Source organism: Balaenoptera physalus, assembly GCF_965194825.1.
Source record: "Balaenoptera physalus genome assembly, chromosome: 14".
Lineage (NCBI taxonomy): Eukaryota > Metazoa > Chordata > Mammalia > Artiodactyla > Balaenopteridae > Balaenoptera > Balaenoptera physalus.
In genome coordinates this window covers 99043027-99331384 of record NC_138893.1, presented here as the reverse complement: position 1 = coordinate 99331384, position 288358 = coordinate 99043027, and positions in this window count along the sequence as shown.

The window sequence follows — 288358 nt, the reverse complement described above, 5'->3', positions numbered from 1 at the left end:
CAGTCCACACTGGGTCTCCTTCATGTGAGACCCTGTGCTGTTGAAAGAGCAGGCACCCTGCCCTCGGGGGTGGGGGACTGGGGGGCGACATGCGGCCCACGATGGGCAGGCGGGTCTCCGGGTGGGGCGAGCCAGTGTGCAAGGAGTTCCGCGGTGGGTTCTCCTCTCCAACGGCTTCTGTGCCCCTACCTCTCCCCGTGCCTCCCCTCGAAGACAGCGCGGTGCCCGGGTTGGGAACCATGGGAGCCGTCAGCCACCGCCCCCTCTACACACACACACACACGCACACGCACACGCACACGCACACGCTGCAGGGAAGCAGGACCTGAGTGCAGGGCTCTCAGCGGCCCTGAGCGCCCCGCCCGGAATCGGCCAGCCGAATGGACAGACCGGATCTCCCGGCCCGGACCATGCAGGACTCTCCTGACCTGGCTTGCAGTGTGGCCACCTCCTTCTGGAAGCCTGGGAGTCTGGAATCAGGCCACTTCTTGTCTGTCCTGGCAGCAGACTGGGCTGCACTCTAAGAAGTTCGTGGCTCGCCCGTGGATCCTGACCATCAGGGGGCCAGAGAAATTGGGAACATTTCTGTTTTACCTGTTGAAATGTTTAATGACAAAGATTTTGTTCAGTTTCCTGACGTGGGTGTCCAAAGATGAGAGACCCATGTGTGTGATCTGTACCCCCTATGAGATCAGCCCTAAGCTAGTTTAAACATGATCAAGTTGTGTCTACATGGTAGATTTAGACCTCTGCATGTCCTGTCTACTGATTATGTTTAGAGCTGACCATGTGTTGTCTATAATAAGAAGATTTAGACCTGACCATGTTCTGTGTACGCTAGGACTATGGGGACCTGGGTAGAGACCCGGCCTGGCCTCAGTACTGGGAAGCTCCGTGCCTGCATCTGAATGTCAGTGCTTAGATGTCTAGGGTCTGGAGATGAGGTGGGCTTGTCTACATAACAGCCTCTCTTCTGAGTGTGGTGACCTGGTCCTCCCAAGGGTCAGTGCTATGGTCGGGGCCTTAGTCTTAATCCCTGCCAAGGTTCACCTTCCCTGGGGCTCATGGAGAATCCTCAGGAGGACTACCTGGCAATAATTCCAATTTACCAGCACGTGCATGGTGCATAGGGAAGCAGGTTTAGCTGCTGAATTGATTGCAGGGCACGCAGATCGGGCAAAAGGCCGATGGGTGACAGCTGAGGCTGCTGCTGAGCTCTCCCTCCAGTCTACCGTCCCTACTCAGCAGAGTCCAGAGCTGCCCCTCGGCTTTCTGCCCTGCTCTCCTGTATGTTTTCTCAGCATGTAAGTGAGACGAGAAAGGACTGAACATGCCAGCACCAGGGTCGTGTGTTCAACTCTAGTATGAAAGCTGTACAAACAGTTAAAATCACACAGAACCAAAGTGAGGACAGGAGGACTCCTCTGGGCCAAGTGTGGGGAAAGGAGACCCACCTGACACTTTTTCCCATCCCAGGAGGTCCCAGGGACCCAGCTTGTTTCCACATTGGGGGAGCCCCCTGCAGAGCCATGGTGTCCTGACCAAGGGGACGTGTGACCCCAGGTGCAGGGTCTGGGGAGGTGAGGTCACCCTGGGACTGTGGACATGTGACCCAGGTGGAGGGGTCTGGGGAGGTGGGTCACCCTGGTGAGTGTGGATGTGTGGCCCCAGGTATAGGGTGCGAGGACTGTGTGGGTCTCACCATACCTGCATGGGTCAGGATCACATGGATAGGGAGACCGCATATGCGCTCTTTGCCTGCAGTGTGTCCTGTCCCCTTTGAGATTTCCAACCTCTGCATTAAGGGTGTTGTCCTGATTAACCTGTGGTTCCTTTTCTTCTCTTCATCTTGTCACAAACATATGAGGTCAAGAATGTTCGAGTGGGTTGCTGCTCTGTGTTCCGGTGAGTGACAACACTTGGTGGTATCGTATTAATACTATAGCATATCATATGTCTAATCTATGGGGGTCACCACTGCCTGGGTCCCCCTGGACAGAGGTCAGGTGAGCACAGACTAGCCCCCCCTAAGAATGGTCTCCCACGTGCTCTGTGAGGGTACCGTGATGGCCCCTAAGGTAGGGGACTGTGTCTGGGCCTCCGACATTTGTGATGAAGGGGAGTCGAAATGGAATCTCAATTAACAAGACATTATTTTAAGAATTTATTTTAAGTGAAATAAAACACACGTCACATACCCTTTACCATCATCACCATTTTAAGTGCACGTTTCTGAGGCATCAGATAGATTCACTTTCTCGTGGAGCCATCACCACCATCACTAGAACTTTTCGTCCTGCAAAACCAAAATTCCACAACCATGAAAGTCTCATTCCCCATTCCCTCCCACTGCCCCTGGCACCGATAGCCACTTCAGTCCCTGAGTTGTCGACTCCAGGGCACCCACTGGAGTGGAATCCTGCAGTGTTTGCTGACGGGTCATTTTGGAAGAGCTGACTTTCAGTCTGAAGCGCTGCCTGTTCGCATCTGAAGAATCTGCATTTAAGGAGAGGGTGTATGAGGAAGGGGGTGTATGCGGGACAAAGGTGTCCGGGGTGCAGGTGAGCCAGGACCTGACCAGCTGCCTTTTGGGTCCTCTGGTCCCATCTCTTGGTCTGTGCCTCATCTGCATCATCACTGTCCCCGCTGGCACCGCTGGGGTGTTGTTGTCTGAATGAGAGTCCCCTGGTGCCCCTGTTCTCCTCCCCTCCTCCTGCTGGTTGCGGAGGGAACTGCTTGCTGTGTGGTCTCTACTCCTGAGGCATGAAGGACCCTGTAGCATGGACCTGCAGAGTGTGAGGTGTGGTCCCAAGAGCATGGGGCCCACATAGGACACGACATCGGGCCGTGACAAGTGCTAGGGCTGCCTCATCACTGACAGGGAATGTTGCCCAGATCCTGCTCCAGAGGGCGTGGTGGGTGGCCTGGGACCCTAGAGGCCCCATTCCTATACTGGAGCTTGGAGAGTGCATCCCCATGGGCTGCAGATTCACCCCATATCTAAGACATATCCCTCTGTCCTGTCTTTGAACTCAGGAAAACGAGCTCTCTTGTCCACAACATAGGCCTGGTCCTGTTGATATTAGGATTCTTTAAGTTAGGCGTCCTGGGATAGCAGTTTCTTTTAGGCCTGAGAAGGAACAACTCCGGAGTGTACAACAATTTCAGATGAAACTAATATTCAATGACTATCCCTAACTACTCGGTTGTTGACTTCTATTAGTCATTATTCTCCTGGTTTTAGCTCTGATGTGGGGATTACAGAGGAGTCAACATTTAAATCTTCGTAATCTGTGTATTTGTAGCTTCAGTATCGTTACTGACCCATAGTTTTTATGGTTTGGGAAGAGTTATTGATTTCATGTATCATGTAAAGGATACACAATGATGATAGGGCATTTAAGATTACAATAATAGCTAGTAAATTGTTCACAATTTCTCTACCTGTGCATCTATTGTATGCATATGAGTTTAGATGTCAATATTAGTGAAATGATATAGAGGACTAGAGAACTTATTTTAAAAATCACTATTAATGTGTGAGGAAGAAAATGTAAAAGTTCTTCCATAATCGGTGATGTTGTATCTTGAGAGCCTAGATGAAATTGATATGCCTTAGTCATATACAGGATTTTAGCCTATCATTTAACTTTGACAAAGCTACATCACTTTTTACTTTTATCTCATTTATTGAGGAAGACATAATTGTTATGGTGTTGGCTTGAAACTGGTTGAAAAGGACTTGAGTCCTTCCTTATTTTACATTTACATAGGTAGGATCTTGAAACGTAGGATATGGTGGAGGACATCCGTGTAACCATTCTAGGTTAGGAGTAGCAATTCCCACTGCTAAGACTTCTTGTTTAGACACAAATGCTTTTCAAAGTATGAAGATTATTAGCATTACTGCTGCTACTGAGATGAATGAGCCTAAAGACAAAATATTTCATGTTGTGTGTGCCTCAGGGTACTCAGACTAACGTAGTGACATCCCTGAGAGGCCACGAAAGTGCTGCAGGAAGTCATATTTACTACTACAAATATACTTGTGAGGTGAATTTTTGCTCATGCTGAGTTAACTGTATAACCTAAGAATAGTGGGAATCAGTGTAGAAAGCCTCCTATAATAGTGAAGACTGCTCCCATGGACATTAGGTCATGGAAGTGTGCTACTACATAGTATGTATCCTGGAGGACAATGTCTGGGGATGAGTTGGCTAAGATGATTCCTGTCAAACCACCTACTGTAAAAAGAAAAACTAAAGCCTAAAACTCATAATATAGTAGGAGGTCATATAGTATTACCTCCGTGAACAGTTGCTAACCAGGGACTTCCCTGGTGACGCAGTGGTTAAGAATTCGTCTGCCAATGCAGGGGACACGGGTTCGAGCCCTTGTCTGGGAAGATTCCACATGCCGCGGAGCAAAAAGCCCGTGTGCCACAACTACTGAGCCTGCCCTCTAGAGCCCGCAAGCCACAACTACTGAAGCCCACGCGCCTAGAGGCCGTGCTCTGCAACAAGAGAAGCCACTGCAATGAAAGGGCCGCACACCGCAACGAAGAGTAGCTGCCGCTCACCGCAACCAGAGAAAGCCCATGCGCAGCAACCAAGACCCAACTCAGCCAAAAAAAAAAAAGAAAAGAAAAGAAAAAGAAAAATTAAATAAAGAGTTGCTAATCAGCTAGATACTTTTACTCCTGTAGGGATAGAAGTAATTACGGTAGCTGATGCAAAGTATGCTCCTGAGTCCACAGCTATCCCTATGGTAAACATATGATGGGCCCACAAGAGAACTCCTAAAAAACCAGTGGACATGACTCATACTATTCCCAGATAGCTGAAAGGCAATTTTTGTCCTAAATAGTAGGTAATGCTATGTGAGTTTATAACAAACCCTGTTAGGCCATGAATACAGACTTCAGGGTGAGCAAAGTATCAAAAGAGGTGTTGGTATAGGATTCGGTCTCCTCCTGCAGGGTCAAAGAAAGTAGTGTTTAGATTTCTATCTCTTAACAGCATGGCAATTCTGGCTGCTTGGACTGAGATTGGTAATTATAGTAATATGGCTATAGTTGGGGAAGATTAAACAAATAATGGTGTTTGGTATTGGGATATGACTGCTGGTTTTGTATTAAAGACAATAGTAATAAAAGTAATAATACCAAGAATTGAGGAGACACCTGCTAAATGTAAGGAGAAAACAGTTAGGTCGCCAGAGGCTCCTGCATGGGCCAGATTGCAGGCTAGAGCTGAATACACCGTCCCACTGGTACCAGAACCAGCTTCTACTATTGGTGATATGAGTAGGAGTAAGAATGATGGGGGAAGTAGTCAAAAGTTTATATGATTTATTGGGGGAAATGCTACTTCAGTTGTCCGAGTTATTAATGGCCCAAGTCAGTTTTCAAAGCCTGCAATCATAACGGGTACAGCTATAAAGAAAATTATTACAAGTGCAGGGACTGTTATGACAACCTTACAGATTTGGGCATCTCCAAGTAGCGGTCCAGGTCAGCATAGCTCAGCCTGGATTAATATAATTAAGGTGCTGCCTGCTACTCCAGCTCAAGCACCAAATAGTAAATATAAAATGCCGATATCTTTGTGATTTGTTGAAAATAATCAGCAGTGTATGAACAGAGGTAAAATGACTGAGTTAGAATTAGACTGTAAATCTAAAGACAGAGATTGAGCCCTCTTTCTGGCAAACCCTGTGGTGAATCAACAAATTGAATTGTAACTTCAGAGAAGCAGCTTCAATTCTGCCAGTGATTATCCTGCCTTTTTTTTTTTTTTCTTTTTTTCTTTCTCAAATGAAGGAGAAGTAGACTGAAGTCAGTTGACTAGAGGATTTGCCTGTTAACTAAAGTTTCCTGGGGTTAAAACTCATCAATCTCGTAAAGATTTGGCTTCAATACAGTGTTTGCTTTACATTCAATTGATGTAGAATAAAGTCTTGCAATCCTTATTTTTAGGAATTAAGTAAATTTCACTTGTTTAGGGTTTTGAAAGCTCTTGGTCTGAACTAACCTAAATTCCTAGTCCAGCACCGATAGAATGGGTGTTGTGTGTAGTAACCGTGTGGGTATTATGATTGGTAATGATAGGAAGGTTATTTCTTTGTATGTTCAAATTGCTTTGTGTTTGTGTTGTTTAATGAAGGGAATATAGTTAGTGATGTGGAGTATGTTAGCTGCAAGTAGAAATATATGCTGAGGACTGCTATGATGGCTATTAGTGTTGGTAGAATGATGTTGTCGTTTTTGTTATCTCTTGGATAATTATTCATTTGGGTAGAAAGCCTGATAGTGATGGGCGATGTCCTAATGATACTATAATGGTGAGGAAAATGATTGTGATGGGAGGTGTTTTATCTCATGTGTGTGATAATGATACTCTTGTAGTACATGATCTGGGCATAAATAAGAAGAAGACAGTGTTGTTATGATATAAATTAGTATGGTTAGGATTGTTATAATCTGAATATACATTATAATAGCTGTTATTCATCCTATATGGGCAATTGATGAGGAGGGTGTAATATTTTCCAGGTGAGTATGGCGAAGTCTGCCTCAGCCTCCAGCTATGATTTATAATATCACTATGATTAATAGTATATTTAGGTTGATGGAAGGTGACCTGTGGTATAAAACTGATAGGGGTGCAATTTTGTCATGTTGATAGCATCAGGTCTGCTGTTCATGGGATGCCTCGTGTGACTTCAGGCACTCAGAAGTGAAATGGGGAAAGTCCTACTTTTGTGACAAGGGCGATTGTCATGAGGGTGGATGCTGCTGGATTAAAGATTCTTGTTATTCATTGTGCTCTTTGACCAGAGTATATTAGATTAATGATAATAGCCATTATAAGTAGTATTGATGTGGTGGACTGTTTTAGGAAATATTTGTTGGATGCTTCTGTAGCTTATGGGTTCATGTTTTTTATTAGAATGGGGATACCATTAACCAGTGTGAGCTTGTTATACAATTATATTTCCTGAGAAAATGGTCAGTAGAATGATGGTAAAAACAATGAGAGTTTATTAGCACAGGAAGGATATACAAAAATATTTTTGGGGTATGGGCCTGTAGCTTACTTAGAGAACTTTACTATATAGCATGTGGTGTAATGTGGTAGGTAGCATGGAGAATGTAAAATTATTAGGAAGAATTCAATTCCAGGAATCAGAGCATTGAAACCTCTAAGATTTACTCTATCAAAGTAACTCTTTTGTCAGACATATTTCTTAAATTTGTGGTGGGTTGCCTGGTATGATGACAAGTAGTGAAAACTCTCATATACATAAGATTAATGTTAGTCGTAAAAACACTTTTCATAAGAGATGTATGCGTTGATCATATCAAAATTGTAGGTAGGAGGCTCAAATTCATAGAAAGGAGATTGTTAGATGAGTTTTAATGATGACTTGGGCTGTATATAATTCTGGCACCTAGGGATTGTCGAATGCTCCTAAAAATAGATTGCTGTGGAAATTTTATTATAGGGACATTGACATATTCTCTAGGAGGGACGGGGTGAATGGGCCTGCTACATTTTCTACATTGAAGACATATACAGGTTTTGATGCTACTTCCGTGAAATCAAGTGGGGCTTCGTTGGATTTCGGCTACTGCGGAGATAATCAAATTCTGGGTAGGGGTCAGGAGAAAATTAGTCATAGGTGTTCTTGTGTAATAATTACTGTTGAAAGTGTAAATGATCCATTTATCAGTAAGACTGAGAATAGAATAACTGCTACATTACTTCATATGAGATGATTGTGCTATTGCTCCTAGAGCTCCAGTGAGTGAGTATTTTGAATGTGAAGTTCATCCAGATCTGAGGATGGAGTAAATGGCTAGGTGTGATATGGCTAATAGAAATAATATGCCTACATTTATATTAATTAGTGGATAAGATATGGGAAGAGGAATTCATGTTGTGAGAGCCAGGGTTAAGGCTAGCATTGGGGTTAAGGCTAGCAAGAGAAGCCACCGCAATGAGAAGCCCGCGCACCGCAACAAAGAGTAGCCCCCGCTTGCCGCAACTAGGCAAAGCCTGCGCATAGCAACGAAGACCCAACGCAGCCAAAAACAAATTAATTAATTAATTAGTTAACTATTTTAAACAAAAGTACTATATCCTTCTGTACAGCTTCTCTGGGAAGAACAGAGAGATGGCGTAGGAGAGTGAGAAAGACCAATATTTAGTGCACATCTCTCATGCAGCTGCTCTGCTGGCTCAGATAGATTTATCCCCACTTTACAAAGGAGGAAATAATCTCAGAGAGGTTTAGTAATTTTCCCAAAGCCAAACAGCTATGGAGTGGCAGAACCAAGATCTGAACCAAGTCTGTTACCTTCAAAGCCTAAGTCCTCATCACAACAAAACTCAATTAATATTTACATTTATCGAATTACATTGCAACCTGGGGAGTTCTTGGCACAATCCTGAATAAGAGTGAGAAAGAAAGAAATAGCATTGTTCCTACAGTCAACCCAAATTTTTGGAGCAGCTGCTAGATGCCTGGCCCTTTTTGGGGCTCAGCAGTGATCAAGACAGGAAGAGTCCTGCTTTCATGAACCACGTAGTGGGGAGGAGAGACGGGTGCAACTTGGGTGAGGGATTTCACCTTGCTGGACCTCTGTTTTGTCATCTGGAAAATGGGATGGGTGTTCCTCATTTTCTGGGATTGTCCAGCCCTCACATTCTCTGATTCCATAAGAAGCATTTGTTTTCCTGTTTCTTTAAAATTCATTCAGGCCGTGAGCTGTGATGAATGTTGTTAGCTGCTCCCCAAATCACTCTATTCCCACCCTTTTCCTGTGATCAGGTCTTTCCCGAAACATGACTCACAGTCAGTCAAGTCACAGAACCTAAGGGGCACCCAGCAGAAAAATTCCAACCCTTGCTTCCCAGGAGCTCTGCGGTCTACCTGCCAGGTAAACTTAACTCACCTGGCACAAGGTGGCCATCCCTGGTTTCACATCAACATGATCTCAGGCACAAACCTCCTTGTTTTTCCATTTTGTCTTTAAGTTACTTGTTGAAACAACTGCACAAATATGACACAGATATAAAATCAGGCATCTTCTGCCCCCAGTGCCTACTAATAAATGATTTTCTGCCACTTTAATGATAAAGATAGAACATTTCAACATTCTGCTACCCTTATTATTTGTCATTTTTTTGATATTTCTATTGACTACATCTTTCAATATTTTAACAATGGAACATTTATTTAGGGTGTTCCAGACCCAGCCTTTAGTGGTAAAGGTTTCGTTGTTATATTTCTATTATGTTTCCTTTCAAAATCATTATCCTATTTAAATGGATTAAGTCAATTCTATAGGCATTTATCTTATGATATTGATGAAATTGATACATAGAGGGCAGTAGTACAAGTTGATTGGACTTGAGAACCTCTATTAGCACAGTTAAGTATAAATATGATCTATATGTAAACCAAAGTACAGGCCGAGTGAGATTCTCTGACTTTTTTCCACTGTCTGCCCCTCAAGCCTGTGAGAAATGGAATAGTTCTTGCCCTATCAGTAAACAAAGGATGTCACAGTCTTCAGCACTTGCAGCCCTCCAATGTGAGCCGGCGGGCCCTGAGGCACTCAGGATATGCAAATACAGAATGCAGGCCCCAGAGAGCTGAGGTGCATATCAAAGGAAGGAATTCAGTGAGCCCAGGCAAAGAAAAGCGCCGCATTCCTGACCTTGGGAGAGCTGGTTTTCCTTAGTTAACAATCACCTTTGGATGTTCCCCATTACCTGCGCCAGTTCCCTGCCCTGTCCCCTCCCCCCGGTACTTTAACTCAGGAAGGAAGGAGCGCAGAGGGACTCGGCTGAATAAGGGGCCTGCGCGCCTCGGGAGGAGTTTTCAGCCGCTTTCCCCGCAGTCGGGAAGAGGGGCGCTGACGCTGCAGCCGGACCCTGCGCCTCCCTTGCCCCGTTTCCCCTCAGGACGCTCAGGCCGACCCCCTCCTCACGCCCACCAGGTCTCGCGAGCCAGGACGAGGGCAGGGGCGAGAGGACGGACCAAAGTTCCCGGGAACCAGACGCTGGAGGCCGCTCTTTCTGCACAGCAGCGGCGGGTGGCAGCGAACCCCTGCCCCTCAGAAGCTGGTCTTGTGCTGCCGCCCGGGCACCGGACCAGGCGGAGGGTCGTCGCCCACTTACCCAGCCCGCCGTCCCCGCGACTGTCATGGCTTCGGCCGCCGGGGCACCTCCAGAGCCGGCAGCCTCAGTGAGGTCGCCCTGCCCTCGGGCTCCGGGGCAGTTCCGTGAAGGCGGAGGGAAGAGACCCCGCCTGAGCCGGGAGTTCCAGCTCTGAGGAAACGCGGGCTCTGTTCAGCGCGCAGTGGGTGGGACCGCTCTGCCCCAAGGCCTTCCGGGAGGGAGCGGGGCGGCGGGGGAGGGAGCCGCCAGGAGCGCAGGGCCCCGTCGGGGGTCCTGGAGGGGCGGCCCGGCCTGGGGGCCACGCCCATTGTGGCCGCAGCCCAGGCCTTTTTCCTGGAATCCTACACAAAAAAACTAGAAAGATACACAGTCTATAGTAAATACTCACAAATGATTGTTGCTGCTGTGCTCACTTTTCTATTAAAGGTTTAAAATCCATAAAACACTTTAAGTTCAAAATTAAATGAGAATTTTTACCTTTCTAATTATGTCTCTGATATTCACAGTTGTGGTTAATGAATCAGAGACTGTGGCATCACTAGTTAAAAATCAGCTTGTTAAAAAAATAGAACTCATGCCCACCGGACCTACTGAATCACAATCTGCACTTTTACAATCTCCCCAGTGTACTCGTGTACCCATGAATAGTTGAAAGGTACATTTCTACCTCGACAGGTCTTTTCTCTATGAGAAATACACACATTTTATCCAGTTTGATATAAATAAAACACTCAAAAATGCATATGCCTGTGTTGAAACCATCATTTTATCATTTCTTTTCCAGACAAGTATAGTCTCTATACTGGTTTTGTGGATCACATGCCATACTCTTTTCTTGTAGTTAGAAATAAGGTAGAGAAAGTTACTTTGTAAAAAAAAAATTATATATATATATATATATATATATATATATATATATATATATATATATGTATTAGTGGATAATTAAAGAGACTCTTCTAAATTAAAACCTTCTCTTAACTTGCTGTTTTCTTCTTGGGTCATATTATGAACACTTCCCGTGGCCACATGGCATGTGTACGTTTAATTTCAGGGACTGCTGACATTCCAGGATGTGGCCATAGATTTCTGTCAAGAGGAGTGAGAATGCCTGGACCAAGATCAATGGGAATTTTACAGGGATGTGATGTTAGAGAAGTATAGGAACCTGCTCTCCTTGGGTGAGGATACCTTCCTTCCAGAATTCCTTATCCAACCACAGGGTTTGGAGTGCTTCATTTGTAGAATATCTCCTGGAATCTTCTGCTTCCTACAATAGGGTTTCAGATTGCAACGTTTCAGGAAAGATTGGGAGTTTGTGGGTATAATTTTTCTTATTCTTTTAAAATTGCAGCCTCCCTTTTAATATACTTTGTAACTGCTTGGGATGTGTCTATATGAACTGTGTACTATATGCTTCTGTTATAGTCCTTACAATATTTTATTGCCTTATTTTCTCTAACAATTTTCCATGGATTCTTTGGGCTTAAGGTATATTAAAAGGGAGACTGCGAATCTGGGACTTCCCTGGTGATGCAGTGATTAAGAATTCGCCTGCCAATGCAGGGGACCCGGTTCGATCCCCGGTCCGGGAAGATCTCACGTGCCACGGAACAACTAAGCCATTGGGCCACAACTACTGAGTCTGCACGCCACAACTACTGAAGCAGGTGTGTCTTGAGCCCATGCGCCATTTATTTTTGGGAGAATAAAACCACTTCTGAGTGATTAAAATTTAGGCCAGCTAGTCAAAATGCTTTATCACCTGTTCTTCTAAAACACTGGTCAATGGAACAAGTTTTCCTAGGGATAACAGTGTAATTGTATTCTGGAGTTCATATGGGCAATATGGTTTATGACCTTGATGCTGGATCACGACATTTCAACGGTATAACTGCTATTAATTGTCTGTTTGTTCAACGATTAAAGTCTCACGTGATCTGAGTTCAGACTGGAGTCATCCTGGTTGGTTTCTGTCTATTGCAGATTTCTTCCAGTATGAAAGGACAAGAGCAATACGGCTTCCTTTACAAAATGTCTTCAAACTAAATGATGATATAATCTACATTCAATTAATTTATACATACCCTACTGTAGAACAGGGTTCGTTACGCTGGCAGAGCCCGGTAATTATGTAAAACTGAAACTTTTTCTGCACTGGTTCAAGTCCTCTTCCTAAGAATATGTTTATAATCAACATTCTTTCACAAATTACCCAATTTAATTCACCATAGCATTCCTCATATTAACCAAATGGAAAATCCTAGGCTATATACAAATCCAGAAAGGGCCAAAAATCATCAGCCCCCATGGATGATTACAACCCATTGCTGAGGCATTCCAATTACTTATTAAAGAACCACTATGTCCATCAACATCATCAATTTATATATTATTGCCCCAATGCTAGCCATAACCCTGCCTCTCACAACATGAATTCCTCTTCCCATATCTTATCCACTAATTAGTATAAATGTAGGCATATTATTTCTATTAGCCATATCACACCTAGCCATTTATTCCATCCTCATATCTGGATGAACTTCACATTCAAAATACTCACTCACTGGAGCTCCAGGAACAATAGCACAGAGGATCATCTCATATGAAGTAATGTAGCAGTTATTCTATTCTCAGTCTTACTGGTAAATGGATCATTTACACTTTCAACAGTAATTACTACACAAGAACACCTATGACTAATTTTCTCCTGACCCCTACCCAGAATTTGATTATCTCCGCAGTAGCAGAAATCCAGTGAAGCCCCACTTGATTTAACAGAAGTAGAATCAAAACCTGTACATGTCTTCAATGTAGAAAATGTAGCAGGCCCATTCACCGCGTCCTTCCTAGAGAATATGTCAATTTCCCTATAATAAACGTTTCCACAGCAATCTATTTTTAGGAGCATTCGACAATCCCTAGGTGCCAGAATTATAGATTCTTTCATCTTGTAAATATAGTTTTCTTTAAAAAATAATTTTTATAGTTTTACTACCTTTAAACAAAATGTACTCCATTGCTGTGGAATATTCCTTCATAGGAGCGTGCATGGTTCATTTCTGCATCCGTCTGTGATGGCCTTCAGGTTCCTTCAGGTTTGGCTCCTGTGGCTGCCAGTCCATGTCCGTGTGTCCTGGTGCAGGGCTGGTGGGTTTGTGTTCAACTGGGAGGAGCACTGTGGGTCTCTGTGCACGGACTTCGCTATCTGAGGCCCGATTGCTTCAGAAGTGGTTGCATCCCCCCGTTGCGTACCAGGCTTTCCATTGCTCCACATCCTGCTGATATTTGATACTATGTCTTTCATGTCTGCCATTCTGGTAGGTGTATGCACAGTATTTTTCTTATGGCTTTAATCCCTCTGTTGTTAGTGAAGTTGTGCATCTTGTGGTATTCATGGACTATTTCCTGTTGTTTTTGGAAAAGTTTTAAAAATTGTGGTCTGGTACACATAACATAAAATGTACTATCTTAACCATTTTTAAGTGCACATTTCAGGGTCAGGAAATAATTCACACTGTTGTGCAAACCTGACCACCATCATCCTCCAGAACTTTTTCATCTTGCAAAATTGAAACAGTCCCCATTAAACACTCACTCCCCATTGTCCCTCCCTCAGCCTCTGGCCCTCAACATCCTACTTTATGTCTCTATATTTCCGACTGCTCTAGGGGCCTTGTATGAGTGGATCAAGCACTGTTTGTTTTTTTGTGTCTAGCTTACATCACTGAGCATAATGCCCTCAAGGTTCATCCCTGCTGCATCCTGTGTCAGAATTGACTTCCTTTTTAGGCTGAATAGCATTCCCTTGTATTGATGGACCGTGTTTTTCTTCTCCATTCTTCCCTTAGTGGACACATGTAATATCTACATTCATTTCTGCTGTCATAATATTTGTGGAATAAAATCAGAAAGTCCTATGAATCAAAAGTCATTTGCCATTAACTTTTTTCTTAAACTTTTTTGTTGTGGAAAACATCAAGGCTAAGAAAAGGGAAAAATACATGTCAGCTTCACTTGTGTTCAGGAATTAATGCTTTACGGATTCACTTTATTCCCTGTGTGTGTGCTATGCGTGTGCATGTGCCTGTTTGCATAAATATGCTGTGCATGTGGATAGGTATGTGAACTTGCACACATTAGTGTGTGCATGGGCATATGGGTGCATGTGTGTTCACATGCTAGTGTGTGAATATATTTGTGCTGTGCACGTGCATATGTTTGTGTGTGTGCTGTGCCTGCCTGTGCGCACACCTGTGTGTTTGCTGGAACCACTTGCAAGTTGGCTGCAGACTGAATTGTGCCCCAGATATATCCGCACGCAGCTGCTCTAACAATCCTGCGTAGCCACGTAAAGGTCACAGATCTCAGGGATTTAAATGGAGGGAGCAGGATATCCTGACACAGAGTTTGTCTTCCAATGACTGTCACTGTCTCAGTAACATCCTTCACACCTTCTTTAAGCCGCATTCAGGGTCCAGTTTAGACTCCCATTACATTCAGTCACCTGTCCCAGGTCCCCTAAAGCAACAATGTCACCGTTGGAGAGCCCGGCCAAGGCTGGGGGTGCCCCTCCTGTTGGCCTGGCCTCCAGGCCCTGCCCTTGGCTCCTGTTTCCTCATATCTCAGCCAGGCCCCGACTTGGATCGGGCCGCCACCTCTTTCCTCACAGGGTCCCATCACCCAGTCAAGGGGGTTCATTCTCCCCCTAAACACAGCATCAGGAGTTGGGGGCTGACAGTCCACACTGGGTCTCCTTCATGTGAGACCCTGTGCTGTTGAAAGAGCAGGCACCCTGCCCTCGGGGGTGGGGGACTGGGGGGCGACATGCGGCCCACGACGGGCAGGCGGGTCTCCGGGTGGGGCGAGCCAGTGTGCAAGGAGTTCCGCGGTGGGTTCTCCTCTCCAACGGCTTCTGTGCCCCTACCTCTCCCCGTGCCTCCCCTCGAAGACAGCGCGGTGCCCGGGTTGGGAACCATGGGAGCCGTCAGCCACCGCCCCCTCTACACACACACACACACGCACACGCACACGCACACGCACACGCTGCAGGGAAGCAGGACCTGAGTGCAGGGCTCTCAGCGGCCCTGAGCGCCCCGCCCGGAATCGGCCAGCCGAATGGACAGACCGGATCTCCCGGCCCGGACCATGCAGGACTCTCCTGACCTGGCTTGCAGTGTGGCCACCTCCTTCTGGAAGCCTGGGAGTCTGGAATCAGGCCACTTCTTGTCTGTCCTGGCAGCAGACTGGGCTGCACTCTAAGAAGTTCGTGGCTCGCCCGTGGATCCTGACCATCAGGGGGCCAGAGAAATTGGGAACATTTCTGTTTTACCTGTTGAAATGTTTAATGACAAAGATTTTGTTCAGTTTCCTGACGTGGGTGTCCAAAGATGAGAGACCCATGTGTGTGATCTGTACCCCCTATGAGATCAGCCCTAAGCTAGTTTAAACATGATCAAGTTGTGTCTACATGGTAGATTTAGACCTCTGCATGTCCTGTCTACTGATTATGTTTAGAGCTGACCATGTGTTGTCTATAATAAGAAGATTTAGACCTGACCATGTTCTGTGTACGCTAGGACTATGGGGACCTGGGTAGAGACGCGGCCTGGCCTCAGTACTGGGAAGCTCCGTGCCTGCATCTGAATGTCAGTGCTTAGATGTCTAGGGTCTGGAGATGAGGTGGGCTTGTCTACATAACAGCCTCTCTTCTGAGTGTGGTGACCTGGTCCTCCCAAGGGTCAGTGCTATGGTCGGGGCCTTAGTCTTAATCCCTGCCAAGGTTCACCTTCCCTGGGGCTCATGGAGAATCCTCAGGAGGACTACCTGGCAATAATTCCAATTTACCAGCACGTGCATGGTGCATAGGGAAGCAGGTTTAGCTGCTGAATTGATTGCAGGGCACGCAGATCGGGCAAAAGGCCGATGGGTGACAGCTGAGGCTGCTGCTGAGCTCTCCCTCCAGTCTACCGTCCCTACTCAGCAGAGTCCAGAGCTGCCCCTCGGCTTTCTGCCCTGCTCTCCTGTATGTTTTCTCAGCATGTAAGTGAGACGAGAAAGGACTGAACATGCCAGCACCAGGGTCGTGTGTTCAACTCTAGTATGAAAGCTGTACAAACAGTTAAAATCACACAGAACCAAAGTGAGGACAGGAGGACTCCTCTGGGCCAAGTGTGGGGAAAGGAGACCCACCTGACACTTTTTCCCATCCCAGGAGGTCCCAGGGACCCAGCTTGTTTCCACATTGGGGGAGCCCCCTGCAGAGCCATGGTGTCCTGACCAAGGGGACGTGTGACCCCAGGTGCAGGGTCTGGGGAGGTGAGGTCACCCTGGGACTGTGGACATGTGACCCAGGTGGAGGGGTCTGGGGAGGTGGGTCACCCTGGTGAGTGTGGATGTGTGGCCCCAGGTATAGGGTGCGGGGACTGTGTGGGTCTCACCATACCTGCATGGGTCAGGATCACATGGATAGGGAGACCGCATATGCGCTCTTTGCCTGCAGTGTGTCCTGTCCCCTTTGAGATTTCCAACCTCTGCATTAAGGGTGTTGTCCTGATTAACCTGTGGTTCCTTTTCTTCTCTTCATCTTGTCACAAACATATGAGGTCAAGAATGTTCGAGTGGGTTGCTGCTCTGTGTTCCGGTGAGTGACAACACTTGGTGGTATCGTATTAATACTATAGCATATCATATGTCTAATCTATGGGGGTCACCACTGCCTGGGTCCCCCTGGACAGAGGTCAGGTGAGCACAGACTAGCCCCCCCTAAGAATGGTCTCCCACGTGCTCTGTGAGGGTACCGTGATGGCCCCTAAGGTAGGGGACTGTGTCTGGGCCTCCGACATTTGTGATGAAGGGGAGTCGAAATGGAATCTCAATTAACAAGACATTATTTTAAGAATTTATTTTAAGTGAAATAAAACACACGTCACATACCCTTTACCATCATCACCATTTTAAGTGCACGTTTCTGAGGCATCAGATAGATTCACTTTCTCGTGGAGCCATCACCACCATCACTAGAACTTTTCGTCCTGCAAAACCAAAATTCCACAACCATGAAAGTCTCATTCCCCATTCCCTCCCACTGCCCCTGGCACCGATAGCCACTTCAGTCCCTGAGTTGTCGACTCCAGGGCACCCACTGGAGTGGAATCCTGCAGTGTTTGCTGACGGGTCATTTTGGAAGAGCTGACTTTCAGTCTGAAGCGCTGCCTGTTCGCATCTGAAGAATCTGCATTTAAGGAGAGGGTGTATGAGGAAGGGGGTGTATGCGGGACAAAGGTGTCCGGGGTGCAGGTGAGCCAGGACCTGACCAGCTGCCTTTTGGGTCCTCTGGTCCCATCTCTTGGTCTGTGCCTCATCTGCATCATCACTGTCCCCGCTGGCACCGCTGGGGTGTTGTTGTCTGAATGAGAGTCCCCTGGTGCCCCTGTTCTCCTCCCCTCCTCCTGCTGGTTGCGGAGGGAACTGCTTGCTGTGTGGTCTCTACTCCTGAGGCATGAAGGACCCTGTAGCATGGACCTGCAGAGTGTGAGGTGTGGTCCCAAGAGCATGGGGCCCACATAGGACACGACATCGGGCCGTGACAAGTGCTAGGGCTGCCTCATCACTGACAGGGAATGTTGCCCAGATCCTGCTCCAGAGGGCGTGGTGGGTGGCCTGGGACCCTAGAGGCCCCATTCCTATACTGGAGCTTGGAGAGTGCATCCCCATGGGCTGCAGATTCACCCCATATCTAAGACATATCCCTCTGTCCTGTCTTTGAACTCAGGAAAACGAGCTCTCTTGTCCACAACATAGGCCTGGTCCTGTTGATATTAGGATTCTTTAAGTTAGGCGTCCTGGGATAGCAGTTTCTTTTAGGCCTGAGAAGGAACAACTCCGGAGTGTACAACAATTTCAGATGAAACTAATATTCAATGACTATCCCTAACTACTCGGTTGTTGACTTCTATTAGTCATTATTCTCCTGGTTTTAGCTCTGATGTGGGGATTACAGAGGAGTCAACATTTAAATCTTCGTAATCTGTGTATTTGTAGCTTCAGTATCGTTACTGACCCATAGTTTTTATGGTTTGGGAAGAGTTATTGATTTCATGTATCATGTAAAGGATACACAATGATGATAGGGCATTTAAGATTACAATAATAGCTAGTAAATTGTTCACAATTTCTCTACCTGTGCATCTATTGTATGCATATGAGTTTAGATGTCAATATTAGTGAAATGATATAGAGGACTAGAGAACTTATTTTAAAAATCACTATTAATGTGTGAGGAAGAAAATGTAAAAGTTCTTCCATAATCGGTGATGTTGTATCTTGAGAGCCTAGATGAAATTGATATGCCTTAGTCATATACAGGATTTTAGCCTATCATTTAACTTTGACAAAGCTACATCACTTTTTACTTTTATCTCATTTATTGAGGAAGACATAATTGTTATGGTGTTGGCTTGAAACTGGTTGAAAAGGACTTGAGTCCTTCCTTATTTTACATTTACATAGGTAGGATCTTGAAACGTAGGATATGGTGGAGGACATCCGTGTAACCATTCTAGGTTAGGAGTAGCAATTCCCACTGCTAAGACTTCTTGTTTAGACACAAATGCTTTTCAAAGTATGAAGATTATTAGCATTACTGCTGCTACTGAGATGAATGAGCCTAAAGACAAAATATTTCATGTTGTGTGTGCCTCAGGGTACTCAGACTAACGTAGTGACATCCCTGAGAGGCCACGAAAGTGCTGCAGGAAGTCATATTTACTACTACAAATATACTTGTGAGGTGAATTTTTGCTCATGCTGAGTTAACTGTATAACCTAAGAATAGTGGGAATCAGTGTAGAAAGCCTCCTATAATAGTGAAGACTGCTCCCATGGACATTAGGTCATGGAAGTGTGCTACTACATAGTATGTATCCTGGAGGACAATGTCTGGGGATGAGTTGGCTAAGATGATTCCTGTCAAACCACCTACTGTAAAAAGAAAAACTAAAGCCTAAAACTCATAATATAGTAGGAGGTCATATAGTATTACCTCCGTGAACAGTTGCTAACCAGGGACTTCCCTGGTGACGCAGTGGTTAAGAATTCGTCTGCCAATGCAGGGGACACGGGTTCGAGCCCTTGTCTGGGAAGATTCCACATGCCGCGGAGCAAAAAGCCCGTGTGCCACAACTACTGAGCCTGCCCTCTAGAGCCCGCAAGCCACAACTACTGAAGCCCACGCGCCTAGAGGCCGTGCTCTGCAACAAGAGAAGCCACTGCAATGAAAGGGCCGCACACCGCAACGAAGAGTAGCTGCCGCTCACCGCAACCAGAGAAAGCCCATGCGCAGCAACCAAGACCCAACTCAGCCAAAAAAAAAAAAGAAAAGAAAAGAAAAAGAAAAATTAAATAAAGAGTTGCTAATCAGCTAGATACTTTTACTCCTGTAGGGATAGAAGTAATTACGGTAGCTGATGCAAAGTATGCTCCTGAGTCCACAGCTATCCCTATGGTAAACATATGATGGGCCCACAAGAGAACTCCTAAAAAACCAGTGGACATGACTCATACTATTCCCAGATAGCTGAAAGGCAATTTTTGTCCTAAATAGTAGGTAATGCTATGTGAGTTTATAACAAACCCTGTTAGGCCATGAATACAGACTTCAGGGTGAGCAAAGTATCAAAAGAGGTGTTGGTATAGGATTCGGTCTCCTCCTGCAGGGTCAAAGAAAGTAGTGTTTAGATTTCTATCTCTTAACAGCATGGCAATTCTGGCTGCTTGGACTGAGATTGGTAATTATAGTAATATGGCTATAGTTGGGGAAGATTAAACAAATAATGGTGTTTGGTATTGGGATATGACTGCTGGTTTTGTATTAAAGACAATAGTAATAAAAGTAATAATACCAAGAATTGAGGAGACACCTGCTAAATGTAAGGAGAAAACAGTTAGGTCGCCAGAGGCTCCTGCATGGGCCAGATTGCAGGCTAGAGCTGAATACACCGTCCCACTGGTACCAGAACCAGCTTCTACTATTGGTGATATGAGTAGGAGTAAGAATGATGGGGGAAGTAGTCAAAAGTTTATATGATTTATTGGGGGAAATGCTACTTCAGTTGTCCGAGTTATTAATGGCCCAAGTCAGTTTTCAAAGCCTGCAATCATAACGGGTACAGCTATAAAGAAAATTATTACAAGTGCAGGGACTGTTATGACAACCTTACAGATTTGGGCATCTCCAAGTAGCGGTCCAGGTCAGCATAGCTCAGCCTGGATTAATATAATTAAGGTGCTGCCTGCTACTCCAGCTCAAGCACCAAATAGTAAATATAAAATGCCGATATCTTTGTGATTTGTTGAAAATAATCAGCAGTGTATGAACAGAGGTAAAATGACTGAGTTAGAATTAGACTGTAAATCTAAAGACAGAGATTGAGCCCTCTTTCTGGCAAACCCTGTGGTGAATCAACAAATTGAATTGTAACTTCAGAGAAGCAGCTTCAATTCTGCCAGTGATTATCCTGCCTTTTTTTTTTTTTTCTTTTTTTCTTTCTCAAATGAAGGAGAAGTAGACTGAAGTCAGTTGACTAGAGGATTTGCCTGTTAACTAAAGTTTCCTGGGGTTAAAACTCATCAATCTCGTAAAGATTTGGCTTCAATACAGTGTTTGCTTTACATTCAATTGATGTAGAATAAAGTCTTGCAATCCTTATTTTTAGGAATTAAGTAAATTTCACTTGTTTAGGGTTTTGAAAGCTCTTGGTCTGAACTAACCTAAATTCCTAGTCCAGCACCGATAGAATGGGTGTTGTGTGTAGTAACCGTGTGGGTATTATGATTGGTAATGATAGGAAGGTTATTTCTTTGTATGTTCAAATTGCTTTGTGTTTGTGTTGTTTAATGAAGGGAATATAGTTAGTGATGTGGAGTATGTTAGCTGCAAGTAGAAATATATGCTGAGGACTGCTATGATGGCTATTAGTGTTGGTAGAATGATGTTGTCGTTTTTGTTATCTCTTGGATAATTATTCATTTGGGTAGAAAGCCTGATAGTGATGGGCGATGTCCTAATGATACTATAATGGTGAGGAAAATGATTGTGATGGGAGGTGTTTTATCTCATGTGTGTGATAATGATACTCTTGTAGTACATGATCTGGGCATAAATAAGAAGAAGACAGTGTTGTTATGATATAAATTAGTATGGTTAGGATTGTTATAATCTGAATATACATTATAATAGCTGTTATTCATCCTATATGGGCAATTGATGAGGAGGGTGTAATATTTTCCAGGTGAGTATGGCGAAGTCTGCCTCAGCCTCCAGCTATGATTTATAATATCACTATGATTAATAGTATATTTAGGTTGATGGAAGGTGACCTGTGGTATAAAACTGATAGGGGTGCAATTTTGTCATGTTGATAGCATCAGGTCTGCTGTTCATGGGATGCCTCGTGTGACTTCAGGCACTCAGAAGTGAAATGGGGAAAGTCCTACTTTTGTGACAAGGGCGATTGTCATGAGGGTGGATGCTGCTGGATTAAAGATTCTTGTTATTCATTGTGCTCTTTGACCAGAGTATATTAGATTAATGATAATAGCCATTATAAGTAGTATTGATGTGGTGGACTGTTTTAGGAAATATTTGTTGGATGCTTCTGTAGCTTATGGGTTCATGTTTTTTATTAGAATGGGGATACCATTAACCAGTGTGAGCTTGTTATACAATTATATTTCCTGAGAAAATGGTCAGTAGAATGATGGTAAAAACAATGAGAGTTTATTAGCACAGGAAGGATATACAAAAATATTTTTGGGGTATGGGCCTGTAGCTTACTTAGAGAACTTTACTATATAGCATGTGGTGTAATGTGGTAGGTAGCATGGAGAATGTAAAATTATTAGGAAGAATTCAATTCCAGGAATCAGAGCATTGAAACCTCTAAGATTTACTCTATCAAAGTAACTCTTTTGTCAGACATATTTCTTAAATTTGTGGTGGGTTGCCTGGTATGATGACAAGTAGTGAAAACTCTCATATACATAAGATTAATGTTAGTCGTAAAAACACTTTTCATAAGAGATGTATGCGTTGATCATATCAAAATTGTAGGTAGGAGGCTCAAATTCATAGAAAGGAGATTGTTAGATGAGTTTTAATGATGACTTGGGCTGTATATAATTCTGGCACCTAGGGATTGTCGAATGCTCCTAAAAATAGATTGCTGTGGAAATTTTATTATAGGGACATTGACATATTCTCTAGGAGGGACGGGGTGAATGGGCCTGCTACATTTTCTACATTGAAGACATATACAGGTTTTGATGCTACTTCCGTGAAATCAAGTGGGGCTTCGTTGGATTTCGGCTACTGCGGAGATAATCAAATTCTGGGTAGGGGTCAGGAGAAAATTAGTCATAGGTGTTCTTGTGTAATAATTACTGTTGAAAGTGTAAATGATCCATTTATCAGTAAGACTGAGAATAGAATAACTGCTACATTACTTCATATGAGATGATTGTGCTATTGCTCCTAGAGCTCCAGTGAGTGAGTATTTTGAATGTGAAGTTCATCCAGATCTGAGGATGGAGTAAATGGCTAGGTGTGATATGGCTAATAGAAATAATATGCCTACATTTATATTAATTAGTGGATAAGATATGGGAAGAGGAATTCATGTTGTGAGAGCCAGGGTTAAGGCTAGCATTGGGGTTAAGGCTAGCAAGAGAAGCCACCGCAATGAGAAGCCCGCGCACCGCAACAAAGAGTAGCCCCCGCTTGCCGCAACTAGGCAAAGCCTGCGCATAGCAACGAAGACCCAACGCAGCCAAAAACAAATTAATTAATTAATTAGTTAACTATTTTAAACAAAAGTACTATATCCTTCTGTACAGCTTCTCTGGGAAGAACAGAGAGATGGCGTAGGAGAGTGAGAAAGACCAATATTTAGTGCACATCTCTCATGCAGCTGCTCTGCTGGCTCAGATAGATTTATCCCCACTTTACAAAGGAGGAAATAATCTCAGAGAGGTTTAGTAATTTTCCCAAAGCCAAACAGCTATGGAGTGGCAGAACCAAGATCTGAACCAAGTCTGTTACCTTCAAAGCCTAAGTCCTCATCACAACAAAACTCAATTAATATTTACATTTATCGAATTACATTGCAACCTGGGGAGTTCTTGGCACAATCCTGAATAAGAGTGAGAAAGAAAGAAATAGCATTGTTCCTACAGTCAACCCAAATTTTTGGAGCAGCTGCTAGATGCCTGGCCCTTTTTGGGGCTCAGCAGTGATCAAGACAGGAAGAGTCCTGCTTTCATGAACCACGTAGTGGGGAGGAGAGACGGGTGCAACTTGGGTGAGGGATTTCACCTTGCTGGACCTCTGTTTTGTCATCTGGAAAATGGGATGGGTGTTCCTCATTTTCTGGGATTGTCCAGCCCTCACATTCTCTGATTCCATAAGAAGCATTTGTTTTCCTGTTTCTTTAAAATTCATTCAGGCCGTGAGCTGTGATGAATGTTGTTAGCTGCTCCCCAAATCACTCTATTCCCACCCTTTTCCTGTGATCAGGTCTTTCCCGAAACATGACTCACAGTCAGTCAAGTCACAGAACCTAAGGGGCACCCAGCAGAAAAATTCCAACCCTTGCTTCCCAGGAGCTCTGCGGTCTACCTGCCAGGTAAACTTAACTCACCTGGCACAAGGTGGCCATCCCTGGTTTCACATCAACATGATCTCAGGCACAAACCTCCTTGTTTTTCCATTTTGTCTTTAAGTTACTTGTTGAAACAACTGCACAAATATGACACAGATATAAAATCAGTCATCTTCTGCCCCCAGTGCCTACTAATAAATGATTTTCTGCCACTTTAATGATAAAGATAGAACATTTCAACATTCTGCTACCCTTATTATTTGTCATTTTTTTGATATTTCTATTGACTACATCTTTCAATATTTTAACAATGGAACATTTATTTAGGGTGTTCCAGACCCAGCCTTTAGTGGTAAAGGTTTCGTTGTTATATTTCTATTATGTTTCCTTTCAAAATCATTATCCTATTTAAATGGATTAAGTCAATTCTATAGGCATTTATCTTATGATATTGATGAAATTGATACATAGAGGGCAGTAGTACAAGTTGATTGGACTTGAGAACCTCTATTAGCACAGTTAAGTATAAATATGATCTATATGTAAACCAAAGTACAGGCCGAGTGAGATTCTCTGACTTTTTTCCACTGTCTGCCCCTCAAGCCTGTGAGAAATGGAATAGTTCTTGCCCTATCAGTAAACAAAGGATGTCACAGTCTTCAGCACTTGCAGCCCTCCAATGTGAGCCGGCGGGCCCTGAGGCACTCAGGATATGCAAATACAGAATGCAGGCCCCAGAGAGCTGAGGTGCATATCAAAGGAAGGAATTCAGTGAGCCCAGGCAAAGAAAAGCGCCGCATTCCTGACCTTGGGAGAGCTGGTTTTCCTTAGTTAACAATCACCTTTGGATGTTCCCCATTACCTGCGCCAGTTCCCTGCCCTGTCCCCTCCCCCCGGTACTTTAACTCAGGAAGGAAGGAGCGCAGAGGGACTCGGCTGAATAAGGGGCCTGCGCGCCTCGGGAGGAGTTTTCAGCCGCTTTCCCCGCAGTCGGGAAGAGGGGCGCTGACGCTGCAGCCGGACCCTGCGCCTCCCTTGCCCCGTTTCCCCTCAGGACGCTCAGGCCGACCCCCTCCTCACGCCCACCAGGTCTCGCGAGCCAGGACGAGGGCAGGGGCGAGAGGACGGACCAAAGTTCCCGGGAACCAGACGCTGGAGGCCGCTCTTTCTGCACAGCAGCGGCGGGTGGCAGCGAACCCCTGCCCCTCAGAAGCTGGTCTTGTGCTGCCGCCCGGGCACCGGACCAGGCGGAGGGTCGTCGCCCACTTACCCAGCCCGCCGTCCCCGCGACTGTCATGGCTTCGGCCGCCGGGGCACCTCCAGAGCCGGCAGCCTCAGTGAGGTCGCCCTGCCCTCGGGCTCCGGGGCAGTTCCGTGAAGGCGGAGGGAAGAGACCCCGCCTGAGCCGGGAGTTCCAGCTCTGAGGAAACGCGGGCTCTGTTCAGCGCGCAGTGGGTGGGACCGCTCTGCCCCAAGGCCTTCCGGGAGGGAGCGGGGCGGCGGGGGAGGGAGCCGCCAGGAGCGCAGGGCCCCGTCGGGGGTCCTGGAGGGGCGGCCCGGCCTGGGGGCCACGCCCATTGTGGCCGCAGCCCAGGCCTTTTTCCTGGAATCCTACACAAAAAAACTAGAAAGATACACAGTCTATAGTAAATACTCACAAATGATTGTTGCTGCTGTGCTCACTTTTCTATTAAAGGTTTAAAATCCATAAAACACTTTAAGTTCAAAATTAAATGAGAATTTTTACCTTTCTAATTATGTCTCTGATATTCACAGTTGTGGTTAATGAATCAGAGACTGTGGCATCACTAGTTAAAAATCAGCTTGTTAAAAAAATAGAACTCATGCCCACCGGACCTACTGAATCACAATCTGCACTTTTACAATCTCCCCAGTGTACTCGTGTACCCATGAATAGTTGAAAGGTACATTTCTACCTCGACAGGTCTTTTCTCTATGAGAAATACACACATTTTATCCAGTTTGATATAAATAAAACACTCAAAAATGCATATGCCTGTGTTGAAACCATCATTTTATCATTTCTTTTCCAGACAAGTATAGTCTCTATACTGGTTTTGTGGATCACATGCCATACTCTTTTCTTGTAGTTAGAAATAAGGTAGAGAAAGTTACTTTGTAAAAAAAAAATTATATATATATATATATATATATATATATATATATATATATATATATGTATTAGTGGATAATTAAAGAGACTCTTCTAAATTAAAACCTTCTCTTAACTTGCTGTTTTCTTCTTGGGTCATATTATGAACACTTCCCGTGGCCACATGGCATGTGTACGTTTAATTTCAGGGACTGCTGACATTCCAGGATGTGGCCATAGATTTCTGTCAAGAGGAGTGAGAATGCCTGGACCAAGATCAATGGGAATTTTACAGGGATGTGATGTTAGAGAAGTATAGGAACCTGCTCTCCTTGGGTGAGGATACCTTCCTTCCAGAATTCCTTATCCAACCACAGGGTTTGGAGTGCTTCATTTGTAGAATATCTCCTGGAATCTTCTGCTTCCTACAATAGGGTTTCAGATTGCAACGTTTCAGGAAAGATTGGGAGTTTGTGGGTATAATTTTTCTTATTCTTTTAAAATTGCAGCCTCCCTTTTAATATACTTTGTAACTGCTTGGGATGTGTCTATATGAACTGTGTACTATATGCTTCTGTTATAGTCCTTACAATATTTTATTGCCTTATTTTCTCTAACAATTTTCCATGGATTCTTTGGGCTTAAGGTATATTAAAAGGGAGACTGCGAATCTGGGACTTCCCTGGTGATGCAGTGATTAAGAATTCGCCTGCCAATGCAGGGGACCCGGTTCGATCCCCGGTCCGGGAAGATCTCACGTGCCACGGAACAACTAAGCCATTGGGCCACAACTACTGAGTCTGCACGCCACAACTACTGAAGCAGGTGTGTCTTGAGCCCATGCGCCATTTATTTTTGGGAGAATAAAACCACTTCTGAGTGATTAAAATTTAGGCCAGCTAGTCAAAATGCTTTATCACCTGTTCTTCTAAAACACTGGTCAATGGAACAAGTTTTCCTAGGGATAACAGTGTAATTGTATTCTGGAGTTCATATGGGCAATATGGTTTATGACCTTGATGCTGGATCACGACATTTCAACGGTATAACTGCTATTAATTGTCTGTTTGTTCAACGATTAAAGTCTCACGTGATCTGAGTTCAGACTGGAGTCATCCTGGTTGGTTTCTGTCTATTGCAGATTTCTTCCAGTATGAAAGGACAAGAGCAATACGGCTTCCTTTACAAAATGTCTTCAAACTAAATGATGATATAATCTACATTCAATTAATTTATACATACCCTACTGTAGAACAGGGTTCGTTACGCTGGCAGAGCCCGGTAATTATGTAAAACTGAAACTTTTTCTGCACTGGTTCAAGTCCTCTTCCTAAGAATATGTTTATAATCAACATTCTTTCACAAATTACCCAATTTAATTCACCATAGCATTCCTCATATTAACCAAATGGAAAATCCTAGGCTATATACAAATCCAGAAAGGGCCAAAAATCATCAGCCCCCATGGATGATTACAACCCATTGCTGAGGCATTCCAATTACTTATTAAAGAACCACTATGTCCATCAACATCATCAATTTATATATTATTGCCCCAATGCTAGCCATAACCCTGCCTCTCACAACATGAATTCCTCTTCCCATATCTTATCCACTAATTAGTATAAATGTAGGCATATTATTTCTATTAGCCATATCACACCTAGCCATTTATTCCATCCTCATATCTGGATGAACTTCACATTCAAAATACTCACTCACTGGAGCTCCAGGAACAATAGCACAGAGGATCATCTCATATGAAGTAATGTAGCAGTTATTCTATTCTCAGTCTTACTGGTAAATGGATCATTTACACTTTCAACAGTAATTACTACACAAGAACACCTATGACTAATTTTCTCCTGACCCCTACCCAGAATTTGATTATCTCCGCAGTAGCAGAAATCCAGTGAAGCCCCACTTGATTTAACAGAAGTAGAATCAAAACCTGTACATGTCTTCAATGTAGAAAATGTAGCAGGCCCATTCACCGCGTCCTTCCTAGAGAATATGTCAATTTCCCTATAATAAACGTTTCCACAGCAATCTATTTTTAGGAGCATTCGACAATCCCTAGGTGCCAGAATTATAGATTCTTTCATCTTGTAAATATAGTTTTCTTTAAAAAATAATTTTTATAGTTTTACTACCTTTAAACAAAATGTACTCCATTGCTGTGGAATATTCCTTCATAGGAGCGTGCATGGTTCATTTCTGCATCCGTCTGTGATGGCCTTCAGGTTCCTTCAGGTTTGGCTCCTGTGGCTGCCAGTCCATGTCCGTGTGTCCTGGTGCAGGGCTGGTGGGTTTGTGTTCAACTGGGAGGAGCACTGTGGGTCTCTGTGCACGGACTTCGCTATCTGAGGCCCGATTGCTTCAGAAGTGGTTGCATCCCCCCGTTGCGTACCAGGCTTTCCATTGCTCCACATCCTGCTGATATTTGATACTATGTCTTTCATGTCTGCCATTCTGGTAGGTGTATGCACAGTATTTTTCTTATGGCTTTAATCCCTCTGTTGTTAGTGAAGTTGTGCATCTTGTGGTATTCATGGACTATTTCCTGTTGTTTTTGGAAAAGTTTTAAAAATTGTGGTCTGGTACACATAACATAAAATGTACTATCTTAACCATTTTTAAGTGCACATTTCAGGGTCAGGAAATAATTCACACTGTTGTGCAAACCTGACCACCATCATCCTCCAGAACTTTTTCATCTTGCAAAATTGAAACAGTCCCCATTAAACACTCACTCCCCATTGTCCCTCCCTCAGCCTCTGGCCCTCAACATCCTACTTTATGTCTCTATATTTCCGACTGCTCTAGGGGCCTTGTATGAGTGGATCAAGCACTGTTTGTTTTTTTGTGTCTAGCTTACATCACTGAGCATAATGCCCTCAAGGTTCATCCCTGCTGCATCCTGTGTCAGAATTGACTTCCTTTTTAGGCTGAATAGCATTCCCTTGTATTGATGGACCGTGTTTTTCTTCTCCATTCTTCCCTTAGTGGACACATGTAATATCTACATTCATTTCTGCTGTCATAATATTTGTGGAATAAAATCAGAAAGTCCTATGAATCAAAAGTCATTTGCCATTAACTTTTTTCTTAAACTTTTTTGTTGTGGAAAACATCAAGGCTAAGAAAAGGGAAAAATACATGTCAGCTTCACTTGTGTTCAGGAATTAATGCTTTACGGATTCACTTTATTCCCTGTGTGTGTGCTATGCGTGTGCATGTGCCTGTTTGCATAAATATGCTGTGCATGTGGATAGGTATGTGAACTTGCACACATTAGTGTGTGCATGGGCATATGGGTGCATGTGTGTTCACATGCTAGTGTGTGAATATATTTGTGCTGTGCACGTGCATATGTTTGTGTGTGTGCTGTGCCTGCCTGTGCGCACACCTGTGTGTTTGCTGGAACCACTTGCAAGTTGGCTGCAGACTGAATTGTGCCCCAGATATATCCGCACGCAGCTGCTCTAACAATCCTGCGTAGCCACGTAAAGGTCACAGATCTCAGGGATTTAAATGGAGGGAGCAGGATATCCTGACACAGAGTTTGTCTTCCAATGACTGTCACTGTCTCAGTAACATCCTTCACACCTTCTTTTAAGCCGCATTCAGGGTCCAGTTTAGACTCCCATTACATTCAGTCACCTGTCCCAGGTCCCCTAAAGCAACAATGTCACCGTTGGAGAGCCCGGCCAAGGCTGGGGGTGCCCCTCCTGTTGGCCTGGCCTCCAGGCCCTGCCCTTGGCTCCTGTTTCCTCATATCTCAGCCAGGCCCCGACTTGGATCGGGCCGCCACCTCTTTCCTCACAGGGTCCCATCACCCAGTCAAGGGGGTTCATTCTCCCCCTAAACACAGCATCAGGAGTTGGGGGCTGACAGTCCACACTGGGTCTCCTTCATGTGAGACCCTGTGCTGTTGAAAGAGCAGGCACCCTGCCCTCGGGGGTGGGGGACTGGGGGGCGACATGCGGCCCACGACGGGCAGGCGGGTCTCCGGGTGGGGCGAGCCAGTGTGCAAGGAGTTCCGCGGTGGGTTCTCCTCTCCAACGGCTTCTGTGCCCCTACCTCTCCCCGTGCCTCCCCTCGAAGACAGCGCGGTGCCCGGGTTGGGAACCATGGGAGCCGTCAGCCACCGCCCCCTCTACACACACACACACACGCACACGCACACGCACACGCACACGCTGCAGGGAAGCAGGACCTGAGTGCAGGGCTCTCAGCGGCCCTGAGCGCCCCGCCCGGAATCGGCCAGCCGAATGGACAGACCGGATCTCCCGGCCCGGACCATGCAGGACTCTCCTGACCTGGCTTGCAGTGTGGCCACCTCCTTCTGGAAGCCTGGGAGTCTGGAATCAGGCCACTTCTTGTCTGTCCTGGCAGCAGACTGGGCTGCACTCTAAGAAGTTCGTGGCTCGCCCGTGGATCCTGACCATCAGGGGGCCAGAGAAATTGGGAACATTTCTGTTTTACCTGTTGAAATGTTTAATGACAAAGATTTTGTTCAGTTTCCTGACGTGGGTGTCCAAAGATGAGAGACCCATGTGTGTGATCTGTACCCCCTATGAGATCAGCCCTAAGCTAGTTTAAACATGATCAAGTTGTGTCTACATGGTAGATTTAGACCTCTGCATGTCCTGTCTACTGATTATGTTTAGAGCTGACCATGTGTTGTCTATAATAAGAAGATTTAGACCTGACCATGTTCTGTGTACGCTAGGACTATGGGGACCTGGGTAGAGACCCGGCCTGGCCTCAGTACTGGGAAGCTCCGTGCCTGCATCTGAATGTCAGTGCTTAGATGTCTAGGGTCTGGAGATGAGGTGGGCTTGTCTACATAACAGCCTCTCTTCTGAGTGTGGTGACCTGGTCCTCCCAAGGGTCAGTGCTATGGTCGGGGCCTTAGTCTTAATCCCTGCCAAGGTTCACCTTCCCTGGGGCTCATGGAGAATCCTCAGGAGGACTACCTGGCAATAATTCCAATTTACCAGCACGTGCATGGTGCATAGGGAAGCAGGTTTAGCTGCTGAATTGATTGCAGGGCACGCAGATCGGGCAAAAGGCCGATGGGTGACAGCTGAGGCTGCTGCTGAGCTCTCCCTCCAGTCTACCGTCCCTACTCAGCAGAGTCCAGAGCTGCCCCTCGGCTTTCTGCCCTGCTGTCCTGTATGTTTTCTCAACATGTAAGTGAGACGAGAAAGGACTGAACATGCCAGCACCAGGGTCGTGTGTTCAACTCTAGTATGAAAGCTGTACAAACAGTTAAAATCACACAGAACCAAAGTGAGGACAGGAGGACTCCTCTGGGCCAAGTGTGGGGAAAGGAGACCCACCTGACACTTTTTCCCATCCCAGGAGGTCCCAGGGACCCAGCTTGTTTCCACATTGGGGGAGCCCCCTGCAGAGCCATGGTGTCCTGACCAAGGGGACGTGTGACCCCAGGTGCAGGGTCTGGGGAGGTGAGGTCACCCTGGGACTGTGGACATGTGACCCAGGTGGAGGGGTCTGGGGAGGTGGGTCACCCTGGTGAGTGTGGATGTGTGGCCCCAGGTATAGGGTGCGGGGACTGTGTGGGTCTCACCATACCTGCATGGGTCAGGATCACATGGATAGGGAGACCGCATATGCGCTCTTTGCCTGCAGTGTGTCCTGTCCCCTTTGAGATTTCCAACCTCTGCATTAAGGGTGTTGTCCTGATTAACCTGTGGTTCCTTTTCTTCTCTTCATCTTGTCACAAACATATGAGGTCAAGAATGTTCGAGTGGGTTGCTGCTCTGTGTTCCGGTGAGTGACAACACTTGGTGGTATCGTATTAATACTATAGCATATCATATGTCTAATCTATGGGGGTCACCACTGCCTGGGTCCCCCTGGACAGAGGTCAAGTGAGCACAGACTAGCCCCCCCTAAGAATGGTCTCCCACGTGCTCTGTGAGGGTACCGTGATGGCCCCTAAGGTAGGGGACTGTGTCTGGGCCTCCGACATTTGTGATGAAGGGGAGTCGAAATGGAATCTCAATTAACAAGACATTATTTTAAGAATTTATTTTAAGTGAAATAAAACACACGTCACATACCCTTTACCATCATCACCATTTTAAGTGCACGTTTCTGAGGCATCAGATAGATTCACTTTCTCGTGGAGCCATCACCACCATCACTAGAACTTTTCGTCCTGCAAAACCAAAATTCCACAACCATGAAAGTCTCATTCCCCATTCCCTCCCACTGCCCCTGGCACCGATAGCCACTTCAGTCCCTGAGTTGTCGACTCCAGGGCACCCACTGGAGTGGAATCCTGCAGTGTTTGCTGACGGGTCATTTTGGAAGAGCTGACTTTCAGTCTGAAGCGCTGCCTGTTCGCATCTGAAGAATCTGCATTTAAGGAGAGGGTGTATGAGGAAGGGGGTGTATGCGGGACAAAGGTGTCCGGGGTGCAGGTGAGCCAGGACCTGACCAGCTGCCTTTTGGGTCCTCTGGTCCCATCTCTTGGTCTGTGCCTCATCTGCATCATCACTGTCCCCGCTGGCACCGCTGGGGTGTTGTTGTCTGAATGAGAGTCCCCTGGTGCCCCTGTTCTCCTCCCCTCCTCCTGCTGGTTGCGGAGGGAACTGCTTGCTGTGTGGTCTCTACTCCTGAGGCATGAAGGACCCTGTAGCATGGACCTGCAGAGTGTGAGGTGTGGTCCCAAGAGCATGGGGCCCACATAGGACACGACATCGGGCCGTGACAAGTGCTAGGGCTGCCTCATCACTGACAGGGAATGTTGCCCAGATCCTGCTCCAGAGGGCGTGGTGGGTGGCCTGGGACCCTAGAGGCCCCATTCCTATACTGGAGCTTGGAGAGTGCATCCCCATGGGCTGCAGATTCACCCCATATCTAAGACATATCCCTCTGTCCTGTCTTTGAACTCAGGAAAACGAGCTCTCTTGTCCACAACATAGGCCTGGTCCTGTTGATATTAGGATTCTTTAAGTTAGGCGTCCTGGGATAGCAGTTTCTTTTAGGCCTGAGAAGGAACAACTCCGGAGTGTACAACAATTTCAGATGAAACTAATATTCAATGACTATCCCTAACTACTCGGTTGTTGACTTCTATTAGTCATTATTCTCCTGGTTTTAGCTCTGATGTGGGGATTACAGAGGAGTCAACATTTAAATCTTCGTAATCTGTGTATTTGTAGCTTCAGTATCGTTACTGACCCATAGTTTTTATGGTTTGGGAAGAGTTATTGATTTCATGTATCATGTAAAGGATACACAATGATGATAGGGCATTTAAGATTACAATAATAGCTAGTAAATTGTTCACAATTTCTCTACCTGTGCATCTATTGTATGCATATGAGTTTAGATGTCAATATTAGTGAAATGATATAGAGGACTAGAGAACTTATTTTAAAAATCACTATTAATGTGTGATGAAGAAAATGTAAAAGTTCTTCCATAATCGGTGATGTTGTATCTTGAGAGCCTAGATGAAATTGATATGCCTTAGTCATATACAGGATTTTAGCCTATCATTTAACTTTGACAAAGCTACATCACTTTTTACTTTTATCTCATTTATTGAGGAAGACATAATTGTTATGGTGTTGGCTTGAAACTGGTTGAAAAGGACTTGAGTCCTTCCTTATTTTACATTTACATAGGTAGGATCTTGAAACGTAGGATATGGTGGAGGACATCCGTGTAACCATTCTAGGTTAGGAGTAGCAATTCCCACTGCTAAGACTTCTTGTTTAGACACAAATGCTTTTCAAAGTATGAAGATTATTAGCATTACTGCTGCTACTGAGATGAATGAGCCTAAAGACAAAATATTTCATGTTGTGTGTGCCTCAGGGTACTCAGACTAACGTAGTGACATCCCTGAGAGGCCACGAAAGTGCTGCAGGAAGTCATATTTACTACTACAAATATACTTGTGAGGTGAATTTTTGCTCATGCTGAGTTAACTGTATAACCTAAGAATAGTGGGAATCAGTGTAGAAAGCCTCCTATAATAGTGAAGACTGCTCCCATGGACATTAGGTCATGGAAGTGTGCTACTACATAGTATGTATCCTGGAGGACAATGTCTGGGGATGAGTTGGCTAAGATGATTCCTGTCAAACCACCTACTGTAAAAAGAAAAACTAAAGCCTAAAACTCATAATATAGTAGGAGGTCATATAGTATTACCTCCGTGAACAGTTGCTAACCAGGGACTTCCCTGGTGACGCAGTGGTTAAGAATTCGTCTGCCAATGCAGGGGACACGGGTTCGAGCCCTTGTCTGGGAAGATTCCACATGCCGCGGAGCAAAAAGCCCGTGTGCCACAACTACTGAGCCTGCCCTCTAGAGCCCGCAAGCCACAACTACTGAAGCCCACGCGCCTAGAGGCCGTGCTCTGCAACAAGAGAAGCCACTGCAATGAAAGGGCCGCACACCGCAACGAAGAGTAGCTGCCGCTCACCGCAACCAGAGAAAGCCCATGCGCAGCAACCAAGACCCAACTCAGCCAAAAAAAAAAAAGAAAAGAAAAGAAAAAGAAAAATTAAATAAAGAGTTGCTAATCAGCTAGATACTTTTACTCCTGTAGGGATAGAAGTAATTACGGTAGCTGATGCAAAGTATGCTCCTGAGTCCACAGCTATCCCTATGGTAAACATATGATGGGCCCACAAGAGAACTCCTAAAAAACCAGTGGACATGACTCATACTATTCCCAGATAGCTGAAAGGCAATTTTTGTCCTAAATAGTAGGTAATGCTATGTGAGTTTATAACAAACCCTGTTAGGCCATGAATACAGACTTCAGGGTGAGCAAAGTATCAAAAGAGGTGTTGGTATAGGATTCGGTCTCCTCCTGCAGGGTCAAAGAAAGTAGTGTTTAGATTTCTATCTCTTAACAGCATGGCAATTCTGGCTGCTTGGACTGAGATTGGTAATTATAGTAATATGGCTATAGTTGGGGAAGATTAAACAAATAATGGTGTTTGGTATTGGGATATGACTGCTGGTTTTGTATTAAAGACAATAGTAATAAAAGTAATAATACCAAGAATTGAGGAGACACCTGCTAAATGTAAGGAGAAAACAGTTAGGTCGCCAGAGGCTCCTGCATGGGCCAGATTGCAGGCTAGAGCTGAATACACCGTCCCACTGGTACCAGAACCAGCTTCTACTATTGGTGATATGAGTAGGAGTAAGAATGATGGGGGAAGTAGTCAAAAGTTTATATGATTTATTGGGGGAAATGCTACTTCAGTTGTCCGAGTTATTAATGGCCCAAGTCAGTTTTCAAAGCCTGCAATCATAACGGGTACAGCTATAAAGAAAATTATTACAAGTGCAGGGACTGTTATGACAACCTTACAGATTTGGGCATCTCCAAGTAGCGGTCCAGGTCAGCATAGCTCAGCCTGGATTAATATAATTAAGGTGCTGCCTGCTACTCCAGCTCAAGCACCAAATAGTAAATATAAAATGCCGATATCTTTGTGATTTGTTGAAAATAATCAGCAGTGTATGAACAGAGGTAAAATGACTGAGTTAGAATTAGACTGTAAATCTAAAGACAGAGATTGAGCCCTCTTTCTGGCAAACCCTGTGGTGAATCAACAAATTGAATTGTAACTTCAGAGAAGCAGCTTCAATTCTGCCAGTGATTATCCTGCCTTTTTTTTTTTTTTTCTTTTTTTCTTTCTCAAATGAAGGAGAAGTAGACTGAAGTCAGTTGACTAGAGGATTTGCCTGTTAACTAAAGTTTCCTGGGGTTAAAACTCATCAATCTCGTAAAGATTTGGCTTCAATACAGTGTTTGCTTTACATTCAATTGATGTAGAATAAAGTCTTGCAATCCTTATTTTTAGGAATTAAGTAAATTTCACTTGTTTAGGGTTTTGAAAGCTCTTGGTCTGAACTAACCTAAATTCCTAGTCCAGCACCGATAGAATGGGTGTTGTGTGTAGTAACCGTGTGGGTATTATGATTGGTAATGATAGGAAGGTTATTTCTTTGTATGTTCAAATTGCTTTGTGTTTGTGTTGTTTAATGAAGGGAATATAGTTAGTGATGTGGAGTATGTTAGCTGCAAGTAGAAATATATGCTGAGGACTGCTATGATGGCTATTAGTGTTGGTAGAATGATGTTGTCGTTTTTGTTATCTCTTGGATAATTATTCATTTGGGTAGAAAGCCTGATAGTGATGGGCGATGTCCTAATGATACTATAATGGTGAGGAAAATGATTGTGATGGGAGGTGTTTTATCTCATGTGTGTGATAATGATACTCTTGTAGTACATGATCTGGGCATAAATAAGAAGAAGACAGTGTTGTTATGATATAAATTAGTATGGTTAGGATTGTTATAATCTGAATATACATTATAATAGCTGTTATTCATCCTATATGGGCAATTGATGAGGAGGGTGTAATATTTTCCAGGTGAGTATGGCGAAGTCTGCCTCAGCCTCCAGCTATGATTTATAATATCACTATGATTAATAGTATATTTAGGTTGATGGAAGGTGACCTGTGGTATAAAACTGATAGGGGTGCAATTTTGTCATGTTGATAGCATCAGGTCTGCTGTTCATGGGATGCCTCGTGTGACTTCAGGCACTCAGAAGTGAAATGGGGAAAGTCCTACTTTTGTGACAAGGGCGATTGTCATGAGGGTGGATGCTGCTGGATTAAAGATTCTTGTTATTCATTGTGCTCTTTGACCAGAGTATATTAGATTAATGATAATAGCCATTATAAGTAGTATTGATGTGGTGGACTGTTTTAGGAAATATTTGTTGGATGCTTCTGTAGCTTATGGGTTCATGTTTTTTATTAGAATGGGGATACCATTAACCAGTGTGAGCTTGTTATACAATTATATTTCCTGAGAAAATGGTCAGTAGAATGATGGTAAAAACAATGAGAGTTTATTAGCACAGGAAGGATATACAAAAATATTTTTGGGGTATGGGCCTGTAGCTTACTTAGAGAACTTTACTATATAGCATGTGGTGTAATGTGGTAGGTAGCATGGAGAATGTAAAATTATTAGGAAGAATTCAATTCCAGGAATCAGAGCATTGAAACCTCTAAGATTTACTCTATCAAAGTAACTCTTTTGTCAGACATATTTCTTAAATTTGTGGTGGGTTGCCTGGTATGATGACAAGTAGTGAAAACTCTCATATACATAAGATTAATGTTAGTCGTAAAAACACTTTTCATAAGAGATGTATGCGTTGATCATATCAAAATTGTAGGTAGGAGGCTCAAATTCATAGAAAGGAGATTGTTAGATGAGTTTTAATGATGACTTGGGCTGTATATAATTCTGGCACCTAGGGATTGTCGAATGCTCCTAAAAATAGATTGCTGTGGAAATTTTATTATAGGGACATTGACATATTCTCTAGGAGGGACGGGGTGAATGGGCCTGCTACATTTTCTACATTGAAGACATATACAGGTTTTGATGCTACTTCCGTGAAATCAAGTGGGGCTTCGTTGGATTTCGGCTACTGCGGAGATAATCAAATTCTGGGTAGGGGTCAGGAGAAAATTAGTCATAGGTGTTCTTGTGTAATAATTACTGTTGAAAGTGTAAATGATCCATTTATCAGTAAGACTGAGAATAGAATAACTGCTACATTACTTCATATGAGATGATTGTGCTATTGCTCCTAGAGCTCCAGTGAGTGAGTATTTTGAATGTGAAGTTCATCCAGATCTGAGGATGGAGTAAATGGCTAGGTGTGATATGGCTAATAGAAATAATATGCCTACATTTATATTAATTAGTGGATAAGATATGGGAAGAGGAATTCATGTTGTGAGAGCCAGGGTTAAGGCTAGCATTGGGGTTAAGGCTAGCAAGAGAAGCCACCGCAATGAGAAGCCCGCGCACCGCAACAAAGAGTAGCCCCCGCTTGCCGCAACTAGGCAAAGCCTGCGCATAGCAACGAAGACCCAACGCAGCCAAAAACAAATTAATTAATTAATTAGTTAACTATTTTAAACAAAAGTACTATATCCTTCTGTACAGCTTCTCTGGGAAGAACAGAGAGATGGCGTAGGAGAGTGAGAAAGACCAATATTTAGTGCACATCTCTCATGCAGCTGCTCTGCTGGCTCAGATAGATTTATCCCCACTTTACAAAGGAGGAAATAATCTCAGAGAGGTTTAGTAATTTTCCCAAAGCCAAACAGCTATGGAGTGGCAGAACCAAGATCTGAACCAAGTCTGTTACCTTCAAAGCCTAAGTCCTCATCACAACAAAACTCAATTAATATTTACATTTATCGAATTACATTGCAACCTGGGGAGTTCTTGGCACAATCCTGAATAAGAGTGAGAAAGAAAGAAATAGCATTGTTCCTACAGTCAACCCAAATTTTTGGAGCAGCTGCTAGATGCCTGGCCCTTTTTGGGGCTCAGCAGTGATCAAGACAGGAAGAGTCCTGCTTTCATGAACCACGTAGTGGGGAGGAGAGACGGGTGCAACTTGGGTGAGGGATTTCACCTTGCTGGACCTCTGTTTTGTCATCTGGAAAATGGGATGGGTGTTCCTCATTTTCTGGGATTGTCCAGCCCTCACATTCTCTGATTCCATAAGAAGCATTTGTTTTCCTGTTTCTTTAAAATTCATTCAGGCCGTGAGCTGTGATGAATGTTGTTAGCTGCTCCCCAAATCACTCTATTCCCACCCTTTTCCTGTGATCAGGTCTTTCCCGAAACATGACTCACAGTCAGTCAAGTCACAGAACCTAAGGGGCACCCAGCAGAAAAATTCCAACCCTTGCTTCCCAGGAGCTCTGCGGTCTACCTGCCAGGTAAACTTAACTCACCTGGCACAAGGTGGCCATCCCTGGTTTCACATCAACATGATCTCAGGCACAAACCTCCTTGTTTTTCCATTTTGTCTTTAAGTTACTTGTTGAAACAACTGCACAAATATGACACAGATATAAAATCAGGCATCTTCTGCCCCCAGTGCCTACTAATAAATGATTTTCTGCCACTTTAATGATAAAGATAGAACATTTCAACATTCTGCTACCCTTATTATTTGTCATTTTTGTTGATATTTCTATTGACTACATCTTTCAATATTTTAACAATGGAACATTTATTTAGGGTGTTCCAGACCCAGCCTTTAGTGGTAAAGGTTTCGTTGTTATATTTCTATTATGTTTCCTTTCAAAATCATTATCCTATTTAAATGGATTAAGTCAATTCTATAGGCATTTATCTTATGATATTGATGAAATTGATACATAGAGGGCAGTAGTACAAGTTGATTGGACTTGAGAACCTCTATTAGCACAGTTAAGTATAAATATGATCTATATGTAAACCAAAGTACAGGCCGAGTGAGATTCTCTGACTTTTTTCCACTGTCTGCCCCTCAAGCCTGTGAGAAATGGAATAGTTCTTGCCCTATCAGTAAACAAAGGATGTCACAGTCTTCAGCACTTGCAGCCCTCCAATGTGAGCCGGCGGGCCCTGAGGCACTCAGGATATGCAAATACAGAATGCAGGCCCCAGAGAGCTGAGGTGCATATCAAAGGAAGGAATTCAGTGAGCCCAGGCAAAGAAAAGCGCCGCATTCCTGACCTTGGGAGAGCTGGTTTTCCTTAGTTAACAATCACCTTTGGATGTTCCCCATTACCTGCGCCAGTTCCCTGCCCTGTCCCCTCCCCCCGGTACTTTAACTCAGGAAGGAAGGAGCGCAGAGGGACTCGGCTGAATAAGGGGCCTGCGCGCCTCGGGAGGAGTTTTCAGCCGCTTTCCCCGCAGTCGGGAAGAGGGGCGCTGACGCTGCAGCCGGACCCTGCGCCTCCCTTGCCCCGTTTCCCCTCAGGACGCTCAGGCCGACCCCCTCCTCACGCCCACCAGGTCTCGCGAGCCAGGACGAGGGCAGGGGCGAGAGGACGGACCAAAGTTCCCGGGAACCAGACGCTGGAGGCCGCTCTTTCTGCACAGCAGCGGCGGGTGGCAGCGAACCCCTGCCCCTCAGAAGCTGGTCTTGTGCTGCCGCCCGGGCACCGGACCAGGCGGAGGGTCGTCGCCCACTTACCCAGCCCGCCGTCCCCGCGACTGTCATGGCTTCGGCCGCCGGGGCACCTCCAGAGCCGGCAGCCTCAGTGAGGTCGCCCTGCCCTCGGGCTCCGGGGCAGTTCCGTGAAGGCGGAGGGAAGAGACCCCGCCTGAGCCGGGAGTTCCAGCTCTGAGGAAACGCGGGCTCTGTTCAGCGCGCAGTGGGTGGGACCGCTCTGCCCCAAGGCCTTCCGGGAGGGAGCGGGGCGGCGGGGGAGGGAGCCGCCAGGAGCGCAGGGCCCCGTCGGGGGTCCTGGAGGGGCGGCCCGGCCTGGGGGCCACGCCCACTGTGGCCGCAGCCCAGGCCTTTTTCCTGGAATCCTACACAAAAAAACTAGAAAGATACACAGTCTATAGTAAATACTCACAAATGATTGTTGCTGCTGTGCTCACTTTTCTATTAAAGGTTTAAAATCCATAAAACACTTTAAGTTCAAAATTAAATGAGAATTTTTACCTTTCTAATTATGTCTCTGATATTCACAGTTGTGGTTAATGAATCAGAGACTGTGGCATCACTAGTTAAAAATCAGCTTGTTAAAAAAATAGAACTCATGCCCACCGGACCTACTGAATCACAATCTGCACTTTTACAATCTCCCCAGTGTACTCGTGTACCCATGAATAGTTGAAAGGTACATTTCTACCTCGACAGGTCTTTTCTCTATGAGAAATACACACATTTTATCCAGTTTGATATAAATAAAACACTCAAAAATGCATATGCCTGTGTTGAAACCATCATTTTATCATTTCTTTTCCAGACAAGTATAGTCTCTATACTGGTTTTGTGGATCACATGCCATACTCTTTTCTTGTAGTTAGAAATAAGGTAGAGAAAGTTACTTTGTAAAAAAAAATATATATATATATATATATATATATATATATATATATATATATGTATTAGTGGATAATTAAAGAGACTCTTCTAAATTAAAACCTTCTCTTAACTTGCTGTTTTCTTCTTGGGTCATATTATGAACACTTCCCGTGGCCACATGGCATGTGTACGTTTAATTTCAGGGACTGCTGACATTCCAGGATGTGGCCATAGATTTCTGTCAAGAGGAGTGAGAATGCCTGGACCAAGATCAATGGGAATTTTACAGGGATGTGATGTTAGAGAAGTATAGGAACCTGCTCTCCTTGGGTGAGGATACCTTCCTTCCAGAATTCCTTATCCAACCACAGGGTTTGGAGTGCTTCATTTGTAGAATATCTCCTGGAATCTTCTGCTTCCTACAATAGGGTTTCAGATTGCAACGTTTCAGGAAAGATTGGGAGTTTGTGGGTATAATTTTTCTTATTCTTTTAAAATTGCAGCCTCCCTTTTAATATACTTTGTAACTGCTTGGGATGTGTCTATATGAACTGTGTACTATATGCTTCTGTTATAGTCCTTACAATATTTTATTGCCTTATTTTCTCTAACAATTTTCCATGGATTCTTTGGGCTTAAGGTATATTAAAAGGGAGACTGCGAATCTGGGACTTCCCTGGTGATGCAGTGATTAAGAATTCGCCTGCCAATGCAGGGGACCCGGTTCGATCCCCGGTCCGGGAAGATCTCACGTGCCACGGAACAACTAAGCCATTGGGCCACAACTACTGAGTCTGCACGCCACAACTACTGAAGCAGGTGTGTCTTGAGCCCATGCGCCATTTATTTTTGGGAGAATAAAACCACTTCTGAGTGATTAAAATTTAGGCCAGCTAGTCAAAATGCTTTATCACCTGTTCTTCTAAAACACTGGTCAATGGAACAAGTTTTCCTAGGGATAACAGTGTAATTGTATTCTGGAGTTCATATGGGCAATATGGTTTATGACCTTGATGCTGGATCACGACATTTCAACGGTATAACTGCTATTAATTGTCTGTTTGTTCAACGATTAAAGTCTCACGTGATCTGAGTTCAGACTGGAGTCATCCTGGTTGGTTTCTGTCTATTGCAGATTTCTTCCAGTATGAAAGGACAAGAGCAATACGGCTTCCTTTACAAAATGTCTTCAAACTAAATGATGATATAATCTACATTCAATTAATTTATACATACCCTACTGTAGAACAGGGTTCGTTACGCTGGCAGAGCCCGGTAATTATGTAAAACTGAAACTTTTTCTGCACTGGTTCAAGTCCTCTTCCTAAGAATATGTTTATAATCAACATTCTTTCACAAATTACCCAATTTAATTCACCATAGCATTCCTCATATTAACCAAATGGAAAATCCTAGGCTATATACAAATCCAGAAAGGGCCAAAAATCATCAGCCCCCATGGATGATTACAACCCATTGCTGAGGCATTCCAATTACTTATTAAAGAACCACTATGTCCATCAACATCATCAATTTATATATTATTGCCCCAATGCTAGCCATAACCCTGCCTCTCACAACATGAATTCCTCTTCCCATATCTTATCCACTAATTAGTATAAATGTAGGCATATTATTTCTATTAGCCATATCACACCTAGCCATTTATTCCATCCTCATATCTGGATGAACTTCACATTCAAAATACTCACTCACTGGAGCTCCAGGAACAATAGCACAGAGGATCATCTCATATGAAGTAATGTAGCAGTTATTCTATTCTCAGTCTTACTGGTAAATGGATCATTTACACTTTCAACAGTAATTACTACACAAGAACACCTATGACTAATTTTCTCCTGACCCCTACCCAGAATTTGATTATCTCCGCAGTAGCAGAAATCCAGTGAAGCCCCACTTGATTTAACAGAAGTAGAATCAAAACCTGTACATGTCTTCAATGTAGAAAATGTAGCAGGCCCATTCACCGCGTCCTTCCTAGAGAATATGTCAATTTCCCTATAATAAACGTTTCCACAGCAATCTATTTTTAGGAGCATTCGACAATCCCTAGGTGCCAGAATTATAGATTCTTTCATCTTGTAAATATAGTTTTCTTTAAAAAATAATTTTTATAGTTTTACTACCTTTAAACAAAATGTACTCCATTGCTGTGGAATATTCCTTCATAGGAGCGTGCATGGTTCATTTCTGCATCCGTCTGTGATGGCCTTCAGGTTCCTTCAGGTTTGGCTCCTGTGGCTGCCAGTCCATGTCCGTGTGTCCTGGTGCAGGGCTGGTGGGTTTGTGTTCAACTGGGAGGAGCACTGTGGGTCTCTGTGCACGGACTTCGCTATCTGAGGCCCGATTGCTTCAGAAGTGGTTGCATCCCCCCGTTGCGTACCAGGCTTTCCATTGCTCCACATCCTGCTGATATTTGATACTATGTCTTTCATGTCTGCCATTCTGGTAGGTGTATGCACAGTATTTTTCTTATGGCTTTAATCCCTCTGTTGTTAGTGAAGTTGTGCATCTTGTGGTATTCATGGACTATTTCCTGTTGTTTTTGGAAAAGTTTTAAAAATTGTGGTCTGGTACACATAACATAAAATGTACTATCTTAACCATTTTTAAGTGCACATTTCAGGGTCAGGAAATAATTCACACTGTTGTGCAAACCTGACCACCATCATCCTCCAGAACTTTTTCATCTTGCAAAATTGAAACAGTCCCCATTAAACACTCACTCCCCATTGTCCCTCCCTCAGCCTCTGGCCCTCAACATCCTACTTTATGTCTCTATATTTCCGACTGCTCTAGGGGCCTTGTATGAGTGGATCAAGCACTGTTTGTTTTTTTGTGTCTAGCTTACATCACTGAGCATAATGCCCTCAAGGTTCATCCCTGCTGCATCCTGTGTCAGAATTGACTTCCTTTTTAGGCTGAATAGCATTCCCTTGTATTGATGGACCGTGTTTTTCTTCTCCATTCTTCCCTTAGTGGACATATGTAATATCTACATTCATTTCTGCTGTCATAATATTTGTGGAATAAAATCAGAAAGTCCTATGAATCAAAAGTCATTTGCCATTAACTTTTTTCTTAAACTTTTTTGTTGTGGAAAACTTCAAGGCTAAGAAAAGGGAAAAATACATGTCAGCTTCACTTGTGTTCAGGAATTAATGCTTTACGGATTCACTTTATTCCCTGTGTGTGTGCTATGCGTGTGCATGTGCCTGTTTGCATAAATATGCTGTGCATGTGGATAGGTATGTGAACTTGCACACATTAGTGTGTGCATGGGCATATGGGTGCATGTGTGTTCACATGCTAGTGTGTGAATATATTTGTGCTGTGCACGTGCATATGTTTGTGTGTGTGCTGTGCCTGCCTGTGCGCACACCTGTGTGTTTGCTGGAACCACTTGCAAGTTGGCTGCAGACTGAATTGTGCCCCAGATATATCCGCACGCAGCTGCTCTAACAATCCTGCGTAGCCACGTAAAGGTCACAGATCTCAGGGATTTAAATGGAGGGAGCAGGATATCCTGACACAGAGTTTGTCTTCCAATGACTGTCACTGTCTCAGTAACATCCTTCACACCTTCTTTAAGCCGCATTCAGGGTCCAGTTTAGACTCCCATTACATTCAGTCACCTGTCCCAGGTCCCCTAAAGCAACAATGTCACCGTTGGAGAGCCCGGCCAAGGCTGGGGGTGCCCCTCCTGTTGGCCTGGCCTCCAGGCCCTGCCCTTGGCTCCTGTTTCCTCATATCTCAGCCACGCCCCGACTTGGATCGGGCCGCCACCTCTTTCCTCACAGGGTCCCATCACCCAGTCAAGGGGGTTCATTCTCCCCCTAAACACAGCATCAGGAGTTGGGGGCTGACAGTCCACACTGGGTCTCCTTCATGTGAGACCCTGTGCTGTTGAAAGAGCAGGCACCCTGCCCTCGGGGGTGGGGGACTGGGGGGCGACATGCGGCCCACGATGGGCAGGCGGGTCTCCGGGTGGGGCGAGCCAGTGTGCAAGGAGTTCCGCGGTGGGTTCTCCTCTCCAACGGCTTCTGTGCCCCTACCTCTCCCCGTGCCTCCCCTCGAAGACAGCGCGGTGCCCGGGTTGGGAACCATGGGAGCCGTCAGCCACCGCCCCCTCTACACACACACACACACGCACACGCACACGCACACGCACACGCTGCAGGGAAGCAGGACCTGAGTGCAGGGCTCTCAGCGGCCCTGAGCGCCCCGCCCGGAATCGGCCAGCCGAATGGACAGACCGGATCTCCCGGCCCGGACCATGCAGGACTCTCCTGACCTGGCTTGCAGTGTGGCCACCTCCTTCTGGAAGCCTGGGAGTCTGGAATCAGGCCACTTCTTGTCTGTCCTGGCAGCAGACTGGGCTGCACTCTAAGAAGTTCGTGGCTCGCCCGTGGATCCTGACCATCAGGGGGCCAGAGAAATTGGGAACATTTCTGTTTTACCTGTTGAAATGTTTAATGACAAAGATTTTGTTCAGTTTCCTGACGTGGGTGTCCAAAGATGAGAGACCCATGTGTGTGATCTGTACCCCCTATGAGATCAGCCCTAAGCTAGTTTAAACATGATCAAGTTGTGTCTACATGGTAGATTTAGACCTCTGCATGTCCTGTCTACTGATTATGTTTAGAGCTGACCATGTGTTGTCTATAATAAGAAGATTTAGGCCTGACCATGTTCTGTGTACGCTAGGACTATGGGGACCTGGGTAGAGACCCGGCCTGGCCTCAGTACTGGGAAGCTCCGTGCCTGCATCTGAATGTCAGTGCTTAGATGTCTAGGGTCTGGAGATGAGGTGGGCTTGTCTACATAACAGCCTCTCTTCTGAGTGTGGTGACCTGGTCCTCCCAAGGGTCAGTGCTATGGTCGGGGCCTTAGTCTTAATCCCTGCCAAGGTTCACCTTCCCTGGGGCTCATGGAGAATCCTCAGGAGGACTACCTGGCAATAATTCCAATTTACCAGCACGTGCATGGTGCATAGGGAAGCAGGTTTAGCTGCTGAATTGATTGCAGGGCACGCAGATCGGGCAAAAGGCCGATGGGTGACAGCTGAGGCTGCTGCTGAGCTCTCCCTCCAGTCTACCGTCCCTACTCAGCAGAGTCCAGAGCTGCCCCTCGGCTTTCTGCCCTGCTCTCCTGTATGTTTTCTCAGCATGTAAGTGAGACGAGAAAGGACTGAACATGCCAGCACCAGGGTCGTGTGTTCAACTCTAGTATGAAAGCTGTACAAACAGTTAAAATCACACAGAACCAAAGTGAGGACAGGAGGACTCCTCTGGGCCAAGTGTGGGGAAAGGAGACCCACCTGACACTTTTTCCCATCCCAGGAGGTCCCAGGGACCCAGCTTGTTTCCACATTGGGGGAGCCCCCTGCAGAGCCATGGTGTCCTGACCAAGGGGACGTGTGACCCCAGGTGCAGGGTCTGGGGAGGTGAGGTCACCCTGGGACTGTGGACATGTGACCCAGGTGGAGGGGTCTGGGGAGGTGGGTCACCCTGGTGAGTGTGGATGTGTGGCCCCAGGTATAGGGTGCGGGGACTGTGTGGGTCTCACCATACCTGCATGGGTCAGGATCACATGGATAGGGAGACCGCATATGCGCTCTTTGCCTGCAGTGTGTCCTGTCCCCTTTGAGATTTCCAACCTCTGCATTAAGGGTGTTGTCCTGATTAACCTGTGGTTCCTTTTCTTCTCTTCATCTTGTCACAAACATATGAGGTCAAGAATGTTCGAGTGGGTTGCTGCTCTGTGTTCCGGTGAGTGACAACACTTGGTGGTATCGTATTAATACTATAGCATATCATATGTCTAATCTATGGGGGTCACCACTGCCTGGGTCCCCCTGGACAGAGGTCAAGTGAGCACAGACTAGCCCCCCCTAAGAATGGTCTCCCACGTGCTCTGTGAGGGTACCGTGATGGCCCCTAAGGTAGGGGACTGTGTCTGGGCCTCCGACATTTGTGATGAAGGGGAGTCGAAATGGAATCTCAATTAACAAGACATTATTTTAAGAATTTATTTTAAGTGAAATAAAACACACGTCACATACCCTTTACCATCATCACCATTTTAAGTGCACGTTTCTGAGGCATCAGATAGATTCACTTTCTCGTGGAGCCATCACCACCATCACTAGAACTTTTCGTCCTGCAAAACCAAAATTCCACAACCATGAAAGTCTCATTCCCCATTCCCTCCCACTGCCCCTGGCACCGATAGCCACTTCAGTCCCTGAGTTGTCGACTCCAGGGCACCCACTGGAGTGGAATCCTGCAGTGTTTGCTGACGGGTCATTTTGGAAGAGCTGACTTTCAGTCTGAAGCGCTGCCTGTTCGCATCTGAAGAATCTGCATTTAAGGAGAGGGTGTATGAGGAAGGGGGTGTATGCGGGACAAAGGTGTCCGGGGTGCAGGTGAGCCAGGACCTGACCAGCTGCCTTTTGGGTCCTCTGGTCCCATCTCTTGGTCTGTGCCTCATCTGCATCATCACTGTCCCCGCTGGCACCGCTGGGGTGTTGTTGTCTGAATGAGAGTCCCCTGGTGCCCCTGTTCTCCTCCCCTCCTCCTGCTGGTTGCGGAGGGAACTGCTTGCTGTGTGGTCTCTACTCCTGAGGCATGAAGGACCCTGTAGCATGGACCTGCAGAGTGTGAGGTGTGGTCCCAAGAGCATGGGGCCCACATAGGACACGACATCGGGCCGTGACAAGTGCTAGGGCTGCCTCATCACTGACAGGGAATGTTGCCCAGATCCTGCTCCAGAGGGCGTGGTGGGTGGCCTGGGACCCTAGAGGCCCCATTCCTATACTGGAGCTTGGAGAGTGCATCCCCATGGGCTGCAGATTCACCCCATATCTAAGACATATCCCTCTGTCCTGTCTTTGAACTCAGGAAAACGAGCTCTCTTGTCCACAACATAGGCCTGGTCCTGTTGATATTAGGATTCTTTAAGTTAGGCGTCCTGGGATAGCAGTTTCTTTTAGGCCTGAGAAGGAACAACTCCGGAGTGTACAACAATTTCAGATGAAACTAATATTCAATGACTATCCCTAACTACTCGGTTGTTGACTTCTATTAGTCATTATTCTCCTGGTTTTAGCTCTGATGTGGGGATTACAGAGGAGTCAACATTTAAATCTTCGTAATCTGTGTATTTGTAGCTTCAGTATCGTTACTGACCCATAGTTTTTATGGTTTGGGAAGAGTTATTGATTTCATGTATCATGTAAAGGATACACAATGATGATAGGGCATTTAAGATTACAATAATAGCTAGTAAATTGTTCACAATTTCTCTACCTGTGCATCTATTGTATGCATATGAGTTTAGATGTCAATATTAGTGAAATGATATAGAGGACTAGAGAACTTATTTTAAAAATCACTATTAATGTGTGATGAAGAAAATGTAAAAGTTCTTCCATAATCGGTGATGTTGTATCTTGAGAGCCTAGATGAAATTGATATGCCTTAGTCATATACAGGATTTTAGCCTATCATTTAACTTTGACAAAGCTACATCACTTTTTACTTTTATCTCATTTATTGAGGAAGACATAATTGTTATGGTGTTGGCTTGAAACTGGTTGAAAAGGACTTGAGTCCTTCCTTATTTTACATTTACATAGGTAGGATCTTGAAACGTAGGATATGGTGGAGGACATCCGTGTAACCATTCTAGGTTAGGAGTAGCAATTCCCACTGCTAAGACTTCTTGTTTAGACACAAATGCTTTTCAAAGTATGAAGATTATTAGCATTACTGCTGCTACTGAGATGAATGAGCCTAAAGACAAAATATTTCATGTTGTGTGTGCCTCAGGGTACTCAGACTAACGTAGTGACATCCCTGAGAGGCCACGAAAGTGCTGCAGGAAGTCATATTTACTACTACAAATATACTTGTGAGGTGAATTTTTGCTCATGCTGAGTTAACTGTATAACCTAAGAATAGTGGGAATCAGTGTAGAAAGCCTCCTATAATAGTGAAGACTGCTCCCATGGACATTAGGTCATGGAAGTGTGCTACTACATAGTATGTATCCTGGAGGACAATGTCTGGGGATGAGTTGGCTAAGATGATTCCTGTCAAACCACCTACTGTAAAAAGAAAAACTAAAGCCTAAAACTCATAATATAGTAGGAGGTCATATAGTATTACCTCCGTGAACAGTTGCTAACCAGGGACTTCCCTGGTGATGCAGTGGTTAAGAATTCGTCTGCCAATGCAGGGGACACGGGTTCGAGCCCTTGTCTGGGAAGATTCCACATGCCGCGGAGCAAAAAGCCCGTGTGCCACAACTACTGAGCCTGCCCTCTAGAGCCCGCAAGCCACAACTACTGAAGCCCACGCGCCTAGAGGCCGTGCTCTGCAACAAGAGAAGCCACTGCAATGAAAGGGCCGCACACCGCAACGAAGAGTAGCTGCCGCTCACCGCAACCAGAGAAAGCCCATGCGCAGCAACCAAGACCCAACTCAGCCAAAAAAAAAAAAGAAAAGAAAAGAAAAAGAAAAATTAAATAAAGAGTTGCTAATCAGCTAGATACTTTTACTCCTGTAGGGATAGAAGTAATTACGGTAGCTGATGCAAAGTATGCTCCTGAGTCCACAGCTATCCCTATGGTAAACATATGATGGGCCCACAAGAGAACTCCTAAAAAACCAGTGGACATGACTCATACTATTCCCAGATAGCTGAAAGGCAATTTTTGTCCTAAATAGTAGGTAATGCTATGTGAGTTTATAACAAACCCTGTTAGGCCATGAATACAGACTTCAGGGTGAGCAAAGTATCAAAAGAGGTGTTGGTATAGGATTCGGTCTCCTCCTGCAGGGTCAAAGAAAGTAGTGTTTAGATTTCTATCTCTTAACAGCATGGCAATTCTGGCTGCTTGGACTGAGATTGGTAATTATAGTAATATGGCTATAGTTGGGGAAGATTAAACAAATAATGGTGTTTGGTATTGGGATATGACTGCTGGTTTTGTATTAAAGACAATAGTAATAAAAGTAATAATACCAAGAATTGAGGAGACACCTGCTAAATGTAAGGAGAAAACAGTTAGGTCGCCAGAGGCTCCTGCATGGGCCAGATTGCAGGCTAGAGCTGAATACACCGTCCCACTGGTACCAGAACCAGCTTCTACTATTGGTGATATGAGTAGGAGTAAGAATGATGGGGGAAGTAGTCAAAAGTTTATATGATTTATTGGGGGAAATGCTACTTCAGTTGTCCGAGTTATTAATGGCCCAAGTCAGTTTTCAAAGCCTGCAATCATAACGGGTACAGCTATAAAGAAAATTATTACAAGTGCAGGGACTGTTATGACAACCTTACAGATTTGGGCATCTCCAAGTAGCGGTCCAGGTCAGCATAGCTCAGCCTGGATTAATATAATTAAGGTGCTGCCTGCTACTCCAGCTCAAGCACCAAATAGTAAATATAAAATGCCGATATCTTTGTGATTTGTTGAAAATAATCAGCAGTGTATGAACAGAGGTAAAATGACTGAGTTAGAATTAGACTGTAAATCTAAAGACAGAGATTGAGCCCTCTTTCTGGCAAACCCTGTGGTGAATCAACAAATTGAATTGTAACTTCAGAGAAGCAGCTTCAATTCTGCCAGTGATTATCCTGCCTTTTTTTTTTTTTTCTTTTTTTCTTTCTCAAATGAAGGAGAAGTAGACTGAAGTCAGTTGACTAGAGGATTTGCCTGTTAACTAAAGTTTCCTGGGGTTAAAACTCATCAATCTCGTAAAGATTTGGCTTCAATACAGTGTTTGCTTTACATTCAATTGATGTAGAATAAAGTCTTGCAATCCTTATTTTTAGGAATTAAGTAAATTTCACTTGTTTAGGGTTTTGAAAGCTCTTGGTCTGAACTAACCTAAATTCCTAGTCCAGCACCGATAGAATGGGTGTTGTGTGTAGTAACCGTGTGGGTATTATGATTGGTAATGATAGGAAGGTTATTTCTTTGTATGTTCAAATTGCTTTGTGTTTGTGTTGTTTAATGAAGGGAATATAGTTAGTGATGTGGAGTATGTTAGCTGCAAGTAGAAATATATGCTGAGGACTGCTATGATGGCTATTAGTGTTGGTAGAATGATGTTGTCGTTTTTGTTATCTCTTGGATAATTATTCATTTGGGTAGAAAGCCTGATAGTGATGGGCGATGTCCTAATGATACTATAATGGTGAGGAAAATGATTGTGATGGGAGGTGTTTTATCTCATGTGTGTGATAATGATACTCTTGTAGTACATGATCTGGGCATAAATAAGAAGAAGACAGTGTTGTTATGATATAAATTAGTATGGTTAGGATTGTTATAATCTGAATATACATTATAATAGCTGTTATTCATCCTATATGGGCAATTGATGAGGAGGGTGTAATATTTTCCAGGTGAGTATGGCGAAGTCTGCCTCAGCCTCCAGCTATGATTTATAATATCACTATGATTAATAGTATATTTAGGTTGATGGAAGGTGACCTGTGGTATAAAACTGATAGGGGTGCAATTTTGTCATGTTGATAGCATCAGGTCTGCTGTTCATGGGATGCCTCGTGTGACTTCAGGCACTCAGAAGTGAAATGGGGAAAGTCCTACTTTTGTGACAAGGGCGATTGTCATGAGGGTGGATGCTGCTGGATTAAAGATTCTTGTTATTCATTGTGCTCTTTGACCAGAGTATATTAGATTAATGATAATAGCCATTATAAGTAGTATTGATGTGGTGGACTGTTTTAGGAAATATTTGTTGGATGCTTCTGTAGCTTATGGGTTCATGTTTTTTATTAGAATGGGGATACCATTAACCAGTGTGAGCTTGTTATACAATTATATTTCCTGAGAAAATGGTCAGTAGAATGATGGTAAAAACAATGAGAGTTTATTAGCACAGGAAGGATATACAAAAATATTTTTGGGGTATGGGCCTGTAGCTTACTTAGAGAACTTTACTATATAGCATGTGGTGTAATGTGGTAGGTAGCATGGAGAATGTAAAATTATTAGGAAGAATTCAATTCCAGGAATCAGAGCATTGAAACCTCTAAGATTTACTCTATCAAAGTAACTCTTTTGTCAGACATATTTCTTAAATTTGTGGTGGGTTGCCTGGTATGATGACAAGTAGTGAAAACTCTCATATACATAAGATTAATGTTAGTCGTAAAAACACTTTTCATAAGAGATGTATGCGTTGATCATATCAAAATTGTAGGTAGGAGGCTCAAATTCATAGAAAGGAGATTGTTAGATGAGTTTTAATGATGACTTGGGCTGTATATAATTCTGGCACCTAGGGATTGTCGAATGCTCCTAAAAATAGATTGCTGTGGAAATTTTATTATAGGGACATTGACATATTCTCTAGGAGGGACGGGGTGAATGGGCCTGCTACATTTTCTACATTGAAGACATATACAGGTTTTGATGCTACTTCCGTGAAATCAAGTGGGGCTTCGTTGGATTTCGGCTACTGCGGAGATAATCAAATTCTGGGTAGGGGTCAGGAGAAAATTAGTCATAGGTGTTCTTGTGTAATAATTACTGTTGAAAGTGTAAATGATCCATTTATCAGTAAGACTGAGAATAGAATAACTGCTACATTACTTCATATGAGATGATTGTGCTATTGCTCCTAGAGCTCCAGTGAGTGAGTATTTTGAATGTGAAGTTCATCCAGATCTGAGGATGGAGTAAATGGCTAGGTGTGATATGGCTAATAGAAATAATATGCCTACATTTATATTAATTAGTGGATAAGATATGGGAAGAGGAATTCATGTTGTGAGAGCCAGGGTTAAGGCTAGCATTGGGGTTAAGGCTAGCAAGAGAAGCCACCGCAATGAGAAGCCCGCGCACCGCAACAAAGAGTAGCCCCCGCTTGCCGCAACTAGGCAAAGCCTGCGCATAGCAACGAAGACCCAACGCAGCCAAAAACAAATTAATTAATTAATTAGTTAACTATTTTAAACAAAAGTACTATATCCTTCTGTACAGCTTCTCTGGGAAGAACAGAGAGATGGCGTAGGAGAGTGAGAAAGACCAATATTTAGTGCACATCTCTCATGCAGCTGCTCTGCTGGCTCAGATAGATTTATCCCCACTTTACAAAGGAGGAAATAATCTCAGAGAGGTTTAGTAATTTTCCCAAAGCCAAACAGCTATGGAGTGGCAGAACCAAGATCTGAACCAAGTCTGTTACCTTCAAAGCCTAAGTCCTCATCACAACAAAACTCAATTAATATTTACATTTATCGAATTACATTGCAACCTGGGGAGTTCTTGGCACAATCCTGAATAAGAGTGAGAAAGAAAGAAATAGCATTGTTCCTACAGTCAACCCAAATTTTTGGAGCAGCTGCTAGATGCCTGGCCCTTTTTGGGGCTCAGCAGTGATCAAGACAGGAAGAGTCCTGCTTTCATGAACCACGTAGTGGGGAGGAGAGACGGGTGCAACTTGGGTGAGGGATTTCACCTTGCTGGACCTCTGTTTTGTCATCTGGAAAATGGGATGGGTGTTCCTCATTTTCTGGGATTGTCCAGCCCTCACATTCTCTAATTCCATAAGAAGCATTTGTTTTCCTGTTTCTTTAAAATTCATTCAGGCCGTGAGCTGTGATGAATGTTGTTAGCTGCTCCCCAAATCACTCTATTCCCACCCTTTTCCTGTGATCAGGTCTTTCCCGAAACATGACTCACAGTCAGTCAAGTCACAGAACCTAAGGGGCACCCAGCAGAAAAATTCCAACCCTTGCTTCCCAGGAGCTCTGCGGTCTACCTGCCAGGTAAACTTAACTCACCTGGCACAAGGTGGCCATCCCTGGTTTCACATCAACATGATCTCAGGCACAAACCTCCTTGTTTTTCCATTTTGTCTTTAAGTTACTTGTTGAAACAACTGCACAAATATGACACAGATATAAAATCAGTCATCTTCTGCCCCCAGTGCCTACTAATAAATGATTTTCTGCCACTTTAATGATAAAGATAGAACATTTCAACATTCTGCTACCCTTATTATTTGTCATTTTTTTGATATTTCTATTGACTACATCTTTCAATATTTTAACAATGGAACATTTATTTAGGGTGTTCCAGACCCAGCCTTTAGTGGTAAAGGTTTCGTTGTTATATTTCTATTATGTTTCCTTTCAAAATCATTATCCTATTTAAATGGATTAAGTCAATTCTATAGGCATTTATCTTATGATATTGATGAAATTGATACATAGAGGGCAGTAGTACAAGTTGATTGGACTTGAGAACCTCTATTAGCACAGTTAAGTATAAATATGATCTACATGTAAACCAAAGTACAGGCCGAGTGAGATTCTCTGACTTTTTTCCACTGTCTGCCCCTCAAGCCTGTGAGAAATGGAATAGTTCTTGCCCTATCAGTAAACAAAGGATGTCACAGTCTTCAGCACTTGCAGCCCTCCAATGTGAGCCGGCGGGCCCTGAGGCACTCAGGATATGCAAATACAGAATGCAGGCCCCAGAGAGCTGAGGTGCATATCAAAGGAAGGAATTCAGTGAGCCCAGGCAAAGAAAAGCGCCGCATTCCTGACCTTGGGAGAGCTGGTTTTCCTTAGTTAACAATCACCTTTGGATGTTCCCCATTACCTGCGCCAGTTCCCTGCCCTGTCCCCTCCCCCCGGTACTTTAACTCAGGAAGGAAGGAGCGCAGAGGGACTCGGCTGAATAAGGGGCCTGCGCGCCTCGGGAGGAGTTTTCAGCCGCTTTCCCCGCAGTCGGGAAGAGGGGCGCTGACGCTGCAGCCGGACCCTGCGCCTCCCTTGCCCCGTTTCCCCTCAGGACGCTCAGGCCGACCCCCTCCTCACGCCCACCAGGTCTCGCGAGCCAGGACGAGGGCAGGGGCGAGAGGACGGACCAAAATTCCCGGGAACCAGACGCTGGAGGCCGCTCTTTCTGCACAGCAGCGGCGGGTGGCAGCGAACCCCTGCCCCTCAGAAGCTGGTCTTGTGCTGCCGCCCGGGCACCGGACCAGGCGGAGGGTCGTCGCCCACTTACCCAGCCCGCCGTCCCCGCGACTGTCATGGCTTCGGCCGCCGGCCGCCGGGGCACCTCCAGAGCCGGCAGCCTCAGTGAGGTCGCCCTGCCCTCGGGCTCCGGGGCAGTTCCGTGAAGGCGGAGGGAAGAGACCCCGCCTGAGCCGGGAGTTCCAGCTCTGAGGAAACGCGGGCTCTGTTCAGCGCGCAGTGGGTGGGACCGCTCTGCCCCAAGGCCTTCCGGGAGGGAGCGGGGCGGCGGGGGAGGGAGCCGCCAGGAGCGCAGGGCCCCGTCGGGGGTCCTGGAGGGGCGGCCCGGCCTGGGGGCCACGCCCACTGTGGCCGCAGCCCAGGCCTTTTTCCTGGAATCCTACACAAAAAAACTAGAAAGATACACAGTCTATAGTAAATACTCACAAATGATTGTTGCTGCTGTGCTCACTTTTCTATTAAAGGTTTAAAATCCATAAAACACTTTAAGTTCAAAATTAAATGAGAATTTTTACCTTTCTAATTATGTCTCTGATATTCACAGTTGTGGTTAATGAATCAGAGACTGTGGCATCACTAGTTAAAAATCAGCTTGTTAAAAAAATAGAACTCATGCCCACCGGACCTACTGAATCACAATCTGCACTTTTACAATCTCCCCAGTGTACTCGTGTACCCATGAATAGTTGAAAGGTACATTTCTACCTCGACAGGTCTTTTCTCTATGAGAAATACACACATTTTATCCAGTTTGATATAAATAAAACACTCAAAAATGCATATGCCTGTGTTGAAACCATCATTTTATCATTTCTTTTCCAGACAAGTATAGTCTCTATACTGGTTTTGTGGATCACATGCCATACTCTTTTCTTGTAGTTAGAAATAAGGTAGAGAAAGTTACTTTGTAAAAAAAAAATTTTATATATATATATATATATATATATATATATATATATATATATATATATGTATTAGTGGATAATTAAAGAGACTCTTCTAATTAAAACCTTCTCTTAACTTGCTGTTTTCTTCTTGGGTCATATTATGAACACTTCCCGTGGCCACATGGCATGTGTACGTTTAATTTCAGGGACTGCTGACATTCCAGGATATGGCCATAGATTTCTGTCAAGAGGAGTGAGAATGCCTGGACCAAGATCAATGGGAATTTTACAGGGATGTGATGTTAGAGAAGTATAGGAACCTGCTCTCCTTGGGTGAGGATACCTTCCTTCCAGAATTCCTTATCCAACCACAGGGTTTGGAGTGCTTCATTTGTAGAATATCTCCTGGAATCTTCTGCTTCCTACAATAGGGTTTCAGATTGCAACGTTTCAGGAAAGATTGGGAGTTTGTGGGTATAATTTTTCTTATTCTTTTAAAATTGCAGCCTCCCTTTTAATATACTTTGTAACTGCTTGGGATGTGTCTATATGAACTGTGTACTATATGCTTCTGTTATAGTCCTTACAATATTTTATTGCCTTATTTTCTCTAACAATTTTCCATGGATTCTTTGGGCTTAAGGTATATTAAAAGGGAGACTGCGAATCTGGGACTTCCCTGGTGATGCAGTGATTAAGAATTCGCCTGCCAATGCAGGGGACCCGGTTCGATCCCCGGTCCGGGAAGATCTCACGTGCCACGGAACAACTAAGCCATTGGGCCACAACTACTGAGTCTGCACGCCACAACTACTGAAGCAGGTGTGTCTTGAGCCCATGCGCCATTTATTTTTGGGAGAATAAAACCACTTCTGAGTGATTAAAATTTAGGCCAGCTAGTCAAAATGCTTTATCACCTGTTCTTCTAAAACACTGGTCAATGGAACAAGTTTTCCTAGGGATAACAGTGTAATTGTATTCTGGAGTTCATATGGGCAATATGGTTTATGACCTTGATGCTGGATCACGACATTTCAACGGTATAACTGCTATTAATTGTCTGTTTGTTCAACGATTAAAGTCTCACGTGATCTGAGTTCAGACTGGAGTCATCCTGGTTGGTTTCTGTCTATTGCAGATTTCTTCCAGTATGAAAGGACAAGAGCAATACGGCTTCCTTTACAAAATGTCTTCAAACTAAATGATGATATAATCTACATTCAATTAATTTATACATACCCTACTGTAGAACAGGGTTCGTTACGCTGGCAGAGCCCGGTAATTATGTAAAACTGAAACTTTTTCTGCACTGGTTCAAGTCCTCTTCCTAAGAATATGTTTATAATCAACATTCTTTCACAAATTACCCAATTTAATTCACCATAGCATTCCTCATATTAACCAAATGGAAAATCCTAGGCTATATACAAATCCAGAAAGGGCCAAAAATCATCAGCCCCCATGGATGATTACAACCCATTGCTGAGGCATTCCAATTACTTATTAAAGAACCACTATGTCCATCAACATCATCAATTTATATATTATTGCCCCAATGCTAGCCATAAACCTGCCTCTCACAACATGAATTCCTCTTCCCATATCTTATCCACTAATTAGTATAAATGTAGGCATATTATTTCTATTAGCCATATCACACCTAGCCATTTATTCCATCCTCATATCTGGATGAACTTCACATTCAAAATACTCACTCACTGGAGCTCCAGGAACAATAGCACAGAGGATCATCTCATATGAAGTAATGTAGCAGTTATTCTATTCTCAGTCTTACTGGTAAATGGATCATTTACACTTTCAACAGTAATTACTACACAAGAACACCTATGACTAATTTTCTCCTGACCCCTACCCAGAATTTGATTATCTCCGCAGTAGCAGAAATCCAGTGAAGCCCCACTTGATTTAACAGAAGTAGAATCAAAACCTGTACATGTCTTCAATGTAGAAAATGTAGCAGGCCCATTCACCGCGTCCTTCCTAGAGAATATGTCAATTTCCCTATAATAAACGTTTCCACAGCAATCTATTTTTAGGAGCATTCGACAATCCCTAGGTGCCAGAATTATAGATTCTTTCATCTTGTAAATATAGTTTTCTTTAAAAAATAATTTTTATAGTTTTACTACCTTTAAACAAAATGTACTCCATTGCTGTGGAATATTCCTTCATAGGAGCGTGCATGGTTCATTTCTGCATCCGTCTGTGATGGCCTTCAGGTTCCTTCAGGTTTGGCTCCTGTGGCTGCCAGTCCATGTCCGTGTGTCCTGGTGCAGGGCTGGTGGGTTTGTGTTCAACTGGGAGGAGCACTGTGGGTCTCTGTGCACGGACTTCGCTATCTGAGGCCCGATTGCTTCAGAAGTGGTTGCATCCCCCCGTTGCGTACCAGGCTTTCCATTGCTCCACATCCTGCTGATATTTGATACTATGTCTTTCATGTCTGCCATTCTGGTAGGTGTATGCACAGTATTTTTCTTATGGCTTTAATCCCTCTGTTGTTAGTGAAGTTGTGCATCTTGTGGTATTCATGGACTATTTCCTGTTGTTTTTGGAAAAGTTTTAAAAATTGTGGTCTGGTACACATAACATAAAATGTACTATCTTAACCATTTTTAAGTGCACATTTCAGGGTCAGGAAATAATTCACACTGTTGTGCAAACCTGACCACCATCATCCTCCAGAACTTTTTCATCTTGCAAAATTGAAACAGTCCCCATTAAACACTCACTCCCCATTGTCCCTCCCTCAGCCTCTGGCCCTCAACATCCTACTTTATGTCTCTATATTTCCGACTGCTCTAGGGGCCTTGTATGAGTGGATCAAGCACTGTTTGTTTTTTTGTGTCTAGCTTACATCACTGAGCATAATGCCCTCAAGGTTCATCCCTGCTGCATCCTGTGTCAGAATTGACTTCCTTTTTAGGCTGAATAGCATTCCCTTGTATTGATGGACCGTGTTTTTCTTCTCCATTCTTCCCTTAGTGGACACATGTAATATCTACATTCATTTCTGCTGTCATAATATTTGTGGAATAAAATCAGAAAGTCCTATGAATCAAAAGTCATTTGCCATTAACTTTTTTCTTAAACTTTTTTGTTGTGGAAAACATCAAGGCTAAGAAAAGGGAAAAATACATGTCAGCTTCACTTGTGTTCAGGAATTAATGCTTTACGGATTCACTTTATTCCCTGTGTGTGTGCTATGCGTGTGCATGTGCCTGTTTGCATAAATATGCTGTGCATGTGGATAGGTATGTGAACTTGCACACATTAGTGTGTGCATGGGCATATGGGTGCATGTGTGTTCACATGCTAGTGTGTGAATATATTTGTGCTGTGCACGTGCATATGTTTGTGTGTGTGCTGTGCCTGCCTGTGCGCACACCTGTGTGTTTGCTGGAACCACTTGCAAGTTGGCTGCAGACTGAATTGTGCCCCAGATATATCCGCACGCAGCTGCTCTAACAATCCTGCGTAGCCACGTAAAGGTCACAGATCTCAGGGATTTAAATGGAGGGAGCAGGATATCCTGACACAGAGTTTGTCTTCCAATGACTGTCACTGTCTCAGTAACATCCTTCACACCTTCTTTAAGCCGCATTCAGGGTCCAGTTTAGACTCCCATTACATTCAGTCACCTGTCCCAGGTCCCCTAAAGCAACAATGTCACCGTTGGAGAGCCCGGCCAAGGCTGGGGGTGCCCCTCCTGTTGGCCTGGCCTCCAGGCCCTGCCCTTGGCTCCTGTTTCCTCATATCTCAGCCAGGCCCCGACTTGGATCGGGCCGCCACCTCTTTCCTCACAGGGTCCCATCACCCAGTCAAGGGGGTTCATTCTCCCCCTAAACACAGCATCAGGAGTTGGGGGCTGACAGTCCACACTGGGTCTCCTTCATGTGAGACCCTGTGCTGTTGAAAGAGCAGGCACCCTGCCCTCGGGGGTGGGGGACTGGGGGGCGACATGCGGCCCACGACGGGCAGGCGGGTCTCCGGGTGGGGCGAGCCAGTGTGCAAGGAGTTCCGCGGTGGGTTCTCCTCTCCAACGGCTTCTGTGCCCCTACCTCTCCCCGTGCCTCCCCTCGAAGACAGCGCGGTGCCCGGGTTGGGAACCATGGGAGCCGTCAGCCACCGCCCCCTCTACACACACACACACACGCACACGCACACGCACACGCACACGCTGCAGGGAAGCAGGACCTGAGTGCAGGGCTCTCAGCGGCCCTGAGCGCCCCGCCCGGAATCGGCCAGCCGAATGGACAGACCGGATCTCCCGGCCCGGACCATGCAGGACTCTCCTGACCTGGCTTGCAGTGTGGCCACCTCCTTCTGGAAGCCTGGGAGTCTGGAATCAGGCCACTTCTTGTCTGTCCTGGCAGCAGACTGGGCTGCACTCTAAGAAGTTCGTGGCTCGCCCGTGGATCCTGACCATCAGGGGGCCAGAGAAATTGGGAACATTTCTGTTTTACCTGTTGAAATGTTTAATGACAAAGATTTTGTTCAGTTTCCTGACGTGGGTGTCCAAAGATGAGAGACCCATGTGTGTGATCTGTACCCCCTATGAGATCAGCCCTAAGCTAGTTTAAACATGATCAAGTTGTGTCTACATGGTAGATTTAGACCTCTGCATGTCCTGTCTACTGATTATGTTTAGAGCTGACCATGTGTTGTCTATAATAAGAAGATTTAGACCTGACCATGTTCTGTGTACGCTAGGACTATGGGGACCTGGGTAGAGACCCGGCCTGGCCTCAGTACTGGGAAGCTCCGTGCCTGCATCTGAATGTCAGTGCTTAGATGTCTAGGGTCTGGAGATGAGGTGGGCTTGTCTACATAACAGCCTCTCTTCTGAGTGTGGTGACCTGGTCCTCCCAAGGGTCAGTGCTATGGTCGGGGCCTTAGTCTTAATCCCTGCCAAGGTTCACCTTCCCTGGGGCTCATGGAGAATCCTCAGGAGGACTACCTGGCAATAATTCCAATTTACCAGCACGTGCATGGTGCATAGGGAAGCAGGTTTAGCTGCTGAATTGATTGCAGGGCACGCAGATCGGGCAAAAGGCCGATGGGTGACAGCTGAGGCTGCTGCTGAGCTCTCCCTCCAGTCTACCGTCCCTACTCAGCAGAGTCCAGAGCTGCCCCTCGGCTTTCTGCCCTGCTGTCCTGTATGTTTTCTCAACATGTAAGTGAGACGAGAAAGGACTGAACATGCCAGCACCAGGGTCGTGTGTTCAACTCTAGTATGAAAGCTGTACAAACAGTTAAAATCACACAGAACCAAAGTGAGGACAGGAGGACTCCTCTGGGCCAAGTGTGGGGAAAGGAGACCCACCTGACACTTTTTCCCATCCCAGGAGGTCCCAGGGACCCAGCTTGTTTCCACATTGGGGGAGCCCCCTGCAGAGCCATGGTGTCCTGACCAAGGGGACGTGTGACCCCAGGTGCAGGGTCTGGGGAGGTGAGGTCACCCTGGGACTGTGGACATGTGACCCAGGTGGAGGGGTCTGGGGAGGTGGGTCACCCTGGTGAGTGTGGATGTGTGGCCCCAGGTATAGGGTGCGGGGACTGTGTGGGTCTCACCATACCTGCATGGGTCAGGATCACATGGATAGGGAGACCGCATATGCGCTCTTTGCCTGCAGTGTGTCCTGTCCCCTTTGAGATTTCCAACCTCTGCATTAAGGGTGTTGTCCTGATTAACCTGTGGTTCCTTTTCTTCTCTTCATCTTGTCACAAACATATGAGGTCAAGAATGTTCGAGTGGGTTGCTGCTCTGTGTTCCGGTGAGTGACAACACTTGGTGGTATCGTATTAATACTATAGCATATCATATGTCTAATCTATGGGGGTCACCACTGCCTGGGTCCCCCTGGACAGAGGTCAGGTGAGCACAGACTAGCCCCCCCTAAGAATGGTCTCCCACGTGCTCTGTGAGGGTACCGTGATGGCCCCTAAGGTAGGGGACTGTGTCTGGGCCTCCGACATTTGTGATGAAGGGGAGTCGAAATGGAATCTCAATTAACAAGACATTATTTTAAGAATTTATTTTAAGTGAAATAAAACACACGCCACATACCCTTTACCATCATCACCATTTTAAGTGCACGTTTCTGAGGCATCAGATAGATTCACTTTCTCGTGGAGCCATCACCACCATCACTAGAACTTTTCGTCCTGCAAAACCAAAATTCCACAACCATGAAAGTCTCATTCCCCATTCCCTCCCACTGCCCCTGGCACCGATAGCCACTTCAGTCCCTGAGTTGTCGACTCCAGGGCACCCACTGGAGTGGAATCCTGCAGTGTTTGCTGACGGGTCATTTTGGAAGAGCTGACTTTCAGTCTGAAGCGCTGCCTGTTCGCATCTGAAGAATCTGCATTTAAGGAGAGGGTGTATGAGGAAGGGGGTGTATGCGGGACAAAGGTGTCCGGGGTGCAGGTGAGCCAGGACCTGACCAGCTGCCTTTTGGGTCCTCTGGTCCCATCTCTTGGTCTGTGCCTCATCTGCATCATCACTGTCCCCGCTGGCACCGCTGGGGTGTTGTTGTCTGAATGAGAGTCCCCTGGTGCCCCTGTTCTCCTCCCCTCCTCCTGCTGGTTGCGGAGGGAACTGCTTGCTGTGTGGTCTCTACTCCTGAGGCATGAAGGACCCTGTAGCATGGACCTGCAGAGTGTGAGGTGTGGTCCCAAGAGCATGGGGCCCACATAGGACACGACATCGGGCCGTGACAAGTGCTAGGGCTGCCTCATCACTGACAGGGAATGTTGCCCAGATCCTGCTCCAGAGGGCGTGGTGGGTGGCCTGGGACCCTAGAGGCCCCATTCCTATACTGGAGCTTGGAGAGTGCATCCCCATGGGCTGCAGATTCACCCCATATCTAAGACATATCCCTCTGTCCTGTCTTTGAACTCAGGAAAACGAGCTCTCTTGTCCACAACATAGGCCTGGTCCTGTTGATATTAGGATTCTTTAAGTTAGGCGTCCTGGGATAGCAGTTTCTTTTAGGCCTGAGAAGGAACAACTCCGGAGTGTACAACAATTTCAGATGAAACTAATATTCAATGACTATCCCTAACTACTCGGTTGTTGACTTCTATTAGTCATTATTCTCCTGGTTTTAGCTCTGATGTGGGGATTACAGAGGAGTCAACATTTAAATCTTCGTAATCTGTGTATTTGTAGCTTCAGTATCGTTACTGACCCATAGTTTTTATGGTTTGGGAAGAGTTATTGATTTCATGTATCATGTAAAGGATACACAATGATGATAGGGCATTTAAGATTACAATAATAGCTAGTAAATTGTTCACAATTTCTCTACCTGTGCATCTATTGTATGCATATGAGTTTAGATGTCAATATTAGTGAAATGATATAGAGGACTAGAGAACTTATTTTAAAAATCACTATTAATGTGTGATGAAGAAAATGTAAAAGTTCTTCCATAATCGGTGATGTTGTATCTTGAGAGCCTAGATGAAATTGATATGCCTTAGTCATATACAGGATTTTAGCCTATCATTTAACTTTGACAAAGCTACATCACTTTTTACTTTTATCTCATTTATTGAGGAAGACATAATTGTTATGGTGTTGGCTTGAAACTGGTTGAAAAGGACTTGAGTCCTTCCTTATTTTACATTTACATAGGTAGGATCTTGAAACGTAGGATATGGTGGAGGACATCCGTGTAACCATTCTAGGTTAGGAGTAGCAATTCCCACTGCTAAGACTTCTTGTTTAGACACAAATGCTTTTCAAAGTATGAAGATTATTAGCATTACTGCTGCTACTGAGATGAATGAGCCTAAAGACAAAATATTTCATGTTGTGTGTGCCTCAGGGTACTCAGACTAACGTAGTGACATCCCTGAGAGGCCACGAAAGTGCTGCAGGAAGTCATATTTACTACTACAAATATACTTGTGAGGTGAATTTTTGCTCATGCTGAGTTAACTGTATAACCTAAGAATAGTGGGAATCAGTGTAGAAAGCCTCCTATAATAGTGAAGACTGCTCCCATGGACATTAGGTCATGGAAGTGTGCTACTACATAGTATGTATCCTGGAGGACAATGTCTGGGGATGAGTTGGCTAAGATGATTCCTGTCAAACCACCTACTGTAAAAAGAAAAACTAAAGCCTAAAACTCATAATATAGTAGGAGGTCATATAGTATTACCTCCGTGAACAGTTGCTAACCAGGGACTTCCCTGGTGATGCAGTGGTTAAGAATTCGTCTGCCAATGCAGGGGACACGGGTTCGAGCCCTTGTCTGGGAAGATTCCACATGCCGCGGAGCAAAAAGCCCGTGTGCCACAACTACTGAGCCTGCCCTCTAGAGCCCGCAAGCCACAACTACTGAAGCCCACGCGCCTAGAGGCCGTGCTCTGCAACAAGAGAAGCCACTGCAATGAAAGGGCCGCACACCGCAACGAAGAGTAGCTGCCGCTCACCGCAACCAGAGAAAGCCCATGCGCAGCAACCAAGACCCAACTCAGCCAAAAAAAAAAAAGAAAAGAAAAGAAAAAGAAAAATTAAATAAAGAGTTGCTAATCAGCTAGATACTTTTACTCCTGTAGGGATAGAAGTAATTACGGTAGCTGATGCAAAGTATGCTCCTGAGTCCACAGCTATCCCTATGGTAAACATATGATGGGCCCACAAGAGAACTCCTAAAAAACCAGTGGACATGACTCATACTATTCCCAGATAGCTGAAAGGCAATTTTTGTCCTAAATAGTAGGTAATGCTATGTGAGTTTATAACAAACCCTGTTAGGCCATGAATACAGACTTCAGGGTGAGCAAAGTATCAAAAGAGGTGTTGGTATAGGATTCGGTCTCCTCCTGCAGGGTCAAAGAAAGTAGTGTTTAGATTTCTATCTCTTAACAGCATGGCAATTCTGGCTGCTTGGACTGAGATTGGTAATTATAGTAATATGGCTATAGTTGGGGAAGATTAAACAAATAATGGTGTTTGGTATTGGGATATGACTGCTGGTTTTGTATTAAAGACAATAGTAATAAAAGTAATAATACCAAGAATTGAGGAGACACCTGCTAAATGTAAGGAGAAAACAGTTAGGTCGCCAGAGGCTCCTGCATGGGCCAGATTGCAGGCTAGAGCTGAATACACCGTCCCACTGGTACCAGAACCAGCTTCTACTATTGGTGATATGAGTAGGAGTAAGAATGATGGGGGAAGTAGTCAAAAGTTTATATGATTTATTGGGGGAAATGCTACTTCAGTTGTCCGAGTTATTAATGGCCCAAGTCAGTTTTCAAAGCCTGCAATCATAACGGGTACAGCTATAAAGAAAATTATTACAAGTGCAGGGACTGTTATGACAACCTTACAGATTTGGGCATCTCCAAGTAGCGGTCCAGGTCAGCATAGCTCAGCCTGGATTAATATAATTAAGGTGCTGCCTGCTACTCCAGCTCAAGCACCAAATAGTAAATATAAAATGCCGATATCTTTGTGATTTGTTGAAAATAATCAGCAGTGTATGAACAGAGGTAAAATGACTGAGTTAGAATTAGACTGTAAATCTAAAGACAGAGATTGAGCCCTCTTTCTGGCAAACCCTGTGGTGAATCAACAAATTGAATTGTAACTTCAGAGAAGCAGCTTCAATTCTGCCAGTGATTATCCTGCCTTTTTTTTTTTTTCTTTTTTTCTTTCTCAAATGAAGGAGAAGTAGACTGAAGTCAGTTGACTAGAGGATTTGCCTGTTAACTAAAGTTTCCTGGGGTTAAAACTCATCAATCTCGTAAAGATTTGGCTTCAATACAGTGTTTGCTTTACATTCAATTGATGTAGAATAAAGTCTTGCAATCCTTATTTTTAGGAATTAAGTAAATTTCACTTGTTTAGGGTTTTGAAAGCTCTTGGTCTGAACTAACCTAAATTCCTAGTCCAGCACCGATAGAATGGGTGTTGTGTGTAGTAACCGTGTGGGTATTATGATTGGTAATGATAGGAAGGTTATTTCTTTGTATGTTCAAATTGCTTTGTGTTTGTGTTGTTTAATGAAGGGAATATAGTTAGTGATGTGGAGTATGTTAGCTGCAAGTAGAAATATATGCTGAGGACTGCTATGATGGCTATTAGTGTTGGTAGAATGATGTTGTCGTTTTTGTTATCTCTTGGATAATTATTCATTTGGGTAGAAAGCCTGATAGTGATGGGCGATGTCCTAATGATACTATAATGGTGAGGAAAATGATTGTGATGGGAGGTGTTTTATCTCATGTGTGTGATAATGATACTCTTGTAGTACATGATCTGGGCATAAATAAGAAGAAGACAGTGTTGTTATGATATAAATTAGTATGGTTAGGATTGTTATAATCTGAATATACATTATAATAGCTGTTATTCATCCTATATGGGCAATTGATGAGGAGGGTGTAATATTTTCCAGGTGAGTATGGCGAAGTCTGCCTCAGCCTCCAGCTATGATTTATAATATCACTATGATTAATAGTATATTTAGGTTGATGGAAGGTGACCTGTGGTATAAAACTGATAGGGGTGCAATTTTGTCATGTTGATAGCATCAGGTCTGCTGTTCATGGGATGCCTCGTGTGACTTCAGGCACTCAGAAGTGAAATGGGGAAAGTCCTACTTTTGTGACAAGGGCGATTGTCATGAGGGTGGATGCTGCTGGATTAAAGATTCTTGTTATTCATTGTGCTCTTTGACCAGAGTATATTAGATTAATGATAATAGCCATTATAAGTAGTATTGATGTGGTGGACTGTTTTAGGAAATATTTGTTGGATGCTTCTGTAGCTTATGGGTTCATGTTTTTTATTAGAATGGGGATACCATTAACCAGTGTGAGCTTGTTATACAATTATATTTCCTGAGAAAATGGTCAGTAGAATGATGGTAAAAACAATGAGAGTTTATTAGCACAGGAAGGATATACAAAAATATTTTTGGGGTATGGGCCTGTAGCTTACTTAGAGAACTTTACTATATAGCATGTGGTGTAATGTGGTAGGTAGCATGGAGAATGTAAAATTATTAGGAAGAATTCAATTCCAGGAATCAGAGCATTGAAACCTCTAAGATTTACTCTATCAAAGTAACTCTTTTGTCAGACATATTTCTTAAATTTGTGGTGGGTTGCCTGGTATGATGACAAGTAGTGAAAACTCTCATATACATAAGATTAATGTTAGTCGTAAAAACACTTTTCATAAGAGATGTATGCGTTGATCATATCAAAATTGTAGGTAGGAGGCTCAAATTCATAGAAAGGAGATTGTTAGATGAGTTTTAATGATGACTTGGGCTGTATATAATTCTGGCACCTAGGGATTGTCGAATGCTCCTAAAAATAGATTGCTGTGGAAATTTTATTATAGGGACATTGACATATTCTCTAGGAGGGACGGGGTGAATGGGCCTGCTACATTTTCTACATTGAAGACATATACAGGTTTTGATGCTACTTCCGTGAAATCAAGTGGGGCTTCGTTGGATTTCGGCTACTGCGGAGATAATCAAATTCTGGGTAGGGGTCAGGAGAAAATTAGTCATAGGTGTTCTTGTGTAATAATTACTGTTGAAAGTGTAAATGATCCATTTATCAGTAAGACTGAGAATAGAATAACTGCTACATTACTTCATATGAGATGATTGTGCTATTGCTCCTAGAGCTCCAGTGAGTGAGTATTTTGAATGTGAAGTTCATCCAGATCTGAGGATGGAGTAAATGGCTAGGTGTGATATGGCTAATAGAAATAATATGCCTACATTTATATTAATTAGTGGATAAGATATGGGAAGAGGAATTCATGTTGTGAGAGCCAGGGTTAAGGCTAGCATTGGGGTTAAGGCTAGCAAGAGAAGCCACCGCAATGAGAAGCCCGCGCACCGCAACAAAGAGTAGCCCCCGCTTGCCGCAACTAGGCAAAGCCTGCGCATAGCAACGAAGACCCAACGCAGCCAAAAACAAATTAATTAATTAATTAGTTAACTATTTTAAACAAAAGTACTATATCCTTCTGTACAGCTTCTCTGGGAAGAACAGAGAGATGGCGTAGGAGAGTGAGAAAGACCAATATTTAGTGCACATCTCTCATGCAGCTGCTCTGCTGGCTCAGATAGATTTATCCCCACTTTACAAAGGAGGAAATAATCTCAGAGAGGTTTAGTAATTTTCCCAAAGCCAAACAGCTATGGAGTGGCAGAACCAAGATCTGAACCAAGTCTGTTACCTTCAAAGCCTAAGTCCTCATCACAACAAAACTCAATTAATATTTACATTTATCGAATTACATTGCAACCTGGGGAGTTCTTGGCACAATCCTGAATAAGAGTGAGAAAGAAAGAAATAGCATTGTTCCTACAGTCAACCCAAATTTTTGGAGCAGCTGCTAGATGCCTGGCCCTTTTTGGGGCTCAGCAGTGATCAAGACAGGAAGAGTCCTGCTTTCATGAACCACGTAGTGGGGAGGAGAGACGGGTGCAACTTGGGTGAGGGATTTCACCTTGCTGGACCTCTGTTTTGTCATCTGGAAAATGGGATGGGTGTTCCTCATTTTCTGGGATTGTCCAGCCCTCACATTCTCTGATTCCATAAGAAGCATTTGTTTTCCTGTTTCTTTAAAATTCATTCAGGCCGTGAGCTGTGATGAATGTTGTTAGCTGCTCCCCAAATCACTCTATTCCCACCCTTTTCCTGTGATCAGGTCTTTCCCGAAACATGACTCACAGTCAGTCAAGTCACAGAACCTAAGGGGCACCCAGCAGAAAAATTCCAACCCTTGCTTCCCAGGAGCTCTGCGGTCTACCTGCCAGGTAAACTTAACTCACCTGGCACAAGGTGGCCATCCCTGGTTTCACATCAACATGATCTCAGGCACAAACCTCCTTGTTTTTCCATTTTGTCTTTAAGTTACTTGTTGAAACAACTGCACAAATATGACACAGATATAAAATCAGGCATCTTCTGCCCCCAGTGCCTACTAATAAATGATTTTCTGCCACTTTAATGATAAAGATAGAACATTTCAACATTCTGCTACCCTTATTATTTGTCATTTTTGTTGATATTTCTATTGACTACATCTTTCAATATTTTAACAATGGAACATTTATTTAGGGTGTTCCAGACCCAGCCTTTAGTGGTAAAGGTTTCGTTGTTATATTTCTATTATGTTTCCTTTCAAAATCATTATCCTATTTAAATGGATTAAGTCAATTCTATAGGCATTTATCTTATGATATTGATGAAATTGATACATAGAGGGCAGTAGTACAAGTTGATTGGACTTGAGAACCTCTATTAGCACAGTTAAGTATAAATATGATCTACATGTAAACCAAAGTACAGGCCGAGTGAGATTCTCTGACTTTTTTCCACTGTCTGCCCCTCAAGCCTGTGAGAAATGGAATAGTTCTTCCCCTATCAGTAAACAAAGGATGTCACAGTCTTCAGCACTTGCAGCCCTCCAATGTGAGCCGGCGGGCCCTGAGGCACTCAGGATATGCAAATACAGAATGCAGGCCCCAGAGAGCTGAGGTGCATATCAAAGGAAGGAATTCAGTGAGCCCAGGCAAAGAAAAGCGCCGCATTCCTGACCTTGGGAGAGCTGGTTTTCCTTAGTTAACAATCACCTTTGGATGTTCCCCATTACCTGCGCCAGTTCCCTGCCCTGTCCCCTCCCCCCGGTACTTTAACTCAGGAAGGAAGGAGCGCAGAGGGACTCGGCTGAATAAGGGGCCTGCGCGCCTCGGGAGGAGTTTTCAGCCGCTTTCCCCGCAGTCGGGAAGAGGGGCGCTGACGCTGCAGCCGGACCCTGCGCCTCCCTTGCCCCGTTTCCCCTCAGGACGCTCAGGCCGACCCCCTCCTCACGCCCACCAGGTCTCGCGAGCCAGGACGAGGGCAGGGGCGAGAGGACGGACCAAAGTTCCCGGGAACCAGACGCTGGAGGCCGCTCTTTCTGCACAGCAGCGGCGGGTGGCAGCGAACCCCTGCCCCTCAGAAGCTGGTCTTGTGCTGCCGCCCGGGCACCGGACCAGGCGGAGGGTCGTCGCCCACTTACCCAGCCCGCCGTCCCCGCGACTGTCATGGCTTCGGCCGCCGGGGCACCTCCAGAGCCGGCAGCCTCAGTGAGGTCGCCCTGCCCTCGGGCTCCGGGGCAGTTCCGTGAAGGCGGAGGGAAGAGACCCCGCCTGAGCCGGGAGTTCCAGCTCTGAGGAAACGCTGGCTCTGTTCAGCGCGCAGTGGGTGGGACCGCTCTGCCCCAAGGCCTTCCGGGAGGGAGCGGGGCGGCGGGGGAGGGAGCCGCCAGGAGCGCAGGGCCCCGTCGGGGGTCCTGGAGGGGCGGCCCGGCCTGGGGGCCACGCCCATTGTGGCCGCAGCCCAGGCCTTTTTCCTGGAATCCTACACAAAAAAACTAGAAAGATACACAGTCTATAGTAAATACTCACAAATGATTGTTGCTGCTGTGCTCACTTTTCTATTAAAGGTTTAAAATCCATAAAACACTTTAAGTTCAAAATTAAATGAGAATTTTTACCTTTCTAATTATGTCTCTGATATTCACAGTTGTGGTTAATGAATCAGAGACTGTGGCATCACTAGTTAAAAATCAGCTTGTTAAAAAAATAGAACTCATGCCCACCGGACCTACTGAATCACAATCTGCACTTTTACAATCTCCCCAGTGTACTCGTGTACCCATGAATAGTTGAAAGGTACATTTCTACCTCGACAGGTCTTTTCTCTATGAGAAATACACACATTTTATCCAGTTTGATATAAATAAAACACTCAAAAATGCATATGCCTGTGTTGAAACCATCATTTTATCATTTCTTTTCCAGACAAGTATAGTCTCTATACTGGTTTTGTGGATCACATGCCATACTCTTTTCTTGTAGTTAGAAATAAGGTAGAGAAAGTTACTTTGTAAAAAAAAAATTATATATATATATATATATATATATATATATATATATATATATATATGTATTAGTGGATAATTAAAGAGACTCTTCTAAATTAAAACCTTCTCTTAACTTGCTGTTTTCTTCTTGGGTCATATTATGAACACTTCCCGTGGCCACATGGCATGTGTACGTTTAATTTCAGGGACTGCTGACATTCCAGGATGTGGCCATAGATTTCTGTCAAGAGGAGTGAGAATGCCTGGACCAAGATCAATGGGAATTTTACAGGGATGTGATGTTAGAGAAGTATAGGAACCTGCTCTCCTTGGGTGAGGATACCTTCCTTCCAGAATTCCTTATCCAACCACAGGGTTTGGAGTGCTTCATTTGTAGAATATCTCCTGGAATCTTCTGCTTCCTACAATAGGGTTTCAGATTGCAACGTTTCAGGAAAGATTGGGAGTTTGTGGGTATAATTTTTCTTATTCTTTTAAAATTGCAGCCTCCCTTTTAATATACTTTGTAACTGCTTGGGATGTGTCTATATGAACTGTGTACTATATGCTTCTGTTATAGTCCTTACAATATTTTATTGCCTTATTTTCTCTAACAATTTTCCATGGATTCTTTGGGCTTAAGGTATATTAAAAGGGAGACTGCGAATCTGGGACTTCCCTGGTGATGCAGTGATTAAGAATTCGCCTGCCAATGCAGGGGACCCGGTTCGATCCCCGGTCCGGGAAGATCTCACGTGCCACGGAACAACTAAGCCATTGGGCCACAACTACTGAGTCTGCACGCCACAACTACTGAAGCAGGTGTGTCTTGAGCCCATGCGCCATTTATTTTTGGGAGAATAAAACCACTTCTGAGTGATTAAAATTTAGGCCAGCTAGTCAAAATGCTTTATCACCTGTTCTTCTAAAACACTGGTCAATGGAACAAGTTTTCCTAGGGATAACAGTGTAATTGTATTCTGGAGTTCATATGGGCAATATGGTTTATGACCTTGATGCTGGATCACGACATTTCAACGGTATAACTGCTATTAATTGTCTGTTTGTTCAACGATTAAAGTCTCACGTGATCTGAGTTCAGACTGGAGTCATCCTGGTTGGTTTCTGTCTATTGCAGATTTCTTCCAGTATGAAAGGACAAGAGCAATACGGCTTCCTTTACAAAATGTCTTCAAACTAAATGATGATATAATCTACATTCAATTAATTTATACATACCCTACTGTAGAACAGGGTTCGTTACGCTGGCAGAGCCCGGTAATTATGTAAAACTGAAACTTTTTCTGCACTGGTTCAAGTCCTCTTCCTAAGAATATGTTTATAATCAACATTCTTTCACAAATTACCCAATTTAATTCACCATAGCATTCCTCATATTAACCAAATGGAAAATCCTAGGCTATATACAAATCCAGAAAGGGCCAAAAATCATCAGCCCCCATGGATGATTACAACCCATTGCTGAGGCATTCCAATTACTTATTAAAGAACCACTATGTCCATCAACATCATCAATTTATATATTATTGCCCCAATGCTAGCCATAACCCTGCCTCTCACAACATGAATTCCTCTTCCCATATCTTATCCACTAATTAGTATAAATGTAGGCATATTATTTCTATTAGCCATATCACACCTAGCCATTTATTCCATCCTCATATCTGGATGAACTTCACATTCAAAATACTCACTCACTGGAGCTCCAGGAACAATAGCACAGAGGATCATCTCATATGAAGTAATGTAGCAGTTATTCTATTCTCAGTCTTACTGGTAAATGGATCATTTACACTTTCAACAGTAATTACTACACAAGAACACCTATGACTAATTTTCTCCTGACCCCTACCCAGAATTTGATTATCTCCGCAGTAGCAGAAATCCAGTGAAGCCCCACTTGATTTAACAGAAGTAGAATCAAAACCTGTACATGTCTTCAATGTAGAAAATGTAGCAGGCCCATTCACCGCGTCCTTCCTAGAGAATATGTCAATTTCCCTATAATAAACGTTTCCACAGCAATCTATTTTTAGGAGCATTCGACAATCCCTAGGTGCCAGAATTATAGATTCTTTCATCTTGTAAATATAGTTTTCTTTAAAAAATAATTTTTATAGTTTTACTACCTTTAAACAAAATGTACTCCATTGCTGTGGAATATTCCTTCATAGGAGCGTGCATGGTTCATTTCTGCATCCGTCTGTGATGGCCTTCAGGTTCCTTCAGGTTTGGCTCCTGTGGCTGCCAGTCCATGTCCGTGTGTCCTGGTGCAGGGCTGGTGGGTTTGTGTTCAACTGGGAGGAGCACTGTGGGTCTCTGTGCACGGACTTCGCTATCTGAGGCCCGATTGCTTCAGAAGTGGTTGCATCCCCCCGTTGCGTACCAGGCTTTCCATTGCTCCACATCCTGCTGATATTTGATACTATGTCTTTCATGTCTGCCATTCTGGTAGGTGTATGCACAGTATTTTTCTTATGGCTTTAATCCCTCTGTTGTTAGTGAAGTTGTGCATCTTGTGGTATTCATGGACTATTTCCTGTTGTTTTTGGAAAAGTTTTAAAAATTGTGGTCTGGTACACATAACATAAAATGTACTATCTTAACCATTTTTAAGTGCACATTTCAGGGTCAGGAAATAATTCACACTGTTGTGCAAACCTGACCACCATCATCCTCCAGAACTTTTTCATCTTGCAAAATTGAAACAGTCCCCATTAAACACTCACTCCCCATTGTCCCTCCCTCAGCCTCTGGCCCTCAACATCCTACTTTATGTCTCTATATTTCCGACTGCTCTAGGGGCCTTGTATGAGTGGATCAAGCACTGTTTGTTTTTTTGTGTCTAGCTTACATCACTGAGCATAATGCCCTCAAGGTTCATCCCTGCTGCATCCTGTGTCAGAATTGACTTCCTTTTTAGGCTGAATAGCATTCCCTTGTATTGATGGACCGTGTTTTTCTTCTCCATTCTTCCCTTAGTGGACACATGTAATATCTACATTCATTTCTGCTGTCATAATATTTGTGGAATAAAATCAGAAAGTCCTATGAATCAAAAGTCATTTGCCATTAACTTTTTTCTTAAACTTTTTTGTTGTGGAAAACATCAAGGCTAAGAAAAGGGAAAAATACATGTCAGCTTCACTTGTGTTCAGGAATTAATGCTTTACGGATTCACTTTATTCCCTGTGTGTGTGCTATGCGTGTGCATGTGCCTGTTTGCATAAATATGCTGTGCATGTGGATAGGTATGTGAACTTGCACACATTAGTGTGTGCATGGGCATATGGGTGCATGTGTGTTCACATGCTAGTGTGTGAATATATTTGTGCTGTGCACGTGCATATGTTTGTGTGTGTGCTGTGCCTGCCTGTGCGCACACCTGTGTGTTTGCTGGAACCACTTGCAAGTTGGCTGCAGACTGAATTGTGCCCCAGATATATCCGCACGCAGCTGCTCTAACAATCCTGCGTAGCCACGTAAAGGTCACAGATCTCAGGGATTTAAATGGAGGGAGCAGGATATCCTGACACAGAGTTTGTCTTCCAATGACTGTCACTGTCTCAGTAACATCCTTCACACCTTCTTTAAGCCGCATTCAGGGTCCAGTTTAGACTCCCATTACATTCAGTCACCTGTCCCAGGTCCCCTAAAGCAACAATGTCACCGTTGGAGAGCCCGGCCAAGGCTGGGGGTGCCCCTCCTGTTGGCCTGGCCTCCAGGCCCTGCCCTTGGCTCCTGTTTCCTCATATCTCAGCCAGGCCCCGACTTGGATCGGGCCGCCACCTCTTTCCTCACAGGGTCCCATCACCCAGTCAAGGGGGTTCATTCTCCCCCTAAACACAGCATCAGGAGTTGGGGGCTGACAGTCCACACTGGGTCTCCTTCATGTGAGACCCTGTGCTGTTGAAAGAGCAGGCACCCTGCCCTCGGGGGTGGGGGACTGGGGGGCGACATGCGGCCCACGACGGGCAGGCGGGTCTCCGGGTGGGGCGAGCCAGTGTGCAAGGAGTTCCGCGGTGGGTTCTCCTCTCCAACGGCTTCTGTGCCCCTACCTCTCCCCGTGCCTCCCCTCGAAGACAGCGCGGTGCCCGGGTTGGGAACCATGGGAGCCGTCAGCCACCGCCCCCTCTACACACACACACACACGCACACGCACACGCACACGCACACGCTGCAGGGAAGCAGGACCTGAGTGCAGGGCTCTCAGCGGCCCTGAGCGCCCCGCCCGGAATCGGCCAGCCGAATGGACAGACCGGATCTCCCGGCCCGGACCATGCAGGACTCTCCTGACCTGGCTTGCAGTGTGGCCACCTCCTTCTGGAAGCCTGGGAGTCTGGAATCAGGCCACTTCTTGTCTGTCCTGGCAGCAGACTGGGCTGCACTCTAAGAAGTTCGTGGCTCGCCCGTGGATCCTGACCATCAGGTGGCCAGAGAAATTGGGAACATTTCTGTTTTACCTGTTGAAATGTTTAATGACAAAGATTTTGTTCAGTTTCCTGACGTGGGTGTCCAAAGATGAGAGACCCATGTGTGTGATCTGTACCCCCTATGAGATCAGCCCTAAGCTAGTTTAAACATGATCAAGTTGTGTCTACATGGTAGATTTAGACCTCTGCATGTCCTGTCTACTGATTATGTTTAGAGCTGACCATGTGTTGTCTATAATAAGAAGATTTAGACCTGACCATGTTCTGTGTACGCTAGGACTATGGGGACCTGGGTAGAGACCCGGCCTGGCCTCAGTACTGGGAAGCTCCGTGCCTGCATCTGAATGTCAGTGCTTAGATGTCTAGGGTCTGGAGATGAGGTGGGCTTGTCTACATAACAGCCTCTCTTCTGAGTGTGGTGACCTGGTCCTCCCAAGGGTCAGTGCTATGGTCGGGGCCTTAGTCTTAATCCCTGCCAAGGTTCACCTTCCCTGGGGCTCATGGAGAATCCTCAGGAGGACTACCTGGCAATAATTCCAATTTACCAGCACGTGCATGGTGCATAGGGAAGCAGGTTTAGCTGCTGAATTGATTGCAGGGCACGCAGATCGGGCAAAAGGCCGATGGGTGACAGCTGAGGCTGCTGCTGAGCTCTCCCTCCAGTCTACCGTCCCTACTCAGCAGAGTCCAGAGCTGCCCCTCGGCTTTCTGCCCTGCTGTCCTGTATGTTTTCTCAACATGTAAGTGAGACGAGAAAGGACTGAACATGCCAGCACCAGGGTCGTGTGTTCAACTCTAGTATGAAAGCTGTACAAACAGTTAAAATCACACAGAACCAAAGTGAGGACAGGAGGACTCCTCTGGGCCAAGTGTGGGGAAAGGAGACCCACCTGACACTTTTTCCCATCCCAGGAGGTCCCAGGGACCCAGCTTGTTTCCACATTGGGGGAGCCCCCTGCAGAGCCATGGTGTCCTGACCAAGGGGACGTGTGACCCCAGGTGCAGGGTCTGGGGAGGTGAGGTCACCCTGGGACTGTGGACATGTGACCCAGGTGGAGGGGTCTGGGGAGGTGGGTCACCCTGGTGAGTGTGGATGTGTGGCCCCAGGTATAGGGTGCGGGGACTGTGTGGGTCTCACCATACCTGCATGGGTCAGGATCACATGGATAGGGAGACCGCATATGCGCTCTTTGCCTGCAGTGTGTCCTGTCCCCTTTGAGATTTCCAACCTCTGCATTAAGGGTGTTGTCCTGATTAACCTGTGGTTCCTTTTCTTCTCTTCATCTTGTCACAAACATATGAGGTCAAGAATGTTCGAGTGGGTTGCTGCTCTGTGTTCCGGTGAGTGACAACACTTGGTGGTATCGTATTAATACTATAGCATATCATATGTCTAATCTATGGGGGTCACCACTGCCTGGGTCCCCCTGGACAGAGGTCAGGTGAGCACAGACTAGCCCCCCCTAAGAATGGTCTCCCACGTGCTCTGTGAGGGTACCGTGATGGCCCCTAAGGTAGGGGACTGTGTCTGGGCCTCCGACATTTGTGATGAAGGGGAGTCGAAATGGAATCTCAATTAACAAGACATTATTTTAAGAATTTATTTTAAGTGAAATAAAACACACGCCACATACCCTTTACCATCATCACCATTTTAAGTGCACGTTTCTGAGGCATCAGATAGATTCACTTTCTCGTGGAGCCATCACCACCATCACTAGAACTTTTCGTCCTGCAAAACCAAAATTCCACAACCATGAAAGTCTCATTCCCCATTCCCTCCCACTGCCCCTGGCACCGATAGCCACTTCAGTCCCTGAGTTGTCGACTCCAGGGCACCCACTGGAGTGGAATCCTGCAGTGTTTGCTGACGGGTCATTTTGGAAGAGCTGACTTTCAGTCTGAAGCGCTGCCTGTTCGCATCTGAAGAATCTGCATTTAAGGAGAGGGTGTATGAGGAAGGGGGTGTATGCGGGACAAAGGTGTCCGGGGTGCAGGTGAGCCAGGACCTGACCAGCTGCCTTTTGGGTCCTCTGGTCCCATCTCTTGGTCTGTGCCTCATCTGCATCATCACTGTCCCCGCTGGCACCGCTGGGGTGTTGTTGTCTGAATGAGAGTCCCCTGGTGCCCCTGTTCTCCTCCCCTCCTCCTGCTGGTTGCGGAGGGAACTGCTTGCTGTGTGGTCTCTACTCCTGAGGCATGAAGGACCCTGTAGCATGGACCTGCAGAGTGTGAGGTGTGGTCCCAAGAGCATGGGGCCCACATAGGACACGACATCGGGCCGTGACAAGTGCTAGGGCTGCCTCATCACTGACAGGGAATGTTGCCCAGATCCTGCTCCAGAGGGCGTGGTGGGTGGCCTGGGACCCTAGAGGCCCCATTCCTATACTGGAGCTTGGAGAGTGCATCCCCATGGGCTGCAGATTCACCCCATATCTAAGACATATCCCTCTGTCCTGTCTTTGAACTCAGGAAAACGAGCTCTCTTGTCCACAACATAGGCCTGGTCCTGTTGATATTAGGATTCTTTAAGTTAGGCGTCCTGGGATAGCAGTTTCTTTTAGGCCTGAGAAGGAACAACTCCGGAGTGTACAACAATTTCAGATGAAACTAATATTCAATGACTATCCCTAACTACTCGGTTGTTGACTTCTATTAGTCATTATTCTCCTGGTTTTAGCTCTGATGTGGGGATTACAGAGGAGTCAACATTTAAATCTTCGTAATCTGTGTATTTGTAGCTTCAGTATCGTTACTGACCCATAGTTTTTATGGTTTGGGAAGAGTTATTGATTTCATGTATCATGTAAAGGATACACAATGATGATAGGGCATTTAAGATTACAATAATAGCTAGTAAATTGTTCACAATTTCTCTACCTGTGCATCTATTGTATGCATATGAGTTTAGATGTCAATATTAGTGAAATGATATAGAGGACTAGAGAACTTATTTTAAAAATCACTATTAATGTGTGAGGAAGAAAATGTAAAAGTTCTTCCATAATCGGTGATGTTGTATCTTGAGAGCCTAGATGAAATTGATATGCCTTAGTCATATACAGGATTTTAGCCTATCATTTAACTTTGACAAAGCTACATCACTTTTTACTTTTATCTCATTTATTGAGGAAGACATAATTGTTATGGTGTTGGCTTGAAACTGGTTGAAAAGGACTTGAGTCCTTCCTTATTTTACATTTACATAGGTAGGATCTTGAAACGTAGGATATGGTGGAGGACATCCGTGTAACCATTCTAGGTTAGGAGTAGCAATTCCCACTGCTAAGACTTCTTGTTTAGACACAAATGCTTTTCAAAGTATGAAGATTATTAGCATTACTGCTGCTACTGAGATGAATGAGCCTAAAGACAAAATATTTCATGTTGTGTGTGCCTCAGGGTACTCAGACTAACGTAGTGACATCCCTGAGAGGCCACGAAAGTGCTGCAGGAAGTCATATTTACTACTACAAATATACTTGTGAGGTGAATTTTTGCTCATGCTGAGTTAACTGTATAACCTAAGAATAGTGGGAATCAGTGTAGAAAGCCTCCTATAATAGTGAAGACTGCTCCCATGGACATTAGGTCATGGAAGTGTGCTACTACATAGTATGTATCCTGGAGGACAATGTCTGGGGATGAGTTGGCTAAGATGATTCCTGTCAAACCACCTACTGTAAAAAGAAAAACTAAAGCCTAAAACTCATAATATAGTAGGAGGTCATATAGTATTACCTCCGTGAACAGTTGCTAACCAGGGACTTCCCTGGTGACGCAGTGGTTAAGAATTCGTCTGCCAATGCAGGGGACACGGGTTCGAGCCCTTGTCTGGGAAGATTCCACATGCCGCGGAGCAAAAAGCCCGTGTGCCACAACTACTGAGCCTGCCCTCTAGAGCCCGCAAGCCACAACTACTGAAGCCCACGCGCCTAGAGGCCGTGCTCTGCAACAAGAGAAGCCACTGCAATGAAAGGGCCGCACACCGCAACGAAGAGTAGCTGCCGCTCACCGCAACCAGAGAAAGCCCATGCGCAGCAACCAAGACCCAACTCAGCCAAAAAAAAAAAAGAAAAGAAAAGAAAAAGAAAAATTAAATAAAGAGTTGCTAATCAGCTAGATACTTTTACTCCTGTAGGGATAGAAGTAATTACGGTAGCTGATGCAAAGTATGCTCCTGAGTCCACAGCTATCCCTATGGTAAACATATGATGGGCCCACAAGAGAACTCCTAAAAAACCAGTGGACATGACTCATACTATTCCCAGATAGCTGAAAGGCAATTTTTGTCCTAAATAGTAGGTAATGCTATGTGAGTTTATAACAAACCCTGTTAGGCCATGAATACAGACTTCAGGGTGAGCAAAGTATCAAAAGAGGTGTTGGTATAGGATTCGGTCTCCTCCTGCAGGGTCAAAGAAAGTAGTGTTTAGATTTCTATCTCTTAACAGCATGGCAATTCTGGCTGCTTGGACTGAGATTGGTAATTATAGTAATATGGCTATAGTTGGGGAAGATTAAACAAATAATGGTGTTTGGTATTGGGATATGACTGCTGGTTTTGTATTAAAGACAATAGTAATAAAAGTAATAATACCAAGAATTGAGGAGACACCTGCTAAATGTAAGGAGAAAACAGTTAGGTCGCCAGAGGCTCCTGCATGGGCCAGATTGCAGGCTAGAGCTGAATACACCGTCCCACTGGTACCAGAACCAGCTTCTACTATTGGTGATATGAGTAGGAGTAAGAATGATGGGGGAAGTAGTCAAAAGTTTATATGATTTATTGGGGGAAATGCTACTTCAGTTGTCCGAGTTATTAATGGCCCAAGTCAGTTTTCAAAGCCTGCAATCATAACGGGTACAGCTATAAAGAAAATTATTACAAGTGCAGGGACTGTTATGACAACCTTACAGATTTGGGCATCTCCAAGTAGCGGTCCAGGTCAGCATAGCTCAGCCTGGATTAATATAATTAAGGTGCTGCCTGCTACTCCAGCTCAAGCACCAAATAGTAAATATAAAATGCCGATATCTTTGTGATTTGTTGAAAATAATCAGCAGTGTATGAACAGAGGTAAAATGACTGAGTTAGAATTAGACTGTAAATCTAAAGACAGAGATTGAGCCCTCTTTCTGGCAAACCCTGTGGTGAATCAACAAATTGAATTGTAACTTCAGAGAAGCAGCTTCAATTCTGCCAGTGATTATCCTGCCTTTTTTTTTTTTTTCTTTTTTTCTTTCTCAAATGAAGGAGAAGTAGACTGAAGTCAGTTGACTAGAGGATTTGCCTGTTAACTAAAGTTTCCTGGGGTTAAAACTCATCAATCTCGTAAAGATTTGGCTTCAATACAGTGTTTGCTTTACATTCAATTGATGTAGAATAAAGTCTTGCAATCCTTATTTTTAGGAATTAAGTAAATTTCACTTGTTTAGGGTTTTGAAAGCTCTTGGTCTGAACTAACCTAAATTCCTAGTCCAGCACCGATAGAATGGGTGTTGTGTGTAGTAACCGTGTGGGTATTATGATTGGTAATGATAGGAAGGTTATTTCTTTGTATGTTCAAATTGCTTTGTGTTTGTGTTGTTTAATGAAGGGAATATAGTTAGTGATGTGGAGTATGTTAGCTGCAAGTAGAAATATATGCTGAGGACTGCTATGATGGCTATTAGTGTTGGTAGAATGATGTTGTCGTTTTTGTTATCTCTTGGATAATTATTCATTTGGGTAGAAAGCCTGATAGTGATGGGCGATGTCCTAATGATACTATAATGGTGAGGAAAATGATTGTGATGGGAGGTGTTTTATCTCATGTGTGTGATAATGATACTCTTGTAGTACATGATCTGGGCATAAATAAGAAGAAGACAGTGTTGTTATGATATAAATTAGTATGGTTAGGATTGTTATAATCTGAATATACATTATAATAGCTGTTATTCATCCTATATGGGCAATTGATGAGGAGGGTGTAATATTTTCCAGGTGAGTATGGCGAAGTCTGCCTCAGCCTCCAGCTATGATTTATAATATCACTATGATTAATAGTATATTTAGGTTGATGGAAGGTGACCTGTGGTATAAAACTGATAGGGGTGCAATTTTGTCATGTTGATAGCATCAGGTCTGCTGTTCATGGGATGCCTCGTGTGACTTCAGGCACTCAGAAGTGAAATGGGGAAAGTCCTACTTTTGTGACAAGGGCGATTGTCATGAGGGTGGATGCTGCTGGAGTAAAGATTCTTGTTATTCATTGTGCTCTTTGACCAGAGTATATTAGATTAATGATAATAGCCATTATAAGTAGTATTGATGTGGTGGACTGTTTTAGGAAATATTTGTTGGATGCTTCTGTAGCTTATGGGTTCATGTTTTTTATTAGAATGGGGATACCATTAACCAGTGTGAGCTTGTTATACAATTATATTTCCTGAGAAAATGGTCAGTAGAATGATGGTAAAAACAATGAGAGTTTATTAGCACAGGAAGGATATACAAAAATATTTTTGGGGTATGGGCCTGTAGCTTACTTAGAGAACTTTACTATATAGCATGTGGTGTAATGTGGTAGGTAGCATGGAGAATGTAAAATTATTAGGAAGAATTCAATTCCAGGAATCAGAGCATTGAAACCTCTAAGATTTACTCTATCAAAGTAACTCTTTTGTCAGACATATTTCTTAAATTTGTGGTGGGTTGCCTGGTATGATGACAAGTAGTGAAAACTCTCATATACATAAGATTAATGTTAGTCGTAAAAACACTTTTCATAAGAGATGTATGCGTTGATCATATCAAAATTGTAGGTAGGAGGCTCAAATTCATAGAAAGGAGATTGTTAGATGAGTTTTAATGATGACTTGGGCTGTATATAATTCTGGCACCTAGGGATTGTCGAATGCTCCTAAAAATAGATTGCTGTGGAAATTTTATTATAGGGACATTGACATATTCTCTAGGAGGGACGGGGTGAATGGGCCTGCTACATTTTCTACATTGAAGACATATACAGGTTTTGATGCTACTTCCGTGAAATCAAGTGGGGCTTCGTTGGATTTCGGCTACTGCGGAGATAATCAAATTCTGGGTAGGGGTCAGGAGAAAATTAGTCATAGGTGTTCTTGTGTAATAATTACTGTTGAAAGTGTAAATGATCCATTTATCAGTAAGACTGAGAATAGAATAACTGCTACATTACTTCATATGAGATGATTGTGCTATTGCTCCTAGAGCTCCAGTGAGTGAGTATTTTGAATGTGAAGTTCATCCAGATCTGAGGATGGAGTAAATGGCTAGGTGTGATATGGCTAATAGAAATAATATGCCTACATTTATATTAATTAGTGGATAAGATATGGGAAGAGGAATTCATGTTGTGAGAGCCAGGGTTAAGGCTAGCATTGGGGTTAAGGCTAGCAAGAGAAGCCACCGCAATGAGAAGCCCGCGCACCGCAACAAAGAGTAGCCCCCGCTTGCCGCAACTAGGCAAAGCCTGCGCATAGCAACGAAGACCCAACGCAGCCAAAAACAAATTAATTAATTAATTAGTTAACTATTTTAAACAAAAGTACTATATCCTTCTGTACAGCTTCTCTGGGAAGAACAGAGAGATGGCGTAGGAGAGTGAGAAAGACCAATATTTAGTGCACATCTCTCATGCAGCTGCTCTGCTGGCTCAGATAGATTTATCCCCACTTTACAAAGGAGGAAATAATCTCAGAGAGGTTTAGTAATTTTCCCAAAGCCAAACAGCTATGGAGTGGCAGAACCAAGATCTGAACCAAGTCTGTTACCTTCAAAGCCTAAGTCCTCATCACAACAAAACTCAATTAATATTTACATTTATCGAATTACATTGCAACCTGGGGAGTTCTTGGCACAATCCTGAATAAGAGTGAGAAAGAAAGAAATAGCATTGTTCCTACAGTCAACCCAAATTTTTGGAGCAGCTGCTAGATGCCTGGCCCTTTTTGGGGCTCAGCAGTGATCAAGACAGGAAGAGTCCTGCTTTCATGAACCACGTAGTGGGGAGGAGAGACGGGTGCAACTTGGGTGAGGGATTTCACCTTGCTGGACCTCTGTTTTGTCATCTGGAAAATGGGATGGGTGTTCCTCATTTTCTGGGATTGTCCAGCCCTCACATTCTCTGATTCCATAAGAAGCATTTGTTTTCCTGTTTCTTTAAAATTCATTCAGGCCGTGAGCTGTGATGAATGTTGTTAGCTGCTCCCCAAATCACTCTATTCCCACCCTTTTCCTGTGATCAGGTCTTTCCCGAAACATGACTCACAGTCAGTCAAGTCACAGAACCTAAGGGGCACCCAGCAGAAAAATTCCAACCCTTGCTTCCCAGGAGCTCTGCGGTCTACCTGCCAGGTAAACTTAACTCACCTGGCACAAGGTGGCCATCCCTGGTTTCACATCAACATGATCTCAGGCACAAACCTCCTTGTTTTTCCATTTTGTCTTTAAGTTACTTGTTGAAACAACTGCACAAATATGACACAGATATAAAATCAGGCATCTTCTGCCCCCAGTGCCTACTAATAAATGATTTTCTGCCACTTTAATGATAAAGATAGAACATTTCAACATTCTGCTACCCTTATTATTTGTCATTTTTGTTGATATTTCTATTGACTACATCTTTCAATATTTTAACAATGGAACATTTATTTAGGGTGTTCCAGACCCAGCCTTTAGTGGTAAAGGTTTCGTTGTTATATTTCTATTATGTTTCCTTTCAAAATCATTATCCTATTTAAATGGATTAAGTCAATTCTATAGGCATTTATCTTATGATATTGATGAAATTGATACATAGAGGGCAGTAGTACAAGTTGATTGGACTTGAGAACCTCTATTAGCACAGTTAAGTATAAATATGATCTACATGTAAACCAAAGTACAGGCCGAGTGAGATTCTCTGACTTTTTTCCACTGTCTGCCCCTCAAGCCTGTGAGAAATGGAATAGTTCTTCCCCTATCAGTAAACAAAGGATGTCACAGTCTTCAGCACTTGCAGCCCTCCAATGTGAGCCGGCGGGCCCTGAGGCACTCAGGATATGCAAATACAGAATGCAGGCCCCAGAGAGCTGAGGTGCATATCAAAGGAAGGAATTCAGTGAGCCCAGGCAAAGAAAAGCGCCGCATTCCTGACCTTGGGAGAGCTGGTTTTCCTTAGTTAACAATCACCTTTGGATGTTCCCCATTACCTGCGCCAGTTCCCTGCCCTGTCCCCTCCCCCCGGTACTTTAACTCAGGAAGGAAGGAGCGCAGAGGGACTCGGCTGAATAAGGGGCCTGCGCGCCTCGGGAGGAGTTTTCAGCCGCTTTCCCCGCAGTCGGGAAGAGGGGCGCTGACGCTGCAGCCGGACCCTGCGCCTCCCTTGCCCCGTTTCCCCTCAGGACGCTCAGGCCGACCCCCTCCTCACGCCCACCAGGTCTCGCGAGCCAGGACGAGGGCAGGGGCGAGAGGACGGACCAAAGTTCCCGGGAACCAGACGCTGGAGGCCGCTCTTTCTGCACAGCAGCGGCGGGTGGCAGCGAACCCCTGCCCCTCAGAAGCTGGTCTTGTGCTGCCGCCCGGGCACCGGACCAGGCGGAGGGTCGTCGCCCACTTACCCAGCCCGCCGTCCCCGCGACTGTCATGGCTTCGGCCGCCGGGGCACCTCCAGAGCCGGCAGCCTCAGTGAGGTCGCCCTGCCCTCGGGCTCCGGGGCAGTTCCGTGAAGGCGGAGGGAAGAGACCCCGCCTGAGCCGGGAGTTCCAGCTCTGAGGAAACGCTGGCTCTGTTCAGCGCGCAGTGGGTGGGACCGCTCTGCCCCAAGGCCTTCCGGGAGGGAGCGGGGCGGCGGGGGAGGGAGCCGCCAGGAGCGCAGGGCCCCGTCGGGGGTCCTGGAGGGGCGGCCCGGCCTGGGGGCCACGCCCATTGTGGCCGCAGCCCAGGCCTTTTTCCTGGAATCCTACACAAAAAAACTAGAAAGATACACAGTCTATAGTAAATACTCACAAATGATTGTTGCTGCTGTGCTCACTTTTCTATTAAAGGTTTAAAATCCATAAAACACTTTAAGTTCAAAATTAAATGAGAATTTTTACCTTTCTAATTATGTCTCTGATATTCACAGTTGTGGTTAATGAATCAGAGACTGTGGCATCACTAGTTAAAAATCAGCTTGTTAAAAAAATAGAACTCATGCCCACCGGACCTACTGAATCACAATCTGCACTTTTACAATCTCCCCAGTGTACTCGTGTACCCATGAATAGTTGAAAGGTACATTTCTACCTCGACAGGTCTTTTCTCTATGAGAAATACACACATTTTATCCAGTTTGATATAAATAAAACACTCAAAAATGCATATGCCTGTGTTGAAACCATCATTTTATCATTTCTTTTCCAGACAAGTATAGTCTCTATACTGGTTTTGTGGATCACATGCCATACTCTTTTCTTGTAGTTAGAAATAAGGTAGAGAAAGTTACTTTGTAAAAAAAAAATTATATATATATATATATATATATATATATATATATATATATATATATGTATTAGTGGATAATTAAAGAGACTCTTCTAAATTAAAACCTTCTCTTAACTTGCTGTTTTCTTCTTGGGTCATATTATGAACACTTCCCGTGGCCACATGGCATGTGTACGTTTAATTTCAGGGACTGCTGACATTCCAGGATGTGGCCATAGATTTCTGTCAAGAGGAGTGAGAATGCCTGGACCAAGATCAATGGGAATTTTACAGGGATGTGATGTTAGAGAAGTATAGGAACCTGCTCTCCTTGGGTGAGGATACCTTCCTTCCAGAATTCCTTATCCAACCACAGGGTTTGGAGTGCTTCATTTGTAGAATATCTCCTGGAATCTTCTGCTTCCTACAATAGGGTTTCAGATTGCAACGTTTCAGGAAAGATTGGGAGTTTGTGGGTATAATTTTTCTTATTCTTTTAAAATTGCAGCCTCCCTTTTAATATACTTTGTAACTGCTTGGGATGTGTCTATATGAACTGTGTACTATATGCTTCTGTTATAGTCCTTACAATATTTTATTGCCTTATTTTCTCTAACAATTTTCCATGGATTCTTTGGGCTTAAGGTATATTAAAAGGGAGACTGCGAATCTGGGACTTCCCTGGTGATGCAGTGATTAAGAATTCGCCTGCCAATGCAGGGGACCCGGTTCGATCCCCGGTCCGGGAAGATCTCACGTGCCACGGAACAACTAAGCCATTGGGCCACAACTACTGAGTCTGCACGCCACAACTACTGAAGCAGGTGTGTCTTGAGCCCATGCGCCATTTATTTTTGGGAGAATAAAACCACTTCTGAGTGATTAAAATTTAGGCCAGCTAGTCAAAATGCTTTATCACCTGTTCTTCTAAAACACTGGTCAATGGAACAAGTTTTCCTAGGGATAACAGTGTAATTGTATTCTGGAGTTCATATGGGCAATATGGTTTATGACCTTGATGCTGGATCACGACATTTCAACGGTATAACTGCTATTAATTGTCTGTTTGTTCAACGATTAAAGTCTCACGTGATCTGAGTTCAGACTGGAGTCATCCTGGTTGGTTTCTGTCTATTGCAGATTTCTTCCAGTATGAAAGGACAAGAGCAATACGGCTTCCTTTACAAAATGTCTTCAAACTAAATGATGATATAATCTACATTCAATTAATTTATACATACCCTACTGTAGAACAGGGTTCGTTACGCTGGCAGAGCCCGGTAATTATGTAAAACTGAAACTTTTTCTGCACTGGTTCAAGTCCTCTTCCTAAGAATATGTTTATAATCAACATTCTTTCACAAATTACCCAATTTAATTCACCATAGCATTCCTCATATTAACCAAATGGAAAATCCTAGGCTATATACAAATCCAGAAAGGGCCAAAAATCATCAGCCCCCATGGATGATTACAACCCATTGCTGAGGCATTCCAATTACTTATTAAAGAACCACTATGTCCATCAACATCATCAATTTATATATTATTGCCCCAATGCTAGCCATAACCCTGCCTCTCACAACATGAATTCCTCTTCCCATATCTTATCCACTAATTAGTATAAATGTAGGCATATTATTTCTATTAGCCATATCACACCTAGCCATTTATTCCATCCTCATATCTGGATGAACTTCACATTCAAAATACTCACTCACTGGAGCTCCAGGAACAATAGCACAGAGGATCATCTCATATGAAGTAATGTAGCAGTTATTCTATTCTCAGTCTTACTGGTAAATGGATCATTTACACTTTCAACAGTAATTACTACACAAGAACACCTATGACTAATTTTCTCCTGACCCCTACCCAGAATTTGATTATCTCCGCAGTAGCAGAAATCCAGTGAAGCCCCACTTGATTTAACAGAAGTAGAATCAAAACCTGTACATGTCTTCAATGTAGAAAATGTAGCAGGCCCATTCACCGCGTCCTTCCTAGAGAATATGTCAATTTCCCTATAATAAACGTTTCCACAGCAATCTATTTTTAGGAGCATTCGACAATCCCTAGGTGCCAGAATTATAGATTCTTTCATCTTGTAAATATAGTTTTCTTTAAAAAATAATTTTTATAGTTTTACTACCTTTAAACAAAATGTACTCCATTGCTGTGGAATATTCCTTCATAGGAGCGTGCATGGTTCATTTCTGCATCCGTCTGTGATGGCCTTCAGGTTCCTTCAGGTTTGGCTCCTGTGGCTGCCAGTCCATGTCCGTGTGTCCTGGTGCAGGGCTGGTGGGTTTGTGTTCAACTGGGAGGAGCACTGTGGGTCTCTGTGCACGGACTTCGCTATCTGAGGCCCGATTGCTTCAGAAGTGGTTGCATCCCCCCGTTGCGTACCAGGCTTTCCATTGCTCCACATCCTGCTGATATTTGATACTATGTCTTTCATGTCTGCCATTCTGGTAGGTGTATGCACAGTATTTTTCTTATGGCTTTAATCCCTCTGTTGTTAGTGAAGTTGTGCATCTTGTGGTATTCATGGACTATTTCCTGTTGTTTTTGGAAAAGTTTTAAAAATTGTGGTCTGGTACACATAACATAAAATGTACTATCTTAACCATTTTTAAGTGCACATTTCAGGGTCAGGAAATAATTCACACTGTTGTGCAAACCTGACCACCATCATCCTCCAGAACTTTTTCATCTTGCAAAATTGAAACAGTCCCCATTAAACACTCACTCCCCATTGTCCCTCCCTCAGCCTCTGGCCCTCAACATCCTACTTTATGTCTCTATATTTCCGACTGCTCTAGGGGCCTTGTATGAGTGGATCAAGCACTGTTTGTTTTTTTGTGTCTAGCTTACATCACTGAGCATAATGCCCTCAAGGTTCATCCCTGCTGCATCCTGTGTCAGAATTGACTTCCTTTTTAGGCTGAATAGCATTCCCTTGTATTGATGGACCGTGTTTTTCTTCTCCATTCTTCCCTTAGTGGACACATGTAATATCTACATTCATTTCTGCTGTCATAATATTTGTGGAATAAAATCAGAAAGTCCTATGAATCAAAAGTCATTTGCCATTAACTTTTTTCTTAAACTTTTTTGTTGTGGAAAACATCAAGGCTAAGAAAAGGGAAAAATACATGTCAGCTTCACTTGTGTTCAGGAATTAATGCTTTACGGATTCACTTTATTCCCTGTGTGTGTGCTATGCGTGTGCATGTGCCTGTTTGCATAAATATGCTGTGCATGTGGATAGGTATGTGAACTTGCACACATTAGTGTGTGCATGGGCATATGGGTGCATGTGTGTTCACATGCTAGTGTGTGAATATATTTGTGCTGTGCACGTGCATATGTTTGTGTGTGTGCTGTGCCTGCCTGTGCGCACACCTGTGTGTTTGCTGGAACCACTTGCAAGTTGGCTGCAGACTGAATTGTGCCCCAGATATATCCGCACGCAGCTGCTCTAACAATCCTGCGTAGCCACGTAAAGGTCACAGATCTCAGGGATTTAAATGGAGGGAGCAGGATATCCTGACACAGAGTTTGTCTTCCAATGACTGTCACTGTCTCAGTAACATCCTTCACACCTTCTTTAAGCCGCATTCAGGGTCCAGTTTAGACTCCCATTACATTCAGTCACCTGTCCCAGGTCCCCTAAAGCAACAATGTCACCGTTGGAGAGCCCGGCCAAGGCTGGGGGTGCCCCTCCTGTTGGCCTGGCCTCCAGGCCCTGCCCTTGGCTCCTGTTTCCTCATATCTCAGCCAGGCCCCGACTTGGATCGGGCCGCCACCTCTTTCCTCACAGGGTCCCATCACCCAGTCAAGGGGGTTCATTCTCCCCCTAAACACAGCATCAGGAGTTGGGGGCTGACAGTCCACACTGGGTCTCCTTCATGTGAGACCCTGTGCTGTTGAAAGAGCAGGCACCCTGCCCTCGGGGGTGGGGGACTGGGGGGCGACATGCGGCCCACGACGGGCAGGCGGGTCTCCGGGTGGGGCGAGCCAGTGTGCAAGGAGTTCCGCGGTGGGTTCTCCTCTCCAACGGCTTCTGTGCCCCTACCTCTCCCCGTGCCTCCCCTCGAAGACAGCGCGGTGCCCGGGTTGGGAACCATGGGAGCCGTCAGCCACCGCCCCCTCTACACACACACACACACGCACACGCACACGCACACGCACACGCTGCAGGGAAGCAGGACCTGAGTGCAGGGCTCTCAGCGGCCCTGAGCGCCCCGCCCGGAATCGGCCAGCCGAATGGACAGACCGGATCTCCCGGCCCGGACCATGCAGGACTCTCCTGACCTGGCTTGCAGTGTGGCCACCTCCTTCTGGAAGCCTGGGAGTCTGGAATCAGGCCACTTCTTGTCTGTCCTGGCAGCAGACTGGGCTGCACTCTAAGAAGTTCGTGGCTCGCCCGTGGATCCTGACCATCAGGTGGCCAGAGAAATTGGGAACATTTCTGTTTTACCTGTTGAAATGTTTAATGACAAAGATTTTGTTCAGTTTCCTGACGTGGGTGTCCAAAGATGAGAGACCCATGTGTGTGATCTGTACCCCCTATGAGATCAGCCCTAAGCTAGTTTAAACATGATCAAGTTGTGTCTACATGGTAGATTTAGACCTCTGCATGTCCTGTCTACTGATTATGTTTAGAGCTGACCATGTGTTGTCTATAATAAGAAGATTTAGACCTGACCATGTTCTGTGTACGCTAGGACTATGGGGACCTGGGTAGAGACCCGGCCTGGCCTCAGTACTGGGAAGCTCCGTGCCTGCATCTGAATGTCAGTGCTTAGATGTCTAGGGTCTGGAGATGAGGTGGGCTTGTCTACATAACAGCCTCTCTTCTGAGTGTGGTGACCTGGTCCTCCCAAGGGTCAGTGCTATGGTCGGGGCCTTAGTCTTAATCCCTGCCAAGGTTCACCTTCCCTGGGGCTCATGGAGAATCCTCAGGAGGACTACCTGGCAATAATTCCAATTTACCAGCACGTGCATGGTGCATAGGGAAGCAGGTTTAGCTGCTGAATTGATTGCAGGGCACGCAGATCGGGCAAAAGGCCGATGGGTGACAGCTGAGGCTGCTGCTGAGCTCTCCCTCCAGTCTACCGTCCCTACTCAGCAGAGTCCAGAGCTGCCCCTCGGCTTTCTGCCCTGCTGTCCTGTATGTTTTCTCAACATGTAAGTGAGACGAGAAAGGACTGAACATGCCAGCACCAGGGTCGTGTGTTCAACTCTAGTATGAAAGCTGTACAAACAGTTAAAATCACACAGAACCAAAGTGAGGACAGGAGGACTCCTCTGGGCCAAGTGTGGGGAAAGGAGACCCACCTGACACTTTTTCCCATCCCAGGAGGTCCCAGGGACCCAGCTTGTTTCCACATTGGGGGAGCCCCCTGCAGAGCCATGGTGTCCTGACCAAGGGGACGTGTGACCCCAGGTGCAGGGTCTGGGGAGGTGAGGTCACCCTGGGACTGTGGACATGTGACCCAGGTGGAGGGGTCTGGGGAGGTGGGTCACCCTGGTGAGTGTGGATGTGTGGCCCCAGGTATAGGGTGCGGGGACTGTGTGGGTCTCACCATACCTGCATGGGTCAGGATCACATGGATAGGGAGACCGCATATGCGCTCTTTGCCTGCAGTGTGTCCTGTCCCCTTTGAGATTTCCAACCTCTGCATTAAGGGTGTTGTCCTGATTAACCTGTGGTTCCTTTTCTTCTCTTCATCTTGTCACAAACATATGAGGTCAAGAATGTTCGAGTGGGTTGCTGCTCTGTGTTCCGGTGAGTGACAACACTTGGTGGTATCGTATTAATACTATAGCATATCATATGTCTAATCTATGGGGGTCACCACTGCCTGGGTCCCCCTGGACAGAGGTCAGGTGAGCACAGACTAGCCCCCCCTAAGAATGGTCTCCCACGTGCTCTGTGAGGGTACCGTGATGGCCCCTAAGGTAGGGGACTGTGTCTGGGCCTCCGACATTTGTGATGAAGGGGAGTCGAAATGGAATCTCAATTAACAAGACATTATTTTAAGAATTTATTTTAAGTGAAATAAAACACACGCCACATACCCTTTACCATCATCACCATTTTAAGTGCACGTTTCTGAGGCATCAGATAGATTCACTTTCTCGTGGAGCCATCACCACCATCACTAGAACTTTTCGTCCTGCAAAACCAAAATTCCACAACCATGAAAGTCTCATTCCCCATTCCCTCCCACTGCCCCTGGCACCGATAGCCACTTCAGTCCCTGAGTTGTCGACTCCAGGGCACCCACTGGAGTGGAATCCTGCAGTGTTTGCTGACGGGTCATTTTGGAAGAGCTGACTTTCAGTCTGAAGCGCTGCCTGTTCGCATCTGAAGAATCTGCATTTAAGGAGAGGGTGTATGAGGAAGGGGGTGTATGCGGGACAAAGGTGTCCGGGGTGCAGGTGAGCCAGGACCTGACCAGCTGCCTTTTGGGTCCTCTGGTCCCATCTCTTGGTCTGTGCCTCATCTGCATCATCACTGTCCCCGCTGGCACCGCTGGGGTGTTGTTGTCTGAATGAGAGTCCCCTGGTGCCCCTGTTCTCCTCCCCTCCTCCTGCTGGTTGCGGAGGGAACTGCTTGCTGTGTGGTCTCTACTCCTGAGGCATGAAGGACCCTGTAGCATGGACCTGCAGAGTGTGAGGTGTGGTCCCAAGAGCATGGGGCCCACATAGGACACGACATCGGGCCGTGACAAGTGCTAGGGCTGCCTCATCACTGACAGGGAATGTTGCCCAGATCCTGCTCCAGAGGGCGTGGTGGGTGGCCTGGGACCCTAGAGGCCCCATTCCTATACTGGAGCTTGGAGAGTGCATCCCCATGGGCTGCAGATTCACCCCATATCTAAGACATATCCCTCTGTCCTGTCTTTGAACTCAGGAAAACGAGCTCTCTTGTCCACAACATAGGCCTGGTCCTGTTGATATTAGGATTCTTTAAGTTAGGCGTCCTGGGATAGCAGTTTCTTTTAGGCCTGAGAAGGAACAACTCCGGAGTGTACAACAATTTCAGATGAAACTAATATTCAATGACTATCCCTAACTACTCGGTTGTTGACTTCTATTAGTCATTATTCTCCTGGTTTTAGCTCTGATGTGGGGATTACAGAGGAGTCAACATTTAAATCTTCGTAATCTGTGTATTTGTAGCTTCAGTATCGTTACTGACCCATAGTTTTTATGGTTTGGGAAGAGTTATTGATTTCATGTATCATGTAAAGGATACACAATGATGATAGGGCATTTAAGATTACAATAATAGCTAGTAAATTGTTCACAATTTCTCTACCTGTGCATCTATTGTATGCATATGAGTTTAGATGTCAATATTAGTGAAATGATATAGAGGACTAGAGAACTTATTTTAAAAATCACTATTAATGTGTGAGGAAGAAAATGTAAAAGTTCTTCCATAATCGGTGATGTTGTATCTTGAGAGCCTAGATGAAATTGATATGCCTTAGTCATATACAGGATTTTAGCCTATCATTTAACTTTGACAAAGCTACATCACTTTTTACTTTTATCTCATTTATTGAGGAAGACATAATTGTTATGGTGTTGGCTTGAAACTGGTTGAAAAGGACTTGAGTCCTTCCTTATTTTACATTTACATAGGTAGTATCTTGAAACGTAGGATATGGTGGAGGACATCCGTGTAACCATTCTAGGTTAGGAGTAGCAATTCCCACTGCTAAGACTTCTTGTTTAGACACAAATGCTTTTCAAAGTATGAAGATTATTAGCATTACTGCTGCTACTGAGATGAATGAGCCTAAAGACAAAATATTTCATGTTGTGTGTGCCTCAGGGTACTCAGACTAACGTAGTGACATCCCTGAGAGGCCACGAAAGTGCTGCAGGAAGTCATATTTACTACTACAAATATACTTGTGAGGTGAATTTTTGCTCATGCTGAGTTAACTGTATAACCTAAGAATAGTGGGAATCAGTGTAGAAAGCCTCCTATAATAGTGAAGACTGCTCCCATGGACATTAGGTCATGGAAGTGTGCTACTACATAGTATGTATCCTGGAGGACAATGTCTGGGGATGAGTTGGCTAAGATGATTCCTGTCAAACCACCTACTGTAAAAAGAAAAACTAAAGCCTAAAACTCATAATATAGTAGGAGGTCATATAGTATTACCTCCGTGAACAGTTGCTAACCAGGGACTTCCCTGGTGACGCAGTGGTTAAGAATTCGTCTGCCAATGCAGGGGACACGGGTTCGAGCCCTTGTCTGGGAAGATTCCACATGCCGCGGAGCAAAAAGCCCGTGTGCCACAACTACTGAGCCTGCCCTCTAGAGCCCGCAAGCCACAACTACTGAAGCCCACGCGCCTAGAGGCCGTGCTCTGCAACAAGAGAAGCCACTGCAATGAAAGGGCCGCACACCGCAACGAAGAGTAGCTGCCGCTCACCGCAACCAGAGAAAGCCCATGCGCAGCAACCAAGACCCAACTCAGCCAAAAAAAAAAAAGAAAAGAAAAGAAAAAGAAAAATTAAATAAAGAGTTGCTAATCAGCTAGATACTTTTACTCCTGTAGGGATAGAAGTAATTACGGTAGCTGATGCAAAGTATGCTCCTGAGTCCACAGCTATCCCTATGGTAAACATATGATGGGCCCACAAGAGAACTCCTAAAAAACCAGTGGACATGACTCATACTATTCCCAGATAGCTGAAAGGCAATTTTTGTCCTAAATAGTAGGTAATGCTATGTGAGTTTATAACAAACCCTGTTAGGCCATGAATACAGACTTCAGGGTGAGCAAAGTATCAAAAGAGGTGTTGGTATAGGATTCGGTCTCCTCCTGCAGGGTCAAAGAAAGTAGTGTTTAGATTTCTATCTCTTAACAGCATGGCAATTCTGGCTGCTTGGACTGAGATTGGTAATTATAGTAATATGGCTATAGTTGGGGAAGATTAAACAAATAATGGTGTTTGGTATTGGGATATGACTGCTGGTTTTGTATTAAAGACAATAGTAATAAAAGTAATAATACCAAGAATTGAGGAGACACCTGCTAAATGTAAGGAGAAAACAGTTAGGTCGCCAGAGGCTCCTGCATGGGCCAGATTGCAGGCTAGAGCTGAATACACCGTCCCACTGGTACCAGAACCAGCTTCTACTATTGGTGATATGAGTAGGAGTAAGAATGATGGGGGAAGTAGTCAAAAGTTTATATGATTTATTGGGGGAAATGCTACTTCAGTTGTCCGAGTTATTAATGGCCCAAGTCAGTTTTCAAAGCCTGCAATCATAACGGGTACAGCTATAAAGAAAATTATTACAAGTGCAGGGACTGTTATGACAACCTTACAGATTTGGGCATCTCCAAGTAGCGGTCCAGGTCAGCATAGCTCAGCCTGGATTAATATAATTAAGGTGCTGCCTGCTACTCCAGCTCAAGCACCAAATAGTAAATATAAAATGCCGATATCTTTGTGATTTGTTGAAAATAATCAGCAGTGTATGAACAGAGGTAAAATGACTGAGTTAGAATTAGACTGTAAATCTAAAGACAGAGATTGAGCCCTCTTTCTGGCAAACCCTGTGGTGAATCAACAAATTGAATTGTAACTTCAGAGAAGCAGCTTCAATTCTGCCAGTGATTATCCTGCCTTTTTTTTTTTTTTCTTTTTTTCTTTCTCAAATGAAGGAGAAGTAGACTGAAGTCAGTTGACTAGAGGATTTGCCTGTTAACTAAAGTTTCCTGGGGTTAAAACTCATCAATCTCGTAAAGATTTGGCTTCAATACAGTGTTTGCTTTACATTCAATTGATGTAGAATAAAGTCTTGCAATCCTTATTTTTAGGAATTAAGTAAATTTCACTTGTTTAGGGTTTTGAAAGCTCTTGGTCTGAACTAACCTAAATTCCTAGTCCAGCACCGATAGAATGGGTGTTGTGTGTAGTAACCGTGTGGGTATTATGATTGGTAATGATAGGAAGGTTATTTCTTTGTATGTTCAAATTGCTTTGTGTTTGTGTTGTTTAATGAAGGGAATATAGTTAGTGATGTGGAGTATGTTAGCTGCAAGTAGAAATATATGCTGAGGACTGCTATGATGGCTATTAGTGTTGGTAGAATGATGTTGTCGTTTTTGTTATCTCTTGGATAATTATTCATTTGGGTAGAAAGCCTGATAGTGATGGGCGATGTCCTAATGATACTATAATGGTGAGGAAAATGATTGTGATGGGAGGTGTTTTATCTCATGTGTGTGATAATGATACTCTTGTAGTACATGATCTGGGCATAAATAAGAAGAAGACAGTGTTGTTATGATATAAATTAGTATGGTTAGGATTGTTATAATCTGAATATACATTATAATAGCTGTTATTCATCCTATATGGGCAATTGATGAGGAGGGTGTAATATTTTCCAGGTGAGTATGGCGAAGTCTGCCTCAGCCTCCAGCTATGATTTATAATATCACTATGATTAATAGTATATTTAGGTTGATGGAAGGTGACCTGTGGTATAAAACTGATAGGGGTGCAATTTTGTCATGTTGATAGCATCAGGTCTGCTGTTCATGGGATGCCTCGTGTGACTTCAGGCACTCAGAAGTGAAATGGGGAAAGTCCTACTTTTGTGACAAGGGCGATTGTCATGAGGGTGGATGCTGCTGGAGTAAAGATTCTTGTTATTCATTGTGCTCTTTGACCAGAGTATATTAGATTAATGATAATAGCCATTATAAGTAGTATTGATGTGGTGGACTGTTTTAGGAAATATTTGTTGGATGCTTCTGTAGCTTATGGGTTCATGTTTTTTATTAGAATGGGGATACCATTAACCAGTGTGAGCTTGTTATACAATTATATTTCCTGAGAAAATGGTCAGTAGAATGATGGTAAAAACAATGAGAGTTTATTAGCACAGGAAGGATATACAAAAATATTTTTGGGGTATGGGCCTGTAGCTTACTTAGAGAACTTTACTATATAGCATGTGGTGTAATGTGGTAGGTAGCATGGAGAATGTAAAATTATTAGGAAGAATTCAATTCCAGGAATCAGAGCATTGAAACCTCTAAGATTTACTCTATCAAAGTAACTCTTTTGTCAGACATATTTCTTAAATTTGTGGTGGGTTGCCTGGTATGATGACAAGTAGTGAAAACTCTCATATACATAAGATTAATGTTAGTCGTAAAAACACTTTTCATAAGAGATGTATGCGTTGATCATATCAAAATTGTAGGTAGGAGGCTCAAATTCATAGAAAGGAGATTGTTAGATGAGTTTTAATGATGACTTGGGCTGTATATAATTCTGGCACCTAGGGATTGTCGAATGCTCCTAAAAATAGATTGCTGTGGAAATTTTATTATAGGGACATTGACATATTCTCTAGGAGGGACGGGGTGAATGGGCCTGCTACATTTTCTACATTGAAGACATATACAGGTTTTGATGCTACTTCCGTGAAATCAAGTGGGGCTTCGTTGGATTTCGGCTACTGCGGAGATAATCAAATTCTGGGTAGGGGTCAGGAGAAAATTAGTCATAGGTGTTCTTGTGTAATAATTACTGTTGAAAGTGTAAATGATCCATTTATCAGTAAGACTGAGAATAGAATAACTGCTACATTACTTCATATGAGATGATTGTGCTATTGCTCCTAGAGCTCCAGTGAGTGAGTATTTTGAATGTGAAGTTCATCCAGATCTGAGGATGGAGTAAATGGCTAGGTGTGATATGGCTAATAGAAATAATATGCCTACATTTATATTAATTAGTGGATAAGATATGGGAAGAGGAATTCATGTTGTGAGAGCCAGGGTTAAGGCTAGCATTGGGGTTAAGGCTAGCAAGAGAAGCCACCGCAATGAGAAGCCCGCGCACCGCAACAAAGAGTAGCCCCCGCTTGCCGCAACTAGGCAAAGCCTGCGCATAGCAACGAAGACCCAACGCAGCCAAAAACAAATTAATTAATTAATTAGTTAACTATTTTAAACAAAAGTACTATATCCTTCTGTACAGCTTCTCTGGGAAGAACAGAGAGATGGCGTAGGAGAGTGAGAAAGACCAATATTTAGTGCACATCTCTCATGCAGCTGCTCTGCTGGCTCAGATAGATTTATCCCCACTTTACAAAGGAGGAAATAATCTCAGAGAGGTTTAGTAATTTTCCCAAAGCCAAACAGCTATGGAGTGGCAGAACCAAGATCTGAACCAAGTCTGTTACCTTCAAAGCCTAAGTCCTCATCACAACAAAACTCAATTAATATTTACATTTATCGAATTACATTGCAACCTGGGGAGTTCTTGGCACAATCCTGAATAAGAGTGAGAAAGAAAGAAATAGCATTGTTCCTACAGTCAACCCAAATTTTTGGAGCAGCTGCTAGATGCCTGGCCCTTTTTGGGGCTCAGCAGTGATCAAGACAGGAAGAGTCCTGCTTTCATGAACCACGTAGTGGGGAGGAGAGACGGGTGCAACTTGGGTGAGGGATTTCACCTTGCTGGACCTCTGTTTTGTCATCTGGAAAATGGGATGGGTGTTCCTCATTTTCTGGGATTGTCCAGCCCTCACATTCTCTGATTCCATAAGAAGCATTTGTTTTCCTGTTTCTTTAAAATTCATTCAGGCCGTGAGCTGTGATGAATGTTGTTAGCTGCTCCCCAAATCACTCTATTCCCACCCTTTTCCTGTGATCAGGTCTTTCCCGAAACATGACTCACAGTCAGTCAAGTCACAGAACCTAAGGGGCACCCAGCAGAAAAATTCCAACCCTTGCTTCCCAGGAGCTCTGCGGTCTACCTGCCAGGTAAACTTAACTCACCTGGCACAAGGTGGCCATCCCTGGTTTCACATCAACATGATCTCAGGCACAAACCTCCTTGTTTTTCCATTTTGTCTTTAAGTTACTTGTTGAAACAACTGCACAAATATGACACAGATATAAAATCAGGCATCTTCTGCCCCCAGTGCCTACTAATAAATGATTTTCTGCCACTTTAATGATAAAGATAGAACATTTCAACATTCTGCTACCCTTATTATTTGTCATTTTTGTTGATATTTCTATTGACTACATCTTTCAATATTTTAACAATGGAACATTTATTTAGGGTGTTCCAGACCCAGCCTTTAGTGGTAAAGGTTTCGTTGTTATATTTCTATTATGTTTCCTTTCAAAATCATTATCCTATTTAAATGGATTAAGTCAATTCTATAGGCATTTATCTTATGATATTGATGAAATTGATACATAGAGGGCAGTAGTACAAGTTGATTGGACTTGAGAACCTCTATTAGCACAGTTAAGTATAAATATGATCTATATGTAAACCAAAGTACAGGCCGAGTGAGATTCTCTGACTTTTTTCCACTGTCTGCCCCTCAAGCCTGTGAGAAATGGAATAGTTCTTCCCCTATCAGTAAACAAAGGATGTCACAGTCTTCAGCACTTGCAGCCCTCCAATGTGAGCCGGCGGGCCCTGAGGCACTCAGGATATGCAAATACAGAATGCAGGCCCCAGAGAGCTGAGGTGCATATCAAAGGAAGGAATTCAGTGAGCCCAGGCAAAGAAAAGCGCCGCATTCCTGACCTTGGGAGAGCTGGTTTTCCTTAGTTAACAATCACCTTTGGATGTTCCCCATTACCTGCGCCAGTTCCCTGCCCTGTCCCCTCCCCCCGGTACTTTAACTCAGGAAGGAAGGAGCGCAGAGGGACTCGGCTGAATAAGGGGCCTGCGCGCCTCGGGAGGAGTTTTCAGCTGCTTTCCCCGCAGTCGGGAAGAGGGGCGCTGACGCTGCAGCCGGACCCTGCGCCTCCCTTGCCCCGTTTCCCCTCAGGACGCTCAGGCCGACCCCCTCCTCACGCCCACCAGGTCTCGCGAGCCAGGACGAGGGCAGGGGCGAGAGGACGGACCAAAGTTCCCGGGAACCAGACGCTGGAGGCCGCTCTTTCTGCACAGCAGCGGCGGGTGGCAGCGAACCCCTGCCCCTCAGAAGCTGGTCTTGTGCTGCCGCCCGGGCACCGGACCAGGCGGAGGGTCGTCGCCCACTTACCCAGCCCGCCGTCCCCGCGACTGTCATGGCTTCGGCCGCCGGGGCACCTCCAGAGCCGGCAGCCTCAGTGAGGTCGCCCTGCCCTCGGGCTCCGGGGCAGTTCCGTGAAGGCGGAGGGAAGAGACCCCGCCTGAGCCGGGAGTTCCAGCTCTGAGGAAACGCTGGCTCTGTTCAGCGCGCAGTGGGTGGGACCGCTCTGCCCCAAGGCCTTCCGGGAGGGAGCGGGGCGGCGGGGGAGGGAGCCGCCAGGAGCGCAGGGCCCCGTCGGGGGTCCTGGAGGGGCGGCCCGGCCTGGGGGCCACGCCCATTGTGGCCGCAGCCCAGGCCTTTTTCCTGGAATCCTACACAAAAAAACTAGAAAGATACACAGTCTATAGTAAATACTCACAAATGATTGTTGCTGCTGTGCTCACTTTTCTATTAAAGGTTTAAAATCCATAAAACACTTTAAGTTCAAAATTAAATGAGAATTTTTACCTTTCTAATTATGTCTCTGATATTCACAGTTGTGGTTAATGAATCAGAGACTGTGGCATCACTAGTTAAAAATCAGCTTGTTAAAAAAATAGAACTCATGCCCACCGGACCTACTGAATCACAATCTGCACTTTTACAATCTCCCCAGTGTACTCGTGTACCCATGAATAGTTGAAAGGTACATTTCTACCTCGACAGGTCTTTTCTCTATGAGAAATACACACATTTTATCCAGTTTGATATAAATAAAACACTCAAAAATGCATATGCCTGTGTTGAAACCATCATTTTATCATTTCTTTTCCAGACAAGTATAGTCTCTATACTGGTTTTGTGGATCACATGCCATACTCTTTTCTTGTAGTTAGAAATAAGGTAGAGAAAGTTACTTTGTAAAAAAAAAATTATATATATATATATATATATATATGTATTAGTGGATAATTAAAGAGACTCTTCTAAATTAAAACCTTCTCTTAACTTGCTGTTTTCTTCTTGGGTCATATTATGAACACTTCCCGTGGCCACATGGCACGTGTACGTTTAATTTCAGGGACTGCTGACATTCCAGGATGTGGCCATAGATTTCTGTCAAGAGGAGTGAGAATGCCTGGACCAAGATCAATGGGAATTTTACAGGGATGTGATGTTAGAGAAGTATAGGAACCTGCTCTCCTTGGGTGAGGATACCTTCCTTCCAGAATTCCTTATCCAACCACAGGGTTTGGAGTGCTTCATTTGTAGAATATCTCCTGGAATCTTCTGCTTCCTACAATAGGGTTTCAGATTGCAACGTTTCAGGAAAGATTGGGAGTTTGTGGGTATAATTTTTCTTATTCTTTTAAAATTGCAGCCTCCCTTTTAATATACTTTGTAACTGCTTGGGATGTGTCTATATGAACTGTGTACTATATGCTTCTGTTATAGTCCTTACAATATTTTATTGCCTTATTTTCTCTAACAATTTTCCATGGATTCTTTGGGCTTAAGGTATATTAAAAGGGAGACTGCGAATCTGGGACTTCCCTGGTGATGCAGTGATTAAGAATTCGCCTGCCAATGCAGGGGACCCGGTTCGATCCCCGGTCCGGGAAGATCTCACGTGCCACGGAACAACTAAGCCATTGGGCCACAACTACTGAGTCTGCACGCCACAACTACTGAAGCAGGTGTGTCTTGAGCCCATGCGCCATTTATTTTTGGGAGAATAAAACCACTTCTGAGTGATTAAAATTTAGGCCAGCTAGTCAAAATGCTTTATCACCTGTTCTTCTAAAACACTGGTCAATGGAACAAGTTTTCCTAGGGATAACAGTGTAATTGTATTCTGGAGTTCATATGGGCAATATGGTTTATGACCTTGATGCTGGATCACGACATTTCAACGGTATAACTGCTATTAATTGTCTGTTTGTTCAACGATTAAAGTCTCACGTGATCTGAGTTCAGACTGGAGTCATCCTGGTTGGTTTCTGTCTATTGCAGATTTCTTCCAGTATGAAAGGACAAGAGCAATACGGCTTCCTTTACAAAATGTCTTCAAACTAAATGATGATATAATCTACATTCAATTAATTTATACATACCCTACTGTAGAACAGGGTTCGTTACGCTGGCAGAGCCCGGTAATTATGTAAAACTGAAACTTTTTCTGCACTGGTTCAAGTCCTCTTCCTAAGAATATGTTTATAATCAACATTCTTTCACAAATTACCCAATTTAATTCACCATAGCATTCCTCATATTAACCAAATGGAAAATCCTAGGCTATATACAAATCCAGAAAGGGCCAAAAATCATCAGCCCCCATGGATGATTACAACCCATTGCTGAGGCATTCCAATTACTTATTAAAGAACCACTATGTCCATCAACATCATCAATTTATATATTATTGCCCCAATGCTAGCCATAACCCTGCCTCTCACAACATGAATTCCTCTTCCCATATCTTATCCACTAATTAGTATAAATGTAGGCATATTATTTCTATTAGCCATATCACACCTAGCCATTTATTCCATCCTCATATCTGGATGAACTTCACATTCAAAATACTCACTCACTGGAGCTCCAGGAACAATAGCACAGAGGATCATCTCATATGAAGTAATGTAGCAGTTATTCTATTCTCAGTCTTACTGGTAAATGGATCATTTACACTTTCAACAGTAATTACTACACAAGAACACCTATGACTAATTTTCTCCTGACCCCTACCCAGAATTTGATTATCTCCGCAGTAGCAGAAATCCAGTGAAGCCCCACTTGATTTAACAGAAGTAGAATCAAAACCTGTACATGTCTTCAATGTAGAAAATGTAGCAGGCCCATTCACCGCGTCCTTCCTAGAGAATATGTCAATTTCCCTATAATAAACGTTTCCACAGCAATCTATTTTTAGGAGCATTCGACAATCCCTAGGTGCCAGAATTATAGATTCTTTCATCTTGTAAATATAGTTTTCTTTAAAAAATAATTTTTATAGTTTTACTACCTTTAAACAAAATGTACTCCATTGCTGTGGAATATTCCTTCATAGGAGCGTGCATGGTTCATTTCTGCATCCGTCTGTGATGGCCTTCAGGTTCCTTCAGGTTTGGCTCCTGTGGCTGCCAGTCCATGTCCGTGTGTCCTGGTGCAGGGCTGGTGGGTTTGTGTTCAACTGGGAGGAGCACTGTGGGTCTCTGTGCACGGACTTCGCTATCTGAGGCCCGATTGCTTCAGAAGTGGTTGCATCCCCCCGTTGCGTACCAGGCTTTCCATTGCTCCACATCCTGCTGATATTTGATACTATGTCTTTCATGTCTGCCATTCTGGTAGGTGTATGCACAGTATTTTTCTTATGGCTTTAATCCCTCTGTTGTTAGTGAAGTTGTGCATCTTGTGGTATTCATGGACTATTTCCTGTTGTTTTTGGAAAAGTTTTAAAAATTGTGGTCTGGTACACATAACATAAAATGTACTATCTTAACCATTTTTAAGTGCACATTTCAGGGTCAGGAAATAATTCACACTGTTGTGCAAACCTGACCACCATCATCCTCCAGAACTTTTTCATCTTGCAAAATTGAAACAGTCCCCATTAAACACTCACTCCCCATTGTCCCTCCCTCAGCCTCTGGCCCTCAACATCCTACTTTATGTCTCTATATTTCCGACTGCTCTAGGGGCCTTGTATGAGTGGATCAAGCACTGTTTGTTTTTTTGTGTCTAGCTTACATCACTGAGCATAATGCCCTCAAGGTTCATCCCTGCTGCATCCTGTGTCAGAATTGACTTCCTTTTTAGGCTGAATAGCATTCCCTTGTATTGATGGACCGTGTTTTTCTTCTCCATTCTTCCCTTAGTGGACACATGTAATATCTACATTCATTTCTGCTGTCATAATATTTGTGGAATAAAATCAGAAAGTCCTATGAATCAAAAGTCATTTGCCATTAACTTTTTTCTTAAACTTTTTTGTTGTGGAAAACATCAAGGCTAAGAAAAGGGAAAAATACATGTCAGCTTCACTTGTGTTCAGGAATTAATGCTTTACGGATTCACTTTATTCCCTGTGTGTGTGCTATGCGTGTGCATGTGCCTGTTTGCATAAATATGCTGTGCATGTGGATAGGTATGTGAACTTGCACACATTAGTGTGTGCATGGGCATATGGGTGCATGTGTGTTCACATGCTAGTGTGTGAATATATTTGTGCTGTGCACGTGCATATGTTTGTGTGTGTGCTGTGCCTGCCTGTGCGCACACCTGTGTGTTTGCTGGAACCACTTGCAAGTTGGCTGCAGACTGAATTGTGCCCCAGATATATCCGCACGCAGCTGCTCTAACAATCCTGCGTAGCCACGTAAAGGTCACAGATCTCAGGGATTTAAATGGAGGGAGCAGGATATCCTGACACAGAGTTTGTCTTCCAATGACTGTCACTGTCTCAGTAACATCCTTCACACCTTCTTTAAGCCGCATTCAGGGTCCAGTTTAGACTCCCATTACATTCAGTCACCTGTCCCAGGTCCCCTAAAGCAACAATGTCACCGTTGGAGAGCCCGGCCAAGGCTGGGGGTGCCCCTCCTGTTGGCCTGGCCTCCAGGCCCTGCCCTTGGCTCCTGTTTCCTCATATCTCAGCCAGGCCCCGACTTGGATCGGGCCGCCACCTCTTTCCTCACAGGGTCCCATCACCCAGTCAAGGGGGTTCATTCTCCCCCTAAACACAGCATCAGGAGTTGGGGGCTGACAGTCCATACTGGGTCTCCTTCATGTGAGACCCTGTGCTGTTGAAAGAGCAGGCACCCTGCCCTCGGGGGTGGGGGACTGGGGGGCGACATGCGGCCCACGACGGGCAGGCGGGTCTCCGGGTGGGGCGAGCCAGTGTGCAAGGAGTTCCGCGGTGGGTTCTCCTCTCCAACGGCTTCTGTGCCCCTACCTCTCCCCGTGCCTCCCCTCGAAGACAGCGCGGTGCCCGGGTTGGGAACCATGGGAGCCGTCAGCCACCGCCCCCTCTACACACACACACACACGCACACGCACACGCACACGCACACGCTGCAGGGAAGCAGGACCTGAGTGCAGGGCTCTCAGCGGCCCTGAGCGCCCCGCCCGGAATCGGCCAGCCGAATGGACAGACCGGATCTCCCGGCCCGGACCATGCAGGACTCTCCTGACCTGGCTTGCAGTGTGGCCACCTCCTTCTGGAAGCCTGGGAGTCTGGAATCAGGCCACTTCTTGTCTGTCCTGGCAGCAGACTGGGCTGCACTCTAAGAAGTTCGTGGCTCGCCCGTGGATCCTGACCATCAGGGGGCCAGAGAAATTGGGAACATTTCTGTTTTACCTGTTGAAATGTTTAATGACAAAGATTTTGTTCAGTTTCCTGACGTGGGTGTCCAAAGATGAGAGACCCATGTGTGTGATCTGTACCCCCTATGAGATCAGCCCTAAGCTAGTTTAAACATGATCAAGTTGTGTCTACATGGTAGATTTAGACCTCTGCATGTCCTGTCTACTGATTATGTTTAGAGCTGACCATGTGTTGTCTATAATAAGAAGATTTAGGCCTGACCATGTTCTGTGTACGCTAGGACTATGGGGACCTGGGTAGAGACCCGGCCTGGCCTCAGTACTGGGAAGCTCCGTGCCTGCATCTGAATGTCAGTGCTTAGATGTCTAGGGTCTGGAGATGAGGTGGGCTTGTCTACATAACAGCCTCTCTTCTGAGTGTGGTGACCTGGTCCTCCCAAGGGTCAGTGCTATGGTCGGGGCCTTAGTCTTAATCCCTGCCAAGGTTCACCTTCCCTGGGGCTCATGGAGAATCCTCAGGAGGACTACCTGGCAATAATTCCAATTTACCAGCACGTGCATGGTGCATAGGGAAGCAGGTTTAGCTGCTGAATTGATTGCAGGGCACGCAGATCGGGCAAAAGGCCGATGGGTGACAGCTGAGGCTGCTGCTGAGCTCTCCCTCCAGTCTACCGTCCCTACTCAGCAGAGTCCAGAGCTGCCCCTCGGCTTTCTGCCCTGCTGTCCTGTATGTTTTCTCAACATGTAAGTGAGACGAGAAAGGACTGAACATGCCAGCACCAGGGTCGTGTGTTCAACTCTAGTATGAAAGCTGTACAAACAGTTAAAATCACACAGAACCAAAGTGAGGACAGGAGGACTCCTCTGGGCCAAGTGTGGGGAAAGGAGACCCACCTGACACTTTTTCCCATCCCAGGAGGTCCCAGGGACCCAGCTTGTTTCCACATTGGGGGAGCCCCCTGCAGAGCCATGGTGTCCTGACCAAGGGGACGTGTGACCCCAGGTGCAGGGTCTGGGGAGGTGAGGTCACCCTGGGACTGTGGACATGTGACCCAGGTGGAGGGGTCTGGGGAGGTGGGTCACCCTGGTGAGTGTGGATGTGTGGCCCCAGGTATAGGGTGCGGGGACTGTGTGGGTCTCACCATACCTGCATGGGTCAGGATCACATGGATAGGGAGACCGCATATGCGCTCTTTGCCTGCAGTGTGTCCTGTCCCCTTTGAGATTTCCAACCTCTGCATTAAGGGTGTTGTCCTGATTAACCTGTGGTTCCTTTTCTTCTCTTCATCTTGTCACAAACATATGAGGTCAAGAATGTTCGAGTGGGTTGCTGCTCTGTGTTCCGGTGAGTGACAACACTTGGTGGTATCGTATTAATACTATAGCATATCATATGTCTAATCTATGGGGGTCACCACTGCCTGGGTCCCCCTGGACAGAGGTCAAGTGAGCACAGACTAGCCCCCCCTAAGAATGGTCTCCCACGTGCTCTGTGAGGGTACCGTGATGGCCCCTAAGGTAGGGGACTGTGTCTGGGCCTCCGACATTTGTGATGAAGGGGAGTCGAAATGGAATCTCAATTAACAAGACATTATTTTAAGAATTTATTTTAAGTGAAATAAAACACACGTCACATACCCTTTACCATCATCACCATTTTAAGTGCACGTTTCTGAGGCATCAGATAGATTCACTTTCTCGTGGAGCCATCACCACCATCACTAGAACTTTTCGTCCTGCAAAACCAAAATTCCACAACCATGAAAGTCTCATTCCCCATTCCCTCCCACTGCCCCTGGCACCGATAGCCACTTCAGTCCCTGAGTTGTCGACTCCAGGGCACCCACTGGAGTGGAATCCTGCAGTGTTTGCTGACGGGTCATTTTGGAAGAGCTGACTTTCAGTCTGAAGCGCTGCCTGTTCGCATCTGAAGAATCTGCATTTAAGGAGAGGGTGTATGAGGAAGGGGGTGTATGCGGGACAAAGGTGTCCGGGGTGCAGGTGAGCCAGGACCTGACCAGCTGCCTTTTGGGTCCTCTGGTCCCATCTCTTGGTCTGTGCCTCATCTGCATCATCACTGTCCCCGCTGGCACCGCTGGGGTGTTGTTGTCTGAATGAGAGTCCCCTGGTGCCCCTGTTCTCCTCCCCTCCTCCTGCTGGTTGCGGAGGGAACTGCTTGCTGTGTGGTCTCTACTCCTGAGGCATGAAGGACCCTGTAGCATGGACCTGCAGAGTGTGAGGTGTGGTCCCAAGAGCATGGGGCCCACATAGGACACGACATCGGGCCGTGACAAGTGCTAGGGCTGCCTCATCACTGACAGGGAATGTTGCCCAGATCCTGCTCCAGAGGGCGTGGTGGGTGGCCTGGGACCCTAGAGGCCCCATTCCTATACTGGAGCTTGGAGAGTGCATCCCCATGGGCTGCAGATTCACCCCATATCTAAGACATATCCCTCTGTCCTGTCTTTGAACTCAGGAAAACGAGCTCTCTTGTCCACAACATAGGCCTGGTCCTGTTGATATTAGGATTCTTTAAGTTAGGCGTCCTGGGATAGCAGTTTCTTTTAGGCCTGAGAAGGAACAACTCCGGAGTGTACAACAATTTCAGATGAAACTAATATTCAATGACTATCCCTAACTACTCGGTTGTTGACTTCTATTAGTCATTATTCTCCTGGTTTTAGCTCTGATGTGGGGATTACAGAGGAGTCAACATTTAAATCTTCGTAATCTGTGTATTTGTAGCTTCAGTATCGTTACTGACCCATAGTTTTTATGGTTTGGGAAGAGTTATTGATTTCATGTATCATGTAAAGGATACACAATGATGATAGGGCATTTAAGATTACAATAATAGCTAGTAAATTGTTCACAATTTCTCTACCTGTGCATCTATTGTATGCATATGAGTTTAGATGTCAATATTAGTGAAATGATATAGAGGACTAGAGAACTTATTTTAAAAATCACTATTAATGTGTGATGAAGAAAATGTAAAAGTTCTTCCATAATCGGTGATGTTGTATCTTGAGAGCCTAGATGAAATTGATATGCCTTAGTCATATACAGGATTTTAGCCTATCATTTAACTTTGACAAAGCTACATCACTTTTTACTTTTATCTCATTTATTGAGGAAGACATAATTGTTATGGTGTTGGCTTGAAACTGGTTGAAAAGGACTTGAGTCCTTCCTTATTTTACATTTACATAGGTAGGATCTTGAAACGTAGGATATGGTGGAGGACATCCGTGTAACCATTCTAGGTTAGGAGTAGCAATTCCCACTGCTAAGACTTCTTGTTTAGACACAAATGCTTTTCAAAGTATGAAGATTATTAGCATTACTGCTGCTACTGAGATGAATGAGCCTAAAGACAAAATATTTCATGTTGTGTGTGCCTCAGGGTACTCAGACTAACGTAGTGACATCCCTGAGAGGCCACGAAAGTGCTGCAGGAAGTCATATTTACTACTACAAATATACTTGTGAGGTGAATTTTTGCTCATGCTGAGTTAACTGTATAACCTAAGAATAGTGGGAATCAGTGTAGAAAGCCTCCTATAATAGTGAAGACTGCTCCCATGGACATTAGGTCATGGAAGTGTGCTACTACATAGTATGTATCCTGGAGGACAATGTCTGGGGATGAGTTGGCTAAGATGATTCCTGTCAAACCACCTACTGTAAAAAGAAAAACTAAAGCCTAAAACTCATAATATAGTAGGAGGTCATATAGTATTACCTCCGTGAACAGTTGCTAACCAGGGACTTCCCTGGTGATGCAGTGGTTAAGAATTCGTCTGCCAATGCAGGGGACACGGGTTCGAGCCCTTGTCTGGGAAGATTCCACATGCCGCGGAGCAAAAAGCCCGTGTGCCACAACTACTGAGCCTGCCCTCTAGAGCCCGCAAGCCACAACTACTGAAGCCCACGCGCCTAGAGGCCGTGCTCTGCAACAAGAGAAGCCACTGCAATGAAAGGGCCGCACACCGCAACGAAGAGTAGCTGCCGCTCACCGCAACCAGAGAAAGCCCATGCGCAGCAACCAAGACCCAACTCAGCCAAAAAAAAAAAAGAAAAGAAAAGAAAAAGAAAAATTAAATAAAGAGTTGCTAATCAGCTAGATACTTTTACTCCTGTAGGGATAGAAGTAATTACGGTAGCTGATGCAAAGTATGCTCCTGAGTCCACAGCTATCCCTATGGTAAACATATGATGGGCCCACAAGAGAACTCCTAAAAAACCAGTGGACATGACTCATACTATTCCCAGATAGCTGAAAGGCAATTTTTGTCCTAAATAGTAGGTAATGCTATGTGAGTTTATAACAAACCCTGTTAGGCCATGAATACAGACTTCAGGGTGAGCAAAGTATCAAAAGAGGTGTTGGTATAGGATTCGGTCTCCTCCTGCAGGGTCAAAGAAAGTAGTGTTTAGATTTCTATCTCTTAACAGCATGGCAATTCTGGCTGCTTGGACTGAGATTGGTAATTATAGTAATATGGCTATAGTTGGGGAAGATTAAACAAATAATGGTGTTTGGTATTGGGATATGACTGCTGGTTTTGTATTAAAGACAATAGTAATAAAAGTAATAATACCAAGAATTGAGGAGACACCTGCTAAATGTAAGGAGAAAACAGTTAGGTCGCCAGAGGCTCCTGCATGGGCCAGATTGCAGGCTAGAGCTGAATACACCGTCCCACTGGTACCAGAACCAGCTTCTACTATTGGTGATATGAGTAGGAGTAAGAATGATGGGGGAAGTAGTCAAAAGTTTATATGATTTATTGGGGGAAATGCTACTTCAGTTGTCCGAGTTATTAATGGCCCAAGTCAGTTTTCAAAGCCTGCAATCATAACGGGTACAGCTATAAAGAAAATTATTACAAGTGCAGGGACTGTTATGACAACCTTACAGATTTGGGCATCTCCAAGTAGCGGTCCAGGTCAGCATAGCTCAGCCTGGATTAATATAATTAAGGTGCTGCCTGCTACTCCAGCTCAAGCACCAAATAGTAAATATAAAATGCCGATATCTTTGTGATTTGTTGAAAATAATCAGCAGTGTATGAACAGAGGTAAAATGACTGAGTTAGAATTAGACTGTAAATCTAAAGACAGAGATTGAGCCCTCTTTCTGGCAAACCCTGTGGTGAATCAACAAATTGAATTGTAACTTCAGAGAAGCAGCTTCAATTCTGCCAGTGATTATCCTGCCTTTTTTTTTTTTTCTTTTTTTCTTTCTCAAATGAAGGAGAAGTAGACTGAAGTCAGTTGACTAGAGGATTTGCCTGTTAACTAAAGTTTCCTGGGGTTAAAACTCATCAATCTCGTAAAGATTTGGCTTCAATACAGTGTTTGCTTTACATTCAATTGATGTAGAATAAAGTCTTGCAATCCTTATTTTTAGGAATTAAGTAAATTTCACTTGTTTAGGGTTTTGAAAGCTCTTGGTCTGAACTAACCTAAATTCCTAGTCCAGCACCGATAGAATGGGTGTTGTGTGTAGTAACCGTGTGGGTATTATGATTGGTAATGATAGGAAGGTTATTTCTTTGTATGTTCAAATTGCTTTGTGTTTGTGTTGTTTAATGAAGGGAATATAGTTAGTGATGTGGAGTATGTTAGCTGCAAGTAGAAATATATGCTGAGGACTGCTATGATGGCTATTAGTGTTGGTAGAATGATGTTGTCGTTTTTGTTATCTCTTGGATAATTATTCATTTGGGTAGAAAGCCTGATAGTGATGGGCGATGTCCTAATGATACTATAATGGTGAGGAAAATGATTGTGATGGGAGGTGTTTTATCTCATGTGTGTGATAATGATACTCTTGTAGTACATGATCTGGGCATAAATAAGAAGAAGACAGTGTTGTTATGATATAAATTAGTATGGTTAGGATTGTTATAATCTGAATATACATTATAATAGCTGTTATTCATCCTATATGGGCAATTGATGAGGAGGGTGTAATATTTTCCAGGTGAGTATGGCGAAGTCTGCCTCAGCCTCCAGCTATGATTTATAATATCACTATGATTAATAGTATATTTAGGTTGATGGAAGGTGACCTGTGGTATAAAACTGATAGGGGTGCAATTTTGTCATGTTGATAGCATCAGGTCTGCTGTTCATGGGATGCCTCGTGTGACTTCAGGCACTCAGAAGTGAAATGGGGAAAGTCCTACTTTTGTGACAAGGGCGATTGTCATGAGGGTGGATGCTGCTGGATTAAAGATTCTTGTTATTCATTGTGCTCTTTGACCAGAGTATATTAGATTAATGATAATAGCCATTATAAGTAGTATTGATGTGGTGGACTGTTTTAGGAAATATTTGTTGGATGCTTCTGTAGCTTATGGGTTCATGTTTTTTATTAGAATGGGGATACCATTAACCAGTGTGAGCTTGTTATACAATTATATTTCCTGAGAAAATGGTCAGTAGAATGATGGTAAAAACAATGAGAGTTTATTAGCACAGGAAGGATATACAAAAATATTTTTGGGGTATGGGCCTGTAGCTTACTTAGAGAACTTTACTATATAGCATGTGGTGTAATGTGGTAGGTAGCATGGAGAATGTAAAATTATTAGGAAGAATTCAATTCCAGGAATCAGAGCATTGAAACCTCTAAGATTTACTCTATCAAAGTAACTCTTTTGTCAGACATATTTCTTAAATTTGTGGTGGGTTGCCTGGTATGATGACAAGTAGTGAAAACTCTCATATACATAAGATTAATGTTAGTCGTAAAAACACTTTTCATAAGAGATGTATGCGTTGATCATATCAAAATTGTAGGTAGGAGGCTCAAATTCATAGAAAGGAGATTGTTAGATGAGTTTTAATGATGACTTGGGCTGTATATAATTCTGGCACCTAGGGATTGTCGAATGCTCCTAAAAATAGATTGCTGTGGAAATTTTATTATAGGGACATTGACATATTCTCTAGGAGGGACGGGGTGAATGGGCCTGCTACATTTTCTACATTGAAGACATATACAGGTTTTGATGCTACTTCCGTGAAATCAAGTGGGGCTTCGTTGGATTTCGGCTACTGCGGAGATAATCAAATTCTGGGTAGGGGTCAGGAGAAAATTAGTCATAGGTGTTCTTGTGTAATAATTACTGTTGAAAGTGTAAATGATCCATTTATCAGTAAGACTGAGAATAGAATAACTGCTACATTACTTCATATGAGATGATTGTGCTATTGCTCCTAGAGCTCCAGTGAGTGAGTATTTTGAATGTGAAGTTCATCCAGATCTGAGGATGGAGTAAATGGCTAGGTGTGATATGGCTAATAGAAATAATATGCCTACATTTATATTAATTAGTGGATAAGATATGGGAAGAGGAATTCATGTTGTGAGAGCCAGGGTTAAGGCTAGCATTGGGGTTAAGGCTAGCAAGAGAAGCCACCGCAATGAGAAGCCCGCGCACCGCAACAAAGAGTAGCCCCCGCTTGCCGCAACTAGGCAAAGCCTGCGCATAGCAACGAAGACCCAACGCAGCCAAAAACAAATTAATTAATTAATTAGTTAACTATTTTAAACAAAAGTACTATATCCTTCTGTACAGCTTCTCTGGGAAGAACAGAGAGATGGCGTAGGAGAGTGAGAAAGACCAATATTTAGTGCACATCTCTCATGCAGCTGCTCTGCTGGCTCAGATAGATTTATCCCCACTTTACAAAGGAGGAAATAATCTCAGAGAGGTTTAGTAATTTTCCCAAAGCCAAACAGCTATGGAGTGGCAGAACCAAGATCTGAACCAAGTCTGTTACCTTCAAAGCCTAAGTCCTCATCACAACAAAACTCAATTAATATTTACATTTATCGAATTACATTGCAACCTGGGGAGTTCTTGGCACAATCCTGAATAAGAGTGAGAAAGAAAGAAATAGCATTGTTCCTACAGTCAACCCAAATTTTTGGAGCAGCTGCTAGATGCCTGGCCCTTTTTGGGGCTCAGCAGTGATCAAGACAGGAAGAGTCCTGCTTTCATGAACCACGTAGTGGGGAGGAGAGACGGGTGCAACTTGGGTGAGGGATTTCACCTTGCTGGACCTCTGTTTTGTCATCTGGAAAATGGGATGGGTGTTCCTCATTTTCTGGGATTGTCCAGCCCTCACATTCTCTGATTCCATAAGAAGCATTTGTTTTCCTGTTTCTTTAAAATTCATTCAGGCCGTGAGCTGTGATGAATGTTGTTAGCTGCTCCCCAAATCACTCTATTCCCACCCTTTTCCTGTGATCAGGTCTTTCCCGAAACATGACTCACAGTCAGTCAAGTCACAGAACCTAAGGGGCACCCAGCAGAAAAATTCCAACCCTTGCTTCCCAGGAGCTCTGCGGTCTACCTGCCAGGTAAACTTAACTCACCTGGCACAAGGTGGCCATCCCTGGTTTCACATCAACATGATCTCAGGCACAAACCTCCTTGTTTTTCCATTTTGTCTTTAAGTTACTTGTTGAAACAACTGCACAAATATGACACAGATATAAAATCAGGCATCTTCTGCCCCCAGTGCCTACTAATAAATGATTTTCTGCCACTTTAATGATAAAGATAGAACATTTCAACATTCTGCTACCCTTATTATTTGTCATTTTTGTTGATATTTCTATTGACTACATCTTTCAATATTTTAACAATGGAACATTTATTTAGGGTGTTCCAGACCCAGCCTTTAGTGGTAAAGGTTTCGTTGTTATATTTCTATTATGTTTCCTTTCAAAATCATTATCCTATTTAAATGGATTAAGTCAATTCTATAGGCATTTATCTTATGATATTGATGAAATTGATACATAGAGGGCAGTAGTACAAGTTGATTGGACTTGAGAACCTCTATTAGCACAGTTAAGTATAAATATGATCTACATGTAAACCAAAGTACAGGCCGAGTGAGATTCTCTGACTTTTTTCCACTGTCTGCCCCTCAAGCCTGTGAGAAATGGAATAGTTCTTCCCCTATCAGTAAACAAAGGATGTCACAGTCTTCAGCACTTGCAGCCCTCCAATGTGAGCCGGCGGGCCCTGAGGCACTCAGGATATGCAAATACAGAATGCAGGCCCCAGAGAGCTGAGGTGCATATCAAAGGAAGGAATTCAGTGAGCCCAGGCAAAGAAAAGCGCCGCATTCCTGACCTTGGGAGAGCTGGTTTTCCTTAGTTAACAATCACCTTTGGATGTTCCCCATTACCTGCGCCAGTTCCCTGCCCTGTCCCCTCCCCCCGGTACTTTAACTCAGGAAGGAAGGAGCGCAGAGGGACTCGGCTGAATAAGGGGCCTGCGCGCCTCGGGAGGAGTTTTCAGCCGCTTTCCCCGCAGTCGGGAAGAGGGGCGCTGACGCTGCAGCCGGACCCTGCGCCTCCCTTGCCCCGTTTCCCCTCAGGACGCTCAGGCCGACCCCCTCCTCACGCCCACCAGGTCTCGCGAGCCAGGACGAGGGCAGGGGCGAGAGGACGGACCAAAGTTCCCGGGAACCAGACGCTGGAGGCCGCTCTTTCTGCACAGCAGCGGCGGGTGGCAGCGAACCCCTGCCCCTCAGAAGCTGGTCTTGTGCTGCCGCCCGGGCACCGGACCAGGCGGAGGGTCGTCGCCCACTTACCCAGCCCGCCGTCCCCGCGACTGTCATGGCTTCGGCCGCCGGGGCACCTCCAGAGCCGGCAGCCTCAGTGAGGTCGCCCTGCCCTCGGGCTCCGGGGCAGTTCCGTGAAGGCGGAGGGAAGAGACCCCGCCTGAGCCGGGAGTTCCAGCTCTGAGGAAACGCTGGCTCTGTTCAGCGCGCAGTGGGTGGGACCGCTCTGCCCCAAGGCCTTCCGGGAGGGAGCGGGGCGGCGGGGGAGGGAGCCGCCAGGAGCGCAGGGCCCCGTCGGGGGTCCTGGAGGGGCGGCCCGGCCTGGGGGCCACGCCCATTGTGGCCGCAGCCCAGGCCTTTTTCCTGGAATCCTACACAAAAAAACTAGAAAGATACACAGTCTATAGTAAATACTCACAAATGATTGTTGCTGCTGTGCTCACTTTTCTATTAAAGGTTTAAAATCCATAAAACACTTTAAGTTCAAAATTAAATGAGAATTTTTACCTTTCTAATTATGTCTCTGATATTCACAGTTGTGGTTAATGAATCAGAGACTGTGGCATCACTAGTTAAAAATCAGCTTGTTAAAAAAATAGAACTCATGCCCACCGGACCTACTGAATCACAATCTGCACTTTTACAATCTCCCCAGTGTACTCGTGTACCCATGAATAGTTGAAAGGTACATTTCTACCTCGACAGGTCTTTTCTCTATGAGAAATACACACATTTTATCCAGTTTGATATAAATAAAACACTCAAAAATGCATATGCCTGTGTTGAAACCATCATTTTATCATTTCTTTTCCAGACAAGTATAGTCTCTATACTGGTTTTGTGGATCACATGCCATACTCTTTTCTTGTAGTTAGAAATAAGGTAGAGAAAGTTACTTTGTAAAAAAAAAATTATATATATATATATATATATATATATATATATATATATATATATATGTATTAGTGGATAATTAAAGAGACTCTTCTAAATTAAAACCTTCTCTTAACTTGCTGTTTTCTTCTTGGGTCATATTATGAACACTTCCCGTGGCCACATGGCATGTGTACGTTTAATTTCAGGGACTGCTGACATTCCAGGATGTGGCCATAGATTTCTGTCAAGAGGAGTGAGAATGCCTGGACCAAGATCAATGGGAATTTTACAGGGATGTGATGTTAGAGAAGTATAGGAACCTGCTCTCCTTGGGTGAGGATACCTTCCTTCCAGAATTCCTTATCCAACCACAGGGTTTGGAGTGCTTCATTTGTAGAATATCTCCTGGAATCTTCTGCTTCCTACAATAGGGTTTCAGATTGCAACGTTTCAGGAAAGATTGGGAGTTTGTGGGTATAATTTTTCTTATTCTTTTAAAATTGCAGCCTCCCTTTTAATATACTTTGTAACTGCTTGGGATGTGTCTATATGAACTGTGTACTATATGCTTCTGTTATAGTCCTTACAATATTTTATTGCCTTATTTTCTCTAACAATTTTCCATGGATTCTTTGGGCTTAAGGTATATTAAAAGGGAGACTGCGAATCTGGGACTTCCCTGGTGATGCAGTGATTAAGAATTCGCCTGCCAATGCAGGGGACCCGGTTCGATCCCCGGTCCGGGAAGATCTCACGTGCCACGGAACAACTAAGCCATTGGGCCACAACTACTGAGTCTGCACGCCACAACTACTGAAGCAGGTGTGTCTTGAGCCCATGCGCCATTTATTTTTGGGAGAATAAAACCACTTCTGAGTGATTAAAATTTAGGCCAGCTAGTCAAAATGCTTTATCACCTGTTCTTCTAAAACACTGGTCAATGGAACAAGTTTTCCTAGGGATAACAGTGTAATTGTATTCTGGAGTTCATATGGGCAATATGGTTTATGACCTTGATGCTGGATCACGACATTTCAACGGTATAACTGCTATTAATTGTCTGTTTGTTCAACGATTAAAGTCTCACGTGATCTGAGTTCAGACTGGAGTCATCCTGGTTGGTTTCTGTCTATTGCAGATTTCTTCCAGTATGAAAGGACAAGAGCAATACGGCTTCCTTTACAAAATGTCTTCAAACTAAATGATGATATAATCTACATTCAATTAATTTATACATACCCTACTGTAGAACAGGGTTCGTTACGCTGGCAGAGCCCGGTAATTATGTAAAACTGAAACTTTTTCTGCACTGGTTCAAGTCCTCTTCCTAAGAATATGTTTATAATCAACATTCTTTCACAAATTACCCAATTTAATTCACCATAGCATTCCTCATATTAACCAAATGGAAAATCCTAGGCTATATACAAATCCAGAAAGGGCCAAAAATCATCAGCCCCCATGGATGATTACAACCCATTGCTGAGGCATTCCAATTACTTATTAAAGAACCACTATGTCCATCAACATCATCAATTTATATATTATTGCCCCAATGCTAGCCATAACCCTGCCTCTCACAACATGAATTCCTCTTCCCATATCTTATCCACTAATTAGTATAAATGTAGGCATATTATTTCTATTAGCCATATCACACCTAGCCATTTATTCCATCCTCATATCTGGATGAACTTCACATTCAAAATACTCACTCACTGGAGCTCCAGGAACAATAGCACAGAGGATCATCTCATATGAAGTAATGTAGCAGTTATTCTATTCTCAGTCTTACTGGTAAATGGATCATTTACACTTTCAACAGTAATTACTACACAAGAACACCTATGACTAATTTTCTCCTGACCCCTACCCAGAATTTGATTATCTCCGCAGTAGCAGAAATCCAGTGAAGCCCCACTTGATTTAACAGAAGTAGAATCAAAACCTGTACATGTCTTCAATGTAGAAAATGTAGCAGGCCCATTCACCGCGTCCTTCCTAGAGAATATGTCAATTTCCCTATAATAAACGTTTCCACAGCAATCTATTTTTAGGAGCATTCGACAATCCCTAGGTGCCAGAATTATAGATTCTTTCATCTTGTAAATATAGTTTTCTTTAAAAAATAATTTTTATAGTTTTACTACCTTTAAACAAAATGTACTCCATTGCTGTGGAATATTCCTTCATAGGAGCGTGCATGGTTCATTTCTGCATCCGTCTGTGATGGCCTTCAGGTTCCTTCAGGTTTGGCTCCTGTGGCTGCCAGTCCATGTCCGTGTGTCCTGGTGCAGGGCTGGTGGGTTTGTGTTCAACTGGGAGGAGCACTGTGGGTCTCTGTGCACGGACTTCGCTATCTGAGGCCCGATTGCTTCAGAAGTGGTTGCATCCCCCCGTTGCGTACCAGGCTTTCCATTGCTCCACATCCTGCTGATATTTGATACTATGTCTTTCATGTCTGCCATTCTGGTAGGTGTATGCACAGTATTTTTCTTATGGCTTTAATCCCTCTGTTGTTAGTGAAGTTGTGCATCTTGTGGTATTCATGGACTATTTCCTGTTGTTTTTGGAAAAGTTTTAAAAATTGTGGTCTGGTACACATAACATAAAATGTACTATCTTAACCATTTTTAAGTGCACATTTCAGGGTCAGGAAATAATTCACACTGTTGTGCAAACCTGACCACCATCATCCTCCAGAACTTTTTCATCTTGCAAAATTGAAACAGTCCCCATTAAACACTCACTCCCCATTGTCCCTCCCTCAGCCTCTGGCCCTCAACATCCTACTTTATGTCTCTATATTTCCGACTGCTCTAGGGGCCTTGTATGAGTGGATCAAGCACTGTTTGTTTTTTTGTGTCTAGCTTACATCACTGAGCATAATGCCCTCAAGGTTCATCCCTGCTGCATCCTGTGTCAGAATTGACTTCCTTTTTAGGCTGAATAGCATTCCCTTGTATTGATGGACCGTGTTTTTCTTCTCCATTCTTCCCTTAGTGGACACATGTAATATCTACATTCATTTCTGCTGTCATAATATTTGTGGAATAAAATCAGAAAGTCCTATGAATCAAAAGTCATTTGCCATTAACTTTTTTCTTAAACTTTTTTGTTGTGGAAAACATCAAGGCTAAGAAAAGGGAAAAATACATGTCAGCTTCACTTGTGTTCAGGAATTAATGCTTTACGGATTCACTTTATTCCCTGTGTGTGTGCTATGCGTGTGCATGTGCCTGTTTGCATAAATATGCTGTGCATGTGGATAGGTATGTGAACTTGCACACATTAGTGTGTGCATGGGCATATGGGTGCATGTGTGTTCACATGCTAGTGTGTGAATATATTTGTGCTGTGCACGTGCATATGTTTGTGTGTGTGCTGTGCCTGCCTGTGCGCACACCTGTGTGTTTGCTGGAACCACTTGCAAGTTGGCTGCAGACTGAATTGTGCCCCAGATATATCCGCACGCAGCTGCTCTAACAATCCTGCGTAGCCACGTAAAGGTCACAGATCTCAGGGATTTAAATGGAGGGAGCAGGATATCCTGACACAGAGTTTGTCTTCCAATGACTGTCACTGTCTCAGTAACATCCTTCACACCTTCTTTAAGCCGCATTCAGGGTCCAGTTTAGACTCCCATTACATTCAGTCACCTGTCCCAGGTCCCCTAAAGCAACAATGTCACCGTTGGAGAGCCCGGCCAAGGCTGGGGGTGCCCCTCCTGTTGGCCTGGCCTCCAGGCCCTGCCCTTGGCTCCTGTTTCCTCATATCTCAGCCAGGCCCCGACTTGGATCGGGCCGCCACCTCTTTCCTCACAGGGTCCCATCACCCAGTCAAGGGGGTTCATTCTCCCCCTAAACACAGCATCAGGAGTTGGGGGCTGACAGTCCACACTGGGTCTCCTTCATGTGAGACCCTGTGCTGTTGAAAGAGCAGGCACCCTGCCCTCGGGGGTGGGGGACTGGGGGGCGACATGCGGCCCACGACGGGCAGGCGGGTCTCCGGGTGGGGCGAGCCAGTGTGCAAGGAGTTCCGCGGTGGGTTCTCCTCTCCAACGGCTTCTGTGCCCCTACCTCTCCCCGTGCCTCCCCTCGAAGACAGCGCGGTGCCCGGGTTGGGAACCATGGGAGCCGTCAGCCACCGCCCCCTCTACACACACACACACACGCACACGCACACGCACACGCACACGCTGCAGGGAAGCAGGACCTGAGTGCAGGGCTCTCAGCGGCCCTGAGCGCCCCGCCCGGAATCGGCCAGCCGAATGGACAGACCGGATCTCCCGGCCCGGACCATGCAGGACTCTCCTGACCTGGCTTGCAGTGTGGCCACCTCCTTCTGGAAGCCTGGGAGTCTGGAATCAGGCCACTTCTTGTCTGTCCTGGCAGCAGACTGGGCTGCACTCTAAGAAGTTCGTGGCTCGCCCGTGGATCCTGACCATCAGGTGGCCAGAGAAATTGGGAACATTTCTGTTTTACCTGTTGAAATGTTTAATGACAAAGATTTTGTTCAGTTTCCTGACGTGGGTGTCCAAAGATGAGAGACCCATGTGTGTGATCTGTACCCCCTATGAGATCAGCCCTAAGCTAGTTTAAACATGATCAAGTTGTGTCTACATGGTAGATTTAGACCTCTGCATGTCCTGTCTACTGATTATGTTTAGAGCTGACCATGTGTTGTCTATAATAAGAAGATTTAGACCTGACCATGTTCTGTGTACGCTAGGACTATGGGGACCTGGGTAGAGACCCGGCCTGGCCTCAGTACTGGGAAGCTCCGTGCCTGCATCTGAATGTCAGTGCTTAGATGTCTAGGGTCTGGAGATGAGGTGGGCTTGTCTACATAACAGCCTCTCTTCTGAGTGTGGTGACCTGGTCCTCCCAAGGGTCAGTGCTATGGTCGGGGCCTTAGTCTTAATCCCTGCCAAGGTTCACCTTCCCTGGGGCTCATGGAGAATCCTCAGGAGGACTACCTGGCAATAATTCCAATTTACCAGCACGTGCATGGTGCATAGGGAAGCAGGTTTAGCTGCTGAATTGATTGCAGGGCACGCAGATCGGGCAAAAGGCCGATGGGTGACAGCTGAGGCTGCTGCTGAGCTCTCCCTCCAGTCTACCGTCCCTACTCAGCAGAGTCCAGAGCTGCCCCTCGGCTTTCTGCCCTGCTGTCCTGTATGTTTTCTCAACATGTAAGTGAGACGAGAAAGGACTGAACATGCCAGCACCAGGGTCGTGTGTTCAACTCTAGTATGAAAGCTGTACAAACAGTTAAAATCACACAGAACCAAAGTGAGGACAGGAGGACTCCTCTGGGCCAAGTGTGGGGAAAGGAGACCCACCTGACACTTTTTCCCATCCCAGGAGGTCCCAGGGACCCAGCTTGTTTCCACATTGGGGGAGCCCCCTGCAGAGCCATGGTGTCCTGACCAAGGGGACGTGTGACCCCAGGTGCAGGGTCTGGGGAGGTGAGGTCACCCTGGGACTGTGGACATGTGACCCAGGTGGAGGGGTCTGGGGAGGTGGGTCACCCTGGTGAGTGTGGATGTGTGGCCCCAGGTATAGGGTGCGGGGACTGTGTGGGTCTCACCATACCTGCATGGGTCAGGATCACATGGATAGGGAGACCGCATATGCGCTCTTTGCCTGCAGTGTGTCCTGTCCCCTTTGAGATTTCCAACCTCTGCATTAAGGGTGTTGTCCTGATTAACCTGTGGTTCCTTTTCTTCTCTTCATCTTGTCACAAACATATGAGGTCAAGAATGTTCGAGTGGGTTGCTGCTCTGTGTTCCGGTGAGTGACAACACTTGGTGGTATCGTATTAATACTATAGCATATCATATGTCTAATCTATGGGGGTCACCACTGCCTGGGTCCCCCTGGACAGAGGTCAGGTGAGCACAGACTAGCCCCCCCTAAGAATGGTCTCCCACGTGCTCTGTGAGGGTACCGTGATGGCCCCTAAGGTAGGGGACTGTGTCTGGGCCTCCGACATTTGTGATGAAGGGGAGTCGAAATGGAATCTCAATTAACAAGACATTATTTTAAGAATTTATTTTAAGTGAAATAAAACACACGCCACATACCCTTTACCATCATCACCATTTTAAGTGCACGTTTCTGAGGCATCAGATAGATTCACTTTCTCGTGGAGCCATCACCACCATCACTAGAACTTTTCGTCCTGCAAAACCAAAATTCCACAACCATGAAAGTCTCATTCCCCATTCCCTCCCACTGCCCCTGGCACCGATAGCCACTTCAGTCCCTGAGTTGTCGACTCCAGGGCACCCACTGGAGTGGAATCCTGCAGTGTTTGCTGACGGGTCATTTTGGAAGAGCTGACTTTCAGTCTGAAGCGCTGCCTGTTCGCATCTGAAGAATCTGCATTTAAGGAGAGGGTGTATGAGGAAGGGGGTGTATGCGGGACAAAGGTGTCCGGGGTGCAGGTGAGCCAGGACCTGACCAGCTGCCTTTTGGGTCCTCTGGTCCCATCTCTTGGTCTGTGCCTCATCTGCATCATCACTGTCCCCGCTGGCACCGCTGGGGTGTTGTTGTCTGAATGAGAGTCCCCTGGTGCCCCTGTTCTCCTCCCCTCCTCCTGCTGGTTGCGGAGGGAACTGCTTGCTGTGTGGTCTCTACTCCTGAGGCATGAAGGACCCTGTAGCATGGACCTGCAGAGTGTGAGGTGTGGTCCCAAGAGCATGGGGCCCACATAGGACACGACATCGGGCCGTGACAAGTGCTAGGGCTGCCTCATCACTGACAGGGAATGTTGCCCAGATCCTGCTCCAGAGGGCGTGGTGGGTGGCCTGGGACCCTAGAGGCCCCATTCCTATACTGGAGCTTGGAGAGTGCATCCCCATGGGCTGCAGATTCACCCCATATCTAAGACATATCCCTCTGTCCTGTCTTTGAACTCAGGAAAACGAGCTCTCTTGTCCACAACATAGGCCTGGTCCTGTTGATATTAGGATTCTTTAAGTTAGGCGTCCTGGGATAGCAGTTTCTTTTAGGCCTGAGAAGGAACAACTCCGGAGTGTACAACAATTTCAGATGAAACTAATATTCAATGACTATCCCTAACTACTCGGTTGTTGACTTCTATTAGTCATTATTCTCCTGGTTTTAGCTCTGATGTGGGGATTACAGAGGAGTCAACATTTAAATCTTCGTAATCTGTGTATTTGTAGCTTCAGTATCGTTACTGACCCATAGTTTTTATGGTTTGGGAAGAGTTATTGATTTCATGTATCATGTAAAGGATACACAATGATGATAGGGCATTTAAGATTACAATAATAGCTAGTAAATTGTTCACAATTTCTCTACCTGTGCATCTATTGTATGCATATGAGTTTAGATGTCAATATTAGTGAAATGATATAGAGGACTAGAGAACTTATTTTAAAAATCACTATTAATGTGTGAGGAAGAAAATGTAAAAGTTCTTCCATAATCGGTGATGTTGTATCTTGAGAGCCTAGATGAAATTGATATGCCTTAGTCATATACAGGATTTTAGCCTATCATTTAACTTTGACAAAGCTACATCACTTTTTACTTTTATCTCATTTATTGAGGAAGACATAATTGTTATGGTGTTGGCTTGAAACTGGTTGAAAAGGACTTGAGTCCTTCCTTATTTTACATTTACATAGGTAGTATCTTGAAACGTAGGATATGGTGGAGGACATCCGTGTAACCATTCTAGGTTAGGAGTAGCAATTCCCACTGCTAAGACTTCTTGTTTAGACACAAATGCTTTTCAAAGTATGAAGATTATTAGCATTACTGCTGCTACTGAGATGAATGAGCCTAAAGACAAAATATTTCATGTTGTGTGTGCCTCAGGGTACTCAGACTAACGTAGTGACATCCCTGAGAGGCCACGAAAGTGCTGCAGGAAGTCATATTTACTACTACAAATATACTTGTGAGGTGAATTTTTGCTCATGCTGAGTTAACTGTATAACCTAAGAATAGTGGGAATCAGTGTAGAAAGCCTCCTATAATAGTGAAGACTGCTCCCATGGACATTAGGTCATGGAAGTGTGCTACTACATAGTATGTATCCTGGAGGACAATGTCTGGGGATGAGTTGGCTAAGATGATTCCTGTCAAACCACCTACTGTAAAAAGAAAAACTAAAGCCTAAAACTCATAATATAGTAGGAGGTCATATAGTATTACCTCCGTGAACAGTTGCTAACCAGGGACTTCCCTGGTGACGCAGTGGTTAAGAATTCGTCTGCCAATGCAGGGGACACGGGTTCGAGCCCTTGTCTGGGAAGATTCCACATGCCGCGGAGCAAAAAGCCCGTGTGCCACAACTACTGAGCCTGCCCTCTAGAGCCCGCAAGCCACAACTACTGAAGCCCACGCGCCTAGAGGCCGTGCTCTGCAACAAGAGAAGCCACTGCAATGAAAGGGCCGCACACCGCAACGAAGAGTAGCTGCCGCTCACCGCAACCAGAGAAAGCCCATGCGCAGCAACCAAGACCCAACTCAGCCAAAAAAAAAAAAGAAAAGAAAAGAAAAAGAAAAATTAAATAAAGAGTTGCTAATCAGCTAGATACTTTTACTCCTGTAGGGATAGAAGTAATTACGGTAGCTGATGCAAAGTATGCTCCTGAGTCCACAGCTATCCCTATGGTAAACATATGATGGGCCCACAAGAGAACTCCTAAAAAACCAGTGGACATGACTCATACTATTCCCAGATAGCTGAAAGGCAATTTTTGTCCTAAATAGTAGGTAATGCTATGTGAGTTTATAACAAACCCTGTTAGGCCATGAATACAGACTTCAGGGTGAGCAAAGTATCAAAAGAGGTGTTGGTATAGGATTCGGTCTCCTCCTGCAGGGTCAAAGAAAGTAGTGTTTAGATTTCTATCTCTTAACAGCATGGCAATTCTGGCTGCTTGGACTGAGATTGGTAATTATAGTAATATGGCTATAGTTGGGGAAGATTAAACAAATAATGGTGTTTGGTATTGGGATATGACTGCTGGTTTTGTATTAAAGACAATAGTAATAAAAGTAATAATACCAAGAATTGAGGAGACACCTGCTAAATGTAAGGAGAAAACAGTTAGGTCGCCAGAGGCTCCTGCATGGGCCAGATTGCAGGCTAGAGCTGAATACACCGTCCCACTGGTACCAGAACCAGCTTCTACTATTGGTGATATGAGTAGGAGTAAGAATGATGGGGGAAGTAGTCAAAAGTTTATATGATTTATTGGGGGAAATGCTACTTCAGTTGTCCGAGTTATTAATGGCCCAAGTCAGTTTTCAAAGCCTGCAATCATAACGGGTACAGCTATAAAGAAAATTATTACAAGTGCAGGGACTGTTATGACAACCTTACAGATTTGGGCATCTCCAAGTAGCGGTCCAGGTCAGCATAGCTCAGCCTGGATTAATATAATTAAGGTGCTGCCTGCTACTCCAGCTCAAGCACCAAATAGTAAATATAAAATGCCGATATCTTTGTGATTTGTTGAAAATAATCAGCAGTGTATGAACAGAGGTAAAATGACTGAGTTAGAATTAGACTGTAAATCTAAAGACAGAGATTGAGCCCTCTTTCTGGCAAACCCTGTGGTGAATCAACAAATTGAATTGTAACTTCAGAGAAGCAGCTTCAATTCTGCCAGTGATTATCCTGCCTTTTTTTTTTTTTTCTTTTTTTCTTTCTCAAATGAAGGAGAAGTAGACTGAAGTCAGTTGACTAGAGGATTTGCCTGTTAACTAAAGTTTCCTGGGGTTAAAACTCATCAATCTCGTAAAGATTTGGCTTCAATACAGTGTTTGCTTTACATTCAATTGATGTAGAATAAAGTCTTGCAATCCTTATTTTTAGGAATTAAGTAAATTTCACTTGTTTAGGGTTTTGAAAGCTCTTGGTCTGAACTAACCTAAATTCCTAGTCCAGCACCGATAGAATGGGTGTTGTGTGTAGTAACCGTGTGGGTATTATGATTGGTAATGATAGGAAGGTTATTTCTTTGTATGTTCAAATTGCTTTGTGTTTGTGTTGTTTAATGAAGGGAATATAGTTAGTGATGTGGAGTATGTTAGCTGCAAGTAGAAATATATGCTGAGGACTGCTATGATGGCTATTAGTGTTGGTAGAATGATGTTGTCGTTTTTGTTATCTCTTGGATAATTATTCATTTGGGTAGAAAGCCTGATAGTGATGGGCGATGTCCTAATGATACTATAATGGTGAGGAAAATGATTGTGATGGGAGGTGTTTTATCTCATGTGTGTGATAATGATACTCTTGTAGTACATGATCTGGGCATAAATAAGAAGAAGACAGTGTTGTTATGATATAAATTAGTATGGTTAGGATTGTTATAATCTGAATATACATTATAATAGCTGTTATTCATCCTATATGGGCAATTGATGAGGAGGGTGTAATATTTTCCAGGTGAGTATGGCGAAGTCTGCCTCAGCCTCCAGCTATGATTTATAATATCACTATGATTAATAGTATATTTAGGTTGATGGAAGGTGACCTGTGGTATAAAACTGATAGGGGTGCAATTTTGTCATGTTGATAGCATCAGGTCTGCTGTTCATGGGATGCCTCGTGTGACTTCAGGCACTCAGAAGTGAAATGGGGAAAGTCCTACTTTTGTGACAAGGGCGATTGTCATGAGGGTGGATGCTGCTGGAGTAAAGATTCTTGTTATTCATTGTGCTCTTTGACCAGAGTATATTAGATTAATGATAATAGCCATTATAAGTAGTATTGATGTGGTGGACTGTTTTAGGAAATATTTGTTGGATGCTTCTGTAGCTTATGGGTTCATGTTTTTTATTAGAATGGGGATACCATTAACCAGTGTGAGCTTGTTATACAATTATATTTCCTGAGAAAATGGTCAGTAGAATGATGGTAAAAACAATGAGAGTTTATTAGCACAGGAAGGATATACAAAAATATTTTTGGGGTATGGGCCTGTAGCTTACTTAGAGAACTTTACTATATAGCATGTGGTGTAATGTGGTAGGTAGCATGGAGAATGTAAAATTATTAGGAAGAATTCAATTCCAGGAATCAGAGCATTGAAACCTCTAAGATTTACTCTATCAAAGTAACTCTTTTGTCAGACATATTTCTTAAATTTGTGGTGGGTTGCCTGGTATGATGACAAGTAGTGAAAACTCTCATATACATAAGATTAATGTTAGTCGTAAAAACACTTTTCATAAGAGATGTATGCGTTGATCATATCAAAATTGTAGGTAGGAGGCTCAAATTCATAGAAAGGAGATTGTTAGATGAGTTTTAATGATGACTTGGGCTGTATATAATTCTGGCACCTAGGGATTGTCGAATGCTCCTAAAAATAGATTGCTGTGGAAATTTTATTATAGGGACATTGACATATTCTCTAGGAGGGACGGGGTGAATGGGCCTGCTACATTTTCTACATTGAAGACATATACAGGTTTTGATGCTACTTCCGTGAAATCAAGTGGGGCTTCGTTGGATTTCGGCTACTGCGGAGATAATCAAATTCTGGGTAGGGGTCAGGAGAAAATTAGTCATAGGTGTTCTTGTGTAATAATTACTGTTGAAAGTGTAAATGATCCATTTATCAGTAAGACTGAGAATAGAATAACTGCTACATTACTTCATATGAGATGATTGTGCTATTGCTCCTAGAGCTCCAGTGAGTGAGTATTTTGAATGTGAAGTTCATCCAGATCTGAGGATGGAGTAAATGGCTAGGTGTGATATGGCTAATAGAAATAATATGCCTACATTTATATTAATTAGTGGATAAGATATGGGAAGAGGAATTCATGTTGTGAGAGCCAGGGTTAAGGCTAGCATTGGGGTTAAGGCTAGCAAGAGAAGCCACCGCAATGAGAAGCCCGCGCACCGCAACAAAGAGTAGCCCCCGCTTGCCGCAACTAGGCAAAGCCTGCGCATAGCAACGAAGACCCAACGCAGCCAAAAACAAATTAATTAATTAATTAGTTAACTATTTTAAACAAAAGTACTATATCCTTCTGTACAGCTTCTCTGGGAAGAACAGAGAGATGGCGTAGGAGAGTGAGAAAGACCAATATTTAGTGCACATCTCTCATGCAGCTGCTCTGCTGGCTCAGATAGATTTATCCCCACTTTACAAAGGAGGAAATAATCTCAGAGAGGTTTAGTAATTTTCCCAAAGCCAAACAGCTATGGAGTGGCAGAACCAAGATCTGAACCAAGTCTGTTACCTTCAAAGCCTAAGTCCTCATCACAACAAAACTCAATTAATATTTACATTTATCGAATTACATTGCAACCTGGGGAGTTCTTGGCACAATCCTGAATAAGAGTGAGAAAGAAAGAAATAGCATTGTTCCTACAGTCAACCCAAATTTTTGGAGCAGCTGCTAGATGCCTGGCCCTTTTTGGGGCTCAGCAGTGATCAAGACAGGAAGAGTCCTGCTTTCATGAACCACGTAGTGGGGAGGAGAGACGGGTGCAACTTGGGTGAGGGATTTCACCTTGCTGGACCTCTGTTTTGTCATCTGGAAAATGGGATGGGTGTTCCTCATTTTCTGGGATTGTCCAGCCCTCACATTCTCTGATTCCATAAGAAGCATTTGTTTTCCTGTTTCTTTAAAATTCATTCAGGCCGTGAGCTGTGATGAATGTTGTTAGCTGCTCCCCAAATCACTCTATTCCCACCCTTTTCCTGTGATCAGGTCTTTCCCGAAACATGACTCACAGTCAGTCAAGTCACAGAACCTAAGGGGCACCCAGCAGAAAAATTCCAACCCTTGCTTCCCAGGAGCTCTGCGGTCTACCTGCCAGGTAAACTTAACTCACCTGGCACAAGGTGGCCATCCCTGGTTTCACATCAACATGATCTCAGGCACAAACCTCCTTGTTTTTCCATTTTGTCTTTAAGTTACTTGTTGAAACAACTGCACAAATATGACACAGATATAAAATCAGGCATCTTCTGCCCCCAGTGCCTACTAATAAATGATTTTCTGCCACTTTAATGATAAAGATAGAACATTTCAACATTCTGCTACCCTTATTATTTGTCATTTTTGTTGATATTTCTATTGACTACATCTTTCAATATTTTAACAATGGAACATTTATTTAGGGTGTTCCAGACCCAGCCTTTAGTGGTAAAGGTTTCGTTGTTATATTTCTATTATGTTTCCTTTCAAAATCATTATCCTATTTAAATGGATTAAGTCAATTCTATAGGCATTTATCTTATGATATTGATGAAATTGATACATAGAGGGCAGTAGTACAAGTTGATTGGACTTGAGAACCTCTATTAGCACAGTTAAGTATAAATATGATCTATATGTAAACCAAAGTACAGGCCGAGTGAGATTCTCTGACTTTTTTCCACTGTCTGCCCCTCAAGCCTGTGAGAAATGGAATAGTTCTTCCCCTATCAGTAAACAAAGGATGTCACAGTCTTCAGCACTTGCAGCCCTCCAATGTGAGCCGGCGGGCCCTGAGGCACTCAGGATATGCAAATACAGAATGCAGGCCCCAGAGAGCTGAGGTGCATATCAAAGGAAGGAATTCAGTGAGCCCAGGCAAAGAAAAGCGCCGCATTCCTGACCTTGGGAGAGCTGGTTTTCCTTAGTTAACAATCACCTTTGGATGTTCCCCATTACCTGCGCCAGTTCCCTGCCCTGTCCCCTCCCCCCGGTACTTTAACTCAGGAAGGAAGGAGCGCAGAGGGACTCGGCTGAATAAGGGGCCTGCGCGCCTCGGGAGGAGTTTTCAGCTGCTTTCCCCGCAGTCGGGAAGAGGGGCGCTGACGCTGCAGCCGGACCCTGCGCCTCCCTTGCCCCGTTTCCCCTCAGGACGCTCAGGCCGACCCCCTCCTCACGCCCACCAGGTCTCGCGAGCCAGGACGAGGGCAGGGGCGAGAGGACGGACCAAAGTTCCCGGGAACCAGACGCTGGAGGCCGCTCTTTCTGCACAGCAGCGGCGGGTGGCAGCGAACCCCTGCCCCTCAGAAGCTGGTCTTGTGCTGCCGCCCGGGCACCGGACCAGGCGGAGGGTCGTCGCCCACTTACCCAGCCCGCCGTCCCCGCGACTGTCATGGCTTCGGCCGCCGGGGCACCTCCAGAGCCGGCAGCCTCAGTGAGGTCGCCCTGCCCTCGGGCTCCGGGGCAGTTCCGTGAAGGCGGAGGGAAGAGACCCCGCCTGAGCCGGGAGTTCCAGCTCTGAGGAAACGCTGGCTCTGTTCAGCGCGCAGTGGGTGGGACCGCTCTGCCCCAAGGCCTTCCGGGAGGGAGCGGGGCGGCGGGGGAGGGAGCCGCCAGGAGCGCAGGGCCCCGTCGGGGGTCCTGGAGGGGCGGCCCGGCCTGGGGGCCACGCCCATTGTGGCCGCAGCCCAGGCCTTTTTCCTGGAATCCTACACAAAAAAACTAGAAAGATACACAGTCTATAGTAAATACTCACAAATGATTGTTGCTGCTGTGCTCACTTTTCTATTAAAGGTTTAAAATCCATAAAACACTTTAAGTTCAAAATTAAATGAGAATTTTTACCTTTCTAATTATGTCTCTGATATTCACAGTTGTGGTTAATGAATCAGAGACTGTGGCATCACTAGTTAAAAATCAGCTTGTTAAAAAAATAGAACTCATGCCCACCGGACCTACTGAATCACAATCTGCACTTTTACAATCTCCCCAGTGTACTCGTGTACCCATGAATAGTTGAAAGGTACATTTCTACCTCGACAGGTCTTTTCTCTATGAGAAATACACACATTTTATCCAGTTTGATATAAATAAAACACTCAAAAATGCATATGCCTGTGTTGAAACCATCATTTTATCATTTCTTTTCCAGACAAGTATAGTCTCTATACTGGTTTTGTGGATCACATGCCATACTCTTTTCTTGTAGTTAGAAATAAGGTAGAGAAAGTTACTTTGTAAAAAAAAAATTATATATATATATATATATATATATGTATTAGTGGATAATTAAAGAGACTCTTCTAAATTAAAACCTTCTCTTAACTTGCTGTTTTCTTCTTGGGTCATATTATGAACACTTCCCGTGGCCACATGGCACGTGTACGTTTAATTTCAGGGACTGCTGACATTCCAGGATGTGGCCATAGATTTCTGTCAAGAGGAGTGAGAATGCCTGGACCAAGATCAATGGGAATTTTACAGGGATGTGATGTTAGAGAAGTATAGGAACCTGCTCTCCTTGGGTGAGGATACCTTCCTTCCAGAATTCCTTATCCAACCACAGGGTTTGGAGTGCTTCATTTGTAGAATATCTCCTGGAATCTTCTGCTTCCTACAATAGGGTTTCAGATTGCAACGTTTCAGGAAAGATTGGGAGTTTGTGGGTATAATTTTTCTTATTCTTTTAAAATTGCAGCCTCCCTTTTAATATACTTTGTAACTGCTTGGGATGTGTCTATATGAACTGTGTACTATATGCTTCTGTTATAGTCCTTACAATATTTTATTGCCTTATTTTCTCTAACAATTTTCCATGGATTCTTTGGGCTTAAGGTATATTAAAAGGGAGACTGCGAATCTGGGACTTCCCTGGTGATGCAGTGATTAAGAATTCGCCTGCCAATGCAGGGGACCCGGTTCGATCCCCGGTCCGGGAAGATCTCACGTGCCACGGAACAACTAAGCCATTGGGCCACAACTACTGAGTCTGCACGCCACAACTACTGAAGCAGGTGTGTCTTGAGCCCATGCGCCATTTATTTTTGGGAGAATAAAACCACTTCTGAGTGATTAAAATTTAGGCCAGCTAGTCAAAATGCTTTATCACCTGTTCTTCTAAAACACTGGTCAATGGAACAAGTTTTCCTAGGGATAACAGTGTAATTGTATTCTGGAGTTCATATGGGCAATATGGTTTATGACCTTGATGCTGGATCACGACATTTCAACGGTATAACTGCTATTAATTGTCTGTTTGTTCAACGATTAAAGTCTCACGTGATCTGAGTTCAGACTGGAGTCATCCTGGTTGGTTTCTGTCTATTGCAGATTTCTTCCAGTATGAAAGGACAAGAGCAATACGGCTTCCTTTACAAAATGTCTTCAAACTAAATGATGATATAATCTACATTCAATTAATTTATACATACCCTACTGTAGAACAGGGTTCGTTACGCTGGCAGAGCCCGGTAATTATGTAAAACTGAAACTTTTTCTGCACTGGTTCAAGTCCTCTTCCTAAGAATATGTTTATAATCAACATTCTTTCACAAATTACCCAATTTAATTCACCATAGCATTCCTCATATTAACCAAATGGAAAATCCTAGGCTATATACAAATCCAGAAAGGGCCAAAAATCATCAGCCCCCATGGATGATTACAACCCATTGCTGAGGCATTCCAATTACTTATTAAAGAACCACTATGTCCATCAACATCATCAATTTATATATTATTGCCCCAATGCTAGCCATAACCCTGCCTCTCACAACATGAATTCCTCTTCCCATATCTTATCCACTAATTAGTATAAATGTAGGCATATTATTTCTATTAGCCATATCACACCTAGCCATTTATTCCATCCTCATATCTGGATGAACTTCACATTCAAAATACTCACTCACTGGAGCTCCAGGAACAATAGCACAGAGGATCATCTCATATGAAGTAATGTAGCAGTTATTCTATTCTCAGTCTTACTGGTAAATGGATCATTTACACTTTCAACAGTAATTACTACACAAGAACACCTATGACTAATTTTCTCCTGACCCCTACCCAGAATTTGATTATCTCCGCAGTAGCAGAAATCCAGTGAAGCCCCACTTGATTTAACAGAAGTAGAATCAAAACCTGTACATGTCTTCAATGTAGAAAATGTAGCAGGCCCATTCACCGCGTCCTTCCTAGAGAATATGTCAATTTCCCTATAATAAACGTTTCCACAGCAATCTATTTTTAGGAGCATTCGACAATCCCTAGGTGCCAGAATTATAGATTCTTTCATCTTGTAAATATAGTTTTCTTTAAAAAATAATTTTTATAGTTTTACTACCTTTAAACAAAATGTACTCCATTGCTGTGGAATATTCCTTCATAGGAGCGTGCATGGTTCATTTCTGCATCCGTCTGTGATGGCCTTCAGGTTCCTTCAGGTTTGGCTCCTGTGGCTGCCAGTCCATGTCCGTGTGTCCTGGTGCAGGGCTGGTGGGTTTGTGTTCAACTGGGAGGAGCACTGTGGGTCTCTGTGCACGGACTTCGCTATCTGAGGCCCGATTGCTTCAGAAGTGGTTGCATCCCCCCGTTGCGTACCAGGCTTTCCATTGCTCCACATCCTGCTGATATTTGATACTATGTCTTTCATGTCTGCCATTCTGGTAGGTGTATGCACAGTATTTTTCTTATGGCTTTAATCCCTCTGTTGTTAGTGAAGTTGTGCATCTTGTGGTATTCATGGACTATTTCCTGTTGTTTTTGGAAAAGTTTTAAAAATTGTGGTCTGGTACACATAACATAAAATGTACTATCTTAACCATTTTTAAGTGCACATTTCAGGGTCAGGAAATAATTCACACTGTTGTGCAAACCTGACCACCATCATCCTCCAGAACTTTTTCATCTTGCAAAATTGAAACAGTCCCCATTAAACACTCACTCCCCATTGTCCCTCCCTCAGCCTCTGGCCCTCAACATCCTACTTTATGTCTCTATATTTCCGACTGCTCTAGGGGCCTTGTATGAGTGGATCAAGCACTGTTTGTTTTTTTGTGTCTAGCTTACATCACTGAGCATAATGCCCTCAAGGTTCATCCCTGCTGCATCCTGTGTCAGAATTGACTTCCTTTTTAGGCTGAATAGCATTCCCTTGTATTGATGGACCGTGTTTTTCTTCTCCATTCTTCCCTTAGTGGACACATGTAATATCTACATTCATTTCTGCTGTCATAATATTTGTGGAATAAAATCAGAAAGTCCTATGAATCAAAAGTCATTTGCCATTAACTTTTTTCTTAAACTTTTTTGTTGTGGAAAACATCAAGGCTAAGAAAAGGGAAAAATACATGTCAGCTTCACTTGTGTTCAGGAATTAATGCTTTACGGATTCACTTTATTCCCTGTGTGTGTGCTATGCGTGTGCATGTGCCTGTTTGCATAAATATGCTGTGCATGTGGATAGGTATGTGAACTTGCACACATTAGTGTGTGCATGGGCATATGGGTGCATGTGTGTTCACATGCTAGTGTGTGAATATATTTGTGCTGTGCACGTGCATATGTTTGTGTGTGTGCTGTGCCTGCCTGTGCGCACACCTGTGTGTTTGCTGGAACCACTTGCAAGTTGGCTGCAGACTGAATTGTGCCCCAGATATATCCGCACGCAGCTGCTCTAACAATCCTGCGTAGCCACGTAAAGGTCACAGATCTCAGGGATTTAAATGGAGGGAGCAGGATATCCTGACACAGAGTTTGTCTTCCAATGACTGTCACTGTCTCAGTAACATCCTTCACACCTTCTTTAAGCCGCATTCAGGGTCCAGTTTAGACTCCCATTACATTCAGTCACCTGTCCCAGGTCCCCTAAAGCAACAATGTCACCGTTGGAGAGCCCGGCCAAGGCTGGGGGTGCCCCTCCTGTTGGCCTGGCCTCCAGGCCCTGCCCTTGGCTCCTGTTTCCTCATATCTCAGCCAGGCCCCGACTTGGATCGGGCCGCCACCTCTTTCCTCACAGGGTCCCATCACCCAGTCAAGGGGGTTCATTCTCCCCCTAAACACAGCATCAGGAGTTGGGGGCTGACAGTCCATACTGGGTCTCCTTCATGTGAGACCCTGTGCTGTTGAAAGAGCAGGCACCCTGCCCTCGGGGGTGGGGGACTGGGGGGCGACATGCGGCCCACGACGGGCAGGCGGGTCTCCGGGTGGGGCGAGCCAGTGTGCAAGGAGTTCCGCGGTGGGTTCTCCTCTCCAACGGCTTCTGTGCCCCTACCTCTCCCCGTGCCTCCCCTCGAAGACAGCGCGGTGCCCGGGTTGGGAACCATGGGAGCCGTCAGCCACCGCCCCCTCTACACACACACACACACGCACACGCACACGCACACGCACACGCTGCAGGGAAGCAGGACCTGAGTGCAGGGCTCTCAGCGGCCCTGAGCGCCCCGCCCGGAATCGGCCAGCCGAATGGACAGACCGGATCTCCCGGCCCGGACCATGCAGGACTCTCCTGACCTGGCTTGCAGTGTGGCCACCTCCTTCTGGAAGCCTGGGAGTCTGGAATCAGGCCACTTCTTGTCTGTCCTGGCAGCAGACTGGGCTGCACTCTAAGAAGTTCGTGGCTCGCCCGTGGATCCTGACCATCAGGGGGCCAGAGAAATTGGGAACATTTCTGTTTTACCTGTTGAAATGTTTAATGACAAAGATTTTGTTCAGTTTCCTGACGTGGGTGTCCAAAGATGAGAGACCCATGTGTGTGATCTGTACCCCCTATGAGATCAGCCCTAAGCTAGTTTAAACATGATCAAGTTGTGTCTACATGGTAGATTTAGACCTCTGCATGTCCTGTCTACTGATTATGTTTAGAGCTGACCATGTGTTGTCTATAATAAGAAGATTTAGGCCTGACCATGTTCTGTGTACGCTAGGACTATGGGGACCTGGGTAGAGACCCGGCCTGGCCTCAGTACTGGGAAGCTCCGTGCCTGCATCTGAATGTCAGTGCTTAGATGTCTAGGGTCTGGAGATGAGGTGGGCTTGTCTACATAACAGCCTCTCTTCTGAGTGTGGTGACCTGGTCCTCCCAAGGGTCAGTGCTATGGTCGGGGCCTTAGTCTTAATCCCTGCCAAGGTTCACCTTCCCTGGGGCTCATGGAGAATCCTCAGGAGGACTACCTGGCAATAATTCCAATTTACCAGCACGTGCATGGTGCATAGGGAAGCAGGTTTAGCTGCTGAATTGATTGCAGGGCACGCAGATCGGGCAAAAGGCCGATGGGTGACAGCTGAGGCTGCTGCTGAGCTCTCCCTCCAGTCTACCGTCCCTACTCAGCAGAGTCCAGAGCTGCCCCTCGGCTTTCTGCCCTGCTCTCCTGTATGTTTTCTCAGCATGTAAGTGAGACGAGAAAGGACTGAACATGCCAGCACCAGGGTCGTGTGTTCAACTCTAGTATGAAAGCTGTACAAACAGTTAAAATCACACAGAACCAAAGTGAGGACAGGAGGACTCCTCTGGGCCAAGTGTGGGGAAAGGAGACCCACCTGACACTTTTTCCCATCCCAGGAGGTCCCAGGGACCCAGCTTGTTTCCACATTGGGGGAGCCCCCTGCAGAGCCATGGTGTCCTGACCAAGGGGACGTGTGACCCCAGGTGCAGGGTCTGGGGAGGTGAGGTCACCCTGGGACTGTGGACATGTGACCCAGGTGGAGGGGTCTGGGGAGGTGGGTCACCCTGGTGAGTGTGGATGTGTGGCCCCAGGTATAGGGTGCGGGGACTGTGTGGGTCTCACCATACCTGCATGGGTCAGGATCACATGGATAGGGAGACCGCATATGCGCTCTTTGCCTGCAGTGTGTCCTGTCCCCTTTGAGATTTCCAACCTCTGCATTAAGGGTGTTGTCCTGATTAACCTGTGGTTCCTTTTCTTCTCTTCATCTTGTCACAAACATATGAGGTCAAGAATGTTCGAGTGGGTTGCTGCTCTGTGTTCCGGTGAGTGACAACACTTGGTGGTATCGTATTAATACTATAGCATATCATATGTCTAATCTATGGGGGTCACCACTGCCTGGGTCCCCCTGGACAGAGGTCAGGTGAGCACAGACTAGCCCCCCCTAAGAATGGTCTCCCACGTGCTCTGTGAGGGTACCGTGATGGCCCCTAAGGTAGGGGACTGTGTCTGGGCCTCCGACATTTGTGATGAAGGGGAGTCGAAATGGAATCTCAATTAACAAGACATTATTTTAAGAATTTATTTTAAGTGAAATAAAACACACGTCACATACCCTTTACCATCATCACCATTTTAAGTGCACGTTTCTGAGGCATCAGATAGATTCACTTTCTCGTGGAGCCATCACCACCATCACTAGAACTTTTCGTCCTGCAAAACCAAAATTCCACAACCATGAAAGTCTCATTCCCCATTCCCTCCCACTGCCCCTGGCACCGATAGCCACTTCAGTCCCTGAGTTGTCGACTCCAGGGCACCCACTGGAGTGGAATCCTGCAGTGTTTGCTGACGGGTCATTTTGGAAGAGCTGACTTTCAGTCTGAAGCGCTGCCTGTTCGCATCTGAAGAATCTGCATTTAAGGAGAGGGTGTATGAGGAAGGGGGTGTATGCGGGACAAAGGTGTCCGGGGTGCAGGTGAGCCAGGACCTGACCAGCTGCCTTTTGGGTCCTCTGGTCCCATCTCTTGGTCTGTGCCTCATCTGCATCATCACTGTCCCCGCTGGCACCGCTGGGGTGTTGTTGTCTGAATGAGAGTCCCCTGGTGCCCCTGTTCTCCTCCCCTCCTCCTGCTGGTTGCGGAGGGAACTGCTTGCTGTGTGGTCTCTACTCCTGAGGCATGAAGGACCCTGTAGCATGGACCTGCAGAGTGTGAGGTGTGGTCCCAAGAGCATGGGGCCCACATAGGACACGACATCGGGCCGTGACAAGTGCTAGGGCTGCCTCATCACTGACAGGGAATGTTGCCCAGATCCTGCTCCAGAGGGCGTGGTGGGTGGCCTGGGACCCTAGAGGCCCCATTCCTATACTGGAGCTTGGAGAGTGCATCCCCATGGGCTGCAGATTCACCCCATATCTAAGACATATCCCTCTGTCCTGTCTTTGAACTCAGGAAAACGAGCTCTCTTGTCCACAACATAGGCCTGGTCCTGTTGATATTAGGATTCTTTAAGTTAGGCGTTCTGGGATAGCAGTTTCTTTTAGGCCTGAGAAGGAACAACTCCGGAGTGTACAACAATTTCAGATGAAACTAATAATCAATGACTATCCCTAACTACTCGGTTGTTGACTTCTATTAGTCATTATTCTCCTGGTTTTAGCTCTGATGTGGGGATTACAGAGGAGTCAACATTTAAATCTTCGTAATCTGTGTATTTGTAGCTTCAGTATCGTTACTGACCCATAGTTTTTATGGTTTGGGAAGAGTTATTGATTTCATGTATCATGTAAAGGATACACAATGATGATAGGGCATTTAAGATTACAATAATAGCTAGTAAATTGTTCACAATTTCTCTACCTGTGCATCTATTGTATGCATATGAGTTTAGATGTCAATATTAGTGAAATGATATAGAGGACTAGAGAACTTATTTTAAAAATCACTATTAATGTGTGATGAAGAAAATGTAAAAGTTCTTCCATAATCGGTGATGTTGTATCTTGAGAGCCTAGATGAAATTGATATGCCTTAGTCATATACAGGATTTTAGCCTATCATTTAACTTTGACAAAGCTACATCACTTTTTACTTTTATCTCATTTATTGAGGAAGACATAATTGTTATGGTGTTGGCTTGAAACTGGTTGAAAAGGACTTGAGTCCTTCCTTATTTTACATTTACATAGGTAGGATCTTGAAACGTAGGATATGGTGGAGGACATCCGTGTAACCATTCTAGGTTAGGAGTAGCAATTCCCACTGCTAAGACTTCTTGTTTAGACACAAATGCTTTTCAAAGTATGAAGATTATTAGCATTACTGCTGCTACTGAGATGAATGAGCCTAAAGACAAAATATTTCATGTTGTGTGTGCCTCAGGGTACTCAGACTAACGTAGTGACATCCCTGAGAGGCCACGAAAGTGCTGCAGGAAGTCATATTTACTACTACAAATATACTTGTGAGGTGAATTTTTGCTCATGCTGAGTTAACTGTATAACCTAAGAATAGTGGGAATCAGTGTAGAAAGCCTCCTATAATAGTGAAGACTGCTCCCATGGACATTAGGTCATGGAAGTGTGCTACTACATAGTATGTATCCTGGAGGACAATGTCTGGGGATGAGTTGGCTAAGATGATTCCTGTCAAACCACCTACTGTAAAAAGAAAAACTAAAGCCTAAAACTCATAATATAGTAGGAGGTCATATAGTATTACCTCCGTGAACAGTTGCTAACCAGGGACTTCCCTGGTGATGCATTGGTTAAGAATTCGTCTGCCAATGCAGGGGACACGGGTTCGAGCCCTTGTCTGGGAAGATTCCACATGCCGCGGAGCAAAAAGCCCGTGTGCCACAACTACTGAGCCTGCCCTCTAGAGCCCGCAAGCCACAACTACTGAAGCCCACGCGCCTAGAGGCCGTGCTCTGCAACAAGAGAAGCCACTGCAATGAAAGGGCCGCACACCGCAACGAAGAGTAGCTGCCGCTCACCGCAACCAGAGAAAGCCCATGCGCAGCAACCAAGACCCAACTCAGCCAAAAAAAAAAAAGAAAAGAAAAGAAAAAGAAAAATTAAATAAAGAGTTGCTAATCAGCTAGATACTTTTACTCCTGTAGGGATAGAAGTAATTACGGTAGCTGATGCAAAGTATGCTCCTGAGTCCACAGCTATCCCTATGGTAAACATATGATGGGCCCACAAGAGAACTCCTAAAAAACCAGTGGACATGACTCATACTATTCCCAGATAGCTGAAAGGCAATTTTTGTCCTAAATAGTAGGTAATGCTATGTGAGTTTATAACAAACCCTGTTAGGCCATGAATACAGACTTCAGGGTGAGCAAAGTATCAAAAGAGGTGTTGGTATAGGATTCGGTCTCCTCCTGCAGGGTCAAAGAAAGTAGTGTTTAGATTTCTATCTCTTAACAGCATGGCAATTCTGGCTGCTTGGACTGAGATTGGTAATTATAGTAATATGGCTATAGTTGGGGAAGATTAAACAAATAATGGTGTTTGGTATTGGGATATGACTGCTGGTTTTGTATTAAAGACAATAGTAATAAAAGTAATAATACCAAGAATTGAGGAGACACCTGCTAAATGTAAGGAGAAAACAGTTAGGTCGCCAGAGGCTCCTGCATGGGCCAGATTGCAGGCTAGAGCTGAATACACCGTCCCACTGGTACCAGAACCAGCTTCTACTATTGGTGATATGAGTAGGAGTAAGAATGATGGGGGAAGTAGTCAAAAGTTTATATGATTTATTGGGGGAAATGCTACTTCAGTTGTCCGAGTTATTAATGGCCCAAGTCAGTTTTCAAAGCCTGCAATCATAACGGGTACAGCTATAAAGAAAATTATTACAAGTGCAGGGACTGTTATGACAACCTTACAGATTTGGGCATCTCCAAGTAGCGGTCCAGGTCAGCATAGCTCAGCCTGGATTAATATAATTAAGGTGCTGCCTGCTACTCCAGCTCAAGCACCAAATAGTAAATATAAAATGCCGATATCTTTGTGATTTGTTGAAAATAATCAGCAGTGTATGAACAGAGGTAAAATGACTGAGTTAGAATTAGACTGTAAATCTAAAGACAGAGATTGAGCCCTCTTTCTGGCAAACCCTGTGGTGAATCAACAAATTGAATTGTAACTTCAGAGAAGCAGCTTCAATTCTGCCAGTGATTATCCTGCCTTTTTTTTTTTTTCTTTTTTTCTTTCTCAAATGAAGGAGAAGTAGACTGAAGTCAGTTGACTAGAGGATTTGCCTGTTAACTAAAGTTTCCTGGGGTTAAAACTCATCAATCTCGTAAAGATTTGGCTTCAATACAGTGTTTGCTTTACATTCAATTGATGTAGAATAAAGTCTTGCAATCCTTATTTTTAGGAATTAAGTAAATTTCACTTGTTTAGGGTTTTGAAAGCTCTTGGTCTGAACTAACCTAAATTCCTAGTCCAGCACCGATAGAATGGGTGTTGTGTGTAGTAACCGTGTGGGTATTATGATTGGTAATGATAGGAAGGTTATTTCTTTGTATGTTGAAATTGCTTTGTGTTTGTGTTGTTTAATGAAGGGAATATAGTTAGTGATGTGGAGTATGTTAGCTGCAAGTAGAAATATATGCTGAGGACTGCTATGATGGCTATTAGTGTTGGTAGAATGATGTTGTCGTTTTTGTTATCTCTTGGATAATTATTCATTTGGGTAGAAAGCCTGATAGTGATGGGCGATGTCCTAATGATACTATAATGGTGAGGAAAATGATTGTGATGGGAGGTGTTTTATCTCATGTGTGTGATAATGATACTCTTGTAGTACATGATCTGGGCATAAATAAGAAGAAGACAGTGTTGTTATGATATAAATTAGTATGGTTAGGATTGTTATAATCTGAATATACATTATAATAGCTGTTATTCATCCTATATGGGCAATTGATGAGGAGGGTGTAATATTTTCCAGGTGAGTATGGCGAAGTCTGTCTCAGCCTCCAGCTATGATTTATAATATCACTATGATTAATAGTATATTTAGGTTGATGGAAGGTGACCTGTGGTATAAAACTGATAGGGGTGCAATTTTGTCATGTTGATAGCATCAGGTCTGCTGTTCATGGGATGCCTCGTGTGACTTCAGGCACTCAGAAGTGAAATGGGGAAAGTCCTACTTTTGTGACAAGGGCGATTGTCATGAGGGTGGATGCTGCTGGATTAAAGATTCTTGTTATTCATTGTGCTCTTTGACCAGAGTATATTAGATTAATGATAATAGCCATTATAAGTAGTATTGATGTGGTGGACTGTTTTAGGAAATATTTGTTGGATGCTTCTGTAGCTTATGGGTTCATGTTTTTTATTAGAATGGGGATACCATTAACCAGTGTGAGCTTGTTATACAATTATATTTCCTGAGAAAATGGTCAGTAGAATGATGGTAAAAACAATGAGAGTTTATTAGCACAGGAAGGATATACAAAAATATTTTTGGGGTATGGGCCTGTAGCTTACTTAGAGAACTTTACTATATAGCATGTGGTGTAATGTGGTAGGTAGCATGGAGAATGTAAAATTATTAGGAAGAATTCAATTCCAGGAATCAGAGCATTGAAACCTCTAAGATTTACTCTATCAAAGTAACTCTTTTGTCAGACATATTTCTTAAATTTGTGGTGGGTTGCCTGGTATGATGACAAGTAGTGAAAACTCTCATATACATAAGATTAATGTTAGTCGTAAAAACACTTTTCATAAGAGATGTATGCGTTGATCATATCAAAATTGTAGGTAGGAGGCTCAAATTCATAGAAAGGAGATTGTTAGATGAGTTTTAATGATGACTTGGGCTGTATATAATTCTGGCACCTAGGGATTGTCGAATGCTCCTAAAAATAGATTGCTGTGGAAATTTTATTATAGGGACATTGACATATTCTCTAGGAGGGACGGGGTGAATGGGCCTGCTACATTTTCTACATTAAAGACATATACAGGTTTTGATGCTACTTCCGTGAAATCAAGTGGGGCTTCGTTGGATTTCGGCTACTGCGGAGATAATCAAATTCTGGGTAGGGGTCAGGAGAAAATTAGTCATAGGTGTTCTTGTGTAATAATTACTGTTGAAAGTGTAAATGATCCATTTATCAGTAAGACTGAGAATAGAATAACTGCTACATTACTTCATATGAGATGATTGTGCTATTGCTCCTAGAGCTCCAGTGAGTGAGTATTTTGAATGTGAAGTTCATCCAGATCTGAGGATGGAGTAAATGGCTAGGTGTGATATGGCTAATAGAAATAATATGCCTACATTTATATTAATTAGTGGATAAGATATGGGAAGAGGAATTCATGTTGTGAGAGCCAGGGTTAAGGCTAGCATTGGGGTTAAGGCTAGCAAGAGAAGCCACCGCAATGAGAAGCCCGCGCACCGCAACAAAGAGTAGCCCCCGCTTGCCGCAACTAGGCAAAGCCTGCGCATAGCAACGAAGACCCAACGCAGCCAAAAACAAATTAATTAATTAATTAGTTAACTATTTTAAACAAAAGTACTATATCCTTCTGTACAGCTTCTCTGGGAAGAACAGAGAGATGGCGTAGGAGAGTGAGAAAGACCAATATTTAGTGCACATCTCTCATGCAGCTGCTCTGCTGGCTCAGATAGATTTATCCCCACTTTACAAAGGAGGAAATAATCTCAGAGAGGTTTAGTAATTTTCCCAAAGCCAAACAGCTATGGAGTGGCAGAACCAAGATCTGAACCAAGTCTGTTACCTTCAAAGCCTAAGTCCTCATCACAACAAAACTCAATTAATATTTACATTTATCGAATTACATTGCAACCTGGGGAGTTCTTGGCACAATCCTGAATAAGAGTGAGAAAGAAAGAAATAGCATTGTTCCTACAGTCAACCCAAATTTTTGGAGCAGCTGCTAGATGCCTGGCCCTTTTTGGGGCTCAGCAGTGATCAAGACAGGAAGAGTCCTGCTTTCATGAACCACGTAGTGGGGAGGAGAGACGGGTGCAACTTGGGTGAGGGATTTCACCTTGCTGGACCTCTGTTTTGTCATCTGGAAAATGGGATGGGTGTTCCTCATTTTCTGGGATTGTCCAGCCCTCACATTCTCTGATTCCATAAGAAGCATTTGTTTTCCTGTTTCTTTAAAATTCATTCAGGCCGTGAGCTGTGATGAATGTTGTTAGCTGCTCCCCAAATCACTCTATTCCCACCCTTTTCCTGTGATCAGGTCTTTCCCGAAACATGACTCACAGTCAGTCAAGTCACAGAACCTAAGGGGCACCCAGCAGAAAAATTCCAACCCTTGCTTCCCAGGAGCTCTGCGGTCTACCTGCCAGGTAAACTTAACTCACCTGGCACAAGGTGGCCATCCCTGGTTTCACATCAACATGATCTCAGGCACAAACCTCCTTGTTTTTCCATTTTGTCTTTAAGTTACTTGTTGAAACAACTGCACAAATATGACACAGATATAAAATCAGGCATCTTCTGCCCCCAGTGCCTACTAATAAATGATTTTCTGCCACTTTAATGATAAAGATAGAACATTTCAACATTCTGCTACCCTTATTATTTGTCATTTTTTTGATATTTCTATTGACTACATCTTTCAATATTTTAACAATGGAACATTTATTTAGGGTGTTCCAGACCCAGCCTTTAGTGGTAAAGGTTTCGTTGTTATATTTCTATTATGTTTCCTTTCAAAATCATTATCCTATTTAAATGGATTAAGTCAATTCTATAGGCATTTATCTTATGATATTGATGAAATTGATACATAGAGGGCAGTAGTACAAGTTGATTGGACTTGAGAACCTCTATTAGCACAGTTAAGTATAAATATGATCTATATGTAAACCAAAGTACAGGCCGAGTGAGATTCTCTGACTTTTTTCCACTGTCTGCCCCTCAAGCCTGTGAGAAATGGAATAGTTCTTGCCCTATCAGTAAACAAAGGATGTCACAGTCTTCAGCACTTGCAGCCCTCCAATGTGAGCCGGCGGGCCCTGAGGCACTCAGGATATGCAAATACAGAATGCAGGCCCCAGAGAGCTGAGGTGCATATCAAAGGAAGGAATTCAGTGAGCCCAGGCAAAGAAAAGCGCCGCATTCCTGACCTTGGGAGAGCTGGTTTTCCTTAGTTAACAATCACCTTTGGATGTTCCCCATTACCTGCGCCAGTTCCCTGCCCTGTCCCCTCCCCCCGGTACTTTAACTCAGGAAGGAAGGAGCGCAGAGGGACTCGGCTGAATAAGGGGCCTGCGCGCCTCGGGAGGAGTTTTCAGCCGCTTTCCCCGCAGTCGGGAAGAGGGGCGCTGACGCTGCAGCCGGACCCTGCGCCTCCCTTGCCCCGTTTCCCCTCAGGACGCTCAGACCGACCCCCTCCTCACGCCCACCAGGTCTCGCGAGCCAGGACGAGGGCAGGGGCGAGAGGACGGACCAAAGTTCCCGGGAACCAGACGCTGGAGGCCGCTCTTTCTGCACAGCAGCGGCGGGTGGCAGCGAAACCCTGCCCCTCAGAAGCTGGTCTTGTGCTGCCGCCCGGGCACCGGACCAGGCGGAGGGTCGTCGCCCACTTACCCAGCCCGCCGTCCCCGCGACTGTCATGGCTTCGGCCGCCGGGGCACCTCCAGAGCCGGCAGCCTCAGTGAGGTCGCCCTGCCCTCGGGCTCCGGGGCAGTTCCGTGAAGGCGGAGGGAAGAGACCCCGCCTGAGCCGGGAGTTCCAGCTCTGAGGAAACGCGGGCTCTGTTCAGCGCGCAGTGGGTGGGACCGCTCTGCCCCAAGGCCTTCCGGGAGGGAGCGGGGCGGCGGGGGAGGGAGCCGCCAGGAGCGCAGGGCCCCGTCGGGGGTCCTGGAGGGGCGGCCCGGCCTGGGGGCCACGCCCATTGTGGCCGCAGCCCAGGCCTTTTTCCTGGAATCCTACACAAAAAAACTAGAAAGATACACAGTCTATAGTAAATACTCACAAATGATTGTTGCTGCTGTGCTCACTTTTCTATTAAAGGTTTAAAATCCATAAAACACTTTAAGTTCAAAATTAAATGAGAATTTTTACCTTTCTAATTATGTCTCTGATATTCACAGTTGTGGTTAATGAATCAGAGACTGTGGCATCACTAGTTAAAAATCAGCTTGTTAAAAAAATAGAACTCATGCCCACCGGACCTACTGAATCACAATCTGCACTTTTACAATCTCCCCAGTGTACTCGTGTACCCATGAATAGTTGAAAGGTACATTTCTACCTCGACAGGTCTTTTCTCTATGAGAAATACACACATTTTATCCAGTTTGATATAAATAAAACACTCAAAAATGCATATGCCTGTGTTGAAACCATCATTTTATCATTTCTTTTCCAGACAAGTATAGTCTCTATACTGGTTTTGTGGATCACATGCCATACTCTTTTCTTGTAGTTAGAAATAAGGTAGAGAAAGTTACTTTGTAAAAAAAAAATTATATATATATATATATATATATATATATATATATATATGTATTAGTGGATAATTAAAGAGACTCTTCTAAATTAAAACCTTCTCTTAACTTGCTGTTTTCTTCTTGGGTCATATTATGAACACTTCCCGTGGCCACATGGCACGTGTACGTTTAATTTCAGGGACTGCTGACATTCCAGGATGTGGCCATAGATTTCTGTCAAGAGGAGTGAGAATGCCTGGACCAAGATCAATGGGAATTTTACAGGGATGTGATGTTAGAGAAGTATAGGAACCTGCTCTCCTTGGGTGAGGATACCTTCCTTCCAGAATTCCTTATCCAACCACAGGGTTTGGAGTGCTTCATTTGTAGAATATCTCCTGGAATCTTCTGCTTCCTACAATAGGGTTTCAGATTGCAACGTTTCAGGAAAGATTGGGAGTTTGTGGGTATAATTTTTCTTATTCTTTTAAAATTGCAGCCTCCCTTTTAATATACTTTGTAACTGCTTGGGATGTGTCTATATGAACTGTGTACTATATGCTTCTGTTATAGTCCTTACAATATTTTATTGCCTTATTTTCTCTAACAATTTTCCATGGATTCTTTGGGCTTAAGGTATATTAAAAGGGAGACTGCGAATCTGGGACTTCCCTGGTGATGCAGTGATTAAGAATTCGCCTGCCAATGCAGGGGACCCGGTTCGATCCCCGGTCCGGGAAGATCTCACGTGCCACGGAACAACTAAGCCATTGGGCCACAACTACTGAGTCTGCACGCCACAACTACTGAAGCAGGTGTGTCTTGAGCCCATGCGCCATTTATTTTTGGGAGAATAAAACCACTTCTGAGTGATTAAAATTTAGGCCAGCTAGTCAAAATGCTTTATCACCTGTTCTTCTAAAACACTGGTCAATGGAACAAGTTTTCCTAGGGATAACAGTGTAATTGTATTCTGGAGTTCATATGGGCAATATGGTTTATGACCTTGATGCTGGATCACGACATTTCAACGGTATAACTGCTATTAATTGTCTGTTTGTTCAACGATTAAAGTCTCACGTGATCTGAGTTCAGACTGGAGTCATCCTGGTTGGTTTCTGTCTATTGCAGATTTCTTCCAGTATGAAAGGACAAGAGCAATACGGCTTCCTTTACAAAATGTCTTCAAACTAAATGATGATATAATCTACATTCAATTAATTTATACATACCCTACTGTAGAACAGGGTTCGTTACGCTGGCAGAGCCCGGTAATTATGTAAAACTGAAACTTTTTCTGCACTGGTTCAAGTCCTCTTCCTAAGAATATGTTTATAATCAACATTCTTTCACAAATTACCCAATTTAATTCACCATAGCATTCCTCATATTAACCAAATGGAAAATCCTAGGCTATATACAAATCCAGAAAGGGCCAAAAATCATCAGCCCCCATGGATGATTACAACCCATTGCTGAGGCATTCCAATTACTTATTAAAGAACCACTATGTCCATCAACATCATCAATTTATATATTATTGCCCCAATGCTAGCCATAACCCTGCCTCTCACAACATGAATTCCTCTTCCCATATCTTATCCACTAATTAGTATAAATGTAGGCATATTATTTCTATTAGCCATATCACACCTAGCCATTTACTCCATCCTCAGATCTGGATGAACTTCACATTCAAAATACTCACTCAAAAAAAAAAAAAAAAAAAAAAAATACTCACTCACTGGAGCTCTAGGAGCAATAGCACAATCATCTCATATGAAGTAATGTAGCAGTTATTCTATTCTCAGTCTTACTGATAAATGGATCATTTACACTTTCAACAGTAATTATTACACAAGAACACCTATGACTAATTTTCTCCTGACCCCTACCCAGAATTTGATTATCTCCGCAGTAGCCGAAATCCAACGAAGCCCCACTTGATTTCACGGAAGTAGCATCAAAACCTGTATATGTCTTCAATGTAGAAAATGTAGCAGGCCCATTCACCCCGTCCCTCCTAGAGAATATGTCAATGTCCCTATAATAAAATTTCCACAGCAATCTATTTTTAGGAGCATTCGACAATCCCTAGGTGCCAGAATTATATACAGCCCAAGTCATCATTAAAACTCATCTAACAATCTCCTTTCTATGAATTTGAGCCTCCTACCTACAATTTTGATATGATCAACGCATACATCTCTTATGAAAAGTGTTTTTACGACTAACATTAATCTTATGTATATGAGAGTTTTCACTACTTGTCATCATACCAGGCAACCCACCACAAATTTAAGAAATATGTCTGACAAAAGAGTTACTTTGATAGAGTAAATCTTAGAGGTTTCAATGCTCTGATTCCTGGAATTGAATTCTTCCTAATAATTTTACATTCTCCATGCTACCTACCACATTACACCACATGCTATATAGTAAAGTTCTCTAAGTAAGCTACAGGCCCATACCCCAAAAATATTTTTGTATATCCTTCCTGTGCTAATAAACTCTCATTGTTTTTACCATCATTCTACTGACCATTTTCTCAGGAAATATAATTGTATAACAAGCTCACACTGGTTAATGGTATCCCCATTCTAATAAAAAACATGAACCCATAAGCTACAGAAGCATCCAACAAATATTTCCTAAAACAGTCCACCACATCAATACTACTTATAATGGCTATTATCATTAATCTAATATACTCTGGTCAAAGAGCACAATGAATAACAAGAATCTTTAATCCAGCAGCATCCACCCTCATGACAATCGCCCTTGTCACAAAAGTAGGACTTTCCCCATTTCACTTCTGAGTGCCTGAAGTCACACGAGGCATCCCATGAACAGCAGTCCTGATGCTGTCAACATGACAAAATTGCACCCCTATCAGTTTTATACCACAGGTCACCTTCCATCAACCTAAATATACTATTAATCATAGTGATATTATAAATCATAGCTGGAGGCTGAGACAGACTTCGCCATACTCACCTGGAAAATATTACACCCTCCTCATCAATTGCCCATATAGGATGAATAACAGCTATTATAATGTATATTCAGATTATAACAATCCTAACCATACTAATTTATATCATAACAACACTATCTTCTTCTTATTTATGCCCAGATCATGTACTACAAGAGTATCATTATCACACGCATGAGATAAAACACCTCCCATCACAATCATTTTCCTCACCATTATAGTATCATTAGGACATCGCCCATCACTATCAGGCTTTCTACCCAAATGAATAATTATCCAAGAGATAACAAAAACGACAACATCATTCTACCAACACTAATAGCCATCATAGCAGTCCTCAGCATATATTTCTACTTGCAGCTAACATACTCCACATCATTAACTATATTCCCTTCATTAAACAACACAAACACAAAGCAATTTGAACATACAAAGAAATAACCTTCCTATCATTACCAATCATAATACCCACACGGTTACTACACACAACACCCATTCTATCGGTGCTGGACTAGGAATTTAGGTTAGTTCAGACCAAGAGCTTTCAAAACCCTAAACAAGTGAAATTTACTTAATTCCTAAAAATAAGGATTGCAAGACTTTATTCTACATCAATTGAATGTAAAGCAAACACTGTATTGAAGCCAAATCTTTACGAGATTGATGAGTTTTAACCCCAGGAAACTTTAGTTAACAGGCAAATCCTCTAGTCAACTGACTTCAGTCTACTTCTCCTTCATTTGAGAAAGAAAAAAAGAAAAAAAAAAAAAAGGCAGGATAATCACTGGCAGAATTGAAGCTGCTTCTCTGAAGTTACAATTCAATTTGTTGATTCACCACAGGGTTTGCCAGAAAGAGGGCTCAATCTCTGTCTTTAGATTTACAGTCTAATTCTAACTCAGTCATTTTACCTCTGTTCATACACTGCTGATTATTTTCAACAAATCACAAAGATATCGGCATTTTATATTTACTATTTGGTGCTTGAGCTGGAGTAGCAGGCAGCACCTTAATTATATTAATCCAGGCTGAGCTATGCTGACCTGGACCGCTACTTGGAGATGCCCAAATCTGTAAGGTTGTCATAACAGTCCCTGCACTTGTAATAATTTTCTTTATAGCTGTACCCGTTATGATTGCAGGCTTTGAAAACTGACTTGGGCCATTAATAACTCGGACAACTGAAGTAGCATTTCCCCCAATAAATCATATAAACTTTTGACTACTTCCCCCATCATTCTTACTCCTACTCATATCACCAATAGTAGAAGCTGGTTCTGGTACCAGTGGGACGGTGTATTCAGCTCTAGCCTGCAATCTGGCCCATGCAGGAGCCTCTGGCGACCTAACTGTTTTCTCCTTACATTTAGCAGGTGTCTCCTCAATTCTTGGTATTATTACTTTTATTACTATTGTCTTTAATACAAAACCAGCAGTCATATCCCAATACCAAACACCATTATTTGTTTAATCTTCCCCAACTATAGCCATATTACTATAATTACCAATCTCAGTCCAAGCAGCCAGAATTGCCATGCTGTTAAGAGATAGAAATCTAAACACTACTTTCTTTGACCCTGCAGGAGGAGACCGAATCCTATACCAACACCTCTTTTGATACTTTGCTCACCCTGAAGTCTGTATTCATGGCCTAACAGGGTTTGTTATAAACTCACATAGCATTACCTACTATTTAGGACAAAAATTGCCTTTCAGCTATCTGGGAATAGTATGAGTCATGTCCACTGGTTTTTTAGGAGTTCTCTTGTGGGCCCATCATATGTTTACCATAGGGATAGCTGTGGACTCAGGAGCATACTTTGCATCAGCTACCGTAATTACTTCTATCCCTACAGGAGTAAAAGTATCTAGCTGATTAGCAACTCTTTATTTAATTTTTCTTTTTCTTTTCTTTTTTTTTTTTTTTTTTTTGGCTGAGTTGGGTCTTGGTTGCTGCGCATGGGCTTTCTCTGGTTGCGGTGAGCGGCAGCTACTCTTCATTGCGGTGTGCGGCCCTTTCATTGCAGTGGCTTCTCTTGTTGCAGAGCACGGCCTCTAGGCGCGTGGGCTTCAGTAGTTGTGGCTTGCGGGCTCTAGAGGGCAGGCTCAGTAGTTGTGGCACACGGGCTTTTTGCTCCGCGGCATGTGGAATCTTCCCAGACAAGGGCTCGAACCCGTGTCCCCTGCATTGGGAGACGAATTCTTAACCACTGCGTCACCAGGGAAGTCCCTGGTTAGCAACTGTTCACGGAGGTAATACTATATGACCTCCCACTATATTATGAGTTTTAGGCTTTAGTTTTTCTTTTTACAGTAGGTGGTTTGACAGGAATCATCTTAGTCAACTCATCCCCAGACATTGTCCTCCAGGATACATACTATGTAGTAGCACACTTCCATGACCTAATGTCCATGGGAGCAGTCTTCACTATTATAGGAGGCTTTCTACACTGATTCCCACTATTCTCAGGTTATACAGTTAACTCAGCATGAGCAAAAATTCACTTCACAAGTATATTTGTAGTAGTAAATATGACTTCCTGCAGCACTTTCGTGGCCTCTCAGGGATGTCACTACGTTAGTCTGAGTACCCTGAGGCACACACAACATGAAATATTTTGTCTTTAGGCTCATTCATCTCAGTAGCAGCAGTAATGCTAATAATCTTCATACTTTGAAAAGCATTTGTGTCTAAACAAGAAGTCTTAGCAGTGGAAATTGCTACTCCTAACCTAGAATGGTTACACGGATGTCCTCCACCATATCCTACTTTCAAGATCCTACCTATGTAAATGTAAAATAAGGAAGGACTCAAGTCCTTTTCACCCAGTTTCAAGCCAACACCATAACAATTATGTCTTCCTCAATAAATGAGATAAAAGTAAAAAGTGAGGTAGCTTTGTCAAAGTTAAATGATAGGCTAAAATCCTGTATATGACTAAGGCATATCAATTTCATCTAGGCTCTCAAGATACAACATCACCGATTATGGAAGAACTTTTACATTTTCTTCATCACACATTAATAGTGATTTTTAAAATAAGTTCTCTAGTCCTCTATATCATTTCACTAATATTGACATCTAAACTCATATGCATACAATAGATGCACAGGTAGAGAAATTGTGAACAATTTACTAGCTATTATTGTAATCTTAATTGCCCTATCATCATTGTGAATCCTTTACATGATACATGAAATCAATAACTCTTCCCAAACCATAAAAAACTATGGGTCAGTAACGATACTGAAGCTACCAATACACAGATTACGAAGATTTAAATGTTGACTCCTCTGTAATCCCCACATCAGAGCTAAAACCAGGAGAATAATGACTAATAGAAGTCAACAACCGAGTAGTTAGGGATAGTCATTGAATATTAGTTTCATCTGAAATTGTTGTACACTCCGGAGTTGTTCCTTCTCAGGCCTAAAAGAAACTGCTATCCCAGGACGCCTAACTTAAAGAATCCTAATATCAACAGGACCAGGCCTATGTTGTGGACAAGAGAGCTCGTTTTCCTGAGTTCAAAGACAGGACAGAGGGATATGTCTTAGATATGGGGTGAATCTGCAGCCCATGGGGATGCACTCTCCAAGCTCCAGTATAGGAATGGGGCCTCTAGGGTCCCAGGCCACCCACCACGCCCTCTGGAGCAGGATCTGGGCAACATTCCCTGTCAGTGATGAGGCAGCCCTAGCACTTGTCACGGCCCGATGTCGTGTCCTATGTGGGCCCCATGCTCTTGGGACCACACCTCACACTCTGCAGGTCCATGCTACAGGGTCCTTCATGCCTCAGGAGTAGAGACCACACAGCAAGCAGTTCCCTCCGCAACCAGCAGGAGGAGGGGAGGAGAACAGGGGCACCAGGGGACTCTCATTCAGACAACAACACCCCAGCGGTGCCAGCGGGGACAGTGATGATGCAGATGAGGCACAGACCAAGAGATGGGACCAGAGGACCCAAAAGGCAGCTGGTCAGGTCCTGGCTCACCTGCACCCCGGACACCTTTGTCCCGCATACACCCCCTTCCTCATACACCCTCTCCTTAAATGCAGATTCTTCAGATGCGAACAGGCAGCGCTTCAGACTGAAAGTCAGCTCTTCCAAAATGACCCGTCAGCAAACACTGCAGGATTCCACTCCAGTGGGTGCCCTGGAGTCGACAACTCAGGGACTGAAGTGGCTATCGGTGCCAGGGGCAGTGGGAGGGAATGGGGAATGAGACTTTCATGGTTGTGGAATTTTGGTTTTGCAGGACGAAAAGTTCTAGTGATGGTGGTGATGGCTCCACGAGAAAGTGAATCTATCTGATGCCTCAGAAACGTGCACTTAAAATGGTGATGATGGTAAAGGGTATGTGACGTGTGTTTTATTTCACTTAAAATAAATTCTTAAAATAATGTCTTGTTAATTGAGATTCCATTTCGACTCCCCTTCATCACAAATGTCGGAGGCCCAGACACAGTCCCCTACCTTAGGGGCCATCACGGTACCCTCACAGAGCACGTGGGAGACCATTCTTAGGGGGGGCTAGTCTGTGCTCACCTGACCTCTGTCCAGGGGGACCCAGGCAGTGGTGACCCCCATAGATTAGACATATGATATGCTATAGTATTAATACGATACCACCAAGTGTTGTCACTCACCGGAACACAGAGCAGCAACCCACTCGAACATTCTTGACCTCATATGTTTGTGACAAGATGAAGAGAAGAAAAGGAACCACAGGTTAATCAGGACAACACCCTTAATGCAGAGGTTGGAAATCTCAAAGGGGACAGGACACACTGCAGGCAAAGAGCGCATATGCGGTCTCCCTATCCATGTGATCCTGACCCATGCAGGTATGGTGAGACCCACACAGTCCCCGCACCCTATACCTGGGGCCACACATCCACACTCACCAGGGTGACCCACCTCCCCAGACCCCTCCACCTGGGTCACATGTCCACAGTCCCAGGGTGACCTCACCTCCCCAGACCCTGCACCTGGGGTCACACGTCCCCTTGGTCAGGACACCATGGCTCTGCAGGGGGCTCCCCCAATGTGGAAACAAGCTGGGTCCCTGGGACCTCCTGGGATGGGAAAAAGTGTCAGGTGGGTCTCCTTTCCCCACACTTGGCCCAGAGGAGTCCTCGTCTTCTCACTTTGGTTCTGTGTGATTTTAACTGTTTGTACAGCTTTCATACTAAAGTTGAACACACGACCCTGGTGCTGGCATGCTCAGTCCTTTCTCGTCTCACTTACATGTTGAGAAAACTCACAGGACAGCAGGGCTGAAAGCCGAGGGGCAGCTCTGGACTCTGCTGAGTAGGGACGGTAGACTGGAGGGAGAGCTCAGCAGCAGCCTCAGCTGTCACCCATCGGCCTTTTGCCCGATCTGCGTGCCCTGCAATCAATTCAGCAGCTAAACCTGCTTCCCTATGCACCATGCACGTGCTGGTAAATTGGAATTATTGCCAGGTAGTCCTCCTGAGGATTCTCCATGAGCCCCAGGGAAGGTGAACCTTGGCAGGGATTAAGACTAAGGCCCCGACCATAGCACTGACCCTTGGGAGGACCAGGTCACCACACTCAGAAGAGAGGCTGTTATGTAGACAAGCCCACCTCATCTCCAGACCCTAGACATCTAAGCACTGACATTCAGATGCAGGCACGGAGCTTCCCAGTACTGAGGCCAGGCCGGGTCTCTACCCAGGTCCCCATAGTCCTAGCGTACACAGAACATGGTCAGGTCTAAATCTTCTTATTATAGACAACACATGGTCAGCTCTAAACATAATCAGTAGACAGGACATGCAGAGGTCTAAATCTACCATGTAGACACAACTTGATCATGTTTAAACTAGCTTAGGGCTGATCTCATAGGGGGTACAGATCACACACATGGGTCTCTCATCTTTGGACACCCACGTCAGGAAACTGAACAAAATCTTTGTCATTAAACATTTCAACAGGTAAAACAGAAATGTTCCCAATTTCTCTGGCCCCCTGATGGTCAGGATCCACGGGCGAGCCACGAACTTCTTAGAGTGCAGCCCAGTCTGCTGCCAGGACAGACAAGAAGTGGCCTGATTCCAGACTCCCAGGCTTCCAGAAGGAGGTGGCCACACTGCAAGCCAGGTCAGGAGAGTCCTGCATGGTCCGGGCCGGGAGATCCGGTCTGTCCATTCGGCTGGCCGATTCCGGGCGGGGCGCTCAGGGCCGCTGAGAGCCCTGCACTCAGGTCCTGCTTCCCTGCAGCGTGTGCGTGTGCGTGTGCGTGTGCGTGTGTGTGTGTGTGTAGAGGGGGCGGTGGCTGACGGCTCCCATGGTTCCCAACCCGGGCACCGCGCTGTCTTCGAGGGGAGGCACGGGGAGAGGTAGGGGCACAGAAGCCGTTGGAGAGGAGAACCCACCGCGGAACTCCTTGCACACTGGCTCGCCCCACCCGGAGACCCGCCTGCCCATCGTGGGCCGCATGTCGCCCCCCAGTCCCCCACCCCCGAGGGCAGGGTGCCTGCTCTTTCAACAGCACAGGGTCTCACATGAAGGAGACCCAGTGTGGACTGTCAGCCCCCAACTCCTGATGCTGTGTTTAGGGGGAGAATGAACCCCCTTGACTGGGTGATGGGACCCTGTGAGGAAAGAGGTGGCGGCCCGATCCAAGTCGGGGCCTGGCTGAGATATGAGGAAACAGGAGCCAAGGGCAGGGCCTGGAGGCCAGGCCAACAGGAGGGGCACCCCCAGCCTTGGCCGGGCTCTCCAACGGTGACATTGTTGCTTTAGGGGACCTGGGACAGGTGACTGAATGTAATGGGAGTCTAAACTGGACCCTGAATGCGGCTTAAAGAAGGTGTGAAGGATGTTACTGAGACAGTGACAGTCATTGGAAGACAAACTCTGTGTCAGGATATCCTGCTCCCTCCATTTAAATCCCTGAGATCTGTGACCTTTACGTGGCTACGCAGGATTGTTAGAGCAGCTGCGTGCGGATATATCTGGGGCACAATTCAGTCTGCAGCCAACTTGCAAGTGGTTCCAGCAAACACACAGGTGTGCGCACAGGCAGGCACAGCACACACACAAACATATGCACGTGCACAGCACAAATATATTCACACACTAGCATGTGAACACACATGCACCCATATGCCCATGCACACACTAATGTGTGCAAGTTCACATACCTATCCACATGCACAGCATATTTATGCAAACAGGCACATGCACACGCATAGCACACACACAGGGAATAAAGTGAATCCGTAAAGCATTAATTCCTGAACACAAGTGAAGCTGACATGTATTTTTCCCTTTTCTTAGCCTTGATGTTTTCCACAACAAAAAAGTTTAAGAAAAAAGTTAATGGCAAATGACTTTTGATTCATAGGACTTTCTGATTTTATTCCACAAATATTATGACAGCAGAAATGAATGTAGATATTACATGTGTCCACTAAGGGAAGAATGGAGAAGAAAAACACGGTCCATCAATACAAGGGAATGCTATTCAGCCTAAAAAGGAAGTCAATTCTGACACAGGATGCAGCAGGGATGAACCTTGAGGGCATTATGCTCAGTGATGTAAGCTAGACACAAAAAAACAAACAGTGCTTGATCCACTCATACAAGGCCCCTAGAGCAGTCGGAAATATAGAGACATAAAGTAGGATGTTGAGGGCCAGAGGCTGAGGGAGGGACAATGGGGAGTGAGTGTTTAATGGGGACTGTTTCAATTTTGCAAGATGAAAAAGTTCTGGAGGATGATGGTGGTCAGGTTTGCACAACAGTGTGAATTATTTCCTGACCCTGAAATGTGCACTTAAAAATGGTTAAGATAGTACATTTTATGTTATGTGTACCAGACCACAATTTTTAAAACTTTTCCAAAAACAACAGGAAATAGTCCATGAATACCACAAGATGCACAACTTCACTAACAACAGAGGGATTAAAGCCATAAGAAAAATACTGTGCATACACCTACCAGAATGGCAGACATGAAAGACATAGTATCAAATATCAGCAGGATGTGGAGCAATGGAAAGCCTGGTACGCAACGGGGGGATGCAACCACTTCTGAAGCAATCGGGCCTCAGATAGCGAAGTCCGTGCACAGAGACCCACAGTGCTCCTCCCAGTTGAACACAAACCCACCAGCCCTGCACCAGGACACACGGACATGGACTGGCAGCCACAGGAGCCAAACCTGAAGGAACCTGAAGGCCATCACAGACGGATGCAGAAATGAACCATGCACGCTCCTATGAAGGAATATTCCACAGCAATGGAGTACATTTTGTTTAAAGGTAGTAAAACTATAAAAATTATTTTTTAAAGAAAACTATATTTACAAGATGAAAGAATCTATAATTCTGGCACCTAGGGATTGTCGAATGCTCCTAAAAATAGATTGCTGTGGAAACGTTTATTATAGGGAAATTGACATATTCTCTAGGAAGGACGCGGTGAATGGGCCTGCTACATTTTCTACATTGAAGACATGTACAGGTTTTGATTCTACTTCTGTTAAATCAAGTGGGGCTTCACTGGATTTCTGCTACTGTGGAGATAATCAAATTCTGGGTAGGGGTCAGGAGAAAATTAGTCATAGGTGTTCTTGTGTAGTAATTACTGTTGAAAGTGTAAATGATCCATTTACCAGTAAGACTGAGAATAGAATAACTGCTACATTACTTCATGTGAGATGATCCTCTGTGCTATTGTTCCTGGAGCTCCAGTGAGTGAGTATTTTGAATGTGAAGTTCATCCAGATATGAGGATGGAATAAATGGCTAGGTGTGATATGGCTAATAGAAATAATATGCCTACATTTATACTAATTAGTGGATAAGATATGGGAAGAGGAATTCATGTTGTGAGAGGCAGGGTTATGGCTAGCATTGGGGCAATAATATATAAATTGATGATGTTGATGGACATAGTGGTTCTTTAATAAGTAATTGGAATGCCTCAGCAATGGGTTGTAATCATCCATGGGGGCTGATGATTTTTGGCCCTTTCTGGATTTGTATATAGCCTAGGATTTTCCATTTGGTTAATATGAGGAATGCTATGGTGAATTAAATTGGGTAATTTGTGAAAGAATGTTGATTATAAACATATTCTTAGGAAGAGGACTTGAACCAGTGCAGAAAAAGTTTCAGTTTTACATAATTACCGGGCTCTGCCAGCGTAACGAACCCTGTTCTACAGTAGGGTATGTATAAATTAATTGAATGTAGATTATATCATCATTTAGTTTGAAGACATTTTGTAAAGGAAGCCGTATTGCTCTTGTCCTTTCATACTGGAAGAAATCTGCAATAGACAGAAACCAACCAGGATGACTCCAGTCTGAACTCAGATCACGTGAGACTTTAATCGTTGAACAAACAGACAATTAATAGCAGTTATACCGTTGAAATGTCGTGATCCAGCATCAAGGTCATAAACCATATTGCCCATATGAACTCCAGAATACAATTACACTGTTATCCCTAGGAAAACTTGTTCCATTGACCAGTGTTTTAGAAGAACAGGTGATAAAGCATTTTGACTAGCTGGCCTAAATTTTAATCACTCAGAAGTGGTTTTATTCTCCCAAAAATAAATGGCGCATGGGCTCAAGACACACCTGCTTCAGTAGTTGTGGCGTGCAGACTCAGTAGTTGTGGCCCAATGGCTTAGTTGTTCCGTGGCACGTGAGATCTTCCCGGACCGGGGATCGAACCGGGTCCCCTGCATTGGCAGGCGAATTCTTAATCACTGCATCACCAGGGAAGTCCCAGATTCGCAGTCTCCCTTTTAATATACCTTAAGCCCAAAGAATCCATGGAAAATTGTTAGAGAAAATAAGGCAATAAAATATTGTAAGGACTATAACAGAAGCATATAGTACACAGTTCATATAGACACATCCCAAGCAGTTACAAAGTATATTAAAAGGGAGGCTGCAATTTTAAAAGAATAAGAAAAATTATACCCACAAACTCCCAATCTTTCCTGAAACGTTGCAATCTGAAACCCTATTGTAGGAAGCAGAAGATTCCAGGAGATATTCTACAAATGAAGCACTCCAAACCCTGTGGTTGGATAAGGAATTCTGGAAGGAAGGTATCCTCACCCAAGGAGAGCAGGTTCCTATACTTCTCTAACATCACATCCCTGTAAAATTCCCATTGATCTTGGTCCAGGCATTCTCACTCCTCTTGACAGAAATCTATGGCCACATCCTGGAATGTCAGCAGTCCCTGAAATTAAACGTACACATGCCATGTGGCCACGGGAAGTGTTCATAATATGACCCAAGAAGAAAACAGCAAGTTAAGAGAAGGTTTTAATTTAGAAGAGTCTCTTTAATTATCCACTAATACATATATATATATATATATATATATATATAATTTTTTTTTTACAAAGTAACTTTCTCTACCTTATTTCTAACTACAAGAAAAGAGTATGGCATGTGATCCACAAAACCAGTATAGAGACTATACTTGTCTGGAAAAGAAATGATAAAATGATGGTTTCAACACAGGCATATGCATTTTTGAGTGTTTTATTTATATCAAACTGGATAAAATGTGTGTATTTCTCATAGAGAAAAGACCTGTCGAGGTAGAAATGTACCTTTCAACTATTCATGGGTACACGAGTACACTGGGGAGATTGTAAAAGTGCAGATTGTGATTCAGTAGGTCCGGTGGGCATGAGTTCTATTTTTTTAACAAGCTGATTTTTAACTAGTGATGCCACAGTCTCTGATTCATTAACCACAACTGTGAATATCAGAGACATAATTAGAAAGGTAAAAATTCTCATTTAATTTTGAACTTAAAGTGTTTTATGGATTTTAAACCTTTAATAGAAAAGTGAGCACAGCAGCAACAATCATTTGTGAGTATTTACTATAGACTGTGTATCTTTCTAGTTTTTTTGTGTAGGATTCCAGGAAAAAGGCCTGGGCTGCGGCCACAATGGGCGTGGCCCCCAGGCCGGGCCGCCCCTCCAGGACCCCCGACGGGGCCCTGCGCTCCTGGCGGCTCCCTCCCCCGCCGCCCCGCTCCCTCCCGGAAGGCCTTGGGGCAGAGCGGTCCCACCCACTGCGCGCTGAACAGAGCCAGCGTTTCCTCAGAGCTGGAACTCCCGGCTCAGGCGGGGTCTCTTCCCTCCGCCTTCACGGAACTGCCCCGGAGCCCGAGGGCAGGGCGACCTCACTGAGGCTGCCGGCTCTGGAGGTGCCCCGGCGGCCGAAGCCATGACAGTCGCGGGGACGGCGGGCTGGGTAAGTGGGCGACGACCCTCCGCCTGGTCCGGTGCCCGGGCGGCAGCACAAGACCAGCTTCTGAGGGGCAGGGGTTCGCTGCCACCCGCCGCTGCTGTGCAGAAAGAGCGGCCTCCAGCGTCTGGTTCCCGGGAACTTTGGTCCGTCCTCTCGCCCCTGCCCTCGTCCTGGCTCGCGAGACCTGGTGGGCGTGAGGAGGGGGTCGGCCTGAGCGTCCTGAGGGGAAACGGGGCAAGGGAGGCGCAGGGTCCGGCTGCAGCGTCAGCGCCCCTCTTCCCGACTGCGGGGAAAGCGGCTGAAAACTCCTCCCGAGGCGCGCAGGCCCCTTATTCAGCCGAGTCCCTCTGCGCTCCTTCCTTCCTGAGTTAAAGTACCGGGGGGAGGGGACAGGGCAGGGAACTGGCGCAGGTAATGGGGAACATCCAAAGGTGATTGTTAACTAAGGAAAACCAGCTCTCCCAAGGTCAGGAATGCGGCGCTTTTCTTTGCCTGGGCTCACTGAATTCCTTCCTTTGATATGCACCTCAGCTCTCTGGGGCCTGCATTCTGTATTTGCATATCCTGAGTGCCTCAGGGCCCGCCGGCTCACATTGGAGGGCTGCAAGTGCTGAAGACTGTGACATCCTTTGTTTACTGATAGGGGAAGAACTATTCCATTTCTCACAGGCTTGAGGGGCAGACAGTGGAAAAAAGTCAGAGAATCTCACTCGGCCTGTACTTTGGTTTACATATAGATCATATTTATACTTAACTGTGCTAATAGAGGTTCTCAAGTCCAATCAACTTGTACTACTGCCCTCTATGTATCAATTTCATCAATATCATAAGATAAATGCCTATAGAATTGACTTAATCCATTTAAATAGGATAATGATTTTGAAAGGAAACATAATAGAAATATAACAACGAAACCTTTACCACTAAAGGCTGGGTCTGGAACACCCTAAATAAATGTTCCATTGTTAAAATATTGAAAGATGTAGTCAATAGAAATATCAACAAAAATGACAAATAATAAGGGTAGCAGAATGTTGAAATGTTCTATCTTTATCATTAAAGTGGCAGAAAATCATTTATTAGTAGGCACTGGGGGCAGAAGATGCCTGATTTTATATCTGTGTCATATTTGTGCAGTTGTTTCAACAAGTAACTTAAAGACAAAATGGAAAAACAAGGAGGTTTGTGCCTGAGATCATGTTGATGTGAAACCAGGGATGGCCACCTTGTGCCAGGTGAGTTAAGTTTACCTGGCAGGTAGACCGCAGAGCTCCTGGGAAGCAAGGGTTGGAATTTTTCTGCTGGGTGCCCCTTAGGTTCTGTGACTTGACTGACTGTGAGTCATGTTTCGGGAAAGACCTGATCACAGGAAAAGGGTGGGAATAGAGTGATTTGGGGAGCAGCTAACAACATTCATCACAGCTCACGGCCTGAATGAATTTTAAAGAAACAGGAAAACAAATGCTTCTTATGGAATCAGAGAATGTGAGGGCTGGACAATCCCAGAAAATGAGGAACACCCATCCCATTTTCCAGATGACAAAACAGAGGTCCAGCAAGGTGAAATCCCTCACCCAAGTTGCACCCGTCTCTCCTCCCCACTACGTGGTTCATGAAAGCAGGACTCTTCCTGTCTTGATCACTGCTGAGCCCCAAAAAGGGCCAGGCATCTAGCAGCTGCTCCAAAAATTTGGGTTGACTGTAGGAACAATGCTATTTCTTTCTTTCTCACTCTTATTCAGGATTGTGCCAAGAACTCCCCAGGTTGCAATGTAATTCGATAAATGTAAATATTAATTGAGTTTTGTTGTGATGAGGACTTAGGCTTTGAAGGTAACAGACTTGGTTCAGATCTTGGTTCTTCCACTCCATAGCTGTTTGGCTTTGGGAAAATTACTAAACCTCTCTGAGATTATTTCCTCCTTTGTAAAGTGGGGATAAATCTATCTGAGCCAGCAGAGCAGCTGCATGAGAGATGTGCACTAAATATTGGTCTTTCTCACTCTCCTACGCCATCTCTCTGTTCTTCCCAGAGAAGCTGTACAGAAGGATATAGTACTTTTGTTTAAAATAGTTAACTAATTAATTAATTAATTTGTTTTTGGCTGCGTTGGGTCTTCGTTGCTATGCGCAGGCTTTGCCTAGTTGCGGCAAGCGGGGGCTACTCTTTGTTGCGGTGCGCGGGCTTCTCATTGCGGTGGCTTCTCTTGCTAGCCTTAACCCCAATGCTAGCCTTAACCCTGGCTCTCACAACATGAATTCCTCTTCCCATATCTTATCCACTAATTAATATAAATGTAGGCATATTATTTCTATTAGCCATATCACACCTAGCCATTTACTCCATCCTCAGATCTGGATGAACTTCACATTCAAAATACTCACTCACTGGAGCTCTAGGAGCAATAGCACAATCATCTCATATGAAGTAATGTAGCAGTTATTCTATTCTCAGTCTTACTGATAAATGGATCATTTACACTTTCAACAGTAATTATTACACAAGAACACCTATGACTAATTTTCTCCTGACCCCTACCCAGAATTTGATTATCTCCGCAGTAGCCGAAATCCAACGAAGCCCCACTTGATTTCACGGAAGTAGCATCAAAACCTGTATATGTCTTCAATGTAGAAAATGTAGCAGGCCCATTCACCCCGTCCCTCCTAGAGAATATGTCAATGTCCCTATAATAAAATTTCCACAGCAATCTATTTTTAGGAGCATTCGACAATCCCTAGGTGCCAGAATTATATACAGCCCAAGTCATCATTAAAACTCATCTAACAATCTCCTTTCTATGAATTTGAGCCTCCTACCTACAATTTTGATATGATCAACGCATACATCTCTTATGAAAAGTGTTTTTACGACTAACATTAATCTTATGTATATGAGAGTTTTCACTACTTGTCATCATACCAGGCAACCCACCACAAATTTAAGAAATATGTCTGACAAAAGAGTTACTTTGATAGAGTAAATCTTAGAGGTTTCAATGCTCTGATTCCTGGAATTGAATTCTTCCTAATAATTTTACATTCTCCATGCTACCTACCACATTACACCACATGCTATATAGTAAAGTTCTCTAAGTAAGCTACAGGCCCATACCCCAAAAATATTTTTGTATATCCTTCCTGTGCTAATAAACTCTCATTGTTTTTACCATCATTCTACTGACCATTTTCTCAGGAAATATAATTGTATAACAAGCTCACACTGGTTAATGGTATCCCCATTCTAATAAAAAACATGAACCCATAAACTACAGAAGCATCCAACAAATATTTCCTAAAACAGTCCACCACATCAATACTACTTATAATGGCTATTATCATTAATCTAATATACTCTGGTCAAAGAGCACAATGAATAACAAGAATCTTTAATCCAGCAGCATCCACCCTCATGACAATCGCCCTTGTCACAAAAGTAGGACTTTCCCCATTTCACTTCTGAGTGCCTGAAGTCACACGAGGCATCCCATGAACAGCAGACCTGATGCTATCAACATGACAAAATTGCACCCCTATCAGTTTTATACCACAGGTCACCTTCCATCAACCTAAATATACTATTAATCATAGTGATATTATAAATCATAGCTGGAGGCTGAGGCAGACTTCGCCATACTCACCTGGAAAATATTACACCCTCCTCATCAATTGCCCATATAGGATGAATAACAGCTATTATAATGTATATTCAGATTATAACAATCCTAACCATACTAATTTATATCATAACAACACTGTCTTCTTCTTATTTATGCCCAGATCATGTACTACAAGAGTATCATTATCACACACATGAGATAAAACACCTCCCATCACAATCATTTTCCTCACCATTATAGTATCATTAGGACATCGCCCATCACTATCAGGCTTTCTACCCAAATGAATAATTATCCAAGAGATAACAAAAACGACAACATCATTCTACCAACACTAATAGCCATCATAGCAGTCCTCAGCATATATTTCTACTTGCAGCTAACATACTCCACATCACTAACTATATTCCCTTCATTAAACAACACAAACACAAAGCAATTTGAACATACAAAGAAATAACCTTCCTATCATTACCAATCATAATACCCACACGGTTACTACACACAACACCCATTCTATCGGTGCTGGACTAGGAATTTAGGTTAGTTCAGACCAAGAGCTTTCAAAACCCTAAACAAGTGAAATTTACTTAATTCCTAAAAATAAGGATTGCAAGACTTTATTCTACATCAATTGAATGTAAAGCAAACACTGTATTGAAGCCAAATCTTTACGAGATTGATGAGTTTTAACCCCAGGAAACTTTAGTTAACAGGCAAATCCTCTAGTCAACTGACTTCAGTCTACTTCTCCTTCATTTGAGAAAGAAAAAAAGAAAAAAAAAAAAAAGGCAGGATAATCACTGGCAGAATTGAAGCTGCTTCTCTGAAGTTACAATTCAATTTGTTGATTCACCACAGGGTTTGCCAGAAAGAGGGCTCAATCTCTGTCTTTAGATTTACAGTCTAATTCTAACTCAGTCATTTTACCTCTGTTCATACACTGCTGATTATTTTCAACAAATCACAAAGATATCGGCATTTTATATTTACTATTTGGTGCTTGAGCTGGAGTAGCAGGCAGCACCTTAATTATATTAATCCAGGCTGAGCTATGCTGACCTGGACCGCTACTTGGAGATGCCCAAATCTGTAAGGTTGTCATAACAGTCCCTGCACTTGTAATAATTTTCTTTATAGCTGTACCCGTTATGATTGCAGGCTTTGAAAACTGACTTGGGCCATTAATAACTCGGACAACTGAAGTAGCATTTCCCCCAATAAATCATATAAACTTTTGACTACTTCCCCCATCATTCTTACTCCTACTCATATCACCAATAGTAGAAGCTGGTTCTGGTACCAGTGGGACGGTGTATTCAGCTCTAGCCTGCAATCTGGCCCATGCAGGAGCCTCTGGCGACCTAACTGTTTTCTCCTTACATTTAGCAGGTGTCTCCTCAATTCTTGGTATTATTACTTTTATTACTATTGTCTTTAATACAAAACCAGCAGTCATATCCCAATACCAAACACCATTATTTGTTTAATCTTCCCCAACTATAGCCATATTACTATAATTACCAATCTCAGTCCAAGCAGCCAGAATTGCCATGCTGTTAAGAGATAGAAATCTAAACACTACTTTCTTTGACCCTGCAGGAGGAGACCGAATCCTATACCAACACCTCTTTTGATACTTTGCTCACCCTGAAGTCTGTATTCATGGCCTAACAGGGTTTGTTATAAACTCACATAGCATTACCTACTATTTAGGACAAAAATTGCCTTTCAGCTATCTGGGAATAGTATGAGTCATGTCCACTGGTTTTTTAGGAGTTCTCTTGTGGGCCCATCATATGTTTACCATAGGGATAGCTGTGGACTCAGGAGCATACTTTGCATCAGCTACCGTAATTACTTCTATCCCTACAGGAGTAAAAGTATCTAGCTGATTAGCAACTCTTTATTTAATTTTTCTTTTTCTTTTCTTTTTTTTTTTTTTTTTTTTGGCTGAGTTGGGTCTTGGTTGCTGCGCATGGGCTTTCTCTGGTTGCGGTGAGCGGCAGCTACTCTTCATTGCGGTGTGCGGCCCTTTCATTGCAGTGGCTTCTCTTGTTGCAGAGCACGGCCTCTAGGCGCGTGGGCTTCAGTAGTTGTGGCTTGCGGGCTCTAGAGGGCAGGCTCAGTAGTTGTGGCACACGGGCTTTTTGCTCCGCGGCATGTGGAATCTTCCCAGACAAGGGCTCGAACCCGTGTCCCCTGCATTGGGAGACGAATTCTTAACCACTGCGTCACCAGGGAAGTCCCTGGTTAGCAACTGTTCACGGAGGTAATACTATATGACCTCCCACTATATTATGAGTTTTAGGCTTTAGTTTTTCTTTTTACAGTAGGTGGTTTGACAGGAATCATCTTAGTCAACTCATCCCCAGACATTGTCCTCCAGGATACATACTATGTAGTAGCACACTTCCATGACCTAATGTCCATGGGAGCAGTCTTCACTATTATAGGAGGCTTTCTACACTGATTCCCACTATTCTCAGGTTATACAGTTAACTCAGCATGAGCAAAAATTCACTTCACAAGTATATTTGTAGTAGTAAATATGACTTCCTGCAGCACTTTCGTGGCCTCTCAGGGATGTCACTACGTTAGTCTGAGTACCCTGAGGCACACACAACATGAAATATTTTGTCTTTAGGCTCATTCATCTCAGTAGCAGCAGTAATGCTAATAATCTTCATACTTTGAAAAGCATTTGTGTCTAAACAAGAAGTCTTAGCAGTGGAAATTGCTACTCCTAACCTAGAATGGTTACACGGATGTCCTCCACCATATCCTACTTTCAAGATCCTACCTATGTAAATGTAAAATAAGGAAGGACTCAAGTCCTTTTCACCCAGTTTCAAGCCAACACCATAACAATTATGTCTTCCTCAATAAATGAGATAAAAGTAAAAAGTGAGGTAGCTTTGTCAAAGTTAAATGATAGGCTAAAATCCTGTATATGACTAAGGCATATCAATTTCATCTAGGCTCTCAAGATACAACATCACCGATTATGGAAGAACTTTTACATTTTCTTCATCACACATTAATAGTGATTTTTAAAATAAGTTCTCTAGTCCTCTATATCATTTCACTAATATTGACATCTAAACTCATATGCATACAATAGATGCACAGGTAGAGAAATTGTGAACAATTTACTAGCTATTATTGTAATCTTAATTGCCCTATCATCATTGTGAATCCTTTACATGATACATGAAATCAATAACTCTTCCCAAACCATAAAAAACTATGGGTCAGTAACGATACTGAAGCTACCAATACACAGATTACGAAGATTTAAATGTTGACTCCTCTGTAATCCCCACATCAGAGCTAAAACCAGGAGAATAATGACTAATAGAAGTCAACAACCGAGTAGTTAGGGATAGTCATTGAATATTAGTTTCATCTGAAATTGTTGTACACTCCGGAGTTGTTCCTTCTCAGGCCTAAAAGAAACTGCTATCCCAGGACGCCTAACTTAAAGAATCCTAATATCAACAGGACCAGGCCTATGTTGTGGACAAGAGAGCTCGTTTTCCTGAGTTCAAAGACAGGACAGAGGGATATGTCTTAGATATGGGGTGAATCTGCAGCCCATGGGGATGCACTCTCCAAGCTCCAGTATAGGAATGGGGCCTCTAGGGTCCCAGGCCACCCACCACGCCCTCTGGAGCAGGATCTGGGCAACATTCCCTGTCAGTGATGAGGCAGCCCTAGCACTTGTCACGGCCCGATGTCGTGTCCTATGTGGGCCCCATGCTCTTGGGACCACACCTCACACTCTGCAGGTCCATGCTACAGGGTCCTTCATGCCTCAGGAGTAGAGACCACACAGCAAGCAGTTCCCTCCGCAACCAGCAGGAGGAGGGGAGGAGAACAGGGGCACCAGGGGACTCTCATTCAGACAACAACACCCCAGCGGTGCCAGCGGGGACAGTGATGATGCAGATGAGGCACAGACCAAGAGATGGGACCAGAGGACCCAAAAGGCAGCTGGTCAGGTCCTGGCTCACCTGCACCCCGGACACCTTTGTCCCGCATACACCCCCTTCCTCATACACCCTCTCCTTAAATGCAGATTCTTCAGATGCGAACAGGCAGCGCTTCAGACTGAAAGTCAGCTCTTCCAAAATGACCCGTCAGCAAACACTGCAGGATTCCACTCCAGTGGGTGCCCTGGAGTCGACAACTCAGGGACTGAAGTGGCTATCGGTGCCAGGGGCAGTGGGAGGGAATGGGGAATGAGACTTTCATGGTTGTGGAATTTTGGTTTTGCAGGACGAAAAGTTCTAGTGATGGTGGTGATGGCTCCACGAGAAAGTGAATCTATCTGATGCCTCAGAAACGTGCACTTAAAATGGTGATGATGGTAAAGGGTATGTGACGTGTGTTTTATTTCACTTAAAATAAATTCTTAAAATAATGTCTTGTTAATTGAGATTCCATTTCGACTCCCCTTCATCACAAATGTCGGAGGCCCAGACACAGTCCCCTACCTTAGGGGCCATCACGGTACCCTCACAGAGCACGTGGGAGACCATTCTTAGGGGGGGCTAGTCTGTGCTCACTTGACCTCTGTCCAGGGGGACCCAGGCAGTGGTGACCCCCATAGATTAGACATATGATATGCTATAGTATTAATACGATACCACCAAGTGTTGTCACTCACCGGAACACAGAGCAGCAACCCACTCGAACATTCTTGACCTCATATGTTTGTGACAAGATGAAGAGAAGAAAAGGAACCACAGGTTAATCAGGACAACACCCTTAATGCAGAGGTTGGAAATCTCAAAGGGGACAGGACACACTGCAGGCAAAGAGCGCATATGCGGTCTCCCTATCCATGTGATCCTGACCCATGCAGGTATGGTGAGACCCACACAGTCCCCGCACCCTATACCTGGGGCCACACATCCACACTCACCAGGGTGACCCACCTCCCCAGACCCCTCCACCTGGGTCACATGTCCACAGTCCCAGGGTGACCTCACCTCCCCAGACCCTGCACCTGGGGTCACACGTCCCCTTGGTCAGGACACCATGGCTCTGCAGGGGGCTCCCCCAATGTGGAAACAAGCTGGGTCCCTGGGACCTCCTGGGATGGGAAAAAGTGTCAGGTGGGTCTCCTTTCCCCACACTTGGCCCAGAGGAGTCCTCGTCTTCTCACTTTGGTTCTGTGTGATTTTAACTGTTTGTACAGCTTTCATACTAAAGTTGAACACACGACCCTGGTGCTGGCATGCTCAGTCCTTTCTCGTCTCACTTACATGTTGAGAAAACTCACAGGACAGCAGGGCTGAAAGCCGAGGGGCAGCTCTGGACTCTGCTGAGTAGGGACGGTAGACTGGAGGGAGAGCTCAGCAGCAGCCTCAGCTGTCACCCATCGGCCTTTTGCCCGATCTGCGTGCCCTGCAATCAATTCAGCAGCTAAACCTGCTTCCCTATGCACCATGCACGTGCTGGTAAATTGGAATTATTGCCAGGTAGTCCTCCTGAGGATTCTCCATGAGCCCCAGGGAAGGTGAACCTTGGCAGGGATTAAGACTAAGGCCCCGACCATAGCACTGACCCTTGGGAGGACCAGGTCACCACACTCAGAAGAGAGGCTGTTATGTAGACAAGCCCACCTCATCTCCAGACCCTAGACATCTAAGCACTGACATTCAGATGCAGGCACGGAGCTTCCCAGTACTGAGGCCAGGCCGGGTCTCTACCCAGGTCCCCATAGTCCTAGCGTACACAGAACATGGTCAGGTCTAAATCTTCTTATTATAGACAACACATGGTCAGCTCTAAACATAATCAGTAGACAGGACATGCAGAGGTCTAAATCTACCATGTAGACACAACTTGATCATGTTTAAACTAGCTTAGGGCTGATCTCATAGGGGGTACAGATCACACACATGGGTCTCTCATCTTTGGACACCCACGTCAGGAAACTGAACAAAATCTTTGTCATTAAACATTTCAACAGGTAAAACAGAAATGTTCCCAATTTCTCTGGCCACCTGATGGTCAGGATCCACGGGCGAGCCACGAACTTCTTAGAGTGCAGCCCAGTCTGCTGCCAGGACAGACAAGAAGTGGCCTGATTCCAGACTCCCAGGCTTCCAGAAGGAGGTGGCCACACTGCAAGCCAGGTCAGGAGAGTCCTGCATGGTCCGGGCCGGGAGATCCGGTCTGTCCATTCGGCTGGCCGATTCCGGGCGGGGCGCTCAGGGCCGCTGAGAGCCCTGCACTCAGGTCCTGCTTCCCTGCAGCGTGTGCGTGTGCGTGTGCGTGTGCGTGTGTGTGTGTGTGTAGAGGGGGCGGTGGCTGACGGCTCCCATGGTTCCCAACCCGGGCACCGCGCTGTCTTCGAGGGGAGGCACGGGGAGAGGTAGGGGCACAGAAGCCGTTGGAGAGGAGAACCCACCGCGGAACTCCTTGCACACTGGCTCGCCCCACCCGGAGACCCGCCTGCCCATCGTGGGCCGCATGTCGCCCCCCAGTCCCCCACCCCCGAGGGCAGGGTGCCTGCTCTTTCAACAGCACAGGGTCTCACATGAAGGAGACCCAGTGTGGACTGTCAGCCCCCAACTCCTGATGCTGTGTTTAGGGGGAGAATGAACCCCCTTGACTGGGTGATGGGACCCTGTGAGGAAAGAGGTGGCGGCCCGATCCAAGTCGGGGCCTGGCTGAGATATGAGGAAACAGGAGCCAAGGGCAGGGCCTGGAGGCCAGGCCAACAGGAGGGGCACCCCCAGCCTTGGCCGGGCTCTCCAACGGTGACATTGTTGCTTTAGGGGACCTGGGACAGGTGACTGAATGTAATGGGAATCTAAACTGGACCCTGAATGCGGCTTAAAGAAGGTGTGAAGGATGTTACTGAGACAGTGACAGTCATTGGAAGACAAACTCTGTGTCAGGATATCCTGCTCCCTCCATTTAAATCCCTGAGATCTGTGACCTTTACGTGGCTACGCAGGATTGTTAGAGCAGCTGCGTGCGGATATATCTGGGGCACAATTCAGTCTGCAGCCAACTTGCAAGTGGTTCCAGCAAACACACAGGTGTGCGCACAGGCAGGCACAGCACACACACAAACATATGCACGTGCACAGCACAAATATATTCACACACTAGCATGTGAACACACATGCACCCATATGCCCATGCACACACTAATGTGTGCAAGTTCACATACCTATCCACATGCACAGCATATTTATGCAAACAGGCACATGCACACGCATAGCACACACACAGGGAATAAAGTGAATCCGTAAAGCATTAATTCCTGAACACAAGTGAAGCTGACATGTATTTTTCCCTTTTCTTAGCCTTGATGTTTTCCACAACAAAAAAGTTTAAGAAAAAAGTTAATGGCAAATGACTTTTGATTCATAGGACTTTCTGATTTTATTCCACAAATATTATGACAGCAGAAATGAATGTAGATATTACATGTGTCCACTAAGGGAAGAATGGAGAAGAAAAACACGGTCCATCAATACAAGGGAATGCTATTCAGCCTAAAAAGGAAGTCAATTCTGACACAGGATGCAGCAGGGATGAACCTTGAGGGCATTATGCTCAGTGATGTAAGCTAGACACAAAAAAACAAACAGTGCTTGATCCACTCATACAAGGCCCCTAGAGCAGTCGGAAATATAGAGACATAAAGTAGGATGTTGAGGGCCAGAGGCTGAGGGAGGGACAATGGGGAGTGAGTGTTTAATGGGGACTGTTTCAATTTTGCAAGATGAAAAAGTTCTGGAGGATGATGGTGGTCAGGTTTGCACAACAGTGTGAATTATTTCCTGACCCTGAAATGTGCACTTAAAAATGGTTAAGATAGTACATTTTATGTTATGTGTACCAGACCACAATTTTTAAAACTTTTCCAAAAACAACAGGAAATAGTCCATGAATACCACAAGATGCACAACTTCACTAACAACAGAGGGATTAAAGCCATAAGAAAAATACTGTGCATACACCTACCAGAATGGCAGACATGAAAGACATAGTATCAAATATCAGCAGGATGTGGAGCAATGGAAAGCCTGGTACGCAACGGGGGGATGCAACCACTTCTGAAGCAATCGGGCCTCAGATAGCGAAGTCCGTGCACAGAGACCCACAGTGCTCCTCCCAGTTGAACACAAACCCACCAGCCCTGCACCAGGACACACGGACATGGACTGGCAGCCACAGGAGCCAAACCTGAAGGAACCTGAAGGCCATCACAGACGGATGCAGAAATGAACCATGCACGCTCCTATGAAGGAATATTCCACAGCAATGGAGTACATTTTGTTTAAAGGTAGTAAAACTATAAAAATTATTTTTTAAAGAAAACTATATTTACAAGATGAAAGAATCTATAATTCTGGCACCTAGGGATTGTCGAATGCTCCTAAAAATAGATTGCTGTGGAAACGTTTATTATAGGGAAATTGACATATTCTCTAGGAAGGACGCGGTGAATGGGCCTGCTACATTTTCTACATTGAAGACATGTACAGGTTTTGATTCTACTTCTGTTAAATCAAGTGGGGCTTCACTGGATTTCTGCTACTGTGGAGATAATCAAATTCTGGGTAGGGGTCAGGAGAAAATTAGTCATAGGTGTTCTTGTGTAGTAATTACTGTTGAAAGTGTAAATGATCCATTTACCAGTAAGACTGAGAATAGAATAACTGCTACATTACTTCATATGAGATGATCCTCTGTGCTATTGTTCCTGGAGCTCCAGTGAGTGAGTATTTTGAATGTGAAGTTCATCCAGATATGAGGATGGAATAAATGGCTAGGTGTGATATGGCTAATAGAAATAATATGCCTACATTTATACTAATTAGTGGATAAGATATGGGAAGAGGAATTCATGTTGTGAGAGGCAGGGTTATGGCTAGCATTGGGGCAATAATATATAAATTGATGATGTTGATGGACATAGTGGTTCTTTAATAAGTAATTGGAATGCCTCAGCAATGGGTTGTAATCATCCATGGGGGCTGATGATTTTTGGCCCTTTCTGGATTTGTATATAGCCTAGGATTTTCCATTTGGTTAATATGAGGAATGCTATGGTGAATTAAATTGGGTAATTTGTGAAAGAATGTTGATTATAAACATATTCTTAGGAAGAGGACTTGAACCAGTGCAGAAAAAGTTTCAGTTTTACATAATTACCGGGCTCTGCCAGCGTAACGAACCCTGTTCTACAGTAGGGTATGTATAAATTAATTGAATGTAGATTATATCATCATTTAGTTTGAAGACATTTTGTAAAGGAAGCCGTATTGCTCTTGTCCTTTCATACTGGAAGAAATCTGCAATAGACAGAAACCAACCAGGATGACTCCAGTCTGAACTCAGATCACGTGAGACTTTAATCGTTGAACAAACAGACAATTAATAGCAGTTATACCGTTGAAATGTCGTGATCCAGCATCAAGGTCATAAACCATATTGCCCATATGAACTCCAGAATACAATTACACTGTTATCCCTAGGAAAACTTGTTCCATTGACCAGTGTTTTAGAAGAACAGGTGATAAAGCATTTTGACTAGCTGGCCTAAATTTTAATCACTCAGAAGTGGTTTTATTCTCCCAAAAATAAATGGCGCATGGGCTCAAGACACACCTGCTTCAGTAGTTGTGGCGTGCAGACTCAGTAGTTGTGGCCCAATGGCTTAGTTGTTCCGTGGCACGTGAGATCTTCCCGGACCGGGGATCGAACCGGGTCCCCTGCATTGGCAGGCGAATTCTTAATCACTGCATCACCAGGGAAGTCCCAGATTCGCAGTCTCCCTTTTAATATACCTTAAGCCCAAAGAATCCATGGAAAATTGTTAGAGAAAATAAGGCAATAAAATATTGTAAGGACTATAACAGAAGCATATAGTACACAGTTCATATAGACACATCCCAAGCAGTTACAAAGTATATTAAAAGGGAGGCTGCAATTTTAAAAGAATAAGAAAAATTATACCCACAAACTCCCAATCTTTCCTGAAACGTTGCAATCTGAAACCCTATTGTAGGAAGCAGAAGATTCCAGGAGATATTCTACAAATGAAGCACTCCAAACCCTGTGGTTGGATAAGGAATTCTGGAAGGAAGGTATCCTCACCCAAGGAGAGCAGGTTCCTATACTTCTCTAACATCACATCCCTGTAAAATTCCCATTGATCTTGGTCCAGGCATTCTCACTCCTCTTGACAGAAATCTATGGCCACATCCTGGAATGTCAGCAGTCCCTGAAATTAAACGTACACATGCCATGTGGCCACGGGAAGTGTTCATAATATGACCCAAGAAGAAAACAGCAAGTTAAGAGAAGGTTTTAATTTAGAAGAGTCTCTTTAATTATCCACTAATACATATATATATATATATATATATATATATATATATATATATATATATAATTTTTTTTTTACAAAGTAACTTTCTCTACCTTATTTCTAACTACAAGAAAAGAGTATGGCATGTGATCCACAAAACCAGTATAGAGACTATACTTGTCTGGAAAAGAAATGATAAAATGATGGTTTCAACACAGGCATATGCATTTTTGAGTGTTTTATTTATATCAAACTGGATAAAATGTGTGTATTTCTCATAGAGAAAAGACCTGTCGAGGTAGAAATGTACCTTTCAACTATTCATGGGTACACGAGTACACTGGGGAGATTGTAAAAGTGCAGATTGTGATTCAGTAGGTCCGGTGGGCATGAGTTCTATTTTTTTAACAAGCTGATTTTTAACTAGTGATGCCACAGTCTCTGATTCATTAACCACAACTGTGAATATCAGAGACATAATTAGAAAGGTAAAAATTCTCATTTAATTTTGAACTTAAAGTGTTTTATGGATTTTAAACCTTTAATAGAAAAGTGAGCACAGCAGCAACAATCATTTGTGAGTATTTACTATAGACTGTGTATCTTTCTAGTTTTTTTGTGTAGGATTCCAGGAAAAAGGCCTGGGCTGCGGCCACAATGGGCGTGGCCCCCAGGCCGGGCCGCCCCTCCAGGACCCCCGACGGGGCCCTGCGCTCCTGGCGGCTCCCTCCCCCGCCGCCCCGCTCCCTCCCGGAAGGCCTTGGGGCAGAGCGGTCCCACCCACTGCGCGCTGAACAGAGCCCGCGTTTCCTCAGAGCTGGAACTCCCGGCTCAGGCGGGGTCTCTTCCCTCCGCCTTCACGGAACTGCCCCGGAGCCCGAGGGCAGGGCGACCTCACTGAGGCTGCCGGCTCTGGAGGTGCCCCGGCGGCCGAAGCCATGACAGTCGCGGGGACGGCGGGCTGGGTAAGTGGGCGACGACCCTCCGCCTGGTCCGGTGCCCGGGCGGCAGCACAAGACCAGCTTCTGAGGGGCAGGGGTTCGCTGCCACCCGCCGCTGCTGTGCAGAAAGAGCGGCCTCCAGCGTCTGGTTCCCGGGAACTTTGGTCCGTCCTCTCGCCCCTGCCCTCGTCCTGGCTCGCGAGACCTGGTGGGCGTGAGGAGGGGGTCGGCCTGAGCGTCCTGAGGGGAAACGGGGCAAGGGAGGCGCAGGGTCCGGCTGCAGCGTCAGCGCCCCTCTTCCCGACTGCGGGGAAAGCGGCTGAAAACTCCTCCCGAGGCGCGCAGGCCCCTTATTCAGCCGAGTCCCTCTGCGCTCCTTCCTTCCTGAGTTAAAGTACCGGGGGGAGGGGACAGGGCAGGGAACTGGCGCAGGTAATGGGGAACATCCAAAGGTGATTGTTAACTAAGGAAAACCAGCTCTCCCAAGGTCAGGAATGCGGCGCTTTTCTTTGCCTGGGCTCACTGAATTCCTTCCTTTGATATGCACCTCAGCTCTCTGGGGCCTGCATTCTGTATTTGCATATCCTGAGTGCCTCAGGGCCCGCCGGCTCACATTGGAGGGCTGCAAGTGCTGAAGACTGTGACATCCTTTGTTTACTGATAGGGCAAGAACTATTCCATTTCTCACAGGCTTGAGGGGCAGACAGTGGAAAAAAGTCAGAGAATCTCACTCGGCCTGTACTTTGGTTTACATATAGATCATATTTATACTTAACTGTGCTAATAGAGGTTCTCAAGTCCAATCAACTTGTACTACTGCCCTCTATGTATCAATTTCATCAATATCATAAGATAAATGCCTATAGAATTGACTTAATCCATTTAAATAGGATAATGATTTTGAAAGGAAACATAATAGAAATATAACAACGAAACCTTTACCACTAAAGGCTGGGTCTGGAACACCCTAAATAAATGTTCCATTGTTAAAATATTGAAAGATGTAGTCAATAGAAATATCAAAAAAATGACAAATAATAAGGGTAGCAGAATGTTGAAATGTTCTATCTTTATCATTAAAGTGGCAGAAAATCATTTATTAGTAGGCACTGGGGGCAGAAGATGCCTGATTTTATATCTGTGTCATATTTGTGCAGTTGTTTCAACAAGTAACTTAAAGACAAAATGGAAAAACAAGGAGGTTTGTGCCTGAGATCATGTTGATGTGAAACCAGGGATGGCCACCTTGTGCCAGGTGAGTTAAGTTTACCTGGCAGGTAGACCGCAGAGCTCCTGGGAAGCAAGGGTTGGAATTTTTCTGCTGGGTGCCCCTTAGGTTCTGTGACTTGACTGACTGTGAGTCATGTTTCGGGAAAGACCTGATCACAGGAAAAGGGTGGGAATAGAGTGATTTGGGGAGCAGCTAACAACATTCATCACAGCTCACGGCCTGAATGAATTTTAAAGAAACAGGAAAACAAATGCTTCTTATGGAATCAGAGAATGTGAGGGCTGGACAATCCCAGAAAATGAGGAACACCCATCCCATTTTCCAGATGACAAAACAGAGGTCCAGCAAGGTGAAATCCCTCACCCAAGTTGCACCCGTCTCTCCTCCCCACTACGTGGTTCATGAAAGCAGGACTCTTCCTGTCTTGATCACTGCTGAGCCCCAAAAAGGGCCAGGCATCTAGCAGCTGCTCCAAAAATTTGGGTTGACTGTAGGAACAATGCTATTTCTTTCTTTCTCACTCTTATTCAGGATTGTGCCAAGAACTCCCCAGGTTGCAATGTAATTCGATAAATGTAAATATTAATTGAGTTTTGTTGTGATGAGGACTTAGGCTTTGAAGGTAACAGACTTGGTTCAGATCTTGGTTCTTCCACTCCATAGCTGTTTGGCTTTGGGAAAATTACTAAACCTCTCTGAGATTATTTCCTCCTTTGTAAAGTGGGGATAAATCTATCTGAGCCAGCAGAGCAGCTGCATGAGAGATGTGCACTAAATATTGGTCTTTCTCACTCTCCTACGCCATCTCTCTGTTCTTCCCAGAGAAGCTGTACAGAAGGATATAGTACTTTTGTTTAAAATAGTTAACTAATTAATTAATTAATTTGTTTTTGGCTGCGTTGGGTCTTCGTTGCTATGCGCAGGCTTTGCCTAGTTGCGGCAAGCGGGGGCTACTCTTTGTTGCGGTGCGCGGGCTTCTCATTGCGGTGGCTTCTCTTGCTAGCCTTAACCCCAATGCTAGCCTTAACCCTGGCTCTCACAACATGAATTCCTCTTCCCATATCTTATCCACTAATTAATATAAATGTAGGCATATTATTTCTATTAGCCATATCACACCTAGCCATTTACTCCATCCTCAGATCTGGATGAACTTCACATTCAAAATACTCACTCACTGGAGCTCTAGGAGCAATAGCACAATCATCTCATATGAAGTAATGTAGCAGTTATTCTATTCTCAGTCTTACTGATAAATGGATCATTTACACTTTCAACAGTAATTATTACACAAGAACACCTATGACTAATTTTCTCCTGACCCCTACCCAGAATTTGATTATCTCCGCAGTAGCCGAAATCCAACGAAGCCCCACTTGATTTCACGGAAGTAGCATCAAAACCTGTATATGTCTTCAATGTAGAAAATGTAGCAGGCCCATTCACCCCGTCCCTCCTAGAGAATATGTCAATGTCCCTATAATAAAATTTCCACAGCAATCTATTTTTAGGAGCATTCGACAATCCCTAGGTGCCAGAATTATATACAGCCCAAGTCATCATTAAAACTCATCTAACAATCTCCTTTCTATGAATTTGAGCCTCCTACCTACAATTTTGATATGATCAACGCATACATCTCTTATGAAAAGTGTTTTTACGACTAACATTAATCTTATGTATATGAGAGTTTTCACTACTTGTCATCATACCAGGCAACCCACCACAAATTTAAGAAATATGTCTGACAAAAGAGTTACTTTGATAGAGTAAATCTTAGAGGTTTCAATGCTCTGATTCCTGGAATTGAATTCTTCCTAATAATTTTACATTCTCCATGCTACCTACCACATTACACCACATGCTATATAGTAAAGTTCTCTAAGTAAGCTACAGGCCCATACCCCAAAAATATTTTTGTATATCCTTCCTGTGCTAATAAACTCTCATTGTTTTTACCATCATTCTACTGACCATTTTCTCAGGAAATATAATTGTATAACAAGCTCACACTGGTTAATGGTATCCCCATTCTAATAAAAAACATGAACCCATAAGCTACAGAAGCATCCAACAAATATTTCCTAAAACAGTCCACCACATCAATACTACTTATAATGGCTATTATCATTAATCTAATATACTCTGGTCAAAGAGCACAATGAATAACAAGAATCTTTACTCCAGCAGCATCCACCCTCATGACAATCGCCCTTGTCACAAAAGTAGGACTTTCCCCATTTCACTTCTGAGTGCCTGAAGTCACACGAGGCATCCCATGAACAGCAGACCTGATGCTATCAACATGACAAAATTGCACCCCTATCAGTTTTATACCACAGGTCACCTTCCATCAACCTAAATATACTATTAATCATAGTGATATTATAAATCATAGCTGGAGGCTGAGGCAGACTTCGCCATACTCACCTGGAAAATATTACACCCTCCTCATCAATTGCCCATATAGGATGAATAACAGCTATTATAATGTATATTCAGATTATAACAATCCTAACCATACTAATTTATATCATAACAACACTGTCTTCTTCTTATTTATGCCCAGATCATGTACTACAAGAGTATCATTATCACACACATGAGATAAAACACCTCCCATCACAATCATTTTCCTCACCATTATAGTATCATTAGGACATCGCCCATCACTATCAGGCTTTCTACCCAAATGAATAATTATCCAAGAGATAACAAAAACGACAACATCATTCTACCAACACTAATAGCCATCATAGCAGTCCTCAGCATATATTTCTACTTGCAGCTAACATACTCCACATCACTAACTATATTCCCTTCATTAAACAACACAAACACAAAGCAATTTGAACATACAAAGAAATAACCTTCCTATCATTACCAATCATAATACCCACACGGTTACTACACACAACACCCATTCTATCGGTGCTGGACTAGGAATTTAGGTTAGTTCAGACCAAGAGCTTTCAAAACCCTAAACAAGTGAAATTTACTTAATTCCTAAAAATAAGGATTGCAAGACTTTATTCTACATCAATTGAATGTAAAGCAAACACTGTATTGAAGCCAAATCTTTACGAGATTGATGAGTTTTAACCCCAGGAAACTTTAGTTAACAGGCAAATCCTCTAGTCAACTGACTTCAGTCTACTTCTCCTTCATTTGAGAAAGAAAAAAAGAAAAAAAAAAAAAAGGCAGGATAATCACTGGCAGAATTGAAGCTGCTTCTCTGAAGTTACAATTCAATTTGTTGATTCACCACAGGGTTTGCCAGAAAGAGGGCTCAATCTCTGTCTTTAGATTTACAGTCTAATTCTAACTCAGTCATTTTACCTCTGTTCATACACTGCTGATTATTTTCAACAAATCACAAAGATATCGGCATTTTATATTTACTATTTGGTGCTTGAGCTGGAGTAGCAGGCAGCACCTTAATTATATTAATCCAGGCTGAGCTATGCTGACCTGGACCGCTACTTGGAGATGCCCAAATCTGTAAGGTTGTCATAACAGTCCCTGCACTTGTAATAATTTTCTTTATAGCTGTACCCGTTATGATTGCAGGCTTTGAAAACTGACTTGGGCCATTAATAACTCGGACAACTGAAGTAGCATTTCCCCCAATAAATCATATAAACTTTTGACTACTTCCCCCATCATTCTTACTCCTACTCATATCACCAATAGTAGAAGCTGGTTCTGGTACCAGTGGGACGGTGTATTCAGCTCTAGCCTGCAATCTGGCCCATGCAGGAGCCTCTGGCGACCTAACTGTTTTCTCCTTACATTTAGCAGGTGTCTCCTCAATTCTTGGTATTATTACTTTTATTACTATTGTCTTTAATACAAAACCAGCAGTCATATCCCAATACCAAACACCATTATTTGTTTAATCTTCCCCAACTATAGCCATATTACTATAATTACCAATCTCAGTCCAAGCAGCCAGAATTGCCATGCTGTTAAGAGATAGAAATCTAAACACTACTTTCTTTGACCCTGCAGGAGGAGACCGAATCCTATACCAACACCTCTTTTGATACTTTGCTCACCCTGAAGTCTGTATTCATGGCCTAACAGGGTTTGTTATAAACTCACATAGCATTACCTACTATTTAGGACAAAAATTGCCTTTCAGCTATCTGGGAATAGTATGAGTCATGTCCACTGGTTTTTTAGGAGTTCTCTTGTGGGCCCATCATATGTTTACCATAGGGATAGCTGTGGACTCAGGAGCATACTTTGCATCAGCTACCGTAATTACTTCTATCCCTACAGGAGTAAAAGTATCTAGCTGATTAGCAACTCTTTATTTAATTTTTCTTTTTCTTTTCTTTTCTTTTTTTTTTTTGGCTGAGTTGGGTCTTGGTTGCTGCGCATGGGCTTTCTCTGGTTGCGGTGAGCGGCAGCTACTCTTCGTTGCGGTGTGCGGCCCTTTCATTGCAGTGGCTTCTCTTGTTGCAGAGCACGGCCTCTAGGCGCGTGGGCTTCAGTAGTTGTGGCTTGCGGGCTCTAGAGGGCAGGCTCAGTAGTTGTGGCACACGGGCTTTTTGCTCCGCGGCATGTGGAATCTTCCCAGACAAGGGCTCGAACCCGTGTCCCCTGCATTGGCAGACGAATTCTTAACCACTGCGTCACCAGGGAAGTCCCTGGTTAGCAACTGTTCACGGAGGTAATACTATATGACCTCCTACTATATTATGAGTTTTAGGCTTTAGTTTTTCTTTTTACAGTAGGTGGTTTGACAGGAATCATCTTAGCCAACTCATCCCCAGACATTGTCCTCCAGGATACATACTATGTAGTAGCACACTTCCATGACCTAATGTCCATGGGAGCAGTCTTCACTATTATAGGAGGCTTTCTACACTGATTCCCACTATTCTTAGGTTATACAGTTAACTCAGCATGAGCAAAAATTCACCTCACAAGTATATTTGTAGTAGTAAATATGACTTCCTGCAGCACTTTCGTGGCCTCTCAGGGATGTCACTACGTTAGTCTGAGTACCCTGAGGCACACACAACATGAAATATTTTGTCTTTAGGCTCATTCATCTCAGTAGCAGCAGTAATGCTAATAATCTTCATACTTTGAAAAGCATTTGTGTCTAAACAAGAAGTCTTAGCAGTGGGAATTGCTACTCCTAACCTAGAATGGTTACACGGATGTCCTCCACCATATCCTACGTTTCAAGATCCTACCTATGTAAATGTAAAATAAGGAAGGACTCAAGTCCTTTTCAACCAGTTTCAAGCCAACACCATAACAATTATGTCTTCCTCAATAAATGAGATAAAAGTAAAAAGTGATGTAGCTTTGTCAAAGTTAAATGATAGGCTAAAATCCTGTATATGACTAAGGCATATCAATTTCATCTAGGCTCTCAAGATACAACATCACCGATTATGGAAGAACTTTTACATTTTCTTCATCACACATTAATAGTGATTTTTAAAATAAGTTCTCTAGTCCTCTATATCATTTCACTAATATTGACATCTAAACTCATATGCATACAATAGATGCACAGGTAGAGAAATTGTGAACAATTTACTAGCTATTATTGTAATCTTAATTGCCCTATCATCATTGTGAATCCTTTACATGATACATGAAATCAATAACTCTTCCCAAACCATAAAAAACTATGGGTCAGTAACGATACTGAAGCTACCAATACACAGATTACGAAGATTTAAATGTTGACTCCTCTGTAATCCCCACATCAGAGCTAAAACCAGGAGAATAATGACTAATAGAAGTCAACAACCGAGTAGTTAGGGATAGTCATTGAATATTAGTTTCATCTGAAATTGTTGTACACTCCGGAGTTGTTCCTTCTCAGGCCTAAAAGAAACTGCTATCCCAGGACGCCTAACTTAAAGAATCCTAATATCAACAGGACCAGGCCTATGTTGTGGACAAGAGAGCTCGTTTTCCTGAGTTCAAAGACAGGACAGAGGGATATGTCTTAGATATGGGGTGAATCTGCAGCCCATGGGGATGCACTCTCCAAGCTCCAGTATAGGAATGGGGCCTCTAGGGTCCCAGGCCACCCACCACGCCCTCTGGAGCAGGATCTGGGCAACATTCCCTGTCAGTGATGAGGCAGCCCTAGCACTTGTCACGGCCCGATGTCGTGTCCTATGTGGGCCCCATGCTCTTGGGACCACACCTCACACTCTGCAGGTCCATGCTACAGGGTCCTTCATGCCTCAGGAGTAGAGACCACACAGCAAGCAGTTCCCTCCGCAACCAGCAGGAGGAGGGGAGGAGAACAGGGGCACCAGGGGACTCTCATTCAGACAACAACACCCCAGCGGTGCCAGCGGGGACAGTGATGATGCAGATGAGGCACAGACCAAGAGATGGGACCAGAGGACCCAAAAGGCAGCTGGTCAGGTCCTGGCTCACCTGCACCCCGGACACCTTTGTCCCGCATACACCCCCTTCCTCATACACCCTCTCCTTAAATGCAGATTCTTCAGATGCGAACAGGCAGCGCTTCAGACTGAAAGTCAGCTCTTCCAAAATGACCCGTCAGCAAACACTGCAGGATTCCACTCCAGTGGGTGCCCTGGAGTCGACAACTCAGGGACTGAAGTGGCTATCGGTGCCAGGGGCAGTGGGAGGGAATGGGGAATGAGACTTTCATGGTTGTGGAATTTTGGTTTTGCAGGACGAAAAGTTCTAGTGATGGTGGTGATGGCTCCACGAGAAAGTGAATCTATCTGATGCCTCAGAAACGTGCACTTAAAATGGTGATGATGGTAAAGGGTATGTGACGTGTGTTTTATTTCACTTAAAATAAATTCTTAAAATAATGTCTTGTTAATTGAGATTCCATTTCGACTCCCCTTCATCACAAATGTCGGAGGCCCAGACACAGTCCCCTACCTTAGGGGCCATCACGGTACCCTCACAGAGCACGTGGGAGACCATTCTTAGGGGGGGCTAGTCTGTGCTCACTTGACCTCTGTCCAGGGGGACCCAGGCAGTGGTGACCCCCATAGATTAGACATATGATATGCTATAGTATTAATACGATACCACCAAGTGTTGTCACTCACCGGAACACAGAGCAGCAACCCACTCGAACATTCTTGACCTCATATGTTTGTGACAAGATGAAGAGAAGAAAAGGAACCACAGGTTAATCAGGACAACACCCTTAATGCAGAGGTTGGAAATCTCAAAGGGGACAGGACACACTGCAGGCAAAGAGCGCATATGCGGTCTCCCTATCCATGTGATCCTGACCCATGCAGGTATGGTGAGACCCACACAGTCCCCGCACCCTATACCTGGGGCCACACATCCACACTCACCAGGGTGACCCACCTCCCCAGACCCCTCCACCTGGGTCACATGTCCACAGTCCCAGGGTGACCTCACCTCCCCAGACCCTGCACCTGGGGTCACACGTCCCCTTGGTCAGGACACCATGGCTCTGCAGGGGGCTCCCCCAATGTGGAAACAAGCTGGGTCCCTGGGACCTCCTGGGATGGGAAAAAGTGTCAGGTGGGTCTCCTTTCCCCACACTTGGCCCAGAGGAGTCCTCCTGTCCTCACTTTGGTTCTGTGTGATTTTAACTGTTTGTACAGCTTTCATACTAGAGTTGAACACACGACCCTGGTGCTGGCATGTTCAGTCCTTTCTCGTCTCACTTACATGCTGAGAAAACATACAGGAGAGCAGGGCAGAAAGCCGAGGGGCAGCTCTGGACTCTGCTGAGTAGGGACGGTAGACTGGAGGGAGAGCTCAGCAGCAGCCTCAGCTGTCACCCATCGGCCTTTTGCCCGATCTGCGTGCCCTGCAATCAATTCAGCAGCTAAACCTGCTTCCCTATGCACCATGCACGTGCTGGTAAATTGGAATTATTGCCAGGTAGTCCTCCTGAGGATTCTCCATGAGCCCCAGGGAAGGTGAACCTTGGCAGGGATTAAGACTAAGGCCCCGACCATAGCACTGACCCTTGGGAGGACCAGGTCACCACACTCAGAAGAGAGGCTGTTATGTAGACAAGCCCACCTCATCTCCAGACCCTAGACATCTAAGCACTGACATTCAGATGCAGGCACGGAGCTTCCCAGTACTGAGGCCAGGCCGGGTCTCTACCCAGGTCCCCATAGTCCTAGCGTACACAGAACATGGTCAGGTCTAAATCTTCTTATTATAGACAACACATGGTCAGCTCTAAACATAATCAGTAGACAGGACATGCAGAGGTCTAAATCTACCATGTAGACACAACTTGATCATGTTTAAACTAGCTTAGGGCTGATCTCATAGGGGGTACAGATCACACACATGGGTCTCTCATCTTTGGACACCCACGTCAGGAAACTGAACAAAATCTTTGTCATTAAACATTTCAACAGGTAAAACAGAAATGTTCCCAATTTCTCTGGCCCCCTGATGGTCAGGATCCACGGGCGAGCCACGAACTTCTTAGAGTGCAGCCCAGTCTGCTGCCAGGACAGACAAGAAGTGGCCTGATTCCAGACTCCCAGGCTTCCAGAAGGAGGTGGCCACACTGCAAGCCAGGTCAGGAGAGTCCTGCATGGTCCGGGCCGGGAGATCCGGTCTGTCCATTCGGCTGGCCGATTCCGGGCGGGGCGCTCAGGGCCGCTGAGAGCCCTGCACTCAGGTCCTGCTTCCCTGCAGCGTGTGCGTGTGCGTGTGCGTGTGCGTGTGTGTGTGTGTGTAGAGGGGGCGGTGGCTGACGGCTCCCATGGTTCCCAACCCGGGCACCGCGCTGTCTTCGAGGGGAGGCACGGGGAGAGGTAGGGGCACAGAAGCCGTTGGAGAGGAGAACCCACCGCGGAACTCCTTGCACACTGGCTCGCCCCACCCGGAGACCCGCCTGCCCATCGTGGGCCGCATGTCGCCCCCCAGTCCCCCACCCCCGAGGGCAGGGTGCCTGCTCTTTCAACAGCACAGGGTCTCACATGAAGGAGACCCAGTGTGGACTGTCAGCCCCCAACTCCTGATGCTGTGTTTAGGGGGAGAATGAACCCCCTTGACTGGGTGATGGGACCCTGTGAGGAAAGAGGTGGCGGCCCGATCCAAGTCGGGGCCTGGCTGAGATATGAGGAAACAGGAGCCAAGGGCAGGGCCTGGAGGCCAGGCCAACAGGAGGGGCACCCCCAGCCTTGGCCGGGCTCTCCAACGGTGACATTGTTGCTTTAGGGGACCTGGGACAGGTGACTGAATGTAATGGGAGTCTAAACTGGACCCTGAATGCGGCTTAAAGAAGGTGTGAAGGATGTTACTGAGACAGTGACAGTCATTGGAAGACAAACTCTGTGTCAGGATATCCTGCTCCCTCCATTTAAATCCCTGAGATCTGTGACCTTTACGTGGCTACGCAGGATTGTTAGAGCAGCTGCGTGCGGATATATCTGGGGCACAATTCAGTCTGCAGCCAACTTGCAAGTGGTTCCAGCAAACACACAGGTGTGCGCACAGGCAGGCACAGCACACACACAAACATATGCACGTGCACAGCACAAATATATTCACACACTAGCATGTGAACACACATGCACCCATATGCCCATGCACACACTAATGTGTGCAAGTTCACATACCTATCCACATGCACAGCATATTTATGCAAACAGGCACATGCACACGCATAGCACACACACAGGGAATAAAGTGAATCCGTAAAGCATTAATTCCTGAACACAAGTGAAGCTGACATGTATTTTTCCCTTTTCTTAGCCTTGATGTTTTCCACAACAAAAAAGTTTAAGAAAAAAGTTAATGGCAAATGACTTTTGATTCATAGGACTTTCTGATTTTATTCCACAAATATTATGACAGCAGAAATGAATGTAGATATTACATGTGTCCACTAAGGGAAGAATGGAGAAGAAAAACACGGTCCATCAATACAAGGGAATGCTATTCAGCCTAAAAAGGAAGTCAATTCTGACACAGGATGCAGCAGGGATGAACCTTGAGGGCATTATGCTCAGTGATGTAAGCTAGACACAAAAAAACAAACAGTGCTTGATCCACTCATACAAGGCCCCTAGAGCAGTCGGAAATATAGAGACATAAAGTAGGATGTTGAGGGCCAGAGGCTGAGGGAGGGACAATGGGGAGTGAGTGTTTAATGGGGACTGTTTCAATTTTGCAAGATGAAAAAGTTCTGGAGGATGATGGTGGTCAGGTTTGCACAACAGTGTGAATTATTTCCTGACCCTGAAATGTGCACTTAAAAATGGTTAAGATAGTACATTTTATGTTATGTGTACCAGACCACAATTTTTAAAACTTTTCCAAAAACAACAGGAAATAGTCCATGAATACCACAAGATGCACAACTTCACTAACAACAGAGGGATTAAAGCCATAAGAAAAATACTGTGCATACACCTACCAGAATGGCAGACATGAAAGACATAGTATCAAATATCAGCAGGATGTGGAGCAATGGAAAGCCTGGTACACAACGGGGGGATGCAACCACTTCTGAAGCAATCGGGCCTCAGATAGCGAAGTCCGTGCACAGAGACCCACAGTGCTCCTCCCAGTTGAACACAAACCCACCAGCCCTGCACCAGGACACACGGACATGGACTGGCAGCCACAGGAGCCAAACCTGAAGGAACCTGAAGGCCATCACAGACGGATGCAGAAATGAACCATGCACGCTCCTATGAAGGAATATTCCACAGCAATGGAGTACATTTTGTTTAAAGGTAGTAAAACTATAAAAATTATTTTTTAAAGAAAACTATATTTACAAGATGAAAGAATCTATAATTCTGTCACCTAGGGATTGTCGAATGCTCCTAAAAATAGATTGCTGTGGAAACGTTTATTATAGGGAAATTGACATATTCTCTAGGAAGGACGCGGTGAATGGGCCTGCTACATTTTCTACATTGAAGACATGTACAGGTTTTGATTCTACTTCTGTTAAATCAAGTGGGGCTTCACTGGATTTCTGCTACTGCGGAGATAATCAAATTCTGGGTAGGGGTCAGGAGAAAATTAGTCATAGGTGTTCTTGTGTAGTAATTACTGTTGAAAGTGTAAATGATCCATTTACCAGTAAGACTGAGAATAGAATAACTGCTACATTACTTCATATGAGATGATCCTCTGTGCTATTGTTCCTGGAGCTCCAGTGAGTGAGTATTTTGAATGTGAAGTTCATCCAGATATGAGGATGGAATAAATGGCTAGGTGTGATATGGCTAATAGAAATAATATGCCTACATTTATACTAATTAGTGGATAAGATATGGGAAGAGGAATTCATGTTGTGAGAGGCAGGGTTATGGCTAGCATTGGGGCAATAATATATAAATTGATGATGTTGATGGACATAGTGGTTCTTTAATAAGTAATTGGAATGCCTCAGCAATGGGTTGTAATCATCCATGGGGGCTGATGATTTTTGGCCCTTTCTGGATTTGTATATAGCCTAGGATTTTCCATTTGGTTAATATGAGGAATGCTATGGTGAATTAAATTGGGTAATTTGTGAAAGAATGTTGATTATAAACATATTCTTAGGAAGAGGACTTGAACCAGTGCAGAAAAAGTTTCAGTTTTACATAATTACCGGGCTCTGCCAGCGTAACGAACCCTGTTCTACAGTAGGGTATGTATAAATTAATTGAATGTAGATTATATCATCATTTAGTTTGAAGACATTTTGTAAAGGAAGCCGTATTGCTCTTGTCCTTTCATACTGGAAGAAATCTGCAATAGACAGAAACCAACCAGGATGACTCCAGTCTGAACTCAGATCACGTGAGACTTTAATCGTTGAACAAACAGACAATTAATAGCAGTTATACCGTTGAAATGTCGTGATCCAGCATCAAGGTCATAAACCATATTGCCCATATGAACTCCAGAATACAATTACACTGTTATCCCTAGGAAAACTTGTTCCATTGACCAGTGTTTTAGAAGAACAGGTGATAAAGCATTTTGACTAGCTGGCCTAAATTTTAATCACTCAGAAGTGGTTTTATTCTCCCAAAAATAAATGGCGCATGGGCTCAAGACACACCTGCTTCAGTAGTTGTGGCGTGCAGACTCAGTAGTTGTGGCCCAATGGCTTAGTTGTTCCGTGGCACGTGAGATCTTCCCGGACCGGGGATCGAACCGGGTCCCCTGCATTGGCAGGCGAATTCTTAATCACTGCATCACCAGGGAAGTCCCAGATTCGCAGTCTCCCTTTTAATATACCTTAAGCCCAAAGAATCCATGGAAAATTGTTAGAGAAAATAAGGCAATAAAATATTGTAAGGACTATAACAGAAGCATATAGTACACAGTTCATATAGACACATCCCAAGCAGTTACAAAGTATATTAAAAGGGAGGCTGCAATTTTAAAAGAATAAGAAAAATTATACCCACAAACTCCCAATCTTTCCTGAAACGTTGCAATCTGAAACCCTATTGTAGGAAGCAGAAGATTCCAGGAGATATTCTACAAATGAAGCACTCCAAACCCTGTGGTTGGATAAGGAATTCTGGAAGGAAGGTATCCTCACCCAAGGAGAGCAGGTTCCTATACTTCTCTAACATCACATCCCTGTAAAATTCCCATTGATCTTGGTCCAGGCATTCTCACTCCTCTTGACAGAAATCTATGGCCACATCCTGGAATGTCAGCAGTCCCTGAAATTAAACGTACACATGCCATGTGGCCACGGGAAGTGTTCATAATATGACCCAAGAAGAAAACAGCAAGTTAAGAGAAGGTTTTAATTTAGAAGAGTCTCTTTAATTATCCACTAATACATATATATATATATATATATATATATATATATATATATATATATATAATTTTTTTTTTACAAAGTAACTTTCTCTACCTTATTTCTAACTACAAGAAAAGAGTATGGCATGTGATCCACAAAACCAGTATAGAGACTATACTTGTCTGGAAAAGAAATGATAAAATGATGGTTTCAACACAGGCATATGCATTTTTGAGTGTTTTATTTATATCAAACTGGATAAAATGTGTGTATTTCTCATAGAGAAAAGACCTGTCGAGGTAGAAATGTACCTTTCAACTATTCATGGGTACACGAGTACACTGGGGAGATTGTAAAAGTGCAGATTGTGATTCAGTAGGTCCGGTGGGCATGAGTTCTATTTTTTTAACAAGCTGATTTTTAACTAGTGATGCCACAGTCTCTGATTCATTAACCACAACTGTGAATATCAGAGACATAATTAGAAAGGTAAAAATTCTCATTTAATTTTGAACTTAAAGTGTTTTATGGATTTTAAACCTTTAATAGAAAAGTGAGCACAGCAGCAACAATCATTTGTGAGTATTTACTATAGACTGTGTATCTTTCTAGTTTTTTTGTGTAGGATTCCAGGAAAAAGGCCTGGGCTGCGGCCACAATGGGCGTGGCCCCCAGGCCGGGCCGCCCCTCCAGGACCCCCGACGGGGCCCTGCGCTCCTGGCGGCTCCCTCCCCCGCCGCCCCGCTCCCTCCCGGAAGGCCTTGGGGCAGAGCGGTCCCACCCACTGCGCGCTGAACAGAGCCCGCGTTTCCTCAGAGCTGGAACTCCCGGCTCAGGCGGGGTCTCTTCCCTCCGCCTTCACGGAACTGCCCCGGAGCCCGAGGGCAGGGCGACCTCACTGAGGCTGCCGGCTCTGGAGGTGCCCCGGCGGCCGAAGCCATGACAGTCGCGGGGACGGCGGGCTGGGTAAGTGGGCGACGACCCTCCGCCTGGTCCGGTGCCCGGGCGGCAGCACAAGACCAGCTTCTGAGGGGCAGGGGTTCGCTGCCACCCGCCGCTGCTGTGCAGAAAGAGCGGCCTCCAGCGTCTGGTTCCCGGGAACTTTGGTCCGTCCTCTCGCCCCTGCCCTCGTCCTGGCTCGCGAGACCTGGTGGGCGTGAGGAGGGGGTCGGCCTGAGCGTCCTGAGGGGAAACGGGGCAAGGGAGGCGCAGGGTCCGGCTGCAGCGTCAGCGCCCCTCTTCCCGACTGCGGGGAAAGCGGCTGAAAACTCCTCCCGAGGCGCGCAGGCCCCTTATTCAGCCGAGTCCCTCTGCGCTCCTTCCTTCCTGAGTTAAAGTACCGGGGGGAGGGGACAGGGCAGGGAACTGGCGCAGGTAATGGGGAACATCCAAAGGTGATTGTTAACTAAGGAAAACCAGCTCTCCCAAGGTCAGGAATGCGGCGCTTTTCTTTGCCTGGGCTCACTGAATTCCTTCCTTTGATATGCACCTCAGCTCTCTGGGGCCTGCATTCTGTATTTGCATATCCTGAGTGCCTCAGGGCCCGCCGGCTCACATTGGAGGGCTGCAAGTGCTGAAGACTGTGACATCCTTTGTTTACTGATAGGGCAAGAACTATTCCATTTCTCACAGGCTTGAGGGGCAGACAGTGGAAAAAAGTCAGAGAATCTCACTCGGCCTGTACTTTGGTTTACATATAGATCATATTTATACTTAACTGTGCTAATAGAGGTTCTCAAGTCCAATCAACTTGTACTACTGCCCTCTATGTATCAATTTCATCAATATCATAAGATAAATGCCTATAGAATTGACTTAATCCATTTAAATAGGATAATGATTTTGAAAGGAAACATAATAGAAATATAACAACGAAACCTTTACCACTAAAGGCTGGGTCTGGAACACCCTAAATAAATGTTCCATTGTTAAAATATTGAAAGATGTAGTCAATAGAAATATCAACAAAAATGACAAATAATAAGGGTAGCAGAATGTTGAAATGTTCTATCTTTATCATTAAAGTGGCAGAAAATCATTTATTAGTAGGCACTGGGGGCAGAAGATGCCTGATTTTATATCTGTGTCATATTTGTGCAGTTGTTTCAACAAGTAACTTAAAGACAAAATGGAAAAACAAGGAGGTTTGTGCCTGAGATCATGTTGATGTGAAACCAGGGATGGCCACCTTGTGCCAGGTGAGTTAAGTTTACCTGGCAGGTAGACCGCAGAGCTCCTGGGAAGCAAGGGTTGGAATTTTTCTGCTGGGTGCCCCTTAGGTTCTGTGACTTGACTGACTGTGAGTCATGTTTCGGGAAAGACCTGATCACAGGAAAAGGGTGGGAATAGAGTGATTTGGGGAGCAGCTAACAACATTCATCACAGCTCACGGCCTGAATGAATTTTAAAGAAACAGGAAAACAAATGCTTCTTATGGAATCAGAGAATGTGAGGGCTGGACAATCCCAGAAAATGAGGAACACCCATCCCATTTTCCAGATGACAAAACAGAGGTCCAGCAAGGTGAAATCCCTCACCCAAGTTGCACCCGTCTCTCCTCCCCACTACGTGGTTCATGAAAGCAGGACTCTTCCTGTCTTGATCACTGCTGAGCCCCAAAAAGGGCCAGGCATCTAGCAGCTGCTCCAAAAATTTGGGTTGACTGTAGGAACAATGCTATTTCTTTCTTTCTCACTCTTATTCAGGATTGTGCCAAGAACTCCCCAGGTTGCAATGTAATTCGATAAATGTAAATATTAATTGAGTTTTGTTGTGATGAGGACTTAGGCTTTGAAGGTAACAGACTTGGTTCAGATCTTGGTTCTGCCACTCCATAGCTGTTTGGCTTTGGGAAAATTACTAAACCTCTCTGAGATTATTTCCTCCTTTGTAAAGTGGGGATAAATCTATCTGAGCCAGCAGAGCAGCTGCATGAGAGATGTGCACTAAATATTGGTCTTTCTCACTCTCCTACGCCATCTCTCTGTTCTTCCCAGAGAAGCTGTACAGAAGGATATAGTACTTTTGTTTAAAATAGTTAACTAATTAATTAATTAATTTGTTTTTGGCTGCGTTGGGTCTTCGTTGCTATGCGCAGGCTTTGCCTAGTTGCGGCAAGCGGGGGCTACTCTTTGTTGCGGTGCGCGGGCTTCTCATTGCGGTGGCTTCTCTTGCTAGCCTTAACCCCAATGCTAGCCTTAACCCTGGCTCTCACAACATGAATTCCTCTTCCCATATCTTATCCACTAATTAATATAAATGTAGGCATATTATTTCTATTAGCCATATCACACCTAGCCATTTACTCCATCCTCAGATCTGGATGAACTTCACATTCAAAATACTCACTCACTGGAGCTCTAGGAGCAATAGCACAATCATCTCATATGAAGTAATGTAGCAGTTATTCTATTCTCAGTCTTACTGATAAATGGATCATTTACACTTTCAACAGTAATTATTACACAAGAACACCTATGACTAATTTTCTCCTGACCCCTACCCAGAATTTGATTATCTCCGCAGTAGCCGAAATCCAACGAAGCCCCACTTGATTTCACGGAAGTAGCATCAAAACCTGTATATGTCTTCAATGTAGAAAATGTAGCAGGCCCATTCACCCCGTCCCTCCTAGAGAATATGTCAATGTCCCTATAATAAAATTTCCACAGCAATCTATTTTTAGGAGCATTCGACAATCCCTAGGTGCCAGAATTATATACAGCCCAAGTCATCATTAAAACTCATCTAACAATCTCCTTTCTATGAATTTGAGCCTCCTACCTACAATTTTGATATGATCAACGCATACATCTCTTATGAAAAGTGTTTTTACGACTAACATTAATCTTATGTATATGAGAGTTTTCACTACTTGTCATCATACCAGGCAACCCACCACAAATTTAAGAAATATGTCTGACAAAAGAGTTACTTTGATAGAGTAAATCTTAGAGGTTTCAATGCTCTGATTCCTGGAATTGAATTCTTCCTAATAATTTTACATTCTCCATGCTACCTACCACATTACACCACATGCTATATAGTAAAGTTCTCTAAGTAAGCTACAGGCCCATACCCCAAAAATATTTTTGTATATCCTTCCTGTGCTAATAAACTCTCATTGTTTTTACCATCATTCTACTGACCATTTTCTCAGGAAATATAATTGTATAACAAGCTCACACTGGTTAATGGTATCCCCATTCTAATAAAAAACATGAACCCATAAGCTACAGAAGCATCCAACAAATATTTCCTAAAACAGTCCACCACATCAATACTACTTATAATGGCTATTATCATTAATCTAATATACTCTGGTCAAAGAGCACAATGAATAACAAGAATCTTTACTCCAGCAGCATCCACCCTCATGACAATCGCCCTTGTCACAAAAGTAGGACTTTCCCCATTTCACTTCTGAGTGCCTGAAGTCACACGAGGCATCCCATGAACAGCAGACCTGATGCTATCAACATGACAAAATTGCACCCCTATCAGTTTTATACCACAGGTCACCTTCCATCAACCTAAATATACTATTAATCATAGTGATATTATAAATCATAGCTGGAGGCTGAGGCAGACTTCGCCATACTCACCTGGAAAATATTACACCCTCCTCATCAATTGCCCATATAGGATGAATAACAGCTATTATAATGTATATTCAGATTATAACAATCCTAACCATACTAATTTATATCATAACAACACTGTCTTCTTCTTATTTATGCCCAGATCATGTACTACAAGAGTATCATTATCACACACATGAGATAAAACACCTCCCATCACAATCATTTTCCTCACCATTATAGTATCATTAGGACATCGCCCATCACTATCAGGCTTTCTACCCAAATGAATAATTATCCAAGAGATAACAAAAACGACAACATCATTCTACCAACACTAATAGCCATCATAGCAGTCCTCAGCATATATTTCTACTTGCAGCTAACATACTCCACATCACTAACTATATTCCCTTCATTAAACAACACAAACACAAAGCAATTTGAACATACAAAGAAATAACCTTCCTATCATTACCAATCATAATACCCACACGGTTACTACACACAACACCCATTCTATCGGTGCTGGACTAGGAATTTAGGTTAGTTCAGACCAAGAGCTTTCAAAACCCTAAACAAGTGAAATTTACTTAATTCCTAAAAATAAGGATTGCAAGACTTTATTCTACATCAATTGAATGTAAAGCAAACACTGTATTGAAGCCAAATCTTTACGAGATTGATGAGTTTTAACCCCAGGAAACTTTAGTTAACAGGCAAATCCTCTAGTCAACTGACTTCAGTCTACTTCTCCTTCATTTGAGAAAGAAAAAAAGAAAAAAAAAAAAAAGGCAGGATAATCACTGGCAGAATTGAAGCTGCTTCTCTGAAGTTACAATTCAATTTGTTGATTCACCACAGGGTTTGCCAGAAAGAGGGCTCAATCTCTGTCTTTAGATTTACAGTCTAATTCTAACTCAGTCATTTTACCTCTGTTCATACACTGCTGATTATTTTCAACAAATCACAAAGATATCGGCATTTTATATTTACTATTTGGTGCTTGAGCTGGAGTAGCAGGCAGCACCTTAATTATATTAATCCAGGCTGAGCTATGCTGACCTGGACCGCTACTTGGAGATGCCCAAATCTGTAAGGTTGTCATAACAGTCCCTGCACTTGTAATAATTTTCTTTATAGCTGTACCCGTTATGATTGCAGGCTTTGAAAACTGACTTGGGCCATTAATAACTCGGACAACTGAAGTAGCATTTCCCCCAATAAATCATATAAACTTTTGACTACTTCCCCCATCATTCTTACTCCTACTCATATCACCAATAGTAGAAGCTGGTTCTGGTACCAGTGGGACGGTGTATTCAGCTCTAGCCTGCAATCTGGCCCATGCAGGAGCCTCGGGCGACCTAACTGTTTTCTCCTTACATTTAGCAGGTGTCTCCTCAATTCTTGGTATTATTACTTTTATTACTATTGTCTTTAATACAAAACCAGCAGTCATATCCCAATACCAAACACCATTATTTGTTTAATCTTCCCCAACTATAGCCATATTACTATAATTACCAATCTCAGTCCAAGCAGCCAGAATTGCCATGCTGTTAAGAGATAGAAATCTAAACACTACTTTCTTTGACCCTGCAGGAGGAGACCGAATCCTATACCAACACCTCTTTTGATACTTTGCTCACCCTGAAGTCTGTATTCATGGCCTAACAGGGTTTGTTATAAACTCACATAGCATTACCTACTATTTAGGACAAAAATTGCCTTTCAGCTATCTGGGAATAGTATGAGTCATGTCCACTGGTTTTTTAGGAGTTCTCTTGTGGGCCCATCATATGTTTACCATAGGGATAGCTGTGGACTCAGGAGCATACTTTGCATCAGCTACCGTAATTACTTCTATCCCTACAGGAGTAAAAGTATCTAGCTGATTAGCAACTCTTTATTTAATTTTTCTTTTTCTTTTCTTTTCTTTTTTTTTTTTGGCTGAGTTGGGTCTTGGTTGCTGCGCATGGGCTTTCTCTGGTTGCGGTGAGCGGCAGCTACTCTTCGTTGCGGTGTGCGGCCCTTTCATTGCAGTGGCTTCTCTTGTTGCAGAGCACGGCCTCTAGGCGCGTGGGCTTCAGTAGTTGTGGCTTGCGGGCTCTAGAGGGCAGGCTCAGTAGTTGTGGCACACGGGCTTTTTGCTCCGCGGCATGTGGAATCTTCCCAGACAAGGGCTCGAACCCGTGTCCCCTGCATTGGCAGACGAATTCTTAACCACTGCATCACCAGGGAAGTCCCTGGTTAGCAACTGTTCACGGAGGTAATACTATATGACCTCCTACTATATTATGAGTTTTAGGCTTTAGTTTTTCTTTTTACAGTAGGTGGTTTGACAGGAATCATCTTAGCCAACTCATCCCCAGACATTGTCCTCCAGGATACATACTATGTAGTAGCACACTTCCATGACCTAATGTCCATGGGAGCAGTCTTCACTATTATAGGAGGCTTTCTACACTGATTCCCACTATTCTTAGGTTATACAGTTAACTCAGCATGAGCAAAAATTCACCTCACAAGTATATTTGTAGTAGTAAATATGACTTCCTGCAGCACTTTCGTGGCCTCTCAGGGATGTCACTACGTTAGTCTGAGTACCCTGAGGCACACACAACATGAAATATTTTGTCTTTAGGCTCATTCATCTCAGTAGCAGCAGTAATGCTAATAATCTTCATACTTTGAAAAGCATTTGTGTCTAAACAAGAAGTCTTAGCAGTGGGAATTGCTACTCCTAACCTAGAATGGTTACACGGATGTCCTCCACCATATCCTACGTTTCAAGATCCTACCTATGTAAATGTAAAATAAGGAAGGACTCAAGTCCTTTTCAACCAGTTTCAAGCCAACACCATAACAATTATGTCTTCCTCAATAAATGAGATAAAAGTAAAAAGTGATGTAGCTTTGTCAAAGTTAAATGATAGGCTAAAATCCTGTATATGACTAAGGCATATCAATTTCATCTAGGCTCTCAAGATACAACATCACCGATTATGGAAGAACTTTTACATTTTCTTCATCACACATTAATAGTGATTTTTAAAATAAGTTCTCTAGTCCTCTATATCATTTCACTAATATTGACATCTAAACTCATATGCATACAATAGATGCACAGGTAGAGAAATTGTGAACAATTTACTAGCTATTATTGTAATCTTAAATGCCCTATCATCATTGTGTATCCTTTACATGATACATGAAATCAATAACTCTTCCCAAACCATAAAAACTATGGGTCAGTAACGATACTGAAGCTACAAATACACAGATTACGAAGATTTAAATGTTGACTCCTCTGTAATCCCCACATCAGAGCTAAAACCAGGAGAATAATGACTAATAGAAGTCAACAACCGAGTAGTTAGGGATAGTCATTGAATATTAGTTTCATCTGAAATTGTTGTACACTCCGGAGTTGTTCCTTCTCAGGCCTAAAAGAAACTGCTATCCCAGGACGCCTAACTTAAAGAATCCTAATATCAACAGGACCAGGCCTATGTTGTGGACAAGAGAGCTCGTTTTCCTGAGTTCAAAGACAGGACAGAGGGATATGTCTTAGATATGGGGTGAATCTGCAGCCCATGGGGATGCACTCTCCAAGCTCCAGTATAGGAATGGGGCCTCTAGGGTCCCAGGCCACCCACCACGCCCTCTGGAGCAGGATCTGGGCAACATTCCCTGTCAGTGATGAGGCAGCCCTAGCACTTGTCACGGCCCGATGTCGTGTCCTATGTGGGCCCCATGCTCTTGGGACCACACCTCACACTCTGCAGGTCCATGCTACAGGGTCCTTCATGCCTCAGGAGTAGAGACCACACAGCAAGCAGTTCCCTCCGCAACCAGCAGGAGGAGGGGAGGAGAACAGGGGCACCAGGGGACTCTCATTCAGACAACAACACCCCAGCGGTGCCAGCGGGGACAGTGATGATGCAGATGAGGCACAGACCAAGAGATGGGACCAGAGGACCCAAAAGGCAGCTGGTCAGGTCCTGGCTCACCTGCACCCCGGACACCTTTGTCCCGCATACACCCCCTTCCTCATACACCCTCTCCTTAAATGCAGATTCTTCAGATGCGAACAGGCAGCGCTTCAGACTGAAAGTCAGCTCTTCCAAAATGACCCGTCAGCAAACACTGCAGGATTCCACTCCAGTGGGTGCCCTGGAGTCGACAACTCAGGGACTGAAGTGGCTATCGGTGCCAGGGGCAGTGGGAGGGAATGGGGAATGAGACTTTCATGGTTGTGGAATTTTGGTTTTGCAGGACGAAAAGTTCTAGTGATGGTGGTGATGGCTCCACGAGAAAGTGAATCTATCTGATGCCTCAGAAACGTGCACTTAAAATGGTGATGATGGTAAAGGGTATGTGACGTGTGTTTTATTTCACTTAAAATAAATTCTTAAAATAATGTCTTGTTAATTGAGATTCCATTTCGACTCCCCTTCATCACAAATGTCGGAGGCCCAGACACAGTCCCCTACCTTAGGGGCCATCACGGTACCCTCACAGAGCACGTGGGAGACCATTCTTAGGGGGGGCTAGTCTGTGCTCACTTGACCTCTGTCCAGGGGGACCCAGGCAGTGGTGACCCCCATAGATTAGACATATGATATGCTATAGTATTAATACGATACCACCAAGTGTTGTCACTCACCGGAACACAGAGCAGCAACCCACTCGAACATTCTTGACCTCATATGTTTGTGACAAGATGAAGAGAAGAAAAGGAACCACAGGTTAATCAGGACAACACCCTTAATGCAGAGGTTGGAAATCTCAAAGGGGACAGGACACACTGCAGGCAAAGAGCGCATATGCGGTCTCCCTATCCATGTGATCCTGACCCATGCAGGTATGGTGAGACCCACACAGTCCCCGCACCCTATACCTGGGGCCACACATCCACACTCACCAGGGTGACCCACCTCCCCAGACCCCTCCACCTGGGTCACATGTCCACAGTCCCAGGGTGACCTCACCTCCCCAGACCCTGCACCTGGGGTCACACGTCCCCTTGGTCAGGACACCATGGCTCTGCAGGGGGCTCCCCCAATGTGGAAACAAGCTGGGTCCCTGGGACCTCCTGGGATGGGAAAAAGTGTCAGGTGGGTCTCCTTTCCCCACACTTGGCCCAGAGGAGTCCTCCTGTCCTCACTTTGGTTCTGTGTGATTTTAACTGTTTGTACAGCTTTCATACTAGAGTTGAACACACGACCCTGGTGCTGGCATGTTCAGTCCTTTCTCGTCTCACTTACATGCTGAGAAAACATACAGGAGAGCAGGGCAGAAAGCCGAGGGGCAGCTCTGGACTCTGCTGAGTAGGGACGGTAGACTGGAGGGAGAGCTCAGCAGCAGCCTCAGCTGTCACCCATCGGCCTTTTGCCCGATCTGCGTGCCCTGCAATCAATTCAGCAGCTAAACCTGCTTCCCTATGCACCATGCACGTGCTGGTAAATTGGAATTATTGCCAGGTAGTCCTCCTGAGGATTCTCCATGAGCCCCAGGGAAGGTGAACCTTGGCAGGGATTAAGACTAAGGCCCCGACCATAGCACTGACCCTTGGGAGGACCAGGTCACCACACTCAGAAGAGAGGCTGTTATGTAGACAAGCCCACCTCATCTCCAGACCCTAGACATCTAAGCACTGACATTCAGATGCAGGCACGGAGCTTCCCAGTACTGAGGCCAGGCCGGGTCTCTACCCAGGTCCCCATAGTCCTAGCGTACACAGAACATGGTCAGGCCTAAATCTTCTTATTATAGACAACACATGGTCAGCTCTAAACATAATCAGTAGACAGGACATGCAGAGGTCTAAATCTACCATGTAGACACAACTTGATCATGTTTAAACTAGCTTAGGGCTGATCTCATAGGGGGTACAGATCACACACATGGGTCTCTCATCTTTGGACACCCACGTCAGGAAACTGAACAAAATCTTTGTCATTAAACATTTCAACAGGTAAAACAGAAATGTTCCCAATTTCTCTGGCCCCCTGATGGTCAGGATCCACGGGCGAGCCACGAACTTCTTAGAGTGCAGCCCAGTCTGCTGCCAGGACAGACAAGAAGTGGCCTGATTCCAGACTCCCAGGCTTCCAGAAGGAGGTGGCCACACTGCAAGCCAGGTCAGGAGAGTCCTGCATGGTCCGGGCCGGGAGATCCGGTCTGTCCATTCGGCTGGCCGATTCCGGGCGGGGCGCTCAGGGCCGCTGAGAGCCCTGCACTCAGGTCCTGCTTCCCTGCAGCGTGTGCGTGTGCGTGTGCGTGTGCGTGTGTGTGTGTGTGTAGAGGGGGCGGTGGCTGACGGCTCCCATGGTTCCCAACCCGGGCACCGCGCTGTCTTCGAGGGGAGGCACGGGGAGAGGTAGGGGCACAGAAGCCGTTGGAGAGGAGAACCCACCGCGGAACTCCTTGCACACTGGCTCGCCCCACCCGGAGACCCGCCTGCCCGTCGTGGGCCGCATGTCGCCCCCCAGTCCCCCACCCCCGAGGGCAGGGTGCCTGCTCTTTCAACAGCACAGGGTCTCACATGAAGGAGACCCAGTGTGGACTGTCAGCCCCCAACTCCTGATGCTGTGTTTAGGGGGAGAATGAACCCCCTTGACTGGGTGATGGGACCCTGTGAGGAAAGAGGTGGCGGCCCGATCCAAGTCGGGGCCTGGCTGAGATATGAGGAAACAGGAGCCAAGGGCAGGGCCTGGAGGCCAGGCCAACAGGAGGGGCACCCCCAGCCTTGGCCGGGCTCTCCAACGGTGACATTGTTGCTTTAGGGGACCTGGGACAGGTGACTGAATGTAATGGGAGTCTAAACTGGACCCTGAATGCGGCTTAAAGAAGGTGTGAAGGATGTTACTGAGACAGTGACAGTCATTGGAAGACAAACTCTGTGTCAGGATATCCTGCTCCCTCCATTTAAATCCCTGAGATCTGTGACCTTTACGTGGCTACGCAGGATTGTTAGAGCAGCTGCGTGCGGATATATCTGGGGCACAATTCAGTCTGCAGCCAACTTGCAAGTGGTTCCAGCAAACACACAGGTGTGCGCACAGGCAGGCACAGCACACACACAAACATATGCACGTGCACAGCACAAATATATTCACACACTAGCATGTGAACACACATGCACCCATATGCCCATGCACACACTAATGTGTGCAAGTTCACATACCTATCCACATGCACAGCATATTTATGCAAACAGGCACATGCACACGCATAGCACACACACAGGGAATAAAGTGAATCCGTAAAGCATTAATTCCTGAACACAAGTGAAGCTGACATGTATTTTTCCCTTTTCTTAGCCTTGAAGTTTTCCACAACAAAAAAGTTTAAGAAAAAAGTTAATGGCAAATGACTTTTGATTCATAGGACTTTCTGATTTTATTCCACAAATATTATGACAGCAGAAATGAATGTAGATATTACATGTGTCCACTAAGGGAAGAATGGAGAAGAAAAACACGGTCCATCAATACAAGGGAATGCTATTCAGCCTAAAAAGGAAGTCAATTCTGACACAGGATGCAGCAGGGATGAACCTTGAGGGCATTATGCTCAGTGATGTAAGCTAGACACAAAAAAACAAACAGTGCTTGATCCACTCATACAAGGCCCCTAGAGCAGTCGGAAATATAGAGACATAAAGTAGGATGTTGAGGGCCAGAGGCTGAGGGAGGGACAATGGGGAGTGAGTGTTTAATGGGGACTGTTTCAATTTTGCAAGATGAAAAAGTTCTGGAGGATGATGGTGGTCAGGTTTGCACAACAGTGTGAATTATTTCCTGACCCTGAAATGTGCACTTAAAAATGGTTAAGATAGTACATTTTATGTTATGTGTACCAGACCACAATTTTTAAAACTTTTCCAAAAACAACAGGAAATAGTCCATGAATACCACAAGATGCACAACTTCACTAACAACAGAGGGATTAAAGCCATAAGAAAAATACTGTGCATACACCTACCAGAATGGCAGACATGAAAGACATAGTATCAAATATCAGCAGGATGTGGAGCAATGGAAAGCCTGGTACGCAACGGGGGGATGCAACCACTTCTGAAGCAATCGGGCCTCAGATAGCGAAGTCCGTGCACAGAGACCCACAGTGCTCCTCCCAGTTGAACACAAACCCACCAGCCCTGCACCAGGACACACGGACATGGACTGGCAGCCACAGGAGCCAAACCTGAAGGAACCTGAAGGCCATCACAGACGGATGCAGAAATGAACCATGCACGCTCCTATGAAGGAATATTCCACAGCAATGGAGTACATTTTGTTTAAAGGTAGTAAAACTATAAAAATTATTTTTTAAAGAAAACTATATTTACAAGATGAAAGAATCTATAATTCTGGCACCTAGGGATTGTCGAATGCTCCTAAAAATAGATTGCTGTGGAAACGTTTATTATAGGGAAATTGACATATTCTCTAGGAAGGACGCGGTGAATGGGCCTGCTACATTTTCTACATTGAAGACATGTACAGGTTTTGATTCTACTTCTGTTAAATCAAGTGGGGCTTCACTGGATTTCTGCTACTGCGGAGATAATCAAATTCTGGGTAGGGGTCAGGAGAAAATTAGTCATAGGTGTTCTTGTGTAGTAATTACTGTTGAAAGTGTAAATGATCCATTTACCAGTAAGACTGAGAATAGAATAACTGCTACATTACTTCATATGAGATGATCCTCTGTGCTATTGTTCCTGGAGCTCCAGTGAGTGAGTATTTTGAATGTGAAGTTCATCCAGATATGAGGATGGAATAAATGGCTAGGTGTGATATGGCTAATAGAAATAATATGCCTACATTTATACTAATTAGTGGATAAGATATGGGAAGAGGAATTCATGTTGTGAGAGGCAGGGTTATGGCTAGCATTGGGGCAATAATATATAAATTGATGATGTTGATGGACATAGTGGTTCTTTAATAAGTAATTGGAATGCCTCAGCAATGGGTTGTAATCATCCATGGGGGCTGATGATTTTTGGCCCTTTCTGGATTTGTATATAGCCTAGGATTTTCCATTTGGTTAATATGAGGAATGCTATGGTGAATTAAATTGGGTAATTTGTGAAAGAATGTTGATTATAAACATATTCTTAGGAAGAGGACTTGAACCAGTGCAGAAAAAGTTTCAGTTTTACATAATTACCGGGCTCTGCCAGCGTAACGAACCCTGTTCTACAGTAGGGTATGTATAAATTAATTGAATGTAGATTATATCATCATTTAGTTTGAAGACATTTTGTAAAGGAAGCCGTATTGCTCTTGTCCTTTCATACTGGAAGAAATCTGCAATAGACAGAAACCAACCAGGATGACTCCAGTCTGAACTCAGATCACGTGAGACTTTAATCGTTGAACAAACAGACAATTAATAGCAGTTATACCGTTGAAATGTCGTGATCCAGCATCAAGGTCATAAACCATATTGCCCATATGAACTCCAGAATACAATTACACTGTTATCCCTAGGAAAACTTGTTCCATTGACCAGTGTTTTAGAAGAACAGGTGATAAAGCATTTTGACTAGCTGGCCTAAATTTTAATCACTCAGAAGTGGTTTTATTCTCCCAAAAATAAATGGCGCATGGGCTCAAGACACACCTGCTTCAGTAGTTGTGGCGTGCAGACTCAGTAGTTGTGGCCCAATGGCTTAGTTGTTCCGTGGCACGTGAGATCTTCCCGGACCGGGGATCGAACCGGGTCCCCTGCATTGGCAGGCGAATTCTTAATCACTGCATCACCAGGGAAGTCCCAGATTCGCAGTCTCCCTTTTAATATACCTTAAGCCCAAAGAATCCATGGAAAATTGTTAGAGAAAATAAGGCAATAAAATATTGTAAGGACTATAACAGAAGCATATAGTACACAGTTCATATAGACACATCCCAAGCAGTTACAAAGTATATTAAAAGGGAGGCTGCAATTTTAAAAGAATAAGAAAAATTATACCCACAAACTCCCAATCTTTCCTGAAACGTTGCAATCTGAAACCCTATTGTAGGAAGCAGAAGATTCCAGGAGATATTCTACAAATGAAGCACTCCAAACCCTGTGGTTGGATAAGGAATTCTGGAAGGAAGGTATCCTCACCCAAGGAGAGCAGGTTCCTATACTTCTCTAACATCACATCCCTGTAAAATTCCCATTGATCTTGGTCCAGGCATTCTCACTCCTCTTGACAGAAATCTATGGCCACATCCTGGAATGTCAGCAGTCCCTGAAATTAAACGTACACATGCCATGTGGCCACGGGAAGTGTTCATAATATGACCCAAGAAGAAAACAGCAAGTTAAGAGAAGGTTTTAATTTAGAAGAGTCTCTTTAATTATCCACTAATACATATATATATATATATATATATATATATATATATATATATATAATTTTTTTTTTACAAAGTAACTTTCTCTACCTTATTTCTAACTACAAGAAAAGAGTATGGCATGTGATCCACAAAACCAGTATAGAGACTATACTTGTCTGGAAAAGAAATGATAAAATGATGGTTTCAACACAGGCATATGCATTTTTGAGTGTTTTATTTATATCAAACTGGATAAAATGTGTGTATTTCTCATAGAGAAAAGACCTGTCGAGGTAGAAATGTACCTTTCAACTATTCATGGGTACACGAGTACACTGGGGAGATTGTAAAAGTGCAGATTGTGATTCAGTAGGTCCGGTGGGCATGAGTTCTATTTTTTTAACAAGCTGATTTTTAACTAGTGATGCCACAGTCTCTGATTCATTAACCACAACTGTGAATATCAGAGACATAATTAGAAAGGTAAAAATTCTCATTTAATTTTGAACTTAAAGTGTTTTATGGATTTTAAACCTTTAATAGAAAAGTGAGCACAGCAGCAACAATCATTTGTGAGTATTTACTATAGACTGTGTATCTTTCTAGTTTTTTTGTGTAGGATTCCAGGAAAAAGGCCTGGGCTGCGGCCACAATGGGCGTGGCCCCCAGGCCGGGCCGCCCCTCCAGGACCCCCGACGGGGCCCTGCGCTCCTGGCGGCTCCCTCCCCCGCCGCCCCGCTCCCTCCCGGAAGGCCTTGGGGCAGAGCGGTCCCACCCACTGCGCGCTGAACAGAGCCCGCGTTTCCTCAGAGCTGGAACTCCCGGCTCAGGCGGGGTCTCTTCCCTCCGCCTTCACGGAACTGCCCCGGAGCCCGAGGGCAGGGCGACCTCACTGAGGCTGCCGGCTCTGGAGGTGCCCCGGCGGCCGAAGCCATGACAGTCGCGGGGACGGCGGGCTGGGTAAGTGGGCGACGACCCTCCGCCTGGTCCGGTGCCCGGGCGGCAGCACAAGACCAGCTTCTGAGGGGCAGGGGTTCGCTGCCACCCGCCGCTGCTGTGCAGAAAGAGCGGCCTCCAGCGTCTGGTTCCCGGGAACTTTGGTCCGTCCTCTCGCCCCTGCCCTCGTCCTGGCTCGCGAGACCTGGTGGGCGTGAGGAGGGGGTCGGCCTGAGCGTCCTGAGGGGAAACGGGGCAAGGGAGGCGCAGGGTCCGGCTGCAGCGTCAGCGCCCCTCTTCCCGACTGCGGGGAAAGCGGCTGAAAACTCCTCCCGAGGCGCGCAGGCCCCTTATTCAGCCGAGTCCCTCTGCGCTCCTTCCTTCCTGAGTTAAAGTACCGGGGGGAGGGGACAGGGCAGGGAACTGGCGCAGGTAATGGGGAACATCCAAAGGTGATTGTTAACTAAGGAAAACCAGCTCTCCCAAGGTCAGGAATGCGGCGCTTTTCTTTGCCTGGGCTCACTGAATTCCTTCCTTTGATATGCACCTCAGCTCTCTGGGGCCTGCATTCTGTATTTGCATATCCTGAGTGCCTCAGGGCCCGCCGGCTCACATTGGAGGGCTGCAAGTGCTGAAGACTGTGACATCCTTTGTTTACTGATAGGGCAAGAACTATTCCATTTCTCACAGGCTTGAGGGGCAGACAGTGGAAAAAAGTCAGAGAATCTCACTCGGCCTGTACTTTGGTTTACATATAGATCATATTTATACTTAACTGTGCTAATAGAGGTTCTCAAGTCCAATCAACTTGTACTACTGCCCTCTATGTATCAATTTCATCAATATCATAAGATAAATGCCTATAGAATTGACTTAATCCATTTAAATAGGATAATGATTTTGAAAGGAAACATAATAGAAATATAACAACGAAACCTTTACCACTAAAGGCTGGGTCTGGAACACCCTAAATAAATGTTCCATTGTTAAAATATTGAAAGATGTAGTCAATAGAAATATCAAAAAAATGACAAATAATAAGGGTAGCAGAATGTTGAAATGTTCTATCTTTATCATTAAAGTGGCAGAAAATCATTTATTAGTAGGCACTGGGGGCAGAAGATGACTGATTTTATATCTGTGTCATATTTGTGCAGTTGTTTCAACAAGTAACTTAAAGACAAAATGGAAAAACAAGGAGGTTTGTGCCTGAGATCATGTTGATGTGAAACCAGGGATGGCCACCTTGTGCCAGGTGAGTTAAGTTTACCTGGCAGGTAGACCGCAGAGCTCCTGGGAAGCAAGGGTTGGAATTTTTCTGCTGGGTGCCCCTTAGGTTCTGTGACTTGACTGACTGTGAGTCATGTTTCGGGAAAGACCTGATCACAGGAAAAGGGTGGGAATAGAGTGATTTGGGGAGCAGCTAACAACATTCATCACAGCTCACGGCCTGAATGAATTTTAAAGAAACAGGAAAACAAATGCTTCTTATGGAATCAGAGAATGTGAGGGCTGGACAATCCCAGAAAATGAGGAACACCCATCCCATTTTCCAGATGACAAAACAGAGGTCCAGCAAGGTGAAATCCCTCACCCAAGTTGCACCCGTCTCTCCTCCCCACTACGTGGTTCATGAAAGCAGGACTCTTCCTGTCTTGATCACTGCTGAGCCCCAAAAAGGGCCAGGCATCTAGCAGCTGCTCCAAAAATTTGGGTTGACTGTAGGAACAATGCTATTTCTTTCTTTCTCACTCTTATTCAGGATTGTGCCAAGAACTCCCCAGGTTGCAATGTAATTCGATAAATGTAAATATTAATTGAGTTTTGTTGTGATGAGGACTTAGGCTTTGAAGGTAACAGACTTGGTTCAGATCTTGGTTCTGCCACTCCATAGCTGTTTGGCTTTGGGAAAATTACTAAACCTCTCTGAGATTATTTCCTCCTTTGTAAAGTGGGGATAAATCTATCTGAGCCAGCAGAGCAGCTGCATGAGAGATGTGCACTAAATATTGGTCTTTCTCACTCTCCTACGCCATCTCTCTGTTCTTCCCAGAGAAGCTGTACAGAAGGATATAGTACTTTTGTTTAAAATAGTTAACTAATTAATTAATTAATTTGTTTTTGGCTGCGTTGGGTCTTCGTTGCTATGCGCAGGCTTTGCCTAGTTGCGGCAAGCGGGGGCTACTCTTTGTTGCGGTGCGCGGGCTTCTCATTGCGGTGGCTTCTCTTGCTAGCCTTAACCCCAATGCTAGCCTTAACCCTGGCTCTCACAACATGAATTCCTCTTCCCATATCTTATCCACTAATTAATATAAATGTAGGCATATTATTTCTATTAGCCATATCACACCTAGCCATTTACTCCATCCTCAGATCTGGATGAACTTCACATTCAAAATACTCACTCACTGGAGCTCTAGGAGCAATAGCACAATCATCTCATATGAAGTAATGTAGCAGTTATTCTATTCTCAGTCTTACTGATAAATGGATCATTTACACTTTCAACAGTAATTATTACACAAGAACACCTATGACTAATTTTCTCCTGACCCCTACCCAGAATTTGATTATCTCCGCAGTAGCCGAAATCCAACGAAGCCCCACTTGATTTCACGGAAGTAGCATCAAAACCTGTATATGTCTTCAATGTAGAAAATGTAGCAGGCCCATTCACCCCGTCCCTCCTAGAGAATATGTCAATGTCCCTATAATAAAATTTCCACAGCAATCTATTTTTAGGAGCATTCGACAATCCCTAGGTGCCAGAATTATATACAGCCCAAGTCATCATTAAAACTCATCTAACAATCTCCTTTCTATGAATTTGAGCCTCCTACCTACAATTTTGATATGATCAACGCATACATCTCTTATGAAAAGTGTTTTTACGACTAACATTAATCTTATGTATATGAGAGTTTTCACTACTTGTCATCATACCAGGCAACCCACCACAAATTTAAGAAATATGTCTGACAAAAGAGTTACTTTGATAGAGTAAATCTTAGAGGTTTCAATGCTCTGATTCCTGGAATTGAATTCTTCCTAATAATTTTACATTCTCCATGCTACCTACCACATTACACCACATGCTATATAGTAAAGTTCTCTAAGTAAGCTACAGGCCCATACCCCAAAAATATTTTTGTATATCCTTCCTGTGCTAATAAACTCTCATTGTTTTTACCATCATTCTACTGACCATTTTCTCAGGAAATATAATTGTATAACAAGCTCACACTGGTTAATGGTATCCCCATTCTAATAAAAAACATGAACCCATAAGCTACAGAAGCATCCAACAAATATTTCCTAAAACAGTCCACCACATCAATACTACTTATAATGGCTATTATCATTAATCTAATATACTCTGGTCAAAGAGCACAATGAATAACAAGAATCTTTACTCCAGCAGCATCCACCCTCATGACAATCGCCCTTGTCACAAAAGTAGGACTTTCCCCATTTCACTTCTGAGTGCCTGAAGTCACACGAGGCATCCCATGAACAGCAGACCTGATGCTATCAACATGACAAAATTGCACCCCTATCAGTTTTATACCACAGGTCACCTTCCATCAACCTAAATATACTATTAATCATAGTGATATTATAAATCATAGCTGGAGGCTGAGGCAGACTTCGCCATACTCACCTGGAAAATATTACACCCTCCTCATCAATTGCCCATATAGGATGAATAACAGCTATTATAATGTATATTCAGATTATAACAATCCTAACCATACTAATTTATATCATAACAACACTGTCTTCTTCTTATTTATGCCCAGATCATGTACTACAAGAGTATCATTATCACACACATGAGATAAAACACCTCCCATCACAATCATTTTCCTCACCATTATAGTATCATTAGGACATCGCCCATCACTATCAGGCTTTCTACCCAAATGAATAATTATCCAAGAGATAACAAAAACGACAACATCATTCTACCAACACTAATAGCCATCATAGCAGTCCTCAGCATATATTTCTACTTGCAGCTAACATACTCCACATCACTAACTATATTCCCTTCATTAAACAACACAAACACAAAGCAATTTGAACATACAAAGAAATAACCTTCCTATCATTACCAATCATAATACCCACACGGTTACTACACACAACACCCATTCTATCGGTGCTGGACTAGGAATTTAGGTTAGTTCAGACCAAGAGCTTTCAAAACCCTAAACAAGTGAAATTTACTTAATTCCTAAAAATAAGGATTGCAAGACTTTATTCTACATCAATTGAATGTAAAGCAAACACTGTATTGAAGCCAAATCTTTACGAGATTGATGAGTTTTAACCCCAGGAAACTTTAGTTAACAGGCAAATCCTCTAGTCAACTGACTTCAGTCTACTTCTCCTTCATTTGAGAAAGAAAAAAAGAAAAAAAAAAAAAAAGGCAGGATAATCACTGGCAGAATTGAAGCTGCTTCTCTGAAGTTACAATTCAATTTGTTGATTCACCACAGGGTTTGCCAGAAAGAGGGCTCAATCTCTGTCTTTAGATTTACAGTCTAATTCTAACTCAGTCATTTTACCTCTGTTCATACACTGCTGATTATTTTCAACAAATCACAAAGATATCGGCATTTTATATTTACTATTTGGTGCTTGAGCTGGAGTAGCAGGCAGCACCTTAATTATATTAATCCAGGCTGAGCTATGCTGACCTGGACCGCTACTTGGAGATGCCCAAATCTGTAAGGTTGTCATAACAGTCCCTGCACTTGTAATAATTTTCTTTATAGCTGTACCCGTTATGATTGCAGGCTTTGAAAACTGACTTGGGCCATTAATAACTCGGACAACTGAAGTAGCATTTCCCCCAATAAATCATATAAACTTTTGACTACTTCCCCCATCATTCTTACTCCTACTCATATCACCAATAGTAGAAGCTGGTTCTGGTACCAGTGGGACGGTGTATTCAGCTCTAGCCTGCAATCTGGCCCATGCAGGAGCCTCGGGCGACCTAACTGTTTTCTCCTTACATTTAGCAGGTGTCTCCTCAATTCTTGGTATTATTACTTTTATTACTATTGTCTTTAATACAAAACCAGCAGTCATATCCCAATACCAAACACCATTATTTGTTTAATCTTCCCCAACTATAGCCATATTACTATAATTACCAATCTCAGTCCAAGCAGCCAGAATTGCCATGCTGTTAAGAGATAGAAATCTAAACACTACTTTCTTTGACCCTGCAGGAGGAGACCGAATCCTATACCAACACCTCTTTTGATACTTTGCTCACCCTGAAGTCTGTATTCATGGCCTAACAGGGTTTGTTATAAACTCACATAGCATTACCTACTATTTAGGACAAAAATTGCCTTTCAGCTATCTGGGAATAGTATGAGTCATGTCCACTGGTTTTTTAGGAGTTCTCTTGTGGGCCCATCATATGTTTACCATAGGGATAGCTGTGGACTCAGGAGCATACTTTGCATCAGCTACCGTAATTACTTCTATCCCTACAGGAGTAAAAGTATCTAGCTGATTAGCAACTCTTTATTTAATTTTTCTTTTTCTTTTCTTTTTTTTTTTTTTTTTTTTGGCTGAGTTGGGTCTTGGTTGCTGCGCATGGGCTTTCTCTGGTTGCGGTGAGCGGCAGCTACTCTTCATTGCGGTGTGCGGCCCTTTCATTGCAGTGGCTTCTCTTGTTGCAGAGCACGGCCTCTAGGCGCGTGGGCTTCAGTAGTTGTGGCTTGCGGGCTCTAGAGGGCAGGCTCAGTAGTTGTGGCACACGGGCTTTTTGCTCCGCGGCATGTGGAATCTTCCCAGACAAGGGCTCGAACCCGTGTCCCCTGCATTGGGAGACGAATTCTTAACCACTGCGTCACCAGGGAAGTCCCTGGTTAGCAACTGTTCACGGAGGTAATACTATATGACCTCCCACTATATTATGAGTTTTAGGCTTTAGTTTTTCTTTTTACAGTAGGTGGTTTGACAGGAATCATCTTAGTCAACTCATCCCCAGACATTGTCCTCCAGGATACATACTATGTAGTAGCACACTTCCATGACCTAATGTCCATGGGAGCAGTCTTCACTATTATAGGAGGCTTTCTACACTGATTCCCACTATTCTCAGGTTATACAGTTAACTCAGCATGAGCAAAAATTCACTTCACAAGTATATTTGTAGTAGTAAATATGACTTCCTGCAGCACTTTCGTGGCCTCTCAGGGATGTCACTACGTTAGTCTGAGTACCCTGAGGCACACACAACATGAAATATTTTGTCTTTAGGCTCATTCATCTCAGTAGCAGCAGTAATGCTAATAATCTTCATACTTTGAAAAGCATTTGTGTCTAAACAAGAAGTCTTAGCAGTGGAAATTGCTACTCCTAACCTAGAATGGTTACACGGATGTCCTCCACCATATCCTACTTTCAAGATCCTACCTATGTAAATGTAAAATAAGGAAGGACTCAAGTCCTTTTCACCCAGTTTCAAGCCAACACCATAACAATTATGTCTTCCTCAATAAATGAGATAAAAGTAAAAAGTGAGGTAGCTTTGTCAAAGTTAAATGATAGGCTAAAATCCTGTATATGACTAAGGCATATCAATTTCATCTAGGCTCTCAAGATACAACATCACCGATTATGGAAGAACTTTTACATTTTCTTCATCACACATTAATAGTGATTTTTAAAATAAGTTCTCTAGTCCTCTATATCATTTCACTAATATTGACATCTAAACTCATATGCATACAATAGATGCACAGGTAGAGAAATTGTGAACAATTTACTAGCTATTATTGTAATCTTAATTGCCCTATCATCATTGTGAATCCTTTACATGATACATGAAATCAATAACTCTTCCCAAACCATAAAAAACTATGGGTCAGTAACGATACTGAAGCTACCAATACACAGATTACGAAGATTTAAATGTTGACTCCTCTGTAATCCCCACATCAGAGCTAAAACCAGGAGAATAATGACTAATAGAAGTCAACAACCGAGTAGTTAGGGATAGTCATTGAATATTAGTTTCATCTGAAATTGTTGTACACTCCGGAGTTGTTCCTTCTCAGGCCTAAAAGAAACTGCTATCCCAGGACGCCTAACTTAAAGAATCCTAATATCAACAGGACCAGGCCTATGTTGTGGACAAGAGAGCTCGTTTTCCTGAGTTCAAAGACAGGACAGAGGGATATGTCTTAGATATGGGGTGAATCTGCAGCCCATGGGGATGCACTCTCCAAGCTCCAGTATAGGAATGGGGCCTCTAGGGTCCCAGGCCACCCACCACGCCCTCTGGAGCAGGATCTGGGCAACATTCCCTGTCAGTGATGAGGCAGCCCTAGCACTTGTCACGGCCCGATGTCGTGTCCTATGTGGGCCCCATGCACTTGGGACCACACCTCACACTCTGCAGGTCCATGCTACAGGGTCCTTCATGCCTCAGGAGTAGAGACCACACAGCAAGCAGTTCCCTCCGCAACCAGCAGGAGGAGGGGAGGAGAACAGGGGCACCAGGGGACTCTCATTCAGACAACAACACCCCAGCGGTGCCAGCGGGGACAGTGATGATGCAGATGAGGCACAGACCAAGAGATGGGACCAGAGGACCCAAAAGGCAGCTGGTCAGGTCCTGGCTCACCTGCACCCCGGACACCTTTGTCCCGCATACACCCCCTTCCTCATACACCCTCTCCTTAAATGCAGATTCTTCAGATGCGAACAGGCAGCGCTTCAGACTGAAAGTCAGCTCTTCCAAAATGACCCGTCAGCAAACACTGCAGGATTCCACTCCAGTGGGTGCCCTGGAGTCGACAACTCAGGGACTGAAGTGGCTATCGGTGCCAGGGGCAGTGGGAGGGAATGGGGAATGAGACTTTCATGGTTGTGGAATTTTGGTTTTGCAGGACGAAAAGTTCTAGTGATGGTGGTGATGGCTCCACGAGAAAGTGAATCTATCTGATGCCTCAGAAACGTGCACTTAAAATGGTGATGATGGTAAAGGGTATGTGACGTGTGTTTTATTTCACTTAAAATAAATTCTTAAAATAATGTCTTGTTAATTGAGATTCCATTTCGACTCCCCTTCATCACAAATGTCGGAGGCCCAGACACAGTCCCCTACCTTAGGGGCCATCACGGTACCCTCACAGAGCACGTGGGAGACCATTCTTAGGGGGGGCTAGTCTGTGCTCACTTGACCTCTGTCCAGGGGGACCCAGGCAGTGGTGACCCCCATAGATTAGACATATGATATGCTATAGTATTAATACGATACCACCAAGTGTTGTCACTCACCGGAACACAGAGCAGCAACCCACTCGAACATTCTTGACCTCATATGTTTGTGACAAGATGAAGAGAAGAAAAGGAACCACAGGTTAATCAGGACAACACCCTTAATGCAGAGGTTGGAAATCTCAAAGGGGACAGGACACACTGCAGGCAAAGAGCGCATATGCGGTCTCCCTATCCATGTGATCCTGACCCATGCAGGTATGGTGAGACCCACACAGTCCCCGCACCCTATACCTGGGGCCACACATCCACACTCACCAGGGTGACCCACCTCCCCAGACCCCTCCACCTGGGTCACATGTCCACAGTCCCAGGGTGACCTCACCTCCCCAGACCCTGCACCTGGGGTCACACGTCCCCTTGGTCAGGACACCATGGCTCTGCAGGGGGCTCCCCCAATGTGGAAACAAGCTGGGTCCCTGGGACCTCCTGGGATGGGAAAAAGTGTCAGGTGGGTCTCCTTTCCCCACACTTGGCCCAGAGGAGTCCTCGTCTTCTCACTTTGGTTCTGTGTGATTTTAACTGTTTGTACAGCTTTCATACTAAAGTTGAACACACGACCCTGGTGCTGGCATGCTCAGTCCTTTCTCGTCTCACTTACATGTTGAGAAAACTCACAGGACAGCAGGGCTGAAAGCCGAGGGGCAGCTCTGGACTCTGCTGAGTAGGGACGGTAGACTGGAGGGAGAGCTCAGCAGCAGCCTCAGCTGTCACCCATCGGCCTTTTGCCCGATCTGCGTGCCCTGCAATCAATTCAGCAGCTAAACCTGCTTCCCTATGCACCATGCACGTGCTGGTAAATTGGAATTATTGCCAGGTAGTCCTCCTGAGGATTCTCCATGAGCCCCAGGGAAGGTGAACCTTGGCAGGGATTAAGACTAAGGCCCCGACCATAGCACTGACCCTTGGGAGGACCAGGTCACCACACTCAGAAGAGAGGCTGTTATGTAGACAAGCCCACCTCATCTCCAGACCCTAGACATCTAAGCACTGACATTCAGATGCAGGCACGGAGCTTCCCAGTACTGAGGCCAGGCCGGGTCTCTACCCAGGTCCCCATAGTCCTAGCGTACACAGAACATGGTCAGGTCTAAATCTTCTTATTATAGACAACACATGGTCAGCTCTAAACATAATCAGTAGACAGGACATGCAGAGGTCTAAATCTACCATGTAGACACAACTTGATCATGTTTAAACTAGCTTAGGGCTGATCTCATAGGGGGTACAGATCACACACATGGGTCTCTCATCTTTGGACACCCACGTCAGGAAACTGAACAAAATCTTTGTCATTAAACATTTCAACAGGTAAAACAGAAATGTTCCCAATTTCTCTGGCCACCTGATGGTCAGGATCCACGGGCGAGCCACGAACTTCTTAGAGTGCAGCCCAGTCTGCTGCCAGGACAGACAAGAAGTGGCCTGATTCCAGACTCCCAGGCTTCCAGAAGGAGGTGGCCACACTGCAAGCCAGGTCAGGAGAGTCCTGCATGGTCCGGGCCGGGAGATCCGGTCTGTCCATTCGGCTGGCCGATTCCGGGCGGGGCGCTCAGGGCCGCTGAGAGCCCTGCACTCAGGTCCTGCTTCCCTGCAGCGTGTGCGTGTGCGTGTGCGTGTGCGTGTGTGTGTGTGTGTAGAGGGGGCGGTGGCTGACGGCTCCCATGGTTCCCAACCCGGGCACCGCGCTGTCTTCGAGGGGAGGCACGGGGAGAGGTAGGGGCACAGAAGCCGTTGGAGAGGAGAACCCACCGCGGAACTCCTTGCACACTGGCTCGCCCCACCCGGAGACCCGCCTGCCCATCGTGGGCCGCATGTCGCCCCCCAGTCCCCCACCCCCGAGGGCAGGGTGCCTGCTCTTTCAACAGCACAGGGTCTCACATGAAGGAGACCCAGTGTGGACTGTCAGCCCCCAACTCCTGATGCTGTGTTTAGGGGGAGAATGAACCCCCTTGACTGGGTGATGGGACCCTGTGAGGAAAGAGGTGGCGGCCCGATCCAAGTCGGGGCCTGGCTGAGATATGAGGAAACAGGAGCCAAGGGCAGGGCCTGGAGGCCAGGCCAACAGGAGGGGCACCCCCAGCCTTGGCCGGGCTCTCCAACGGTGACATTGTTGCTTTAGGGGACCTGGGACAGGTGACTGAATGTAATGGGAGTCTAAACTGGACCCTGAATGCGGCTTAAAGAAGGTGTGAAGGATGTTACTGAGACAGTGACAGTCATTGGAAGACAAACTCTGTGTCAGGATATCCTGCTCCCTCCATTTAAATCCCTGAGATCTGTGACCTTTACGTGGCTACGCAGGATTGTTAGAGCAGCTGCGTGCGGATATATCTGGGGCACAATTCAGTCTGCAGCCAACTTGCAAGTGGTTCCAGCAAACACACAGGTGTGCGCACAGGCAGGCACAGCACACACACAAACATATGCACGTGCACAGCACAAATATATTCACACACTAGCATGTGAACACACATGCACCCATATGCCCATGCACACACTAATGTGTGCAAGTTCACATACCTATCCACATGCACAGCATATTTATGCAAACAGGCACATGCACACGCATAGCACACACACAGGGAATAAAGTGAATCCGTAAAGCATTAATTCCTGAACACAAGTGAAGCTGACATGTATTTTTCCCTTTTCTTAGCCTTGATGTTTTCCACAACAAAAAAGTTTAAGAAAAAAGTTAATGGCAAATGACTTTTGATTCATAGGACTTTCTGATTTTATTCCACAAATATTATGACAGCAGAAATGAATGTAGATATTACATGTGTCCACTAAGGGAAGAATGGAGAAGAAAAACACGGTCCATCAATACAAGGGAATGCTATTCAGCCTAAAAAGGAAGTCAATTCTGACACAGGATGCAGCAGGGATGAACCTTGAGGGCATTATGCTCAGTGATGTAAGCTAGACACAAAAAAACAAACAGTGCTTGATCCACTCATACAAGGCCCCTAGAGCAGTCGGAAATATAGAGACATAAAGTAGGATGTTGAGGGCCAGAGGCTGAGGGAGGGACAATGGGGAGTGAGTGTTTAATGGGGACTGTTTCAATTTTGCAAGATGAAAAAGTTCTGGAGGATGATGGTGGTCAGGTTTGCACAACAGTGTGAATTATTTCCTGACCCTGAAATGTGCACTTAAAAATGGTTAAGATAGTACATTTTATGTTATGTGTACCAGACCACAATTTTTAAAACTTTTCCAAAAACAACAGGAAATAGTCCATGAATACCACAAGATGCACAACTTCACTAACAACAGAGGGATTAAAGCCATAAGAAAAATACTGTGCATACACCTACCAGAATGGCAGACATGAAAGACATAGTATCAAATATCAGCAGGATGTGGAGCAATGGAAAGCCTGGTACGCAACGGGGGGATGCAACCACTTCTGAAGCAATCGGGCCTCAGATAGCGAAGTCCGTGCACAGAGACCCACAGTGCTCCTCCCAGTTGAACACAAACCCACCAGCCCTGCACCAGGACACACGGACATGGACTGGCAGCCACAGGAGCCAAACCTGAAGGAACCTGAAGGCCATCACAGACGGATGCAGAAATGAACCATGCACGCTCCTATGAAGGAATATTCCACAGCAATGGAGTACATTTTGTTTAAAGGTAGTAAAACTATAAAAATTATTTTTTAAAGAAAACTATATTTACAAGATGAAAGAATCTATAATTCTGGCACCTAGGGATTGTCGAATGCTCCTAAAAATAGATTGCTGTGGAAACGTTTATTATAGGGAAATTGACATATTCTCTAGGAAGGACGCGGTGAATGGGCCTGCTACATTTTCTACATTGAAGACATGTACAGGTTTTGATTCTACTTCTGTTAAATCAAGTGGGGCTTCACTGGATTTCTGCTACTGTGGAGATAATCAAATTCTGGGTAGGGGTCAGGAGAAAATTAGTCATAGGTGTTCTTGTGTAGTAATTACTGTTGAAAGTGTAAATGATCCATTTACCAGTAAGACTGAGAATAGAATAACTGCTACATTACTTCATATGAGATGATCCTCTGTGCTATTGTTCCTGGAGCTCCAGTGAGTGAGTATTTTGAATGTGAAGTTCATCCAGATATGAGGATGGAATAAATGGCTAGGTGTGATATGGCTAATAGAAATAATATGCCTACATTTATACTAATTAGTGGATAAGATATGGGAAGAGGAATTCATGTTGTGAGAGGCAGGGTTATGGCTAGCATTGGGGCAATAATATATAAATTGATGATGTTGATGGACATAGTGGTTCTTTAATAAGTAATTGGAATGCCTCAGCAATGGGTTGTAATCATCCATGGGGGCTGATGATTTTTGGCCCTTTCTGGATTTGTATATAGCCTAGGATTTTCCATTTGGTTAATATGAGGAATGCTATGGTGAATTAAATTGGGTAATTTGTGAAAGAATGTTGATTATAAACATATTCTTAGGAAGAGGACTTGAACCAGTGCAGAAAAAGTTTCAGTTTTACATAATTACCGGGCTCTGCCAGCGTAACGAACCCTGTTCTACAGTAGGGTATGTATAAATTAATTGAATGTAGATTATATCATCATTTAGTTTGAAGACATTTTGTAAAGGAAGCCGTATTGCTCTTGTCCTTTCATACTGGAAGAAATCTGCAATAGACAGAAACCAACCAGGATGACTCCAGTCTGAACTCAGATCACGTGAGACTTTAATCGTTGAACAAACAGACAATTAATAGCAGTTATACCGTTGAAATGTCGTGATCCAGCATCAAGGTCATAAACCATATTGCCCATATGAACTCCAGAATACAATTACACTGTTATCCCTAGGAAAACTTGTTCCATTGACCAGTGTTTTAGAAGAACAGGTGATAAAGCATTTTGACTAGCTGGCCTAAATTTTAATCACTCAGAAGTGGTTTTATTCTCCCAAAAATAAATGGCGCATGGGCTCAAGACACACCTGCTTCAGTAGTTGTGGCGTGCAGACTCAGTAGTTGTGGCCCAATGGCTTAGTTGTTCCGTGGCACGTGAGATCTTCCCGGACCGGGGATCGAACCGGGTCCCCTGCATTGGCAGGCGAATTCTTAATCACTGCATCACCAGGGAAGTCCCAGATTCGCAGTCTCCCTTTTAATATACCTTAAGCCCAAAGAATCCATGGAAAATTGTTAGAGAAAATAAGGCAATAAAATATTGTAAGGACTATAACAGAAGCATATAGTACACAGTTCATATAGACACATCCCAAGCAGTTACAAAGTATATTAAAAGGGAGGCTGCAATTTTAAAAGAATAAGAAAAATTATACCCACAAACTCCCAATCTTTCCTGAAACGTTGCAATCTGAAACCCTATTGTAGGAAGCAGAAGATTCCAGGAGATATTCTACAAATGAAGCACTCCAAACCCTGTGGTTGGATAAGGAATTCTGGAAGGAAGGTATCCTCACCCAAGGAGAGCAGGTTCCTATACTTCTCTAACATCACATCCCTGTAAAATTCCCATTGATCTTGGTCCAGGCATTCTCACTCCTCTTGACAGAAATCTATGGCCACATCCTGGAATGTCAGCAGTCCCTGAAATTAAACGTACACATGCCATGTGGCCACGGGAAGTGTTCATAATATGACCCAAGAAGAAAACAGCAAGTTAAGAGAAGGTTTTAATTTAGAAGAGTCTCTTTAATTATCCACTAATACATATATATATATATATATATATATATATATAATTTTTTTTTTACAAAGTAACTTTCTCTACCTTATTTCTAACTACAAGAAAAGAGTATGGCATGTGATCCACAAAACCAGTATAGAGACTATACTTGTCTGGAAAAGAAATGATAAAATGATGGTTTCAACACAGGCATATGCATTTTTGAGTGTTTTATTTATATCAAACTGGATAAAATGTGTGTATTTCTCATAGAGAAAAGACCTGTCGAGGTAGAAATGTACCTTTCAACTATTCATGGGTACACGAGTACACTGGGGAGATTGTAAAAGTGCAGATTGTGATTCAGTAGGTCCGGTGGGCATGAGTTCTATTTTTTTAACAAGCTGATTTTTAACTAGTGATGCCACAGTCTCTGATTCATTAACCACAACTGTGAATATCAGAGACATAATTAGAAAGGTAAAAATTCTCATTTAATTTTGAACTTAAAGTGTTTTATGGATTTTAAACCTTTAATAGAAAAGTGAGCACAGCAGCAACAATCATTTGTGAGTATTTACTATAGACTGTGTATCTTTCTAGTTTTTTTGTGTAGGATTCCAGGAAAAAGGCCTGGGCTGCGGCCACAATGGGCGTGGCCCCCAGGCCGGGCCGCCCCTCCAGGACCCCCGACGGGGCCCTGCGCTCCTGGCGGCTCCCTCCCCCGCCGCCCCGCTCCCTCCCGGAAGGCCTTGGGGCAGAGCGGTCCCACCCACTGCGCGCTGAACAGAGCCAGCGTTTCCTCAGAGCTGGAACTCCCGGCTCAGGCGGGGTCTCTTCCCTCCGCCTTCACGGAACTGCCCCGGAGCCCGAGGGCAGGGCGACCTCACTGAGGCTGCCGGCTCTGGAGGTGCCCCGGCGGCCGAAGCCATGACAGTCGCGGGGACGGCGGGCTGGGTAAGTGGGCGACGACCCTCCGCCTGGTCCGGTGCCCGGGCGGCAGCACAAGACCAGCTTCTGAGGGGCAGGGGTTCGCTGCCACCCGCCGCTGCTGTGCAGAAAGAGCGGCCTCCAGCGTCTGGTTCCCGGGAACTTTGGTCCGTCCTCTCGCCCCTGCCCTCGTCCTGGCTCGCGAGACCTGGTGGGCGTGAGGAGGGGGTCGGCCTGAGCGTCCTGAGGGGAAACGGGGCAAGGGAGGCGCAGGGTCCGGCTGCAGCGTCAGCGCCCCTCTTCCCGACTGCGGGGAAAGCGGCTGAAAACTCCTCCCGAGGCGCGCAGGCCCCTTATTCAGCCGAGTCCCTCTGCGCTCCTTCCTTCCTGAGTTAAAGTACCGGGGGGAGGGGACAGGGCAGGGAACTGGCGCAGGTAATGGGGAACATCCAAAGGTGATTGTTAACTAAGGAAAACCAGCTCTCCCAAGGTCAGGAATGCGGCGCTTTTCTTTGCCTGGGCTCACTGAATTCCTTCCTTTGATATACACCTCAGCTCTCTGGGGCCTGCATTCTGTATTTGCATATCCTGAGTGCCTCAGGGCCCGCCGGCTCACATTGGAGGGCTGCAAGTGCTGAAGACTGTGACATCCTTTGTTTACTGATAGGGGAAGAACTATTCCATTTCTCACAGGCTTGAGGGGCAGACAGTGGAAAAAAGTCAGAGAATCTCACTCGGCCTGTACTTTGGTTTACATATAGATCATATTTATACTTAACTGTGCTAATAGAGGTTCTCAAGTCCAATCAACTTGTACTACTGCCCTCTATGTATCAATTTCATCAATATCATAAGATAAATGCCTATAGAATTGACTTAATCCATTTAAATAGGATAATGATTTTGAAAGGAAACATAATAGAAATATAACAACGAAACCTTTACCACTAAAGGCTGGGTCTGGAACACCCTAAATAAATGTTCCATTGTTAAAATATTGAAAGATGTAGTCAATAGAAATATCAACAAAAATGACAAATAATAAGGGTAGCAGAATGTTGAAATGTTCTATCTTTATCATTAAAGTGGCAGAAAATCATTTATTAGTAGGCACTGGGGGCAGAAGATGCCTGATTTTATATCTGTGTCATATTTGTGCAGTTGTTTCAACAAGTAACTTAAAGACAAAATGGAAAAACAAGGAGGTTTGTGCCTGAGATCATGTTGATGTGAAACCAGGGATGGCCACCTTGTGCCAGGTGAGTTAAGTTTACCTGGCAGGTAGACCGCAGAGCTCCTGGGAAGCAAGGGTTGGAATTTTTCTGCTGGGTGCCCCTTAGGTTCTGTGACTTGACTGACTGTGAGTCATGTTTCGGGAAAGACCTGATCACAGGAAAAGGGTGGGAATAGAGTGATTTGGGGAGCAGCTAACAACATTCATCACAGCTCACGGCCTGAATGAATTTTAAAGAAACAGGAAAACAAATGCTTCTTATGGAATCAGAGAATGTGAGGGCTGGACAATCCCAGAAAATGAGGAACACCCATCCCATTTTCCAGATGACAAAACAGAGGTCCAGCAAGGTGAAATCCCTCACCCAAGTTGCACCCGTCTCTCCTCCCCACTACGTGGTTCATGAAAGCAGGACTCTTCCTGTCTTGATCACTGCTGAGCCCCAAAAAGGGCCAGGCATCTAGCAGCTGCTCCAAAAATTTGGGTTGACTGTAGGAACAATGCTATTTCTTTCTTTCTCACTCTTATTCAGGATTGTGCCAAGAACTCCCCAGGTTGCAATGTAATTCGATAAATGTAAATATTAATTGAGTTTTGTTGTGATGAGGACTTAGGCTTTGAAGGTAACAGACTTGGTTCAGATCTTGGTTCTGCCACTCCATAGCTGTTTGGCTTTGGGAAAATTACTAAACCTCTCTGAGATTATTTCCTCCTTTGTAAAGTGGGGATAAATCTATCTGAGCCAGCAGAGCAGCTGCATGAGAGATGTGCACTAAATATTGGTCTTTCTCACTCTCCTACGCCATCTCTCTGTTCTTCCCAGAGAAGCTGTACAGAAGGATATAGTACTTTTGTTTAAAATAGTTAACTAATTAATTAATTAATTTGTTTTTGGCTGCGTTGGGTCTTCGTTGCTATGCGCAGGCTTTGCCTAGTTGCGGCAAGCGGGGGCTACTCTTTGTTGCGGTGCGCGGGCTTCTCATTGCGGTGGCTTCTCTTGCTAGCCTTAACCCCAATGCTAGCCTTAACCCTGGCTCTCACAACATGAATTCCTCTTCCCATATCTTATCCACTAATTAATATAAATGTAGGCATATTATTTCTATTAGCCATATCACACCTAGCCATTTACTCCATCCTCAGATCTGGATGAACTTCACATTCAAAATACTCACTCACTGGAGCTCTAGGAGCAATAGCACAATCATCTCATATGAAGTAATGTAGCAGTTATTCTATTCTCAGTCTTACTGATAAATGGATCATTTACACTTTCAACAGTAATTATTACACAAGAACACCTATGACTAATTTTCTCCTGACCCCTACCCAGAATTTGATTATCTCCGCAGTAGCCGAAATCCAACGAAGCCCCACTTGATTTCACGGAAGTAGCATCAAAACCTGTATATGTCTTCAATGTAGAAAATGTAGCAGGCCCATTCACCCCGTCCCTCCTAGAGAATATGTCAATGTCCCTATAATAAAATTTCCACAGCAATCTATTTTTAGGAGCATTCGACAATCCCTAGGTGCCAGAATTATATACAGCCCAAGTCATCATTAAAACTCATCTAACAATCTCCTTTCTATGAATTTGAGCCTCCTACCTACAATTTTGATATGATCAACGCATACATCTCTTATGAAAAGTGTTTTTACGACTAACATTAATCTTATGTATATGAGAGTTTTCACTACTTGTCATCATACCAGGCAACCCACCACAAATTTAAGAAATATGTCTGACAAAAGAGTTACTTTGATAGAGTAAATCTTAGAGGTTTCAATGCTCTGATTCCTGGAATTGAATTCTTCCTAATAATTTTACATTCTCCATGCTACCTACCACATTACACCACATGCTATATAGTAAAGTTCTCTAAGTAAGCTACAGGCCCATACCCCAAAAATATTTTTGTATATCCTTCCTGTGCTAATAAACTCTCATTGTTTTTACCATCATTCTACTGACCATTTTCTCAGGAAATATAATTGTATAACAAGCTCACACTGGTTAATGGTATCCCCATTCTAATAAAAAACATGAACCCATAAGCTACAGAAGCATCCAACAAATATTTCCTAAAACAGTCCACCACATCAATACTACTTATAATGGCTATTATCATTAATCTAATATACTCTGGTCAAAGAGCACAATGAATAACAAGAATCTTTAATCCAGCAGCATCCACCCTCATGACAATCGCCCTTGTCACAAAAGTAGGACTTTCCCCATTTCACTTCTGAGTGCCTGAAGTCACACGAGGCATCCCATGAACAGCAGACCTGATGCTATCAACATGACAAAATTGCACCCCTATCAGTTTTATACCACAGGTCACCTTCCATCAACCTAAATATACTATTAATCATAGTGATATTATAAATCATAGCTGGAGGCTGAGGCAGACTTCGCCATACTCACCTGGAAAATATTACACCCTCCTCATCAATTGCCCATATAGGATGAATAACAGCTATTATAATGTATATTCAGATTATAACAATCCTAACCATACTAATTTATATCATAACAACACTGTCTTCTTCTTATTTATGCCCAGATCATGTACTACAAGAGTATCATTATCACACACATGAGATAAAACACCTCCCATCACAATCATTTTCCTCACCATTATAGTATCATTAGGACATCGCCCATCACTATCAGGCTTTCTACCCAAATGAATAATTATCCAAGAGATAACAAAAACGACAACATCATTCTACCAACACTAATAGCCATCATAGCAGTCCTCAGCATATATTTCTACTTGCAGCTAACATACTCCACATCACTAACTATATTCCCTTCATTAAACAACACAAACACAAAGCAATTTGAACATACAAAGAAATAACCTTCCTATCATTACCAATCATAATACCCACACGGTTACTACACACAACACCCATTCTATCGGTGCTGGACTAGGAATTTAGGTTAGTTCAGACCAAGAGCTTTCAAAACCCTAAACAAGTGAAATTTACTTAATTCCTAAAAATAAGGATTGCAAGACTTTATTCTACATCAATTGAATGTAAAGCAAACACTGTATTGAAGCCAAATCTTTACGAGATTGATGAGTTTTAACCCCAGGAAACTTTAGTTAACAGGCAAATCCTCTAGTCAACTGACTTCAGTCTACTTCTCCTTCATTTGAGAAAGAAAAAAAGAAAAAAAAAAAAAAGGCAGGATAATCACTGGCAGAATTGAAGCTGCTTCTCTGAAGTTACAATTCAATTTGTTGATTCACCACAGGGTTTGCCAGAAAGAGGGCTCAATCTCTGTCTTTAGATTTACAGTCTAATTCTAACTCAGTCATTTTACCTCTGTTCATACACTGCTGATTATTTTCAACAAATCACAAAGATATCGGCATTTTATATTTACTATTTGGTGCTTGAGCTGGAGTAGCAGGCAGCACCTTAATTATATTAATCCAGGCTGAGCTATGCTGACCTGGACCGCTACTTGGAGATGCCCAAATCTGTAAGGTTGTCATAACAGTCCCTGCACTTGTAATAATTTTCTTTATAGCTGTACCCGTTATGATTGCAGGCTTTGAAAACTGACTTGGGCCATTAATAACTCGGACAACTGAAGTAGCATTTCCCCCAATAAATCATATAAACTTTTGACTACTTCCCCCATCATTCTTACTCCTACTCATATCACCAATAGTAGAAGCTGGTTCTGGTACCAGTGGGACGGTGTATTCAGCTCTAGCCTGCAATCTGGCCCATGCAGGAGCCTCTGGCGACCTAACTGTTTTCTCCTTACATTTAGCAGGTGTCTCCTCAATTCTTGGTATTATTACTTTTATTACTATTGTCTTTAATACAAAACCAGCAGTCATATCCCAATACCAAACACCATTATTTGTTTAATCTTCCCCAACTATAGCCATATTACTATAATTACCAATCTCAGTCCAAGCAGCCAGAATTGCCATGCTGTTAAGAGATAGAAATCTAAACACTACTTTCTTTGACCCTGCAGGAGGAGACCGAATCCTATACCAACACCTCTTTTGATACTTTGCTCACCCTGAAGTCTGTATTCATGGCCTAACAGGGTTTGTTATAAACTCACATAGCATTACCTACTATTTAGGACAAAAATTGCCTTTCAGCTATCTGGGAATAGTATGAGTCATGTCCACTGGTTTTTTAGGAGTTCTCTTGTGGGCCCATCATATGTTTACCATAGGGATAGCTGTGGACTCAGGAGCATACTTTGCATCAGCTACCGTAATTACTTCTATCCCTACAGGAGTAAAAGTATCTAGCTGATTAGCAACTCTTTATTTAATTTTTCTTTTTCTTTTCTTTTTTTTTTTTTTTTTTTTGGCTGAGTTGGGTCTTGGTTGCTGCGCATGGGCTTTCTCTGGTTGCGGTGAGCGGCAGCTACTCTTCATTGCGGTGTGCGGCCCTTTCATTGCAGTGGCTTCTCTTGTTGCAGAGCACGGCCTCTAGGCGCGTGGGCTTCAGTAGTTGTGGCTTGCGGGCTCTAGAGGGCAGGCTCAGTAGTTGTGGCACACGGGCTTTTTGCTCCGCGGCATGTGGAATCTTCCCAGACAAGGGCTCGAACCCGTGTCCCCTGCATTGGGAGACGAATTCTTAACCACTGCGTCACCAGGGAAGTCCCTGGTTAGCAACTGTTCACGGAGGTAATACTATATGACCTCCCACTATATTATGAGTTTTAGGCTTTAGTTTTTCTTTTTACAGTAGGTGGTTTGACAGGAATCATCTTAGTCAACTCATCCCCAGACATTGTCCTCCAGGATACATACTATGTAGTAGCACACTTCCATGACCTAATGTCCATGGGAGCAGTCTTCACTATTATAGGAGGCTTTCTACACTGATTCCCACTATTCTCAGGTTATACAGTTAACTCAGCATGAGCAAAAATTCACTTCACAAGTATATTTGTAGTAGTAAATATGACTTCCTGCAGCACTTTCGTGGCCTCTCAGGGATGTCACTACGTTAGTCTGAGTACCCTGAGGCACACACAACATGAAATATTTTGTCTTTAGGCTCATTCATCTCAGTAGCAGCAGTAATGCTAATAATCTTCATACTTTGAAAAGCATTTGTGTCTAAACAAGAAGTCTTAGCAGTGGAAATTGCTACTCCTAACCTAGAATGGTTACACGGATGTCCTCCACCATATCCTACTTTCAAGATCCTACCTATGTAAATGTAAAATAAGGAAGGACTCAAGTCCTTTTCACCCAGTTTCAAGCCAACACCATAACAATTATGTCTTCCTCAATAAATGAGATAAAAGTAAAAAGTGAGGTAGCTTTGTCAAAGTTAAATGATAGGCTAAAATCCTGTATATGACTAAGGCATATCAATTTCATCTAGGCTCTCAAGATACAACATCACCGATTATGGAAGAACTTTTACATTTTCTTCATCACACATTAATAGTGATTTTTAAAATAAGTTCTCTAGTCCTCTATATCATTTCACTAATATTGACATCTAAACTCATATGCATACAATAGATGCACAGGTAGAGAAATTGTGAACAATTTACTAGCTATTATTGTAATCTTAATTGCCCTATCATCATTGTGAATCCTTTACATGATACATGAAATCAATAACTCTTCCCAAACCATAAAAAACTATGGGTCAGTAACGATACTGAAGCTACCAATACACAGATTACGAAGATTTAAATGTTGACTCCTCTGTAATCCCCACATCAGAGCTAAAACCAGGAGAATAATGACTAATAGAAGTCAACAACCGAGTAGTTAGGGATAGTCATTGAATATTAGTTTCATCTGAAATTGTTGTACACTCCGGAGTTGTTCCTTCTCAGGCCTAAAAGAAACTGCTATCCCAGGACGCCTAACTTAAAGAATCCTAATATCAACAGGACCAGGCCTATGTTGTGGACAAGAGAGCTCGTTTTCCTGAGTTCAAAGACAGGACAGAGGGATATGTCTTAGATATGGGGTGAATCTGCAGCCCATGGGGATGCACTCTCCAAGCTCCAGTATAGGAATGGGGCCTCTAGGGTCCCAGGCCACCCACCACGCCCTCTGGAGCAGGATCTGGGCAACATTCCCTGTCAGTGATGAGGCAGCCCTAGCACTTGTCACGGCCCGATGTCGTGTCCTATGTGGGCCCCATGCTCTTGGGACCACACCTCACACTCTGCAGGTCCATGCTACAGGGTCCTTCATGCCTCAGGAGTAGAGACCACACAGCAAGCAGTTCCCTCCGCAACCAGCAGGAGGAGGGGAGGAGAACAGGGGCACCAGGGGACTCTCATTCAGACAACAACACCCCAGCGGTGCCAGCGGGGACAGTGATGATGCAGATGAGGCACAGACCAAGAGATGGGACCAGAGGACCCAAAAGGCAGCTGGTCAGGTCCTGGCTCACCTGCACCCCGGACACCTTTGTCCCGCATACACCCCCTTCCTCATACACCCTCTCCTTAAATGCAGATTCTTCAGATGCGAACAGGCAGCGCTTCAGACTGAAAGTCAGCTCTTCCAAAATGACCCGTCAGCAAACACTGCAGGATTCCACTCCAGTGGGTGCCCTGGAGTCGACAACTCAGGGACTGAAGTGGCTATCGGTGCCAGGGGCAGTGGGAGGGAATGGGGAATGAGACTTTCATGGTTGTGGAATTTTGGTTTTGCAGGACGAAAAGTTCTAGTGATGGTGGTGATGGCTCCACGAGAAAGTGAATCTATCTGATGCCTCAGAAACGTGCACTTAAAATGGTGATGATGGTAAAGGGTATGTGACGTGTGTTTTATTTCACTTAAAATAAATTCTTAAAATAATGTCTTGTTAATTGAGATTCCATTTCGACTCCCCTTCATCACAAATGTCGGAGGCCCAGACACAGTCCCCTACCTTAGGGGCCATCACGGTACCCTCACAGAGCACGTGGGAGACCATTCTTAGGGGGGGCTAGTCTGTGCTCACTTGACCTCTGTCCAGGGGGACCCAGGCAGTGGTGACCCCCATAGATTAGACATATGATATGCTATAGTATTAATACGATACCACCAAGTGTTGTCACTCACCGGAACACAGAGCAGCAACCCACTCGAACATTCTTGACCTCATATGTTTGTGACAAGATGAAGAGAAGAAAAGGAACCACAGGTTAATCAGGACAACACCCTTAATGCAGAGGTTGGAAATCTCAAAGGGGACAGGACACACTGCAGGCAAAGAGCGCATATGCGGTCTCCCTATCCATGTGATCCTGACCCATGCAGGTATGGTGAGACCCACACAGTCCCCGCACCCTATACCTGGGGCCACACATCCACACTCACCAGGGTGACCCACCTCCCCAGACCCCTCCACCTGGGTCACATGTCCACAGTCCCAGGGTGACCTCACCTCCCCAGACCCTGCACCTGGGGTCACACGTCCCCTTGGTCAGGACACCATGGCTCTGCAGGGGGCTCCCCCAATGTGGAAACAAGCTGGGTCCCTGGGACCTCCTGGGATGGGAAAAAGTGTCAGGTGGGTCTCCTTTCCCCACACTTGGCCCAGAGGAGTCCTCGTCTTCTCACTTTGGTTCTGTGTGATTTTAACTGTTTGTACAGCTTTCATACTAAAGTTGAACACACGACCCTGGTGCTGGCATGCTCAGTCCTTTCTCGTCTCACTTACATGTTGAGAAAACTCACAGGACAGCAGGGCTGAAAGCCGAGGGGCAGCTCTGGACTCTGCTGAGTAGGGACGGTAGACTGGAGGGAGAGCTCAGCAGCAGCCTCAGCTGTCACCCATCGGCCTTTTGCCCGATCTGCGTGCCCTGCAATCAATTCAGCAGCTAAACCTGCTTCCCTATGCACCATGCATGTGCTGGTAAATTGGAATTATTGCCAGGTAGTCCTCCTGAGGATTCTCCATGAGCCCCAGGGAAGGTGAACCTTGGCAGGGATTAAGACTAAGGCCCCGACCATAGCACTGACCCTTGGGAGGACCAGGTCACCACACTCAGAAGAGAGGCTGTTATGTAGACAAGCCCACCTCATCTCCAGACCCTAGACATCTAAGCACTGACATTCAGATGCAGGCACGGAGCTTCCCAGTACTGAGGCCAGGCCGGGTCTCTACCCAGGTCCCCATAGTCCTAGCGTACACAGAACATGGTCAGGTCTAAATCTTCTTATTATAGACAACACATGGTCAGCTCTAAACATAATCAGTAGACAGGACATGCAGAGGTCTAAATCTACCATGTAGACACAACTTGATCATGTTTAAACTAGCTTAGGGCTGATCTCATAGGGGGTACAGATCACACACATGGGTCTCTCATCTTTGGACACCCACGTCAGGAAACTGAACAAAATCTTTGTCATTAAACATTTCAACAGGTAAAACAGAAATGTTCCCAATTTCTCTGGCCACCTGATGGTCAGGATCCACGGGCGAGCCACGAACTTCTTAGAGTGCAGCCCAGTCTGCTGCCAGGACAGACAAGAAGTGGCCTGATTCCAGACTCCCAGGCTTCCAGAAGGAGGTGGCCACACTGCAAGCCAGGTCAGGAGAGTCCTGCATGGTCCGGGCCGGGAGATCCGGTCTGTCCATTCGGCTGGCCGATTCCGGGCGGGGCGCTCAGGGCCGCTGAGAGCCCTGCACTCAGGTCCTGCTTCCCTGCAGCGTGTGCGTGTGCGTGTGCGTGTGCGTGTGTGTGTGTGTGTAGAGGGGGCGGTGGCTGACGGCTCCCATGGTTCCCAACCCGGGCACCGCGCTGTCTTCGAGGGGAGGCACGGGGAGAGGTAGGGGCACAGAAGCCGTTGGAGAGGAGAACCCACCGCGGAACTCCTTGCACACTGGCTCGCCCCACCCGGAGACCCGCCTGCCCATCGTGGGCCGCATGTCGCCCCCCAGTCCCCCACCCCCGAGGGCAGGGTGCCTGCTCTTTCAACAGCACAGGGTCTCACATGAAGGAGACCCAGTGTGGACTGTCAGCCCCCAACTCCTGATGCTGTGTTTAGGGGGAGAATGAACCCCCTTGACTGGGTGATGGGACCCTGTGAGGAAAGAGGTGGCGGCCCGATCCAAGTCGGGGCCTGGCTGAGATATGAGGAAACAGGAGCCAAGGGCAGGGCCTGGAGGCCAGGCCAACAGGAGGGGCACCCCCAGCCTTGGCCGGGCTCTCCAACGGTGACATTGTTGCTTTAGGGGACCTGGGACAGGTGACTGAATGTAATGGGAGTCTAAACTGGACCCTGAATGCGGCTTAAAGAAGGTGTGAAGGATGTTACTGAGACAGTGACAGTCATTGGAAGACAAACTCTGTGTCAGGATATCCTGCTCCCTCCATTTAAATCCCTGAGATCTGTGACCTTTACGTGGCTACGCAGGATTGTTAGAGCAGCTGCGTGCGGATATATCTGGGGCACAATTCAGTCTGCAGCCAACTTGCAAGTGGTTCCAGCAAACACACAGGTGTGCGCACAGGCAGGCACAGCACACACACAAACATATGCACGTGCACAGCACAAATATATTCACACACTAGCATGTGAACACACATGCACCCATATGCCCATGCACACACTAATGTGTGCAAGTTCACATACCTATCCACATGCACAGCATATTTATGCAAACAGGCACATGCACACGCATAGCACACACACAGGGAATAAAGTGAATCCGTAAAGCATTAATTCCTGAACACAAGTGAAGCTGACATGTATTTTTCCCTTTTCTTAGCCTTGATGTTTTCCACAACAAAAAAGTTTAAGAAAAAAGTTAATGGCAAATGACTTTTGATTCATAGGACTTTCTGATTTTATTCCACAAATATTATGACAGCAGAAATGAATGTAGATATTACATGTGTCCACTAAGGGAAGAATGGAGAAGAAAAACACGGTCCATCAATACAAGGGAATGCTATTCAGCCTAAAAAGGAAGTCAATTCTGACACAGGATGCAGCAGGGATGAACCTTGAGGGCATTATGCTCAGTGATGTAAGCTAGACACAAAAAAACAAACAGTGCTTGATCCACTCATACAAGGCCCCTAGAGCAGTCGGAAATATAGAGACATAAAGTAGGATGTTGAGGGCCAGAGGCTGAGGGAGGGACAATGGGGAGTGAGTGTTTAATGGGGACTGTTTCAATTTTGCAAGATGAAAAAGTTCTGGAGGATGATGGTGGTCAGGTTTGCACAACAGTGTGAATTATTTCCTGACCCTGAAATGTGCACTTAAAAATGGTTAAGATAGTACATTTTATGTTATGTGTACCAGACCACAATTTTTAAAACTTTTCCAAAAACAACAGGAAATAGTCCATGAATACCACAAGATGCACAACTTCACTAACAACAGAGGGATTAAAGCCATAAGAAAAATACTGTGCATACACCTACCAGAATGGCAGACATGAAAGACATAGTATCAAATATCAGCAGGATGTGGAGCAATGGAAAGCCTGGTACGCAACGGGGGGATGCAACCACTTCTGAAGCAATCGGGCCTCAGATAGCGAAGTCCGTGCACAGAGACCCACAGTGCTCCTCCCAGTTGAACACAAACCCACCAGCCCTGCACCAGGACACACGGACATGGACTGGCAGCCACAGGAGCCAAACCTGAAGGAACCTGAAGGCCATCACAGACGGATGCAGAAATGAACCATGCACGCTCCTATGAAGGAATATTCCACAGCAATGGAGTACATTTTGTTTAAAGGTAGTAAAACTATAAAAATTATTTTTTAAAGAAAACTATATTTACAAGATGAAAGAATCTATAATTCTGGCACCTAGGGATTGTCGAATGCTCCTAAAAATAGATTGCTGTGGAAACGTTTATTATAGGGAAATTGACATATTCTCTAGGAAGGACGCGGTGAATGGGCCTGCTACATTTTCTACATTGAAGACATGTACAGGTTTTGATTCTACTTCTGTTAAATCAAGTGGGGCTTCACTGGATTTCTGCTACTGTGGAGATAATCAAATTCTGGGTAGGGGTCAGGAGAAAATTAGTCATAGGTGTTCTTGTGTAGTAATTACTGTTGAAAGTGTAAATGATCCATTTACCAGTAAGACTGAGAATAGAATAACTGCTACATTACTTCATATGAGATGATCCTCTGTGCTATTGTTCCTGGAGCTCCAGTGAGTGAGTATTTTGAATGTGAAGTTCATCCAGATATGAGGATGGAATAAATGGCTAGGTGTGATATGGCTAATAGAAATAATATGCCTACATTTATACTAATTAGTGGATAAGATATGGGAAGAGGAATTCATGTTGTGAGAGGCAGGGTTATGGCTAGCATTGGGGCAATAATATATAAATTGATGATGTTGATGGACATAGTGGTTCTTTAATAAGTAATTGGAATGCCTCAGCAATGGGTTGTAATCATCCATGGGGGCTGATGATTTTTGGCCCTTTCTGGATTTGTATATAGCCTAGGATTTTCCATTTGGTTAATATGAGGAATGCTATGGTGAATTAAATTGGGTAATTTGTGAAAGAATGTTGATTATAAACATATTCTTAGGAAGAGGACTTGAACCAGTGCAGAAAAAGTTTCAGTTTTACATAATTACCGGGCTCTGCCAGCGTAACGAACCCTGTTCTACAGTAGGGTATGTATAAATTAATTGAATGTAGATTATATCATCATTTAGTTTGAAGACATTTTGTAAAGGAAGCCGTATTGCTCTTGTCCTTTCATACTGGAAGAAATCTGCAATAGACAGAAACCAACCAGGATGACTCCAGTCTGAACTCAGATCACGTGAGACTTTAATCGTTGAACAAACAGACAATTAATAGCAGTTATACCGTTGAAATGTCGTGATCCAGCATCAAGGTCATAAACCATATTGCCCATATGAACTCCAGAATACAATTACACTGTTATCCCTAGGAAAACTTGTTCCATTGACCAGTGTTTTAGAAGAACAGGTGATAAAGCATTTTGACTAGCTGGCCTAAATTTTAATCACTCAGAAGTGGTTTTATTCTCCCAAAAATAAATGGCGCATGGGCTCAAGACACACCTGCTTCAGTAGTTGTGGCGTGCAGACTCAGTAGTTGTGGCCCAATGGCTTAGTTGTTCCGTGGCACGTGAGATCTTCCCGGACCGGGGATCGAACCGGGTCCCCTGCATTGGCAGGCGAATTCTTAATCACTGCATCACCAGGGAAGTCCCAGATTCGCAGTCTCCCTTTTAATATACCTTAAGCCCAAAGAATCCATGGAAAATTGTTAGAGAAAATAAGGCAATAAAATATTGTAAGGACTATAACAGAAGCATATAGTACACAGTTCATATAGACACATCCCAAGCAGTTACAAAGTATATTAAAAGGGAGGCTGCAATTTTAAAAGAATAAGAAAAATTATACCCACAAACTCCCAATCTTTCCTGAAACGTTGCAATCTGAAACCCTATTGTAGGAAGCAGAAGATTCCAGGAGATATTCTACAAATGAAGCACTCCAAACCCTGTGGTTGGATAAGGAATTCTGGAAGGAAGGTATCCTCACCCAAGGAGAGCAGGTTCCTATACTTCTCTAACATCACATCCCTGTAAAATTCCCATTGATCTTGGTCCAGGCATTCTCACTCCTCTTGACAGAAATCTATGGCCACATCCTGGAATGTCAGCAGTCCCTGAAATTAAACGTACACATGCCATGTGGCCACGGGAAGTGTTCATAATATGACCCAAGAAGAAAACAGCAAGTTAAGAGAAGGTTTTAATTTAGAAGAGTCTCTTTAATTATCCACTAATACATATATATATATATATATATATATATATATATATATATATATATAATTTTTTTTTTACAAAGTAACTTTCTCTACCTTATTTCTAACTACAAGAAAAGAGTATGGCATGTGATCCACAAAACCAGTATAGAGACTATACTTGTCTGGAAAAGAAATGATAAAATGATGGTTTCAACACAGGCATATGCATTTTTGAGTGTTTTATTTATATCAAACTGGATAAAATGTGTGTATTTCTCATAGAGAAAAGACCTGTCGAGGTAGAAATGTACCTTTCAACTATTCATGGGTACACGAGTACACTGGGGAGATTGTAAAAGTGCAGATTGTGATTCAGTAGGTCCGGTGGGCATGAGTTCTATTTTTTTAACAAGCTGATTTTTAACTAGTGATGCCACAGTCTCTGATTCATTAACCACAACTGTGAATATCAGAGACATAATTAGAAAGGTAAAAATTCTCATTTAATTTTGAACTTAAAGTGTTTTATGGATTTTAAACCTTTAATAGAAAAGTGAGCACAGCAGCAACAATCATTTGTGAGTATTTACTATAGACTGTGTATCTTTCTAGTTTTTTTGTGTAGGATTCCAGGAAAAAGGCCTGGGCTGCGGCCACAATGGGCGTGGCCCCCAGGCCGGGCCGCCCCTCCAGGACCCCCGACGGGGCCCTGCGCTCCTGGCGGCTCCCTCCCCCGCCGCCCCGCTCCCTCCCGGAAGGCCTTGGGGCAGAGCGGTCCCACCCACTGCGCGCTGAACAGAGCCCGCGTTTCCTCAGAGCTGGAACTCCCGGCTCAGGCGGGGTCTCTTCCCTCCGCCTTCACGGAACTGCCCCGGAGCCCGAGGGCAGGGCGACCTCACTGAGGCTGCCGGCTCTGGAGGTGCCCCGGCGGCCGAAGCCATGACAGTCGCGGGGACGGCGGGCTGGGTAAGTGGGCGACGACCCTCCGCCTGGTCCGGTGCCCGGGCGGCAGCACAAGACCAGCTTCTGAGGGGCAGGGGTTCGCTGCCACCCGCCGCTGCTGTGCAGAAAGAGCGGCCTCCAGCGTCTGGTTCCCGGGAACTTTGGTCCGTCCTCTCGCCCCTGCCCTCGTCCTGGCTCGCGAGACCTGGTGGGCGTGAGGAGGGGGTCGGCCTGAGCGTCCTGAGGGGAAACGGGGCAAGGGAGGCGCAGGGTCCGGCTGCAGCGTCAGCGCCCCTCTTCCCGACTGCGGGGAAAGCGGCTGAAAACTCCTCCCGAGGCGCGCAGGCCCCTTATTCAGCCGAGTCCCTCTGCGCTCCTTCCTTCCTGAGTTAAAGTACCGGGGGGAGGGGACAGGGCAGGGAACTGGCGCAGGTAATGGGGAACATCCAAAGGTGATTGTTAACTAAGGAAAACCAGCTCTCCCAAGGTCAGGAATGCGGCGCTTTTCTTTGCCTGGGCTCACTGAATTCCTTCCTTTGATATGCACCTCAGCTCTCTGGGGCCTGCATTCTGTATTTGCATATCCTGAGTGCCTCAGGGCCCGCCGGCTCACATTGGAGGGCTGCAAGTGCTGAAGACTGTGACATCCTTTGTTTACTGATAGGGCAAGAACTATTCCATTTCTCACAGGCTTGAGGGGCAGACAGTGGAAAAAAGTCAGAGAATCTCACTCGGCCTGTACTTTGGTTTACATATAGATCATATTTATACTTAACTGTGCTAATAGAGGTTCTCAAGTCCAATCAACTTGTACTACTGCCCTCTATGTATCAATTTCATCAATATCATAAGATAAATGCCTATAGAATTGACTTAATCCATTTAAATAGGATAATGATTTTGAAAGGAAACATAATAGAAATATAACAACGAAACCTTTACCACTAAAGGCTGGGTCTGGAACACCCTAAATAAATGTTCCATTGTTAAAATATTGAAAGATGTAGTCAATAGAAATATCAAAAAAATGACAAATAATAAGGGTAGCAGAATGTTGAAATGTTCTATCTTTATCATTAAAGTGGCAGAAAATCATTTATTAGTAGGCACTGGGGGCAGAAGATGCCTGATTTTATATCTGTGTCATATTTGTGCAGTTGTTTCAACAAGTAACTTAAAGACAAAATGGAAAAACAAGGAGGTTTGTGCCTGAGATCATGTTGATGTGAAACCAGGGATGGCCACCTTGTGCCAGGTGAGTTAAGTTTACCTGGCAGGTAGACCGCAGAGCTCCTGGGAAGCAAGGGTTGGAATTTTTCTGCTGGGTGCCCCTTAGGTTCTGTGACTTGACTGACTGTGAGTCATGTTTCGGGAAAGACCTGATCACAGGAAAAGGGTGGGAATAGAGTGATTTGGGGAGCAGCTAACAACATTCATCACAGCTCACGGCCTGAATGAATTTTAAAGAAACAGGAAAACAAATGCTTCTTATGGAATCAGAGAATGTGAGGGCTGGACAATCCCAGAAAATGAGGAACACCCATCCCATTTTCCAGATGACAAAACAGAGGTCCAGCAAGGTGAAATCCCTCACCCAAGTTGCACCCGTCTCTCCTCCCCACTACGTGGTTCATGAAAGCAGGACTCTTCCTGTCTTGATCACTGCTGAGCCCCAAAAAGGGCCAGGCATCTAGCAGCTGCTCCAAAAATTTGGGTTGACTGTAGGAACAATGCTATTTCTTTCTTTCTCACTCTTATTCAGGATTGTGCCAAGAACTCCCCAGGTTGCAATGTAATTCGATAAATGTAAATATTAATTGAGTTTTGTTGTGATGAGGACTTAGGCTTTGAAGGTAACAGACTTGGTTCAGATCTTGGTTCTGCCACTCCATAGCTGTTTGGCTTTGGGAAAATTACTAAACCTCTCTGAGATTATTTCCTCCTTTGTAAAGTGGGGATAAATCTATCTGAGCCAGCAGAGCAGCTGCATGAGAGATGTGCACTAAATATTGGTCTTTCTCACTCTCCTACGCCATCTCTCTGTTCTTCCCAGAGAAGCTGTACAGAAGGATATAGTACTTTTGTTTAAAATAGTTAACTAATTAATTAATTAATTTGTTTTTGGCTGCGTTGGGTCTTCGTTGCTATGCGCAGGCTTTGCCTAGTTGCGGCAAGCGGGGGCTACTCTTTGTTGCGGTGCGCGGGCTTCTCATTGCGGTGGCTTCTCTTGCTAGCCTTAACCCCAATGCTAGCCTTAACCCTGGCTCTCACAACATGAATTCCTCTTCCCATATCTTATCCACTAATTAATATAAATGTAGGCATATTATTTCTATTAGCCATATCACACCTAGCCATTTACTCCATCCTCAGATCTGGATGAACTTCACATTCAAAATACTCACTCACTGGAGCTCTAGGAGCAATAGCACAATCATCTCATATGAAGTAATGTAGCAGTTATTCTATTCTCAGTCTTACTGATAAATGGATCATTTACACTTTCAACAGTAATTATTACACAAGAACACCTATGACTAATTTTCTCCTGACCCCTACCCAGAATTTGATTATCTCCGCAGTAGCCGAAATCCAACGAAGCCCCACTTGATTTCACGGAAGTAGCATCAAAACCTGTATATGTCTTCAATGTAGAAAATGTAGCAGGCCCATTCACCCCGTCCCTCCTAGAGAATATGTCAATGTCCCTATAATAAAATTTCCACAGCAATCTATTTTTAGGAGCATTCGACAATCCCTAGGTGCCAGAATTATATACAGCCCAAGTCATCATTAAAACTCATCTAACAATCTCCTTTCTATGAATTTGAGCCTCCTACCTACAATTTTGATATGATCAACGCATACATCTCTTATGAAAAGTGTTTTTACGACTAACATTAATCTTATGTATATGAGAGTTTTCACTACTTGTCATCATACCAGGCAACCCACCACAAATTTAAGAAATATGTCTGACAAAAGAGTTACTTTGATAGAGTAAATCTTAGAGGTTTCAATGCTCTGATTCCTGGAATTGAATTCTTCCTAATAATTTTACATTCTCCATGCTACCTACCACATTACACCACATGCTATATAGTAAAGTTCTCTAAGTAAGCTACAGGCCCATACCCCAAAAATATTTTTGTATATCCTTCCTGTGCTAATAAACTCTCATTGTTTTTACCATCATTCTACTGACCATTTTCTCAGGAAATATAATTGTATAACAAGCTCACACTGGTTAATGGTATCCCCATTCTAATAAAAAACATGAACCCATAAGCTACAGAAGCATCCAACAAATATTTCCTAAAACAGTCCACCACATCAATACTACTTATAATGGCTATTATCATTAATCTAATATACTCTGGTCAAAGAGCACAATGAATAACAAGAATCTTTACTCCAGCAGCATCCACCCTCATGACAATCGCCCTTGTCACAAAAGTAGGACTTTCCCCATTTCACTTCTGAGTGCCTGAAGTCACACGAGGCATCCCATGAACAGCAGACCTGATGCTATCAACATGACAAAATTGCACCCCTATCAGTTTTATACCACAGGTCACCTTCCATCAACCTAAATATACTATTAATCATAGTGATATTATAAATCATAGCTGGAGGCTGAGGCAGACTTCGCCATACTCACCTGGAAAATATTACACCCTCCTCATCAATTGCCCATATAGGATGAATAACAGCTATTATAATGTATATTCAGATTATAACAATCCTAACCATACTAATTTATATCATAACAACACTGTCTTCTTCTTATTTATGCCCAGATCATGTACTACAAGAGTATCATTATCACACACATGAGATAAAACACCTCCCATCACAATCATTTTCCTCACCATTATAGTATCATTAGGACATCGCCCATCACTATCAGGCTTTCTACCCAAATGAATAATTATCCAAGAGATAACAAAAACGACAACATCATTCTACCAACACTAATAGCCATCATAGCAGTCCTCAGCATATATTTCTACTTGCAGCTAACATACTCCACATCACTAACTATATTCCCTTCATTAAACAACACAAACACAAAGCAATTTGAACATACAAAGAAATAACCTTCCTATCATTACCAATCATAATACCCACACGGTTACTACACACAACACCCATTCTATCGGTGCTGGACTAGGAATTTAGGTTAGTTCAGACCAAGAGCTTTCAAAACCCTAAACAAGTGAAATTTACTTAATTCCTAAAAATAAGGATTGCAAGACTTTATTCTACATCAATTGAATGTAAAGCAAACACTGTATTGAAGCCAAATCTTTACGAGATTGATGAGTTTTAACCCCAGGAAACTTTAGTTAACAGGCAAATCCTCTAGTCAACTGACTTCAGTCTACTTCTCCTTCATTTGAGAAAGAAAAAAAGAAAAAAAAAAAAAAGGCAGGATAATCACTGGCAGAATTGAAGCTGCTTCTCTGAAGTTACAATTCAATTTGTTGATTCACCACAGGGTTTGCCAGAAAGAGGGCTCAATCTCTGTCTTTAGATTTACAGTCTAATTCTAACTCAGTCATTTTACCTCTGTTCATACACTGCTGATTATTTTCAACAAATCACAAAGATATCGGCATTTTATATTTACTATTTGGTGCTTGAGCTGGAGTAGCAGGCAGCACCTTAATTATATTAATCCAGGCTGAGCTATGCTGACCTGGACCGCTACTTGGAGATGCCCAAATCTGTAAGGTTGTCATAACAGTCCCTGCACTTGTAATAATTTTCTTTATAGCTGTACCCGTTATGATTGCAGGCTTTGAAAACTGACTTGGGCCATTAATAACTCGGACAACTGAAGTAGCATTTCCCCCAATAAATCATATAAACTTTTGACTACTTCCCCCATCATTCTTACTCCTACTCATATCACCAATAGTAGAAGCTGGTTCTGGTACCAGTGGGACGGTGTATTCAGCTCTAGCCTGCAATCTGGCCCATGCAGGAGCCTCTGGCGACCTAACTGTTTTCTCCTTACATTTAGCAGGTGTCTCCTCAATTCTTGGTATTATTACTTTTATTACTATTGTCTTTAATACAAAACCAGCAGTCATATCCCAATACCAAACACCATTATTTGTTTAATCTTCCCCAACTATAGCCATATTACTATAATTACCAATCTCAGTCCAAGCAGCCAGAATTGCCATGCTGTTAAGAGATAGAAATCTAAACACTACTTTCTTTGACCCTGCAGGAGGAGACCGAATCCTATACCAACACCTCTTTTGATACTTTGCTCACCCTGAAGTCTGTATTCATGGCCTAACAGGGTTTGTTATAAACTCACATAGCATTACCTACTATTTAGGACAAAAATTGCCTTTCAGCTATCTGGGAATAGTATGAGTCATGTCCACTGGTTTTTTAGGAGTTCTCTTGTGGGCCCATCATATGTTTACCATAGGGATAGCTGTGGACTCAGGAGCATACTTTGCATCAGCTACCGTAATTACTTCTATCCCTACAGGAGTAAAAGTATCTAGCTGATTAGCAACTCTTTATTTAATTTTTCTTTTTCTTTTCTTTTCTTTTTTTTTTTTGGCTGAGTTGGGTCTTGGTTGCTGCGCATGGGCTTTCTCTGGTTGCGGTGAGCGGCAGCTACTCTTCGTTGCGGTGTGCGGCCCTTTCATTGCAGTGGCTTCTCTTGTTGCAGAGCACGGCCTCTAGGCGCGTGGGCTTCAGTAGTTGTGGCTTGCGGGCTCTAGAGGGCAGGCTCAGTAGTTGTGGCACACGGGCTTTTTGCTCCGCGGCATGTGGAATCTTCCCAGACAAGGGCTCGAACCCGTGTCCCCTGCATTGGCAGACGAATTCTTAACCACTGCGTCACCAGGGAAGTCCCTGGTTAGCAACTGTTCACGGAGGTAATACTATATGACCTCCTACTATATTATGAGTTTTAGGCTTTAGTTTTTCTTTTTACAGTAGGTGGTTTGACAGGAATCATCTTAGCCAACTCATCCCCAGACATTGTCCTCCAGGATACATACTATGTAGTAGCACACTTCCATGACCTAATGTCCATGGGAGCAGTCTTCACTATTATAGGAGGCTTTCTACACTGATTCCCACTATTCTTAGGTTATACAGTTAACTCAGCATGAGCAAAAATTCACCTCACAAGTATATTTGTAGTAGTAAATATGACTTCCTGCAGCACTTTCGTGGCCTCTCAGGGATGTCACTACGTTAGTCTGAGTACCCTGAGGCACACACAACATGAAATATTTTGTCTTTAGGCTCATTCATCTCAGTAGCAGCAGTAATGCTAATAATCTTCATACTTTGAAAAGCATTTGTGTCTAAACAAGAAGTCTTAGCAGTGGGAATTGCTACTCCTAACCTAGAATGGTTACACGGATGTCCTCCACCATATCCTACGTTTCAAGATCCTACCTATGTAAATGTAAAATAAGGAAGGACTCAAGTCCTTTTCAACCAGTTTCAAGCCAACACCATAACAATTATGTCTTCCTCAATAAATGAGATAAAAGTAAAAAGTGATGTAGCTTTGTCAAAGTTAAATGATAGGCTAAAATCCTGTATATGACTAAGGCATATCAATTTCATCTAGGCTCTCAAGATACAACATCACCGATTATGGAAGAACTTTTACATTTTCTTCATCACACATTAATAGTGATTTTTAAAATAAGTTCTCTAGTCCTCTATATCATTTCACTAATATTGACATCTAAACTCATATGCATACAATAGATGCACAGGTAGAGAAATTGTGAACAATTTACTAGCTATTATTGTAATCTTAATTGCCCTATCATCATTGTGAATCCTTTACATGATACATGAAATCAATAACTCTTCCCAAACCATAAAAAACTATGGGTCAGTAACGATACTGAAGCTACCAATACACAGATTACGAAGATTTAAATGTTGACTCCTCTGTAATCCCCACATCAGAGCTAAAACCAGGAGAATAATGACTAATAGAAGTCAACAACCGAGTAGTTAGGGATAGTCATTGAATATTAGTTTCATCTGAAATTGTTGTACACTCCGGAGTTGTTCCTTCTCAGGCCTAAAAGAAACTGCTATCCCAGGACGCCTAACTTAAAGAATCCTAATATCAACAGGACCAGGCCTATGTTGTGGACAAGAGAGCTCGTTTTCCTGAGTTCAAAGACAGGACAGAGGGATATGTCTTAGATATGGGGTGAATCTGCAGCCCATGGGGATGCACTCTCCAAGCTCCAGTATAGGAATGGGGCCTCTAGGGTCCCAGGCCACCCACCACGCCCTCTGGAGCAGGATCTGGGCAACATTCCCTGTCAGTGATGAGGCAGCCCTAGCACTTGTCACGGCCCGATGTCGTGTCCTATGTGGGCCCCATGCTCTTGGGACCACACCTCACACTCTGCAGGTCCATGCTACAGGGTCCTTCATGCCTCAGGAGTAGAGACCACACAGCAAGCAGTTCCCTCCGCAACCAGCAGGAGGAGGGGAGGAGAACAGGGGCACCAGGGGACTCTCATTCAGACAACAACACCCCAGCGGTGCCAGCGGGGACAGTGATGATGCAGATGAGGCACAGACCAAGAGATGGGACCAGAGGACCCAAAAGGCAGCTGGTCAGGTCCTGGCTCACCTGCACCCCGGACACCTTTGTCCCGCATACACCCCCTTCCTCATACACCCTCTCCTTAAATGCAGATTCTTCAGATGCGAACAGGCAGCGCTTCAGACTGAAAGTCAGCTCTTCCAAAATGACCCGTCAGCAAACACTGCAGGATTCCACTCCAGTGGGTGCCCTGGAGTCGACAACTCAGGGACTGAAGTGGCTATCGGTGCCAGGGGCAGTGGGAGGGAATGGGGAATGAGACTTTCATGGTTGTGGAATTTTGGTTTTGCAGGACGAAAAGTTCTAGTGATGGTGGTGATGGCTCCACGAGAAAGTGAATCTATCTGATGCCTCAGAAACGTGCACTTAAAATGGTGATGATGGTAAAGGGTATGTGACGTGTGTTTTATTTCACTTAAAATAAATTCTTAAAATAATGTCTTGTTAATTGAGATTCCATTTCGACTCCCCTTCATCACAAATGTCGGAGGCCCAGACACAGTCCCCTACCTTAGGGGCCATCACGGTACCCTCACAGAGCACGTGGGAGACCATTCTTAGGGGGGGCTAGTCTGTGCTCACTTGACCTCTGTCCAGGGGGACCCAGGCAGTGGTGACCCCCATAGATTAGACATATGATATGCTATAGTATTAATACGATACCACCAAGTGTTGTCACTCACCGGAACACAGAGCAGCAACCCACTCGAACATTCTTGACCTCATATGTTTGTGACAAGATGAAGAGAAGAAAAGGAACCACAGGTTAATCAGGACAACACCCTTAATGCAGAGGTTGGAAATCTCAAAGGGGACAGGACACACTGCAGGCAAAGAGCGCATATGCGGTCTCCCTATCCATGTGATCCTGACCCATGCAGGTATGGTGAGACCCACACAGTCCCCGCACCCTATACCTGGGGCCACACATCCACACTCACCAGGGTGACCCACCTCCCCAGACCCCTCCACCTGGGTCACATGTCCACAGTCCCAGGGTGACCTCACCTCCCCAGACCCTGCACCTGGGGTCACACGTCCCCTTGGTCAGGACACCATGGCTCTGCAGGGGGCTCCCCCAATGTGGAAACAAGCTGGGTCCCTGGGACCTCCTGGGATGGGAAAAAGTGTCAGGTGGGTCTCCTTTCCCCACACTTGGCCCAGAGGAGTCCTCCTGTCCTCACTTTGGTTCTGTGTGATTTTAACTGTTTGTACAGCTTTCATACTAGAGTTGAACACACGACCCTGGTGCTGGCATGTTCAGTCCTTTCTCGTCTCACTTACATGCTGAGAAAACATACAGGAGAGCAGGGCAGAAAGCCGAGGGGCAGCTCTGGACTCTGCTGAGTAGGGACGGTAGACTGGAGGGAGAGCTCAGCAGCAGCCTCAGCTGTCACCCATCGGCCTTTTGCCCGATCTGCGTGCCCTGCAATCAATTCAGCAGCTAAACCTGCTTCCCTATGCACCATGCACGTGCTGGTAAATTGGAATTATTGCCAGGTAGTCCTCCTGAGGATTCTCCATGAGCCCCAGGGAAGGTGAACCTTGGCAGGGATTAAGACTAAGGCCCCGACCATAGCACTGACCCTTGGGAGGACCAGGTCACCACACTCAGAAGAGAGGCTGTTATGTAGACAAGCCCACCTCATCTCCAGACCCTAGACATCTAAGCACTGACATTCAGATGCAGGCACGGAGCTTCCCAGTACTGAGGCCAGGCCGGGTCTCTACCCAGGTCCCCATAGTCCTAGCGTACACAGAACATGGTCAGGTCTAAATCTTCTTATTATAGACAACACATGGTCAGCTCTAAACATAATCAGTAGACAGGACATGCAGAGGTCTAAATCTACCATGTAGACACAACTTGATCATGTTTAAACTAGCTTAGGGCTGATCTCATAGGGGGTACAGATCACACACATGGGTCTCTCATCTTTGGACACCCACGTCAGGAAACTGAACAAAATCTTTGTCATTAAACATTTCAACAGGTAAAACAGAAATGTTCCCAATTTCTCTGGCCCCCTGATGGTCAGGATCCACGGGCGAGCCACGAACTTCTTAGAGTGCAGCCCAGTCTGCTGCCAGGACAGACAAGAAGTGGCCTGATTCCAGACTCCCAGGCTTCCAGAAGGAGGTGGCCACACTGCAAGCCAGGTCAGGAGAGTCCTGCATGGTCCGGGCCGGGAGATCCGGTCTGTCCATTCGGCTGGCCGATTCCGGGCGGGGCGCTCAGGGCCACTGAGAGCCCTGCACTCAGGTCCTGCTTCCCTGCAGCGTGTGCGTGTGCGTGTGCGTGTGCGTGTGTGTGTGTGTGTAGAGGGGGCGGTGGCTGACGGCTCCCATGGTTCCCAACCCGGGCACCGCGCTGTCTTCGAGGGGAGGCACGGGGAGAGGTAGGGGCACAGAAGCCGTTGGAGAGGAGAACCCACCGCGGAACTCCTTGCACACTGGCTCGCCCCACCCGGAGACCCGCCTGCCCATCGTGGGCCGCATGTCGCCCCCCAGTCCCCCACCCCCGAGGGCAGGGTGCCTGCTCTTTCAACAGCACAGGGTCTCACATGAAGGAGACCCAGTGTGGACTGTCAGCCCCCAACTCCTGATGCTGTGTTTAGGGGGAGAATGAACCCCCTTGACTGGGTGATGGGACCCTGTGAGGAAAGAGGTGGCGGCCCGATCCAAGTCGGGGCCTGGCTGAGATATGAGGAAACAGGAGCCAAGGGCAGGGCCTGGAGGCCAGGCCAACAGGAGGGGCACCCCCAGCCTTGGCCGGGCTCTCCAACGGTGACATTGTTGCTTTAGGGGACCTGGGACAGGTGACTGAATGTAATGGGAGTCTAAACTGGACCCTGAATGCGGCTTAAAGAAGGTGTGAAGGATGTTACTGAGACAGTGACAGTCATTGGAAGACAAACTCTGTGTCAGGATATCCTGCTCCCTCCATTTAAATCCCTGAGATCTGTGACCTTTACGTGGCTACGCAGGATTGTTAGAGCAGCTGCGTGCGGATATATCTGGGGCACAATTCAGTCTGCAGCCAACTTGCAAGTGGTTCCAGCAAACACACAGGTGTGCGCACAGGCAGGCACAGCACACACACAAACATATGCACGTGCACAGCACAAATATATTCACACACTAGCATGTGAACACACATGCACCCATATGCCCATGCACACACTAATGTGTGCAAGTTCACATACCTATCCACATGCACAGCATATTTATGCAAACAGGCACATGCACACGCATAGCACACACACAGGGAATAAAGTGAATCCGTAAAGCATTAATTCCTGAACACAAGTGAAGCTGACATGTATTTTTCCCTTTTCTTAGCCTTGATGTTTTCCACAACAAAAAAGTTTAAGAAAAAAGTTAATGGCAAATGACTTTTGATTCATAGGACTTTCTGATTTTATTCCACAAATATTATGACAGCAGAAATGAATGTAGATATTACATGTGTCCACTAAGGGAAGAATGGAGAAGAAAAACACGGTCCATCAATACAAGGGAATGCTATTCAGCCTAAAAAGGAAGTCAATTCTGACACAGGATGCAGCAGGGATGAACCTTGAGGGCATTATGCTCAGTGATGTAAGCTAGACACAAAAAAACAAACAGTGCTTGATCCACTCATACAAGGCCCCTAGAGCAGTCGGAAATATAGAGACATAAAGTAGGATGTTGAGGGCCAGAGGCTGAGGGAGGGACAATGGGGAGTGAGTGTTTAATGGGGACTGTTTCAATTTTGCAAGATGAAAAAGTTCTGGAGGATGATGGTGGTCAGGTTTGCACAACAGTGTGAATTATTTCCTGACCCTGAAATGTGCACTTAAAAATGGTTAAGATAGTACATTTTATGTTATGTGTACCAGACCACAATTTTTAAAACTTTTCCAAAAACAACAGGAAATAGTCCATGAATACCACAAGATGCACAACTTCACTAACAACAGAGGGATTAAAGCCATAAGAAAAATACTGTGCATACACCTACCAGAATGGCAGACATGAAAGACATAGTATCAAATATCAGCAGGATGTGGAGCAATGGAAAGCCTGGTACACAACGGGGGGATGCAACCACTTCTGAAGCAATCGGGCCTCAGATAGCGAAGTCCGTGCACAGAGACCCACAGTGCTCCTCCCAGTTGAACACAAACCCACCAGCCCTGCACCAGGACACACGGACATGGACTGGCAGCCACAGGAGCCAAACCTGAAGGAACCTGAAGGCCATCACAGACGGATGCAGAAATGAACCATGCACGCTCCTATGAAGGAATATTCCACAGCAATGGAGTACATTTTGTTTAAAGGTAGTAAAACTATAAAAATTATTTTTTAAAGAAAACTATATTTACAAGATGAAAGAATCTATAATTCTGTCACCTAGGGATTGTCGAATGCTCCTAAAAATAGATTGCTGTGGAAACGTTTATTATAGGGAAATTGACATATTCTCTAGGAAGGACGCGGTGAATGGGCCTGCTACATTTTCTACATTGAAGACATGTACAGGTTTTGATTCTACTTCTGTTAAATCAAGTGGGGCTTCACTGGATTTCTGCTACTGCGGAGATAATCAAATTCTGGGTAGGGGTCAGGAGAAAATTAGTCATAGGTGTTCTTGTGTAGTAATTACTGTTGAAAGTGTAAATGATCCATTTACCAGTAAGACTGAGAATAGAATAACTGCTACATTACTTCATATGAGATGATCCTCTGTGCTATTGTTCCTGGAGCTCCAGTGAGTGAGTATTTTGAATGTGAAGTTCATCCAGATATGAGGATGGAATAAATGGCTAGGTGTGATATGGCTAATAGAAATAATATGCCTACATTTATACTAATTAGTGGATAAGATATGGGAAGAGGAATTCATGTTGTGAGAGGCAGGGTTATGGCTAGCATTGGGGCAATAATATATAAATTGATGATGTTGATGGACATAGTGGTTCTTTAATAAGTAATTGGAATGCCTCAGCAATGGGTTGTAATCATCCATGGGGGCTGATGATTTTTGGCCCTTTCTGGATTTGTATATAGCCTAGGATTTTCCATTTGGTTAATATGAGGAATGCTATGGTGAATTAAATTGGGTAATTTGTGAAAGAATGTTGATTATAAACATATTCTTAGGAAGAGGACTTGAACCAGTGCAGAAAAAGTTTCAGTTTTACATAATTACCGGGCTCTGCCAGCGTAACGAACCCTGTTCTACAGTAGGGTATGTATAAATTAATTGAATGTAGATTATATCATCATTTAGTTTGAAGACATTTTGTAAAGGAAGCCGTATTGCTCTTGTCCTTTCATACTGGAAGAAATCTGCAATAGACAGAAACCAACCAGGATGACTCCAGTCTGAACTCAGATCACGTGAGACTTTAATCGTTGAACAAACAGACAATTAATAGCAGTTATACCGTTGAAATGTCGTGATCCAGCATCAAGGTCATAAACCATATTGCCCATATGAACTCCAGAATACAATTACACTGTTATCCCTAGGAAAACTTGTTCCATTGACCAGTGTTTTAGAAGAACAGGTGATAAAGCATTTTGACTAGCTGGCCTAAATTTTAATCACTCAGAAGTGGTTTTATTCTCCCAAAAATAAATGGCGCATGGGCTCAAGACACACCTGCTTCAGTAGTTGTGGCGTGCAGACTCAGTAGTTGTGGCCCAATGGCTTAGTTGTTCCGTGGCACGTGAGATCTTCCCGGACCGGGGATCGAACCGGGTCCCCTGCATTGGCAGGCGAATTCTTAATCACTGCATCACCAGGGAAGTCCCAGATTCGCAGTCTCCCTTTTAATATACCTTAAGCCCAAAGAATCCATGGAAAATTGTTAGAGAAAATAAGGCAATAAAATATTGTAAGGACTATAACAGAAGCATATAGTACACAGTTCATATAGACACATCCCAAGCAGTTACAAAGTATATTAAAAGGGAGGCTGCAATTTTAAAAGAATAAGAAAAATTATACCCACAAACTCCCAATCTTTCCTGAAACGTTGCAATCTGAAACCCTATTGTAGGAAGCAGAAGATTCCAGGAGATATTCTACAAATGAAGCACTCCAAACCCTGTGGTTGGATAAGGAATTCTGGAAGGAAGGTATCCTCACCCAAGGAGAGCAGGTTCCTATACTTCTCTAACATCACATCCCTGTAAAATTCCCATTGATCTTGGTCCAGGCATTCTCACTCCTCTTGACAGAAATCTATGGCCACATCCTGGAATGTCAGCAGTCCCTGAAATTAAACGTACACATGCCATGTGGCCACGGGAAGTGTTCATAATATGACCCAAGAAGAAAACAGCAAGTTAAGAGAAGGTTTTAATTTAGAAGAGTCTCTTTAATTATCCACTAATACATATATATATATATATATATATATATATATATATATATATATATATAATTTTTTTTTTACAAAGTAACTTTCTCTACCTTATTTCTAACTACAAGAAAAGAGTATGGCATGTGATCCACAAAACCAGTATAGAGACTATACTTGTCTGGAAAAGAAATGATAAAATGATGGTTTCAACACAGGCATATGCATTTTTGAGTGTTTTATTTATATCAAACTGGATAAAATGTGTGTATTTCTCATAGAGAAAAGACCTGTCGAGGTAGAAATGTACCTTTCAACTATTCATGGGTACACGAGTACACTGGGGAGATTGTAAAAGTGCAGATTGTGATTCAGTAGGTCCGGTGGGCATGAGTTCTATTTTTTTAACAAGCTGATTTTTAACTAGTGATGCCACAGTCTCTGATTCATTAACCACAACTGTGAATATCAGAGACATAATTAGAAAGGTAAAAATTCTCATTTAATTTTGAACTTAAAGTGTTTTATGGATTTTAAACCTTTAATAGAAAAGTGAGCACAGCAGCAACAATCATTTGTGAGTATTTACTATAGACTGTGTATCTTTCTAGTTTTTTTGTGTAGGATTCCAGGAAAAAGGCCTGGGCTGCGGCCACAATGGGCGTGGCCCCCAGGCCGGGCCGCCCCTCCAGGACCCCCGACGGGGCCCTGCGCTCCTGGCGGCTCCCTCCCCCGCCGCCCCGCTCCCTCCCGGAAGGCCTTGGGGCAGAGCGGTCCCACCCACTGCGCGCTGAACAGAGCCCGCGTTTCCTCAGAGCTGGAACTCCCGGCTCAGGCGGGGTCTCTTCCCTCCGCCTTCACGGAACTGCCCCGGAGCCCGAGGGCAGGGCGACCTCACTGAGGCTGCCGGCTCTGGAGGTGCCCCGGCGGCCGAAGCCATGACAGTCGCGGGGACGGCGGGCTGGGTAAGTGGGCGACGACCCTCCGCCTGGTCCGGTGCCCGGGCGGCAGCACAAGACCAGCTTCTGAGGGGCAGGGGTTCGCTGCCACCCGCCGCTGCTGTGCAGAAAGAGCGGCCTCCAGCGTCTGGTTCCCGGGAACTTTGGTCCGTCCTCTCGCCCCTGCCCTCGTCCTGGCTCGCGAGACCTGGTGGGCGTGAGGAGGGGGTCGGCCTGAGCGTCCTGAGGGGAAACGGGGCAAGGGAGGCGCAGGGTCCGGCTGCAGCGTCAGCGCCCCTCTTCCCGACTGCGGGGAAAGCGGCTGAAAACTCCTCCCGAGGCGCGCAGGCCCCTTATTCAGCCGAGTCCCTCTGCGCTCCTTCCTTCCTGAGTTAAAGTACCGGGGGGAGGGGACAGGGCAGGGAACTGGCGCAGGTAATGGGGAACATCCAAAGGTGATTGTTAACTAAGGAAAACCAGCTCTCCCAAGGTCAGGAATGCGGCGCTTTTCTTTGCCTGGGCTCACTGAATTCCTTCCTTTGATATGCACCTCAGCTCTCTGGGGCCTGCATTCTGTATTTGCATATCCTGAGTGCCTCAGGGCCCGCCGGCTCACATTGGAGGGCTGCAAGTGCTGAAGACTGTGACATCCTTTGTTTACTGATAGGGCAAGAACTATTCCATTTCTCACAGGCTTGAGGGGCAGACAGTGGAAAAAAGTCAGAGAATCTCACTCGGCCTGTACTTTGGTTTACATATAGATCATATTTATACTTAACTGTGCTAATAGAGGTTCTCAAGTCCAATCAACTTGTACTACTGCCCTCTATGTATCAATTTCATCAATATCATAAGATAAATGCCTATAGAATTGACTTAATCCATTTAAATAGGATAATGATTTTGAAAGGAAACATAATAGAAATATAACAACGAAACCTTTACCACTAAAGGCTGGGTCTGGAACACCCTAAATAAATGTTCCATTGTTAAAATATTGAAAGATGTAGTCAATAGAAATATCAAAAAAATGACAAATAATAAGGGTAGCAGAATGTTGAAATGTTCTATCTTTATCATTAAAGTGGCAGAAAATCATTTATTAGTAGGCACTGGGGGCAGAAGATGCCTGATTTTATATCTGTGTCATATTTGTGCAGTTGTTTCAACAAGTAACTTAAAGACAAAATGGAAAAACAAGGAGGTTTGTGCCTGAGATCATGTTGATGTGAAACCAGGGATGGCCACCTTGTGCCAGGTGAGTTAAGTTTACCTGGCAGGTAGACCGCAGAGCTCCTGGGAAGCAAGGGTTGGAATTTTTCTGCTGGGTGCCCCTTAGGTTCTGTGACTTGACTGACTGTGAGTCATGTTTCGGGAAAGACCTGATCACAGGAAAAGGGTGGGAATAGAGTGATTTGGGGAGCAGCTAACAACATTCATCACAGCTCACGGCCTGAATGAATTTTAAAGAAACAGGAAAACAAATGCTTCTTATGGAATCAGAGAATGTGAGGGCTGGACAATCCCAGAAAATGAGGAACACCCATCCCATTTTCCAGATGACAAAACAGAGGTCCAGCAAGGTGAAATCCCTCACCCAAGTTGCACCCGTCTCTCCTCCCCACTACGTGGTTCATGAAAGCAGGACTCTTCCTGTCTTGATCACTGCTGAGCCCCAAAAAGGGCCAGGCATCTAGCAGCTGCTCCAAAAATTTGGGTTGACTGTAGGAACAATGCTATTTCTTTCTTTCTCACTCTTATTCAGGATTGTGCCAAGAACTCCCCAGGTTGCAATGTAATTCGATAAATGTAAATATTAATTGAGTTTTGTTGTGATGAGGACTTAGGCTTTGAAGGTAACAGACTTGGTTCAGATCTTGGTTCTGCCACTCCATAGCTGTTTGGCTTTGGGAAAATTACTAAACCTCTCTGAGATTATTTCCTCCTTTGTAAAGTGGGGATAAATCTATCTGAGCCAGCAGAGCAGCTGCATGAGAGATGTGCACTAAATATTGGTCTTTCTCACTCTCCTACGCCATCTCTCTGTTCTTCCCAGAGAAGCTGTACAGAAGGATATAGTACTTTTGTTTAAAATAGTTAACTAATTAATTAATTAATTTGTTTTTGGCTGCGTTGGGTCTTCGTTGCTATGCGCAGGCTTTGCCTAGTTGCGGCAAGCGGGGGCTACTCTTTGTTGCGGTGCGCGGGCTTCTCATTGCGGTGGCTTCTCTTGCTAGCCTTAACCCCAATGCTAGCCTTAACCCTGGCTCTCACAACATGAATTCCTCTTCCCATATCTTATCCACTAATTAATATAAATGTAGGCATATTATTTCTATTAGCCATATCACACCTAGCCATTTACTCCATCCTCAGATCTGGATGAACTTCACATTCAAAATACTCACTCACTGGAGCTCTAGGAGCAATAGCACAATCATCTCATATGAAGTAATGTAGCAGTTATTCTATTCTCAGTCTTACTGATAAATGGATCATTTACACTTTCAACAGTAATTATTACACAAGAACACCTATGACTAATTTTCTCCTGACCCCTACCCAGAATTTGATTATCTCCGCAGTAGCCGAAATCCAACGAAGCCCCACTTGATTTCACGGAAGTAGCATCAAAACCTGTATATGTCTTCAATGTAGAAAATGTAGCAGGCCCATTCACCCCGTCCCTCCTAGAGAATATGTCAATGTCCCTATAATAAAATTTCCACAGCAATCTATTTTTAGGAGCATTCGACAATCCCTAGGTGCCAGAATTATATACAGCCCAAGTCATCATTAAAACTCATCTAACAATCTCCTTTCTATGAATTTGAGCCTCCTACCTACAATTTTGATATGATCAACGCATACATCTCTTATGAAAAGTGTTTTTACGACTAACATTAATCTTATGTATATGAGAGTTTTCACTACTTGTCATCATACCAGGCAACCCACCACAAATTTAAGAAATATGTCTGACAAAAGAGTTACTTTGATAGAGTAAATCTTAGAGGTTTCAATGCTCTGATTCCTGGAATTGAATTCTTCCTAATAATTTTACATTCTCCATGCTACCTACCACATTACACCACATGCTATATAGTAAAGTTCTCTAAGTAAGCTACAGGCCCATACCCCAAAAATATTTTTGTATATCCTTCCTGTGCTAATAAACTCTCATTGTTTTTACCATCATTCTACTGACCATTTTCTCAGGAAATATAATTGTATAACAAGCTCACACTGGTTAATGGTATCCCCATTCTAATAAAAAACATGAACCCATAAGCTACAGAAGCATCCAACAAATATTTCCTAAAACAGTCCACCACATCAATACTACTTATAATGGCTATTATCATTAATCTAATATACTCTGGTCAAAGAGCACAATGAATAACAAGAATCTTTACTCCAGCAGCATCCACCCTCATGACAATCGCCCTTGTCACAAAAGTAGGACTTTCCCCATTTCACTTCTGAGTGCCTGAAGTCACACGAGGCATCCCATGAACAGCAGACCTGATGCTATCAACATGACAAAATTGCACCCCTATCAGTTTTATACCACAGGTCACCTTCCATCAACCTAAATATACTATTAATCATAGTGATATTATAAATCATAGCTGGAGGCTGAGGCAGACTTCGCCATACTCACCTGGAAAATATTACACCCTCCTCATCAATTGCCCATATAGGATGAATAACAGCTATTATAATGTATATTCAGATTATAACAATCCTAACCATACTAATTTATATCATAACAACACTGTCTTCTTCTTATTTATGCCCAGATCATGTACTACAAGAGTATCATTATCACACACATGAGATAAAACACCTCCCATCACAATCATTTTCCTCACCATTATAGTATCATTAGGACATCGCCCATCACTATCAGGCTTTCTACCCAAATGAATAATTATCCAAGAGATAACAAAAACGACAACATCATTCTACCAACACTAATAGCCATCATAGCAGTCCTCAGCATATATTTCTACTTGCAGCTAACATACTCCACATCACTAACTATATTCCCTTCATTAAACAACACAAACACAAAGCAATTTGAACATACAAAGAAATAACCTTCCTATCATTACCAATCATAATACCCACACGGTTACTACACACAACACCCATTCTATCGGTGCTGGACTAGGAATTTAGGTTAGTTCAGACCAAGAGCTTTCAAAACCCTAAACAAGTGAAATTTACTTAATTCCTAAAAATAAGGATTGCAAGACTTTATTCTACATCAATTGAATGTAAAGCAAACACTGTATTGAAGCCAAATCTTTACGAGATTGATGAGTTTTAACCCCAGGAAACTTTAGTTAACAGGCAAATCCTCTAGTCAACTGACTTCAGTCTACTTCTCCTTCATTTGAGAAAGAAAAAAAGAAAAAAAAAAAAAAAGGCAGGATAATCACTGGCAGAATTGAAGCTGCTTCTCTGAAGTTACAATTCAATTTGTTGATTCACCACAGGGTTTGCCAGAAAGAGGGCTCAATCTCTGTCTTTAGATTTACAGTCTAATTCTAACTCAGTCATTTTACCTCTGTTCATACACTGCTGATTATTTTCAACAAATCACAAAGATATCGGCATTTTATATTTACTATTTGGTGCTTGAGCTGGAGTAGCAGGCAGCACCTTAATTATATTAATCCAGGCTGAGCTATGCTGACCTGGACCGCTACTTGGAGATGCCCAAATCTGTAAGGTTGTCATAACAGTCCCTGCACTTGTAATAATTTTCTTTATAGCTGTACCCGTTATGATTGCAGGCTTTGAAAACTGACTTGGGCCATTAATAACTCGGACAACTGAAGTAGCATTTCCCCCAATAAATCATATAAACTTTTGACTACTTCCCCCATCATTCTTACTCCTACTCATATCACCAATAGTAGAAGCTGGTTCTGGTACCAGTGGGACGGTGTATTCAGCTCTAGCCTGCAATCTGGCCCATGCAGGAGCCTCGGGCGACCTAACTGTTTTCTCCTTACATTTAGCAGGTGTCTCCTCAATTCTTGGTATTATTACTTTTATTACTATTGTCTTTAATACAAAACCAGCAGTCATATCCCAATACCAAACACCATTATTTGTTTAATCTTCCCCAACTATAGCCATATTACTATAATTACCAATCTCAGTCCAAGCAGCCAGAATTGCCATGCTGTTAAGAGATAGAAATCTAAACACTACTTTCTTTGACCCTGCAGGAGGAGACCGAATCCTATACCAACACCTCTTTTGATACTTTGCTCACCCTGAAGTCTGTATTCATGGCCTAACAGGGTTTGTTATAAACTCACATAGCATTACCTACTATTTAGGACAAAAATTGCCTTTCAGCTATCTGGGAATAGTATGAGTCATGTCCACTGGTTTTTTAGGAGTTCTCTTGTGGGCCCATCATATGTTTACCATAGGGATAGCTGTGGACTCAGGAGCATACTTTGCATCAGCTACCGTAATTACTTCTATCCCTACAGGAGTAAAAGTATCTAGCTGATTAGCAACTCTTTATTTAATTTTTCTTTTTCTTTTCTTTTCTTTTTTTTTTTTGGCTGAGTTGGGTCTTGGTTGCTGCGCATGGGCTTTCTCTGGTTGCGGTGAGCGGCAGCTACTCTTCGTTGCGGTGTGCGGCCCTTTCATTGCAGTGGCTTCTCTTGTTGCAGAGCACGGCCTCTAGGCGCGTGGGCTTCAGTAGTTGTGGCTTGCGGGCTCTAGAGGGCAGGCTCAGTAGTTGTGGCACACGGGCTTTTTGCTCCGCGGCATGTGGAATCTTCCCAGACAAGGGCTCGAACCCGTGTCCCCTGCATTGGCAGACGAATTCTTAACCACTGCATCACCAGGGAAGTCCCTGGTTAGCAACTGTTCACGGAGGTAATACTATATGACCTCCTACTATATTATGAGTTTTAGGCTTTAGTTTTTCTTTTTACAGTAGGTGGTTTGACAGGAATCATCTTAGCCAACTCATCCCCAGACATTGTCCTCCAGGATACATACTATGTAGTAGCACACTTCCATGACCTAATGTCCATGGGAGCAGTCTTCACTATTATAGGAGGCTTTCTACACTGATTCCCACTATTCTTAGGTTATACAGTTAACTCAGCATGAGCAAAAATTCACCTCACAAGTATATTTGTAGTAGTAAATATGACTTCCTGCAGCACTTTCGTGGCCTCTCAGGGATGTCACTACGTTAGTCTGAGTACCCTGAGGCACACACAACATGAAATATTTTGTCTTTAGGCTCATTCATCTCAGTAGCAGCAGTAATGCTAATAATCTTCATACTTTGAAAAGCATTTGTGTCTAAACAAGAAGTCTTAGCAGTGGGAATTGCTACTCCTAACCTAGAATGGTTACACGGATGTCCTCCACCATATCCTACGTTTCAAGATCCTACCTATGTAAATGTAAAATAAGGAAGGACTCAAGTCCTTTTCAACCAGTTTCAAGCCAACACCATAACAATTATGTCTTCCTCAATAAATGAGATAAAAGTAAAAAGTGATGTAGCTTTGTCAAAGTTAAATGATAGGCTAAAATCCTGTATATGACTAAGGCATATCAATTTCATCTAGGCTCTCAAGATACAACATCACCGATTATGGAAGAACTTTTACATTTTCTTCATCACACATTAATAGTGATTTTTAAAATAAGTTCTCTAGTCCTCTATATCATTTCACTAATATTGACATCTAAACTCATATGCATACAATAGATGCACAGGTAGAGAAATTGTGAACAATTTACTAGCTATTATTGTAATCTTAAATGCCCTATCATCATTGTGTATCCTTTACATGATACATGAAATCAATAACTCTTCCCAAACCATAAAAACTATGGGTCAGTAACGATACTGAAGCTACAAATACACAGATTACGAAGATTTAAATGTTGACTCCTCTGTAATCCCCACATCAGAGATAAAACCAGGAGAATAATGACTAATAGAAGTCAACAACCGAGTAGTTAGGGATAGTCATTGAATATTAGTTTCATCTGAAATTGTTGTACACTCCGGAGTTGTTCCTTCTCAGGCCTAAAAGAAACTGCTATCCCAGGACGCCTAACTTAAAGAATCCTAATATCAACAGGACCAGGCCTATGTTGTGGACAAGAGAGCTCGTTTTCCTGAGTTCAAAGACAGGACAGAGGGATATGTCTTAGATATGGGGTGAATCTGCAGCCCATGGGGATGCACTCTCCAAGCTCCAGTATAGGAATGGGGCCTCTAGGGTCCCAGGCCACCCACCACGCCCTCTGGAGCAGGATCTGGGCAACATTCCCTGTCAGTGATGAGGCAGCCCTAGCACTTGTCACGGCCCGATGTCGTGTCCTATGTGGGCCCCATGCTCTTGGGACCACACCTCACACTCTGCAGGTCCATGCTACAGGGTCCTTCATGCCTCAGGAGTAGAGACCACACAGCAAGCAGTTCCCTCCGCAACCAGCAGGAGGAGGGGAGGAGAACAGGGGCACCAGGGGACTCTCATTCAGACAACAACACCCCAGCGGTGCCAGCGGGGACAGTGATGATGCAGATGAGGCACAGACCAAGAGATGGGACCAGAGGACCCAAAAGGCAGCTGGTCAGGTCCTGGCTCACCTGCACCCCGGACACCTTTGTCCCGCATACACCCCCTTCCTCATACACCCTCTCCTTAAATGCAGATTCTTCAGATGCGAACAGGCAGCGCTTCAGACTGAAAGTCAGCTCTTCCAAAATGACCCGTCAGCAAACACTGCAGGATTCCACTCCAGTGGGTGCCCTGGAGTCGACAACTCAGGGACTGAAGTGGCTATCGGTGCCAGGGGCAGTGGGAGGGAATGGGGAATGAGACTTTCATGGTTGTGGAATTTTGGTTTTGCAGGACGAAAAGTTCTAGTGATGGTGGTGATGGCTCCACGAGAAAGTGAATCTATCTGATGCCTCAGAAACGTGCACTTAAAATGGTGATGATGGTAAAGGGTATGTGACGTGTGTTTTATTTCACTTAAAATAAATTCTTAAAATAATGTCTTGTTAATTGAGATTCCATTTCGACTCCCCTTCATCACAAATGTCGGAGGCCCAGACACAGTCCCCTACCTTAGGGGCCATCACGGTACCCTCACAGAGCACGTGGGAGACCATTCTTAGGGGGGGCTAGTCTGTGCTCACTTGACCTCTGTCCAGGGGGACCCAGGCAGTGGTGACCCCCATAGATTAGACATATGATATGCTATAGTATTAATACGATACCACCAAGTGTTGTCACTCACCGGAACACAGAGCAGCAACCCACTCGAACATTCTTGACCTCATATGTTTGTGACAAGATGAAGAGAAGAAAAGGAACCACAGGTTAATCAGGACAACACCCTTAATGCAGAGGTTGGAAATCTCAAAGGGGACAGGACACACTGCAGGCAAAGAGCGCATATGCGGTCTCCCTATCCATGTGATCCTGACCCATGCAGGTATGGTGAGACCCACACAGTCCCCGCACCCTATACCTGGGGCCACACATCCACACTCACCAGGGTGACCCACCTCCCCAGACCCCTCCACCTGGGTCACATGTCCACAGTCCCAGGGTGACCTCACCTCCCCAGACCCTGCACCTGGGGTCACACGTCCCCTTGGTCAGGACACCATGGCTCTGCAGGGGGCTCCCCCAATGTGGAAACAAGCTGGGTCCCTGGGACCTCCTGGGATGGGAAAAAGTGTCAGGTGGGTCTCCTTTCCCCACACTTGGCCCAGAGGAGTCCTCCTGTCCTCACTTTGGTTCTGTGTGATTTTAACTGTTTGTACAGCTTTCATACTAGAGTTGAACACACGACCCTGGTGCTGGCATGTTCAGTCCTTTCTCGTCTCACTTACATGCTGAGAAAACATACAGGAGAGCAGGGCAGAAAGCCGAGGGGCAGCTCTGGACTCTGCTGAGTAGGGACGGTAGACTGGAGGGAGAGCTCAGCAGCAGCCTCAGCTGTCACCCATCGGCCTTTTGCCCGATCTGCGTGCCCTGCAATCAATTCAGCAGCTAAACCTGCTTCCCTATGCACCATGCACGTGCTGGTAAATTGGAATTATTGCCAGGTAGTCCTCCTGAGGATTCTCCATGAGCCCCAGGGAAGGTGAACCTTGGCAGGGATTAAGACTAAGGCCCCGACCATAGCACTGACCCTTGGGAGGACCAGGTCACCACACTCAGAAGAGAGGCTGTTATGTAGACAAGCCCACCTCATCTCCAGACCCTAGACATCTAAGCACTGACATTCAGATGCAGGCACGGAGCTTCCCAGTACTGAGGCCAGGCCGGGTCTCTACCCAGGTCCCCATAGTCCTAGCGTACACAGAACATGGTCAGGCCTAAATCTTCTTATTATAGACAACACATGGTCAGCTCTAAACATAATCAGTAGACAGGACATGCAGAGGTCTAAATCTACCATGTAGACACAACTTGATCATGTTTAAACTAGCTTAGGGCTGATCTCATAGGGGGTACAGATCACACACATGGGTCTCTCATCTTTGGACACCCACGTCAGGAAACTGAACAAAATCTTTGTCATTAAACATTTCAACAGGTAAAACAGAAATGTTCCCAATTTCTCTGGCCCCCTGATGGTCAGGATCCACGGGCGAGCCACGAACTTCTTAGAGTGCAGCCCAGTCTGCTGCCAGGACAGACAAGAAGTGGCCTGATTCCAGACTCCCAGGCTTCCAGAAGGAGGTGGCCACACTGCAAGCCAGGTCAGGAGAGTCCTGCATGGTCCGGGCCGGGAGATCCGGTCTGTCCATTCGGCTGGCCGATTCCGGGCGGGGCGCTCAGGGCCGCTGAGAGCCCTGCACTCAGGTCCTGCTTCCCTGCAGCGTGTGCGTGTGCGTGTGCGTGTGCGTGTGTGTGTGTGTGTAGAGGGGGCGGTGGCTGACGGCTCCCATGGTTCCCAACCCGGGCACCGCGCTGTCTTCGAGGGGAGGCACGGGGAGAGGTAGGGGCACAGAAGCCGTTGGAGAGGAGAACCCACCGCGGAACTCCTTGCACACTGGCTCGCCCCACCCGGAGACCCGCCTGCCCGTCGTGGGCCGCATGTCGCCCCCCAGTCCCCCACCCCCGAGGGCAGGGTGCCTGCTCTTTCAACAGCACAGGGTCTCACATGAAGGAGACCCAGTGTGGACTGTCAGCCCCCAACTCCTGATGCTGTGTTTAGGGGGAGAATGAACCCCCTTGACTGGGTGATGGGACCCTGTGAGGAAAGAGGTGGCGGCCCGATCCAAGTCGGGGCCTGGCTGAGATATGAGGAAACAGGAGCCAAGGGCAGGGCCTGGAGGCCAGGCCAACAGGAGGGGCACCCCCAGCCTTGGCCGGGCTCTCCAACGGTGACATTGTTGCTTTAGGGGACCTGGGACAGGTGACTGAATGTAATGGGAGTCTAAACTGGACCCTGAATGCGGCTTAAAGAAGGTGTGAAGGATGTTACTGAGACAGTGACAGTCATTGGAAGACAAACTCTGTGTCAGGATATCCTGCTCCCTCCATTTAAATCCCTGAGATCTGTGACCTTTACGTGGCTACGCAGGATTGTTAGAGCAGCTGCGTGCGGATATATCTGGGGCACAATTCAGTCTGCAGCCAACTTGCAAGTGGTTCCAGCAAACACACAGGTGTGCGCACAGGCAGGCACAGCACACACACAAACATATGCACGTGCACAGCACAAATATATTCACACACTAGCATGTGAACACACATGCACCCATATGCCCATGCACACACTAATGTGTGCAAGTTCACATACCTATCCACATGCACAGCATATTTATGCAAACAGGCACATGCACACGCATAGCACACACACAGGGAATAAAGTGAATCCGTAAAGCATTAATTCCTGAACACAAGTGAAGCTGACATGTATTTTTCCCTTTTCTTAGCCTTGAAGTTTTCCACAACAAAAAAGTTTAAGAAAAAAGTTAATGGCAAATGACTTTTGATTCATAGGACTTTCTGATTTTATTCCACAAATATTATGACAGCAGAAATGAATGTAGATATTACATGTGTCCACTAAGGGAAGAATGGAGAAGAAAAACACGGTCCATCAATACAAGGGAATGCTATTCAGCCTAAAAAGGAAGTCAATTCTGACACAGGATGCAGCAGGGATGAACCTTGAGGGCATTATGCTCAGTGATGTAAGCTAGACACAAAAAAACAAACAGTGCTTGATCCACTCATACAAGGCCCCTAGAGCAGTCGGAAATATAGAGACATAAAGTAGGATGTTGAGGGCCAGAGGCTGAGGGAGGGACAATGGGGAGTGAGTGTTTAATGGGGACTGTTTCAATTTTGCAAGATGAAAAAGTTCTGGAGGATGATGGTGGTCAGGTTTGCACAACAGTGTGAATTATTTCCTGACCCTGAAATGTGCACTTAAAAATGGTTAAGATAGTACATTTTATGTTATGTGTACCAGACCACAATTTTTAAAACTTTTCCAAAAACAACAGGAAATAGTCCATGAATACCACAAGATGCACAACTTCACTAACAACAGAGGGATTAAAGCCATAAGAAAAATACTGTGCATACACCTACCAGAATGGCAGACATGAAAGACATAGTATCAAATATCAGCAGGATGTGGAGCAATGGAAAGCCTGGTACGCAACGGGGGGATGCAACCACTTCTGAAGCAATCGGGCCTCAGATAGCGAAGTCCGTGCACAGAGACCCACAGTGCTCCTCCCAGTTGAACACAAACCCACCAGCCCTGCACCAGGACACACGGACATGGACTGGCAGCCACAGGAGCCAAACCTGAAGGAACCTGAAGGCCATCACAGACGGATGCAGAAATGAACCATGCACGCTCCTATGAAGGAATATTCCACAGCAATGGAGTACATTTTGTTTAAAGGTAGTAAAACTATAAAAATTATTTTTTAAAGAAAACTATATTTACAAGATGAAAGAATCTATAATTCTGGCACCTAGGGATTGTCGAATGCTCCTAAAAATAGATTGCTGTGGAAACGTTTATTATAGGGAAATTGACATATTCTCTAGGAAGGACGCGGTGAATGGGCCTGCTACATTTTCTACATTGAAGACATGTACAGGTTTTGATTCTACTTCTGTTAAATCAAGTGGGGCTTCACTGGATTTCTGCTACTGCGGAGATAATCAAATTCTGGGTAGGGGTCAGGAGAAAATTAGTCATAGGTGTTCTTGTGTAGTAATTACTGTTGAAAGTGTAAATGATCCATTTACCAGTAAGACTGAGAATAGAATAACTGCTACATTACTTCATATGAGATGATCCTCTGTGCTATTGTTCCTGGAGCTCCAGTGAGTGAGTATTTTGAATGTGAAGTTCATCCAGATATGAGGATGGAATAAATGGCTAGGTGTGATATGGCTAATAGAAATAATATGCCTACATTTATACTAATTAGTGGATAAGATATGGGAAGAGGAATTCATGTTGTGAGAGGCAGGGTTATGGCTAGCATTGGGGCAATAATATATAAATTGATGATGTTGATGGACATAGTGGTTCTTTAATAAGTAATTGGAATGCCTCAGCAATGGGTTGTAATCATCCATGGGGGCTGATGATTTTTGGCCCTTTCTGGATTTGTATATAGCCTAGGATTTTCCATTTGGTTAATATGAGGAATGCTATGGTGAATTAAATTGGGTAATTTGTGAAAGAATGTTGATTATAAACATATTCTTAGGAAGAGGACTTGAACCAGTGCAGAAAAAGTTTCAGTTTTACATAATTACCGGGCTCTGCCAGCGTAACGAACCCTGTTCTACAGTAGGGTATGTATAAATTAATTGAATGTAGATTATATCATCATTTAGTTTGAAGACATTTTGTAAAGGAAGCCGTATTGCTCTTGTCCTTTCATACTGGAAGAAATCTGCAATAGACAGAAACCAACCAGGATGACTCCAGTCTGAACTCAGATCACGTGAGACTTTAATCGTTGAACAAACAGACAATTAATAGCAGTTATACCGTTGAAATGTCGTGATCCAGCATCAAGGTCATAAACCATATTGCCCATATGAACTCCAGAATACAATTACACTGTTATCCCTAGGAAAACTTGTTCCATTGACCAGTGTTTTAGAAGAACAGGTGATAAAGCATTTTGACTAGCTGGCCTAAATTTTAATCACTCAGAAGTGGTTTTATTCTCCCAAAAATAAATGGCGCATGGGCTCAAGACACACCTGCTTCAGTAGTTGTGGCGTGCAGACTCAGTAGTTGTGGCCCAATGGCTTAGTTGTTCCGTGGCACGTGAGATCTTCCCGGACCGGGGATCGAACCGGGTCCCCTGCATTGGCAGGCGAATTCTTAATCACTGCATCACCAGGGAAGTCCCAGATTCGCAGTCTCCCTTTTAATATACCTTAAGCCCAAAGAATCCATGGAAAATTGTTAGAGAAAATAAGGCAATAAAATATTGTAAGGACTATAACAGAAGCATATAGTACACAGTTCATATAGACACATCCCAAGCAGTTACAAAGTATATTAAAAGGGAGGCTGCAATTTTAAAAGAATAAGAAAAATTATACCCACAAACTCCCAATCTTTCCTGAAACGTTGCAATCTGAAACCCTATTGTAGGAAGCAGAAGATTCCAGGAGATATTCTACAAATGAAGCACTCCAAACCCTGTGGTTGGATAAGGAATTCTGGAAGGAAGGTATCCTCACCCAAGGAGAGCAGGTTCCTATACTTCTCTAACATCACATCCCTGTAAAATTCCCATTGATCTTGGTCCAGGCATTCTCACTCCTCTTGACAGAAATCTATGGCCACATCCTGGAATGTCAGCAGTCCCTGAAATTAAACGTACACATGCCATGTGGCCACGGGAAGTGTTCATAATATGACCCAAGAAGAAAACAGCAAGTTAAGAGAAGGTTTTAATTTAGAAGAGTCTCTTTAATTATCCACTAATACATATATATATATATATATATATATATATATATATATATATATATATAATTTTTTTTTTACAAAGTAACTTTCTCTACCTTATTTCTAACTACAAGAAAAGAGTATGGCATGTGATCCACAAAACCAGTATAGAGACTATACTTGTCTGGAAAAGAAATGATAAAATGATGGTTTCAACACAGGCATATGCATTTTTGAGTGTTTTATTTATATCAAACTGGATAAAATGTGTGTATTTCTCATAGAGAAAAGACCTGTCGAGGTAGAAATGTACCTTTCAACTATTCATGGGTACACGAGTACACTGGGGAGATTGTAAAAGTGCAGATTGTGATTCAGTAGGTCCGGTGGGCATGAGTTCTATTTTTTTAACAAGCTGATTTTTAACTAGTGATGCCACAGTCTCTGATTCATTAACCACAACTGTGAATATCAGAGACATAATTAGAAAGGTAAAAATTCTCATTTAATTTTGAACTTAAAGTGTTTTATGGATTTTAAACCTTTAATAGAAAAGTGAGCACAGCAGCAACAATCATTTGTGAGTATTTACTATAGACTGTGTATCTTTCTAGTTTTTTTGTGTAGGATTCCAGGAAAAAGGCCTGGGCTGCGGCCACAATGGGCGTGGCCCCCAGGCCGGGCCGCCCCTCCAGGACCCCCGACGGGGCCCTGCGCTCCTGGCGGCTCCCTCCCCCGCCGCCCCGCTCCCTCCCGGAAGGCCTTGGGGCAGAGCGGTCCCACCCACTGCGCGCTGAACAGAGCCCGCGTTTCCTCAGAGCTGGAACTCCCGGCTCAGGCGGGGTCTCTTCCCTCCGCCTTCACGGAACTGCCCCGGAGCCCGAGGGCAGGGCGACCTCACTGAGGCTGCCGGCTCTGGAGGTGCCCCGGCGGCCGAAGCCATGACAGTCGCGGGGACGGCGGGCTGGGTAAGTGGGCGACGACCCTCCGCCTGGTCCGGTGCCCGGGCGGCAGCACAAGACCAGCTTCTGAGGGGCAGGGGTTCGCTGCCACCCGCCGCTGCTGTGCAGAAAGAGCGGCCTCCAGCGTCTGGTTCCCGGGAACTTTGGTCCGTCCTCTCGCCCCTGCCCTCGTCCTGGCTCGCGAGACCTGGTGGGCGTGAGGAGGGGGTCGGCCTGAGCGTCCTGAGGGGAAACGGGGCAAGGGAGGCGCAGGGTCCGGCTGCAGCGTCAGCGCCCCTCTTCCCGACTGCGGGGAAAGCGGCTGAAAACTCCTCCCGAGGCGCGCAGGCCCCTTATTCAGCCGAGTCCCTCTGCGCTCCTTCCTTCCTGAGTTAAAGTACCGGGGGGAGGGGACAGGGCAGGGAACTGGCGCAGGTAATGGGGAACATCCAAAGGTGATTGTTAACTAAGGAAAACCAGCTCTCCCAAGGTCAGGAATGCGGCGCTTTTCTTTGCCTGGGCTCACTGAATTCCTTCCTTTGATATGCACCTCAGCTCTCTGGGGCCTGCATTCTGTATTTGCATATCCTGAGTGCCTCAGGGCCCGCCGGCTCACATTGGAGGGCTGCAAGTGCTGAAGACTGTGACATCCTTTGTTTACTGATAGGGCAAGAACTATTCCATTTCTCACAGGCTTGAGGGGCAGACAGTGGAAAAAAGTCAGAGAATCTCACTCGGCCTGTACTTTGGTTTACATATAGATCATATTTATACTTAACTGTGCTAATAGAGGTTCTCAAGTCCAATCAACTTGTACTACTGCCCTCTATGTATCAATTTCATCAATATCATAAGATAAATGCCTATAGAATTGACTTAATCCATTTAAATAGGATAATGATTTTGAAAGGAAACATAATAGAAATATAACAACGAAACCTTTACCACTAAAGGCTGGGTCTGGAACACCCTAAATAAATGTTCCATTGTTAAAATATTGAAAGATGTAGTCAATAGAAATATCAAAAAAATGACAAATAATAAGGGTAGCAGAATGTTGAAATGTTCTATCTTTATCATTAAAGTGGCAGAAAATCATTTATTAGTAGGCACTGGGGGCAGAAGATGACTGATTTTATATCTGTGTCATATTTGTGCAGTTGTTTCAACAAGTAACTTAAAGACAAAATGGAAAAACAAGGAGGTTTGTGCCTGAGATCATGTTGATGTGAAACCAGGGATGGCCACCTTGTGCCAGGTGAGTTAAGTTTACCTGGCAGGTAGACCGCAGAGCTCCTGGGAAGCAAGGGTTGGAATTTTTCTGCTGGGTGCCCCTTAGGTTCTGTGACTTGACTGACTGTGAGTCATGTTTCGGGAAAGACCTGATCACAGGAAAAGGGTGGGAATAGAGTGATTTGGGGAGCAGCTAACAACATTCATCACAGCTCACGGCCTGAATGAATTTTAAAGAAACAGGAAAACAAATGCTTCTTATGGAATCAGAGAATGTGAGGGCTGGACAATCCCAGAAAATGAGGAACACCCATCCCATTTTCCAGATGACAAAACAGAGGTCCAGCAAGGTGAAATCCCTCACCCAAGTTGCACCCGTCTCTCCTCCCCACTACGTGGTTCATGAAAGCAGGACTCTTCCTGTCTTGATCACTGCTGAGCCCCAAAAAGGGCCAGGCATCTAGCAGCTGCTCCAAAAATTTGGGTTGACTGTAGGAACAATGCTATTTCTTTCTTTCTCACTCTTATTCAGGATTGTGCCAAGAACTCCCCAGGTTGCAATGTAATTCGATAAATGTAAATATTAATTGAGTTTTGTTGTGATGAGGACTTAGGCTTTGAAGGTAACAGACTTGGTTCAGATCTTGGTTCTGCCACTCCATAGCTGTTTGGCTTTGGGAAAATTACTAAACCTCTCTGAGATTATTTCCTCCTTTGTAAAGTGGGGATAAATCTATCTGAGCCAGCAGAGCAGCTGCATGAGAGATGTGCACTAAATATTGGTCTTTCTCACTCTCCTACGCCATCTCTCTGTTCTTCCCAGAGAAGCTGTACAGAAGGATATAGTACTTTTGTTTAAAATAGTTAACTAATTAATTAATTAATTTGTTTTTGGCTGCGTTGGGTCTTCGTTGCTATGCGCAGGCTTTGCCTAGTTGCGGCAAGCGGGGGCTACTCTTTGTTGCGGTGCGCGGGCTTCTCATTGCGGTGGCTTCTCTTGCTAGCCTTAACCCCAATGCTAGCCTTAACCCTGGCTCTCACAACATGAATTCCTCTTCCCATATCTTATCCACTAATTAATATAAATGTAGGCATATTATTTCTATTAGCCATATCACACCTAGCCATTTACTCCATCCTCAGATCTGGATGAACTTCACATTCAAAATACTCACTCACTGGAGCTCTAGGAGCAATAGCACAATCATCTCATATGAAGTAATGTAGCAGTTATTCTATTCTCAGTCTTACTGATAAATGGATCATTTACACTTTCAACAGTAATTATTACACAAGAACACCTATGACTAATTTTCTCCTGACCCCTACCCAGAATTTGATTATCTCCGCAGTAGCCGAAATCCAACGAAGCCCCACTTGATTTCACGGAAGTAGCATCAAAACCTGTATATGTCTTCAATGTAGAAAATGTAGCAGGCCCATTCACCCCGTCCCTCCTAGAGAATATGTCAATGTCCCTATAATAAAATTTCCACAGCAATCTATTTTTAGGAGCATTCGACAATCCCTAGGTGCCAGAATTATATACAGCCCAAGTCATCATTAAAACTCATCTAACAATCTCCTTTCTATGAATTTGAGCCTCCTACCTACAATTTTGATATGATCAACGCATACATCTCTTATGAAAAGTGTTTTTACGACTAACATTAATCTTATGTATATGAGAGTTTTCACTACTTGTCATCATACCAGGCAACCCACCACAAATTTAAGAAATATGTCTGACAAAAGAGTTACTTTGATAGAGTAAATCTTAGAGGTTTCAATGCTCTGATTCCTGGAATTGAATTCTTCCTAATAATTTTACATTCTCCATGCTACCTACCACATTACACCACATGCTATATAGTAAAGTTCTCTAAGTAAGCTACAGGCCCATACCCCAAAAATATTTTTGTATATCCTTCCTGTGCTAATAAACTCTCATTGTTTTTACCATCATTCTACTGACCATTTTCTCAGGAAATATAATTGTATAACAAGCTCACACTGGTTAATGGTATCCCCATTCTAATAAAAAACATGAACCCATAAGCTACAGAAGCATCCAACAAATATTTCCTAAAACAGTCCACCACATCAATACTACTTATAATGGCTATTATCATTAATCTAATATACTCTGGTCAAAGAGCACAATGAATAACAAGAATCTTTACTCCAGCAGCATCCACCCTCATGACAATCGCCCTTGTCACAAAAGTAGGACTTTCCCCATTTCACTTCTGAGTGCCTGAAGTCACACGAGGCATCCCATGAACAGCAGACCTGATGCTATCAACATGACAAAATTGCACCCCTATCAGTTTTATACCACAGGTCACCTTCCATCAACCTAAATATACTATTAATCATAGTGATATTATAAATCATAGCTGGAGGCTGAGGCAGACTTCGCCATACTCACCTGGAAAATATTACACCCTCCTCATCAATTGCCCATATAGGATGAATAACAGCTATTATAATGTATATTCAGATTATAACAATCCTAACCATACTAATTTATATCATAACAACACTGTCTTCTTCTTATTTATGCCCAGATCATGTACTACAAGAGTATCATTATCACACACATGAGATAAAACACCTCCCATCACAATCATTTTCCTCACCATTATAGTATCATTAGGACATCGCCCATCACTATCAGGCTTTCTACCCAAATGAATAATTATCCAAGAGATAACAAAAACGACAACATCATTCTACCAACACTAATAGCCATCATAGCAGTCCTCAGCATATATTTCTACTTGCAGCTAACATACTCCACATCACTAACTATATTCCCTTCATTAAACAACACAAACACAAAGCAATTTGAACATACAAAGAAATAACCTTCCTATCATTACCAATCATAATACCCACACGGTTACTACACACAACACCCATTCTATCGGTGCTGGACTAGGAATTTAGGTTAGTTCAGACCAAGAGCTTTCAAAACCCTAAACAAGTGAAATTTACTTAATTCCTAAAAATAAGGATTGCAAGACTTTATTCTACATCAATTGAATGTAAAGCAAACACTGTATTGAAGCCAAATCTTTACGAGATTGATGAGTTTTAACCCCAGGAAACTTTAGTTAACAGGCAAATCCTCTAGTCAACTGACTTCAGTCTACTTCTCCTTCATTTGAGAAAGAAAAAAAGAAAAAAAAAAAAAAAGGCAGGATAATCACTGGCAGAATTGAAGCTGCTTCTCTGAAGTTACAATTCAATTTGTTGATTCACCACAGGGTTTGCCAGAAAGAGGGCTCAATCTCTGTCTTTAGATTTACAGTCTAATTCTAACTCAGTCATTTTACCTCTGTTCATACACTGCTGATTATTTTCAACAAATCACAAAGATATCGGCATTTTATATTTACTATTTGGTGCTTGAGCTGGAGTAGCAGGCAGCACCTTAATTATATTAATCCAGGCTGAGCTATGCTGACCTGGACCGCTACTTGGAGATGCCCAAATCTGTAAGGTTGTCATAACAGTCCCTGCACTTGTAATAATTTTCTTTATAGCTGTACCCGTTATGATTGCAGGCTTTGAAAACTGACTTGGGCCATTAATAACTCGGACAACTGAAGTAGCATTTCCCCCAATAAATCATATAAACTTTTGACTACTTCCCCCATCATTCTTACTCCTACTCATATCACCAATAGTAGAAGCTGGTTCTGGTACCAGTGGGACGGTGTATTCAGCTCTAGCCTGCAATCTGGTCCATGCAGGAGCCTCTGGCGACCTAACTGTTTTCTCCTTACATTTAGCAGGTGTCTCCTCAATTCTTGGTATTATTACTTTTATTACTATTGTCTTTAATACAAAACCAGCAGTCATATCCCAATACCAAACACCATTATTTGTTTAATCTTCCCCAACTATAGCCATATTACTATAATTACCAATCTCAGTCCAAGCAGCCAGAATTGCCATGCTGTTAAGAGATAGAAATCTAAACACTACTTTCTTTGACCCTGCAGGAGGAGACCGAATCCTATACCAACACCTCTTTTGATACTTTGCTCACCCTGAAGTCTGTATTCATGGCCTAACAGGGTTTGTTATAAACTCACATAGCATTACCTACTATTTAGGACAAAAATTGCCTTTCAGCTATCTGGGAATAGTATGAGTCATGTCCACTGGTTTTTTAGGAGTTCTCTTGTGGGCCCATCATATGTTTACCATAGGGATAGCTGTGGACTCAGGAGCATACTTTGCATCAGCTACCGTAATTACTTCTATCCCTACAGGAGTAAAAGTATCTAGCTGATTAGCAACTCTTTATTTAATTTTTCTTTTTCTTTTCTTTTCTTTTTTTTTTTTGGCTGAGTTGGGTCTTGGTTGCTGCGCATGGGCTTTCTCTGGTTGCGGTGAGCGGCAGCTACTCTTCGTTGCGGTGTGCGGCCCTTTCATTGCAGTGGCTTCTCTTGTTGCAGAGCACGGCCTCTAGGCGCGTGGGCTTCAGTAGTTGTGGCTTGCGGGCTCTAGAGGGCAGGCTCAGTAGTTGTGGCACACGGGCTTTTTGCTCCGCGGCATGTGGAATCTTCCCAGACAAGGGCTCGAACCCGTGTCCCCTGCATTGGCAGACGAATTCTTAACCACTGCGTCACCAGGGAAGTCCCTGGTTAGCAACTGTTCACGGAGGTAATACTATATGACCTCCTACTATATTATGAGTTTTAGGCTTTAGTTTTTCTTTTTACAGTAGGTGGTTTGACAGGAATCATCTTAGCCAACTCATCCCCAGACATTGTCCTCCAGGATACATACTATGTAGTAGCACACTTCCATGACCTAATGTCCATGGGAGCAGTCTTCACTATTATAGGAGGCTTTCTACACTGATTCCCACTATTCTTAGGTTATACAGTTAACTCAGCATGAGCAAAAATTCACCTCACAAGTATATTTGTAGTAGTAAATATGACTTCCTGCAGCACTTTCGTGGCCTCTCAGGGATGTCACTACGTTAGTCTGAGTACCCTGAGGCACACACAACATGAAATATTTTGTCTTTAGGCTCATTCATCTCAGTAGCAGCAGTAATGCTAATAATCTTCATACTTTGAAAAGCATTTGTGTCTAAACAAGAAGTCTTAGCAGTGGGAATTGCTACTCCTAACCTAGAATGGTTACACGGATGTCCTCCACCATATCCTACGTTTCAAGATCCTACCTATGTAAATGTAAAATAAGGAAGGACTCAAGTCCTTTTCAACCAGTTTCAAGCCAACACCATAACAATTATGTCTTCCTCAATAAATGAGATAAAAGTAAAAAGTGATGTAGCTTTGTCAAAGTTAAATGATAGGCTAAAATCCTGTATATGACTAAGGCATATCAATTTCATCTAGGCTCTCAAGATACAACATCACCGATTATGGAAGAACTTTTACATTTTCTTCATCACACATTAATAGTGATTTTTAAAATAAGTTCTCTAGTCCTCTATATCATTTCACTAATATTGACATCTAAACTCATATGCATACAATAGATGCACAGGTAGAGAAATTGTGAACAATTTACTAGCTATTATTGTAATCTTAAATGCCCTATCATCATTGTGTATCCTTTACATGATACATGAAATCAATAACTCTTCCCAAACCATAAAAACTATGGGTCAGTAACGATACTGAAGCTACAAATACACAGATTACGAAGATTTAAATGTTGACTCCTCTGTAATCCCCACATCAGAGCTAAAACCAGGAGAATAATGACTAATAGAAGTCAACAACCGAGTAGTTAGGGATAGTCATTGAATATTAGTTTCATCTGAAATTGTTGTACACTCCGGAGTTGTTCCTTCTCAGGCCTAAAAGAAACTGCTATCCCAGGACGCCTAACTTAAAGAATCCTAATATCAACAGGACCAGGCCTATGTTGTGGACAAGAGAGCTCGTTTTCCTGAGTTCAAAGACAGGACAGAGGGATATGTCTTAGATATGGGGTGAATCTGCAGCCCATGGGGATGCACTCTCCAAGCTCCAGTATAGGAATGGGGCCTCTAGGGTCCCAGGCCACCCACCACGCCCTCTGGAGCAGGATCTGGGCAACATTCCCTGTCAGTGATGAGGCAGCCCTAGCACTTGTCACGGCCCGATGTCGTGTCCTATGTGGGCCCCATGCTCTTGGGACCACACCTCACACTCTGCAGGTCCATGCTACAGGGTCCTTCATGCCTCAGGAGTAGAGACCACACAGCAAGCAGTTCCCTCCGCAACCAGCAGGAGGAGGGGAGGAGAACAGGGGCACCAGGGGACTCTCATTCAGACAACAACACCCCAGCGGTGCCAGCGGGGACAGTGATGATGCAGATGAGGCACAGACCAAGAGATGGGACCAGAGGACCCAAAAGGCAGCTGGTCAGGTCCTGGCTCACCTGCACCCCGGACACCTTTGTCCCGCATACACCCCCTTCCTCATACACCCTCTCCTTAAATGCAGATTCTTCAGATGCGAACAGGCAGCGCTTCAGACTGAAAGTCAGCTCTTCCAAAATGACCCGTCAGCAAACACTGCAGGATTCCACTCCAGTGGGTGCCCTGGAGTCGACAACTCAGGGACTGAAGTGGCTATCGGTGCCAGGGGCAGTGGGAGGGAATGGGGAATGAGACTTTCATGGTTGTGGAATTTTGGTTTTGCAGGACGAAAAGTTCTAGTGATGGTGGTGATGGCTCCACGAGAAAGTGAATCTATCTGATGCCTCAGAAACGTGCACTTAAAATGGTGATGATGGTAAAGGGTATGTGACGTGTGTTTTATTTCACTTAAAATAAATTCTTAAAATAATGTCTTGTTAATTGAGATTCCATTTCGACTCCCCTTCATCACAAATGTCGGAGGCCCAGACACAGTCCCCTACCTTAGGGGCCATCACGGTACCCTCACAGAGCACGTGGGAGACCATTCTTAGGGGGGGCTAGTCTGTGCTCACTTGACCTCTGTCCAGGGGGACCCAGGCAGTGGTGACCCCCATAGATTAGACATATGATATGCTATAGTATTAATACGATACCACCAAGTGTTGTCACTCACCGGAACACAGAGCAGCAACCCACTCGAACATTCTTGACCTCATATGTTTGTGACAAGATGAAGAGAAGAAAAGGAACCACAGGTTAATCAGGACAACACCCTTAATGCAGAGGTTGGAAATCTCAAAGGGGACAGGACACACTGCAGGCAAAGAGCGCATATGCGGTCTCCCTATCCATGTGATCCTGACCCATGCAGGTATGGTGAGACCCACACAGTCCCCGCACCCTATACCTGGGGCCACACATCCACACTCACCAGGGTGACCCACCTCCCCAGACCCCTCCACCTGGGTCACATGTCCACAGTCCCAGGGTGACCTCACCTCCCCAGACCCTGCACCTGGGGTCACACGTCCCCTTGGTCAGGACACCATGGCTCTGCAGGGGGCTCCCCCAATGTGGAAACAAGCTGGGTCCCTGGGACCTCCTGGGATGGGAAAAAGTGTCAGGTGGGTCTCCTTTCCCCACACTTGGCCCAGAGGAGTCCTCCTGTCCTCACTTTGGTTCTGTGTGATTTTAACTGTTTGTACAGCTTTCATACTAGAGTTGAACACACGACCCTGGTGCTGGCATGTTCAGTCCTTTCTCGTCTCACTTACATGCTGAGAAAACATACAGGAGAGCAGGGCAGAAAGCCGAGGGGCAGCTCTGGACTCTGCTGAGTAGGGACGGTAGACTGGAGGGAGAGCTCAGCAGCAGCCTCAGCTGTCACCCATCGGCCTTTTGCCCGATCTGCGTGCCCTGCAATCAATTCAGCAGCTAAACCTGCTTCCCTATGCACCATGCACGTGCTGGTAAATTGGAATTATTGCCAGGTAGTCCTCCTGAGGATTCTCCATGAGCCCCAGGGAAGGTGAACCTTGGCAGGGATTAAGACTAAGGCCCCGACCATAGCACTGACCCTTGGGAGGACCAGGTCACCACACTCAGAAGAGAGGCTGTTATGTAGACAAGCCCACCTCATCTCCAGACCCTAGACATCTAAGCACTGACATTCAGATGCAGGCACGGAGCTTCCCAGTACTGAGGCCAGGCCGGGTCTCTACCCAGGTCCCCATAGTCCTAGCGTACACAGAACATGGTCAGGTCTAAATCTTCTTATTATAGACAACACATGGTCAGCTCTAAACATAATCAGTAGACAGGACATGCAGAGGTCTAAATCTACCATGTAGACACAACTTGATCATGTTTAAACTAGCTTAGGGCTGATCTCATAGGGGGTACAGATCACACACATGGGTCTCTCATCTTTGGACACCCACGTCAGGAAACTGAACAAAATCTTTGTCATTAAACATTTCAACAGGTAAAACAGAAATGTTCCCAATTTCTCTGGCCACCTGATGGTCAGGATCCACGGGCGAGCCACGAACTTCTTAGAGTGCAGCCCAGTCTGCTGCCAGGACAGACAAGAAGTGGCCTGATTCCAGACTCCCAGGCTTCCAGAAGGAGGTGGCCACACTGCAAGCCAGGTCAGGAGAGTCCTGCATGGTCCGGGCCGGGAGATCCGGTCTGTCCATTCGGCTGGCCGATTCCGGGCGGGGCGCTCAGGGCCGCTGAGAGCCCTGCACTCAGGTCCTGCTTCCCTGCAGCGTGTGCGTGTGCGTGTGCGTGTGCGTGTGTGTGTGTGTGTAGAGGGGGCGGTGGCTGACGGCTCCCATGGTTCCCAACCCGGGCACCGCGCTGTCTTCGAGGGGAGGCACGGGGAGAGGTAGGGGCACAGAAGCCGTTGGAGAGGAGAACCCACCGCGGAACTCCTTGCACACTGGCTCGCCCCACCCGGAGACCCGCCTGCCCATCGTGGGCCGCATGTCGCCCCCCAGTCCCCCACCCCCGAGGGCAGGGTGCCTGCTCTTTCAACAGCACAGGGTCTCACATGAAGGAGACCCAGTGTGGACTGTCAGCCCCCAACTCCTGATGCTGTGTTTAGGGGGAGAATGAACCCCCTTGACTGGGTGATGAGACCCTGTGAGGAAAGAGGTGGCGGCCCGATCCAAGTCGGGGCCTGGCTGAGATATGAGGAAACAGGAGCCAAGGGCAGGGCCTGGAGGCCAGGCCAACAGGAGGGGCACCCCCAGCCTTGGCCGGGCTCTCCAACGGTGACATTGTTGCTTTAGGGGACCTGGGACAGGTGACTGAATGTAATGGGAGTCTAAACTGGACCCTGAATGCGGCTTAAAGAAGGTGTGAAGGATGTTACTGAGACAGTGACAGTCATTGGAAGACAAACTCTGTGTCAGGATATCCTGCTCCCTCCATTTAAATCCCTGAGATCTGTGACCTTTACGTGGCTACGCAGGATTGTTAGAGCAGCTGCGTGCGGATATATCTGGGGCACAATTCAGTCTGCAGCCAACTTGCAAGTGGTTCCAGCAAACACACAGGTGTGCGCACAGGCAGGCACAGCACACACACAAACATATGCACGTGCACAGCACAAATATATTCACACACTAGCATGTGAACACACATGCACCCATATGCCCATGCACACACTAATGTGTGCAAGTTCACATACCTATCCACATGCACAGCATATTTATGCAAACAGGCACATGCACACGCATAGCACACACACAGGGAATAAAGTGAATCCGTAAAGCATTAATTCCTGAACACAAGTGAAGCTGACATGTATTTTTCCCTTTTCTTAGCCTTGATGTTTTCCACAACAAAAAAGTTTAAGAAAAAAGTTAATGGCAAATGACTTTTGATTCATAGGACTTTCTGATTTTATTCCACAAATATTATGACAGCAGAAATGAATGTAGATATTACATGTGTCCACTAAGGGAAGAATGGAGAAGAAAAACACGGTCCATCAATACAAGGGAATGCTATTCAGCCTAAAAAGGAAGTCAATTCTGACACAGGATGCAGCAGGGATGAACCTTGAGGGCATTATGCTCAGTGATGTAAGCTAGACACAAAAAAACAAACAGTGCTTGATCCACTCATACAAGGCCCCTAGAGCAGTCGGAAATATAGAGACATAAAGTAGGATGTTGAGGGCCAGAGGCTGAGGGAGGGACAATGGGGAGTGAGTGTTTAATGGGGACTGTTTCAATTTTGCAAGATGAAAAAGTTCTGGAGGATGATGGTGGTCAGGTTTGCACAACAGTGTGAATTATTTCCTGACCCTGAAATGTGCACTTAAAAATGGTTAAGATAGTACATTTTATGTTATGTGTACCAGACCACAATTTTTAAAACTTTTCCAAAAACAACAGGAAATAGTCCATGAATACCACAAGATGCACAACTTCACTAACAACAGAGGGATTAAAGCCATAAGAAAAATACTGTGCATACACCTACCAGAATGGCAGACATGAAAGACATAGTATCAAATATCAGCAGGATGTGGAGCAATGGAAAGCCTGGTACGCAACGGGGGGATGCAACCACTTCTGAAGCAATCGGGCCTCAGATAGCGAAGTCCGTGCACAGAGACCCACAGTGCTCCTCCCAGTTGAACACAAACCCACCAGCCCTGCACCAGGACACACGGACATGGACTGGCAGCCACAGGAGCCAAACCTGAAGGAACCTGAAGGCCATCACAGACGGATGCAGAAATGAACCATGCACGCTCCTATGAAGGAATATTCCACAGCAATGGAGTACATTTTGTTTAAAGGTAGTAAAACTATAAAAATTATTTTTTAAAGAAAACTATATTTACAAGATGAAAGAATCTATAATTCTGGCACCTAGGGATTGTCGAATGCTCCTAAAAATAGATTGCTGTGGAAACGTTTATTATAGGGAAATTGACATATTCTCTAGGAAGGACGCGGTGAATGGGCCTGCTACATTTTCTACATTGAAGACATGTACAGGTTTTGATTCTACTTCTGTTAAATCAAGTGGGGCTTCACTGGATTTCTGCTACTGCGGAGATAATCAAATTCTGGGTAGGGGTCAGGAGAAAATTAGTCATAGGTGTTCTTGTGTAGTAATTACTGTTGAAAGTGTAAATGATCCATTTACCAGTAAGACTGAGAATAGAATAACTGCTACATTACTTCATATGAGATGATCCTCTGTGCTATTGTTCCTGGAGCTCCAGTGAGTGAGTATTTTGAATGTGAAGTTCATCCAGATATGAGGATGGAATAAATGGCTAGGTGTGATATGGCTAATAGAAATAATATGCCTACATTTATACTAATTAGTGGATAAGATATGGGAAGAGGAATTCATGTTGTGAGAGGCAGGGTTATGGCTAGCATTGGGGCAATAATATATAAATTGATGATGTTGATGGACATAGTGGTTCTTTAATAAGTAATTGGAATGCCTCAGCAATGGGTTGTAATCATCCATGGGGGCTGATGATTTTTGGCCCTTTCTGGATTTGTATATAGCCTAGGATTTTCCATTTGGTTAATATGAGGAATGCTATGGTGAATTAAATTGGGTAATTTGTGAAAGAATGTTGATTATAAACATATTCTTAGGAAGAGGACTTGAACCAGTGCAGAAAAAGTTTCAGTTTTACATAATTACCGGGCTCTGCCAGCGTAACGAACCCTGTTCTACAGTAGGGTATGTATAAATTAATTGAATGTAGATTATATCATCATTTAGTTTGAAGACATTTTGTAAAGGAAGCCGTATTGCTCTTGTCCTTTCATACTGGAAGAAATCTGCAATAGACAGAAACCAACCAGGATGACTCCAGTCTGAACTCAGATCACGTGAGACTTTAATCGTTGAACAAACAGACAATTAATAGCAGTTATACCGTTGAAATGTCGTGATCCAGCATCAAGGTCATAAACCATATTGCCCATATGAACTCCAGAATACAATTACACTGTTATCCCTAGGAAAACTTGTTCCATTGACCAGTGTTTTAGAAGAACAGGTGATAAAGCATTTTGACTAGCTGGCCTAAATTTTAATCACTCAGAAGTGGTTTTATTCTCCCAAAAATAAATGGCGCATGGGCTCAAGACACACCTGCTTCAGTAGTTGTGGCGTGCAGACTCAGTAGTTGTGGCCCAATGGCTTAGTTGTTCCGTGGCACGTGAGATCTTCCCGGACCGGGGATCGAACCGGGTCCCCTGCATTGGCAGGCGAATTCTTAATCACTGCATCACCAGGGAAGTCCCAGATTCGCAGTCTCCCTTTTAATATACCTTAAGCCCAAAGAATCCATGGAAAATTGTTAGAGAAAATAAGGCAATAAAATATTGTAAGGACTATAACAGAAGCATATAGTACACAGTTCATATAGACACATCCCAAGCAGTTACAAAGTATATTAAAAGGGAGGCTGCAATTTTAAAAGAATAAGAAAAATTATACCCACAAACTCCCAATCTTTCCTGAAACGTTGCAATCTGAAACCCTATTGTAGGAAGCAGAAGATTCCAGGAGATATTCTACAAATGAAGCACTCCAAACCCTGTGGTTGGATAAGGAATTCTGGAAGGAAGGTATCCTCACCCAAGGAGAGCAGGTTCCTATACTTCTCTAACATCACATCCCTGTAAAATTCCCATTGATCTTGGTCCAGGCATTCTCACTCCTCTTGACAGAAATCTATGGCCACATCCTGGAATGTCAGCAGTCCCTGAAATTAAACGTACACATGCCATGTGGCCACGGGAAGTGTTCATAATATGACCCAAGAAGAAAACAGCAAGTTAAGAGAAGGTTTTAATTTAGAAGAGTCTCTTTAATTATCCACTAATACACACATATATATATATATATATATATATATATATATATATAATTTTTTTTTTACAAAGTAACTTTCTCTACCTTATTTCTAACTACAAGAAAAGAGTATGGCATGTGATCCACAAAACCAGTATAGAGACTATACTTGTCTGGAAAAGAAATGATAAAATGATGGTTTCAACACAGGCATATGCATTTTTGAGTGTTTTATTTATATCAAACTGGATAAAATGTGTGTATTTCTCATAGAGAAAAGACCTGTCGAGGTAGAAATGTACCTTTCAACTATTCATGGGTACACGAGTACACTGGGGAGATTGTAAAAGTGCAGATTGTGATTCAGTAGGTCCGGTGGGCATGAGTTCTATTTTTTTAACAAGCTGATTTTTAACTAGTGATGCCACAGTCTCTGATTCATTAACCACAACTGTGAATATCAGAGACATAATTAGAAAGGTAAAAATTCTCATTTAATTTTGAACTTAAAGTGTTTTATGGATTTTAAACCTTTAATAGAAAAGTGAGCACAGCAGCAACAATCATTTGTGAGTATTTACTATAGACTGTGTATCTTTCTAGTTTTTTTGTGTAGGATTCCAGGAAAAAGGCCTGGGCTGCGGCCACAATGGGCGTGGCCCCCAGGCCGGGCCGCCCCTCCAGGACCCCCGACGGGGCCCTGCGCTCCTGGCGGCTCCCTCCCCCGCCGCCCCGCTCCCTCCCGGAAGGCCTTGGGGCAGAGCGGTCCCACCCACTGCGCGCTGAACAGAGCCCGCGTTTCCTCAGAGCTGGAACTCCCGGCTCAGGCGGGGTCTCTTCCCTCCGCCTTCACGGAACTGCCCCGGAGCCCGAGGGCAGGGCGACCTCACTGAGGCTGCCGGCTCTGGAGGTGCCCCGGCGGCCGAAGCCATGACAGTCGCGGGGACGGCGGGCTGGGTAAGTGGGCGACGACCCTCCGCCTGGTCCGGTGCCCGGGCGGCAGCACAAGACCAGCTTCTGAGGGGCAGGGGTTCGCTGCCACCCGCCGCTGCTGTGCAGAAAGAGCGGCCTCCAGCGTCTGGTTCCCGGGAACTTTGGTCCGTCCTCTCGCCCCTGCCCTCGTCCTGGCTCGCGAGACCTGGTGGGCGTGAGGAGGGGGTCGGCCTGAGCGTCCTGAGGGGAAACGGGGCAAGGGAGGCGCAGGGTCCGGCTGCAGCGTCAGCGCCCCTCTTCCCGACTGCGGGGAAAGCGGCTGAAAACTCCTCCCGAGGCGCGCAGGCCCCTTATTCAGCCGAGTCCCTCTGCGCTCCTTCCTTCCTGAGTTAAAGTACCGGGGGGAGGGGACAGGGCAGGGAACTGGCGCAGGTAATGGGGAACATCCAAAGGTGATTGTTAACTAAGGAAAACCAGCTCTCCCAAGGTCAGGAATGCGGCGCTTTTCTTTGCCTGGGCTCACTGAATTCCTTCCTTTGATATGCACCTCAGCTCTCTGGGGCCTGCATTCTGTATTTGCATATCCTGAGTGCCTCAGGGCCCGCCGGCTCACATTGGAGGGCTGCAAGTGCTGAAGACTGTGACATCCTTTGTTTACTGATAGGGCAAGAACTATTCCATTTCTCACAGGCTTGAGGGGCAGACAGTGGAAAAAAGTCAGAGAATCTCACTCGGCCTGTACTTTGGTTTACATATAGATCATATTTATACTTAACTGTGCTAATAGAGGTTCTCAAGTCCAATCAACTTGTACTACTGCCCTCTATGTATCAATTTCATCAATATCATAAGATAAATGCCTATAGAATTGACTTAATCCATTTAAATAGGATAATGATTTTGAAAGGAAACATAATAGAAATATAACAACGAAACCTTTACCACTAAAGGCTGGGTCTGGAACACCCTAAATAAATGTTCCATTGTTAAAATATTGAAAGATGTAGTCAATAGAAATATCAAAAAAATGACAAATAATAAGGGTAGCAGAATGTTGAAATGTTCTATCTTTATCATTAAAGTGGCAGAAAATCATTTATTAGTAGGCACTGGGGGCAGAAGATGACTGATTTTATATCTGTGTCATATTTGTGCAGTTGTTTCAACAAGTAACTTAAAGACAAAATGGAAAAACAAGGAGGTTTGTGCCTGAGATCATGTTGATGTGAAACCAGGGATGGCCACCTTGTGCCAGGTGAGTTAAGTTTACCTGGCAGGTAGACCGCAGAGCTCCTGGGAAGCAAGGGTTGGAATTTTTCTGCTGGGTGCCCCTTAGGTTCTGTGACTTGACTGACTGTGAGTCATGTTTCGGGAAAGACCTGATCACAGGAAAAGGGTGGGAATAGAGTGATTTGGGGAGCAGCTAACAACATTCATCACAGCTCACGGCCTGAATGAATTTTAAAGAAACAGGAAAACAAATGCTTCTTATGGAATCAGAGAATGTGAGGGCTGGACAATCCCAGAAAATGAGGAACACCCATCCCATTTTCCAGATGACAAAACAGAGGTCCAGCAAGGTGAAATCCCTCACCCAAGTTGCACCCGTCTCTCCTCCCCACTACGTGGTTCATGAAAGCAGGACTCTTCCTGTCTTGATCACTGCTGAGCCCCAAAAAGGGCCAGGCATCTAGCAGCTGCTCCAAAAATTTGGGTTGACTGTAGGAACAATGCTATTTCTTTCTTTCTCACTCTTATTCAGGATTGTGCCAAGAACTCCCCAGGTTGCAATGTAATTCGATAAATGTAAATATTAATTGAGTTTTGTTGTGATGAGGACTTAGGCTTTGAAGGTAACAGACTTGGTTCAGATCTTGGTTCTGCCACTCCATAGCTGTTTGGCTTTGGGAAAATTACTAAACCTCTCTGAGATTATTTCCTCCTTTGTAAAGTGGGGATAAATCTATCTGAGCCAGCAGAGCAGCTGCATGAGAGATGTGCACTAAATATTGGTCTTTCTCACTCTCCTACGCCATCTCTCTGTTCTTCCCAGAGAAGCTGTAAAGAAGGATATAGTACTTTTGTTTAAAATAGTTAACTAATTAATTAATTAATTTGTTTTTGGCTGCGTTGGGTCTTCGTTGCTATGCGCAGGCTTTGCCTAGTTGCGGCAAGCGGGGGCTACTCTTTGTTGCGGTGCGCGGGCTTCTCATTGCGGTGGCTTCTCTTGCTAGCCTTAACCCCAATGCTAGCCTTAACCCTGGCTCTCACAACATGAATTCCTCTTCCCATATCTTATCCACTAATTAATATAAATGTAGGCATATTATTTCTATTAGCCATATCACACCTAGCCATTTACTCCATCCTCAGATCTGGATGAACTTCACATTCAAAATACTCACTCACTGGAGCTCTAGGAGCAATAGCACAATCATCTCATATGAAGTAATGTAGCAGTTATTCTATTCTCAGTCTTACTGATAAATGGATCATTTACACTTTCAACAGTAATTATTACACAAGAACACCTATGACTAATTTTCTCCTGACCCCTACCCAGAATTTGATTATCTCCGCAGTAGCCGAAATCCAACGAAGCCCCACTTGATTTCACGGAAGTAGCATCAAAACCTGTATATGTCTTCAATGTAGAAAATGTAGCAGGCCCATTCACCCCGTCCCTCCTAGAGAATATGTCAATGTCCCTATAATAAAATTTCCACAGCAATCTATTTTTAGGAGCATTCGACAATCCCTAGGTGCCAGAATTATATACAGCCCAAGTCATCATTAAAACTCATCTAACAATCTCCTTTCTATGAATTTGAGCCTCCTACCTACAATTTTGATATGATCAACGCATACATCTCTTATGAAAAGTGTTTTTACGACTAACATTAATCTTATGTATATGAGAGTTTTCACTACTTGTCATCATACCAGGCAACCCACCACAAATTTAAGAAATATGTCTGACAAAAGAGTTACTTTGATAGAGTAAATCTTAGAGGTTTCAATGCTCTGATTCCTGGAATTGAATTCTTCCTAATAATTTTACATTCTCCATGCTACCTACCACATTACACCACATGCTATATAGTAAAGTTCTCTAAGTAAGCTACAGGCCCATACCCCAAAAATATTTTTGTATATCCTTCCTGTGCTAATAAACTCTCATTGTTTTTACCATCATTCTACTGACCATTTTCTCAGGAAATATAATTGTATAACAAGCTCACACTGGTTAATGGTATCCCCATTCTAATAAAAAACATGAACCCATAAGCTACAGAAGCATCCAACAAATATTTCCTAAAACAGTCCACCACATCAATACTACTTATAATGGCTATTATCATTAATCTAATATACTCTGGTCAAAGAGCACAATGAATAACAAGAATCTTTAATCCAGCAGCATCCACCCTCATGACAATCGCCCTTGTCACAAAAGTAGGACTTTCCCCATTTCACTTCTGAGTGCCTGAAGTCACACGAGGCATCCCATGAACAGCAGACCTGATGCTATCAACATGACAAAATTGCACCCCTATCAGTTTTATACCACAGGTCACCTTCCATCAACCTAAATATACTATTAATCATAGTGATATTATAAATCATAGCTGGAGGCTGAGGCAGACTTCGCCATACTCACCTGGAAAATATTACACCCTCCTCATCAATTGCCCATATAGGATGAATAACAGCTATTATAATGTATATTCAGATTATAACAATCCTAACCATACTAATTTATATCATAACAACACTGTCTTCTTCTTATTTATGCCCAGATCATGTACTACAGGAGTATCATTATCACACACATGAGATAAAACACCTCCCATCACAATCATTTTCCTCACCATTATAGTATCATTAGGACATCGCCCATCACTATCAGGCTTTCTACCCAAATGAATAATTATCCAAGAGATAACAAAAACGACAACATCATTCTACCAACACTAATAGCCATCATAGCAGTCCTCAGCATATATTTCTACTTGCAGCTAACATACTCCACATCACTAACTATATTCCCTTCATTAAACAACACAAACACAAAGCAATTTCAACATACAAAGAAATAACCTTCCTATCATTACCAATCATAATACCCACACGGTTACTACACACAACACCCATTCTATCGGTGCTGGACTAGGAATTTAGGTTAGTTCAGACCAAGAGCTTTCAAAACCCTAAACAAGTGAAATTTACTTAATTCCTAAAAATAAGGATTGCAAGACTTTATTCTACATCAATTGAATGTAAAGCAAACACTGTATTGAAGCCAAATCTTTACGAGATTGATGAGTTTTAACCCCAGGAAACTTTAGTTAACAGGCAAATCCTCTAGTCAACTGACTTCAGTCTACTTCTCCTTCATTTGAGAAAGAAAAAAAGAAAAAAAAAAAAAGGCAGGATAATCACTGGCAGAATTGAAGCTGCTTCTCTGAAGTTACAATTCAATTTGTTGATTCACCACAGGGTTTGCCAGAAAGAGGGCTCAATCTCTGTCTTTAGATTTACAGTCTAATTCTAACTCAGTCATTTTACCTCTGTTCATACACTGCTGATTATTTTCAACAAATCACAAAGATATCGGCATTTTATATTTACTATTTGGTGCTTGAGCTGGAGTAGCAGGCAGCACCTTAATTATATTAATCCAGGCTGAGCTATGCTGACCTGGACCGCTACTTGGAGATGCCCAAATCTGTAAGGTTGTCATAACAGTCCCTGCACTTGTAATAATTTTCTTTATAGCTGTACCCGTTATGATTGCAGGCTTTGAAAACTGACTTGGGCCATTAATAACTCGGACAACTGAAGTAGCATTTCCCCCAATAAATCATATAAACTTTTGACTACTTCCCCCATCATTCTTACTCCTACTCATATCACCAATAGTAGAAGCTGGTTCTGGTACCAGTGGGACGGTGTATTCAGCTCTAGCCTGCAATCTGGCCCATGCAGGAGCCTCTGGCGACCTAACTGTTTTCTCCTTACATTTAGCAGGTGTCTCCTCAATTCTTGGTATTATTACTTTTATTACTATTGTCTTTAATACAAAACCAGCAGTCATATCCCAATACCAAACACCATTATTTGTTTAATCTTCCCCAACTATAGCCATATTACTATAATTACCAATCTCAGTCCAAGCAGCCAGAATTGCCATGCTGTTAAGAGATAGAAATCTAAACACTACTTTCTTTGACCCTGCAGGAGGAGACCGAATCCTATACCAACACCTCTTTTGATACTTTGCTCACCCTGAAGTCTGTATTCATGGCCTAACAGGGTTTGTTATAAACTCACATAGCATTACCTACTATTTAGGACAAAAATTGCCTTTCAGCTATCTGGGAATAGTATGAGTCATGTCCACTGGTTTTTTAGGAGTTCTCTTGTGGGCCCATCATATGTTTACCATAGGGATAGCTGTGGACTCAGGAGCATACTTTGCATCAGCTACCGTAATTACTTCTATCCCTACAGGAGTAAAAGTATCTAGCTGATTAGCAACTCTTTATTTAATTTTTCTTTTTCTTTTCTTTTCTTTTTTTTTTTTGGCTGAGTTGGGTCTTGGTTGCTGCGCATGGGCTTTCTCTGGTTGCGGTGAGCGGCAGCTACTCTTCGTTGCGGTGTGCGGCCCTTTCATTGCAGTGGCTTCTCTTGTTGCAGAGCACGGCCTCTAGGCGCGTGGGCTTCAGTAGTTGTGGCTTGCGGGCTCTAGAGGGCAGGCTCAGTAGTTGTGGCACACGGGCTTTTTGCTCCGCGGCATGTGGAATCTTCCCAGACAAGGGCTCGAACCCGTGTCCCCTGCATTGGCAGACGAATTCTTAACCACTGCGTCACCAGGGAAGTCCCTGGTTAGCAACTGTTCACGGAGGTAATACTATATGACCTCCTACTATATTATGAGTTTTAGGCTTTAGTTTTTCTTTTTACAGTAGGTGGTTTGACAGGAATCATCTTAGCCAACTCATCCCCAGACATTGTCCTCCAGGATACATACTATGTAGTAGCGCACTTCCATGACCTAATGTCCATGGGAGCAGTCTTCACTATTATAGGAGGCTTTCTACACTGATTCCCACTATTCTTAGGTTATACAGTTAACTCAGCATGAGCAAAAATTCACCTCACAAGTATATTTGTAGTAGTAAATATGACTTCCTGCAGCACTTTCGTGGCCTCTCAGGGATGTCACTACGTTAGTCTGAGTACCCTGAGGCACACACAACATGAAATATTTTGTCTTTAGGCTCATTCATCTCAGTAGCAGCAGTAATGCTAATAATCTTCATACTTTGAAAAGCATTTGTGTCTAAACAAGAAGTCTTAGCAGTGGGAATTGCTACTCCTAACCTAGAATGGTTACACGGATGTCCTCCACCATATCCTACGTTTCAAGATCCTACCTATGTAAATGTAAAATAAGGAAGGACTCAAGTCCTTTTCAACCAGTTTCAAGCCAACACCATAACAATTATGTCTTCCTCAATAAATGAGATAAAAGTAAAAAGTGATGTAGCTTTGTCAAAGTTAAATGATAGGCTAAAATCCTGTATATGACTAAGGCATATCAATTTCATCTAGGCTCTCAAGATACAACATCACCGATTATGGAAGAACTTTTACATTTTCTTCCTCACACATTAATAGTGATTTTTAAAATAAGTTCTCTAGTCCTCTATATCATTTCACTAATATTGACATCTAAACTCATATGCATACAATAGATGCACAGGTAGAGAAATTGTGAACAATTTACTAGCTATTATTGTAATCTTAAATGCCCTATCATCATTGTGTATCCTTTACATGATACATGAAATCAATAACTCTTCCCAAACCATAAAAACTATGGGTCAGTAACGATACTGAAGCTACAAATACACAGATTACGAAGATTTAAATGTTGACTCCTCTGTAATCCCCACATCAGAGCTAAAACCAGGAGAATAATGACTAATAGAAGTCAACAACCGAGTAGTTAGGGATAGTCATTGAATATTAGTTTCATCTGAAATTGTTGTACACTCCGGAGTTGTTCCTTCTCAGGCCTAAAAGAAACTGCTATCCCAGGACGCCTAACTTAAAGAATCCTAATATCAACAGGACCAGGCCTATGTTGTGGACAAGAGAGCTCGTTTTCCTGAGTTCAAAGACAGGACAGAGGGATATGTCTTAGATATGGGGTGAATCTGCAGCCCATGGGGATGCACTCTCCAAGCTCCAGTATAGGAATGGGGCCTCTAGGGTCCCAGGCCACCCACCACGCCCTCTGGAGCAGGATCTGGGCAACATTCCCTGTCAGTGATGAGGCAGCCCTAGCACTTGTCACGGCCCGATGTCGTGTCCTATGTGGGCCCCATGCTCTTGGGACCACACCTCACACTCTGCAGGTCCATGCTACAGGGTCCTTCATGCCTCAGGAGTAGAGACCACACAGCAAGCAGTTCCCTCCGCAACCAGCAGGAGGAGGGGAGGAGAACAGGGGCACCAGGGGACTCTCATTCAGACAACAACACCCCAGCGGTGCCAGCGGGGACAGTGATGATGCAGATGAGGCACAGACCAAGAGATGGGACCAGAGGACCCAAAAGGCAGCTGGTCAGGTCCTGGCTCACCTGCACCCCGGACACCTTTGTCCCGCATACACCCCCTTCCTCATACACCCTCTCCTTAAATGCAGATTCTTCAGATGCGAACAGGCAGCGCTTCAGACTGAAAGTCAGCTCTTCCAAAATGACCCGTCAGCAAACACTGCAGGATTCCACTCCAGTGGGTGCCCTGGAGTCGACAACTCAGGGACTGAAGTGGCTATCGGTGCCAGGGGCAGTGGGAGGGAATGGGGAATGAGACTTTCATGGTTGTGGAATTTTGGTTTTGCAGGACGAAAAGTTCTAGTGATGGTGGTGATGGCTCCACGAGAAAGTGAATCTATCTGATGCCTCAGAAACGTGCACTTAAAATGGTGATGATGGTAAAGGGTATGTGACGTGTGTTTTATTTCACTTAAAATAAATTCTTAAAATAATGTCTTGTTAATTGAGATTCCATTTCGACTCCCCTTCATCACAAATGTCGGAGGCCCAGACACAGTCCCCTACCTTAGGGGCCATCACGGTACCCTCACAGAGCACGTGGGAGACCATTCTTAGGGGGGGCTAGTCTGTGCTCACCTGACCTCTGTCCAGGGGGACCCAGGCAGTGGTGACCCCCATAGATTAGACATATGATATGCTATAGTATTAATACGATACCACCAAGTGTTGTCACTCACCGGAACACAGAGCAGCAACCCACTCGAACATTCTTGACCTCATATGTTTGTGACAAGATGAAGAGAAGAAAAGGAACCACAGGTTAATCAGGACAACACCCTTAATGCAGAGGTTGGAAATCTCAAAGGGGACAGGACACACTGCAGGCAAAGAGCGCATATGCGGTCTCCCTATCCATGTGATCCTGACCCATGCAGGTATGGTGAGACCCACACAGTCCCCGCACCCTATACCTGGGGCCACACATCCACACTCACCAGGGTGACCCACCTCCCCAGACCCCTCCACCTGGGTCACATGTCCACAGTCCCAGGGTGACCTCACCTCCCCAGACCCTGCACCTGGGGTCACACGTCCCCTTGGTCAGGACACCATGGCTCTGCAGGGGGCTCCCCCAATGTGGAAACAAGCTGGGTCCCTGGGACCTCCTGGGATGGGAAAAAGTGTCAGGTGGGTCTCCTTTCCCCACACTTGGCCCAGAGGAGTCCTCCTGTCCTCACTTTGGTTCTGTGTGATTTTAACTGTTTGTACAGCTTTCATACTAGAGTTGAACACACGACCCTGGTGCTGGCATGTTCAGTCCTTTCTCGTCTCACTTACATGCTGAGAAAACATACAGGAGAGCAGGGCAGAAAGCCGAGGGGCAGCTCTGGACTCTGCTGAGTAGGGACGGTAGACTGGAGGGAGAGCTCAGCAGCAGCCTCAGCTGTCACCCATCGGCCTTTTGCCCGATCTGCGTGCCCTGCAATCAATTCAGCAGCTAAACCTGCTTCCCTATGCACCATGCACGTGCTGGTAAATTGGAATTATTGCCAGGTAGTCCTCCTGAGGATTCTCCATGAGCCCCAGGGAAGGTGAACCTTGGCAGGGATTAAGACTAAGGCCCCGACCATAGCACTGACCCTTGGGAGGACCAGGTCACCACACTCAGAAGAGAGGCTGTTATGTAGACAAGCCCACCTCATCTCCAGACCCTAGACATCTAAGCACTGACATTCAGATGCAGGCACGGAGCTTCCCAGTACTGAGGCCAGGCCGGGTCTCTACCCAGGTCCCCATAGTCCTAGCG